Source organism: Panulirus ornatus, chromosome 9, assembly GCF_036320965.1.
Source record: "Panulirus ornatus isolate Po-2019 chromosome 9, ASM3632096v1, whole genome shotgun sequence".
NCBI classification, from domain to species: domain Eukaryota; kingdom Metazoa; phylum Arthropoda; class Malacostraca; order Decapoda; family Palinuridae; genus Panulirus; species Panulirus ornatus.
Genome location: NC_092232.1, coordinates 48,423,454 through 48,677,481, shown reverse-complemented (window position 1 = coordinate 48,677,481; position 254,028 = coordinate 48,423,454). Strand labels below are relative to the sequence as shown.

At 41.2% G+C, this 254,028-nt stretch overlaps 5 protein-coding genes and 1 pseudogene across 8 annotated transcripts in view; 4 read left to right on the top strand and 2 right to left on the bottom strand.

Annotated features, from left to right (window-relative positions):
- The first annotated feature begins 12,291 nt into the window (after positions 1-12,291).
- LOC139750398 (uncharacterized) lies at positions 12,292-26,706 on the top strand. Its single transcript, XM_071665143.1, has 3 exons — positions 12,292-12,369; positions 16,820-17,281; positions 20,835-26,706. The coding sequence occupies exon 3, from the start codon at positions 25,037-25,039 to the stop codon at positions 25,985-25,987; it is 951 nt and encodes a 316-aa protein (XP_071521244.1). The 5' UTR covers positions 12,292-12,369; positions 16,820-17,281; positions 20,835-25,036; the 3' UTR covers positions 25,988-26,706.
- Positions 26,707-37,215: 10,509 nt separating this feature from the next.
- nes (lysophosphatidylcholine acyltransferase 3 protein nessy) lies at positions 37,216-135,598 on the top strand. Of its 3 annotated transcripts, XR_011713128.1 has the most exons (10): positions 37,216-37,410; positions 46,591-46,698; positions 50,341-50,463; positions 52,956-53,071; positions 57,618-57,758; positions 68,852-68,992; positions 69,383-69,491; positions 105,059-105,256; positions 132,946-133,138; positions 133,821-135,598. XR_011713128.1 is itself a non-coding variant. In XM_071665161.1 (9 exons), exons 1-9 carry the CDS (start codon positions 37,308-37,310, stop codon positions 109,748-109,750), a joined length of 1,005 nt encoding a protein of 334 aa, XP_071521262.1. In that variant the 5' UTR covers positions 37,217-37,307; the 3' UTR covers positions 109,751-109,881. The 3 variants fall into 3 exon arrangements, 2 of the variants coding, with proteins under 2 accessions (XP_071521262.1, XP_071521263.1); XM_071665161.1 differs by lacking the exons at positions 132,946-133,138; positions 133,821-135,598 and adding an exon at positions 109,732-109,881 and having other exon boundaries at positions 37,217-37,410; positions 105,059-105,203; XM_071665162.1 differs by lacking the exons at positions 105,059-105,256; positions 132,946-133,138; positions 133,821-135,598 and adding an exon at positions 109,732-109,989 and having other exon boundaries at positions 37,219-37,410.
- A 4,823-nt stretch (positions 135,599-140,421) lies between these two features.
- LOC139750402 (uncharacterized) lies at positions 140,422-141,941 on the bottom strand. The gene is given in 2 exon segments (XM_071665154.1): positions 140,422-140,689; positions 140,692-141,941. Coding segments are annotated over 2 exon segments (1,254 nt in total). The 5' UTR covers positions 141,812-141,941; the 3' UTR covers positions 140,422-140,555.
- A 7,970-nt stretch (positions 141,942-149,911) lies between these two features.
- LOC139750405 (uncharacterized) lies at positions 149,912-203,809 on the bottom strand. Its single transcript, XM_071665163.1, has 11 exons — positions 203,605-203,809; positions 198,244-198,353; positions 193,313-193,411; positions 189,877-190,055; positions 184,145-184,340; positions 178,016-178,099; positions 156,300-156,418; positions 155,861-155,992; positions 152,760-152,963; positions 152,363-152,581; positions 149,912-150,267 (listed from the first exon to the last, which is right to left on the bottom strand). The coding sequence occupies exons 1-11, from the start codon at positions 203,718-203,720 to the stop codon at positions 150,037-150,039; spliced, it is 1,689 nt and encodes a 562-aa protein (XP_071521264.1). The 5' UTR covers positions 203,721-203,809; the 3' UTR covers positions 149,912-150,036.
- A 788-nt stretch (positions 203,810-204,597) lies between these two features.
- LOC139750119 (uncharacterized) overlaps positions 204,598-254,028 on the top strand; it is a 106,214-nt gene continuing 56,783 nt past the window's right edge. Inside the window, exon 1 of one of the 2 annotated variants that reach the window (XM_071664457.1) lies at positions 204,598-204,920. The gene's annotated coding sequence lies outside the window, so the exon portion shown is untranslated. Of the gene's footprint in view, positions 204,921-249,976; positions 250,340-254,028 lie in introns of those variants that run through there. The other variant, XM_071664458.1, reaches the window with a different exon arrangement.
- Positions 211,328-216,775, top strand: LOC139750118 (uncharacterized; annotated as a pseudogene).

Here is a 254,028-nt window from a genome sequence, read left to right as displayed (position 1 = left end):
GGACGCTACACCTGTGGGTGAAGGACGCTACACCTGTGGGTGAAGGACGCTACACCTGTGGGTGAAGGGCGCTACACCTGTGGGTGAAGGACGCTACACCTGTGGGTGAAGGACGCTACACCTGTGGGTGAAGGGCGCTACACCTGTGGATGAAGGGCGCTACACCTGTGGGTGAAGGACGCTACACCTGTGGGTGAAGGACGCTACACCTGTGGGTGAAGGGCGCTACACCTGTGGGTGAAGGACGCTACACCTGTGGGTGAAGGGCGCTACACCTGTGGATGAAGGGCGCTACACCTGTGGGTGAAGGGCGCTACACCTGTGGATGAAGGGCGCTACACCTGTGGGTGAAGGGCGCTACACCTGTGGATGAAGGGCGCTACACCTGTGGGTGAAGGGCGCTACACCTGTGGATGAAGGGCGCTACACCTGTGGATGAAGGGCGCTACACCTGTGGGTGAAGGGCGCTACACCTGTGGGTGAAGGGCGCTACACCTGTGGGTGAAGGGCGCTACACCTGTGGGTGAAGGGCGCTACACCTGTGGATGAAGGGCGCTACACCTGTGGGTGAAGGGCGCTACACCTGTGGATGAAGGGCGCTACACCTGTGGGTGAAGGACGCTACACCTGTGGGTGAAGGGCGCTACACCTGTGGATGAAGGGCGCTACACCTGTGGGTGAAGGGCGCTACACCTGTGGGTGAAGGGCGCTACACCTGTGGGTGAAGGGCGCTACACCTGTGGATGAAGGGCGCTACACCTGTGGGTGAAGGGCGCTACACCTGTGGATGAAGGGCGCTACACCTGTGGGTGAAGGACGCTACACCTGTGGGTGAAGGGCGCTACACCTGTGGATGAAGGGCGCTACACCTGTGGGTGAAGGGCGCTACACCTGTGGATGAAGGGCGCTACACCTGTGGATGAAGGGCGCTACACCTGTGGGTGAAGGGCGCTACACCTGTGGATGAAGGGCGCTACACCTGTGGGTGAAGGGCGCTACACCTGTGGATGAAGGGCGCTACACCTGTGGGTGAAGGGCGCTACACCTGTGGATGAAGGGCGCTACACCTGTGGGTGAAGGACGCTACACCTGTGGGTGAAGGGCGCTACACCTGTGGATGAAGGGCGCTACACCTGTGGGTGAAGGGCGCTACACCTGTGGATGAAGGGCGCTACACCTGTGGATGAAGGGCGCTACACCTGTGGATGAAGGGCGCTACACCTGTGGGTGAAGGGCGCTACACCTGTGGATGAAGGGCGCTACACCTGTGGATGAAGGGCGCTACACCTGTGGGTGAAGGACGCTACACCTGTGGGTGAAGGGCGCTACACCTGTGGATGAAGGGCGCTACACCTGTGGATGAAGGGCGCTACACCTGTGGATGAAGGGCGCTACACCTGTGGATGAAGGGCGCTACACCTGTGGATGAAGGGCGCTACACCTGTGGGTGAAGGGCGCTACACCTGTGGATGAAGGGCGCTACACCTGTGGATGAAGGGCGCTACACCTGTGGGTGAAGGACGCTACACCTGTGGGTGAAGGGCGCTACACCTGTGGGTGAAGGGCGCTACACCTGTGGATGAAGGGCGCTACACCTGTGGGTGAAGGGCGCTACACCTGTGGGTGAAGGGCGCTACACCTGTGGATGAAGGGCGCTACACCTGTGGATGAAGGGCGCTACACCTGTGGATGAAGGGCGCTACACCTGTGGGTGAAGGGCGCTACACCTGTGGATGAAGGGCGCTACACCTGTGGATGAAGGGCGCTACACCTGTGGATGAAGGGCGCTACACCTGTGGGTGAAGGGCGCTACACCTGTGGATGAAGGGCGCTACACCTGTGGGTGAAGGACGCTACACCTGTGGGTGAAGGGCGCTACACCTGTGGGTGAAGGACGCTACACCTGTGGGTGAAGGACGCTACACCTGTGGGTGAAGGACGCTACACCTGTGGGTGAAGGGCGCTACACCTGTGGATGAAGGGCGCTACACCTGTGGATGAAGGGCGCTACACCTGTGGGTGAAGGGCGCTACACCTGTGGATGAAGGGCGCTACACCTGTGGATGAAGGGCGCTACACCTGTGGATGAAGGGCGCTACACCTGTGGGTGAAGGACGCTACACCTGTGGGTGAAGGGCGCTACACCTGTGGATGAAGGGCGCTACACCTGTGGATGAAGGGCGCTACACCTGTGGGTGAAGGACGCTACACCTGTGGGTGAAGGACGCTACACCTGTGGGTGAAGGGCGCTACACCTGTGGATGAAGGGCGCTACACCTGTGGGTGAAGGGCGCTACACCTGTGGATGAAGGGCGCTACACCTGTGGATGAAGGGCGCTACACCTGTGGATGAAGGGCGCTACACCTGTGGATGAAGGGCGCTACACCTGTGGGTGAAGGACGCTACACCTGTGGATGAAGGGCGCTACACCTGTGGGTGAAGGGCGCTACACCTGTGGATGAAGGGCGCTACACCTGTGGGTGAAGGGCGCTACACCTGTGGATGAAGGGCGCTACACCTGTGGATGAAGGGCGCTACACCTGTGGATGAAGGGCGCTACACCTGTGGGTGAAGGGCGCTACACCTGTGGATGAAGGGCGCTACACCTGTGGGTGAAGGGCGCTACACCTGTGGATGAAGGGCGCTACACCTGTGGGTGAAGGGCGCTACACCTGTGGATGAAGGGCGCTACACCTGTGGGTGAAGGGCGCTACACCTGTGGATGAAGGGCGCTACACCTGTGGGTGAAGGGCGCTACACCTGTGGATGAAGGGCGCTACACCTGTGGGTGAAGGACGCTACACCTGTGGGTGAAGGACGCTACACCTGTGGGTGAAGGGCGCTACACCTGTGGATGAAGGGCGCTACACCTGTGGGTGAAGGGCGCTACACCTGTGGATGAAGGGCGCTACACCTGTGGGTGAAGGGCGCTACACCTGTGGATGAAGGGCGCTACACCTGTGGGTGAAGGGCGCTACACCTGTGGATGAAGGGCGCTACACCTGTGGGTGAAGGGCGCTACACCTGTGGATGAAGGGCGCTACACCTGTGGGTGAAGGGCGCTACACCTGTGGATGAAGGGCGCTACACCTGTGGGTGAAGGGCGCTACACCTGTGGATGAAGGGCGCTACACCTGTGGGTGAAGGGCGCTACACCTGTGGATGAAGGGCGCTACACCTGTGGGTGAAGGGCGCTACACCTGTGGATGAAGGGCGCTACACCTGTGGGTGAAGGGCGCTACACCTGTGGATGAAGGGCGCTACACCTGTGGGTGAAGGGCGCTACACCTGTGGATGAAGGGCGCTACACCTGTGGGTGAAGGGCGCTACACCTGTGGATGAAGGGCGCTACACCTGTGGGTGAAGGGCGCTACACCTGTGGATGAAGGGCGCTACACCTGTGGATGAAGGGCGCTACACCTGTGGGTGAAGGGCGCTACACCTGTGGATGAAGGGCGCTACACCTGTGGATGAAGGGCGCTACACCTGTGGGTGAAGGGCGCTACACCTGTGGATGAAGGGCGCTACACCTGTGGGTGAAGGGCGCTACACCTGTGGATGAAGGGCGCTACACCTGTGGATGAAGGGCGCTACACCTGTGGATGAAGGGCGCTACACCTGTGGGTGAAGGACGCTACACCTGTGGGTGAAGGGCGCTACACCTGTGGATGAAGGGCGCTACACCTGTGGATGAAGGGCGCTACACCTGTGGGTGAAGGGCGCTACACCTGTGGATGAAGGGCGCTACACCTGTGGATGAAGGGCGCTACACCTGTGGATGAAGGGCGCTACACCTGTGGGTGAAGGACGCTACACCTGTGGGTGAAGGACGCTACACCTGTGGGTGAAGGGCGCTACACCTGTGGATGAAGGGCGCTACACCTGTGGGTGAAGGGCGCTACACCTGTGGATGAAGGGCGCTACACCTGTGGGTGAAGGGCGCTACACCTGTGGGTGAAGGACGCTACACCTGTGGGTGAAGGGCGCTACACCTGTGGATGAAGGGCGCTACACCTGTGGATGAAGGGCGCTACACCTGTGGATGAAGGGCGCTACACCTGTGGGTGAAGGGCGCTACACCTGTGGATGAAGGGCGCTACACCTGTGGGTGAAGGGCGCTACACCTGTGGATGAAGGGCGCTACACCTGTGGGTGAAGGGCGCTACACCTGTGGATGAAGGGCGCTACACCTGTGGGTGAAGGACGCTACACCTGTGGGTGAAGGACGCTACACCTGTGGGTGAAGGGCGCTACACCTGTGGATGAAGGGCGCTACACCTGTGGGTGAAGGGCGCTACACCTGTGGATGAAGGGCGCTACACCTGTGGGTGAAGGGCGCTACACCTGTGGATGAAGGGCGCTACACCTGTGGGTGAAGGGCGCTACACCTGTGGATGAAGGGCGCTACACCTGTGGATGAAGGGCGCTACACCTGTGGATGAAGGGCGCTACACCTGTGGGTGAAGGACGCTACACCTGTGGGTGAAGGACGCTACACCTGTGGGTGAAGGACGCTACACCTGTGGGTGAAGGGCGCTACACCTGTGGATGAAGGGCGCTACACCTGTGGGTGAAGGGCGCTACACCTGTGGATGAAGGGCGCTACACCTGTGGATGAAGGGCGCTACACCTGTGGATGAAGGGCGCTACACCTGTGGATGAAGGGCGCTACACCTGTGGGTGAAGGGCGCTACACCTGTGGATGAAGGGCGCTACACCTGTGGGTGAAGGACGCTACACCTGTGGGTGAAGGACGCTACACCTGTGGGTGAAGGGCGCTACACCTGTGGATGAAGGGCGCTACACCTGTGGGTGAAGGGCGCTACACCTGTGGATGAAGGGCGCTACACCTGTGGATGAAGGGCGCTACACCTGTGGATGAAGGGCGCTACACCTGTGGATGAAGGGCGCTACACCTGTGGATGAAGGGCGCTACACCTGTGGGTGAAGGACGCTACACCTGTGGGTGAAGGACGCTACACCTGTGGGTGAAGGGCGCTACACCTGTGGATGAAGGGCGCTACACCTGTGGATGAAGGGCGCTACACCTGTGGGTGAAGGACGCTACACCTGTGGGTGAAGGGCGCTACACCTGTGGATGAAGGGCGCTACACCTGTGGATGAAGGGCGCTACACCTGTGGATGAAGGGCGCTACACCTGTGGATGAAGGGCGCTACACCTGTGGATGAAGGGCGCTACACCTGTGGATGAAGGGCGCTACACCTGTGGGTGAAGGACGCTACACCTGTGGGTGAAGGACGCTACACCTGTGGGTGAAGGACGCTACACCTGTGGGTGAAGGGCGCTACACCTGTGGATGAAGGGCGCTACACCTGTGGGTGAAGGACGCTACACCTGTGGGTGAAGGACGCTACACCTGTGGGTGAAGGACGCTACACCTGTGGGTGAAGGGCGCTACACCTGTGGATGAAGGGCGCTACACCTGTGGGTGAAGGGCGCTACACCTGTGGGTGAAGGACGCTACACCTGTGGGTGAAGGACGCTACACCTGTGGGTGAAGGGCGCTACACCTGTGGATGAAGGGCGCTACACCTGTGGATGAAGGGCGCTACACCTGTGGGTGAAGGGCGCTACACCTGTGGGTGAAGGGCGCTACACCTGTGGGTGAAGGACGCTACACCTGTGGGTGAAGGGCGCTACACCTGTGGATGAAGGGCGCTACACCTGTGGATGAAGGGCGCTACACCTGTGGATGAAGGGCGCTACACCTGTGGGTGAAGGACGCTACACCTGTGGGTGAAGGGCGCTACACCTGTGGATGAAGGGCGCTACACCTGTGGGTGAAGGACGCTACACCTGTGGGTGAAGGGCGCTACACCTGTGGGTGAAGGGCGCTACACCTGTGGATGAAGGGCGCTACACCTGTGGATGAAGGGCGCTACACCTGTGGATGAAGGGCGCTACACCTGTGGGTGAAGGGCGCTACACCTGTGGGTGAAGGGCGCTACACCTGTGGATGAAGGGCGCTACACCTGTGGATGAAGGGCGCTACACCTGTGGATGAAGGGCGCTACACCTGTGGATGAAGGGCGCTACACCTGTGGATGAAGGGCGCTACACCTGTGGATGAAGGGCGCTACACCTGTGGATGAAGGGCGCTACACCTGTGGATGAAGGGCGCTACACCTGTGGGTGAAGGGCGCTACACCTGTGGATGAAGGGCGCTACACCTGTGGATGAAGGGCGCTACACCTGTGGATGAAGGGCGCTACACCTGTGGATGAAGGGCGCTACACCTGTGGATGAAGGTCGCTACACCTTTGGGGTGAAGGACGCTACACCTGTGGGTGAAGGGCGCTACACCTGTGGATGAAAGTCGCTACACCTGTGGGTGAAGGGCGCTACACCTGTGGATGAAGGGCGCTACACCTGTGGATGAAGGTCGCTACACCTTTGGGGTGAAGGACGCTACACCTGTGGGTGAAGGGCGCTACACCTGTGGATGAAAGTCTCTACACCTGTGGGTGAAGGGCGCTACACCTGTGGGTGAAGGGCGCTACACCTGTGGGTGAAAGTCGCAACACCTGTGGGTGAAGGACGCTACACCTGTGGGTGAAGGGCGCTACACCTGTGGGTGAAGGGCGCTACACCTGTGGGTGAAGGACGCTACACCTTTGGGGTGAAGGAAGCTACACCTGTCGGTGAAGGACTCTACACCTGTGGATGAAGGGCGCTACACCTGTGGGTGAAGGGCGCTACACCTGTCGGTGAAGGTCGCTACACCTTTGGGGTGAAGGAAGCTACACCTGTGGGTGAAGGGCGTTACACCTTTTGTCGTATGTTCCGTCCAGATGGTCCCTCCTGTAGCACCTCCACGGGATCCCTACCGTCATTACGGAACATATACACAACAACAGCAACTTCGTCAGGAGCGGAGTCGAAGTCATACTTACATTTTCCTCTTGCTTGTGAACCCGGCCGTTGGACTGAAGTCCCACGACGCCTCCTGTCCCGTACAACCCTGGACATCCGACAAGTTGGTCCTTGGGTCAGTAAGACGTGTACTTAATTGTCCAGGTCCCTTACGAACGGTTGCCCTACGGCATCCCACCCCAACACCCCCTGACTGGCGTCCAGTGAACGGGGGTTTCTTTGGTCCCTTCCGGTACCGACGATTTGGTCCTCTCGATCATCGTCCTTTGAACGCGTCCCCTCCACCTGCAGAACCCCCTCCTCCCGCTTACCACCCCACCTCCCCATTGCCTCGCTACCCACTCCTCCGACCTCATGACACACAACACACGCGAAAACTCGTGATCATTTTGACCTTCCCCGCCAGCCCCGCTCTCCTGGTGGTGGCGACACGAGCCACCGCCAGGTTGACGCGTGTCAAAGGTCAACCTGACTGGGTCTTCGCTCCTTGTGTGAGTCAACCTGGTCAGGTCAACAGAGGCCCACAACCACCACGTTCACCGACACTGCACACCAGAGGGACCGACGTGGTAATGGTAGGGATATGACGCAGGCTGCCCCACACGTCACTGCTGGCGCAGTACCTGTTGCGCCCCAAACGTCACTGAGGCATGCTGGTGCAGTGCCTGTGGTGCCCCACACGTCACTGAGGCCTGCTAGTGCAGTGCCTGTGGTGCCCCACACGTCCCTGAGGCCTAATAGTGCAGTGCCTGTGGTGCCCCACAGGTCACTGAAGCCTGCTGATGCAGTGCCAGCCGTCCATGCACATCAGTGCTCCACATACGAGGGCTGAATTTAGAGAGAGAAAAGTAAAGAAAGAGAAGAGGAGAAGAAGAAGAAGAAGAAGAAGAAGAAGAAGAAGAAGAAGAAGAAAAAGAAGAAGAAGAAATGGTGATGATGATGATGATGATGATGATGATGATGATGAAGAAGAAGAAGAAGAAGAAGAAGAAGAAGAAGAAGAAGAAGAAGAAGAAGAAGAAGAAGAAGAAGAAAACACTTCTTAAGCAGTGGAAAACCTCCTTTTAAAAAGGGTAGGTCACGGCTGCTCTGGAAACCACGAGACCGCAAAGAAATCCAGAGCACAGCGGCGTAAGGAAGGAAACAGATATCACAACGGCCCACCCTCATGTTCCCAACAGAGACACATCGATCCAAGCGACGCGGGGTCGGCCGTGGGAAAGAGAAACAACACAGCGGCGTAGGTCAAGCAGGTCGAACTTTGAGGTCAGGTTACGGGAGCTGGTGACTTGACTCCTCGCTTCAGACTCAACTCGCTTCAGATTCGACTCGCTTCAGGCTCGACTGGCTTCAGACTCGACTGGCTTCAGGCTCGACTGGCTTCAGACTCGACTCGCTTCAGGTTCGACTCGCTTCAGGCTTGACTCGCTTCAGACTCGACTCCGTTTCAGACTCGACTCTATCATGCCTGCTACCAGGTAGCGGCAGAAGAGTGCAAGAGGTGTGACCAGTACTACGTGCGTGGACGAACCACTTCTTTGCATGATGGAAACAAAGTGTCCAGAGTAAATTCGGTGCACTGGTTTCTTCCGGGCAGACTGAACTATTTGTGTAAGGTAGGGGGGGTTTGGCCAAGTGGATTACGTGGATGTTATGATAATACCAAATCTATTTCCTGCCTTAAAAAAAGAGGGGTGGAGTTATAAAAGCCATCAGAGGAAGCTAGGGAAAGACGTGAGGAGCATTAGAAAGATAAATGAGACGAAATCAAGGTTTCAGAAGCGTTGTACCTTAAGTTACGTGTGCCCCCATTGGATAACCCTGTCCAACGTGCCCCATTGGATAACACTGTCCAATGTGCCCCATTGGATAACCCTGTCCAATGTGCCCCATTGGATAACCCTGTCCAATGTGCCCCACTGGATAACCCTGTCCAATGTGCCCCATTGGATAACCCTCTCCAACCCTGTCCAATTCTGAGTTCACAGACGCAATTGTGAGCGGGACAAGACTTTAGCGGGAGACAGACGAGACGAGCATTGGAATAGAACGAAGGCAATGACAATGATAAACGTACATTCCACCTCTGGTTATGATCATCCCTAGATAGTCATGCTTTAACATCTTCAGTGATGTGGTGGGGGCGGCCGTGCTGGGCGTGTGGGCGGCAGTGATATAACCGGGTGACGGGCGTTTCGTCTTGCGTCACCCGCCCCCACACACACAAACACACACACCGGCCGGAAGCCAAGCTGCCACCCTACCTCCTCGTTTCCTAATGTTGAGTTTTATATAGCCAGGTGAGGCAGGGCGGGGCCCGTGCAACCCCCCTCACCTGGTGTCACCACACCCTACCACACTCCTCTGCCTCCCCTTCGTGTTCTCATCCTTCCGTACTAGTGTGCCCCTAGATGCCCACATCCATACAATCGCTGGAACTCTAAAATACCTCCTGATGTCATACATTCAGCCTTGCGAAAAGTCTTGGACGAAGCGCTACCGAAAAACAGTGCAAAATACACGAAATCCTCAAAACATAGGACACCTAATCTGCGCTGGGGTCACAGGCTGGCTTCCAGGGGGTGGTATTACATGGGGATCCATACGTCAGTCTGCACGTAACAAGTGGCGTGCCACAAGGCTCAGTCCTGGGACCCCACATGATTCGTCTATACCATGGATCTAAAGATAGGCTTCAACGGTACATAGCTTTGAAGTTGGCCCGACGACATGAGAACAGGACATACAGCGCAGTCAAGGGATGACTGACTCACGATGCAAAGTTATCTACTCGAAGTGAATGAGTGGGTAGATATGGCCAATAGAGTCCAGTGTAGTGTGAATGTATCTCATTTGGCGCTGAAGGTATTAACCACGAATATGATAAGATCAGTAAAGTATCACTCGCTGTAAAAGAAGAAAAATACTTTGGAGTTATAATTAGTGATAACCTGAAATACGAATGACAATGCTTAACTGCTCGCGACGAAGCCAATCAGCTGTTAGGTTTCATAACTAGAAATTCAGCCTATAAGACGAAGATTAAAATGCTCACTCTTTGTAACGCCCTGGTCAGACCTTATTCAGAAATGCAGTGTTCTTCGCTGCAGATCACCGGACGTGAGAAAAGATGAAGAGGAATTAGAACGAAACCAAAGAAGAGCAACAAAGATCATTCCTTCGCTCAGATAGAGGCCTTATATAGAAACACTCGTAGACCTAGAATTATTATCGTCCTCCAAAATTGCACATACTCTAAGGAGATCTAATAAGGAAAATCAAAATGCTATCTAGTTCTGACACCATAAAATATGAATATTTCTTCCCATTAGAGAGCCAATGACGAGAAATGAGGTGTATGAGGTTCATAAGGAGATGGAATAACACATGCGCAAAACATCTTTTTTCTTCTGGAGTGATGTAGAAGACAACAATACACTACCATCAGATGCTGTGGTCGGAAAAAAAAACCTATCAAGTACCTTCAAGACTCCACGAATTGACAACTGTTATCAGTAAATAGTCCTGCAAGATATTTCTTTTTAAGCTACCTACTACACGTTAAATAATGTGGCTTCTGTGTTTGGTCTCATGGTCCAGCCTTATCGAACACCACTGTCTACAGAGAAGAGAACATTTCCCCACTTACGCTTTCCTATAAACTTTCCCACATGGTGATATATTTTCTCTGTGTACAAGATGGTGTTTCTATTTTCCTTCTGGCAGTTGAGCCGGAGGGAGAGGTGGGAGGGGAGATGCCTTCGGCTTTCCCTTTTTTCCCATTTCTACAACAGTTAAGATGACGATCTCCTGTTGTCTGTCCTTCCCATATACTCTCATGACCCTTGTTACACCCTGGTCTCCCCTCCCCCACCCTACCCTCCCATGGTACTCACACCCTGCTATGGTTTACACACCCTGCCATGCTGCATACATCCTGCCATGCTGCATACACCCTGCCATGCTGCCCACACCCTGCCATGCTGTCCACACCCTGCCATACTGCCCACACCCCACCATGCTGCCCACACCTTACCATGCTGCACACACCCTGCCATGCTGCCCACACCCTGCCATGCTGTCCACACCCTGCCATACTGCCCACACCCCACCATGCTGCCCACACCTTACCATGCTGTCCACACCCTGCCATACTGCCCACACCCCACCATGCTGCCCACACCTTACCATGCTGCACACACCCTGCCATGCAGCCCACACCCTGCCATGCTGCCCACACCCTGTTATGTTGCCCACACCCCACCATGCTGCCCACACCTTACCATGCTGCATACACCCTGCCATGCAGCCCACACCCCGCCATGCTGCCTACGCCCCACCATACTGCCCACACCCCACCATGCTGCCCACACCTTACCATGCTGCATACACCCTGCCATGCTGCACACACCCTGCCATGCTGCCCACACCTTGCCATGCTGCCCACACCCTTCCATGCTGCCAACACCCTGCCATCTCCCCCCGCGACCCCACTCGCTCCTACCCATTCCCCAGTGCCCACACACGGGCGGTGCCGCCGCCGCCGTGGTAGCCGGGTAAGGTAGCCTCACGCCGCTGGAAAGCTGGCCTTATGTTCCCCGACGCAGGGGTCATGACCGGCTGGTGCTCCACCCCCCCAACCTCCCTCCTTGCGGCCCAGCCTCACCTGAGCTGTGGATTTTATCTTCTATTTTTGGTCATGTTGGCGCGGGGCGGCAGAGGCCGGCGGCACGGCTGTCGCATGCGGCCCGCGTCGCTCTCTAACGTGCGCTTTGACTGCCCACCCTAACCCCACCACCTCTCTCTCTCCCCCCCCTTCACCATCCGCGGCGAAAGCCTCCGTATCTTGACCGTACACCTGCGGTACCCGACATCATCCTATCCACGGAGCGGCTGACGGCGGCAAGAGTGATGTTGGCGGCTGCGGCAGCGGCAGCGGCTGCGGAGGACTGGGGGGGTGTGGGAGGACACACACACACACACACGTGGGCGGCCGTGAGTCAGCCGCCCCAATAGTATATGACGTAGTGTGACGTCAGAGCCGAGGCCGCCCACACCACGCGTGCGAATCAACAAACACTAAACCACTCGCGCTTGTCCCTCTTGAAAAACCTACACTTTCCCCATCTACTTATATATATTCTAGAATGAACCACTCTATCTGCGTAGTTGTAATAGCACTTTTTTTTTTTATCTTTAAGTAGCGCATTTTAAGTCTAATTCCCCATGTTTTCTTTTTTTTTTTAGAGTGTTTGTGGATTATCAGTTATCTCCACAACACCGCTGAGGAGGAACCCCCAACGAATTCCAGGTGAAAATCCTGCGCGGGAACCCTAGGCCGGTGGGCGTGGCCACGGGAGGGTATATAAAGCGGCCTCCTGGCTGGCACCGCGGCAGTTGTCGGTAGTCACACGTTGAGAGTGCAACACAACCCTTCCCTAATTGGACGTTTGTAAAGAGTGTTTCGGGTGAGGTGAGTGTCGTGTTGAGACATTTGTGTGCTTATCAAGCGTTATCACTACGGGCGAAAATTCAGCCGATATACCATGGGACATTCAATATTGCAGGTTCCGATCTTAAGTTTCATAAACATTTGGTATTATTTTGCGGGGGGGTATATAGTGTGGCAAATATGTCGCCGCTCAACCATCGCCGGGTGGGTGGACAGAGCCGGCCAGGGAGGAGAGCAGTCTGGCACAGCGGGTCTCAGGAGGTGGGAGGATGGCTGCGGGAGGAGGAGGCGCTGCTGGTGGTGGCTCGTGTGTTGCTTGCATTCAAGTCTCCGGTGGCGAGCGAGAACCCCCCCATCCCCAGCCACCTCCCGGTGATGGTGGCTCGACATAGTAGTCTTAACCATCTTCAAATATCATTCCACCGTTATCACCGACAGAAAATTTTCCCTACAATTACAGGAGTGTTTGAACACAACACACACACACACACACACACACACACACATATATATATATATATATATATATATATATATATATATATATATATATATATATATATATATATATAACATTCATGTGTATGTGTGTGTGTGAACGACTCACCGTCTCTAATAGAAAAAGCGAAAAAAAAAATGAGTTCATTTTCGATGATTGAATGATATCTTTTATTAACCCCCACTCCCAGCCCATCCCTCCACCTTTCTCTTTTCGATTTACTATAAAATATACAGATTACTGTAACATCGAGCCAAACAAAACAAAAAAATTACATAGGTTTCGACGACATATTAAGTTTTCTTCAACTTCTCCGAGAAGGGACTTGAAGCGAACGCTAACCCTACCTTGTATATTCCCTCCATGGACAGCTATGCTGTGGCGCTGAAATAGCAAGCTAGTTGCTTCCTCCATCCTTAGCTTTTCCCATTAACTGAAAGCTAAGTTCTTTAAGAAACAGATTACCGTAACATTTCTACCCTCACGGTCCCAGCGTCTGTAAATCAATGGGAGGAGGACTTTACTGTGGCTCCAGGATCCTAAAGTTTGATCTCTTTGTCTCCTGGGATTACAGTACGACCTCTTATTCCCTTAAGCCAAGGTGGAAGGTCCTGTATAATCGTCCCACACCATCTACCCTGTCTGCCCCTCCTCCAGGCTGAATCAAACACCCCGTCAGGCTGTTCTTCCCACCAGACCTGAGGAGTTGATCTCCTTCAGGAAGGCTGTTATGAGAAGGAAGAATTCTTGAGGTCAATAACCCTGCTGTGCTTTGCGTACCGCCTGAACAAGAAAACATCTAATTTAAAAAACAAAGTACGTCGGCCATGGTAGCCAGCCACCTACTTCCCTGCCAAAGGTACATTGGCATTCAGCGTACCTACAGTATGTGGGTCAAGGGGAAGGAAGAGCAAGGAGACGTCAGAGTAGGACGTCCTCCGGTGGTAGATGGGAGGGGCGCCCTGGCTCACTGATTGCTGATGAGCTGCCACCGTCCATCATGTGGGATCGAGGCCGTGTTCTATGAGGGTGGGGAAGGAGTTGAGGGATAATGTGCCGCAGCGGGGAGCCGGTGGTAGAGATTTGAAAACTGCTGAGAGGAATTACATTTTCTTGTCATGTTAAACTTCTTATATTTGTTTCAGATAACACAGTCGTGGGCCAATCAGGCCTCTTATTGTCTGCCTTTCTCATGTAAACATGATTATATATATATATATATATATATATATATATATATATATATATATATATATATATATATATATATATATATATATATATATATATATTCCTATGAGTCCCCGTGGACGCAGGAATATCTTGATCACGCGCAAAATTGTGATCCTTTCCAATATATACATATACATATATATATATATATATATATATATATATATATATATATATATATGATTAGTGTAATTAGTGTTTTTCTATTGTACAAGGGAGGAAGTTCTCTACACTCGTGGGGTCCCATCTCTTGAAAATTCGCTACTGTCATCTAACTTATTTTCGTATTTTGTCCACTTTCACAACTTGATCATTCGGTTGTTTCTAAATTTCCGCAACTCTCATGCTATAAAAGTACTTCAATATATCTTTTTTTCTAACAAATTTCTTGTTTAGTATCATATAATGGCCCCTGGTTGCTCTAACCTTGCATCTTTGAGGGAACTGTTCACTGACATCAAACTGGTTTAAAGGCTGTGTGATCAAGTCACCCCTTACCCTTCTCCGTTTCCATGGGGGACATTAAAGGCCTCCTAACCTTTCCCAGTAACTCAGCTGGCTTAATTCACCTTCCATCTTTATAGCGCTCTTCTGGACCTTCTCTATGAGTTCTGCTTTCTTCAAGTCTAGAGACCAGACTTGAGAAGCGTATTCTACTTTTGGCATGATTCAGCCTCTTAGATCCATCCCTATCCATGCGTTCTGAATGCATTCAAGATGTTTGCCTGCAGTAATTGGTTTCGTGACTATTCTCATAAGGTTAGGGAAGATCTCTTACTCCCAAGTCCCTCTCATACACAGAGTCCTGCAGCATGTCTCCTGCTGGATAATATCCACATCGAAGCCTTCCTTCACCGAGTTCCATTATCATTACATTTACTGGGGTTGAGTTTCATCAACTTTGTATCCGACCAACTTTGGATTTGCTTAGGTCCCCTTGTACGGTGATGCAATCCTCCTCGTTGTTTACTTCCATCATGACCACCCTTAAACAAATTCATGTTGGAATCCACATGTGTGTGTGTGTGTGTGTGTGTGTGTGTGTGTGTGTGTGTGTGTGTGTGTGTGTGTGTGTGGTAGGTGACATGGAGTCATAGAAATATGGTAGCCTAGGGCTATGAGAGAGTGGTAGGTCATCTGGGACTGTGGTATATGTTCTAGGGCCGTGGTAAGTGTGGTAGGTGACTGGGTTAAGGTAGTGCGGTAAGTGGACTGGAGCGGTTGTAGTGTGGTAGGTGGCCTGGGGTAGTGGTAAGTAGCCTAGGTCTGTGGTGGTAGTGTGGTATGTCACTCGGGGGTTGTGGAAGTGTGGTAGGTCACCTGGGGTTGTGGTAGTGCAGTAAGTAAGCCTAGAACTGTGGTAGCTTGCCAAGGGTTTGAGAGGAGACCTGGGACTGTGGTAGTGTGGTTGGTGACCTGAGACTGTGGCAGGTTGCCTGGGGTGTGGTAGGTCACCTGGGGTGCGGTAGGACGCCTGCTGGGGTGTGGTAGGTTACCTGAGGTGTGGTAGGTCGCCTGGGGTGTGGGAGGTAACCTAGGACTGTGGCAGGTCGCCTGGGGTGTGGTAGGTCGCCTGGGGTGTGGGAGGTGACCTGGGGTGTGGTAGGTCACCTGAAAGTAAGGCAATGTGAGGTGGTGGCTGCAAGTGGGGTAGGGAGGCGTTGGGGGAAGGGTTAGGCGGGGTGGTGGCGAGTGTGGGCGGGGCGGGACCGGTCGGGTGGCCATGTATGGGCGTGGTGGCACACGCCCGCTACCCTTCCCCGCCCACGCCCGCCATGCTACCCACACACATCTTGGGATGTTCATGACAGCAACCGGGCCAATGACGCAGATGTGACCGACTCGGGTCATATATATCACGGCCCAGGTGGTTGTCATGCCTTACGTCTCTCATCTGCACCCATGGCGGCCATGGGCGAGGGTTAGAAAGGTAATTATGTGAAGGTAAGCGGCCATGGGCGAGGGAGGCGACACCTGTAGGGTAAGGCAGTGAGGACCAAGGGCAACAGGTAGTGGTGTGGGGGGCACGTCTGCTGGTGGGAGCCCAGCCCTGCCATATGGTGGCTACCCTGCCACCCCCACCATGGCTCTACCACACCTGTTCCACCCCGATCCACCCCCACTCCCACACACAGTTCCACACCTCCTCCACCCCGACCCGGCGTGTAGGAAGGAGGCAAGCAGGCACGTATGCAAGGAGGAGGGAGGCAAGCAGGTCTGCAGGGAGGAGGGAGGCAAGCAGGTGTGCAGGGAGGAGGGAGGAAGGCAGGTGTGCAGGGAGGAGGGAAGCAAGCAGGTGTGCAGGGAGGAGGGAGGCAAGCAGGTGTGCAGGGAGGAGGGAGGCAAGCAGGTGTGCAGGGAGGTGGAAGGGAGGCAAGTGTGCAGGGAGGAGGGAGGGAGGCAGGTGTGCAGGGAGGAGGGATGCAAGCAGGTGTGCAGGGGGGAGGGAGGCAGGTGTGTGTAGGGAGTAGGCAAGCAGGTGTGTGTAGAGAGTAGGCAAGCAGGTGTGGAGGGAGGTGGGAGGGAGGCAGGTGTGCAACAGGGTGGTGTCATCAGGCGTCTCTGCCATACACTGGCCCTGAGCCAGGACGCCCGTCTCACCTGCCCTCATCCATCCAGTTCTCGGTGCCACCACCTCCTCCTCCTCCACCTCCGTCTCACACAGATGAGCCAGCCTATATATAAACCCTAACGACCCTTAATAACGCCCGTTAACCCCTACACTTCTTGACCGGGCAGAAGCTGCACGCAAGATGGTAGGCACGAAGACGACCAAGACGGTGACGGTGCAGAAGCGGGGCGCCTTCGGCGACGACCCCTTCTTCAAGGACTCGTGGGAGGAGTGGGACCAGGCCATGAAGAACGTGGTGGACCGCTGGGAGAAGTCCGGCACCACCACCACCACCACCACCACCACCACCCAGCCCGCCTCCGAGACCCGCTCCGTCTACCGCCAGATCCGCTCCTCCAACGTGACCTCAGACGACTCCCAGGCCGTCTCCTGCACCGAGGAGGACGACAACTACAAGGTCAGCACCACATGACCCCCCCCCCTTATCCTAGGTCAGCACTACATGACCTCACACTAGGTCATCACCACATGACCCCCCCCCCTTATCCTAGGTCAGCACTACATGACCACACACTAGGTCAGCACCACACGACCTCACACTAGGTCATCACCACATGACCCCACACTAGGTCAGCACCACATGACCCCCTATCCTAGGTCAGCACCATATGACCCCCAACCGTACGTCAGCACCACATGACCCCACACTAGGTCAGCACCACAAGACCCCACACTAGATCAGCACCACATGACCTCACACTAGGTCAGCACCACATGACCTAACACTAGGTCATCACCACATGACCCCAGGCAGGCTAGGTCAGCACCACATGACCCCACACTAGGTCATCACCAAATGACCTCACACTAGGTCAGCACCACATGACCCCCCACCCTAGGTCAGCACCACATGACCCCCAATCCTAGGTCAGCACCACATGACCCCAACCCTGGGTCAGCACCACATGACCCCCAACCCTAGGTCAGCACCACATGACCCCAACCCTAGGTCAGCACCACATGACCCCAACCCTAGGCCAGCACCACATGACCCCAACCCTGGGTCAGCAACACATGACCCCAACCCTGGGTCAGCACTACATGACCCCAACCCTGGGTCAGCAACACATGACCCCAACCCTAGGTCAGCACCACATGACCCCAACCCTGGGTCAGCAACACATGACCCCAACCCTGGGTCAGCACTACATGACCCCAACCCTGGGTCAGCACCACATGACCCCAACCCTGGGTCAGCACTACATGACCCCAACCCTGGGTCAGCACTACATGACCCCAACCCTGGGTCAGCACCACATAGCTCCACACTAGGTCAACACCACATGACCCCAACCCTGGGTCAGCAACACATGACCCCAACCCTAGGTCAGCACCACATGACCCACATATACACTATATAAATATCATAGCTATCGTGTAAATATCATGACTATATAAATATCAAAGCTATCGAGTAAATATCATCACTATATAGATATAGCTATCGTGTAAATATCATGACTATATAAATATCAAAGCTATCGAGTAAATATCATCACTATATAGATATAGCTATCGTGTAAATATCGTCATGACAATATAAATATTATAGCTATCGTGTAAATATCACTATATAAATATCATAGCTATCGTGTAAATATCACTATATAAATATCATAGCTATCGTGTAAATATCGTCATGACTATATAAATATCATAGCTATCGTGTAAATATCGTCATGACTATATAAATATCATAGCTATCGTGTAAATATCATGACTATATAAATATCATAGCTATCGTGTAAATATCACTATATAAATATCATAGCTATCGTGTAAATATCGTCATGACTATATAAATATCAAAGCTATCGAGTAAATATCATCACTATATAGATATAGCTATCGTGTAAATATCACTATATAAATATCATAGCTATCGTGTAAATATCGTCATGACTATATAAATATCATAGCTATCGTGTAAATATCGTCATGACTATATAAATATCATAGCTATCGTGTAAATATCACTATATAAATATCATAGCTATCGTGTAAATATCGTCATGACTATATAAATATCAAAGCTATCGAGTAAATATCATCACTATATAGATATAGCTATCGTGTAAATATCATGACTATATAAATATCATAGCTATCGTGTAAATATCACTATATAAATATCATAGCTATCGTGTAAATATCATGACTATATAAATATCATAGCTATCGTGTAAATATCACTATATAAATATCATAGCTATCGTGTAAATATCGTCATGACTATATAAATATCAAAGCTATCGAGTAAATATCATCACTATATAGATATAGCTATCGTGTAAATATCGTCATGACTATATAAATATCAAAGCTATCGAGTAAATATCATCACTATATAGATATAGCTATCGTGTAAATATCGTCATGACTATATAAATATCAAAGCTATCGAGTAAATATCATCACTATATAGATATAGCTATCGTGTAAATATCGTCATGACAATATAAATATTATAGCTATCGCGTAAATATCGTCATGACTATATAAATATCATAGCTATCGTGTAAATATCATGACTATATAAATATCATAGCTATCGTGTAAATATCGTCATGGCAATATAAATATTATAGCTATCGCGTAAATATCGTCATGACTATATAAATATCAAAGCTATCGAGTAAATATCATCACTATATAGATATAGCTATCGTGTAAATATCGTCATGACTATATAAATATCAAAGCTATCGAGTAAATATCATCACTATATAGATATAGCTATCGTGTAAATATCATGACTATATAAATATCAAAGCTATCGAGTAAATATCATCACTATATAGATATAGCTATCGTGTAAATATCGTCATGACTATATAAATATCATAGCTCTCGCGTAAATATCGTCATGACAATATAAATATTATAGCTATCGCGTAAATATCGTCATGACAATATAAATATTATAGCTATCGCGTAAATATCCATTACTATAAATATCATAGCTATCGTGTAAATATCGTCATGGCAATATAAATATTATAGCTTTCATGTGAATATCGTCATGACTATATAAATATCATAGCTATCGTGTAAATATCCATGACTATAAATATCATAGCTCGCGTAAATATCATGACAATATGAATACTATAGCTATACTGTGAATATCGTCATGACTATATAAATATTATAGCTATCGTGTAAATATCGTCATGACTATATAGATAAAGCTATCGTGTAAATATCATGACTAAATATCATAGCTATCGTTTAAATATTATGACTATATAGATATGATAGCTATCGTGTAAATATCACTATATAAATATCATAGCTATCGTGTAAATATCATGACTATATGAATATCAAAGCTATCGAGTAAATATCATCACTATATAGATATAGCTATCGTGTAAATATCACTATATAAATATCATAGCTATCGTGTAAATATCACTATATAAATATCATAGCTATCGTGTAAATATCATGACTATATAAATATAATAGCTATCGTGTAAATATCACTATATAAATATCATAGCTATCGTGTAAATATCATGACTATATAAATATAATAGTTATCCTAGTATCTAAAAGAACTGAATCTATTGTGGTAAGGAACTACTGACACGTAATCATTCATATCATGAAAAATATAGTTTTCATTACGTTCTTACCCACGTACTTTGTAGATATTAGTTATATCATTCGTGTTTGAGATTATCCACGAAAAAATAATCACATTTGAATTTTTTTGAGATTATCCAAAAAAAATCACATTGGAATTATTGTTTGAGATTATCCAAAAAAAATAATAATCACATTGGAATTAGTGTTTGAGATTATTTCAAAAAAAATGATAATCACATTTGAATTAGTGTTTGAGATTATCAAAAAAAAATCACATTTGAATTAGTGTTTGAGATTATCCAAAAAAAATAATAATCACATTTGAATTAGTGTTTGAGATTATCCAAAAAAAAAAATAGTAATCACATTTGAATTAGTGTTTGAGATTATCAAAAAAAATCACATTTGAATTAGTGTTTGAGATTATCAAAAAAAATAATAATCACATTTGAATCATATTTCTAAGGCCTTAATTCATACATGTAAATAATCAATGTCATTTCCTTTTTTTCCCCTCTCCTTCCTTAGAAGTAGACATTATACTAACGCAATAGACCAGGTCCTGACCACTATGAGTTATGTACGTTGGGAGTACGCGGTCATGATAATGGTCATCTGTGGCCCAGGTAACTAGTATGGTAGTTGTTACGGAGCTGAAATGATAAGCTAAGCTTAGCAGGTGGTTCCTCCAGTAATCATGTCAAAAAAGTATATGACAATACTTGTTACGGAGCTAGAATGATGAGCTAAGCTTAGCAGGTGGTTCCCCCAGCAATCATGTCAAAAAAGTATATTACTATAATTGTTACGGAGCTAGAATAATGAGCTAAGCTTAGCAGATGGTTCTCCCAGCAATCATGTCAAAAAAGTATGTTATAATACTAGTATGGTAATTGTTACGGAGCTGAAGTCATAAGGTATGGCAGGTGGTCCTCCCAGCAATCATGTCAAAAAAGTATATTACAATACTAGATGGTATTTGTTACGGAGCTGAAATGATGAGCTAAGCTTAGCAGGTGGTTCCCCAAGCAATCATGTCAAAAAAGTATATGACAATACGATCATCTCCATCGGCGGCATAGACCTTCGATAGATCAATTTACGCTTTGCTCTCCTTCCTAGTGATGCTGGGAACTACTGTTTCAGGCGCTAGAATAACACTGAGCAACGTTCATCAGAGACTCCAGTCATGGCCGAAAGTACATATTAAGGCTAGGCCTTAAATGAAATACAGAGGTTAATAAGGGAGAAAATATATGAGACAAAGGGAAAGTATTGAAGAACTGAAACACCTGTCTTTAACAATGTGCCAGGTCATGTTTATTGGGAAAGACATGCGAGGGTGGAGAGTTCTAGAGCTTTGAAGTGTAGGGAAAGAAACAATTATCAAATCGGCCCACCCTTGATGTTGCTAACGGCCACACAGTAATCATTTGACGAAGCAGTTTGCTAAGTATCGCGTGATTCAGCTAGTGGCGGGGGCACACAGCCAGCCAGCTCTTGGGTGCAAAAACTAAAGTAATACCTAATGAAGAGGGAAAGTGGGCAAATACTACGGCATAGGGCAAGCGGGTCAAGTTAGCCTGGGACAGTTTATAAGTCGGACTACTTTCGACTCAGCTTTGTCAAGTAAGGATGCAGAGCTAGAACCACCCCAGATGTGAGAGCAGTATTCCATACGTAACGGAGCAGGTGTCCGGACGAAAAGAAATTTCGATATCTAAACCGGACTCCCAGTTTCTTTAGAGGCAAACTAAATTATTTCCGTAACGTGGGGTTTCCAAAACAGAGTGGATGTGACAGTTGATACCAAGTATGTTCATAGAGTCAAGTGGTGGAATTACAGAACCGTCATAGGCGAGAGGAAAGTTATGAGGCATTTTCGGCTGAGGAATAAGCATTCCTATACTGTGACCCTGAAATAAATAGACGTCAAAACAGCTCTGGTACATTGAGAGACGCATCGTTAATCTTTAAACATAGTTTGATTAACACTGTTACTCTCGTTTCCCCCTCTCTAGCCCGGACATTTTACCAATTCTCCAAAACCCTCTCTATCTTGTCCGTCAATTGGTCACATACTACCTCCCTATGCCACCGTGCAGCATGAACACATGACACCCATCCTGGTCATCCTGAGCAGAGATGACTATCATTACGACCGCGACCTCACAGGTAAAGAGTTGCCCTTTTCATTTCATTACCTATTGTTTGCTCCAGTAAGCAACGCTAACCTCCCGCTGCTGCTAGCGTAGTGCTTTGGTCTTTTATGTTGAGCCCTGTGTATATATGTGTAACAGGCCATCCAGGGCGGGTCGGGGTCGCGCAGCGTGCCCATCACCAGCGGCAACAAGAACGGCACCACCACCTTCATCAGGAGGACCTCAAGCACCGACACTCAGCGCGGCTCTTCGGTGCCTTCTTCGGTGGGAGGATCGGACGTACACCACTCCAACGACAAGCGTTACCTGTCCCATACTCCTCTCTACTCCGAGGAGGTGGGGCATGATGCCAAGGCCACCACACACAAGCCAGTCCACACTGAAATAGTGGACCACTCCTCACGGGATCACTGGACATCCTTCAACCAGATGGTGGAGAAGTCTCAGAGGGAAATGGAAGACATGATGCGTCGCCACACTCTGCAGCCAGACATGGATCCCCCAACATCACCCCCAAGCATATCCACAGGTCGGGAGATCTCCACCCAATCCAGCGCTCTGTCTCGGCCCCCGGCAGGCGTATCCACCAGCCGCGACGTCGTCACCTCCGGGAACAGTGTGACGGAGCGTCAGGAGCAACGCTGGGAGGACAAGCCGGCACCGGGCGTTACCCGCACCAACCGCGTCTTGGACGAGAACACGAAGGTGAAAGGCGTGGACGGCTCGGTCGTGGGCAACAAGCAGCGGCGTGAGCAGGAGAGCCACGCCGAGGGATCGAACGAGGAGATCCTCCCCGACGGCACCAAGAAACGAACCTTCACCAAAAATTACGAGACGCGCAAGGTTTACAGCTTCAACACCAGCGACCCCAAGGCTCTGTGAGCGACCGTACCTTAAATAACTGGGTGTGATGATGATGTTTACTGTACGTGTCAAGGATCCAGCAGTGTGTGCGTGTGTGTGTGTGTGTGTGGGTGGGTGTGCTTCCTGTCGTCCAATTGTTCGTCAGTATGTGTCCAATTTACACCGAGGGCGAGGCTGTCACTCAAGTGCCTGGGTTTCCAGTGCATCGCCGCCCTCCTGTGCCATCTCTTGCTTCCCCCACTACCCAGAAGCAGTAATTTATTTTGTTGCATCTTGCCTGTTTTTACTCTAAAACAAATTTTTTTTTTGGGGGGGGGCCTGTATCATATCCAAGTTATGTTTCCCCTCATGTTTTGTATAGTGGAAATTGCATGGGATACATCATAAGTTGCAAAAGCTCTCCATTAACCACATGTACATTATGTATTAAATTCTATACCTTATTTTTATATATAAAATAAAATATTGCTAAATCAGTCTCGGTGCATCTCATACTTTAACTCCTCCCACTGAGCCATCGATACGAGCATAATAAACATTCATAGAAAATGGCTAAGCCATTACGAACGTCATAAACACTCATAGAAAATGGCTAAAATGAAATGCATACCGGCGATTGTTTACAGTGTGAGATGGCCTAAGAGGACGAGCTCTTAAACCTCACACCACCACAAGACCCGACACCCAGACGAAATATAGGTGCTGGTGGTGGCATGAGCACACATCCTTACCACACACACACACACACACACTGTGCGTCCACTGCCACCCCACAGCAACTGGGGACCTCCAACCACCCCTTTTACTCTCCTGCCATCACACAGATCCCCAGAGAACTCACATCTGTGAGTCCCCGGCAGCACTGACACCTCAACGCTCCTCCTCCTCCCCAGACCTCACAACCACCCTCAAAGAACAGATACCAGACCACTCTAACACCACTGACCACAAAAAAATGAAGAAATCAGAACCTGTTTTCCCGCCTCTTGACCCCACAGCAGCGTCAAGTCTTGACACCAAAACACTGACTCTCATTTGACCCCGGCTAACCCTAGAATACTGACCCCCACAAGACTGGCTCATACCTGACCCCAGCGAGACCCCAGAGCAAAGGGCTACACCAGGACCAATTGCGACAGATGTGGGTCAAATGAGAGATGAAGTCTGACAAGTGACGGACGAAGACTAATTGGGTAAAACTGCGACAACTGTAGACAAATAGGGATCGGGATCCATCGTGACAGGCCATGATAAATTGGGGACAATTGATGAGTAACTGGGATCAATACCAATAGCGAGAGGTCATAGTAACTGGGACAGGATAGGGATTATAATCAACTGATCACGATCTCTTATACAGGACAAGGGACTGATTGGGATACATTACGATCAACTGTGGAAGGCTGGGATTCACAGGAAGAGTTTATATTGCACTGAGAGTGACCAGCAATGACTACATCAGCACATATACAACAAGAAAGGGATAGGAATACCTACGATACCTCACGTGCAACTGGAAGTCATCCCAGTAAAATCTGACAGCATTTACAGTGACTTAATCATACACTTACTGATGATACCAACAACCATTATGCTGCTGCTGCTACTGACGATACCAACAACCATTATGCTGCTGCTACTGACGATACCAACAACCATTATGCTGCTGCTACTGACGATACCAAAAACCATTATGCTGCTGCTATGGACAATACCATCAACCATTATGTTGCTGCTGCTACTGACGATACCAACAACCATTATGCTTCTGCTACTGACGATACCATCAACCATTATGATGCTGCTACTGACGATACCATCAACCATTATGCTGCTGCTACTGACGATACCAACAACCATTATGATGCTGCTACTGACGATACCATCAACCATTATGCTGCTGCTACTGACGATACCAACAACCATTATGATGCTGCTGCTGACGATACCATCAACCATTATGCTGCTGCTACTGACGATACCAACAACCATTATGCTGCTGCTACTGACGATACCAACAACCATTATGATGCTGCTGCTGACGATACCAACAACCATTATGCTGCTGCTACTGACGATACCATCAACCATTATGCTGCTGCTACTGACGATACCAACAACCATTATGCTGCTGCTACTGACGATACCAACAACCATTATGATGCTGCTACTGACGATACCATCAACCATTATGCTGCTGCTACTGACGATACCATCAACCATTATGCTGCTGCTACTGACGATACCAACAACCATTATGCTGCTGCTACTGACGATACCAGCAACCATTATGCTGCTGCTACTGACGATACCAACAACCATTATGCTGCTGCTACTGACGATACCAACAACCATTATGCTGCTGCTACTGACGATACCAACAACCATTATGATGCTGCTACTGACGATACCATCAACCATTATGCTGCTGCTACTGACGATACCAACAACCATTATGCTGCTGCTACTGACGATACCAACAACCATTATGCTGCTGCTACTGACGATACCAACAACCATTATGCTGCTGCTGCTACTGACGATACCAACAACCATTATGCTGCTGCTGCTACTGACGATACCAACAACCATTATGCTGCTGCTGCTACTGACTTCTGTGTACTTGATAAAATGGGGAACACAAACAAACTATAACGTATGCACAAATGTGTTTGTGACGAGATGAGGCCCAGGGTACAGAGAGGGAGCATCCTCTTATCTCTGTAATCAGAAGTGATAAGGATGTGCGGGGACGTTATCTGGTGCACGTTCAAGGGTCGTGAGTTACATAGATTTATTGATATAAGCAACAAACAGGTGACAGATGAGCTGTTGATCCGCTACAAAGATATCCAGTAAAGGATTAATGATTAGGTTTTATTATGATCATCACTATTATCATAAACTGGAAGGATGTGGACATCCAAAGCGACCGGAGGAAAACATTGGAAAAGTCTGTAGGGCCTGGTTGTGGATAGAGGACATTGGTTTTGGTGCATTGCACGAAACAGCTAGAAAACTTAGCCTTCTGTTCACCACATCGTTGCAATCCACTCTATCCCGTGTACGCTCTTCACTCCCCCGCATGTTTTGGCCCCGCCTGCTACTCTACGTTACACCACAAGTGGAAATTGACCTTTGGCAAGGCTGTATCGTTGAGAGTATAGTCTTGCCAAAGGTCTCATTCCAAAGGATTCTACATCTTGCTCCCAGAACCTTCGCCCCCTCATCCACCACCTCATGTTTTGGACAATCACATGTTTACTAAATGGCGTCCTAGCTTCGTCTCTTCGATGTATATCAACTGACTGTTATATTTCTCTCTTGTGTCTCCCCTGATGATGTGATTATTACACGAAAGTGCACTTGGGAACTTTTCGTGTTTCATTTTCCCCGTGGACTCATAGGAATATCTTGATCACGCGCAAAATTGTGATTCTTTCCAACATGGGTATATATATGTGCGTGTGTGGACGTGTATGTATATACATGTGTATGTGGGTGGGTTGGGCCATTCTTTCGTCGGTTTCCTTGCGCTACCTCGCTAACGCGGGAGACAGCGACAAAGTATAATAAAAAAAAATAATATATATATATATATATATATATATATATATATATATATATATATATATATATATGCTACAAGACTAAAAAATATGAACGGAACCAAAAGGATGGTTCTTCTTCATTGAGACGTTAGACGCTTGAAATAGTCCCTAGGGGTCAGTAGTGGCTGACGTTACTGTACTGGGTCCACTGAGATCAACAATGTAAGATAGTGTGACCAGCAAAGTCATTGGTGAGTCTGATAATAATAGAAAAAAAAAAGATATAGAGATAAGTGGGGGTCACTAAACCTTTGTTAGATCACACTACCCGACTTTAGTACGTTCATGTAACCCAGCGGGTAGACCTAACGAGTGTAGAAAAAAAAAAAAAAAATCGTGTTACGTAAACTTGATAATTATGATTGTATGACACCTCACTTCGAAAGCGGCCTTTCGCCAAGTTCGCTGTGCAGCTTACGGACATTTTTTTTTTTTTTTTTCGATTCTTGTAGTGTTTTGTATTCACAGCTTTTCGTAAGCCTGGGAGACCTTGGAGACAATTTGTCGTAGCTTATTGTAAAAATCTTATCATGTAGCTTGTTGACATCTCGACATGGTTTCTGGATAAGTTATCGTACAACTTCTAGGCGGCTGCTTGGCCATTAACTCTACCTGCGTCGCTGGCGTGATGGGCTGACTTAGGTAAACCTCCCGTTGAAGGTACCCAGGTTCGAGCAAGAGCAGAGGAGGGGAAAGCCGACGCTGGAGGAGCTGGTGTCCATAAACCAAAAAGGAAGCCAAATATAAGTCATGTAAATGAACGCGTTGTTTGGTGGGTTGGGTTCGTTATCTCCGCCTTAGTCCTATACACAGTCTAGGTCATTATAAGCCGTTCGGTGTCATTATGTAACCATCGGTCAAAAATATGGTGGACCCTCTTCAGGCGATCAATTCAGAGAACATACAGTAGTACATGCTTTCTCGTGTGTTTGTGTGTGTGTGTGTGTGTGTGTGTGGCTCTGAAAGTACGCAGCTGGTTGGTTTGGCAGTTTGAACTATGGGACCTGCCAAGTGCCAGGGGTCATTATCATCAGCTTATGATTACCGTTCGCGAAACATTAACACCTTCAGGTGTTCATGGTCATTCTAAGACCATCCACAGTCTCTTCCCTTGTCGGGGAGGACTGGCTTGGTTGGTTGGGCTTTATGCTTGTTGACTATCAGAATAATTAGAGCGGCCAACGGCAAGATTTTAACCTTTCTCACCAGACGCCAGACAGACTCACTGCCTACCAGCCACACTCGTTCATGTCCTCACACTTTCTTTCCCTCTTCTTCTTAGTAAGTTCTTGATGCCTGTCCATTTCTTCCTTCAAGGATCTAGTGCATATACATTTTGGCTGTCTCAAGCCTTCCATTCTTTGTACATGGCTGTATCACATTCGGTCATTCTTTTCATTCCTAATACAGCTGTAACGTTCTCAAAATCCTCGCTTACTTTGGTGTTTCTCATCTTACCCATTCATGTAACCTCTGATTAGCCTCTGTACTCCTATTCCAGCGGCCTGGATCAATGCAAACCTGTTTCTGTTGCTAGTAACTTGGCTGCTGGTCCATATATATATTAAAATGGGTCTGAGAATGCTGGTATATATTATTGTTTTGCATTTCAAAGGTACATTCTTACCGTTCCATATAGGGTAAAGCATACTGATGTTTGTATTACATTTAATAATTCTCTTGTTTATGTCCATTTGCTGTAAATTTTCATCATGAGATATAACCCTCAATATCCTTAAGTACTTGTTGTGGCTGGTGGTCTTATATATATACGTAGTCCACTCTTTCCTGTTCCTAGTCAAAATCACTTCCATTTTACCTTTTTTCATGCCGTTTCTGGTCAAACAGTTTACCTATCCGGTCCATCCCACATGTAGAACTCGTTGTAATTTATGGTAGCTGTGTCGTATGCAAATGTTAATACTATCACTGTCTTCTCTTATAAGAGGATTCAGTAATCCTTCCTGACTTCGGTTTCAATTAGATTTAACAGCCAACCAAAAAAAGAAAAAGAAAAAAAATCCTGGACATCTTCAGGTGCTAAAAAAAAAAAAAAAAAATAAGACCATTAACTCTCCCAGGATGTCATTGGCTCTTAAGGAGAACGAAGTTGGTTGGTTGGCCTTTAAGCCTATATAATGCCGAGGTTATGAAAGCATAACATAGAACTACAAACACCCCAAAAATTCTGAAGACTTCCTTCACATAATAAAGATACTGCTACGACTTAATACATACATACACTCTCCCTGTGTATATATGATCCATAACTGTAGGAGACTAAGAACGTGCAAAGATGCACTGTTTACATGAGTCACGGGGTCGGCTACCCGTGCCGGAACCCATCCTTTAAATTTGTACAAGTTTCTGTCATCGATGGCCGGCCTACATGATTCAAATCGCAACCTGCCTAAAATCACACACACACACACACACAGTTGCTTTTCAAGGGACAGACGCTGACTCGATGTGAGAAGTCAATCTCACGCAAGCCTAGGTAAAACATCCGAGGTAAGGTACCGAGTGCGAGCTACGATTCGGGGAAACTGGCAATACCGAGTGCAAGCTACGATTCGGGGAAACTGGCAATCTCGGAGAGTGAGCGGAAAAAAAAAGAAAAAGAAATTTATTAAAGCAGATCACTTCATGTTGAGCTAAGAAAGCCTTCCCGAGCTGCCGAGACTAATGCTGAACCAGCAACATTTACTTTTGTTGTTGTGTGTATACGACAAGCGTGTCAAATTATTATATGAATATGGCTGAAATACGACAATTGTAGCTAGAGATGAATATGGCTGAAGTAAGGTAATTGCTGTTGCTTAGAACAAGACAGCTATGTCGATTACTTATAATCAATCGATTACCTTTAAGGAAATCATATTTTTCCCGATCCTCATGTGAGGCCAAATACGTAAAAATGAATAATTTCTTGTTTTTCCTGAATTCAAGTGGCAACAATATCCAGTCCCCCGAGGACCTTCATCCCCAAGTCATTTACCCAGTGGTTTATATTGACCCAAGTGGGTATCGGAGTGTTACGACTGTAGGCCATCTGGGGTGAGGGAGATGTGCGATTATGATCAATCATGAGAGTACGTTATCTGGGAGGGGTTCGTTCTAAGACGAGTTCATGTTGGGGGTACGGTTGTCAGACCGCGTACCCTGAAACCAACGGTTGTCTGGCGGTTGTCAAATGAATGTGAGTGTACGTTATCTAGGGGGCGTCACGGAGTTCAGGGAACATTTTTTATATAGATGGAGGGATTGTGAGACTACGCTACTAGGGGGGGGGGGTCATGAGGATGAGGTTTACATTATTTGCAGGTGTTTAGAGGGTTGTAAATGTTATATGTCTCTGGGGATGGCTTGTGGTGGTGAAGGTGTGTTATCTGGGTGGCTTCCAAAAGGTTGTGTTGGCACGTTAATCAATTTAAATCATTACTCGAAGAATGTACGGAAAAAATGCATTATCTAACAGTTCATAATACTAAAGATAAAAAAACCACCTCTGTAAAGAAGAGGGAGACGCAGGTCATTATAAATAACATGAGTATGAAACTAGCTGACTTTATGAGGGTATCATGTAGTTTGCCATTTCTTTGAAAGCTAATCCTCTAATTTACCACAATCTTCAACTCTCAAACTTTTAGAAAAATTCTGCAAACAAGTGTCATCCATACAGAACCATCAAAGGAGAGACGAGAGCTGTGAGGAGTTTTCGATAGAGAGATGGGTAGAAACTGTCATAAAGGCGTCAAACTTGACAAGATTTTGTGCACCCCACTGAGATATCCTGTCCAAGTCTGAGTTTACTTAGGAAGCTGTGTTAAGACGAGATGCAGATCGAGAGAGAAGGAGAAGAATTGAGGGGGCGAGGGTTCTGGGAGCACTGAAGAATGCGTGGGAGGTGCAAACGTTATCTCGGAGAGCAAAATCGGGTATGCTTGAAGGAATAGTGGTTCCAACAATGTTATATGGCTGCAAGGCTTGGACTGTAGATAGGGTTGTGCGGAGGAGGGTGGATGTGTTGGAGATGAGATGTTTGAGGACAATATGTGGTGTGAGGAGGTTTGATCGAGTAAGTAATGAAAGGGTAAGAGAGATGTGTGGTAATAAAGAGTGTGGTTGAGAGAGCAGAAGAGGGTGTTTTGAAATGGTTTGGTCACATGGAGAGAATGAGTGAGGAAAGATTGACAAGAGGATATATGTGTCAGAGGTGGAGGGAACGAGGAGAAGTGGGATACCAAATTGGAGGAGGAAGGATGGAGCGAAAAAGATTTTGAGCGATCGGGGCCTGAACATACAGGAGGGTGAAAGGAGTGCAAGGAATAGAGTGAAATGGATCGATGTGGTATACCGGGGTCGACGTGCTGTCAGTGGATTGAACCAGGGCATGTGAAGCGTCTGGGGTGAACCATGGAAAGTTTTGCGGGGCCTGGATATGGAAAGGCAGCTGTGGTTTCGGTGCATTATACATGACAGCTAGAGACTGAGTGTGAACGAATATGGCCTTTCTTTGTTGTCTTTTCCTAGCGCTTCCTCGCGCGCACGCGGGGGGAGGGGGTGTCATTTCATGCGTGGCGGGGTGGCGGCGAGAATGGATGAAGGCAGCAAGTCTGAATATGTACATGTGTATATATGTATATGTAGGTATACGTTGAAATGTATAGGTATGTGCATGTGCGTGTGTGGGCGTGTATGTATATGCATGTGTGTGTGGGTTGGGCCTTTCTTTCGTCTGCTTTCTTGCGCTACCACCCTAACGCGGGAGACAGCGACAGTATAATAAAAAAATATGTAAAAAGTATGTATATACATTATATATATATATATATATATATATATATATATATATATATATATAGATAGATAGAGTTGTGCGCAGGAGGATGGATGTGCTGGAAATGAGATGTTTGAGGACGATGTGTGGTGTGAGGTGGTTTGATCGAGTGAGTAACGTAAGGGTAAAAGAGATGTGTGGAAATAAAAAGAGCGTGGTTGAGAGAGCAGAAGAGGGTGTTTTGAAGTGGTTTGGGCACATGGAGAGAATGAGTGAGGAAAGATTGACCAAGAGGATATATGTGTCGGAGGTGGAGGGAACGAGGAGAAGAGGGAGACCAAATTGGAGGTGGAAAGATGGAGTGAAAAAGATTTTGTGTGATCGGGGCCTGAACATGCAGGAGGGTGAAAGGAGGGCAAGGAATAGAGTGAATTGGAGCGATGTGGTATACCGGGGTTGACGTGCTGTCAGTGGATTGAATCAAGGCATGTGAAGCGTCTGGGGTAAACTATGGAAAGCTGTGTAGGTATGTATATTTGCGTGTGTGGACGTATGTACATACATGTGTATGGGGGGGGGTTGGGCCATTTCTTTCGTCTGTTTCCTTGCGCTACCTCGCAAACGCGGGAGACAGCGACAAAGCATAAAAAAAAAAAAATAAATATATATATATATATATATATATATATATATATATATATATATATATATATATATATATATATCCATTTCCCGCGTTGGCGAGGTAGCGTTAAGAACAGAGGACTGAACATTAGAGGGAATATACTCACTTGGCCCCCTTCTGTTCCTTCTTTTGGAAAATTAAAGACGGGAGGGGAGGATTTCCGCCCCCCCCCCTCCCCTTTTCGTCGCCTTCTACGACACGCAGGGAATACGTGGGAAGTATTCTTTCTCCTCTTTCCCCAGGGATATATATATATATATATATATATATATATATATATATATATATATATATATATATATATATATATATATGTGTGTGTGTGTGTGTGTGTGTGTGTATCCACTGCATACAATGGACGCACGCAACACTGGAAGAACCAACGAGAGGCATGAATAAGCAAACCTCTTCGCAACCCGTCCATGCGAGGGGTTGCGGCATGCGAGTGCTTTTCCGCAGCCGAGGCATTAATTCCCAGCAGGCGCGCAAGTCATCGGCTCATGTTGCTAACGTTCCTGGCCTTTGTCCACACCAACCTTCGCGACGCTACTGCTGAGTGAATGATTTAGCGAGGCATTTGGACCACGGCTCTTAGATAGCCTACCCCACCCGCAATGGGTTTGTGGTTTTCTCTTCGAGACGACGGAAAGATAGTCAAACTTTATATATATGTATATATATATATATATATATATATATATATATATATATATATATATATATATATATATATATATATATATATATATATATTATCCCTGGGGATAGGGGAGTAATACTTCCCACGTATTCCCTGCGTGTCGTGGAATGCGACTAAAGGGGTGGGAACGGGGGGCTGAAAATCCTCTCCTCGTTTTTTACTTCCCCACCTCCAATAAAAAAAAAAAAAAAAAAAAAACGGGGCCAAGTGAGGATATTCCCTCTAAGGCTCAGTCCTCTGTTCTCAACGCTACCTCGCAAATGCGGGATATGACGAATTTGTATGAAAAAATATCATATATATATATATATATATATATATATATATATATATATATATATATATCAGCGATAGCCCTGTTGCTTGGACAACGCAATCGTAGCGAGGACTCACCTGGACTTGAACGAACAATTTGAGTTTCATTGGTTTACGTTTCGTTATTACTGCACTATCATCAATACAGTTACACTTTCCACCAAAGGAGGAGAAAGAGTTAGGGATGACTTGATCACAACTATTAGGTTTTCTTTTTTTTTCTAATCCACTTGACGTAGATCGTGACGTTTATCTTAAGATGCTGTGATAGAAGATGCAGAGGCTGTTAACATGAAGTTAAGAAAGAAACCTATTTGAAAGGATTAAAAGAAGTTCTTTAACAGTATAGGAGTAGTGGATGGTCGGTATGAACCAAATGAAAAAGCAAATAAGGACAGCATAAAGATATTCTAAAATCTGTACCATAACAGAGATACAGATGAGGCTTCTTGGTTGTAAAACTCCCTCCCTGTACGGTAAAATTAAGTAACAAAAACATAGGCAATCATGAAAGTACACACACGCACACCAGCCTAAGCCTGGTATCTACCAGTTTAACGACCAGGCCCGAGGGTTGGATGAACACCTAGGTTAGGTGAGGGCCGACTGCCGCGCCAAGGATTCGAACCTATGCGAACTCAGGACTCCCTACTTTCTCTATTATAAAGACACCCACAGCACTTGTCAGCCAGGTGGGACCATATATCATAAAGTTGCAACCCAACGAAGTACGATAACCTGGTCAGGCGACGTACGACGAAGGTCCCACCAATCATCCTGCCCCAGAGGAGTTCATCCTACCTTGTTCGTACGCAGGTCTCAAGCTATCCCCAGCCGCTGCGCGGTCCATGGGTCACACTAGACAAACATACTAGGCGATCACATACAATTTTCCGCCAATGAACACGATGCCCAAGTCATCATCTAGTTACTGATGCAAGCCGATGGCATTGATAGCAAAGTTCATCTACCCACAGTACCAAGCATCCATAACTAAAAAGCACTACTACATCATATGCTCAACACGCAGCGGCCACTAGCAGAGAAACATCCAAAGCACCCCTCCCGAACCCTCACACTCCCAATCATAAACACCCAGCAAACGACAGTGCAAAATATACAACCCCCCCCCTCTTTATAAACAAACCCCACCACTCCACAGAAACCCAACCTTAAACTAAACCTCCCACAACTCAGTGCCAATTGTTTAAAAAACAAACACACAGAAGTACTCAACCTATCCCAAGATCAAACATTCATATCCATCCCCTCTCCTTTATACAACCAGACTCACATTAATATCCATCCTCTCTCCTTTCTACAACTACACAACTTAACAACAAAACAGACAACAAAGACAAAGAAGAGGACTCATGACTCATTCACCACATCATCCCATTCGCCAACACCACACCAGGTACAAAACATTACAGCCGGTAAAAACACCCCGAAATACGCTCCATGAAAACAAAACCACAGAACTTCACAACTTTATCAATACCTACACCCCCCCCCCCTCTCCCATTCACATGCCCTTCTAGATACATCTTACCACTTTGTGAAGAGATTTCAGTGCCCACCATCTTGCTTGGCTCACCATCCATACCCAGGGTACCAGAGATGAGCTCCTCAAAAGCCAACTGCATCCCTTCTGGAAATCCTCAATTTGAGGAACCAACTAACCAGACTCCCATCTGACAACCCTTCAGCAGCCAACCTCATCAGACATCATCTGCACACGAGCACTGTACACAAGTAACGCCTATGAGCTGGCTACACGAACTGTACTCCGACCAATTACCTGATCTGGTAACACTCCAACCCAACCAGCCCACACAACCACCGACAAAACTCACACAGACTACAGGAAAACAGACAGGTTAGAGCTGACACAGAACATAGAATCCAAGCTCCAGAGTTTTTCCAAAGATCATTTATCATCCTCATACCATGATATTTCGCATTTCATCATCACTCTAGCCAGCAAAAGCACATACCACAAGGACGGAGAGCAGAAACACACAAACGTCTGCCTCAGAAGTAGCAGACATATTCGGGCAAAATCATTCACCACAGACAGATCTGATCACTGAGACAGCAAACTGGCATTTCAACCCTCTGGCGAACGATGAAGAAAATCCATACTTCCCACACTGCCACGGCCCCTACTCATGAAATATTTTCATCCCACACCAGCTCCTTATGTCACAGGCTACAGACCGGCCCCTTATGTCACACGTTACAGATCAGCTCCTAATGGCACTAGCCATAGACCAGCCCCTTATGTCACTCGCTACAGACCAACTCCTTATGTCACTAGCTACAGACCAACCCCTTATGTTGCTATACCGTTATGCAGACGAGCTCCTCATGGCACTAGGTACAGACTAGACAAGCCCCTAATGTCAATAGTTATAGACGTTAGTTACAGACCAGCACGCAGTATCTTTGCCTAAGGTTTAACTCCTTTTGCCACTAGCTAGAGACCAGCCCCTGATGTTACAGCAACAGGCCAGCCCCTCATGGCACAAGCATAAGACCATTCCCAAACGTCACTAGCTACAGTGCAGCCCCATATGTCACGAGCTACAGACCAGCCCCTAATATTGCTATCAACATAGCTTTTCCTAATGACATGTGCTACAGACCAGCCCCTAATATCACGAGCTGCACAGCAGCCGATAATGACATGTGCTGCAGACCCTTTGAGTCCAAAGCTACGGATCAGTTCGGCAATGCCATACGTCACTGGCCAAAGAAGTCTCTGATTACATAACCTACCTAATATGAATGAATAGGAAATATACATGCAGAAAGTTTTATATCACCAACCACATTCCCTTCAGCTTCGTCATAGTTTGGTTCTTCGAGGAGAATTGGTTTGTGAATCACAATGAAAACTAAGTACTACTGTATTACCAAAATTTTCACAATTGTTAGCATCATGATATCTGCTAAGCTAGACTAGGCTGTAAAAAATCTTCAGGCAATACATCACGGAAAAACCTAACTTTTATTCAAGCAATGAATCATAGACGGAAGACAACCCAAATTATGTATTTTTTTCTAACCTGTTGCGATACATGTTCGTTATATTCAAGTCTCTAACTCAAAAGCTTCTCTTCTTCAATGCGTTTCACATATTTGTAGTAAATGGTGATCCTATGGCAGGCATGAACAATAAAATGTTTTCCTCTCATCAGAATATATTTTGGGATGTCATCAGAAAACTATAAACTACTGTAGTAAAGCAAAAACATATTCTGGGGTGCTATATCGGGTCTTAAACATGTACCTGACTGAGAACGTTTGAAAACTCATTTGGGAACTTGTCATATCACCTTTATCAGATAGGATGGCTTGACTCGAATAGTTTCTCCTGTTACAGATAATTGGAAGACCTGTATCTTGCTATCAGAATCTCAGTACTTACAAAAAGTTGGAAAATTGTTCAAGCCGCATGCAGTTCTATAAATAACGTGAGATAGAACCTAGCTGCAGATGCCCATGACAATACCTAATATCTCATGATCACTACTACCATTGCTTCCATTCCCTTACCATATACCGACGACAATCGATTGCAAAGTCAGGGCAGACAGACAGATCAAGTAACGAGAGTGAACCAATACCATGGGATAGTACCTAAGAAGATCAGGCCCCCAAAGTCCTGACACGTGTCGAATTGGCGGTATCAGGTGAGGAGGAGGACGTGTTCAAAGTTGCGTGAAGAGAAAGAAGTCATTTGGCGGCGTGTGGCAGCAGCAGCAGCGGGCGGGCGGGAGGTGGCAGAGGAGGAGGAGGGAGGCCAGGCAGACGGGCGGGCGGGCGGCCGCCGAGGGGAACCAACGCGTCAGTCATCAGCTGATCCATCGACAACAAACATGGCCGAGTATGCGGATGAAAGCCGAACCTTCTTACAAGCCTTTGCTAATTTATTAGGAGCTCCAGAACCTGCTTTACGACTTCTGATATCGATACTAATAGGTAAAGTGTCGTCTCTCTGCGGCCTAGTTCAAAATGTTATATTGTCATGTTGGCGTATTTCATGTGTTTTGGCGGGTAAGTAAGGGTCCGACCACAATGCCGAAATCCCTTGCTGTAAATATTTTACGTGGCACTGTTGTAAGTACGTTTTGAGTGAAAACTTCATTAAGGATGATGTATCTATGGGAGACAAAGGCGTTCCGTTCTTGTCTCATGATTCAGCTGTGCGCGCTTAATGCCACCAGCAGCCTAAGTGCTACCTGGGCTTATTGGGAAATCCGTACCCCATATCAGTGCATTATAAGGCCTACAGGGTAGTTTCTCATCAAGTGATAAAAAAAGGGATTTATTTAAGTGGTTAAGGATATGGTTTTGTCTCGTTGCGAACCTAACGTCAATATATTAGAATGTTTTGGAATGGCAAAATGTAGTTAGGAAAGTACCGGCACTTTAAGATTAGGGAGCGTGACTGGGATTTTTTTTTTCTATTTGGTTGTAGCTAGTTGGTAAATAAGAGGGTTATGTATATCATGAAATATGTGGGGTTAATGTAAAAGTAACATACGTAAAGAAATCAGCAATACCTATGAGCACATTTAACTTCCTGTAACAGCTGACACATATATGTACAGTGATATATGAAAATGAATGTGTGTTACTGGGAAGTTGTGTGTTTTTCCCCCAAAACACACATACATTCCAGTGCATATACTTCATCATGTGGAGGAACACATCCTTCAGTGATAGGTTTGGTATGCTTCAGCTACATCATTGAGAATTGGGTAAATCTTTGTTTTGATAGGCATTTAGGTGAAGTTTTTTATTGGTTCAGTCAGTTTCTAGAAGGGTTTTATCTACTGTACTGTAATCATCTGCACGTTTATCCTGGTCTCCATAGTTCTTCCTATTATTTGCATATTTATCATCACAAGATGAAAGAAATTATCCGTCACACTCCCTCCCAATACAGAAAAATTCTGTCTTTAGATTCATGGTGCAACTAAACTACAGCTCTACCATTCTTGTATATACCAGTGTATTTACAGTGTCTTATTATTCATAGTCATAGAGTCAGTGGTTGTACACTTTTCTGTGGGTATGTTACTAACTTATTGTCGGACATAAGCTTTATGAAACGATATGTTTGACTTTTAGGAATATGTAAGACAACTGGAGTATACATCTAAGATAACAAACGTACAGTAAATTCCTCAAAAGTAACCAGGGCAATGGAGTGGGAAAGTTTGGGATGACATTTATAGAAAGTATTTTTAAAAGTGATTGGAACTTGTGAAAACCTTTCCTTAAAGGCTATCATGTGAATTTAGAAAGCTTATGGTAATTTCTCCAGAAAATGGCCAGATCATTGAAGGACAGAAAAATTATTCAAAACATAGAGAAACATTGTTTTGTATGAAATAACATGATTATGGCAGTAAAAGTCCTGTCTAGCTCTGCATTGGGTGATTTTGGCCAGCAGTGGGTATAGAGAATACCATAATTCTTGAAATTCATGATTTGAAACTGTATTTTTTATTGAATGACATTAAATGATATTATAGTGAGGGTTACATTTATTTAGGAAAACTTTGGGTAGATTTACTGTAGAAATAGAACACTTATGAGAATTCAACGGAACCTGCGAAAACCTCACCAGGTAGCTGATATGTTTTGTGCAAATATTTTTTTCATACTTGTTTGCTGTTTCCCGCAGTAGCAAGGTAGCACTAGGAGCAGATGATGAATGCTCTCAATTGCATATCTCAATTCCTTGGCTGTAAAGTGTAATGCACCAAAGCCAGATCCCCCATCCATAGTGAAGCCCCATGGTTTTCTTGACCTCTTCATGGATTTGAAAAGAGCAGTGCTTTGTTGCAGGAAGTCAAACAGTCAGAGACTTGTAGAGAGAGAAATTAGGGGATAAATATATGAATCATAAATGCAAATTTATTTTCATATGGGCTTAAGGGGAAACTATTTTGGTGAATCAAAAATTATCCAGGTTGAAGGGAATAAATGATGCATTTTAGAGGAGCTTTTTCTAAGTGGGTTGGTATTACCTATGGCTTGCTGCAGGGTTGGGCTTTAGGACCATTTTCATTATCAGAGTAATTGGCTTACTAGAAGGACTAATTTGATGTCTGACTCTGTTTATAGATGATGCTAAGTTCATATAGAAGTGTGGAATGAAGAGGATTTCATCAGTTTACAAAGGAACTTAAGCACCTGGATTGGTCTGATACATGGTTGAAGTTCAGGTTGTACAAATGCAAAGTGATGAAGATGGTACACGGTGAAAGAATGCCATGACTCATAAGCTGCTCCGACTTTCATCTGATAGTCTTGAGAGGAGGTCTTCCATCATTATATGATTTACCTTTTTCAGCCACTGTTTCAATATGTAGTGGACTTATTATACCATAAATAACCTATAGAAATGTCTTATGATGACAAGAAGGCATAGAAAAGAAGTCTCCTCTCCTTAGTACCCAAACAACCCAACGTTTATGCAAAACCATTGACATATAGGGTCTGAATACATGGTGACCCCGTGGAAAACATGTAGAATGTTTGAAGTTGTAATTGATGAGGAGCACTCATCATATGAATCAGTCAGTAAGGAGAGTGAAGAAGAAAGTGACACGGAGTGATTTTAGTGGGATTTATGTAAGGGTAGAGGCCAGGACAGGTGTTTCCACCGTGCTTGTGCTTTTAGAAGAAATTGTATAACAAGTGTGAAGGATTTTTTATGTAATCCTTGGGTGATGGAAGACTTGTGTAGCAGCTGATATGTAAAGAAATAGAATATTTCAAAAGAAAAATTTGTCAGAATCCTCCCCACATTTACTCACCACATACCATCCTTACACCTATGTTTAGTGTGAGTAGTCTGTTATTTCTAATTATAATCACGGTACTTATTACCAGTGCTTTTCCTGTGTATGAAAGGAGAGTAGAGAGCCTTGCTTGTGTACAAAAGGAGAGTAAAGAATGAAGTTTAGCTTAAGATAAAGAAAAAACAATATCTTCAGTATCCTCCCTGCATGTGCCAGCCTCGTATTCATTTTTAGTGAGGGTAATGCTGTGTGTGGGCTCTGAATGAAGTAAGGGTACTGTTTGAAACTAAGTTCAAGAGAAAAGAAGAAACCACCCGAACTTCTTTCTCTGTTATCAAAAGTTGTCAGATGCGTCAATTACAGTCCCTTTTGCCTCTCACTCATCAGTGAACAAGCCACCACATAGGTATTAATAAAAATTTCTGAGTTTTTCCTATCAGATTTTCATGCTAGTCCATAAAGGTAAAGAAATGTTTGATTCTTATTTAAATGTGCACATTCATTTGGGCACAGCAGCTGATACAGTATTGCTGTATAAGGGTTAATGTAAGTATAATCTACTTGGTAAAAGCTAAATCAGTTTGTTAGTGAGAGACTCAGGGTCAACATTGTAACTAGCTTCTCACCAGAATATCATGCCAGGAGAATTATGGTTCTCTCCCTCTTATGAACATCATGTGATGTGAGCAACCATTTGATTAAGGAGGCCATCTGTGCATTTAGTAATACTGTATAGGAATTGCAGTTGAATCCATGAGTAAGGAAATGTTCAGTGAGCTATTTACAGTATATTTCTGATAGACCTAAAGGGGAATATGCTCCTAAATAAAGGTAAAGAGCTTAAAGAGAACTATTTTATTTATATATATTTTATTTTGCTTTGTCGCTGTCTCCCGCGTTTGCGAGGTAGCGCAAGGAAACAGACGAAAGAAATGGCACAACCCACCCCCATACACAATGTACACACACACATGCCCACACACACGCAAATATACATACCTATACATCTCAAGAACTACAACAAAGAATATACCTGAAATAAGAGAGCTGAGTTATGGGAGAGCTTACATGTAAAGTTGCCTGCTTTAGATGATAGAAGAATAAGGGAAAACTCAATAACAGTCTTGAAATTTTCAAACCAATTTGACATTATTGACTCAACAATTTTTTTTGAGGTGCAAAGAAGAGCAAAAAGATATCTTGATGAGAAAATAAGCCAGAAATCTGTTAGATGGGAAGTACTTTTACAGTATCAGAGTTTTTTATGAGTGGAATAATCCAAGTGTTGAAACTATAAGTGCACCGAAGTTGAAAAGTTGTGTGATAGTAGAGCAAGTTCAGTTGATGGGGATTCATGAGTGTAGGACTCTCTCCATGTCGACTGTACTCATTGGTAGCTACAGTGCATATCCATACACAAGCCATTTGTTGTGAGTTTTAGGTGGGTGTGTTTCTCTTTTTTTTTCAATTACTAAAGTGAATAGTCCTCAACTGGAATACATTCTGTTTAATTGTGATTTTAAGATAAATGTAATAATAGCCTATTTTGTTTTTCAGTCTGATCTCAGTTTCTGGATATTGAACTGGCTACTGTTTTGAGAGGGCAGAAATAAGAGACAGACTTTATAAAGTGTCACATTGCCCAGGATGGACTAAACATATGGACAGTCATAACAATATGGAAAGGTATCTGCCTCTCGATATTGTTTCCTTAACTAATTTTTTACTTGAATTTTCCACATTGTGGCTCAAGTCAAATGTGTGGATAATCTCTTCTTCAGAAAGCAGGTGCAGGTATTTGGCAACTTTGATTGCATTTTGCATGTTATATATGAGCCCATTTTTTAGTGCCGTGTGAAATTTATACAGTGTGAAGGGATGCAAGGCACTAGTGATGTCAATGCTTTAATGATAGAAAAAAGAACATTTACTTGTCATTTGTGCACTTTGAGTGATGAATGTTTTTATTTATTCATAAAACAAAAGACTTTATTGTGCATGATTCTTCAGTAAAGGTCTGCAGGTCATTCTTATTATACCAGAATTCTTTTGGTGAAACCAGGATAGTTAGTATAGTAATTTTTTGCTATCCTGTACACAGTTGTATATTCTTAACATTTGTTATTGACATACCTTGAAGTTGCCTTAATGCCATGCTTTTGTATAATGATTGAGAAAATATTTACTTTATTATCATTATTATACATAATCACTGTTTACCACGTCAGCAAGGTAGCGCCAGGAAACAGACAAAGACTAGCCCATCCACTCATATGCACATATATATACATAAACACCCATATATGCACATATTTATACATATACATATCAGTATATACTTACATGTACATACACAGACATATACATATATACACATGTACATACTCATTCTTGCTTGCCTTCATCTATTTCTGTCACTACCCCGCCCCACAGGAAACAGCATTGCTACCCCCCACTTTAGTGGGGTAGCGCTGGGAAAACAGACAAAAAAAGGCCACATTCGTTCTCACTCAGTCTCTGGCTGTCATGTGTAATGCACCGAAACCACAGCTCCCTATCCACATCCAGGCCCCACAGACCTTTCCATGGTTTACCCCAGACACTTATAAATCTCTGAGAAGGGTGAGTCATTTTATTAAACCTTAGAAGTGTAATATTGCTGTTGACATATTAAGTATTCCTCTTAAGTTGGTTGCTGATTTACAGTATTCATTTACAGGCAAGATTTTTTTTCCTTTAGCCAATGAGGGATTTTGGAAATTAAACTTTTTATGTTGAAGGCTTCAGTCACATATGTAAATGAAATATGAAAAGGGGTCAATGAGAGGGAGAAATGAAAAGAATAATGTTTTAAAGTTTTGAAATCTGGCTTTTACAAAGGGCAGGACATAATTGTTAGGAATTATTTTGGGGGGATAAAGCTTTGCAGAGTTACGGTGTGTATCATGCACTAGTAACAGTGTGTGTTGTGCACTAATTATGGTTGAAGGAAAAGCAGATATATAACACCCATATTAATCTGGTGGTAGACATTTTAACTTGCCACATCCATGAGAGGGAGATCCAAAACTGGCTTGCATTATTGTCATAATAACATAAGGAGATATCTCTGTGCTGGGTCCCCATTCTTATTGGCATTTTTGGGAAACAAAGGCAGATTTAGCTTATTGCTTGGAGGCTCTTTTTCATCTCCCTTATAGATGAACGCAGGAATGGAGACAAATTACAAACTGTGAAAAACTGAAACAAACCATGGTAGCTGACAATCTTCTCTCCAGTCATCAAAGAGAAGTGTTTCAAGCAAGGCTTAGGTTCGGACACAGAAAATTGACTTGTATGGTTGATGGCAGGAAACCAACCTTCACTCTTTGAAGAGTGTTTGGTGCCATTAACTGTGGCTCATGTTGTGGAAATGTGAGTGGTTTCTCAGTGTTTAGAAAAATTTTTAACCCCCTTCCTTTACACTCAAGAATGTATTGGGAAATGAGTGAAAATATGAGTGGTATTCTCAATGTTTAGAAAAAATTATAACCCCCTTTCTTTACACTCAAGAATGTATTGGGAAAAGATTGCACTGTTTTTAGTGTGTTTTCTTATGAAAAACCAGTATTTTGTATTTTTGTGTCATTGTAAATTGATTTTATTAATGGATATAAGGATTTTATTAATTCAACTTTTTAAATTCGTTATTGTAACTTTCTAGATAAGATTTATATACAGTGTATAAGCATTTTTAATCTTTTACTTTTTTAGATATTTTGATCTAAAGATATTAATTTGGTGCTGACCTTTGCTGTTTATGTTGGATATAAGTCTAGGTAATCAGTTAATCTAGCAAGACTGTAGGTAATCAGTTAATCTAGCAAGACTGAATCTTGGACATACAAGATTGACTCCTATATAATTGATGTCAGAAGTGTCCAGTTAACTGTGGCCCATGTTATGGAAATGTGTGTGGTATTCGCAGCGTCAAAATGAAAATTTTTAACCCTTCTTACATTCAGATGTGTAAAGAATGAAGATTATGATGTTTATGATTTGATTAGTTTCCCAAAAGAAATTGTTTTAAACTTTTTAAGATGCATCAAATTTTTTCCTTTCTAAAAATTTTTTTAGGTATTTTTATTCTTTTGCGATATAGACATTTTGTTAAAGGAGAAAAAATCTACTCCCAATGAGTCCCTTTGTTGTTGCCATGGCAGATAATTCTAATTATCTATCAGTCTGGATTGCAGAAGCTTGCTAAAATTTATGTGGTGTAGCAAATGGTAGGGGCACACCGTCAGCCTTCTCCCAGGAACTAAAACCAAAGTAACGTTTGTAAAAGAGGGAAAGTGAGCCAGCATTACAATATCGGGCAAGTGGGTCAAGCTTTGAGGTCAGACGGAGAAAGTTCATATTGATTTGGACTCATTCTAGTATATAGAGATAGAACCTCTCCAGATGTGAGAGTAGTACTCCATTTGAGGACAGATCAATGATACAAGTGATGTATAACCTGAGTAACTGTTCAGAAAAATATTTGTTTGAACAAGGTTTGAAGTTTCCTGGAGGCAGAGTTAGCTATTTTTGTGGTAGGATGTTATAGTGATGCCAAGTGTTTTTGTTGTGACTAGTGGTGGAACTAAGGAACCCTCAAAAGAAATCAAGAAGTTGTGAGAGGCATTAGGAGAGGTGGGCAGACATTGGGTTGCATTTGCTCCACTGGGAAAGCTTGTCCTATTTCTGGAGGACATTATGATAAGATAAGATACAAATTGAATGAAAGAGGATGGAGCAGATCTGAAACTTGAGAGGGAAAGCTGCTCTGAGTTTTCAGCATATGAATTGTGTAGGAGACTGACATAAACCAGAGACATTGATTTTGATAGTGCATGGTGGAGATTTTGATGTTGCGACAGTTTAGTCGGTGAAGAAGCTACATATAAGGGAACAGAGTGAGGAAGAAAAGCCAAAAGAGGGAATTTGGAGGAGGTCTCGATGCCATACCCAATTGAAAGTAAGGGTTACATCTTAGGATGCTCCAAAGGCTTACGGAGATGGACAGATATTTGTAAAATAGGAAATATCACGTGTGAATCATGTCCCATGAAATCCATAGTTATAACCAAAGACATTTGTGAGATTCAAAATGTGTAAGGAAATGGGAGATGAGGAAGGAGTTAAAGACTGTGAAATAGTTGTCAGATCTGTGGGATGATGGTTGGAATAGTTAGAGCAGTTATCCTACCTGAGGGTTAGTTGTATCTGCATTTTCTAAGAAGAAAAGCATTGGTTTTTAAACAGAAGTGGAGCAAGCACATAAGCAGGCACAGATGGGAGCTCAGAGGCACATTTCCTTATAACAAGAGGGTGATGCATGTATCCTGAGAGAAAAATGCTTTTTGGGCTATACAAAAAGAGTTTATAGGTTGTAAGATCAATAAGGGGATCATCAGAGAGTAAGAGAAACTCAATCATCCAAGTTGGAGTTCGAGTAAAAAAGAGAAAAAGAAAGTTTTTTAATGGGAGAGATGGCTGTAGCATCATCATAACAGAAAAACATAGGTACATAAGTGGTTGGAGATGTTTTTGACCAAGGACTAAGATTGCCTATCATTAAATGAAGAGGAGAGGTTCTTACTTATACTTTGAATACAGGAATGCTTTGCTGTACGAATAACATATCTGCTGTGATTTCAGGCAGAGTTGAAAGCTGAATGTGAGTCGGAAGGGGAAATTTTCAGTCTGATATGCCATGTCCCTTGATTGAATATGTTCACAAGAGGAATGGTTAAACTGTGGATTGAAGGAAGTGGCTGCCATAGATTGGATATGCCCTTCTATTCCTGCAGAAATTATCTCTGTCACAAATGTGGCAGAGAGAAATGGAAAAAGTGGGAGACAAATCATTAGATATAAAGTCTTGGAGGCTGGTAACAGGTGCATTGGTGTTGAAATAAGCATAGACCCTTCCTTTGAAATCTAGAAGTGTGTAAAGATCACAGTTGGAGATGTGAGAGGAGTTAGTAGAAACATCATCAGACAGTTGGTTCTTGGAGAGAAGAAATTTAGAGAAGCACTAGTCAGGTGGCATTCAGCAGAGGAAAGGTTAATAGAATGACCACGTATACTGGTGAAATGAATGGAAAATGAGTAAGGTCCATTAAAGGGGCAAAGGTCGTGGAAGGAGATGGTGTTGCTACTGCCAAAGCCCTCCCTCTTGTTGCCAGTAGGGTGTAAGAAATTGCTAACTCTCAAATCTGAAAGCTTAAAACAAGAATGCAGTATTCCAGTTGCTTCATATTATAGTCATAAGAAAAAAGGACTCTGCTAGAAGTTTAATGGTTTTGTTTTTTTCTAGGTTATCCATTAGTGTTAATACATCGCTACACCTTATACTGCAAAAGTCCAAAGCTACAGCACCTTTACTTCATCGTGTCTGGAGTTAGTATCGCTCTCTTCAACTATGGTAAGTCTGACTACTTTCCAAATGGTTTTTGATTAGTGGTGTATTATTTAGTTAATCTGCCTAATTGTTGATGTTTTTTATAATCAGAGATGAACATTTCATGAATTTTATTGGTAATAAGACATTTATTTAAAATTCCCAGTACTTTATATTTGGTATGAATTACCATACAGTATTATTGTACATGTGTTAGTAGTGAATTCTTGAATGAAAAATTTGCAATAGTGATTTTTGTAAGATTTCAGGCTGTAGTGTGATATAATCAAGCTCTATCCATTAATGATGGGAGGAATAGGTGCAGTCTGCAGTTTTATTTAGAAATATCCATCTTTATGATTATAAGAATAACTGAAAGGTTATCATTGTGATCACTGGGTTGGAACTTGCATTTCTGATTTTTTTGTGATCACAAATTAATTCTTCCCAAACAGTTAAACAAATCATGATTTTCATAAAAGTTTATCGCATACATTAATCAGCTTGATCTGAATTGTGAAAAATAAAGATAGATTTAACTGAAAAGACATGAAACTTCAACCCTCAATTAATGTGGAAGCCATGTGCCTCGAAACTCTATCCAGGTACATTATGTTAGTAAAAGTGCATTGTATAAGTTTTGTTACGATTATTGCATTTGATTTAGTCATGGTGATATTAAGCCTTTAGTAAGAGAACAGGATTATTCAATTTCCAGTGTTTTTGAATTATATGAGTGGAATTTACCTGTTGAAAGCCATACGCATAGTGCTTGTCTATCCAACTATGAGTGCCTATGACTGAAGTTTGCCATGTGGTTAGAGCTTGCACTTAGCGCTCTGCATATGTTGCTTGTTTGGTGATGCTGTAATTCTCTGTCATCTTGTTCATTGCTTAGTTTTCCCATTTGGGTTTATCCTGAACTGTTTTAAGGCATTTGTCTAATCTTATCTTAAACCTTGCATTGCAGCAGTATATAAATGGTCTCTCATTCTTGACATACACACTTTAACTCTTCACAGTTGTAAATTAGATAATTGCATTCAAATGATATTAGTATTTTTGTAGTCTGGGATAGATACTTTGTTCTCTGCTACAGTTGAAATATGATAAATTTTTCTTGTTTGTCATATCCAGCATAACAAGGCATTGACAAGAACTGATGAAAAACGGCCTCATTTAATCACATTCACTCTAGCAGTCATGCATAATGCACTGAAGCCAGACATTCCCTCCCCATCCACTTCCAAGCCTCACAGACCTCTCTGTGGTTTCTCATGACCACTTTATTTGCCTTAGTTCAGGCCATTGACAGCACGTTGCCCCATGTATATTACATCACTTTAGTTATCTCTGTTCCATGCAGGCCTCACTTCCTTTCTGCATGTTAAGGCTCCAATCACTCAGAGGATCTTTCACTCCATTTTTCTACCTCATCCTTGGATTCCCTCTTCTCCTTTTTGAAGGAGAAATATCAATATATTTTCTAAATGTCCCTAAACTCACTGCTCAAGAGGTGAGTGATTGGTGTGACATGAAAGGGTTAAGTGCATCTGTATTTACTCCACACAGGTTTTGTTTATTTCACTTCGCAGAACACTAGAATCTCCTGAGTTTTTTTTGTTAGACTGTTGTAAATTATTGTTTTATGTTTTTTTGATATGTTTTAAGGGACTCTTATAGGTATGTTTTTCTTTCATGTGATGTTTTAGCCACAATTTGTATATTTTCTTTAATAATCTTCATTTGTATAAGTTACATGTATCATTGGATGATAGAATACAGAAGCTGGTTTCTGAGTTTGGAAGGGAGTAGGAGAAAATTAAGAGTATGACTTAAAGCAAGGTTATTGGTATAGTAGTGAAGAGCAACTGGTTGTTTGGAGTGTAGGTTTGAATGGAGAGAACTTGGAGGATGTGACATTTTAGATATTTTGGAGTTGATATGGCATTGAATAGAATTCTGGGAGCTGAAATGAGCCATAGAATAGGTGAGGAAGCAAAAGTCCTAGGTGCATTGAGGAATGTGTGGAAAGATTACTCACTCCAAAAGGCAAAGATGTGTGATGGTACAATGGTCCTGTTGCTTCTGTTTGGGTGTGAGGCATGGTCCTAAGATGAAAATGTAAAGCATAGGGCAGGTGTGTTGGAAATGAAATGTTTGATGACAGTATGTGGTGTGAGGAGGGTGATCTATTGAGAAGTGGTAGGGTAAGAGAGATGTTTGGTAGTAAGAGGAGTATGAGAGAGCTGAAAAGGGTGTGCTAAGATGGTTTGGACACATGGGGAAGATAACTATGAGGGTGTACATGTCAGAATTGGAGGAAACAAATTTCAATTTCCCATTTTCCTGTTCACCATCAGTAAGAACATGTAGAATTACTTACTTCTTTTCCCCAGCACTGTTTTTTACTCATCCATTGAGTATAGAAATGTCACAAGAGGCTTGTCGAGTGTAATTTTTACGCTCCTAGAGTATATGAGGGGGAATATAGGATAAGAGAGTTTTCCAGAGTTATGTACCTTATATGAGTTAGGTCCATTGTCATGGATGAAGCTCGCTTGTACCTTTTAGATGCTTTCGTACTTATATGCCGTTTACAACATCTCTATAGTGCATGTCCATTGTCCATAGGCTTTTGATCTGTTGAACAACATCTCTCACCCATCTCTGTGGCCTTCTAATGATGCACTTTTATTGACTTCATCATTGTGTACTTTACAGAAACCTCTTAACAGTATAATGCCTGAAGTGAGAGGGTGTCAGGCAATGTTAGGAAGTTTTTGGAATAGCTGAAAATTGCCTAAATGTTTTCATATTACTTTTTATATTTGGGGGACCAGCAGCTCTGCTTACTTGTGATATCTGGCATGTTTCCAGACACATACATGAACTGAAACAGTGAATTTGTTTCACCAAATGTGCATTTAACCTCAGAACACAAACCACAACAATTTTGTAATGAATAAAATAAGACGTAAGGTGCAGTATCTAAAGATTCTCAAGCAACTGACAGCTGACTCATATTTATCATATTGAGCAGTGCTTTATATTTTGAAAGCCTACAACTCTACTCACTAGAAATATTTAGCATATTATCCAACCATGTTTTAGTAAGTGACCTGCGGTGAATGATGTAACTTCTCAGTCACACTGTATAACAAAATTTGTTATGGCAGGACTTTAGCATAAATGCTTCAATTTATGATGTGTCTTCTAATATGGACTGAAATAAACTACCAGTTGTTTTTAGTGAAATGATAATTCAGATATTGTGAGGTTTTTACTGTGACTGTAGACTTGTTTCAGTTTGCTTTTAAAGAAGTTTTTTAATTCTGTAGTTTTAGCCCTTTTATCTTAGAGTTTCCCTAGTCCTTTTCCTTGCAGATATGGTCCTTCATCGTCAAAATGTTTCTAACTTGAAATAGATCATGTTTCATAGCCATATGCTTTTGTATACTTCTAAGTGTTATGTAAGTATATTTGAATATTGTTGAATTTTGACGGGGATGCTTCCTTATATTTCTGTGTGCTGTGTAAATATATTTGAATACTGGTGAATTTGATGGGGGATGGGGGAATGTAGTTATCCAGATTATATACTTTGTTACATATGCTCATTATTGATTTAGTAATTTGATAAGTAATACAATTATTTCTTCTCAGGTCACAATGTGGTCCACTCAGTTGTCTGTGTTATGGTGGCATGGCTGTTGCTACTGTTCGTTGGTGGAACTCTCAAGTCTGTCATCATTTCTTTTGTCTTCCAAATGACATACCTTCTTGTTGGTAAGCTGTTTATATTGTACAGCATCAGATTGCTCTGATCTTTAGTGCATGTAATTGATTTTTACTCAGCTGAACCGTTAATCGTACTTTTATGAAAGAATGATAGTGCATCTGCATTGTAGATTGTAGCTAAAGCTGATGTAAGCCACATGGCAACCTGAATTCAAATCTTTTAATGTTTTCATGATTATAGATTAAATGAACCTCATTGCTGCATAATTTAAGTAATTGTAATCAACCAAAAGTGAAATTATAAATTTGACATTTTCTGTTACTTTTTCAGTACCCTAAAGGAGATATATTTTATAGGTTTGGCAATAAAATTTCTTGAAATCCATAATTGATAAACAAACATGATTAACTTCTGAGTGTGACAGCATTAATGACCATAATGTGGTCATGGGCTGCCCAGAGTTGAGACCACATAGGTCTCAATCATGGTCACAGCAGTCACTCAGCACTCCACCTTGCTGTTCATTCTCCCCAAGGGAATGATTAGTAAACTGAATGCCAGTCAAAGGCTAGGGGTTATACATACATTGTCCACAGAAAACCTTGTCTGCCCCATATATTTTCAAAAGCGGTGTTACAGTAACGTTTTAGTGCTTTGTCATCTCTCCTTTGGCCCTCATTACCATCCGCAGATATCTGGGCATGGAATGGGCAAGGTTCCTGAAGTATTGTTAGTCCATATTTTGGGTCCAAAGGGTCTTGATCTTTTAAGTGAGGCAAGGTGCTGATGAGGTGTTACAGGAAGCAAGCTTGACTTTCATCTGGTTCCAGCAGTTCGCAATTGGTTTAAGGTCTGGGGAGTTCCCAGGTCACTCCAGTAGTTGAATATTTTTCTTTGATAGTCAGCTCATCACCTTTCTAGCCCAATGGCAAGGGGCACTATCCTGTATAAAGTGATTACAAGTGTGAATCTCATAAAAAGGAGGGAGATGGTCCTCTAACATCATAATACACTCCATTCATTTTAGTGTTTTTAGGTAACAAGTACAACCCTTGCCTACCCATTGCAACTCCAGATCATCAAACTATGTGGGGGTTTCTCTGTCTTCACTGTGAGGCAAAAGTCATAGCAGCAGGCACCCTCCTGCTTTCTCACATTCTGCTGCCTTACTCAATTGTTGCTTACTCTGGTTCTTGTATTTCTTTGCAAATTCGAGCTGTTTGCATAGGTTTTGTTGCTGAGAAGACAATGTTAGGGAGGCCATTAGCACTGGGAGGGAGCCACCTGATTGTGTGTTCTGAGTTCTTCCAGGCAAGAAGTCGGGTTTTCTCCTCAGAAAGGTAAGAGACAAACTCCATGAAGCACTGATGGAAGAAATAGGACTCCCAGAAGCAAAATTCCCAAGATGAAGTGGCAGCCAAGAGAAGTATAGAAAGAACATCCTTCCTTAGATATCCTTAGGCATGCTAAGGCTGGTTGCTGGTGCTAACAGCTTTAGAAATGCTTGTTTTAGCAACCAGATGTACAATGATTTCACCTCGAAAGCATTATATGCTTGTACCCACAATAAACGTTAGTGGTGCACTTTTGAAAATATGTGGGGGGGCACTTTCCTAAAGTGGTGCCCTGTTGACAGGTTGGGTATTTTGATCTCCAAGCCACTCTTGCACAGAGATTCATGTACTTTGTTTCCTATTACATTATATTCATATTGAGACCTTCTTTCACTATGTCACATATTCATTGCTTTGGATTTACTCATGTTGAACTTCACCTACCTTGTATCAAGCCCTTGTAAAGATCAAGGATGCCATTTATCATGATAAGTAGTTACATGTGTTACCTATTTGTACTTGTGTGTTTGTACAGGATGGGGAGGGATTACCCCATTCATGGGGCCCCATGTGTTTGTACAGGATGGGGAGGGATTACCCCATTCATGGGACCCCATTTAGATTGCCTCTGCTATTAACAACTTTTTAAACTTAGATATATAGTCAACATTGCATTTTCATCACTTCCATTCATCCAACTCCTGAGTTGTTATAAGAGCACTTCTTTACATCTGTTTTTAGTAGTTTCATGAAAGAATTCTTGGTTGTTTCTTCTTTGCATCTCATAAAGAACTGTTCCCTCACACTGTGTGTTTGTATGACTTTGTGTTCAACAGTAATGCTTTTGTATTAGCACTGTATTTGGGTTTAGAGTCCAATGTGTTTAGAAGCCTTTCTTGCGAATGATATCAAGATAAAAGATGAAAATAAGGTCATGGAAATTGCATCTACTATTATCATATAAACATCTCTGTCATAGATAATTCTGCCTGACATATTGGATTTTAAGAAAATTATGCAAGAAATTACTAGTTTTATTGAGCATTTTTTTGAAACTTACTCTAAAGGTTTTGTATAGATTAAATTCATTGGAAATTATCTTCTTTCCCATTGATTTGACAGTGTAATATCCTTAAGTCAGAATCATGTGTTTTATAAGATTCTCAGAGAACTTAGTATGTCAGTAACAGGGATCTCAATTCCAGGTTACTACATGACGGGAACAGACACATATGACATCAAGTGGAGTATGCCTCATTGTGTGTTGACGTTGCGGCTCATTGCTCTCACCTACGATGTTTATGATGGCACAAAAGATCCAGTATGACAGTTTTATTGTTTTTCATTATTGTTTGATAACACTAATATATGGAGAATAGTTAACAAGATGACTCAATAGTAAATATAATAGAGTGAATATGTATACCTTTAAATCCTCCATTGTTGTGCATTAGTTCCTGTGAAATTCCCTAGGAAGTAACAAAGTCAAGGATGATTGATTTGATAACATTTTTATCTTCATTGAATTCGTTGTTAATAAATCAGATTTACTTGATATTGATTGTTGTTGAGTTTTGGACAATTATGTCAAAAAGGTATATGAATTGTTTGAATAATCTGATTTTCAAAAATATTCAGTGATTATCCCTCAATATTGCTGAAAATTTCAGAATGGAGAGAATAATCCCTAACAAGATTTTGTCAAATATTTCTTTTATGTACATTAAGGTAAGGTAAGTATTTAGCTTACCTAAGGTAACTCCATGTGGAGATAGAGTTGAAGAGAAATAATGGGAATGAGAATGAGTTTGATTGAGAGGGAGAATAATAAAACAGAATTTTTAAGAAAGTAGGCTGAGCCTTTTTTGTTTTTTGTATTTAGTTTTCACAGTTCTTTTGTTACCATACATATTTAGCCACCAGATATTGAGTGAGTAATCTACAATTATTTTATGTACTTACCATAATACCTGGTCCTCAGATATTTCATTTTCAATAAATCCACCCTCCTCTGCACAACCCTATCTGTAGACCATGACTCACAACCTTATGCTATTGTTTGAACTACTATTCCTTCAAGCATACCCATTTTTGCTTTCCAAGATAATGTTCTTTCCACGCATTCTTCATTGCCCCCAGAACCTCCACTTCCTTCTTCACACTATGGCTCACTTCTGCTCCCATGGCTGCACTCCCATATATCTAAAACACTTAACTTCCTCCAGTTTTCTGCATTCAAACTTATTTCACAACAAACTTGTTCCTCAACCCTGCTGAACCCTAAAACCTTACTCTTATTCACATTAACTCTCAACTTTCTCCTCTTATTCACATTAACTCTCAACTTTCTCCTTTCACACACTCTTCCAAACTCAATCACCAACTTTTGCAGTTTTTCACATGAATCAGCCACCAGTTCCGTATCATTGGCAAACTACAGCTAACTCACTTTCCAAGTCCTTTTTATCTCCAACAGACTGCATAATCGTCCCTTTCTCCAAAACTCTTGCATTTCCCTTCCTCACCCCTCCATCCATCCATAAACAAATTAAATAACCAAGATGACATCAAACACCCCTGCCATAGACTGACCTTCACTGGGAGGCATTCACTTTCCTCTCTTTCTGCTTGCACACTCATTTAAAGCCCTTGATAAAAACTTCTCATTGCTTCTAACAGCACACCATAGTTCTTAAGACCTTCCACAAAGCATCTCTGTCAACCCTATCTTGTGCCTTCTCCAGATCCATAAATGCCATATATAAATCCTTTTTTTTTTTTCTACACATTCTTCAAAGCAAACACCTGATCCCTCTCCCCCTTCCCCCCCCCCTCTCTCTCTCTCTCTCTCTCTCTCTCTCTCTCTCTCTCTCTCTCTCTCTCTCTCTCTCTCTCAACCTAATAACCTTGCTCTGATTCACATGTACTCTCAACTTTCTCCTTCCACTTTTCCAAACTCAGTCACCAACATCTGCAGTTTCTCACTCAATTCAGCTACCAGTGATGTATCATCAGCAAACACCAACTAACTCACTTCCCAGGCCCTCTCATCCCCAACAGACTGCATACTAGCCCCTCTCTCTAAAACTTGCATTTACCTCCCTAACCACCCCATCCATTAACAAATTAAACAACCATGGGGACATCACACACCCCCACTACCTGTTTCAATTAGAACTCCCTTAAAGGGGTGGTCACGTTAACATAGTCTCCATAACTAAAGAACTAAGTTGTGAAGAGTAAGTCTTGACAGTATAATATACAAACGTACTTAAAACTTCCTATTGTCTGCATCCTTTTGGTTTACCTGCATCTTATGTGCACTTGCTACTTGTGTGCCTATGCAGGAAATGTTGATCAATTCTGAAAAAGTAAATGTGTTAATACCCCCACCCACAGTGCCAAATGCCCATCACCAAAAAGCACTACTCTATCTGATACTCCAACTGCGCGTATTGGTAGTGCCTCAACTGTACATCACTGTCATTTCTTAGAGACTATTCAGAACATTGGAAATACAGCAACTTCCAAAAGTCCATCACAAACCTCCCAACTCCAACACAAACACTCAGCAAACGACCTCACAGAATGCACACTCTCACTCTTTACAAATAAATCCTTCTACTCCACAGAATCCTAATGACATTATAAACATATTGAAACTTTTGAATTTGTTTTTCAGTTCCATGATATCCTTACTTCATCCTGTACACCTCTGTCATTCAGTTCCATGATATCCTTACTTCATCCTGTACTCCTTTTCCTGTTAAATCTGCCTGGATAGCTTCTTTAACTGGCAGTTTGTAACGGAAAAGTTCTGGATTTTCTCTTTCCTTGTCCATGATTTTCTTTTCAAAGTTTCCTTGTGCTCCTTCCTTTTCCAGCTATACTCATTCCTTGCTCTCTTATACATCCCAAATGCTAGATAGCTGGATTGATGCATATATCTTAGTCATTAATCTTAAAGCTCCTTTGCTTTTAGATGTCTTTTGTGAAATCATTCTTCCTTTCTAATTCTTTCATTGTACATCTCTGATTCCTGACTGCTAGACTCCACTTCCTTCTCTATATTACTATAGAAATTGTTGAGGCATGTGTAATTTTTATTTCGTTTTTTTTCAACTCTGCTCTTTCATTTTCTTCTTTTACCACATAGTCATATTTCAGCATTACATGATCACTTTTTCCACTTATTGCGGCAGGGGTGCATGATGTCTTCAAGATTGTTTAATTTGTTTGTGGATGGGGATGTTAGGGTGGTGAACACAAGAGTTTTGGAGGGAGGGGCAAGTATGCAGTCTGTTGTGGATGAGAGGGCTTGGGAAGTGAGTCAGTTGTTGTTCGCGAACAACAACTGACTCACTTCCCAAGCCCTCTCATCCACAACAGACTGCATACAGCACTGGTGGCTGATTTGGGTGAGAAACTGCAGAAGTTGGTGACCGAGTTTGGCAAAGCGTGTGAAAGAAGAAAGCTGAGAGTAAATGTGAATAAGAGACAAGTTAATTAGGAGGTAAGTTTGAATGGAGAAAAACGAGGAAGTGAAGTGCTTTATATATGTGGGGGTGGATTTGGCAGCGGATGGAACCATGGAAGCGGAAGTGAGTCACAGGCTGGGGGAGGGGGCGAAGGTTCTGAGAGAGTTGAAGAATGTGTGGAAGGTGAGAACATTATCTTGAAGAGCAAAAATGGGTATGTTTGAAGGAATAGTGGTACTAACAATGTTATATGGTAGTGAGGCGTGGGCTATAGATAAGATTGTGCGGAGGAGGGTAGATGTGTTAGAAATGAAATGTTTGAGGACAATATGTGGTGTGAGGTGGTTTGATTGAGTAAGAAATGAAAGGGTAAGAGAGATGTATGGTAATAAAAAGAATGTTGTTGAGAGAGCAGAAGAGGGTGTATTGAAATGGTTTGGTCACATAGAGAGAATGAGTGCGGAAAGGTTGACAAAAAGGATATGTATGTGTCAGAGGTGGAGGGAACAAGAAGTGGGAGACCAGATTGGAGGTGGAAGGATGGAGTTAAAAAGATTTTGAGCGAGCAGGGCCTGAACATACAGGAGGGTGAAAGGCTTGCAAGGATTAAAATGAATTGGAACGTTGTGGTATACCAGAGTGGATGTGCTGTTAGTGGATTGAACCAAGGCAAATGAAGCATCTGGGGTAAACCATGGAAAGTTTTGTGAGGCCTAGTTGTGGAAAGGGAGATGTGGTTACGGTGAATTGCACATGACAGCTAGAGACTTTGAACGGCTGTGGCCTTTCTTGTCTTATCCTAGCTGCCTCGCGGGGGAGGGGGATGCCATTTCATGTGTGGCGGGTGGTGACGGTAATGGATGAAGGCAGCAAGTATGAAAGTGTCCATGTGTATATATGTATGTCTGTGTATGTATACGTTGAAATGTATAGGTGTGTATATATGTGTGTGTGGGCGTGTATGTATATACATCTGTATGTGGGTGGTTTGTGCCATTCTTTTGTCTGTTTCCTTGCACTACCTCACTAATGCAGGAGACAGCGACAAAGTATGATAATAATAAAAGAAATATATATATGTGCACATATTCTTAGTATTCTTGATAGTATCTGTGATGATAAGGACTATGTGTTTATATGTAAGCATGTAAGTGTATGTGTGGATTTAGTGCAGTGGTTTCCTACATTGAATTGATGTGATAGGGGATGTGATGGGGATGAGGATTGTTAGTTTGGAGTGTTAACCAGAATTCTGTGAGGATGGTCTTGTTTACAGTAGGTTATATATTTTTTCTCTGTTCACATCAGTGTTCATAAGCTAAGTTTCTTATTGAAAGTTAATTACAGTAATAAGTGTATATTAATCAGAACTAATATTCTTATTTTCAGGATAAATTGTCCAACGACCAACAAAAAACAGCCTTACCACATACTCCATCACTTGTAGAAATTGCTGCTCACACATACTTCCCAGCATCTTTCATGGTTGGCCCACAGTTTTCCATGAGGCGCTACCTTGATTTTGTTAAGGTTAGTTCTTGTTATTTATAAGGTATATGTCAAATTTCCCCTACCCCTAGGGATATAGGGGAAAGAATACTACCTTCATATTCCCTACCTGTCTTAGAAGGTGACTAAAAGGGGCAGGATTAGGGGTCTGGTAAACTTCTCCTTTTTGTATTTTGGTCTCTAACATATGAAACAGAGGAAGGATCTAAGTGAGGGGTACTCATCATCCTCAAGGGCTCAGGCTGGGTTGTCTGAATGTGCATGGATGTAACCACAAGAAGAAGGGAAAGATAGATTGTATTCTAGGGGGGAGGAAATTGGAAGTTTTGTTTCTTAGTGAAATGTAGCTCAGAGGAAAGGGGAAAGAATGGTTTGGGAATGTCTTAGGGTTGAAGTCTGGTGTTGGTGTGAGGTTGAGAGCAAGAAGGGGGTAGCTGTAGGTATGGAAGTGTAAACAAGTGAGCCCCAGACTGATGTGTGTGAAAATGAAGTGGTTGTGGGAGATGGGTGATTGTTACTGCTTATACACCTATTAGCAAGAGGAGTAAGAAAGGCAAGTGTACCAGGAGGAAATGAGTGAGTGTCTCAGGAATTTTGATGTGAGAGAATGAGGAATGGAGGTGGGTGATTTGAATGGAAGGGTGGTCAACGAGGTAGTTGATGGTATAATTAGGGGCTTGGCATTACCTGTTGTGAATGAAAATGAAGATGGTGAGTAGCTTATGAAGTTTTGTTTAGTGATTGGGAATACTTGATTTGAATGGAGGGACACATGGGAGAGTGAGGTTAATGGTGAGTGGGCATTATTGGATAATGTACTAATTGATAGGTTTGCTAAAGAGAGACTTTTAGATGTAAGTAGCCTAAGATGGGCAGCTGACGACTTATCTGATCACTTCTTTGTGGAGACTAGGATGAAAGTTTGATTAAGTCTTTACAAAATGAGGAAATTATATTATTGGGAAGAGATTAGTGAAAGTGAATAAGCTTAGAAAAGAGGCTTGTGTGAGGAAATCCCAGGAGAGATTGGGTGAAGAATGGAAAAAGGTGAGAATAAACAAAATGATAGGAGTAGGCAAGGAAAGGGAGATATTTAGGGGAGCGCCTCTTTCATGTGCAGGGTGTATGGTATACAGAAGGTCGGTTTTTGGCATGTGACAAAGTGTAGTGAGTTTTGGGAAGAGGAAGTTTAGATTTAGGTAAAATAGAGGTGTATGGTTGTTACCTGCAGGGAAGGAGTGTTGATGATTGGAAGATGTGCAGGTAGAAGTAGCAGGAGATTAGAGAAAGGTGCAGAGGTTGAAAAGGAAGGCAAATTGAGATTCACGGTGAGAAAGTTTCAGCAACGTTCAGGAAGAATGGGAAAAGTATTTGGAAGGAGGTGAATAGTGTGAAGAGAACAACAGAACAAATGGGAGCAGATGGGAAAGTAGTAATAGGCAAAAAAGGGGTGAAGAGGAGATGGAGACAGTATTTTGTAGGACTGTTGAATGAGTTAGATAATAGGATGACTGATGTGGAATGTTTTGGATGTGGAGATATGTGAAGTGAGTCATGGCAAGTGCTTTGGTGAAAAGAAAAGAGGTAGTGAAGGCTTTGCATAAGATGAAGTGTGGCAAACCCGCTGAAATGGATGGATTTGCAGTTGAAATTCTCAAGAAAATGGGTGACAGTGTTTTGAATACTTAGACAGGATTTACTGCAATTTTAAGGATCAAAGAGATGTGCCTGAGGATTGGCATAATTTCTTTATAGTGCCATAGTATAAAGGCATGAGGAACAAAAGTGATTTGTTTGAACTTCAGAGATGGAAGTTTGTTAAGTACACTTGGTTGTATACATAGGATAGTGGTGATTGAGATGGTGATAGCATACACAGAGCATCATATTGAGGAAAAACATTGTGGTTTCAGGATTGATAGAGAACATGTGGATCAGATGATAGCTTTGAAGAATGTGTGTGAAAAATACAGAACTTAGAGAAAGAGAAGGATATGTATAGTTACGAATCCTACTGGGAAGGACCATCAGTTATATTTGATGTGCACACTGGATAACGCTATCTTAATGTTATGGGATGAAAGCAAACACCAGGGTTAAATCAACATATGATACAAGAAATAAGAATACAAGATAACAAAGCACATTAATTGGGTACAAACACTCATTAACACTCAGCATCCAATATTCCACATTCTACATTCCAGATAAGATTTCAGACTAGGAGATCTCTTTCCTTGATGACAAGTTGACTGTGAAAGCATGATGCAAGACTTATTTGTCAGGCAATTCTATGACAAATTATGATACATCGTTACACTCAAACCTGACATGACAGGCCAGCGATGGCTACGGGGTTCGAGACAAGGAAAGCCTTCATTACCTTTCTTAGCACAAGTTCTGCTGAAGGAATCAGCTCTTAGACTATCGTCTGAGCCTTTTATATGAAGGAACCGCCAGACAGGAATAGCTAGCCTTGACCCACCTACTGCTATGATAGGTCGGAATGACCACAGTTGCCCTTGATTGGTCAAAAGACTGATCGTCACACCCTCATCCTTATGTGATTGGCTGGAGGAGGCCTAAGGTCTGGCCTTCATACTGTTTAATGGCCCAGCCCTGCATCTCTGACAACACAACCAGGGTGGGTGGGTGAACTTACCCAGGCATGACCTCGTGGCTGACTCCGGATCACTTGACCATGGGACCTGAGAAGTAAATAGCAGGTTGGTTGCAAGATGCACCACTAATCTTGGCCACCTGACTAGAGGTGTGTGAGATCACAGGTACACGTGGGAAAGGTCGAGGAATCTTTGTACCCCTCAGGTCACCACACGGCTTATCTAAGCATACAAATTCTCTATCATAAACAACGAACATGCAGGGTTTGTGATAACGAATGCACAGGCTCCTAACAATTTATATAGATGTATAGATCTGTAGACAGCACATGATAGGGTTGAAAGAGATGCTTTGTGGACAGTGTTACAGATGTGTGGTGTGGGAAGAAAGCATTTAGAGTTTTGAGCATGAGAGTAAGGTGTGTATGCAAGTAGGAAAAGAGGAGAGCGAGTGGCTCCAGGTGAAAGTAGATCCACAGCAAGGGTGTATGATGTCACCATGGTGTTTAAACTGTTTATGATTTGGATGATAAGTGAGGTAAATGCAATTCTTGGAGAGAGGGGCAGGTCTGAAGTCTCTTGGGATGGGAGAGAGAGAGAGAGAGAGAGAGAGAGAGAGAGAGAGAGAGAGAGAGAGAGAGAGAGAGAGAGAGAGAGTTGCTGTTAACTGATGAAAGCTTTGGTGGTAGACTCAAGTGAGAAACTGCAAAAGCTGGTGTCTGAGTTTGGGAGAGTAGGTGAGAGCTCTTGTGAATAAAGGTAAGGTTATTAAGTTTAGCAGGGTAGAGAAAAAGGTTGGATGGAGTGTTTTAGGTACTTGGGAGAGGATGTGGCAGCAGGTGGAAGCATGGGAGCTGAAGTAGACTAGAGGATGGATGAAGGAGCTAAGGTCCTGGGTGCTTTGAGGAATGTTTAAAAAGAGAGGTCATTGTCTGAAAAGGCAGATGGGTATGAATGATGGTCTAGTAGGCCGGGGCGTTGGATGGATATGGGACCTGGGCCATAAATAAAAAAGTACAGGAGAGAATGGATATATTGGATGTGAGATGCTTAAGGATAGTATGTGGTGTAAGGGGTTGCTCATGTTAGAAATGATAAAGTTGTAGTACGAAGAGTTTGGTTGAGAGAATTGAAGCGGATGTGCTGAAATGGTGTGGACATATGGAGAGGATGAGTGAGGAGAGGTTGACAAAGAGGGTATATGTGTCAGAAATGGAGCAGACAAGGAGGTGGCTGAATAGGAGATGGAAGGATGAAGTGAAGGGGGTTTTGAGTAATCACGGCCTGAACCTGCAGGAGGGTGTGAGGCATACACAGGAATTCAAACACCAACAGACCACTGATTTCCTTCGAGGCTGTTTGTAGTAGAGGAAGTGATATGATCTGCATGGTAAGAGTAGAAATGCATACACATTTAAGACAAAAATATTATAAACTTTTTCATGTAGCTAAGGAGGTGCAGATAATGTCAGTCATGGATATCAAGCAAAATGCATATCAAGTCTGTTCTTAAACATATCTGTGGTACTACCTTCAACTACTCTAGTTGGTTTATCATTCTGTGTTAACAGTCTTGTTGAAGAAAAAGTACCTCTCATTTGAGGAAAAACATTTGCCCACAAGCTTGTAACCATCACTGCAAGTGAAATCAGACTAGTCTATCTGTATATAGCTTGTTAGATCGAGATTATCGATGTTTTTGATGATTTTGAATGCCTGTATCTGGTCTCCCCTTAATCTTCTCTTTTTTTAATTAAATCAGTTAAAGTCATTTTGTTGGCTCTTGTAGAATTTGTCTCTCAGTCTGGGAATCATTTTGGTAAATCTTGTCTGTACTCTCTCCATTCTGTTTTTGTCTTTCCTCAAGTGGGATGAACAAAACTGGCCACAGTATTCAAGATGGGGATACATGAGTGACTTGTAAATTTGATAGCCTTACCAATAAATCGAAGAATTCTTTTGCCCTTTTAACTGCTTCTGTGCACTGTTTACTTGGCTTTAGATCACCAAATATTATTACATCTAGTTCATTTTCCTTGTTTACTTTTTGCAGTTTAACAGAATCCTTTGCTGTACCTTACCTCTTCAGTTTTACCACTGACATTTAAAGCTTTGCACTTATTGATATTACAATTCAGTTGCCACCTGTGAGCCCAGTCCATCAGTTTGTCTATATCCATTTGAAGTGTAGACATTCAATTTCTGTTGTAGATTTATTTCCCAACTTAGTGTCATCTTTGAATTTTGATATCTTACAATGCAGTCCATTTTCTCTATCGTTAGTATACTAGGCTTGACCATTAATCACCTCTTTGTTTATGACCAGTTAACCAATTTCATAACCACCAAAGTGTAAGCCCATCGTTATACCATGTGACTTCACTTAGTAACCTTTTTTGTGGAACTTTATCAAATGCTTTTTGAACTTTCTTGGTAAATCTAGATAGATGACATGAACTGCCTTACTTTCATTATTACATACACATGTCCACACACGTGTATACATACCTACACAGCTTTCCATGGTCCACCCCAGACGCCTCACATGCCTTGATTCACTCCACTGACAGCACGTCAACCCCTGTATACCACATCGCTCCAATTCACTCTATTCCTTGCCCTCCTTACACCCTCCTGCATGTTCAGGCCCCGATCACACAAAATCTTTTTCACTCCATCTTTCCACCTCCAATTTGGTCTCCCTCTTCTCCTCGTTCCCTCCACCTCCGACACATATATCCTCTTGGTCAATCTTTCCTCACTCATTCTCTCCATGTGCCCAAACCATTTCAAAACACCCTCTTCTGCTCTCTCAACCACGCTCTTTTTATTTCCACACATCTCTCTTACCCTTACGTTACTTACTCGATCAAACCACCTCACACCACACATTGTCCTCAAACATCTCATTTCCAGCACATCCATCCTCCTGCGCACAACTCTATCCATAGCCCATGCCTCGCAACCATACAACATTGTTGGAACCACTATTCCTTCAAACATACCCATTTTTGCTTTCCGAGATAATGTTCTCGACTTCCACACATTTTTCAAGGCTCCCAAAATTTTTGCCCCCTCCCCCACCCTATGATCCACTTCCGCTTCCATGGTTCCATCCGCTGACAGATCCACTCCCAGATATCTAAAACACTTCACTTCCTCCAGTTTTTCTCCATTCAAACTTACCTCCCAATTGACTTGACCCTCAACCCTACTGTACCTAATAACCTTGCTCTTATTCACATTTACTCTTAACTTTCTTCTTCCACACACTTTACCAAACTCAGTCACCAGCTTCTGCAGTTTCTCACATGAATCAGCCACCAGCGCTGTATCATCAGCGAACAACAACTGACTCACTTCCCAGGCTCTCTCATCCCCAACAGACTTCATACTTGCCCCTCTTTCCAGGACTCTTGCATTCACCTCCCTAACAACCCCATCCATAAACAAATTAAACAACCATGGAGACATCACACACCCCTGCCGCAAACCTACATTCACTGAGAACCAATCACTTTCCTCTCTTCCTACACGTACACATGCCTTACATCCTCGATAAAAACTTTTCACTGCTTCTAACAACTTGCCTCCCACACCATATATTCTTAATACCTTCCACAGAGCATCTCTATCAACTCTATCATATGCCTTCTCCAGATCCATAAATGCTACATACAAATCCATTTGCTTTTCTAAGTATTTCTCACATACATTCTTCAAAGCAAACACCTGATCCACACATCCTCTACCACTTCTGAAACCGCACTGCTCTTCCCCAATCTGATGCTCTGTACATGCCTTCACCCTCTCAATCAATACCCTCCCATATAATTTACCAGGAATACTCAACAAACTTATACCTCTGTAATTTGAGCACTCACTCTTATCCCCTTTGCCTTTGTACAATGGCACTATGCACACATTCCGCCAATCCTCAGGCACCTCACCATGAGTCATACATACATTAAATAACCTTACCAACCAGTCAACAATACAGTCACCCCCTTTTTTAATAAATTCCACTGCAATACCATCCAAACCTGCTGCCTTGCCGGCTTTCATCTTCCGCAAAGCTTTTACTACCTCTTCTCTGTTTACCAAATCATTTTCCCTAACCCTCTCACTTTGCACACCACCTCGACCAAAACACCCTATATCTGCCACTCTGTCATCAGACACATTCAACAAACCTTCAAAATACTCATTCCATCTCCTTCTCACATCACCACTACTTGTTATCACCTCCCCATTTACGCCCTTCACTGAAGTTCCCATTTGCTCCCTTGTCTTACGCACCCTATTTACCTCCTTCCAGAACATCTTTTTATTCTCCCTAAAATTTACTGATAGTCTCTCACCCCAACTCTCATTTGCCCTTTTTTTCACCTCTTGCACCTTTCTCTTGACCTCCTGTCTCTTTCTTTTATACTTCTCCCACTCAATTGCATTTTTTCCCTGCAAAAATCGTCCAAATGCCTCTCTCTTCTCTTTCACTAATACTCTTACTTCTTCATCCCACCACTCACTACCCTTTCTAAACAGCCCACCTCCCACTCTTCTCATGCCACAAGCATCTTTTGCGCAATCCATCACTGATTCCCTAAATACATCCCATTCCTCCCCCACTCCCCTTACTTCCATTGTTCTCACCTTTTTCCATTCTGTACACAGTCTCTCCTGGTACTTCCCCACACAGGTCTCCTTCCCAAGCTCACTTATTCTCACCACCTTCTTCACCCCAACATTCACTCCTCTTTTCTGAAAACCCATACTAATCTTCACCTTAGCCTCCACAAGATAATGATCAGACAACCCTCCAGTTGCACCTCTCAGCACATTAACATCCAAAAGTCTTTCATTATACGTGTGAATTATATCATGGAAGTAATTAAGCAGATTTATCAGACATGAACGATTTCATTGAAAATCATGGTGAGAGTCAGTTGTGAAGTGGTGGTCCTCTAAATGGCTGAGTTTTATCCCCATTGATAGTTTTTAGAAGTGTACTGATTACAGATGTTAAGCTGATTGGTGATAATTTCCTGGCAGTTCTTTATTACCTGTTTTGAAAATGAGTGTTACATTAGCAGGCTTCTACTCAGAAACTTTCTCCATAGCAAGGGAGGTCATGAAGAGAGCAGTCAAGGGTGTGACTGTCTTTCATTGTCTTTGAATAAAACTTATCTGGGCATGCTGTTTTATATATTTTATTCCATTTAGTAATAGTGCTGATAGTATGTCTTCGACTCTGAAGTCCAAATGTCATAAAAAGTTTTCCTCTTAGCATTGGAAATGTATTTGGGATGTGAGCTTGGCATTGGAAATGGATTTGGGTTGTGAACTGTATCTTCATTTAGGTACACAGATGCAAAAAAAATCATATAAGATCTTTATAGTAATGAACCATATCATTATTTTCAGTAATTGATTGACTAGTTGACTGGGTAATGACTCTCTTGCATGCACAGTTTAGAAGAAATTGGAGCATTGTGGTATATATGGGTTAGTGTATTGTCATTGGGGTGAACCAGGGCATATTAAGTAGGCTGAACCAGAGCATATTAAGTAGTCAGGTGAACCACAGAAAAGCCTTTGGGGCTTGAATTTGGTTAGGGTTTTCAAATTATTAATTTCTGTGCATAATACACGATGGCTAGCTAGTGTGGAGGTGAGCAAATGAAGCCATTTTTTTCGTTTGCTCCTGGCACAACCTCACTATGCAGGAAACGGTGGACAGTTATGAAAAAAATGTAATGCCACCCCTGACTGCAGATCATTTACCCATGCGTGGATGATGCATAGTGGCCAGTTTTTGATTTTGACTAAATATGTTTTAGCCATCATGATTCACTTATAGTGTGAATATTGTTGTCTCCTTTATTCCTTAAAGATCTGTATAGTATTCACCTGGATGTAAATACTCTTTGTCTTTGAGTCTTATGAGGTCTGTTCTCTTTCGTATCTTCAAATTATGAAAAGAAATGCATGAATGTAAATAAGGTTTACACTATATAGCATCCATGTATGTATATGCATTTATACATTGAGATGTATAGGTATGTATATGTGCATGTGTGGGCGTTTATGTATACACATGTGTATTTTGGTGGGTTGGGCCATTCTTTCATCTGTTTCCTTGCACTACCTCTCTAACGTGGGAGACAGCGACAAAGTATGATAAATATGATAATATATATTTTTTTTTCATACTATACGCCATTTCCCGCATTCGCGAGGTAGCAATAAGAACAGAGGACCGAGCCTTTGAGGGAAATCCTCACTTGGCCCCCTTCTATGTTCCTTCTTTTGGAAAATTAAAAACGAGAAGGGAGGATTTCCAGCCACCCACTCCCTCCCCTTTCAGTCGCCTTCTACGACATGCAGGGAATACGTGGGAAGTATTCTTTCTCCCCTATCCCCAGGGATAGATAATATATATATTTTTATTTTTTTATTTATATTTATTTTGCTTTGTCGCTGTCTCCCGCGTTTGCGAGGTAGCGCAAGGAAACAGACGAAAGAAATGGCCCAACCCACCCCCATACACATGTATATACATACACATCCACACACGCATATATACATACCTATACATCTCAATGTACACATATATATACACACACAGACATATACATATATACACATGTACATAATTCATACTGTCTGCCTTTATTTATTCCCATCGCCACCTCGCCACACATGGAATAACACCCCCCTCCCCCCTCATGTGTGCGAGGTAGCGCTAGGAAAAGACAACAAAGGCCCCATTCATTCACACTCAGTCCCTAGCTGTCATGTAATAATACCCAAAATCACAGCTCCCTTTCTACATCCAGGCCCCACAGAACTTTCCATGGTTTACCCCAGACGCTTCACATGCCCTGATTCAGTCCATTGACAGCACTTCGACCCCGGTATACCACATCAATCCAATTCACTCTATTCCTTGCCCGCCTTTCACCCTCCTGCATGTTCAGGCCCCGATCACTCAAAATCTTTTTCACTCCATCTCTCCACCTCCAATTTGGTCTCCCACTTCTCCTCGTTCCCTCCACCTCCGAAACATATATCCTCTTGGTCAATCTTTCCTCACTCATTCTCTCCATGTGCCCAAACCATTTCAAAACACCCTCTTCTGCTCTCTCAACCACGCTCTTTTTATTTCCACACATCTCTCTTACCCTTACATTTCTTACTCGATCAAACCACCTCACACCACATATTGTCCTCAAACATCTCATTTCCAGCACATCCACCCTCCTGCGCACAACTCTATCCATAGCCCACGCCTCGCAACCATACAACATTGTTGGAACCACTATTCCTTCAAACATAGCCATTTTTTCTTTCCGAGATTATGTTCTCGACTTCCACACATTCTTAAAGGCTCCCAGGATTTTCACCCCCTCCCCCACCCTATGATTCACTTCCGCTTCCATGGTTCCATTCGCTGCCAGATCCACTTCCAGATATCTAAAACACTTTACTTCCTCCAGTTTTTCTCCATTCAAACTTACCTCCCAATTGACTTGACCCTCTACCCTGCTGTACCTAATAACCTATATATATATGTGTGTGTGTGTGGGTCAGAGGTGGAGGGAACGAGAAGTGGGAGACCAAATTGGAGGTGGAAGGATGGAGTGAAAAAGGTTTTGAGTGATTGGGGCCTGAACATACAGGAGGGTGAACGGCGTGCAAGGAATAGAGTGAATTGGAACGATGTGGTATACTGGGGTGGACGTGCTGTCAGTGGATTGAACCAGGGCATGTGAAGCATCTGGGGTAAACCATGGAAAGTTTTGTGGGGCATGGATGTAGAAAGGGAGCTGTGGTTTCGGTGCATTACACATGACAGCTAGAGACTGTGTGTGAATGAATGTGGCTTTTGTTGTCTTTTCCTAGCGCTACCTCGCATGTGCATGGGGGGAGGGGGATGCCATTTCATGTGTGGTGGGGTTGCGACGGGAATGGATGAAGGCAGCAAGTATGAATACGTACATGTTTATATATGTATACGTCTGTGTATGTATATGCATGTATACGTTGAAATGTATAGGTATGTATATGTGCGTGTGTGGACGTGTATGTATATGCATGTGAATGTAGGTGGGTTGGGCCATTCTTTCGTCTGTTTCCTTGCACTACCTCGTTAACACGGGAGACAGAGACAAAATATGATAGATAAGATAGATATATATAAGAGAAAAATTGTAGTAATTTTTGGGTACCCAAAGATGAGGTGAAATGTCAGTGAATGAAGAGATTCATTTTAGCACAGTAAGGATGAATGAATGTGCCATGATTGTAGTGTTTGAAGATTGTGTTTGACCATTGTGCTATGTAGCTGAAGATGGATTAAGGATACAGATGGGTAGCCCAAAGAGTGCAAAATTTGCTAAAAATTTTTGATTGATTTTATAAATGATGGTTGGGGTGTGCCTTTTTCTTATGTGTATTTATATGCTAAGCACATCATAATACTTTACACAGGGAACATTGGTTGGTTGTGAGCTGCCACCTTGTTTGCTACCTGGACTACTTCGTGGAGGATTAGGACTCGTGTATCTCACAGTCTATCAAGTGGGAATCAGCTGGATACCTGATGCATTCATCAACTCAGAAGAATACAATGTAAGAGAGGATTATTTTGTTAGAAAAAAATGGGATTTTTATTGCTATATTTCTACTGTTAGGTTTTTAAGTTAGCAAATTTACCCTTGGGATATGGGCTACTCTGTCATTTGCTAGTTTACAGAGTTGGGTGTGGGTGCTCCAGATTTTCAGAATTAATTCCCTCAAAAGATGCATGGGTATATGCATCTGATCCTCCCCAATGAGTTTGGAGATAAAGATGTTAGATGGATAAGTAGACAATTTTATAGTACGATTCTTCAGAAGTATTTGAATATCTTTTTGGTCACTGTTGTTAAGTAGGTCTTATTCCTTGTTTTTAGAGATCTGGGCATTGGTAGTACTTAAATGTGACTATCATTTTATTTTGAAAGCATTACTTTTTTATAGGCTCTCACGTTGTGGCAGCGTCACATGATGGTGGGACTCTGGGCCAAGATAACACTATACAAATACATCTCATGCTGGTTAATTGCAGAAGGGGTTTGCATTATGTCAGGTGAGTCTTTGGTACTCATCACTGGTGTTAGACATCATCCTAGGAAAATTGTACTTACTTTTAGGTCCATACTTTTTCCTTTTTTTATGTATTTACAAAGTATTTTTACACAAGTGTTTGTGTTAGTGTAGAAAGTTTGAAACTTATATTACCGATTGAAGTGTTCCTCATTTGTTCAGTATTCCTTTGCTATGATCTGTTATTCACCCTGTTATTGGTGTAACTACAGCATTGGTATTCATTGCACATTATCACCAACCTCCTTATCATTTAATGGATTTTTTCGGATATCCCACGTTGTTTTTATATCTAAACATTTGAAAAAGATTGACATAGCTATAGTACTCTACATTCTTATGAGAGCCCTCAGTAATTGAAAAATATGTTGGTTGATTTATGACTTAGGTCCAGCCAAGTCCATGTAAACAGTGGCATACATACTTGCTCATTTGGGTTATGGTTAACAGGTAATGATGTTTTTCTTGGGTTATTATGCAGTCATGATTGGTTTTGTTGTTTCCTTGTCTGTGCCTTGTATGTCAGATGTGAATTTCAAAAGTTTATGTATTAGATTCAATTATGGATATGCTGCTTCAGTTTCTTGAGAAAATTTCGTGTAAGGTAAAGGATAATCTTGTACACTTCCCCCTTTTTTTTGATAAACGCCAAAACTTTACTTACCATCTAATGGTGAGGTTGGCTGGATGTTTTTAGTATTCATATGCTTAGTGTTGCTTCAGGACTTTTTTTTTCACAATGGAAATGTCCCTCTTTCAGCTGTATAACGGTGATTGCCAAACAGTGGTGTGTTTCATCCATGGCTGCCCTCAGCCCTTTTGAATTGCCATATTGTACTGCTTAAATTTTCTTACATGCTGAAGCATTTATCACCCATCCACTGACTTTTTTAGTGTGGTTGGTCCTTTCTTCCCATCCCAACTTGTCAAAAATTGTATGCAGACAAATTTTATGATTGACAGTGCATCAGAGAAGCTTACTGCCAAAACATTTAACTTTTTTCTATGTTAAAAAGAGTAGCAGTTACTCAGTATTAACCATTTGGCTGTGGTTGGTCTAAACTTTTATTGTACCCTCAGAGTGGTAATTTTTTGTAAATTGAAAAGAAAAGGCTATTAGATTTTGTCAAGAGATAGGTTGGTAGTGTGTTCTCAAATGAATTCCCATAGGAAGGTGTACCAAAGGGCAGCATATTAAGTATAAATTGCATCATTGTCACCTTTAATTGTGTTGCAGACACTCCTCCAGGTTATGTTAGGTTATCCCTCTTTGTTAATGATTTGGCTATCTTTTGTGTATCATTTTCTCCTGGAATTGCTGTAAGATGTTTGCAAGCTACTGTTCACAAGATTAACAGTTGGGCAGATGACTGGTTTTAATATCTCTGGTCAAAAAACTGTAGAATTGCATTTTATAAGAACAGCTGAACCCTATTCTTATTTCCTTTAAAAAGGAGGCATAATTTTCAATAACAGATTGACATAGGCCCCACATGTTAAAAACTTACAAATAAAGTGACAGAATTGGTACACAATTTAAAGGTAGTGTGTCTCTGCTCCAGGGAAGCAGATAGGAAAACATTACAGAGAAATGGTAGACATTGACCTTAATCTTGATATTAGAATATGCATTGGAGCACTCAGATATATTGATATTTTGTGTGCAGATTCTAGCAGATGTGAAGAACTTGGCTTTAAGTACTTCTTTAGGATAAAACCAACCCCACTAACCCTATATATGAGTATGCTTTTGCTGCAGGGAGGATTTAAGTATTTGATCAACATCCAATATTCTTTTAATCCTTTCACATGAGAATGGAAAAGTCATTAACGAGAGTGGTTTGGATTTAAACTCAGTTCAAGAAGTAGGCTTTTGCTTGGTTCCCTCCTAGGAAGGTTCCTGAAATCAAACTTTGCAGGGAATGGATGAAAACAACCAAGAGCAATATTGCTTCTTTAATATAAGAAAAAAGACTTCCTTCAGCTTGATACTGTTCATGCAAATGAAACAAAGATACTTACTGGTGTCTCAAAATGTCATGGAGGTTTAGGCTTTGCTGTAGTTATTGAAGAGGACTCCCCCATATCAAAACTATCAAGAAAATTTATTCTGACTCCAAGAGTCCTCTCCAAGGCACATGACACTGTTCCAATGCTACCTATAGTTGAAAAAGTTGAAAATTGGTTTGTAAGAATCCACTCAAAACATAAGGTGTGGAATGCTGTTAGTGTCCTGGACATGTTTGTATCAGTGATAAGAAGATATCAAATGCTATGAGCGGAATAGAAAATTATGTTATGGCAGGGCAATTCGAATGGGGAGGTCTAGAAAAATAACTAAAGAAGATAGCGCTAGGAACAGACAAAGAAAGGCCGTTTCCACTCATTCTCCAGTTGTCATTTGTGCTGCACCAAGACCACAGCTACTTATTTACAACCAAGCCCCACACACCTTCTCATGGTTTACCCCAGATGCCTCACATGCCTTGGTTCAGTCCATTGACAACATGTCGACCGTTTTATACCACCTTTTTCCAGTTCACACTACCCTGTGGACGTCTTTCACCTTCATGCATGCTCATGCCCCAGTTGCTCTAAATCTTTTTTGCTCTGTCCTTTCATCTCCAACTTGGTCTCCCATTTTCCTTGTTCCCTCCACTTTTAACAAAACCTTTCCTCACACATTCTCTCCATATATCCAAACCATTTCAGCACAGTCTCTTCAGCTCTCGACCACACTCTTTTTATTAGCATACCTCTTTCATACCCCTTCATTACTTACTTGATCAAACCACCTCACACCACATGTTGTCCTCAAACATATCATTTCCAACACATTAACCCTCCTCTGCACAGCCTTATGTATAGTCCATGCTTCACAACCATATAATGTTGGAACATCTATACCTACAAACTTCTTCATATTTGCCATATAATTTTTGGGCAACTGTACCTTCAAACTTCCCCATTTTTGCCCTCTCAGACAATGATCTTTTTTTCCACACATCCTTCACCGCTCCCAGAACCATTACCCTTCATCCACGTGGTAACTCGCTTTCACTTCCTTGGTTCCATTCACTGCCATGCCCACTCCCAGGTATGTAAAACACTTTACTTGCTTCAGTTTTCTTCTTTCAAACTCTCACCCCAAGTAAATTCTCCCTCAACCTGGCTTAACTTAATAACCTTGCTTTTATTTACATATACTCTCAGTCAGTGTTGGGCGCTGATAACTGAAAAGTTAAGTTCAATAACAATAATCTGATAACACCAATTTTTAAGTCTGGTATCAATAACCTGATAGTTTTAATACCTAATTATCAGAAGTTAATGATAATGATCATAACTTTTTTAATGAAAATTTAGAGAACACAGAACCATGCTTAAAAAACCATACAAAATGCTTACTTATGCTAAATTCAAGAACTAGTAAGCATTTTCTACAAGTTTTGGAACTCTAGTGCTTAATAGACTTTTAATTTTTAAAGTATTTTATTGAGTTTTAAACATGATGATTACGTAGTTCATGAATCTTAATAGAGTTTCTTCCCCTGCCAGATGATTGGCAACTGTCAAACAACAAGATCCATGGACATGTCCACTTCCGCATGGAAACAGTATAGGGGAGGGAAGGGAGCAGGGACTGCGGGAGTTAGAACCAGGGTCCAGGAGGGAGTCAGTAATGGTGTGTTTGATGGCCAAGCTATTGATAGCATAAAATGTAAGGTGAAGATTAATCTGCTTTTTATATTTGTTTGTATTATTTTACAAACCATTTGATTTTCATCACATTACAGAAATGATGAAAATTGATTATTACATGATTCTGTTGGATATGCAAACCAGAAAAAAACATTATATCTGAGGTATATATTTTACTTATATAACACGTGACATTATCATATGTACATATAAAATAACAACAAATAGAGTGAACAACAAAGTATATCAGTTATGTAACTGATTATAGTTTAAATTTTCCTATTCCAAGGAATAGAATTAACAACAAAGAATAAGAGTTACACTGAAGAACCTAAAAAGAAAATGTAAATGATAAAGATTTCATCAGACAAAAAATAAGACATTATCAGACTAAAAAATCGTTATCAAAAGTTAACTGGTTCAATAACAATTACATAAGATTACTTCTGATGATGTGGATGTAACCAAGATGTGAAAAAAGGAGAGATAGGTAGTATGTTTGAGGAAAGGAACCTGGATGTTTTGGCTCTGAGTGAAACGAAGCTCAAGGGTAAAGGGGAAGAGTGGTTTGGAAATGTCTGGGGAGTGAAGTCAGGGGTTAGTGAGAGGACAAGAGCAAGGGAAGGAGTAGCAATACTCCTGAAACAGGAGTTGTGGGAGTATGTGATAGAATGTAAGAAAGTAAATTCTCGATTAATATGGGTAAAATTGAAAGTTGATGGAGAGAGGTGGGTGATTATTGGTGCATATGCACCTGGGCATGAGAAGAAAGATCATGAGAGGCAAGTGTTTTGGGAGCAGCTAAATGAGTGTGTTAGCGGTTTTGATGCACGAGACCGGGTTATAGTGATGGGTGATTTGAATGCAAAGGTGAGTAATGTGGCAGTTGAGGGAATAATTGGTATGCATGGGGTGTTCAGTGTTGTAAATGGAAATGGTGAAGAGCTTGTAGATTTATGTGCTGAAAAAGGACTGATGATTGGGAATACCTGGTTTAAAAAGCGAGATATACATAAGTATACTTATGTAAGTAGGAGAGATGGCCAGAGAGCGTTATTGGATTACGTGTTAATTGACAGGCGTGCGAAAGAGAGACTTTTGGATGTCAATGTACTGAGAGGTGCAACTGGAGGGATGTCTGATCATTATCTTGTGGAGGCTAAGGTGAAGATTAGTATGGGTTTTCAGAAAAGAAGAGTGAATGTTGGGGTGAAGAAGGTGGTGAGAGTAAGTGAGCTTGGGAAGGAGACCTGTGTGAAGAAGTATCAGGAGAGACTGTGTACAGAATGGAAAAAGGTGAGAACAATGGAAGTAAGGGGAGTGGGGGAGGAATGGGATGTATTTAGGGAATCAGTGATGGATTGCGCAAAAGATGCTTGTGGCATGAGAAGAGTGGGAGGTGGGCTGTTTAGAAAGGGTAGTGAGTGGTGGGATGAAGAAGTAAGAGTATTAGTGAAAGAGAAGAGAGAGGCATTTGGACGATTTTTGCAGGGAAAAAATGCAATTGAGTGGGAGAAGTATAAAAGAAAGAGACAGGAGGTCAAGAGAAAGGTGCAAGAGGTGAAAAAAAGGGCAAATGAGAGTTGGGGTGAGAGACTATCAGTAAATTTTAGGGAGAATAAAAAGATGTTCTGGAAGGAGGTAAATAGGGTGCGTAAGACAAGGGAGCAAATGGGAACTTCAGTGAAGGGCGTAAATGGGGAGGTGATAACAAGTAGTGGTGATGTGAGAAGGAGATGGAATGAGTATTTTGAAGGTTTGTTGAATGTGTCTGATGACAGAGTGGCAGATATAGGATGTTTGGGTCGAGGTGGTGTGCAAAGTGAGAGGGTAAGGGAAAATGATTTGGTAAACAGAAAAGAGGTAGTAAAAGCTTTGCGGAAGATGAAAGCCGGCAAGGCAGCAGGTTTGGATGGTATTGCAGTGGAATTTATTAAAAAAGGGGGTGACTGTATTGTTGACTGGTTGGTAAGGTTATTTAATGTATGTATGACTCATGGTGAGGTGCCTGAGGATTGGCGGAATGCGTGCATAGTGCCATTGTACAAAGGCAAAGGGGATAAGAGTGAGTGCTCAAATTACAGAGGTATAAGTTTGTTGAGTATTCCTGGTAAATTATATGGGAGAGTATTGATTGAGAGGGTGAAGGCATGTACAGAGCATCAGATTGGGGAAGAGCAGTGTGGTTTCAGAAGTGGTAGAGGATGTGTGGATCAGGTGTTTGCTTTGAAGAATGTATGTGAGAAATACTTAGAAAAGCAAATGGATTTGTATGTAGCATTTATGGATCTGGAGAAGGCATATGATAGAGTTGATAGAGATGCTCTGTGGAAGGTATTAAGAATATATGGTGTGGGAGGCAAGTTGTTAGAAGCAGTGAAAAGTTTTTATCGAGGATGTAAGGCATGTGTACGTGTAGGAAGAGAGGAAAGTGATTGGTTCTCAGTGAATGTTGGTTTGCGGCAGGGGTGTGTGATGTCTCCATGGTTGTTTAATTTGTTTATGGATGGGGTTGTTAGGGAGGTAAATGCAAGAGTCTTGGAAAGAGGGGCAAGTATGAAGTCTGTTGGGGATGAGAGAGCTTGGGAAGTGAGTCAGTTGTTGTTCGCTGATGATACAGCGCTGGTGGCGGATTCATGTGAGAAACTGCAGAAGCTGGTGACGGAGTTTGGTAAAGTGTGTGGAAGAAGAAAGTTAAGAGTAAATGTGAATAAGAGCAAGGTTATTAGGTACAGTAGGGTTGAGGGTCAAGTCAATTGGGAGGTGAGTTTGAATGGAGAAAAACTGGAGGAAGTGAAGTGTTTTAGATATCTGGGAGTGGATCTGTCAGCGGATGGAACCATGGAAGCGGAAGTGGATCATAGGGTGGGGGAGGGGGCGAAAATTTTGGGAGCCTTGAAAAATGTGTGGAAGTCGAGAACATTATCCCGGAAAGCAAAAATGGGTATGTTTGAAGGAATAGTAGTTCCAACAATGTTGTATGGTTGCGAGGCGTGGGCTATGGATAGAGTTGTGCGCAGGAGGATGGATGTGCTGGAAATGAGATGTTTGAGGACAATGTGTGGTGTGAGGTGGTTTGATCGAGTAAGTAACGTAAGGGTAAGAGAGATGTGTGGAAATAAAAAGAGCGTGGTTGAGAGAGCAGAAGAGGGTGTTTTGAAATGGTTTGGGCACATGGAGAGAATGAGTGAGGAAAGATTGACCAAGAGGATATATGTGTCGGAGGTGGAGGGAACGAGGAGAAGAGGGAGACCAAATTGGAGGTGGAAAGATGGAGTGAAAAGGATTTTGTGTGATCGGGGCCTGAACATGCAGGAGGGTGAAAGGAGGGCAAGGAATAGAGTGAATTGGAGCGATGTGGTATACAGGGGTTGACGTGCTGTCAGTGGATTGAATCAAGGCATGTGAAGCGTCCGGGGTAAACCATGGAAAGCTGTGTAGGTATGTATATTTGCGTGTGTGGACGTGTGTATATATATGTGTATGGGGGTGGGTTGGGCCATTTCTTTCGTCTGTTTCCTTGCGCTACCTCGCAAACGCGGGAGACAGCGAAAAAGTATAAAAAAAAAAAAAAAAAAAAAAACTTCTGATGATAGTTCGGTAAAAAAATTAACTAAGATCAATATTTTTCAGATTATCACTTTAGTGCCCAGCTTTGCTCTCAGCTTCCTTCTTTCACACACACTTCCAAACTCGTTTTCCAACTTCTCCATTTTCTCCTTCGAACCTGCCACCAGTGCAATATCATCAGCAAACATATCCAACTGTAATCTCTACCCATGAATCCAGTTCAAAGGTGGTGTTTGTGCTTACTGTAATATCATCACAACTGTTGCACACTTCAAGGCTCTTGTGTCCCTAAATTTTGATGTTATGTGGCTCAAGGTCTGTCTCCCAGCTACCACTCTTTTTCATTGTTTTGCCTTGCTTTCCTAATTTTATAGATTATATTGACTTGGACTATCTAAACTCATGCCATGGGACTGTGGCATCCTCTCAACCATGATCCGAGATCCTCTACTAAGGGTATTTCAACATTCACCCCAGGGAATGGTTGAATTCTTGCCATATGGATGATGGGGGATTGAAGCCCTCATTTTCTCGATTCTTAATGATCTAGAGCAATTATATTCCACCCCACCCATATTGCTGACCAGTGTGACCATTCTTGTAATATTCTGGATCTGTTTTTCACCTCTTATTTCATGTACTGTAACTGCACAATCTCTTCCACAATTTATTCATCTGATCACACTCTCATAAATGTATGTTTAGATGGCACCTTCCCTTCAGAGCCCCTTAATGTAAATATTGGCTCCTCAACAAAGCTGACTGGAACAACTTACAAAAAATCTTGTCTGACTTTCTGTGGGTAAATTACTGTCTCTTAGGTAGTTATGCTTCTGTCTCCACTAGACACATAGCAGAGGTTATTGGTGTGAGAATGGAAGCATTTATCTCCTCTTCGTTGAAGACAAACTCTTCCAAAAATCCGTGGTTGAACCGTTCCTGTTCTGAGGCCATTCAGGCAAGGGATCAGGCATATTGGACTTGGAAAAACTTTACTTCCCCCAACTCACATTCACAATTTATCACTGCCTGTAACCATCACAAGTACATTATTCATGAAGCAAAGCATTCCTTTATTCAAAGGAAGTGTGATAAACTCTCATTGTCTTTCACTGATAGGTCCTTCTAGTCTTTAGCTAAGGGCATTGCTGACAACTTCTTTTGCTTTGAATATCCCTCACTTTTCTGTTCTTACTGTGCTATAGCTATCTCTCCCATAGGTAATGCAACTCTCTTTGGTTTCCATTTCTCCTGTAACTCTACCTTGGATGACTCTAACTTTCTGTTACCCCCTGATGCTCTTCTTACTAATTCTATGCCCCTTGCTGTAATCTCTTTTCAAACTGTCTGAAAAGTGTTTTTCTCTCTCTGGACTCAAGCAAGGCTTATGGTCCTGATTGCATCCATCTCAGTGTACTGAAAGATTGTGCCTTTGAGCTTGCACCTGTACTTGTTCATGTGTTCCATTTCTGTTTAAAAACCAGAACTTTTCCTTTTTCTTGAAAATCTTGGAAACATGAATTGGTACATCCCATCCCTGAGAAGGGTGACCATTCTAACCTCTCTAACTATTTTCCTATTGCATTCTAACCCATCTAACTATTGTCCTGTAACTTTGACAATTACTATTTCCAGTTTTTGAATCCCTTTTCAACTCCCTTATCATCAGACTTCTTGAATCTCGCAGTCTTCTTTCTCATCACCAGTATGGCTTCCTTAAGGCGACATCCACTGGCTATATTCTTTCCTATCTTACTAATGTGTGGTCATCATTCCTGAAAGATTTTGAGGAATCCTATGTAGTTGCCCTTGACATATCCAAAGCTTTTAAAAAGGTGTGTCATTGGGGTCTTATCTCTAAGCTCCCCTTTTCTGGCTTTCCTTCCTCACTTAGCTTCCTCTCTGGCTGATCTATCTCCTTGATGAAAAATTAGCCTCTGCCCCTTTCTTCATCAACAGCTGTATTCCTTGAAGTTGTGTCCTACCTCCTACACTTTTTCTCCTTTTTATCAACAATTTCTTTTCTTTCACAAAGAACCAAATGCACTCATATGCTGATGACTCAACACTGCATTCCTCCATATCCTTCAATTCTGTTCCTTCTATCACTCAGTCTGCAAAACTTCCTCTATATACTTAGACTTGAACTGGATATCTGTGGGTTAAATGAAATCCGGTTAAGTTAAATTTCCTAAGACCCAGTTTCTACCTGTCTCTCTGTCAAAAATTCCTTACAACTGCTTGAATCAATGAACATATCAATATTACTGTAACATCCACACTATCTTTGAAACCCCACATTATGGAAATAGCTAAGTCTGCTTCTAAGAAACTGGGGGGAGTCCTGTTAAGATATCAAAATTTTATTTCTTCTGAGCAGTAGTTCCATTTATGCAAAAGATTGATTCGTCTTTGTACGGAGCACTGATCTCGCATCTTGGGTGGTTCTAGCTGTGCATCCTTCATTGAAAGAGTTGAATCGAAAGCGGTTCAACTCTTAAGCTATCCCAGGGTAACTTCAAAATTTGAGTGCTTGTCTTTTACCACAATGTTGGTTCACTTTCCCTCTTCTCTGGGTATTACTTTGGTGTTTGCTCCCAAGAGCTGGCTGCTTATGTCCCCCCACTACTAGCTAGACCAGACAGTACTCGGAAAGGTGGTGTGTTATATGATGTCTGTCTGGCTCTTGGCAGCTTAAGGGTGGGCCGCTTTGATTTTTGTTTCTTTCCGTACCCCGCAAAGCTTCATAATTCTCTACCCTATCATGTCTTTTGCAGTAACTATGACCTGGCACATTTTGAAAGAAAGGTTTTTCATTTTCTCCAATTTCTCAAAGGAAAGATAAAAAAAAATTTTCATTTTTTTTATTATCATTATTATACTTGATTGCAGTTGCCCACATCAGTGAGGTAGCACCAGGAAACAGATGAAGAATGGCCCATCCACTCACATATACATATATATACATAAACGCCCATACACACTCATATACATACATTAATGTACCAACGTGTACACTTTTGCATATATATACATACATATACATAGACATATAATTGCATATATATATACATACATATACATAGACATATACATATATACGCATGTACATATGTATTCATACTTACTTGCCTTCATCCATTTCTGTTGGTACCCCGTCCCACAGGAAACAGCATAGCTACCCCCTTCTTCAGTGAGGTAGTGCCAGGAAAACAGACAAAAAAGGCCATATTCATTCACGCTTCATTTCTTGATGTGATACATTGATACTGCATGCTTCCTTTATTTGATGATTTATTATCAAATAGAAAGGAAATAGCTATCCTACTTTCTCTGATATACCTTACCAAAGCAGCCTGCAAATGGCCGACTGAGTTAGTCAGCCTAATTCCTTTGACTCTTTTCTGTAATTTAGTTTGGTTAAGCCAGTGGGGGTTTGTTTGTTTGAAAGAAATATATCACAGATGTAGAAGATAATTGTTCATGTAGGTTATAACCTTATTACTGGTAAGTTTTTGGAAACTAAAGACATGAAACCATTGAATTGTAGCCCCCTCCATGGTTTCATCTAAAGGCTTTTATATTTTATTGATTTCACTTCTTTTCTTCTTTGATGATTTGTAATCATAGATATTTTATTATGGGTCATCTGGGGACCAGTGCATCAAATAGGAAAGATTGGGTTCTACTCTAGTACTGGCAGCTGCATCCCCAAGGCCAATCCATTGAGATATTTCATTATGGGTCATCTGGGGACCAGTGTGTCAAATAGGAAAGATTGGGTTCTACTCTAGTACTGACAGCTGCAACCCCCAATGCCAATCCATTGACATGTAAGACTGATCTCAGAAGGTATTTTTTGGGGAAAAAGTGCATGTAATATGCCATAGAATACAAAATAGGTTATATAAATCAAGTGTATTTATTGTTTCACTTTAGCTTATTTTAGAGATTTTATCTTTCTCTTTCTGATATGTCAAATTTGTTTATATACACTCATGCATTCTTTAGTTGTGATTTTTTTTTCATGTTGATATTCCATGTAAAAAGCCATCACTTTTTTTTTTTTCCCCTCAGTGGATTCTTCACTTGTAATCATGACTGAGGGTGAGCTTGAATAATTCACAGAGCCCTTAATTTTTTCAGTTTTTTTATTGTTTTTATTGTATAGCAGAGAATAATCTCACTTACCCAGAACCACATGAGAACTAATAGGTTGATAAGCCACACTTTCCTTGATTGATTTTACTCTTGGTATGAAATGCATGGTGTGCATAATGTTTGTGTTCAACCTTTCATATTTAAGCCAGGCTTTGTGCATATTGAGATTTTTAGTGGATAGAAATTGTTTGTAGGTATTTCGTTTCTAGTAAACTTCTGGTAAGAGAAGAATATATGTATATTAGTACAAAGGGAATTAGACTTATATTTGAGTTGAATGTAGTATACTCAGGAAGACTTAAGCAAGTTTCTTCTTGTTGATTTATTAAGTTAGGGGCTGCACAGAAATAATTTATGGTCTAGGATGAAACAGTACTAGTGGACTCTTAACACTTAGTAGAAGTAATTTAGAAGGGTTCAAATGATGTCTAATGAAATCTGTTAATCCTTTGAAAGTAAATAAAAGCATTTGTAGGAGGGCTGTGAAGCATAGAAAAAATATGGTGACGAGTGTTGTCAGCGTGGGTGAAACACCTAGAAATCAACAGAATACTGGAAATCCTTACCTGATATACCTTAGCAAATGGAATTTATCTTGTTCTCAATGTTATTTAGAAATCATGTGATTGTTATGCTTATGTGTATAGATCCATTTGTTATGAGGTTTGGACTTGCAGGAAACATCCCAAAGAACAAATGATTTTTAGTGAACATTCTTGACCATTTGAATGAACTGAACAAATTTCTGCATTGTATTTGAGATCACTGAATTATGATGAATTAGGATGATTTCTTGACTTAAATTTGAAAGACCTTATGAAGCCAAGAATTTTGTTCATCCTTTTTACTGATTCTGTGCACTGCTTACTTGGCTTTAAGTCACCATAGATTATTGCACCCATGTCTGTTTCCTCATTTACCTTTTGGTAGTTCAGCAGAACTTATACAGTAGCTTGCATTTTCATTTTTAGTATTGATTTGTAAAACTTTGAGCTTATCAATATTAGATTTCGTTTGCCACGAATGAGTCTTAGCCATCAATTTGTCCGTGTCAGGTTGAAGGTGCATATGTTCAGTTACAGTTGTAGGTTTATTTCCCAGTTTGATATCGTATGCCAATTTTAATATCTTATAATGCAACCTTTTGTCTTTATCGTTAGTATATATGAGAAAGAAAACTCATCCTAAAACGTATCCTAGTGGCACACCACTTGTTATGATCAACCATTCTGAGGTTTAACCATTAATTGCTACTCTTTGTTCTTCTAAACCCTGAAGTACAACCCCATCAGTATCATGTAATTAAGTTTTGGTATTAACCTTTGATGCAGAATTTTCTAAAGTGCATTTAGAAAATCTAAAGAGGTGACAGCATCTGTTATACTTTCAAATATCCCGATTACATCTTAAAAGAAATAAAGTAAATTTGTCAGACATGAATGATTTCATCTAAAACCATGCTGGGAATCACTTATCAAGGGTTGATAAACTAAATTCTTCACAATTTTGTTCTAAACGATAGTTTACCTGTTTTCCAACTACATTGTTAAGCTGATTGGATGATTATTTCTGGGAAGTGACATATTACCTTTTGTGAATATTGTTGTTACACTGGCAAACTTCCATTCCCTGGAACTTTCCCCATAGCAAGTGGCTTATTGAAAAGACCAGTCAAAGGCTGATGTGTCCCATGTTTCACCTCTTCTATTGTTTTTGGTTAACATATTTAGGCCTGCAGTTTTATTTACTTTGTCCATTTATTGCCGATGGTACATCTGCTTCTGTGTCAATATTTTGCAGAGCATTTTCTCTTAGCATTTAAACTGAATTGAGGACTTGAGTTGTCTTCAGTCATGAATAGATATGATAAAAAGATAATTTAAGATTTTTCCAATGGCTTCATTGTAATGAACCAAGGTTCTGCTTTTTGAAATTGATAAACCATTTGACTGGGTATTGACTCCTGCTTTTAACATGATAATGGAATTCATTAGGGATTCTTTTGCTATTTTCAGCAATATACGTCATACTAATGTTTCCTTTGATATGTAAGTCTGTTAGTTTCTCTATGCAAATTGACATAATCTATTCTGTCATGTTGGTTATTGGTCTCTTTTGAGTTTCTTAAATGCTTCTTTCTTAGACAACATGTGCTTCTTTATTTCATCATTCCACCATATCATCTTTGTTTTGGAGGAAGACCATCTGCTATCCCTTGACACACATTTTCTATACCCTTTTGAAAGTTTTACTGAAGCTGTTTAAAGCCACATTCTTTAAATTTTCATTGATGATATTGTGCCAGATTTGCCTTTCAAGAGCAGTGCAAAGATCATTAGAATTTTTTCAAACAGCATTCCATGCAGTGTTGAAAGTCACCTCAAAAGTAATTTGTTGTTTATCACTTCTACCAAACTTTTCTCCAACTTCAGTGAGATCCTCATTTGTAGCTAGAACTAAATCTGATATATTTTTGTGAGTAAGTTCCCCAACTGATTGTATTAAGACACAATCAAGCAAGTTTAGCTAGTCACCACCTAGAGCTTCTCGAAAGGGATTCCACCACTTAGACATCAGTATGTTAGAGTCTCCCATTGTGATTGAATCTTGCTCACTGAAAAATATCTGTTAATGCATACTAGCCTTTCATCCATATTTAGCTTCTGTGCAGGGGGCCAGTAAACTTGTTGATATCATCAGCCACAACATTTTTCATCACTGGATTAAGATATACAACAGAGAGCAAGACATCACCACCTGTTTTACCTCCTCGCACACTGTTAAATATTGTGTACTCTGTAATTGCACATTCAGCAAGGAAATCTTTATATCTAAGCAAGATCCAGAAGTACCAGTTGTATCATAATTTTCTTCAGTTGCTTCTAACTCTAAAATTATGCTATGTGTACTTTGTGTATTGAAAAAATTTTTTGTCATGCGATAAATGTGTTTTGAAGGTATCTACAGAGGGTAGTATGTCTGCTTCACTCTGTCTATTAATTTCTTTAACAAAAATATGCATGTAGATTTGCTGAGGAGCTTGCCAAAACAAGTCACTTATTTCTTCTTTTGTTTTCCTTCTTTATTGTTCTCAGCAACTATTACATGTAAGTGTTCATCTTCATCACTTACTTTATCCAAAACCTTTCATATTTTGTGCAGGGTGGCAACACATGCATGACCTGTAGGTCGACAGCTGTGCATCTATAGTGTTGTCTTTAGGGATACTGAGGAGAGTAGAATTTTTTTCCTAATCCCTCCTGACAAGGAAAGAGACCTTATGATGTTAGAAAATTTAAACTGTGGTGGAAGAAGTTAAATTGTCATACATAAGTGGAAGCCATCCTTTATAGGATCATTAGATGATGTTTGGAACCATGGAAGGTTGGTTTAGAAGCGAACGTTTGCTTATTAAAGGATCTTGTTTTTGCCCTACATATCTACAGCAGTTTTCATTTTGCTTTATGAATGCATTCAAGGAACTTGATTCTCAAGTGCCCCATATCCTATCAACTCCTTCAACCCCCCCCTTGTGACAAATTCATTCGTGTATGGCCCCTTACAGCAGTTGCAGGGGTGAGATTACATAATGCTACCCCTAGCAAGAATTGCCTTGAATTTTTCAACATATGCTTAATGTGATGAGAGCACATGAGTCATGATTTACCATGTCTTTAATGTGATGAGGGCACATGAGTCATGATTTACTATGGGCGACTTGATGTAACTGACACATGGTGTCTTTGCTTGTTGCGCATGATGCAACAAATGCAGAAGAATAAACTTCTGAATGTCTGCATTTATTCTAACCAAGTGCTACTTGGTAGTCCCTCTGAAATACAGTGGTGGGTTGCAGTATATCTTGTTATGGCTCTGTCATCCAGGGGGTAGCTGTGTAGTGTTGTTAGCCTGCATTCTCGTAACATCATATTGATCAAGGTCATTAACATTCATTAGCTATTTTGTTAATGCAGACTTTGGTTTTCTCTGGGGTCAAGTTGCGTGTGTCATGATAGATGGCCTATGCATGACATTATCCCAGTTTTTTGTTTGATATGCACTGCGAAAATCTTGATTATCGATATCATTACTGTATTGCAGGTCTTTTTAGTAAGCATCCTATTTCTGTTGCATCCACCATTTATTATATCCCACCTATTCTTTGGGAGGAGCATACAATGTTATCTTTTTCTATACGTTCGTACATCTATACATACATAAATTCTGAAGTTTTGTTTTTTATCACAAGCATTGCTTAATCATGTTAGATTAATAATTTTGGCAAGATTACTGATTTCATTGATCCTCAGCTCACGTTTGAAGATGGAGCCGAATCTCACATGCATCTGTTCGTCCATACATACAGGTATGTCGAACTTTACTTTCCACTCACAAGCTTTGCAAAATCACGTTGGATTTTGATGGAAGTGGGAAATTTCTCATTTCATCAGTCCTCATCTCGAAATCAAAGTTGGAGCTGAATCACTCATATATATATATATATATATATATATATATATATATATATATATATATATATATATATGTATATATATATATATATATATATATATATATATATATGTATGCTGTGACATAGAGTCTCCTCTCACTGGCTTTGCTTAATCTTACTGGATTTTCTTTAGACATGGGGAGGTTCTCGCATATCTGTGACCCATAGATGACGTTTGAGGATGGATATTAATTAAGATATCTGTATGTATGCTTCGAAATTTACCTTTTGCTTTGCTTGATCATGGATATTTATGAATCTTGGTCATTTTGATCTTTACATCAGTCCATAGCTTAGGTTTGAAGATGGAAATGAATTATGCATCTGTAAATACATCCATATTTACATGCTAAACTGTACATTGCAGTAAGTAGCTTGTTATGTCTTTTTTGGCTTTGGTTAAACATGGTTCTATATCTTGTTTCACTGATTCTCAGCTAAAGTTCAAAGATGAGTCAACATTTGTATCTGCACATGTACAACATTAACTGTGATCATTAGCTTTGTTAAATCTTATTAGATTTTGATCGGATTTAAGAAGATTACCTGTTTTATCAATCCTTAACTCATGTTCTGAGATAGTATTAAGTTGCAGTGTCATTTGTGAGCATTAATGTATACCCTTATCTCTTACTTCAAGTCACTACCTTCATTATATCTTGTGTTACTTTTTAAACTTCTCAGTTTATTGTTCCTCTACCCATGTTTAAAGATGGATCAGAATCATGTATCCTTATTTACATCCTCATATATCACCAGAATTTTAGTTTCCAAATTCTATCTGTTAAATTATGATGGATTTTTATAGTGCCTGGTAAGATTACTTTTTATTTTGTTTTTAGCTGAAGCTTGATTGTTAAATTCTTTTTTCGTACTATTTTTGTTGTCTATATCCTGAACTCTATTAATTCTCTCTCTCTCTTCACAACAAAGAATTAGAGATTTGACCATTCACAGTAGGGGATTTATATGGAGATGATCCCCCCAAAAAAAACTGCTAAATGCTAATCAACCAATTTAGTTTGGTTTTCAGCTCAGAAAACAAAAGATATTGATGTTGAAATATTTAGTTACCTTGACAAGCATTCCCTTACATTTATCTTTTTAACAGAAAGAGACATAACTAGAGTGATTGAACGGCTTAAAGAGAATTTGGCATTAGTATCTGATGGAATCCCAGCCATATTCTTAAAAGTAGTGAAACCTCTACTTTGTTATTGATGTTGCAGATGTACACAAAATTGCATTCTTAGCACCAGTACACAAGAGTGGATCGAAATTCATAACAAATTGTTGGATCAGTGAGCCAGATGTCACATATATAAGTAATGAAGACATGAGATAGAATGATGAAGAAAAACATTATGGACCATCTCATTAGGAGCAATCTCATAAATGAATGTTTATCAGGTAAATCCACACAAACACAGCTACAAGTGCACAATGACAACACATGAATGAACATTGTAGATTTTACAAAAGCATTTGACATAATCAACTATGAAGTGATAATAGAGAAATTGGCAAGACACAATCAACATTAATGGCATAACTCCTCTAGATAGGTTAGACATCAATTTACATATTGAGTTTTGCACTTCTTTACAATGCCCTTGCCATTCTTTGGTGGTTGCTGAAGTGGCAGAGCATGATGATTTCTCCCCACAGTAAGTCTTCCTCTAGTTATGCCAAGGACATTACTAGAGGAAGGAAATTAATCAACAAAGAAATACAGCTGATTTTGTAAGGTTTTCTTTTTTGATATCACATTTCTTTTTGTTTTGTTTTGTTACTTTCTTTAAGCAGTACTCATTATGAATGTTACTAGTTATTATTGATAAGAACTAACCTTGGGAGTAAGTGTTTGCCTCAAGAAGCACCATAAACGTTTGCTAATCTGTCTTATGAAAGTAAGTCCTTGCTTAGGTTTAACAAGCCCATCTATAATGGTGATTCTTTATTTATGAATACTTCACCTGGGGTCTTTTCCATGTGATTTATGTATGGATTTTAGACTTCTGCATCTTGAATTTACTAAATATTTTAATGTATGTGTGAGCAAATGGAGAACTAGTACAGCTGTATTGATTGCTTATGACAGTGGTCTCTAATATTTTCAAGTTTATTTGATTATTTTGTCATGTGATTCATTTGATGTTTGAGGCTTTAGAACTGCAGAAAAACAGGACACTGAGAAGATAGAATATGTAGCGGTATTCACACAAATTTGCTTATATTCATGATTGCCTTACACATCACACACTTGTTCAGGGTTGGATTCCACACTCCCCTTGCGGAGTATTTATTTCTCTTCTCAGAGGATATCCTTTCATATAACTTACTTCACTCACTGTTACTGATTTTTTTTACATTTCCTCTCTGATTTTGTTTTTTGTTTATGTGTTTGGACATGGGGGCCCTCATACAACCATGAATCAGTTGGTCATTACCCTGTAATGAAATTATTAATTAGGTTTAGCACTGAACCTTTACATCACTGTAGTCATCAGAGATGGACTTGCAAGGACTCACTGCATATCCAAGACTTTAATTTCATATAATTGATTTTGATAATCATACAAGATTTGATGAATGTCAGTTAGATTACCCATTTCCTCCATCATCAGCTGAAGTTAACGTTAAGGAAGGAGCCAAATTGCATATCATTATTTGCACCCAAAACTGTTACGTCCTATCACTAGCTTTGTTAACACTTTGGGACACTGGCCATCATCATCAAGGTGAGCCCAGGATGTAGCATCTTGTGGTAAGCAGCTGATAAATGTTTACAAACAGATTCTTATTTGTGTCATTGTATCTAATTGTTTATCTTTTTTTTACTTTTTTTAGTTTGCATATGATTGTTGTCTCATTTTGTATACCCTGAATACTAAATCTAATGCCAGCATCACCATTATGAAGTGAGTTTTAGAATGCTGCAATAAATTTTGTGTAAATATTTTTAATATATCATGCTATTTATCTCCTCTGTGAGTTATCCAACAAACATGAAAGATACATTTATTGGAAATATACTAGCTAAGACCCTTTCCAGCCTCATTTTCAGTGATGAGGCAGTATCCTTTGCTCACCCTTTGTGTACAGTTCAGTATATTCGCAGCATATGCTCACCCTTTGCAGATAACTCAATGATATCTGCAGTCATTGCTCATCTTTTGAAGTCCACCCTAGACCAGTCAGCAACTGCCATCATGCTAATGTCACAGAACTGCCTCTCACTAACCTATTGAAACTCAATAGGGCATGACTAGCATACCACTTAACTGCTTCTGCTATTTAGCTGCTTTTATGGGTCAACATCCCATTGTGTCATTTTCTTTATTTGTACTTTCTTGATGCCGCCTTGCTACTGCGGGAAATGGTGAATATGTTGGAAGGATGGAGTAAAAAAAATTTTGAACATACGGGGTGAGAGGCGTTGAAAGAATAGAGTGAATTAGAACAATTTGGTTATACCAGGGTCAACGTGCTGTCAGTGGATTGAACCAGGGCATGTGAAACATCTAGGGTAAACCATGGAAAAGTCTGTGAGGCCTGGATGTGGATAGGGAGCTGTGGTTTCGGTGCATTACACATGACAGCTAGAGACCAAGTGTGAACAAATGTGGCCTTTTTTGTCTGTTTTCTGGGCACTACCTCGCTGAAGCAGGGGGTAGCGATGCTTTCCTGTGGGACGTGGTAGTGCCAGGAATGGATGAAGGCAAGAAAGAATGAATATGTACATGTTTATATATTTATTTTTTTATTTATTTATTTTATTTTGCTTTGTCGCTGTCTCCCACGTTTGCGAGGTAGCGCAAGGAAACAGACGAAAGAAAATGGCCCAACCCACCCCCATACACAATGTACACACACACACACACGCCCACACACGCAAATATACATACCTATACATCCCAATGTACTCATATATATACACACACAGACACATACATATATACCCATGCACACAATTCACACTGTCTGCCCCTATTCATTCCCATCGCCACCTCGCCACACATGGAATACCATCCCCCTCCCCCATCATGTGTGCGAGGTAGCACTAGGAAAAGACAACAAAGGCCCCATTCGTTCACACTCAGTCTCCAGCTGTTACGCAATAATGCCCGAAACCACAGCTTCCTTTCCACTTCCAGGCCCCACACAACTTTCCATGGTTTACCCCAGACACTTCACATGCCCTGATTCAATCCACTGACAGCACGTCAACACCGGTATACCACATCGATCCAATTCACTCTATTCCTTGCCCTCCTTTCACCCTCCTGCATGTTCAGGCCCCGATCACACAAAATCTTTTTCACTCCATCTTTCCACCTCCAATTTGGTCTCCCACTTCTACTCGTTCCCTCCACCTCCAACACATATATCCTCTTGGTCAATCTTTCCTCACTCATTCTCTCCATGTGCCCAAACCATTTCAAAACACCCTCTTCTGCTCTCTCAACCACGCTCTTTTTATTTCCACACATCTCTCTTACCCTTACATTACTTACTCGATCAAACCACCTCACACCACACATTGTCCTCAAACATCTCATTTCCAGCACATCCACCCTCCTGCGCACAACTCTATCCATAGCCCAAGCCTCGCAACTATACAACATTGTTGGAACCACTATTCCTTCAAACATAGCCATTTTTGCTTTCAGAGATAATGTTCTCGACTTCCAAAGATTCTTCAAGGCTCCCAGGATTTTCACCCCCTCCCCCACCCTGTGATTCACTTCCACTTCCATGGTTCCATCCACTGCCAGATCCACTCCCAGATATCTAAAACACTTTACTTCCTCCAGTTTTTCTCCATTCAAACTTACCTCCCAATTGACTTGACCCTCAGCCCTACTGTACCTAATAACCTTGCTCTTATTCACATTTACTCTTAACTTTCTTCTTTCACACACTTTACCAAACTCAGTCACCAGCTTCTGCAGTTTCTCACATGAATCAGCCACCAGCGCTGTATCATCAGCGAACAACAACTGACTCACTTCCCAAGCTCTCTCATCCACAACAGACTTCATACTTGCCCCTCTTTCCAAAACTCTTGCATTCATCTCCCTAACAACCTCATCCATAAACAAGTTAAACAACCATGGAGACATCACACACCCCTGCCGCAAACCTACATTCACTGAGAACCAATCACTTTCCTCTCTTCCTACACGTACACATGCCTTACATCCTCGATAAAAACTTTTCACTGCCTCTAACAACTTGCCTCCCACACCATATATTCTTAATACCTTCCACAGAGCATCTCTATCAACTCTATCGTATGCCTTCTCCAGATCCATAAATGCTACATACAAATCCATTTGCTTTTCTAAGTATTTTGTAAGTATTTATATATATATGTTTATATGTTGATATGTATATATGGGTATTTATGTATATATGTGTATGTGGATGGATGGACCATTCTTCGTCTGTTTCTTGGCGCTACCTCACTAATGCGGGAAATGATGATCAAATACAATATAGAAAATATTGACAGTGAACTCCTGGCTGATGTGGGTAAAAAAGAATTGATTGTGAGAGATGGGTGATTATTAGTGCTTCTGCACCTGGTCATTAAAAGAAAGATGACGAAAGATGAGTTGAACAAGTGTGTTGGCAGTTTTAATGCACGAAATTGGGTATTAGAGATTATTGATGGAAGTACTAGACAATAATGCAGCAGTTGAGGGTATAAGTGGGAGACATGGGGGTATTCATTGAGATGAATAGGAATGCTTAACTGCTTTTGGAGTTGACTGGTGATTACCAATACTTGCATTAGAGAGGGACATTCGTAGATATATATGGATGAGTAGGAAAAGTGGTAAGAGAGCATTACAGGAATACTTACTAATTGATACATGTGTAAAAGAGAAACTTATGAATGTGAATTGTTGAGAGGGGCAGGTGATGGGATGTCTGAGGCAAGAGTGAAGGTTTATCAAAGATTTTTAGAAAAGAGGAAATATGAATGAGAGGAGGGTTGTGAAAGTAAGTGAGCTTGGAAAAGAGACTTTTGGGGAGAAACACCTGGAGAGATTGGTGTAGAATGGCAAAAAGTGAGAGTAAACAAAAAAAGGGGAATGGGTGAGGAATGGGAGATATTTAGGGAGGAAACAAAACAAGGGGAGTGGGTGAGGAATGGGAGATATTTAGGGAGGCAGTGCTAGAATATATGAGATGTGTGTGGCATATGAAAGGTGGGATTTTGGTGAGATTAAAGGGGTTGCTATGAGAGGAAGACCACCTGTGACATGGGAAATGGTGGAAGAATGCGTGGAATGGAGTATGCGAGGGAGGCACATAAGGACAGGGATAAGCGTTGACGTATGCTGTGGCCAATCCTTTGATGGTAGTTCCTGAAGGGAATGGGCATCAGAGATATGGATAGATAGATCACTTGGCTGAACTCAAAACTGGTGAATCTATAATGAGATCTTTTGTCATAAGTAAGATCTTAGAAGACTGTTTGAAGAGATTGGCACTTTTGCCCAATGAAATCTTAAAGACTTTTGGAAACCAGAATTTTTCAGGTGGAGCATTCATTTTTCCACCCAAGAATATCTAAAACCCATGATGAGTGTCTCTTGTTGAATTAAGAGATTAGTCGTACTGGTTTTAACTGGTCTCTATGTTATAATCTTTGGTGTGAGGATGATACTTTCTATGTTGACCATTCTTAGAAATCTTTGGTAGGAGGAAATCAACAGAAGAGGTCTTTGGCATTCCTGGAACCCCTTTGTCAGTTGGTTCCTTAGTCCAAACGTTGTGGATCTACTCTTTATGAGGGTGGATTCCTCTTTCAGGAGAGTTTCTTTCTGATTTGCCTTTGGATTATTATCAGAAGGCATTTGTTTCCACTTTTGGCTGTTTTTCTTTTACCAGGAGGATTTTTCTCTAAACTCCCCTCCTTCATGCGACCTTGATTGTCAGTGCTCGAAGAATTAATCAACAGGTTTTGGGATTTGAAATACCATTTCTCTCCAAGTTGGAGCCCCATAAGCAATTCTCCACTTTGCATACCCTGCCTTGCTTTCCTTCTCTCTCTTTTCTATTTCCATTTACTTTTACCAATGATGCTTACTTTTGGGTTGATGCATATAATCCCGATGAGCAAGTGTGTTGATGATGTCATCAGTATGGTGGACTCTGGTGAAAGGCAGGCTTGAAATGGGCAAGCTGCTGTTGCCACAGGATATTGTTTACTTATGTGTGTGGAAAGCAAGCACTCCCTCACCAATTATTTGTTGTGTTAAAAGGGCCAAACCCACTAAATATTGGAGATATCTTACTGTTGCAGAACACTGCCATAGAAAGAGAAAAGGTTTCTCAAACTTTAGAACATATTTCTTGGTGTGACCTCTGGTTGTTCTTTCTTTGCATTGAGGATCCTGAATGTTGTAATATAGTCTTCCATTATTTTGGTCTTTTCAATGGTGGGCAACTTTATATCCTCTTACCTTTTCATGTAACTCAGCTCTCTTATTTCAGGTACCTATCTCAGGGTCTTTTTTCTAGACCATTTCAGTTAAATCTGCATGTTCCTGTATTTGGGATGACTATACTTGAAATGTATATTCTGATTTTAGGTCTGCTATAAGTTGTATATGATTTATTAAACACCTTATCAAAGTACTTAAATGTGATTCTGATATTATTATATGCATGTTCAAGGCTGTGCCCCATACGGGAGTAGGGTATGGTGGACTCCTTTAGAGAGGGAAGGTTTTCAACAGTGCTGTATTCTTTTCTTCCACTAATATTAAAGCTTTGTCAAAGGTGACTTCTCACTTACAGTGTTACCACTTGCTGGCAGAGCCTGGAAACACCTGTGACTCAATTATTAACCAGTAGAAAGTTTATCTCCGTAATGGTGTTCATGACTTCTCATTACTTGATTTGTATAAGGACCAGACTTGTATCACAGATATGACATAAAATATTGATCCCAGATCTTATTAGTGGTTGGGGTCTATAAAGTTAAGGTCATAAGGTCTTGAGTACTAAAAGAAATATGTATCAAGTTTGTATCTCAGATGATTTATGTAAAATCTATCTTTGGTTAAGTTTTGGTGGTCAAGGTCTCAAGATCGTATGATTGGATATGTGTCGTACTTGTACCACAGATGCTGCCTACAAAATTTTTAAGGCTAGGGGGTCAGAAGTCATGGTTGCAAGGTTTTACATTCAAAGATATTTTTGTGTACATGAGATCTCTTCATTGGATGATTTGGTATGACCTATATATATATATATATATATATGTATATGTATATGTATATGTATATATGTAGGTTTGCGGCAGGAGTGTGTGATGTCTCTATGGTTGTTTAATTTGTTTATGGATGGGGTTGTTAGGGAGGTGAATGCAAGAGTTTTGGAAAGAGGGGCAAGTATGAAGTCTGTTGGGGATGAGAGAGCTTGGGAAGTGAGTCAGTTGTTGTTCGCTGATGATACAGCGCTGGTGGCTGATTCATGTGAGAAACTGCAGAAGCTGGTGACTGAGTTTGGTAAAGTGTGTGGAAGAAGAAAGTTAAGAGTAAATGTGAATAAGAGCAAGGTTATTAGGTACAGTAGGGTTGAGGGTCAAGTCAATTGGGAGGTGAGTTTAAATGGAGAAAAACTGGAGGAAGTAAAGTGTTTTAGATATCTGGGAGTGGATCTGGCAGCGGATGGAACCATGGAAGTGGAAGTGGATCATAGGGTGGGGGAGGGGGCGAAAATTCTGGGAGCCTTGAAGAATGTGTGGAAGTCGAGAACATTATCTCGGAAAGCAAAAATGGGTATGTTTGAAGGAATAGTGGTTCCAACAATGTTGTATGGTTGCGAGGCGTGGGCTATGGATAGAGTTGTGCGCAGGAGGATGGATGTGCTGGAAATGAGATGTTTGAGGAAAATGTGTGGTGTGAGGTGGTTTGATCGAGTAAATAACGTAAGGGTAAGAGAGATGTGTGGAAATAAAAAGAGCGTGGTTGAGAGAGCAGAAGAGGGTGTTTTGAAATGGTTTGGGCACATGGAGAGAATGAGTGAGGAAAGATTGACCAAGAGGATATATGTGTCGGAGGTGGAGGGAACGAGGAGAAGAGGGAGACCAAATTGGAGGTGGAAAGATGGAGTGAAAAAGATTTTGTGTGATCGGGGCCTGAACATGCAGGAGGGTGAAAGGAGGGCAAGGAATAGAGTGAATTGGAGCGATGTGGTATACCGGGGTTGACGTGCTGTCAGTGGATTGAATCGGGGCATGTGAAGCGTCTGGGGTAAACCATGGAAAGCTGTGTAGGTATGTATATTTTGCGTGTGTGGACGTATGTATATACATGTGTATGGGGGTGGGTTGGGCCATTTCTTTCGTCTGTTTCCTTGCGCTACCTCGCAAACGCGGGAGACAGCGACAAAGCAAAAAAAAAAAGAAAAAAAAAATATATATATATATATATATATATATATATATATATATATATTTTATTTTTATTTTGCTTTGTCGCTGTCTCCCGCGTTTGCGAGGTAGTGCAAGGAAACAGACAAAAGAAATGGCCCAATCCACCCCCATACACATGTATATACATACACGTCCACACACGCAAATATACATACCCATACATCTCAATGTACACATATACATACAGACACAGACACATACATATATACACATGCACAAAATTCACACTGTCTGCCTTTATTCATTCCCATCGCCACCTCGCCACACATGGAATAACATCCCCCTCCCCCCTCATGTGTGCGAGGTAGCGCTAGGAAACGACAACAAAGGCCCCATTCGTTCACACTCAGTCTCTAGCTGTCATGCAATAATGCCAAAAACCACAGCTCCCTTTCCACATCCAGGCCCCACACAACTTTCCATGGTTTACCCCAGACGCTTCACATGCCCTGATTCAATCCATTGACATCACATCGACCCCGGTATACCACATAGATCCAATTCACTCTATTCCTTGCTCACCTTTCATCCTCCTGCATGTTCAGGCCCCGATCACTCAAAATCTTTTTCACTCCATCTTTCCACCTCCAATTTGGTATCCCACTTCTCCTCGTTCCCTCCACCTCCGACACATATATCCTCTTGGTCAATCTTTCCTCACTCATTCTCTCCATTTGCCCAAACCATTTCAAAACACCCTCTTCTGCTCTCTCAACCACGCTCTTTTTATTTCCACACATCTCTCTTACCCTCACATTACTTACTCGATCAAACCACCTCACACCACACATTGTCCTCAAACATCTCATTTCCAGCACATCCACCCTCCTGCGCACAACTCTATCCATAGCCCATGCCTCGCAACCATGCAACATTGTTGGAACCACTATTCCTTCAAACATAGCCATTTTTCGCTTTCCAAGATAATGTTCTCGACTTCCACACATTCTTCAAGGCTCCCAGGATTTTCGCCCCCTCCCCCACCCTATGATTTACTTCTGCTTCCATGGTTCCATCCGCTGCCAGATCCACTCCCAGATATCTAAAACACTTTACTTCCTCCAGTTTTTCTCCATTCAAACTTACCTCCCAATTGACTTGACCCTCAACCCTACTGTACCTAATAACCTTGCTCTTATTCACATTTACTCTTAACTTTCTTCTCTCACACACTTTACCAAACTCAGTCACCAGCTTCTGCAGTTTCTCATATGAATCAGCCACCAGCGCTGTATCATCAGCGAACAAAAACTGACTTGCTTCCCAAGCTCTCTCATCCCCAACAGACTTCATATTTGCCCGTCTTTCCAAAACTCTTGCATTCACCTCCCTAAAAACCCCATCCATAAACAAATTAAACAACCATGGAGACATCACACACCCCTGCCACAAACCTACATTCACTGAGAACCAATCACTTTCCTTTCTTCCTACACGTACACATGCCTTACATCCTCGATAAAAACTTTTCACTGCTTCCAACAACTTGCCTCCCACACCATATATTCTTAATACCTTCCACAGAGCATCTCTATCAACTCTATCATATGCCTTCTCCAGTTCCATAAATGCTACATACAAATCCATTTGCTTTTCTAAGTATTTCTCACATACATTCTTCAAAGCAAACACCTGATCCACACATCCTCTACCATTTCTGAAACCACACTGCTCTTCCCCAATCTGATGCTCTGTACATGCCTTCACCCTCTCAATCAATGCCCTCCCATATAATTTACCAGGAATACTCAACAAACTTATACCTCTGTAATTTGAGCACTCACTCTTATCCCCTTTGCCTTTGTACAATGGCACTATGCATGCATTCCGCCAATCCTCAGGCACCTCACCATGAATCATACATACATTAAATAACCTTACCAACCAGTCAACAATACAGTCACCCCCTTTTTTAATAAATTCCACTGCAATACCATCCAAACCTGCTGCCTTGCCGGCTTTCATCTTCCACAAAGCTTTTACTACCTCTTCTCTGTTTACCAAATCATTTTCCCTAACCCTCTCACTTTGCACACCACCTCGACCAAAACACCCTATATCTGCCACTCTATCATCAAACACATTCAACAAACCTTCAAAATACTCACTCCATCTCCTTCTCACATCACCACTACTTGTTATCACCTCCCCATTATCCCCCTTCACTGAAGTTCCCATTTGCTCCCTTGTCTTACGCACTTTATTTACCTCCTTCCAGAACATCTTTTTATTCTCCCTAAAATTTAATGATACTCTCTCACCCCAACTCTTGTTTGCCCTCTTTTTCACCTCTTGCACCTTTTTATTGACCTCCTGCCTCTTTTTTTTTTATACATCTCCCACTCATTTGCATTTTTTCCCTGCAAAAATCATCCAAATGCCTCCCTCTTCTCTTTCACTAATAATCTTACTTCTTCATCCCACCACTCACTACCCTTTCTAATCAACCCACCTCCCACGCTTCTCATGCCACAAACATCTTTTGCGCAAGCCATCACTGCTTCTTTAAATACATCCCATTCCTCCCCCACTCCCCTTACCTCCTTTGTTCTCTTCTTTTTCCATTCTGTACTCAGTCTCTCCTGGTACTTCCTCACACAAGTCTCCTTCCCAAGCTCACTTACTCTCACCACCCTCTTCACCCCAACATTCACTCTTTTTTTCTGAAAACCCCTACAGATCTTCACCTTCGCCTCCACAAGATAATGATCAGACATCCCTCCAGTTGCACCTCTCAGCACATTAACATCCAAAAGTCTCTCTTTCGCGCGCCTGTCAATTAACACGTAATCCAATAATGCTCTCTGGCCATCTCTCCTACTTACATACGTATACTTATATATACTTATATATATATATATATAGGTTCGGTAAAATGCTATCTGCTGGCTATGTGCACCTGTTGGGAAATAACCGATGTAGACCCCATTGCTAACCAACGTGAGACAATGGATATTCGAGTACATAGTATTCGAATAGTTATTTCCTATTAGCCAGGCCCATAGCCTAGCGGTAGCATTCCCACCTGTTCCACAGGGGTCCCTGGGTTCGATCCTGGCTGTTGGAGGTTTGTATGTTCTATGAAGGTGCGCGTTCCTATGCACTTTGTTCATATATATATTTTTTTTTTTCATACTATTCGCCATTTCCCGCGATAGCGAGGTAGCGTTAAGAACAGAGGACTGGGCCTTTGAGGGAATATCCTCACCTGGCCCCCTTCTCTGTTCCTTCTTTTGGAAAATTAAAAAAAAAAAAACGAGAGGGGAGGATTTCCAGCCCCCCGCTCCCTTCCCTTTTAGTCGTCTTCTACGACACGCAGGGAATACGTGGGAAGTATTCTTAATCCCCTATCCCCAGGGATAATATATATATATATATTTCATACTATTCGCCATTTCCCGCATTAGCGAGGTAGCGTTTAGAACAGAGGACTGAACCTTTAGTGAATATCCTCTCTTGGCCCCGTTCTCTTTGTCGCTTTGTCACTTTCTCCCGTGTTAGCGAGATAGCGCAAGGAAACAGACGAAAGAATGGCCCAACCCACCCTCATCCATATGTATATACATACACGTCCACACATGCACATATACATACCTATACATCTCAACGTATACATATATATATATATATATATATATATATACACACACACACGCTTATACATATATACACATGCACATAATTAATACTGTCTGCCCTTATTCATTCCTGTTGCCAGCCCGCCACACATGAAATGACAACACCCTCGCCCTGCATGTGCGCGAGGTAGTGCTAGCAAAAGACAAACAGAGGCCACATTCGTTCACACTCAGTCTCTAGCTGTCATGTATAATGCACCGAAACCACAGCTCCCTTTCCAAATCGAGGCCCCACAAAATTTTCCATGGCTTACCCCAGATCTTTCACATTCCCTGGTTCAATCCATTTACAGCATGTTGACCCCAGTATACCACATTGTACCAATTCACTCTATTCCTTGCACTCCTCACCCTCCTGCATTTTCAGGCCCCGATCACTCAAAATCTTTTTCACTCCATCTTTCCACCTCCAATTTGGTCTCCCACTTCTCATTCCCTCCACCTCTGACAGATATATCCTCTTTGTCAATCTTTCCTCACTCATTCTCTCTATGTGACCAAACCATTTCAACACACCCTCTTCTGCTCTCTCAAGCACACTCTTTTTATTACCACACATCTCTCTTACCCTTTCATTACTTACTTGATCAATTCACCTCACACCACATATTCCTCAAATCTATTTCAGTCCACCCTCCTACCTTTACAACCCACCTCCCACGCTTCTCATCCATACATCTTTGCGCAAGCCATCATGCTTCTTTAATTATACATCTCACTGTCCTCCCCACTACCCTTACACTCCTTGTTTCTTATTTTTCCATTCTGTATCAGTCTCTCTGGTTATTCCTTCACAAAAGTATCCTTCCAAACTCACTACTCTCACCACCTCTCACCAATTAATTTTCTTTTTCTGAAAACCTACAATCTTCACTTCGCCTCCACAGATAATATCAGACATCTATCCAGTTGACCTCTCAGCACATTAACATCCAAAGTCTCTCTTTCGCCGCACGTCAAAATTACACGTAATCCAATAATGCTCCTCTGGCCATCTCCACTTACATACTTAAACTTATAATACTTCATTATATGTATATAGGTCGGTTAAAATCATGTGCTATGTGCACCTGTTGGAAATAACCGAGTGAACCCCATCCTCAACCAACGGAGACAATGATTTCGAGTACAAATAGTTTCAATGTTATTTCCTATTAGCCAGGCCCATCAGCAACTCGTACGATTCCACCTTGTTCCACAGGTCCTCAGGTTCGATCTCTGCTGTGGAGTTGTAGTCTATGAAGGTGCGCGTTCCTATGCAATTGTGTCATATCCTATCATTTTTTTTTCATACTATTCGCCATATGTCCGCATAGCGAGTAGCGTTAAGAACAGAGGATGGCCTTTGAGTGAATAACTTCACCTGGCCCCCTTCTCTTGTTCCGTCTTTGAATTAAAAAAAAATAAACGAGAGGGGAGGATTCCCAGCCCCCCGCTTCCCTTCCAATAGTCGTCCATTCTACACACCAGGGAATACGTGGAAGTATTCTTAATCCCCTATCCCCAGGATATTAATATATAATAAAAATTTCATACATGCCATTTCCTCATTAGGAGTACGTTTAGAACAGGACTGAAACTCTTTAGAATATCCTCTCTTGGGCCGTTCTGATCTTTGTCGCTTGTCACTTCTCGTTTAGCGAATAGCGAAGGAAAGACGAAAAATGGCAACCCACCCTCATCCATAGTTATACATACACGTCCACTGACATGACATCTACATAACCTATACATTTCAAGTTACATTATATATTAAATATAATATATACACACACACACGTTTACAATATCAATACATAATTAATACTGTCTGCCCTTAATCATCTGTTTCACCCGCAACTGAATGACAACCCTCGCCCTGCATGTGCATTATGCTAGCAAAGACAAACTAGGGCCATTGTTCACACTCAGTCTCTAGCTGTCATGTAAATGCACGAAACCACAGCTACTTGCCAAATTCGAATCCTCCACAAAATTTTCCATGGCTTACCCCATGATTTCACATTCCCTGGTTCAATCCATTTACAGCACATGGACCCCAGTATACCACATTGTACCAATTCACTCTATTCCTTGCACTTCTCTACCCTCCTGCATTTTCAGGCCCCGATCACTCAAATCTTTTCACTCCATCTTTCCACCTCCATTTGGTCTCCACTTTCATTCCCTCCACCACTGACAATATATCCTCTTTGTCAACCTTTCTCCACTCATTCTCTCCACATTTCCAAACCATTTCAACACACCCTCTTCTGCTCTCTCAACCACACTTTTTATTTCCACACATCTCTTTTACCCTTTCATTGCTTACTCGATCAAACCACCTCACACCACATATTGTCCTCAAATATTTCATTTCCAACTCATGCACCCTCCTCCGTACATCCAAGCCATTTCAACACATCCTCATCTGCTCTCTCATCCACACTCTTTTTATTTCCACACATCTCTCTTACCCTTTCATTACTTACTCGATCAAACCACCTCACACCACATATTGTCCTCAAACATCTCATTTCCAATACATATACCCTCCTCCATACAACCCTATCTATAGCCCATGTCTCACAACCATATGATATTGTCGGAACTACTATTCCTTCAAACATACCCAATTTTGCTCTCCGAGGTAACATTCTCTCCTTCCACACATTCATTGTTGTTCCCAAAACCTTCACCCCCTCCCCCACCCTGTGTCTCACTTCTTTTTCCATGGCTCCATTTGCTGCCAAGTCCACTCCCAGACATCTAAAACACTTCACTTCCTCCAATTTTTCTTTATTCAAACTTACATTCCATTTAACTTGTCCCTCAACCCTCCTGAACCTAATAACCTTGCTCTTATTCACATTTACTCTCAACTTTCTCCTTTCACCCACTTTTCCAAACTCAGTCACCAACTTTTGCAGTTTCTCCCTTGAATCAACTAACAGAGCTGTATCATTGACAAACAGCAACCGACTCACTTCCCAGGCCCTCTCATCCCCAACAGACTGCATACTCGCCCCTCTCTCCAAAACTCTTACAATTACATCCCTAACCACCCCATCCATAAACAAATTAAACAACCATGAGGACATCACACACCCCTGCCACAGACCGACCTTCATTGGGAACCAGTCACTCTCCTCTCTTACTATTTGTACACATGCCTTACATCCTTGGTAAAAACTTTTCACTGCCTCTAGCAGCTTACCTCCCACACCATATGCTCTTAAGACCTTCCACAAAGCATCTCTATCAACCCTATCATATGCCTTCTCTAGATCCATAGATGCTACATACAAATCCGTCTGTTTTTCTAAGTATTTTTCACACATTCTCCAACCTAAACACCTGATCCACACATCTGAAACCACACTGCTCTTCCTCAATCTGATGCTCTGTACATGCCTTCACCCTCTCAATCAATACCCTCCCATACAATTTCCCAGGAATAATCAACAAACATATGCTTCTGTAGTTTGAACACTCACCTTTATCCCCGTTTCCTTTGTACAATGGCAATATGCATGCATTCTGCCAATCCTCAGTAACTTCACCATAATCCATACATACATTGAATATCCTTACTAACCAATCAACAACACAGTCACCCCCTTGCCGGATTTCATCTTCCACAAAGCTTTCGCTACCTCTTCGCTCTTAACTACGCACACCACCCTGACCAAAGCACCCTATATCAGCCACTCTATCATCAAACACATTCAACAGACCTTCAAAATACTCACTCCATCTCCTTCTCACTTCATCACTGCCTGTTATTACTTTCCCCTTGGCCCCTTCACCAGTGTTCCCATTTGCTCTCTTGTTGTACACACATTACTTATCTCCTTCCAAAACATCTTTTTATTCTCCATAAAGTTTAATGATACTCTGTCCCCAACTCTCATTTGCCCTCTTTTTCAAACCTTGCACCTTCCTCTTGACCTCCTGTTGCTTTCTGTTATACATCTCCCAGTCATTTGCACTCCTTCCTTGTAAGTATCATCCAAATGCCACTCTTTTGTCTTTCTCTAACAACTTTACCTCTTCATCGTACCATTCACTACCCTTTCTAATCTGCCCACCTCCCACCTTTCTCTTGCCATATGCATCTTTTGCACATGCCATCACTGCTTCCCTAAATTTATCCCATTCCTCACCCACTTCCTTCACATCATTTGCTCTCACCTTTTGCCAGTCTACACTCAGTCTCTCTTGGTACTTCCTCACACAAGTTTCCTTCCCAAGCTCACTTACTCTCACCACTCTCCTCTCTCCAACATTCTCCCCTCTATTATGAAAACCTATACAAATCTTCACCTTCACTTCCATAAGATAGTGATTAGACATCCCTCCAGCTGCCCTTCTCAGCACATTAATATTCAAAAGTCTCTCTTTTACACACCTATCAATTAACCTGTAATCCAGTAATGCCCTTTAGCCATCTCTCCTACTTACATACGTATGCTAACATATATCTCTCTTTTTAAAGCAGGTATTCCCAATCATCAGTCTTTTTTCAGCACACCAATCCACAAGCTCTTTACCGTTTCCATTCTCAATGCTGAATACCCCATGTACACCAATTATACCCTCAACTGCCACATAACTCACCTTCACATTTAAATCCCCCATCACTAATACTCAGTCATGTGCACCAAAGCTGCTGACACACTCACTTAGCTGCTCCCAAAATACTTGCCTCTTATGATCTTTCGTCTCGTGACCAGGTGCATAAGCACCAATAATCACCCGTCTTTCTCCATCCACTTTCAGTTTTACCCACATCAATTTAGAATTTACTCTCTTACACTGTATCACATACTCCTACAACTCTGCTTCAGGAGTAGTACTACACCTTCCTTAGCTCTTTTCCTTTCACCAACCCTTGACTTTACTCCTAGGACATTTCCAAACCATTCTTCCTCTTTACCCTTGAGCTTCATTTCGCTCAGAATCATATCATTCAGGTTCCTTTCCTCATACTTTCTACCTATCTCTCCTTTCTTCTCATCTTGGTTACATCCACACACATTCAGACACCCCAATCTGAGCCTTCAAGGAGGATGAACACTCCCCGCTTGACCCCTTCTTCTGTTTCCCCTTTTAGAAATTGAAAAAGGTTGGGAGGGTTTCCAGTCCCCCTCCCACCCCCTTTAGTCAACTTCTACAACTCGGGGGGGAATACATGGGAAGTATTCTTCTCACCAATGTATTTGTATCCCTGGACCTGGGGATCCCCTGAATTCATATGTCTCTATTCTTTAAGGATGAAGATTATGCTAACAGAAGTAGAGGGAATACTAGAAAGTTGATAAAAATCATGAACAAGTTGAAATGTGTTCTGTAAAATTATATCAACATTTCATAGTATAGGAAAGAGGGGCAGATTAGGGTTGTGGATTTAGATGTAAACAATGAATAATGGATCTGCCTTTTTTGCAATGCGATCTAATATAAGATTTTCCAAAGTGATTATTCCTTTCATTCTTTAGGTACAATTAATTTTATCTTGAAAATTTTTTTGCTTTGTTGATAATACTTAAAACTAATACAGCAGGTTCACTGCATTCTTATACATGTTTTATATTTCTTTTTTTCTAAATTCCTTGTGCTTCCCTTGCTCTTTGCATATTTTATTGTTTCAACTTATATTTTACTCTCAGCCACAACCATACTTGTTTCCATTATTATCAGTCTTATATTCAAAAGAGTCCACACTGAACTGGCTACATCCTTTGCTATTCATTTATTCATAAGTATGTGGTTCAGTATCATGCTTTCTAGTTACCTACCTTCTGTCTTTCAAAACTCTTGAGTTTGGTTTATAGCATTCTTCTTGGATTTGTGTCTTATTGCAGTATTCATTCCAAAGCGGTGGTGTATTTACAAAATGTAAATCAACCAAACGACTGAACTGATAATGTTTTTTGGATAAGAAATACTTCATCTTATTTAGACCCACATATGCCATGTGGTCTCCTTGCAGATTCTAGGGGGAAGGACCATATTTCCTGCATGTATAAATTCAGTCTCTTGCGACACATTCATTTGCTACCCATTTTTGATTAGTTAATAATGTGCATGTATTTGCTATTTTAATGGTATAAACATACTAGTACCTAGATAGCACATAAGCATGGTGTAACCAGATGTAGTTAGATTTTTGCATGGTAATGTGATAATATATGTATTTAGTGAGGCACTTAATTTTTTGTGATTATTTTCTTGAATGAACTTGCAGATATGAATTACTGAAAAGGTACATCACTTTTTATATGAATCAGTACTTAAAACTTGTTATATGTGACGAATGCTTTTTATTAGTCTTTTCATGAATGTGCATGTCTTTTTATTACTGTAATCTATGTAAACTATTAATTTTTTTTCTTATATGATCTGTAAAATGTAGTTCTAACCAAATTTTTTCTTTGGGGGGATAACGTTTATACATTTAGACCTTTATTTATCTAATAATTCTTGCAACCAGTCCTTCGCTAAAACAATCTTACTGGCCCCAGGACTGGCTTTCAATGGCTGGGACTCTGCTGGAGGTATGCGGTGGGATGGCTGTAGAAACGTCAATGTCCTTCTCTGGGAGGGGTCAACCCAATTTGGCCATCTCATTCAATCCTTCAATACAAACACAAATGCCTGGGTAGCGCAGTAAGTCAGCTGAAATCCTTGCACTCCCATCTTGGTGGTCCCAGTTGTGGTTTGTTACTGAAGGAAGACTAAATTTGATTGAAATGGGGAGTTTAATACTATGTAGTCCTCAGAGTGGGTTATTTCTTGATATTTTGTATATCTTTTTTAGTCTTTTTACTAATGAAGAAACATTTTATTGTCTTTGGAGTATTCTATTCTCATAGATATGTTAAGTTTGATTTGACAAGTATACATATCTTAAATGCATTTACCTGTGTAACACTGAATCTCAAGTGTGTCCCCATTACATAGTGAATTAAAAGATTGGACAAGAACTAGCTCCATCCTGATTTTGGCTTTTTTTTTTTTTTTTTAGTAAGATTAGTCGCAGTTTATGTTTTTATGGCACTATGAGTGTTTTATAGGTCCCTGAATGGCTTTTGCATGATTCAGTTCTCTCTTTTTATTGCTTGCTGCTACTGCTGTCTTAACTGGTTTGTGAGCAAAGTCCAGTAGAATCAGTATGTTTTGCTTAGTGGAACTCATTGTTACAAGTGCATATGACAGCACAGCAAAACTGGTAACTGTAGACTTAACTAAGTCCACATCCTGTTTGCTGACTGTTACTTTAGAAGTTGTTTTTTGCATGTGATTACATCCTTAACCTACAATCCTGATTATGCTCTGCTGTTGATTCCATTTTATTTGATCAGTGAAACCTCAACAGTTGTGGTGGCTCAACACCCCAGTTTAATGACACATTTGAAACACATATTACATTAATAGTTACTTTCTGTAACAGCTTTTTTCCCAGGGTTCTTTTACCTAGGTTAAATCCACTGTCTGGATTTACTTCAGTTCTATGCAATTTTTAATTTGTTCAAAGAGGCACACACCTTATTGCTCCTTTCCACAGTATTTGAACAAACTTTCTGTAATTGAAAATCTGATATGTACAACAAGGTCCTTTCAGAAAGCCACTGCTTGTCGTGCACTACACCATAATTGACGTTCAAAATTCCTCACTTCATCACACTGTTGTAAATCGTACCTCCAGCATTTGGCAAAGGAAACAAGCTTCAACAGTATTGTTAAAGTTTATGTGAAAAGGAAACAGAATTATTTTAGGCACTTTTCAGTTGCCTTTTGCATTTCTCCATGTATTTTATTGATCATTACATAGTTCAGTAATTTCCAAAATAAGTGAAATACATCTTTAATAGATTTCTTAGGCTATCTGATAGGTGATAACTCCACTGAATGACTGAAGAAAATGTTTACTATTATTGACATGAAAAAAAAGTTGTGTGTTCACCTCAGCACAGAAAGTGCATTTGATAAGTTGTGTGCTGTTTGACTGTTTTACATTAATAGAATGTACTGCACTGAAAGAGCATTGTGTAGGGAATCATCATGATCCCACAACTAGCTAACCTTAGTTGTGGAATCATGATAAATGAGGGTAGTACCTCACCCCTTTTTTCTCCACCTCTCTCTCTCTCTCTCTCTCTCTCTCTCTCTCTCTCTCTCTCTCTCTCTCTCTCTCTCTCTCTCTCTCTCTCTCTCTCTCTCTCTCTCTCTCTCTCTCTCTCTCTCTCTCTCTCTCTCTCTCTCTCTCTCTCTCTCTCTCTCTCTCTCTCTCTCTCTCTCTCTCTCTCTCTCTCTCTCTCTCTCTCTCTCTCTCTCTCTCTCTCTCTCTCTCTCTCTCTCTCTCTCTCTCTCTCTCTCTCTCTCTCTCTCTCTCTCTCTCTCTCTCTCTCTCTCTCTCTCTCTCTCTCTCTCTCTCTCTCTCTCTCTCTCTCTCTCTCTCTCTCTCTCTCTCTCTCTCTCTCTCTCTCTCTCTCTCTCTCTCTCTCTCTCTCTCTCTCTCTCTCTCTCTCTCTCTCTCTCTCTCTCTCTCTCTCTCTCTCTCTCTCTCTCTCTCTCTCTCTCTCTCTCTCTCTCTCTCTCTCTCTCTCTCTCTCTCTCTCTCTCTCTCTCTCTCTCTCTCTCTCTCTCTCTCTCTCTCTCTCTCTCTCTCTCTCTCTCTCTCTCTCTCTCTCTCTCTCTCTCTCTCTCTCTCTCTCTCTCTCTCTCTCTCTCTCTCTCTCTCTCTCTCTCTCTCTCTCTCTCTCTCTCTCTCTCTCTCTCTCTCTCTCTCTCTCTCTCTCTCTGCCAGACCACCTCAGTTGGACCTTGTATCTATGTAACTCATTCTCTCTCCTCATTTCCATATATATATATATATAACTCAAAGATTGCTACGGTCCCAACTCTTTAATTTCATGTAACCTGTACCCTTACTGTTTTTCCATGTAGTTTTAATGTGAGTATTTTATCAGACAATACTTTTTCCTTTTATACATGCTTTAAAAATCTAATTGCTCATACTGCAAGCAGTTGGTAGCTATTTCACTGATATGGTAGTCTACTCAGCAGGTAGAATTCATCAGAAAATTTTTAAAGTTTTACTGCAGAATCTTCGTGTGATTAAAATATTTCAGTTTGACACTTTTGATCTGCATCCGGTCAACTCTTTTCTTTGCGTACTGCAATCATGCTCTTACATGAACTCAGTCATATTACATATTTCAGTAGATTAATTGTAATATGTGGATGATAGTGAAAATGTGGTTTTCTCTCAGTTTTAGGGGTGGTTCTTTAGCAGTAGGGCTGTTTCACAATTTTTTTTTCCTCACTTGTTTCCTCTGACTTAAAACTATGCAGTGAAGTGCAGTTTTTGCAGCAGCTTCTGCAAAAATATGATGACTCACCACAAACAGAAATATTCTTTCAGTTATAAGGGAAAAGTGCACACTTGATAGGCCATCAGATGATTTTGTTGCTGAAGTATAAGGTCACCTTTTTGCTGTGATTGGGTGCAGAGATGAAATTTCTTTATCTGTATAGTTCAGGTTTCTTAATTCAAGTAGATATGTTTTTTTTTTAATTTTCCAAAAGAAGGAACAGAGAAGAGGGCCAGGTGAGGATATTCCCTCAAAGGCCCAGTCCTCTGTTCTTAACGCTACCTCGCTATCGCGGGAAATGGCAAATAGTATGAAAAAAAAAATGTTAAAAGAAGTAGAGAGGGTCTATCAGTTTGGTAACTTTTGGGTGTTTATAGTACATGCAAAGCATGTGATTGCTTTACGTAGTTAACTTTAAAGAATGTATAGAACTACAGAGAGGTTGTTTAGAAATTGTCAGATATTTGTTCTCCACATGTTCTTTGACAGCATTTGATTTGCAGGCATGATATGATACTGTTCAGATTGTAATATGTGTTGTAATAGTCTAAATTATGATTTTGAAGATGAATGTTAGATCTGTATTCAAAGGCATGATTGCTGTGTGATTTTGGAATATAGATTTGCTTGATAGGTACTTTTGAAGAACATCCATTAAAACTTTAAAGTGAATGATCTGCTATCCATTTTTTAATGTTAAAATCATAAGAGATAATTTGCATTGAAATTGATAGACTGGAATAAAATGCCAAATTACTAATGTTTTGTAAGTTTTTTCCTGTTTAGAGATATACTTTGTAGGACTGAGTGGTCCGCAATGATGATGATGATCTCTCAAAATTATCTCAGGCTTAGTGGAAAGGTATTTTTTTTTTTTTAGCATTGGAAGTTAGATGCCTCATATGGTGATATATGTCATATGGATTACTGAATAATATGGTCCCTCAGTTTGAACTGTTTTGATCATGATAATGATTTATTCCTTAACCTGGGTTTCAGTAGCTTTGTGCTCTCACATCTCTGCCAGAGTTATTCATAGAATATTTATTGAAACCATCCTCATAGCTATATTTTGATTATTTTCATACATTAGATTAATAGAAATATAATATCCTTTGCTGACCTTCCCTTTTTGTTTTATCCCTCAGATTTCTGCTTCTTTAAGCTGCAAAGCTTATACCGTTATGATAGATTGGTACCTGCTATGCCTGGGATGCATGCACATCACAAGTGTGCACCCACTGCCTTGCAGGCTGCTGACTGCAGTGTCTGGTTTTCATCTCATCCTTTAGTCATACTTATTTTGTAGTTGCTAATGTGGCTGACTGCAACCAGTTTTTGCATAACGTGGAGAGACTTTGAACAGGAAAAGCAGTAAAATGAAATTCTTTACAAAAAAATGTGTTTTAATGTTGTACTGTTTAATTGAACGAAGCTGAACATTTATGTCATAATGTGTTCTGTCTTGAATAACTCTTGGCTGTTGCAGAGGATATAGGCAAACACCAGACACTGCAGTCCAAATAATGATTTACAGCAAAGTTTTTTCATGCTTGTCAGTGAGTTTTTACTCCCATTTCCAATTTTTTATTCATCTCTAATCATTCCTTCCCCTTTCCTGGTTACTTGTGAGGTCCAGTGAATTATTGTTACAATAATCATGTGTATTGTATTCCCTGTTTTGACTCACACAGGTGACTTTTACATTTAAACATTGATTCCTCAATAGATGCCTTAATACTGCTTTTAGTATCACTGTTGACTTTTCTCTATATCCCTGTCCGCCTAAATAACTAGATCCCTCCCATCCACCCTTGTAGGCCTCTCGTACTCTGGTAAGGACGCAAATGGCAACTGCCTATGGAACGGCTGTGCTAATGTCAAGATCGGACTGTACGAGGGGGCCACTACTTTTGGGCACATGATTGCTTCCTTCAACACTAATACAAATGCTTGGGTGGCCCAGTAAGTAGGTGCTAACACTATAGCTTGCTTTCATGCACTTTTTCCTCCTGGTGTTAGATAACTTAATGCATATATAGTATTGGATGAAAATATGAACTTGGACTACTTTACAGTAAATGTCCTCATTAGTAATGGAAAATTTAAGCCAAGGTAAATGTCTTGATCTGTATGCTCCAAGTTAGTTTCATTTTTACTTGATAACTGTTAACTTCTGTGAATGTTTGTTTAACTTCTGTGAATGTTTGTTTATGCCTACTTATGATATTTAAGGATGATGATTATTATTATTTCTTAACATCATATTTAGAATCACATATTGATGATTTCTTGTATTATTAAGTGTGGTATTTGTGTATGTTAAAGTGAAAGAAGCTGTGATTGATTGATTTTTAGATATTCATTATAAGTTGTTCTGAATATTTATGATTGATATTCATGATTATTAAACAGATAAAGAATTAAGTATTTGATGTGAGTATGGTAAGTTTCTTGAATTCATACTAATATCTCATCATTTCATGAGCTTTTTCCCCTTTAGCCTTCTTGGTTGTCAACAAGATGTGTGTGAGTCCAACAAGCAGATCTTTTGGAAAGAAAAGTCATATGGGTATAGAAGGGAGGGGAGTCTGACCTTCTGGTGTGCCACTTCCATCTCATCCAAATGTAGTTAGACCATTCAGCTCACCATTCTGTTTCCATGTCACTTTCCTTGCATCCACCAAGTAGATCAAACATAGTTTAAGGTCAGATCTCACCAGATTTAAATTTTTTTGCAAGTTACCTTTTTTATAGATCTTTGCATGGTACTTTTTGAAATTGTGTATATATATGTGTATATGAGTGGATGGGCTATTCTTTCTTTGTCTATTTCCTGGTGCTACCTCGCTGATGCGGGAAACAGCAATCAAGTATAATAATAATGATGATAATAAAAATTACACATGGCAGCTATAGAATGAGTTGAATGTGGTCTTTTTTGTCTTTTCCTAATGGGTTGGCAACAGGAATGGATGAAGGCAGCAATTATGAATATTTTCATGTGTGTATATATATATATATATATCTATATGTATATATATATATATTATATATATATATATATATATTTTTTTTTTTTTTTTTTTTATACTATTCGCCATTTCCCGCGATAGCGAGGTAGCGTTAAGAACAGAGGACTGGGTCTTTGAGGGAATATCCTCACCTGGCCCTCTTCTCTGTTCCTTCTTTTGGGAAAAAAAAAAAAAAAAAAAAAGTTTTGAAATTCTCTGTTTCCTAGTATGAAAAAAAACATTGCATAAAAAGTAAAGAATGTTTACAAACAAGTGAGATAACGCAACTTATATGGCTGTGGTATAGCCCTAAAATTAATGCATTTGATCATCGGGCAAAAGATTAGTTTGGGGATGAGCCCCGTGAGAGAATTCGTTGATGACACATTGCTATTTGTGAAAGTACATATGAATGTAATGAATAAATACAAATGTGAGCCAGCATAACTTGATAGGATACAGTATAATGGTAAAGTTAATGCATAAATCACCTGGTGGTGGCAAAGGAAGGAAGGAAGTGGATGAAGGTACATTGGGGGTGAGCCTCGTGATTCAAATTTACTGATGACACTTGGAACTAGTTATATGTATTATTTACACATATGTATACTTTAACTTTAATGAGTATGTACAATTCAAAATTGTTTTAGGAGAATAGTAGTCTTTGGAATAAGCTCCTGAAGTGAGCAGGGCAACCATCAGCAGCTGTATGAATGTCAGATTATTTGTAGAGGAATCTAAACAAAACCTACCAACATTAGTGCTCATATGATGACCCTTGGCGTTTGCTATGTAAGTCTTCATATGAAGGCTCCCAGCATTTATTAGTTAGTTCAGCATAGGAAAGAAATGGAATCAAGCTTTAGCATTCCATAGATTCATAAAGTGTCATCCAAGATATATATGCTAGCATTCTGATGATTCATATTGCCTTATCCAAGAAATGAAATAACATACATATATGTTTTGGTGATGCTGTATGCTTCATAATGCCTTAGAAATTCACCAAAAATCCATTTTTGCATCACTCAGTGAATCAGATGTAAAAAAGAGCAATAACCAGAAAAAATGGAGGAAATAAAAGATTTTTTTTTTTTGTGTGTGTAATATTTTTTCTTGGTAAGATGGTGCCAAGAAAAGACAACAAAAAGCTACATTGTTTTTTCCTGCATTAGTGAGAGTGGTGCCAGGAAAAGACAACAAAAGCTACATTCATTTACATCCATTCTCTAGCTGTCATTTGTAATGCATGAAACGACAGCCCCCATATATATATATATATATATATATATATATGATAGAATGTAAGAAAATAAATTCTCGATTAATATGGGTAAAATTGAAAGTTGATGGAGAGAGGTGGGTGATTATTGGTGCATATGCACCTGGGCATGAGAAGAAAGATCATGAGAGGCAAGTGTTTTGGGAGCAGCTGAATGAGTGTGTTAGCGGTTTTGATGCACGAGACCGGGTTATAGTGATGGGTGATTTGAATGCAAAGGTGAGTAATGTGGCAGTTGAGGGAATAATTGGTATGCATGGGGTGTTCAGTGTTGTAAATGGAAATGGTGAAGAGCTTGTAGATTTATGTGCTGAAAAAGGATTGATGATTGGGAATACCTGGTTTAAAAAGCGAGATATACATAAGTATACTTATGTAAGTAGGAAAGATGGCCAGAGAGCGTTATTGGATTACGTGTTAATGGACAGGCGTGCGAAAGAGAGACTTTTGGATGTTAATGTGCTGAGAGGTGCAACTGGAGGGATGTCTGATCATTATCTTGTGGAGGCTAAGGTGAAGATTAGTATGGGTTTTCAGAAAAGAGGAGTGAATGTTGGGGTGAAGAAGGTGGTGAGAGTAAGTGAGCTTGGGAAGGAGACCTGTGTGGGGAAGTACCAGGAGAGACTGTGTACAGAATGGAAAAAGGTGAGAACAATGGAAGTAAGGGGAGTGGGGGAGGAATGGGATGTATTTAGGGAATCAGTGATGGATTGCGCAAAAGATGCTTGTGGCATGAGAAGAGTGGGAGGTGGGCTGTTTAGAAAGGGTAGTGAGTGGTGGGATGAAAAAGTAAGAGTATTAGTGAAAGAGAAGAGAGAGGCATTTGGACGATTTTTGCAGGGAAAAAATGCAATTGAGTGGGAGAAGTATAAAAGAAAGAGACAGGAGGTCAAGAGAAAGGTGCAAGAGGTGAAAAAAAGGGCAAATGAGAGTTGGGGTGAGAGAGTATCATTAAATTTTAGGGAGAATAAAAAGATGTTCTGGAAGGAGGTAAATAAAGTGCGTAAGACAAGGGAGCAAATGGGAACTTCAGTGAAGGGCGTAAATGGGGAGGTGATAACAAGTGATGGTGATGTGAGAAGGAGATGGAATGAGTATTTTGAAGGTTTGTTGAATGTGTCTGATGACAGAGTGGCAGATATAGGGTGTTTTGGTTGAGGTGGTGTGCAAAGTGAGAGGGTTAGGGAAAATGATTTGGTAAACAGAGAAGAGGTAGTAAAAGCTTTGCGAAAGATGAAAGCCGGCAAGGCAGCAGGATTGGATGGTATTGCAGTGGAATTTATTAAAAAGGGGGGTGACTGTATTGTTGATTGGTTGGTAAGGTTATTTAATGTATGTATGACTCATGGTGACTGAGTTTGGTAAAGTGTGTGGAAGAAGAAAGTTGAGAGTAAATGTGAATAAGAGCAAGGTTATTAGGTACAGTAGGGGTGAGGGTCAAGTCAATTGGGAGGTGAGTTTGAATGGAGAAAAACTGGAGGAAGTGAAGTGTTTTAGATATCTGGGAGTGGATCTGTCAGCGGATGGAACCATGGAAGCGGAAGTGGATCATAGGGTGGGGGAGGGGGCGAAAATTTTGGGAGCCTTGAAAAATGTGTGGAAGTCGAGAACATTATCTCGGAAAGCGAAAATGGGTATGTTTGAGGGAATAGTGGTTCCAACAATGTTGTATGGTTGCGAGGCGTGGGCTATGGATAGAGATGTGCGCAGGAGGATGGATGTGCTGGAAATGAGATGTTTGAGGACAATGTGTGGTGTGAGGTGGTTTGATCGAGTAAGTAACGTAAGGGTAAGAGAGATGTGTGGAAATAAAAAGAGCGTGGTTGAGAGAGCAGAAGAGGGTGTTCTGAAATGGTTTGGGCACATGGAGAGAATGAGTGAGGAGAGATTGACCAAGAGGATATATGTGTCGGAGGTGGAGGGAACGAGGAGAAGAGGGAGACCAAATTGGAGGTGGAAAGATGGAGTGAAAAAGATTTTGTGTGATCGGGGCCTGAACATGCAGGAGGGTGAAAGGAGGGCAAGGAATAGAGTGAATTGGAGTCATGTGGTATACAGGGGTTGACGTGCTGTCAGTGGATTGAATCAAGGCATGTGAAGCGTCTGGGGTAAACCATGGAAAGCTGTGTAGGTATGTATATTTGCGTGTGTGGACGTGTGTATGTACATGTGTATGGGGGGGGGGGGGGTTGGGCCATTTCTTTCGTCTGTTTCCTTGCGCTACCTCGCAAACGCGGGAGACAGCGACAAAGTATAAAAAAAAAAAAAAAAAAAATGACTCATGGTGAGGTGCCTGAGGATTGGCGGAATGCGTGCATAGTGCCATTGTACAAAGGCAAAGGGGATAAGAGTGAGTGCTCAAATTACAGAGGTATAAGTTTGTTGAGTATTCCTGGTAAATTATATGGGAGGGTATTGATTGAGAGGGTGAAGGCATGTACAGAGCATCAGATTGGGGAAGAGCAGTGCGGTTTCAGAAGTGGTAGAGGATGTGTGGATCAGGTGTTTGCTTTGAAGAATGTATGTGAGAAATACTTAGAAAAGCAAATGGATTTGTATGTAGCATTTATGGATCTGGAGAAGGCATATGATAGAGTTGATAGAGATGCTCTGTGGAAGGTATTAAGAATATATGGTGTGGGAGGCAAGTTGTTAGAAGCAGTGAAAAGTTTTTATCGAGGATGTAAGGCATGTGTACGTGTAGGAAGAGAGGAAAGTGATTGGTTCTCAGTGAATGTAGGTTTGCGGCAGGGGTGTGTGATGTCTCCATGGTTGTTTAATTTGTTTATGGATGGGGTTGTTAGGGAGGTAAATGCAAGAGTCCTGGAAAGAGGGGCAAGTATGAAGTCTGTTGGGGATGAGAGAGCTTGGGAAGTGAGTCAGTTGTTGTTCGCTGATGATACAGCGCTGGTGGCTGATTCATGTGAGAAACTGCAGAAGCTGGTGACTGAGTTTGGTAAAGTGTGTGGAAGAAGAAAGTTAAGAGTAAATGTGAATAAGAGCAAGGTTATTAGGTACAGTAGGGTTGAGGGTCAAGTCAATTGGGAGGTGAGTTTGAATGGAGAAAAACTGGAGGAAGTGAAGTGTTTTAGATATCTGGGAGTGGATCTGTCAGCGGATGGAACCATGGAAGCGGAAGTGGATCATAGGGTGGGGGAGGGGGCGAAAATTTTGGGAGCCTTGAAAAATGTGTGGAAGTCGAGAACATTATCTCGGAAAGCAAAAATGGGTATGTTTGAAGGAATAGTGGTTCCAACAATGCTGTATGGTTGCGAGGCGTGGGCTATGGATAGAGTTGTGCGCAGGAGGATGGATGTGCTGGAAATGAGATGTTTGAGGACAATGTGTGGTGTGAGGTGGTTTGATCGAGTAAGTAACGTAAGGGTAAGAGAGATGTGTTGGAAATAAAAAGAGCGTGGTTGAGAGAGCAGAAGAGGGTGTTTGAAATGGTTTGGCACATAGAGAGAAATGAGTGAGAGAAAAGATTGACCAAGAGGATATATTTTGTCGAGGTGGAGGAACGAGGTAAAGAGGAGACCAAATTGGAGGTGGAAAGATGGAGTGAAAAAGATTTTTGTGTGATCGGGGCCCTTGAACATGCAGGAGGGAAAAGGAGGGCAAGGAATAGAGTTGAATTGAGCGATGTGGTATAAAGGGGTTAAAGTGCAGTGTTAGAATCAAGGGCATGTGAACGTCTGGGGTAAACCATGAAAAGCTTTGTATGGAGTATATTTGGGTGGGTGGTGTATGTATGTAATGGGGGGGGTTGGGCATTTCTTTCGTCTGTTTCCTTGCCTACCTTCGCAAACGCGGAAGGACAGTGCATAAAGTAAAAAAAAAAAAAAAAAAAAAATTATATATTATAGTTTTGATCGAAGTTGAGAACGTAAGGAATAGAATGTTGGAAATTTAAAAAGAACGTTGTTTGAGTATAGAAAAGTGTGTTTTGAAAGTTTTGGAAATGAGAGATGAGTGAGGGAAAGATTTGACCAAGAGATATTTGTCGAGGTGGAGGAGCAAGAAAGAGGAGAACAAATTGGAGTGGAAGAGATGGATGAAAAAAGTTTTGTGGAATGATCGGGGCTGACATGCATGGAGGTATAAAGGAGGCAAGAATAGAGTTTGATATATTGGAGCAGAATGTATAATACGGTGTTGACTGTTTCATAGTTGAATAAAAAACCATTTTGAACGGTCGGTAAAAAAGAAAACCGAAAAGGGGGAAAAAAAGGGTTTTTTGTGTTGTAATTTTTTTGGGGGGGGTGGGGGCCAAAACCAAACTTTTTTTCCTGCAAGGGGGGGCCAGGAAAAAGAAAAAAAAAAATTAAAATTTTATTATTTAATATGGACAGATAAGTAATAAAAAAATTTTTTAAAAATAAAAAAATTGTTTGAGAGGCAGAAGAGGGTAAAAAAGTGTTGGAAAAAAAGGGGGGATGAGAGGAAAGGGTTTGAAGGGTTTGGGTGGGAGGTGGGAGGGGAAAAAAAGGGGGAGGGGAAGAAAAAGGGAGAGGGAAAATTTGGAGGGGAAAAGGATGGTTTTGTTTTGGGGGCCAAAACCAGGAGGTGAAAGGAGGCAAGGAATAGAGGAATTGGAGCGATGTGGTTTACCGGGGTTGACGTGCTGTCAGTGGATTGAATCAAGGTATGTGAAGCGTCTGGGGTAAACATGGAAAGCTGTGTAGGTATGTATATTGCGTGTGTGGACGTATGTATATACATGTGTATGGGGGGGGTTGGGCCATTTCTTTCGTCTGTTTCCTTGCGCTACCTCGCAAACGGGAGACAGCGACAAAGTATAATAAAAAAAAAAAAATATATATATAATATATTTATACTGTTTATATTAAGTTATCATAGTAATATATGAATAATATTAATGGAATTTCGCTGTCTCCCGCGTTTGCGAGGTAGCGCAAGGAAACAGACGAAAGAAATGGCCCAACCCACCCCCATACACATGTATATACATACGTCCACACATGCAAATATACATACCTACCCAGCTTTCCATGGTTTACCCCAGACGCTTCGCATGCCCTGATTCAATCCACTGACAGCACGTCAACCCCGGTATACCACATCGATCCAATTCACTCTATTCCTTGCCCTCCTTTCACCCTCCTGCATGTTCAGGCCCCGATCACACAAATCTTTTTCACTCTATCTTTCCACCTCCAATTTGGTCTCCCACTTCTCCTCGTTCCCTCCACCTCCGACACATATATCCTCTTGGTCAATCTTTCCTCACTCATTCTCTCCATGTGCCCAAACCATTTCAAAACACCCTCTTCTGCTCTCTCAACCACACTCTTTTTATTTCCACACATTTCTCTTACCCTTACATTACTTACTCGATCAAACCACCTCACACCACACATTGTCCTCAAACATCTCATTTCCAGCACATCCACCCTCCTGCGCACAACTCTATCCATAGCCCACGCTATATATATATATGTATGTATATGTACATATAGGTTGAAATGTATGAATACGTATATGTGGGTGTTTATGTATATACATGTGTATGTGGGTGGGTTGGGCCATTCTTTTGTCTTTTCATTGCGCGACCTTGCTAAGGCAGGAGACGGCAATTAAGTATAATAAAGAAAATATTAATGATAATGATAATGATGATAAGTAAGTAAACGAGCTTGGAAAGGAGATTTGTGTGAGGAAGTACCAGCAGAGATTGAGAGTAGAATGGCAAAAGGTGAGAGCAAATGATGTGAGGGGAATTGGTGAGGAATGTGTGTATTTAGGGAAGCAGTGATGGCTTGAGCAAAAGATGCATGTTGCATGAGAATTGGGCAGATTAGAAAGGGTAGTGAGTGGTGGGATGAAGAAGTAAAGTTGTTAGAAGAGAAAAGAGAGGCATTTGGATGATACTTGCAAGGAAGGAGTGCAGATGACTGGGAGATGTATTAAAGAAAGCAGCAGGGTGTCAAGAGAAAGGTGCAAGGGTTGAAAAAGAGAGCAAATGAGAATTGGGGCAAGAGAATATCGTTAAACTTTAGGGAGAATAAAAAGATGTTCGGGAAATAGGTAAATAACGTGCGTAAGACAAGAGAACAAATGGGAACATCGGTGAAGGGGGCAAGTAATAACAAGTAGTGTCAAGTTAAAAAAAAAAGCAGGAGAAAAAAAAGGATTTTAACCCAAGAAAATGTAATTCCCCTCAGCATGTTTAAGTTGTCAGTGACTCCCTGCTGCTCCACATTATCCTTCTAGTGTCCTTGTTACCGCTGTCATTTATACAGTTTATTTCTGGCGTTGTTCTTAAAGTATACCTGAAGGTATTTATAGTCTTAGCATGCATGCACTACATCTGACGGTAACTTATTCCAGTGCTCAACACATCTATAGGAAAAGAAGCTTTTTCCCACATCTGCACTATCTTTTAGCTCTGAGTTTTATTCCATTTGTCCTGGTAACCACATTTTCTTGTATTTCGAAAAAATGTTCATGATTTACCTTGTCAAACTTGTTCAGAATTTTGAACACTTGGATTAAGTCACCACGAAGCCTGTTTTTCAAGGGAGAAGAGATTCAATTGTTTTAGCCTTTTTTCATATGCCAGATTTCTAAGGGATGGGATGAATTTTGCCACATATCTTAGTACTTGCTTTAATTTTTTTGTCATCTTTTTTTATAGTTTAGGGACCATAACTGGACTACATATTCAAGCTATGGTCTTGCTAGAGAATTATAAAGTGTGAGAATTGTTACTAGTGTCTTGTAATTTTTAGTTAGTTACTTTAGTTAGAGTTTTTGTGTAGTTTGTGGTTGTAACGTATATTCTTGTCTCCAAAGTACATAACTTTACAATTGTCTACATTAAACTTCATTTGCCATCTGTCTGACCTCTCTGATAGTAAGTTAAGATCTCTGAATCATTTCGCATTCCTGCCTGTTTACAGCTCTACCTCCTAGTTTAGTATCATTAGCAAACTTGGAGATCTTAGATATGAGAACAAGTTCTAGGTCATTAATGTATATTATGAAAAGATTTGGTCCTAGGACCAACCCCTTTGGTACACTACTCGTTACGTCTAGCCAATCTGAGGCTTCACCATTTCATGTTACATGCTGCTTTCTTCCAGTAAGCCAGTCTCTGATCCATGTACAGAGTTCTTCTGATTCCTTGTGCTTTAAGTTTATGTAAAATCTCTTGTGAGGTACTTTTTTGAAAGCCTTTTGGAAATCTAAATATACTACACCAAACAGTAATTTTTCATCCCAGTTCTTATAAATGACATTGATATATTCCAGCAAATTTTTCAGGTAGGGTCTTCTATTATGAAAACGGTGTTGATTGTCTGATATTATTTTGTGTTCCTTTAGAAACATGACAATTTTATCTTGTATTATTTTTTCTATCATTTTACCTAACAACCTAACACTGACATAAGGCTAATTGGGTGGTAGTTCAAGGCACACTTTTTGTCTCCTTTTTTATATATAGGAGTATCATTTCCTGGTTTCCAGTCAGTTGGCCTCTGACCATCCGATAGAGATTTGTTGAATATTTTTGTTATGGAGTATATCAGCTATCTTCTTAACTCCTTTAAAAATCTTGGAGCTAAGTTATCTGGGCCATTGGATTTGTTAGTATTTAATTGGTCCAGGTATTCCAAGTGGGATGACCAGACTTATGATAAATATTTAAGCTTAGATCTAGCATATGTTGTTAGAATTTTGATGAACATTTCCTTAACCATTTACTTAAGTGCATTTCTAGAGTTAAGTAACCGATAATTTGTTTCTTTGACAGTTCTCCGAGTATGATGTCCCTTTCACACAGAGTTATGAAGTTTATTTCCTTCAAAATATATCATTTTCTAGGCCTCCTTTCATTTTGATCCACCATTGGTACCAGGAATTTTGAATTTTATCAGCCATATATCTTACCAGCTCTGAAGTTTGTCTAAGTCTCTGTAGATTCTCCCAATCCTCGTTATTCACTACTGATGACTTTAGCATTGTCTGAAATGTATTCAGGTGTGATTTCTCTCCTCCGACCGGTTCGTTTACATAACTCAAGAATAACAATTGATATCCAAGATCAAGCCCAGTGGTACACCACTTATTTCTGCACTTTTTGGAAGGCACCTCCTGTGTATCATGTGTTCCCTGCCACTCAATAATTTTTGATGCACTAAAAAAGTCTTATTTTTATGAATGTCTTAGAATCCATTTTCCTAATCACCCTCTTGTATGGAGAGGTGTTATAAGCTTTGCAGCAATCCAAGAACATAGTTTATCCATCTATTTCCTTTTTTATTTTGACCCTTTGCTCATTCAGTCTCAGAAATCTAGATTTGTTAGGCATAACCTCTTTCCTCAGAATTTGTGAAAACCACATATATCAGTTTTTATCCTATATGAGCTCTTTATTTCCTGCATGTCAAGTATCACCAGGAATTAATAAAAAATGGCATTATTTCTCGCATCCACTTACTAGCTGTTGTTTAATACGCTGAAACCATGGTTCCCTGTCCATAGCCAGGTCCCACAGACCTTTTCTTGGTTTCTTTTGACCACTTAATGTGCCTGTATTCAGCACATTAAGAGCATGTTGCCCCAATATTACCACATTACTTCAGTTCACTCTGTTCCATGCATGCCTCTCACCCCCTTGATGTTCAGGCCCCAGTAACTCAATGCCACAGTCACTCCATCATCGTCTTGGGCACCCCTTCCCCCTTCCTCCCTTCCTTCCTCCACTTCTGGCACATATATCTAGTTAGTCTCTGTTCAATCATCCTCTTCATAAGTTAGGACTGTGGCAGTACACCCTTTTCAGCTCTCTCATTCACACTCAGCTGACTACCACAAAACTCTTTTCCACTGATTGCTCACATGATTGTCCCTACTCACACCATGCATTTTCCTCGAGCTGATCACTTCTGACATATCCAACTCTTTTTGGCTCATTATATAAAAGGCTTATGCTTGCACCAGTACAGCAATGTTGGGATTACTGTACTGCCAAACATGCCCACCTTTGCCAACACAGACAGTTCCCTCTTTTTCCACTCATTTCTTAATGCATCCTGAACCTTTGCCTTCTTACCCTCCCTATGCTTCACTTTGGTTCCTATCTGTTGCCATGTCCATTCCCAGGTATCTAAAACACACCACTTCCACCAGGTTCTTGACATTCAGACTCACAATCAAACCAATGTCTCTCCCCATTGCTAAACCTCACAACCTTTTTTTTTTTTATTATTTTTCACATCAACTCTCATCTTCCTTTCACATGTACTCCCAAACTCATACACCAGATTTTACAGTTTTTCACTCGAGTCTGCCACCAGAGCATTGTCATCCTCAAACAACAACTCACCTCTCAGGTTCCCCACTCCCAGCATACTGTAGACCCACCTTCTCTCCAAGACCCATGTATTTGTGTTCTTCAGTACCCTATCCATGACAATTAAACAACCATAATGACATCACACACATGCTTGATGCAAATCTACCTTCATCAGAAACCTCTTACCTTCCTCCCCTCCTACTTACACACATGCCTTACTCTCTCATAAGAAACTCATTGCTTCATGTAGCTTTTCTCCCTTACGAGATATTCGTAGAATCTTCCACAAGGTGGCTCTAGTAGTCCTATCATATTGTTTTCCTTGATTCAGATAATTTTTTTAAGTATTTCTCAATGCTTTCAAAGTAGACAACTGGTCCATATGTCCTCTACCACTTCCAAAGCCACATTGCTTCTCTCCAATCTGTTGCTGTGTGCATGCCTCCACCTTCTCAATCACACTCTCTCATACAACGTACCCTCGTGTACCTATCATACTTATACATCTGTAATTCAAGCATTCAGTTATGTTTCCCTTGCCTTTATATAATGGCACTGTATGTGCCTATTGCCGGTCATCAGGTAAATCACCTTGAGTCATACGTACATTGAAAATGCTGCCTAACCAATCAACAGTTTCATCTTTCACTCACCTGCAATCCCATCCACTTCTAGCTGCTTTACCACTGTTCATCTCATGCAAGGCTTTCACCACTTATTTTCACATACCTCCACATCCCAAACACCCCACATCTGCCACCCTATCATCTAACAAATTCAACAAGTCCTTCAGAATACTCACTCCCTCTCTTTACCTCTTTACCTGTTACTACTTCCTCATCCACCTCCCTCAGTGATGCTTCCATTTTTTCTTTTGTTCTTACATCATTCACCTCTTTCCAAAACTTTTTTCTCACTGAAGGTATTGAATGATATTTCACCCCATCTCATTTGCTTTCTTTTTCCACTTGACCTTCTGTCACTTTCCTTTGTGCATCTCCCAATCACTCACACTCCTTCCTTGTTTTTCTTCAGCAATTTAACCATATCCCATCATGCACAACCATTTCACAAATGCCCATGTCCCACCTTCAGCATGCTACACAATTGGCCTGCACATGTAAGCAAAGTTTGCTAAATACCTTTCATTCCTATCCCTTTCACCTAATTTTATGAACTTGCACCATTTGCCAATCCTTCACCCACTCTCTTCACACACAAGTCTCTTCTCCAAGCTCGCTCACTTCAACCACCATCTTCCCACCCATTTCATCACCTCTTTTCCTGAAGCTTTTACAGACTATCATGCTTGCCTCCAATAAGAAGTGAGATATAGCCCAGCTAGCTTTCCTTGTAACCACATATTCATAAAACAGTATCTCCTTTGCACACCTGTCAGAATATAATCCAATATTGCCCATTCACCCCCTACCCCCACTTACCCAATACAATTCAGTATTGACCAGTTTTTATACCAGTTATTCCAGGTCTCCAGTCCTTTATTCAGCAGACTACTCAACTTGTCAAATATTTAGTAGCCTTCCATAATTTACTTCATCATATACTTAGTAGTACTCTGTAGTTCTCTTCATCAAATATTTGATGAGTGAATGCTCCCTTTCTTCTTCTGATCGTGGGGTAGCCTCAGTAATGCAGGAAATGGCAATCAAGTATGAAAAAAAAATTAGTTCTCACTCTCCCTTGTCAGATATTTAGTAGTACTCCATAATTTACCGAGTCAAATATTTAATAGTATAGTACTCCATGATTTACTTTGTCAAATATTTTTTTGTACTCCATACATTACTTCATCAAATGCCTTTGCAAAATCCAAAAAGAATATATCCATTCTTTTTCCTTTCATTATAATGAGGTAGGGTGTGATGGCTATGGAGGGGGAGCTTGGTGGTGGTGAGGGAGAGTGTGGTAGTCAGAAATAGAGGAAGTGGTGGCAATGAGAGAGGGTTTATTGTGGCAAGGGTGGTAGGACGTAGCGATGGTGAGGGAGGGTGTGGTAGCCCTCCACAGTAGCAAGCAGACAAGGGCCCAGAGAGACCAAATCTGCAAGTATTAATGATGGTTGTCATGCTTGTATCTCAAATTGGGTTTTGGTTTCCTCTCTGTGTATTTCTTCTTGCACTACAGAATCACATTCAAGCTTTGTATTATTAATTTTGTAGTGGAGATACATAGCTAATATATATATATATTATATATATATATATGTGTGTGTATATATATATATATTATATATATATATATAATATATATATATATTATATATATATATATTATATATATATATATTATATATATATATATGTGTGTGTATATATATATATATGTGTGTGTATATATATATATATTATATATATATATATTATATATATATATATAATATATATATATATAATATATATATATATAATATATATATATATTATATATATATATATTATATATATATATATATAATATATATATATATAATATATTTTTTTTTTTTTTTATTATACTTTATCGCTGTCTCCCGCGTTTGCGAGGTAGCGCAAGGAAACAGACGAAAGAAATGGCCAACCCACCCCCATACACATGTATATACATACGTCCACACACGCAAATATACATACCTACACAACTTTCCATGGTTTACCCCAGATGCTTCACATGCCCTGATTCAATCCACTGACAGCACGTCAACCCCGGTATACCACATCGATCCAATTCACTCTATTCCTTGCCCTCCTTTCACCCTCCTGCTTGTTCAGGCCCCGATCACACAAAATCTTTTTCACTCCATCTTTCCACCTCCAATTTGGTCTCCCACTTCTCCTCGTTCCCTCCACCTTCGACACATATATCCTCTTGGTCAATCTTTCCTCACTCATTCTCTCCATTTGCCCAAACAATTTCAAAACACCCTCTTCTGCTCTCTCAACAACGCTCTTTTTATTTCCACACATCTCTCTTACCCTTACGTTACTTACTCGATCAAACCACCTCACACCACACATTGTCCTCAAACATCTCATTTCCAGCACATCCACCCTCCTGCGCACAACTCTATCCATAGCCCACACCTCGCAACCATACAACATTGTTGGAACCACTATTCCTTCAAACACCCATTTTTGCTTTCCGAGATAATGTTCTCGACTTCCACACATTCTTCAAGGCTCCCAGGATTTTCGCCCCCTCCCCCACCCTATGATCCACTTCCGCTTCCATGGTTCCATCCGCTGCCAGATCCACTCCCAGATATCTAAAACACTTTACTTCCTCCAGTTTTTCTCCATTCAAACTCACCTCCCAATTGACTTGACCCTCAACCCTACTGTACCTAATAACCTTGCTCTTATTCACATTTACTCTTAACTTTCTTCTTCCACACACTTTACCAAACTCAGTCACCAGCTTCTGCAGTTTCTCACATGAATCAGCCACCCAGTGCTGTATCATCAGCGAACAACAACTGACTCACTTCCCAAGCTCTCTCATCCCCAACAGACTTCATACTTGCCCCTCTTTCCAAAACTCTTGCATTCACCTCCCTAACAACCCCATCCATAAACAAATTAAACAACCATGGAGACATCACACACCCCTGCCGCAAACCTACATTCACTGAGAACCAATCACTTTCCTCTCTTCCTACACGTACACATGCCTTACATCCTCGATAAAAACTTTTCACTGCTTCTAACAACTTGCCTCCCACACCATATATTCTTAATACCTTCCACAGAGCATCTCTATCAACTCTATCATATGCCTTCTCCAGATCCATATATATATATATAATATATATATATATTCTTCCTTTTCTTCTCACTGCTTCTAACAACTTGCCTCCCACACCATATATTCTTAGTACCTTCCACAGAGCATCTCTATCAACTCTATCATATGCCTTCTCCAGATCCATATATATATATATATTTATTTTTTTTTATTATACTTTATCGCTGTCTCCCGCGTTTGCGAGGTAGCGCAAGGAAACAGACGAAAGAATGGCCCAACCCACCCCCATACACATGTATATACATACGTCCACACACGCAAATATACATACCTACACAACTTTCCATGGTTTACCCCAGATGCTTCACATGCCCTGATTCAATCCACTGACAGCACGTCAACCCCGTATACCACATCGCTCCAATTCACTCTATTCCTTGCCCTCCTTTCACCCTCCTGCTTGTTCAGGCCCCGATCACACAAAATCTTTTTCACTCCATCTTTCCACCTCCAATTTGGTCTCCCACTTCTCCTCGTTCCCTCCACCTTCGACACATATATCCTCTTGGTCAATCTTTCCTCACTCATTCTCTCCATTTGCCCAAACAATTTCAAAACACCCTCTTCTGCTCTCTCAACAACGCTCTTTTTATTTCCACACATCTCTCTTACCCTTACGTTACTTACTCGATCAAACCACCTCACACCACACATTGTCCTCAAACATCTCATTTCCAGCACATCCACCCTCCTGCGCACAACTCTATCCATAGCCCACACCTCGCAACCATACAACATTGTTGGAACCACTATTCCTTCAAACACCCATTTTTGCTTTCCGAGATAATGTTCTCGACTTCCACACATTCTTCAAGGCTCCCAGGATTTTCGCCCCCTCCCCCACCCTATGATCCACTTCCGCTTCCATGGTTCCATCCGCTGCCAGATCCACTCCCAGATATCTAAAACACTTCACTTCCTCCAGTTTTTCTCCATTCAAACTCACCTCCCAATTGACTTGACCCTCAACCCTACTGTACCTAATAACCTTGCTCTTATTCACATTTACTCTTAACTTTCTTCTTCCACACACTTTACCAAACTCAGTCACCAGCTTCTGCAGTTTCTCACATGAATCAGCCACCAGCGCTGTATCATCAGCGAACAACAACTGACTCACTTCCCAAGCTCTCTCATCCCCAACAGACTTCATACTTGCCCCTCTTTCCAAAACTCTTGCATTCACCTCCCTAACAACCCCATCCATAAACAAATTAAACAACCATGGAGACATCACACACCCCTGCCGCAAACCTACATTCACTGAGAACCAATCACTTTCCTCTCTTCCTACACGTACACATGCCTTACATCCTCGATAAAAACTTTTCACTGCTTCTAACAACTTGCCTCCCACACCATATATTCTTAGTACCTTCCACAGAGCATCTCTATCAACTCTATCATATGCCTTCTCCAGATCCATATATATATATATTCTTCCTTTTCTTCTCACTGCTTCTAACAACTTGCCTCCCACACCATATATTCTTAATACCTTCCACAGAGCATCTCTATCAACTCTATCATATGCCTTCTCCAGATCCATATATATATATATATTCTTCCTTTTCTTCTCACTGCTTCTAACAACTTGCCTCCCACACCATATATTCTTAGTACCTTCCACAGAGCATCTCTATCAACTCTATCATATGCCTTCTCCAGATCCATATATATATATATATTCTTCCTTTTCTTCTCACTGCTTCTAACAACTTGCCTCCCACACCATATATTCTTAATACCTTCCACAGAGCATCTCTATCAACTCTATCATATGCCTTCTCCAGATCCATATATATATATATTTTTTTTTTTTTTTATTATACTTTATCGCTGTCTCCCGCGTTTGCGAGGTAGCGCAAGGAAACAGACGAAAGAAATGGCCAACCCACCCCCATACACATGTATATACATACGTCCACACACGCAAATATACATACCTACACAGCTTTCATGGTTTACCCCAGATGCTTCACATGCCCTGATTCAATCCACTGACAGCACGTCAACCCCGTATACCACATCGATCCAATTCACTCTATTCCTTGCCCTCCTTTCACCCTCCTGCTTGTTCAGGCCCCGATCACACAAAATCTTTTTCACTCCATCTTTCCACCTCCAATTTGGTCTCCCTCTTCTCCTCGTTCCCTCCACCTTCGACACATATATCCTCTTGGTCAATCTTTCCTCACTCATTCTCTCCATTTGCCCAAACAATTTCAAAACACCCTCTTCTGCTCTCTCAACAACGCTCTTTTTATTTCCACACATCTCTCTTACCCTTACGTTACTTACTCGATCAAACCACCTCACACCACACATTGTCCTCAAACATCTCATTTCCAGCACATCCATCCTCCTGCGCACAACTCTATCCATAGCCCACACCTCGCAACCATACAACATTGTTGGAACCACTATTCCTTCAAACACCCATTTTTGCTTTCCGAGATAATGTTCTCGACTTCCACACATTCTTCAAGGCCCGCAGAATTTTCGCCCCCTCCCCCACCCTATGATCCACTTCCGCTTCCATGGTTCCATCCGCTGCCAGATCCACTCCCAGATATCTAAAACACTTCACTTCCTCCAGTTTTTCTCCATTCAAACTCACCTCCCAATTGACTTGACCCTCAACCCTACTGTACCTAATAACCTTGCTCTTATTCACATTTACTCTTAACTTTCTTCTTCCACACACTTTACCAAACTCAGTCACCAGCTTCTGCAGTTTCTCACATACAGTGCTGTATCATCAGCGAACAACAACTGACTCACTTCCCAAGCTCTCTCATCCCCAACAGACTTCATACTTGCCCCTCTTTCCAAAACTCTTGCATTCACCTCCCTAACAACCCCATCCATAAACAAATTAAACAACCATGGAGACATCACACACCCCTGCCGCAAACCTACATTCACTGAGAACCAATCACTTTCCTCTCTTCCTACACGTACACATGCCTTACATCCTCGATAAAAACTTTTCACTGCTTCTAACAACTTGCCTCCCACACCATATATTCTTAATACCTTCCACAGAGCATCTCTATCAACTCTATCATATGCCTTCTCCAGATCCATATATATATATATATAATATATATATTGTATGGTATTGAGATTTCTGTAGATAATGCATTAGGTTTATTTGAATACTAGAATACATTTTATTGGGAATTATACCATTATTGCCTTGTGATATGTGTATATGTTACACTATTAAGGAGGAATGATGGGCCTTGTGATATGTGTATATGTTACACTATTAAGGAGGAATGATGGGCCTTGTGATATGTGTATATGTTACACTATTAAGGAGGAATGATGGGCCTTGTGATATGTGTATATGTTACACTATTAAGGAGGAATGATGGGCCTTGTGATATGTGTATATGTTACACTATTAAGGAGGAATGATGGGCCTTGTGATATGTGTATATGTTACACTATTAAGGAGGAATGATGGGCCTTGTGATATGTGTATATGTTACACTATTAAGGAGGAATGATGGGCCTTGTGATATGTGTATATGTTACACTATTAAGGAGGAATGATGGGCCTTGTGATATGTGTATATGTTACACTATTAAGGAGGAATGATGGGCCTTGTGATATGTGTATATGTTACACTATTAAGGAGGAATGATGGGCCTTGTGATATGTGTATATGTTACACTATTAAGGAGGAATGATGGGCCTTGTGATATGTGTATATGTTACACTATTAAGGAGGAATGATGGGCCTTGTGATATGTGTATATGTTACACTATTAAGGAGGAATGATGGTACATCTAGCAATGTTGCAGGCTGAATATTTTTTCATATTATGATATTTGGTAATTAGCAGTGCATCTCTGTAGCTATCCAAACATCCTTTCGTTTAACTTTTTTGCAATTTCTTCCTAAAATTAGTTCACATAAATTTTATTAGCCTATTGTAATAAACAAATAGTCATTTATATCATTTCATTTCTTTGAAATGATATTTTTATTTAAAATAAATAAAAATATCATTTCAAAGATTTAAATAAAAGAATACTGCGTAAGGAAGGGATTTCATATAACAAATATAGCAAATAATTAGATGTACCAAATATATCAAAATAACTGGAGTTATTGCTCATTTCAAATTCCATTAAATTTAAACCATGGAAAGTTGTGTGGGGCCTGGATGTGGAAAGGGAGCTGTGGTTTTCGGGCATTATTACATGACAGCTAGAGACTAAGTGTGAACGATTGGGGCCTTTGTTGTCTTTTCCTAGCGCTACCTCGCACACATGATGGGGGAGGGGGATGTTATTCCATGTGTGGCGAGGTGGTGATGGGAATGAATAAAGGCAGACAGTATGAATTATGTACATGTGTATATATGTATATGTCTGTGTGTGTATATTTATGTGTACATTGAGATGTATAGGTATGTATATTTGCGTGTGTGGATGTGCATGTATATACATGTGTATGGGGGTGGGTTGGGCCATTTCTTTCGTCTGTTTCCTTGCGCTACCTCGCAAACACGGGAGACAGCGACAAAGCAATATAGATAAAAATAAATATATATATATGTATATATATATATTTCTTTCTTTTAAACTATTTGCCATTTCCCGCATTAGCGAGGTAGCGTTAAGAACAGAGGACTGGGCCTTTGTGGAATATCCTCACCTGGCCCCCCTCTGTTCCTTCTTTTGGAAAATTAAAAAAAACGAGAGGGGAGGATTTCCAGCCTCCCGCTCCCTCCCCTTTTAGTCGCCTTCTACGACACGCAGGGAATACGTGGGAAGTATTCTTAATCCCCTATCCCCAGGGATAATATATATATATATTATATTTATTTATTTATTTATTTTGCTTTGTCGCTGTCTCCCGCATTTGCGAGGTAGCGCAAGGAAACAGAAGAAAGAAATGGCCCAACCCACCCCCATACACATGTATATACACACACGTCCACACATGCAAACCTACACACCCATACATCTCAATGTACACATATATTTACACACACAGACACATACATATATACCCATGCACACAATTCACACTGCCTGCCTTTATTCATTCCCATCGCCACCTCGCCACACATGTAATACCATCCCCCTCCCCCTCATGTGTGCGAGGTAGCGCTAGGAAAAGATAACAAAGGCCCCATTCGTTCACACTCAGTCTCCAGCTGTCAATGCAATAATGCCCGAAACCACAGCTCCCTTTCCACATCCAGGCCCCACATATATATATATATATGTATATGAACATGCAGGAGGGTGAAAGGAGGGCAAGGAATAGGGTGAATTGGAGCGATGTGGTATACCGGGGTTGACGTGCTGTCAGTGGATTGAATCAAGGCATGTGAAGCGTCTGGGGTAAACCATGGAAAGCTGTGTAGGTATGTATATTTGCGTGTGTGGACGTATGTATATACATGTGTATGGGGGTGGGTTGGGCCATTTCTTTCGTCTGTTTCCTTGCACTACCTCGCAAACACGGGAGACAGCGGCAAAAAAAAAAAAATATATATATATATATATAAATACTGGGCCATTCTTGTCTGTTTCGTGGTGCTCCCGCACTGACTCGGGAAACAGTGATCAAGTATAATGAATGAAATAATTTCTCTCTGTAAGTAAATACCTTCATGTGTCTTCCTTTGGAGTTAGATTAACCAATTGGCTGCTGATATGCCACATACAGCATGGGACACCTCCAGCAGTTGACATCAAATGTGCTGTATATAATGTGGGACTTTAAAAAAATAATGGATGTGGTAAGATGCAGAGTAGTGTGTAAGAAAGCAACTGCTGGCATGTCATACAATGTTTCCACATCCTTTACTTATATTTTTTCAGATAAGCTGTTCAGTCTATTTATCTGTCTATCTCTGATGGGAATCCTCGGAGGGAACTCTCATCAATGGGATGGCCACAGCAAAAGAGTCTCCCTTGCATACACCATTTGACGAATTCTCCCATCATTTCTCTCTCTTCCATTGTATTTTCCCATGTCACAGGTGGTCTTTCACACCAGCCCCTTTAATTGTACTATCATACACTCCTTGTAAACTCCCTGTCTTATGTTCTCTCCACATGCCCAAACCACCTCAAAGTATTACCTTTTATCCACTCTCCCACTCCACAATTCATTTCCTTTGCATTCCCTGCCATACCAGATCTCTTGTACACCCCTTCATTTCTTTCTTCATTCCATCTTGTCATACAAAATGCTCCTCTCAAATAACTTATTTATGCAGCCTGGATTCTTGACCTCTGTGACTCATTTCATGTCCATGTTTTGGCTGTATAGGTCAGGGTCGGGAGGGCTATTCTGTCCCTTAATCCTTTTTTCACATCCATACTTACACCTTTACCTTTACCTTTCAATATTCTGTTAAGGGACCCAGTAACTCTTTTATCCTGTACTTCTCTCTCCCTTATCTTTATCACCATACTTACCCAAGATAGCTCAAAAGTTCTTAAATTCTCTCACCTCTTCCAGTCTTTCTCCCTGCATATTTGTAACATATTTGTACACATTCATCACTCACTCAGTAGAGCTTTGCAACATCTATACCATAAACGTTGAAGATGCCATGGGGGAGAGTATATCTTTTTTGCACTGCCCAGGCAGCAAAGGAAATATTGATATATATAATGTATGGTATATAGATTTCTGTAGATAATGCATTAGGTTTATTTGAATACTAGAATACATTTTATTGGGAATTATACCATTATTGCCTTGTGATATGTGTATATGTTACACTATTAAGGAGGAATGATGGGCCTTGTGATATGTGTATATGTTACACTATTAAGGAGGAATGATGGTACATCTAGCAATGTTGCAGGCTGAATATTTTTTCATATTATGATATTTGGTAATTAGCAGTGCATCTCTGTAGCTATCCAAACATCCTTTCGTTTAACTTTTTTGCAATTTCTTCCTAAAATTAGTATCACATAAATTTTATTAGCCTATTGTAATAAACAAATAGTCATTTATATCATTTCATTTCTTTGAAATGATATTTTTATTTAAAATAAATAAAAATATCATTTCAAAGATTTAAATAAAAGAATACTGCGTAAGGAAGGGATTTCATATAACAAATATAGCAAATAATTAGATGTACCAAATATATCAAAATAACTGGAGTTATTGCTCATTTCAAATTCCATTAAATTTAAACCATGGAAATGTCTGTGGTGCCTGGATGTGGATAGGGAGCTGTGGTTTTGATGCATTACACATGAATGAGTGTGAACAAATGTGGCCTTTTTTGTCTGTTTTTCTGGTGCTACCTCACTGAAGCAGGGGGCGTCAATGCTGTTTCCTGTGGGGTGGGGTAGAAATATAATTGGGTGAAGGTGTCTCTGAGTCTAAGGTACACAGGTTTTATTGAATTCTGTTTGTTGATATTGAATATCCCTATATATTCTTATTGTATACAGAAATCTCTGAAGGTTAAAGATTTTCTCTTTAAAGGCAACAGAATGTTTATTCTCCAAAGAGGTCTTTGAAAGCCATCATTTTGTAAATAGAACACATTTTTTATCACATGAATGAATGAAATCTCACATAAGGTAAGAAAGAGTTTTGTATGTTTTAAGTTATTGGGCATTACTACTAAATCGTGTTTCTTTTTTATTTTCAGCTGGCTAATTATGTGAATCAGTATCCACGCATTGTCTCAATACTCAATGCTGGTCCATTGAAATACATCAAATTTGTCGTCCTTAAGGTGTATGTGGTTGTCTTCATGGGCTATTGTTTGGGACCATTTGTTTTGCTTAAGCTCCACAAGTAAGTTGCAATTATTTAGTTTCCTTGTTCATTTTAATTTCCTGTAGTAAGCTTAGTAAGCTGCATCTGTCTGATATAGGTTATCTTGTCGTGAAAAAGATAACCTTGAAATGGGTATTTGAAGAATTACAAATTAAGGGTCATTTTGAGGAAAATTGGGGTATATGTGTATTTGTGAAGGGAATGATCAAGGAAAATTAAGAAAACTTATATAATATGAGCACATAAGCATTGGATGTAGGAAGACAGTAAAAAAATTATCTTAGTAAGGAGAGTGAGAATGGTTTTATAGTGGGGAGGATTAACAGTAATGGCATTGTACGTGAGGTACAAAAGCTTCAGTCTTTTCAGATATTTGACCCTTAGTGTTCCTCAACACCTACCTGTATTATGTTAAATAACTTCTTGATTTATACCTTAATCATCCCAGTGTCCCTGTTGATATCTTTACCACGTTTTTTTCTTGGTTCAATCATCAGTGTCGTCATCATATTTGTCCCTTCTCCTCCTTCAGGCTTCTTATTACCATATTCCCAATACAAGACTTTATTTCTTCCTCATGTTTATCATTTCCTTTCATATATTACAAGCTCAGAGTCATATTTGATGAAATGTTATTATGCACCAAATTAGCTTACTAGGAGTATGATCTTGACCAGGCTTACAACACTTTTTTTGACAGGTGGTGGAAATTTTGGAGTTCTCTCTACTTCTCTGGACATGTCTTCTTTGCTGGATGGCCACTTTATGCCCCTGCAATTAAGGCAGTACTAAAACACATTGGTGGGAAGAGAGTGAAGTTGGAAAAAGGTAAAATGGACTAAGCAAAATAAAAAGGAATCTTAAGAAACAAACAAACTTGGAAATGCTTTCATGGTTAGAGAACAAAGCATGCATATGAAAGGTAATGAAGGGAGAACTGAGAAAGTACTGTGGAAATGTTCTGACTGGAGTTGTGAAGTTAACCTACCTCTCAGCAGTTAGTCAACTGCACCAACTTTTAAAGGAACTCCTTTCAGGAGCACTATAATGTTTAAAGGTAATGTAATAATTGTATATATTGGAATTTCTGCATAATTTTATTGTATTTGTATATCATAACTGTTCAGAAAGGGATCACCACATAGGGCAACCAGCACAATTGTCAGGAAATCATATCACTTGAATGATATTAAGGGTAAGATTCCATGACTAAAATTTTTGTACCCTTGTTAGCTGTCATAGAAAAATGTAACTTCTGTAATGCCTTTAGTAGGAAATGTACACTAAACTTTTATGTAATAGTCAATCATTGTAGCTGACATCTGAAGGGAGGAAATTTAGAAACTTAACATTTGAGTAGCAACATTTTTTAAAATGACAGCCTTTGTTGAGATTACTGATTATTTTATTGTTAAAAATGAGTATGATATTTATTACGTGTTTTGTGAAGACATATGTTACCTAGTGTAAACTTTCATCCCATATTGTAGTAAAGTTTTCCCAATAGCATATGTTTATACAGTACAATGAAGTGGATTGTAAGTAGTGAAAGAAGAGATTAACTTGATAATACTAAGTAAGAGTACTTACATATGATATCAGAAGAATGTCAAGTTTTCTCCTTCAAGAAAATCACTTGTTTTGATTTTTATTACTTGTTGAGAAGCAAAGAGAGAGCTGGAAACATTACATTTTCCAGGTTGTTTTATGCTTCTCACATTTGCATGTTGTATGTGTGTCCATACAAAATAATGTTAAAATCATAGCATGCTCATTACATGTACTACAGGATGTATTACCATGATGGTAATTTTTTTGGATCAAATTTCATGTAAAAATGTATAACCAAAGGGATTTCCATTGTTTTAGAGGGATATAATGTAGCTCCTGTAAACAAGACAGTATGTGATAGGGACAGGTTTGTTCTCTGATTTTACCTGAATGTGTTAAGTTTATTTTAAATGACAAACAATTTACTCACAGAGGGCACTTTGGTTTTTAAGAGTTCACATATTTCCATCCCAACATTATTTGTTTGGAGCACAGCGCCAAGATGGGTGTTTATCACAGTGTGGTATGCAATCATTGTCATAAAGGATTTCTGTCCTTCATAAAGGAGTCTCTATAAGGTTATTCTATTAGCCGACATTTTTTCCAAACAGTTTTAATCAGGAGTTAGTTCTTCCTTACTGTATCCTGTGCAAAACTTGGCCTTCTGGTACTCCTTACAAGTATTGCAGTAGCCTGTTGTTTTTCTTTTGACTGGTGGCAAATAGCATAAACTAAAGTACTGCAAGGAGTACCTGAGAAATGACTCATACAGATTATATAGTTACATCCATGGCATTAAAAATTTCATTTTTCTAGTATAATGTTTTACATACAAAAATAAACATGTATTTCCCCTCACTTCAAAGATTGATTTTATATCTTTATGAATAATGATCAAGTTTAATAGATTAAACCAGTTATTTATCATTGGTTATTTGCATTTTCCCACCTTTAGGAAAAGAAACATCCAGTTTTCACTTGAAGGAAGGAATATTTGATAAATTTTAGAACTATCTGTATCTCTAAAACCCATTTCCTCGGGTAACTCCCTTCCCTTAAGGGAATGGCCAGGGCAAAAAGCTCTCCATAACTGTGAACTTTAATGTCACTTCTTAACCTTTAGTGCCTCACCTTTTTCAGGCCACTGGCAGAGGGAAACTCGAGTGCAGTGTTTCCAGAGGTTCCTACCAACCGATTACTTCAACCTAATATTCCAAACTACTAAACCTACCTTTATGCTCCTGCCTAATGTTTTACCTTCTATTTCTCTATGTTGCTCCTACCATTTTACCAAAAGGCAAGTCTGATGCATAAGCACTCACTGCAGGAAAATCTTGAGTTGTTGAGTTGCAAAGAATTTGTGAATTAAGTGTTGTCACGAAGAGATTGTATGATTGTATACAGAATGTCAATAGTCCAAGTGTGGGTACGACAGAAAGGAAAGATATCTACCTGGGTCAGAGGAGTGCAATTTGGCAACCACTTACGTGCTGACTTATTAAGCAGCAGTTACTAACCCTCCAGAGACTTAAGCTGGTAGTACCAGTAATATAGGTCCCTAGTGGGTGGCTGTCTACCAGTTAACTGTACTGATATTTTCATGATGGAAGGCTGGAGTGAAAGATGCTTGAGGTGCTGGGGCCAGAACATTCAGCTGGGTGAAAGCATGCAAGGATGGACATATTTAAGCAAAATGGTATATATGGTTTGTCAACTGGCTGAACTAGAGTATATGTTGTGGTCATGGCAAACCACAGAATTGGTCTGTGAGGCATAGTGAGCTCTGATTTAAGTGCATTAAGTATGAAAGCTAGAGAGGTGTGGATATGAGGCCATTGTTTCATTTGCTTCTGGTTTAAAAAGGAAAACAGCAAATAAAAAACTTTATCCCTAGTGATGGATTATTAAGAACTTTACCCATGTGTCTCCTTTGTGTCATAAGGGACAATTAATAGGTGGGAAGAAGGGGCTGGAATCTTTCCCCTCTTGTATTATCACTTTCTAAAAACAAATCAGAAGTAAGCCTATAAAGATATCCATGAAGCATGAGCTGCCAATCAGGATTTAATTTTTACTGTGTTGACAGTTGTCTTCCTAAGGAGAATATGACAGTGTCTCACATGGGGTTACACTGTACTCAGTGCTGATGAACCAAGTTACTGGATGCTGTGGTGTGGTGCTCCCTGATTAGTCAGTTTGCCTTGTGTGCATGCTCACACTGTAATCAGTGCTGATGAACCTGGTTCCTGTGGTGTGGCGCTCCCTAATTAGTAAATTCGCCGTGTAAATGCTCGTCATACTTCCAAGGAAACATGATGTACAAAGGATTCTACATAGACTCAATGCTGGTTAAAATCACTGCCATGTTTACTCCCGAGCATCTAAAACACCCCACTTCCCCCAAGTTTTCTCCATTCAAAGTCACACCCTAACTAACAAAGGAATACAGAGGCACTCAAACAACAAAAGACCACTGGGTCCTTTCAAGGCTGCTTGTGACAGAAGTGGAAGTCTGAAACTAAGATCAGTCATGTACATTTCCAAGAAAATTGATGAAGTACATGAGACTTACCGTAGGTCAGTTGAAATGTGCTACGAATTTTATGAAGCAAATCACCTCTGCTTGAAGGGAGCTTTCACATGAGATACGCTTTGCCGCTTCACACCACCAGACTTTAAAGAGTAACTGAACATTTTGCACTGCTAGAAATATGTAAGCCACAAGACGCTACAGAGCGTAGGGTGGGAGAGGTGGGCATGTGAAAGCTCCCTTCTAGCAGAGGTGATTTGCTTCATAAAATTCGAAGCACATTTCAACTGACCTACGGTAAGTCTCATGTACTTCATTAATTTTACGTCAGCAAATCACACCTCTGCTAGAGGTCACTTTCCCATGAGGTTTTGAAGCCATGTGGGTGTCGTACTGTAGACATGCAGAGAGGAGAAATGATACAAGCAGTAACCAACTGCAATACAGTAAGAAATTTACATAGCCATGGACCAGGTGACAAGAGACAACATCTATGGAAACAAAATGAACAGACTATTGAAGGACAACATCTTGGAAAGGATCGTGACTCAGGACAATCTCCTTGTCATAAAACTTGGCAAAAGTGGCAGCCCTGGACCACCCAGCCCTTGCCATGATGTGTCCAATCGGTAGAGCCATGGCTTTGGCTTTCGATGCAGCTGCAGGCCGAACACTGCCTGCTGAATACTGGCTGGAGTCTATGCCTGACAGAGAAAGCACTGTTCGAATCCACCTTGCAACAGTGTCCCTCGTTACATGCTTGTGGGGCTTGATAAAACTTAGGAGTAACTTCCCATTCTCCTGATGTGCAGAATTTCTGAACTCCTCTGTCCTAGCAATATACATTTTCAGAGTTTCACACACACAATCTAATGTCAGTAGAAAATGCTTTAAAGGCCACAAACCGCACATTGAACTTTGGCTTGCACAGTTTAATAGTTTCCCCTAACCAAACACAAACAGAATCCTCCCCAAAACTAATATTCTTCAGCAACAAACAATGCAAAGTTTGTATTCTGGCAGCCTGCGTAAGTACCATCAACATCACAAGCTTCAGTGTTAAATCCTTTAAAGAGAGGGAGGACAAAGGATCCATGGCACGCAGATGCTGTAGCACCTGCTGAACATCCCAAGTTCTTGTATACCTAGGGACAGACAGCTGCAAGTTAAAAACTCCCTTTAAGAACCTGGTGACGAGGATGGCTGCCTGCACTGCAACCATCCACAGTAATCCCCAGGGAGGAGAGTGCACCCCTGGCAGTGCTGATTGAAGTATAACTAACACCTCTGTGGAAAGTGACAGACAGAATATTTACGATATTAGTTACACAGTGGGAGCAAAGGGATCGATGATCCGGCTACCACAAAACTGTAACCACCCGTTAATATGTGGCTGGTACTGCCTCGCAGTCGCAGGTCTCCAGGAGGCAAGAATGATGTCTGTACCTGCCTGAGAAATGCCCGTCTCGCAGACATTGCCGGATAAGAGGCAAGCCATCAGTTGGGTGTGTCGGAGAATGGGGTGTTCCTCCTCCGTCGATGGGTGACGCAAGACGTGTGCTCCCCTCCGAATCAGCCGTGGTTCCTTGACCAGCAAAGTGAGTAGAGTCCCCATCCAGGGCTGGGACGGCCAGAGAGGCAATACCATCCACCCCTTTGCTGACTCTGCTCGAATTTTCTGTAGGCACCTGGCGATAAGAGCAAAGGGTGGGAAAAGGTAGAGTAGTTCAAACTGATACCAGCAGATAGAAAAGGCATCAAAATGTTCTGCATCTGGGTCAGGTTTCCAGGAGCAGAAACGAATCACTTGAGCATTCAGTCTAGAAGCAAAGAGATCAATGCTCGGAACCCCAAAAACCCCTAAAGAGTTCTTCATTCAATTTCCACTCATGCCTGTCATTGAATGTCTGAGATGCAGCATCTGCCATGAGATTGACTTTACCCAGTACATGAGAGCAGGTAAGCCAGATATCATTCACCGCACACCACTCCCAAAAGTCACGGCAAATGTCATTACACAGTGAGGACCGTGTGCCGCCCATTTCATTGACATAGGTCACTGCTGTCGTGTTATCACAAAACACCCGAACATGTCGTCCTTTGAGAAGAGATGCAAATGAGTGCACTACCAGGGAGATGGCTTTGAGTTCCTTTGCATTAATGTGCAAGGCAGATTCTGATAATGACCATCTCCCATTAACTTTTTGCTGATTGAGGTGGCTACCCCAACCTAAATTTGATGCATCAGTATACAGATCCAATTCTGTGCCCTTCCGAAAAATCTTGTCTGTTTTGCAATGCAATGTGAGATACCCACCAAAGCAAGTCCAATCTCATCTCATGAGTGACCACCATCCACTTGTCAAAGTTACCTTTTGCGACTCTTAACGCAGCAATCTTAGCACATTCTAACCGCCTGTAATGCAGTTTCCCCATCTCTGCTGCTGGAACGGCTGCAACTAATAGCCCAACAACTCTGGCCACATTCCGAATTTTGGCTCTGTCACTATGTAACAATTCCTCACAGCATTGTAGTATCTTGTGTATCCTACGATCAGGTAATGTTACTGTCATAGTCTCAGAATCTATAATGTTCCCCAAATACTCCAAGCGCTTAGTAAGGACCAAGACAGATTTGCTTTCGTTAATACAGAAACCTAACTTCTTGAGCAAGTCAACAGTGGCACGCACACTCTCACAACATCCATCAAAAGTGCAGTGACAAATAAGAGTATCATCAATGAAACTCGTGATATGTCCCTTCTCTCTAAGTACAGCAAAAACAGGTTTCATTAATTTCGTGAACAGACGGGGACCATCCGCAACCCCATTAGGGAGACATGTGAATTGATAAATTTTTCCTTACCACTTGAAACACAGAAAGCGTTGTTGCTCCTCAGCTATCTTAACAGAATAATAGGCGTGCCGCAAATCGACAGAGGCCATGAAGACACCGCTGTTAACAAGACGAATCGCCTACTCAAAATTTTCCATCTTGAAGTGTTTGTACTCTAAAAATTTATCAAATTTTTCCAGGTTAAGGATCATCCTAATCCCACCATCCTTCTTCCATCTTAAGAAAATAGAGGAGAGAATCTGCCCCTCCTGTCTCTGGGTCCTCCTTGATAACCCCCAGACTCAAAAGCTGTACAATTTCCTGGCAAACAATTTCCTTTTCCTCGACATTAAACACATACTCAACCTCTTCAGCAAATAAAGGGCCAATGTTAGCAACATCAATATCTAAATGGCAATGCTGAACAATATCTAAAATATTTGGATCACTGGTAATAGCATGCCAATCATGTACAAAATAGTGAAGTCTGCCAGCTTGAAAAGGATGACTCACCTCAGTTACTGCCGGGGATTGTGACCCCGGCCTCGGGAGTTTTTTGTTTCAGGACCCTGCCGTGAGAAGGATTGCCGGTGCTCACTCCAGGGACCATGCGTGCGTTGGCCACAAGGATGAAACTGGCCATAAAAGCCATGTATGGCAGTCTCCCAGAAGAGCCCCTAAACTTGCCAGGACCAAACTTCGAGGCAGAGAGCGGTTTCCTTGGAGCAATCTTACTCCTTAACTTTTCAGACTCCTCAATGTGCTTGGCTGAGAGTGAGACATCATCCCCAAACAGAAGACGAGTCATGGGCACCTTGTCTGAACAGAGATGAGCATACTTGTGGTTAATTTCACACTGGATGATGAACCGGCGAGCCAGATTATTCTTGTGATTAGCATGACCCAGGAGTGCCAGGCCACCATTAAGCATGCCCACTTCCTGGGCAACATCTGGTTGGCTAGTCTGGGCGATCTTGTCAAGCACTGTGAGTGATTTAGTCAAAATTGTGGCAGCCGGAATAATGTCTTTCCCAACATCCTTCAGACGGAAGTCTGCCTTCTTGGCATCAGTCTTCAGTGCATCTAAAACTTGCAAGTTGCAATCCACGGGCGCTAAGGCAGGACAGTTATCTGGCCTCTTGGCTGCAGCATCCTCCAAAATCTCCTTATACTCCTCCTCTCGCAAGCCGCGAGCAAAGACATGGTTAACCATATCGGCAACATGCTGGTCAATGCCATCAGACACCTCATCCACAGGACCGTAAGCCCTGGCGCACTGCAGGAGAACACTGTCAGGCCGCCCGTCATTCTCATCACTGGAAAGGTAATGGTCAGCTGGAGTAAAGCCCAAAAAACCTGTGGGCGAGCACGAGGGAGGCACCACCTGGCTAGAAAGGCCAATGTTTACATCGGCGGCCACCGCGGCATCATCAGCCCCCCGACTGGGGCCTAAGTTCCTTCCCTCCTTCAATTTCTCCACATCACCACGTAAAGCAGCCAAAGCGTCCATCACCATGTTCCAGGGCGGCGCAGATGCCTCATCCCTTGAGGTAGAAGGCAAGGAACGTGTGTGCTGGGAAGCAGAGTCACCGCCATCACCAGTGACGTGACCATGGGGCCTATTTTTACCGCCCTGAAGAGCCTCCCGCTGAGAAGGGCTGCTCCTGGAGCTAGTACTATGCGAGGAGCCTTTCCTCACATGCCTGGCATGTTCAGAATCGCCCTCCTTACTCGATCTCCGTATGCTGGTGGAACTGCCCGGGACATCCGACATGGCGGCGGCAGTGCAGGTCAGTGTGAGAGGCGTCAACTCCACAAATGCATCAACAACGCACTTCCCTCCCCGCTCCTAAATGGATCACAGGTGGTGTTGCAGCCAGCCCCAAACTGGGTCACAGGCTGTAGCAAAGCCTTTCCGCTCCAGAGGGATCACGGGAAGAAGGCTGCCAAGCTCACAGCTGCAGAAAACCGTCTGGACGGCGCGAAGGAAGCACAGCAACTGGTGGCGTGAAGCAGCAAAGCGTATCTCATGGGAAAGCGACCTCTAGCAGAGGTGTGATTTGCTGACATAAAATTGTGTACTTTTCATGTAACTAAGGGGTGCAAATAACGTTAGTCATGGATCTAAAGCTAAATATTCATCAAGTCTACTAAACATATCTATGATACTGGTTTCAACTGCTTTAACTGGTAACTCACCTTATTCGAGGTAAAACATTTGCCCAAGAGTTTGTGACCAACACTTCATGTGAAATCAAATGAATCTGTCCTAAGTAGCTTGGTATATCAAGATTATCAAAACCCCTGATCCATCCTCTTCATATGTCCAAACCATTTCAGCTTTTTCATACACACTCTAACTACATCTCTCTCTTGTTCAATCAATCCTCCACAAACATTTCATTTCCAACACATCCACCCTTGTACGTTCTTATCTAGGACCCATGCGACAGAATATACCCATCTTTTCTCTCTGACAACCACCTCTCTTTCCAAACACTCTTAGGTGCCCTTAGTGCCTTAATACCCTTACACACCCAATAGCTAACTTCAGTTTCCATGGTTAGTCACTGTCATTTCCACTCTCAGGTACCTAAAACATTCCACTTCCTCAAGGTTCTCTCCATTCGAACTAATGCTAACATCAGTTTTCCTCATCTCTCTACTTTTCCATCTTTTTAGTTCTTTTTACATCTCATTCATGGCCTGGCCTCAAAGAGGATTTGATTCAGTCCATGACTGGAACCTAAGACAAAAAAAAAAAATCATCCATTCATATTCTGCAAGAGCAACCAAATCAGAAGTATTTCACATTTCAATTTTGTCCTATGCCGTAATGATGGACAGTAGTTGTTTTTTTAATCCTTTCCCATAACTAGCACTTAATAACACACTGAAAATGGCCTAGCTCTATCATGATCTAAAAATATTCAGTAATTCCAGGAGGATATTCAAAAAGTTATATTTACTTAAAGTTTATTAAACTCTCAACAACAATCCAATACAAATTTACTAAGAAATATACATGTCCTTAATTACACTGCAAAACTAGACTTGCCATGCTGTGTAGTGTTCCACATGTACACCCTTAATCAAACCAATTAACAATCAGATTTGTCGCTACTAAATATCATAAACAGACAAATGTAATTAAATTAATGTTATAAAAAGAAAAAAATCAAGCAGCCACAATCTGTTCATAACTTTTACATAATGGACTGGATGATTAGGGCTTGATTAAAGTATAACATGGTAAAACAACTCCCCTACAAGTATTGAAAGTCATCTGTGTCATCAAGTTATCTCAACATAACTTCATATTTCATTCAACCTATCGGTAATCAAACATCAATTTCCAATATGGAATGACAATCTTACGAAATTCAGTGATGGCTGTAACTAAGGTTTCTCTTAACACTTTAACTTTAGTATGATGTGAAGTAAGGAGCACCATACCAGAACAATGTACAGTTTTACTTTCACTGCTCATGTTACTGATAAAATTCATAAATATTTTGTACCCTGCATTCCTTATTGCATCTTAAATCAGTCACGGTAAATGTTATTGCAAGAATATCATTAATTACTTAAAAATACCATTACAGTATCAGCTGCATGACAATCAATAAATAATAATCATCAAAGGCATTATGTTCTGTCAAAGGCTGGGCAACATTATGCCAATATAACAATGGAAATGAATGTAGGAAACATACCATGACTTATTTCTGTACTTTAATATTCTGGTACCCTCAAGGAACAAGGCAATTCCTCCCCTATGCCAGACTGTGGGGCTTGGGATTCCAATTTATCACAATAATTTTCCCCCCAAAACGTGAATGTACACACATGATCTATTCCATGTAATTGGGACCATAATTAAAGGCAAGAGAATAGATATATATAAAATATACTGATATTAATTAGCTTATATCACTATATGATACATTATAAACTAGTTTGAGCTGTAAACACATTTCTATAGCCAATGCTATATAGTACATGAAACAATTTTTGTTGTTTTTTTTCTTTTTGGCAGGGGGGAGCTGTCTCATTTGATTTTCGTTAGAAAAATTACCATCTGTACAATCAGCAAGCTATTATATGATAATAAAAAGCTGAACCAATACCATTTATTTTTTGTTAAATAGTGTGGACTAATTATCTCAAAGTCCTCTGAAGCATTATCTTTGAAGAAGCATAATGATGTGAAGGTTTTTTCTATTTGCCTTCTTCCACTTACTGTACTACCAAAACTTTTTAGTCACAACAACACTGGAGTCAATTCTAATGATCTGGCACACACACTCAAACCTATCAATCGTACAATCATCTCTTGCTTCTTTATTTCCAGAATTCATTGCTTGCATCAGCTAAGGTAATAACCTCAAAACCTGTTAATAAGGAACACATTAACATGAGCCAATTCTGCCATCAATAAAGCGACACTCATAAAGCTTTGGCAGATATTTGAAAAACTATCATGGGTTTTCTTCCTAGATCTAGCTAGAACATAAAAATGCAAAACAGATTTTAATTAAAGATTCTGAATGCAGCACTCTGCCTAAAGTACTGTACAGATTTACTAGACATAAGTTTTTCAGTGTCTACTAGATATTCTGAGTCAATTTAGAAATTAAACGAAAACCAAAATGGAAAAGAAAAGAAGACTTTCAAACATTAGTTATCATGAACCTGAATATCAAGTGTTCCAAAGTCACATGAAAATTCTCCATTTGAACATTTCAAGCAATTTTCACAAAGATAAAAAAAGATAAACAATTCATCTCACAACTTCTAGAAAATATGCAATACAGATGTGAGGTCAGCATACTGCATACAAGCAATTTATAAAAAACTGAAAGCAATGAAAAATATACAAAACAAAGCATAAAACTCACACATTTGGAAGTAATGAGATGCAAACATCTTGGATGCAGTCTTTGATTTTTTACTTACACAACAGTAATTGAAATTCAGGAAATTAAAACATTACATAACAGAACGGAAAGTATACCTCGAGCAGTTTGGAATCTGTCCTATGTGCAAGACGACTAGGGGCCCTAGTTCTGTGCAAGTGGCCTCAGACAAAGTTGGCGTATCTGCAATCGCTTTTGCTAAGAAATACAAGTCAGTAAGGGCGAGTTGAAGATTTGTTTTTTCATACTTGTTCACCATTTCCCATAACAGGAAGGCAGTGCCAAGAAGAACAACAAAATGGCCTCATTCACTAACATCCACTCTCTAGCTGTCATGTATAATGCACATAAACAAGAGTCACTATCCACAACCAGGCCTCACAGAACTTTCCATGGTTTCTCCCAACCACTTCATCTGTCCTAATTCAGCCCATCAACAGCATGTCATCCCCTGTAAACCACATCACTCCGACTCTCTCTAACCCTTGCACATCTTGTATGTTCAGGCCCAAAGCATTCATAACATCTCTCACTCCATCTTTCCATTCCTCCTCAGTTTCAAGCAACTACAAGCCCCCATCTAATAAGTCATTCACGGGTGCGTACATAAAAGTATTGTCCTTATCATGCAAACAATAATTTCAGGACAGACAGACAGATAAGGGGTGATTACATAGTGCAGTACATTCACTGTGTAGTGGAAGGACATAATGAAACGCTTTCATGTTGTTAAAGCACCCAAAAAAAAAAAAAATGGCTGCATCTGACTTCACCAAGCAAACAACAAAAAGCACCTGTTCTGGTGATATGAAATAAGTGCCAACTGTGTCCTTAGCTTGCCCTAAGTCCTGCTAAATCCCACTCTGACAAAGGCCATTTAGAATTCTAAGCCTGATAGAGAACTCAGGATGCATGCTTAATACTGAGTGACATCAATCTGATTGTGAAGTGTAGGTAATAAAATTTTTCTAAGCCTGAGAGAGAACTCAGGATGCATGCTCAATACTGAGTGACATATCAATCCGATTGTGAAGTGTAGGTAATAAAATAATCCTCTGGCTGAGAGCATATCTTTCAAATATTAGGAGGCCAATCATAAAAATAAGTTACTGACCACAAACATGAATAAGTACAACAGAATTAAGGGAAAATGTTCTTGTTTAAAAGCAAGGAAATTTTCAACTCACAGGCCTTATCCTATGACTAGGTGAAAAAAAGTGTTATACCAGGATAAAAATGAAGCAACTGAGCTGCTGGTCTGAAACACCTTCCAAAAGAAACAACAGAATTATAGGAAAAAGGACCTCCTGGTAAGCTAAGAAATTTCCAGCACATGAAATGGAAAAAAAAAGATTAAAAACAAAATAATTGGCATTTCGACATCCAAATTCTATGAAAAATTAGATAAGGATTGTCCAAAGACTGGTTTCTTTGATATACCCAAAGAGAAACAAAGAAACAATACAATGGTCTGCAGCACATTCTTGTAAGGAAATTTTGTGTTATCTTGGTACACTGGAAAGTGACGTAACAATTCAACAAAAGGAAAAAATTATGCCAAGAGTCAGCTAAGTCATATATGGCAACTGCACAAGAACTATGTTAAGGACATGATGACAAGCTGCACATGGCTGATGCAACAACAGTTAACATATCAGTCGGCAGCGAGCTGATGCCAGCAATAGTTAATGGTATACGTCTCACTGCTACATAAAACAAAATAATCTTCCAGTGCACTAAACCTTAGATGTGTTTTATATATGTCGCATGTTTCAATAATTTTTTCAGAATTTGTGAAATAACCCTACATTACAATCATTATCGAAATTTTCTAACTGGCTAACACAAGGTTTTAAATAATGTAAAAAGTGTTCACTTAACCCTTTGGTTGCATCAGTGGATGCCACAAGCAGTTCCCAGAGATATAATAACTCCATTAGAAATGGAAATTTCGATTTGACTTTTTAACACGAACTTTCCACACAAGACTAAAATTCCAAAAACAAATAATCAGACGGTGTAAAATATTACTTTTCCTATAAGAATGAAAAAAATAATGATCAATAGAATATTGTATAAAAATAAGAAAATAAATAAGAGAATAAGATAAATAAATATGAGAATAAGAGAAATTAAAAATAAGAGAAAAGCATAAACATATCAGACAGATATTTCCAGAAAACAGCATAAGTAATGTTAATTCAGCTTTTTACTTGGCAAAACTCAGGTGTGCTCTAGCAAAGTGATAAGTTTCTTCTAATGACAACGATGAAAGTCAAGCCATGCATCTGATGGGTTAAACTGCATGTACTCTATGAATCATTCCATCTATCCAGTAAACTTTCATTATTCTCAGTAATGCTGGCAGCAGGCAACAGCATTTTTTTCTTTAAAATAACATGTGTTGTACACTTCCTGTCCAAGACATGGAAGGTCACAAGAATTAGCAAGTACCTATGGTACCTAAACAAAAGTACAACATCCAGTGAATGAGCTCGAACCTCTATATAAACCATCACTTACACACTGGGCATAAAGACAACAAAGGTTCAATTGAAAAGACAATCCTAGTTTATTGCAATATCTTAACATTTTCAAACAAGGCTAACAAAGTTGTCTATCTCATCCATTGTTTGAAAAAAGAAAAATATCTCCAGCAGCCAACAGCAAATAATCAAACTCTCTAGAAATTAGGTTTTTAAATATAAGGTTAATTTTAAAATCCACACTCTTGCTTGCTAAAGGTCAAAGAAATCTCTCAAATGACTGTTTAAGCTCATTTAGTTCTCTTATGAGGGTGGCCTTCAAAAAGAATTCTGAAGGCTTTGAAGTTATAATATTATTCATCAACCCTAAAGATACATACAGACAAGATGCCTTGCACTTGTGTTTTCTGTTAAAAAATCACAGCATGGCAGTTAAGAATATCATAAACAGCAAATATTGAATTATCAGAATACTAAACCAAAATTAAAAAATTAAAGCATGCTAACTAAGTATGTGGGACTTCCACAAAGACGACAATCTATGCCCTTCCTACTCATCCCAAAATAGCACTGTAAAACCTATTAGACTTAGCAAGGTAGTTGATGAATCAATATTTTGTATATAAAATATGAAAAGATGAGAAGCACTAACCAAGACACTAAAAATATGAAACAAGGCTACCACAACCAACAAGAGATGACAACTCAAGGCTCACAAGCCTGACTCTATTAGTAACAGGCCATATGAACTGTGATCAGGGTCATGGCCACACAGACAAGTCCTCCCAAGTTTGGCTTAAATCAACCCAACAGTTCTAGAGTGACTGAAATGTGAAAAGTTAAAGATCAGATGACAATGAAATATGACATATGCCAAGTGATGTCAAAAGTTCTCATGGCCATTGAACAGGAGGACTAAGTATGTAACGTTTAAATGGGCTGTATAAATGGGCTTCCAGCTAACTCCATTCTAGAAACAGTATGCCAATGCTATTACCTGAAGAGACCCTGATTAACAAAAAAAAAAAAAAAATCAAATCAAATCTGAGAATACAAGTAACTTTCATCCTATTGCGATAGGTCTCATATGAGACAAGCTATTGGCTAACACAGTGAAGATCCTTTTTTCTAAGTCGAAGCCAATTTTTTCCATTATTTTTCCAAGCATCATCACTTTCCCAAGTTTACTAAGAATGTTTGTCTAACCACATGTATCAGGAATGATATGTGATCAACTACTTTACTTTGCAGAAAGTTAATCTATTTTTCCATCCTATTATTCATTTTCATACCTTGTTTGCTGTTTCCCACATTAGTGAGGTAGAGCCAAGTACAGATGAAGAATGACTTCATTTGCTCACATCCTCTCTATCTGTTGTGTATAATGCACCACAACCAGAGCCCCTCTTTACAAAGCCATACCCCAAAGTCCTTTCTGTAGTTTCTCTGACCACTTCACATACCCTGATTCAGTCCACCAACATCATGTTTCCTTTGTATAACACATTCTGTTTGCTCTATCCCAAGCATGCCACACACCCTCCTGCATATTTTCAGGTCCTGATCACCCAAACCATTTTTCATTCCATCTCCTCTTTGGTTTCCCCCTTCTCATTCCCTTCACTTCCAACGTGTGTATCCTCTTAGTCAGCCTCTCCTCACCCATCCCTCTAGATGTCCACACCATTTCAGCAAATCTCCTTCAGCTCTCTCATACACACTCTCCTATACAAAACTCATACCACACATCTATACAAAATTGTTAGGACTACTCCAACTTTAAATAAACCTATCTTCATCCTCCATCAATGCACACAGGATTAAGCTTAGCACCCTCACCCACCCTGTGGCTTATTTCAGCTCCTACAGTTCAATCCACTGTAGCATCCATTCCCACGTATCTAAAACATCCCACTTTCTCCAGTTTCTCTCCATTAAAACTCACACTCCAAGCAACCTATTTCTTGTCACAGCTTATTTCTCTGACCAAGGCTCCCCACAGTCAATATAAGCTAGCTTTATCTTACTGTTGCTCATAATTTTCATGTTCACAGACATACATGTGCCCTAGTTTTTAATCAGCTTGTGAGACAATATGTGGAGCAGAGTTTTTCAACAATTGCCCTCTTCAATAAAAGAGAGCACAAATGTAGTTCATAATTTTTCTCCCTTTCTAACGATGTTATCATTTTTCATCCAATATCAAATATTGTTATGTACAGAAATAATCTTAGCTCCGTTAAGCTTTGTCCTTAATATTCTCATAGTAAAACTATGATGATCACTGAGGCCTATACTTAATTTCTCATTCCGTCATCCACTTGTCATCATTCTGATCCTGACGTGGAGGGGTGATAGGATCAGTCTCTCAGAATTTTCATGAAGGCAAGGGCAAGTGAAGCAAGAAAATTTTCATGTCTATTACTAAGATCTGATATAGTGGTTTTCATGGCTGCAAAGATTTCTAAGGTATTTTAGGAAAAGCAAAATACACATGAAACATATATGCGATAAACTTTTAAAATGTGTTGTCATATCAAGATTCTTCTTAGGCACCAAGCATATCACTTCTGATAACCAAAGCATTTCTTTCCCTAATTTTCAGTGGTAGAAAATTTCCTGTCTTTAGGATCTACTTCTTTTATTACAATTATCTTTCCTTTACTTTCACAATTACTTTGTTTTATACTCACACTGTCAGTCAAATCTTCAGTGATAGTGGACTCGGCTACTGATGTAAAATCATCTAACCTGATAACTTCTACAGTATCCCCAACACTCTGGTCTCCACTTCCTCCAGCAGCTCTTCCTGCCACTGCCAACTGCTGCAGAAAAAATGAAAGACCATATTTTAAAGCTTGTTGGGAAAAACAAGAACACAAAAATCTGATGTGCAATGCCTACACACCCCATGCTTGCAATGCACAACTTTCCTCCATATTCTCTGAAACTTACCAGTGTTTATATATATGTGGGGGAGAAAGGCTGAAGAGATGAGATAATTCAAGTGTCTGGGATATATCCCAGGTAAGAATGGTGATAAGGAAGAAGAGATAAAGAAGAGAGCAGTACAGGGTAGAAGAGTCACTGGGTCCCTTACTGAAAGGTTGCATTGTGAGTATGGTAGTGAAGTAAGGATTAAAGGACAGCATAGCCCTCCTAGCCCCGACCAAAAGCCAAAACAAGGAAATAAGATAAGTCACAGAAGTCAAGAATCCAGGCTGAGGAAATGAGTCATTTGAAAGAAGCATGTGGTATGACTAAATGGAATGAAGAAAGTAATGAGGGGGTGTATGAGAGATGTGGTACAGCAGAGAATGGAAAGGAATGAATTGAGATGTGGTAAAGTAGGTGAATGAAATACTTCAAGGTAGCTTGGGCAAGCGGAAAGAATGCAAGAAGGTGAGTTTACTGGGACAGTGTATGATAGGACAAATAAAGGGGTTGGTGTAAGAGGACGACCACCTGTGACATGGGGAAAGAGAGTGGACTACAGGAGGGAGAGAAATGGAAGAAGAATGTGTGGTATGGTGTATATGAGGGAAGCATGTAGGGAGAGGGATAACTGGAGACTCTTTTGCCACGACCACCCCCTTGATGAGAGTTCCCAGAGAGAACAAGCATCAGAGATACAGATAAACATATAGACAGATGAATCTGTTAAGTAGGCCAAGAAACGTGTATACAAGAGTGATGGAGGTGACTAAATGCAGAATAATAAAGCAGCAAGTGGGTTTCAGGAAAGGGGGTGGAAGGGTGGATCATATTTCTGTGGTGAGAATGACTGTAGAGAAGTATCTAGCACAAGGTAAAAAGCTTACGTAGCTTTTATAGATATTGAGAAAATGCACAAAGGAGCTGAGTGGAATGATTTAAGGGATGAGTTTAAGATATACAAGGTAGGGGAGAAAATTCTTAGATGGTGAGAAAGCATACTATAAAGGAGCAAATACATATGTAAGAGAGGATGGAGAACTGAGCAAAGGTTTTGGTATATATGTGGGTGTGAAACAGGGCTGTGTATTGTCACCATGGCTTTTTAACATATATGTATATGGAAGGAGTGATGAGAGACTGCCTCACTAACATGTGGAGTGCAGGCATTCTGTCCAAAACATGCAATTTCTCCTTGTCATATGTAACATCTGACAACACCTGACTTAAGCAGCTCATTCTGTATAACTAGATTTTCCTGTGGTAAGCACTATGCACTAGCCCTGCTTTTTGGCTAAATGGTAGGGGCAGTAGGTAGGAACATCTAAGCAGGATTATTAAGTAAAAGTAGGTAGGTGCATTAGACAGTAGTAGTCATTAGGAACATTAGAAGCCTCTGCAAACACTGCACTAGACTTGCCCTATGCTAGCGGCCTGTTAAGGGTGAGGCACTAAAGGTTAAGAAGCAGCACTGGAGTTCTTTAGTTATGGAGACTGATGCCATGGCCAACCCTCTGGAGGAGTTCCAACTGGAATAGACATAAGAGATATAGATAGATAGAAAGCAAAAATAAGGATAAGGAGTGGAGAGATGGAGTGTAGTGCTGAGGTATGGAGGCTAGTGACAACCTGTTTGAGGATGACACTGTGATGTTCGATGAGAGTGAGGAGGGGCTGCAGAACGTTGCAGAACGTATGTTTTATGATGCATGTAAGTGTAGGCAACTGAAGGTTATCGTGAGTAAATGTAAAATGAAGAAGCTACAGGGCTGACAGTTTCTGACAACAATGCTCATGTCAAATCTCTGACTGAAGGCTTTCTACATCCCAAACTAACTGTGAATACAATGAGCTTGGATCTATTCTACTTGAATCCTGCTTGAAATAAACAATTACTTTCCACAATGCATTGCAAGAAGGAAAAAACATACACAGACATCCTAAAAAGTCTTCTTCCACTTTCTAGAAGATCTAATGCACACTCACCTGAAGTGCTGCAAGCTGTGATGGGTCAGTGAATACAAAGATAGATCCACTTCCACTACTTTCTAGCTCTATGTTAGTTAAGGTTGACCCTCGTTCATCCTGTATTAGGTTGTCAATTGGTGGGTCTCCTGTTATAAGGTTGCTTACTTCTACACTTGGCATCTGAATACACTCCTCTTCTATGGTTAGCTGGGTATTCAGTATAGTTCCCGGAATAATCTGTGCACAAGGCAACACTCTGTAAACTTTATAATCAACAAGCATACAAAATTTTCTGCACTCACTTAATCTAAGACAAAATAAAGGTGATTTTAACTAGAAATGAATAAAAAACACTTTGCAATATGAAACCTTTTCATATATCCAGCTTGTGCACAAGAAATGCTATGGCTCTAACCGGCTCTTCCTTTTTGACAACCATTCCAGGAGAAATATGCACCGTTCTTGTACTTGATGTACTTGGGGCTGGAACAACTGTGGTCCCCTCCTGAGAATTTACATCACCTCCATCTTGATCCTCTGTTAAAAGGTCCATGTCTAATTCTGGGCCCATCCACAAAATAGGCCCGTCAACATTCTCAATGATGTTATGAACAGTACGCTGTTAGAGAAATATATTATGCATGTATGAAAAAAAGCTCAATAAAAAATTGAAAGAATACTCATAAATGTGAGAAATACTGGATGAGCACAAAAAAGTTCTTGTGAAGAGGAAAATTTCAAGGCACGTGGTGTGCAAGAAACTTACACAAGGGAATACTTGTCCCAACACTGATGCAAACCCAATTGTTTGTATGTCAATTTAAGTAAACAATAAGAGAACCAGAAATGGATATACTGTAAAGCATACTAGGAAGGGTAGATAAAATGAAGCATTTATTAATGCTCCATTTTATCTACCCTTCCTAGAAGATTATGTGGCATGAAAACAACACCAAAAAAATGCATGGATTATAGTCTTTAAGAATGGTCTGGTCATGCAAAACATTTGGCAGAAGATAGGTTGGTCACAGGCAAGACCCACATTCATTCCTTCCCCACTCCCCTTACATCATTTGCTCTCACCTTTTTCCATTCTGCACTCAATCCCTCCTGGTACTTCCTCACACACGTCTCCTTTCCAAGCTCACTTACTCCCACCACTCTCTTCACCCCAACATTCTCTCTTCTTTTCTGAAAACCTCTAAAAATCTTCACCTTTGCCTCCATAGGATAATGATCAGACAGCCCTCCAGTTGCCTCTCTCAGCACATTAACATCCAAAAAGTTCTCTCTTTCATGCGCCTATCAATTAACACATAATCCAACAACGCTCTCTGGCCATCTCTCCTATTTACATACGTAAACTTATGTATATCTCTCTTCTTAAACCAGGTATTCCCAATTACCAGTCCTTTTTCAGCACACAAATCTACAAGCTCTTCACCATTTCCATTCACAACACTGAACATCCCATGTACAACAATTATACCCTCAACTGCCACATTACTTACCTTTGCATTCAAATCACTTATCACTATAACCTGGCCTCGTGCATCAAAGCTGCTAACACACTCACTCAGCTGTTCCCAAAACAACTGCCACTCATGATGTTTCTTCTCATGACCAAGTGCATAGGCACCAATAATCACCCATCTCTCTCCATCCACTTTCAGTTTTACCCATATCAATCTAGAGTTTATTTTCTTACACTATTGCATGCTCCAACAACTCCTGCTTCACAAGTAGTGCTACTTTTCTTTGCTCTTGTCCTCTCACCAACCCCTGACTTTACTCCTAAGACATTCCCAAACCACTCTTCCCCTTTACCCTTGAGCTTCATTTCACTAAGAGCCAAAACATCCAGGTTCCTTTCCTCACACATACTACCTATCACTCCTTTTTTCTCATCTTGGTCACATCCACACACATTTAGACATCCCAATCTGAGCCTTCAAGGAGGATGAGCATTCCCCACATGACTCCTTCTGTTTCCCCTTTTAGAAAGTTAAAATACAAGGAGGGGAGGGGGGTGTCTAGCATCACCTACTCCCATCCCCTTTAGCCACCTTCTACAACACCCGGGGAATGTGTGGGAGGTATTCTTTCTCCCCTATCTTCCCTAATTATGTTCCACTCCTATTCCACTCTCACAGTTTCACTTACTCTCACTCTAAGCCATTTTTTTTCTAAATTTCTACTGGTATTTCTGTACACTGGCCACTTAAAACTATCACTAGTACTCTTGTCTACAACAAGAAATAACCACAAAGTCCACTTAATACACTTCTCAGCATATTTGCATTCAGCAGCCTCTCCACTGCACATCACTCATTAACACCTACAGACCTTCAAACCCACTTACCAACTCTATTTTGGTACTCAATTTTCTTAAACCACACATTCATAATCACCATTCCTCTTTCAGCACACTCCTCTTAAAGCTCTTCCCTATAACTGTTTAAACCAGGGACCCCATGCTCGTCAATCATAGTGTCAAATGCCAAATCACATTCTTCCACTGAATCCTCCATCACTAATACCAGTCCTGCTACAACAAAATCCTTCAGTTCCTTCAAAAATACATTCTTCTTACATCTTAATGCAAAAATAAAAACTACCACCCACCTCTCATTCTAACTCATATCAAGCTGGAACGAAATTCTGCATCAAAGAAGCTTCCACTTCTTGTTTTTCTTGTCTCCTCATCAAAACCAGGCTGTAACTCTTGAGTATTCCTAAACTTCTCTTACCCTCCCTCTTCAACTGTTTTGTTTGGAAAGACCATCCAAGTTCTCCAAACAAACACATCCCCTATGTCACCCTTTCGTTTACCCTGGTTACAGCTATGACTAAACACACCAACTTTAACCTTCATGGAAAACCCTCACTTACCTCCTCCTCCTCCCTATATTCCTACTTTGAAAGAAGGATTTCCAGCCCCTGCTATCTTGCCTCTCTTAATTACTTTCTACATCACACAGGAGAAACATAGATATTATTCTTTTTCCCCAGTACCTAGAAATAACATGAAGATCTCCAAAGTGTATCCACTTTTGGAATTCAAGAATACTATAATTACAATCTTTCTCATCTCTAGAAATTATGAAAATATTATTTCAACGACTCACCTACACCAGTGCTTTCACCACAATAATGACACATGCTTAAGACTTAATACTGCTTCTTCTTTCTGTCATCTATATTCAATCTTAAGCTGTCACACTACTTTTACTGATGACTGTATATAAATGAAATCGATTTCTCCATCTCAATTAGTGAATAGCTAGGGTGGAAAGTTTTCTATATAACCTTCAAAGAAGAGAAAAATGGTACAGGACTTATAATGGATATGGACCATGTGATGCTTGCATAAAGAAAAGCACTGCCACCAAAATAAAATCCTATACTTAGTGTTTCAAACTTCATCATATTTCAGCTCTCTCTCAAGTCATTTTCAAAATGTCATGTTACTTTTGTTTTCGAGAGTACACATAACAACTCACTGCTCCATCTTACCTTATGAACTGCTAGTGTGGAAAGTTGTCTATAAAACCGTCCACAGTGAGAGCAATAGTACCTCTTCTGTTGGTTATGGACCATGTGATGCTTGTATAATGAAGAGTATTCAGTGAACCTTTTGCCGCAATTCTGAGAAAAAAAATTCAATAAATCATTTATCAGCTGACACATAAAGTCATCACTGAATATTTCTGGCTATGGCACGATAGATTAAACGCAGTAAAGCAAGAGTACTATTAACTACTTATAATGCTCTTTACCTTCAAAACCAAATCTGACCACTTTCTTCATACTAGTGCACACACATCTGAAAACAAATGCTCAAGGACTGGTGGACTGACTGAAAGACCAACAAAGAAGTAGACAAACAACGTCATTTTAGTGCTATGCCTACAAGTTCCAAAGATACAAAGTAATAAAAGTCTATGATACCAACCTCAACAGAACATACATAGGGCTTCTCCCCAGTGTGAATTCTGCAATGATTCCTATAATTTGTGGCAGAGGAAAATTTCCTTTCACAACCCTCATAACGACATTCATAGGGCTTCTCACCTGTACAAAAAATAAGTTTGTTTCACATGTCAATATCAAAGCTTTATAAGTATTTTGCAAAACAATCAATTCCTATGCATTTATTTCATAAACAAGAAAAATGTTCAGCAAGCATTCAAGAAATGACATAAAAGCTTAATGTATGCAATGATAATCAAAGAAAAGCAATAAACAATATAATAGTAAAAGTCAGGAGTAATAGTGGTGACAGTGCTCAACACAACACATTTAAGATCTCTTCCAGCACTGGTGACAGAGACAAAAAGCACATCTAAGAGCTCATCTAACATGTTTCTTTGGTTCAGAGTAAGTTCTCCAAAATCTGTCTTACTATGCTATCCTACTACAGCTTATGAAGACCATGTCACATTTTAACACTCTACGTAAGAACTACAAATGGCTCTGATATGATAACACTTAAAAATATCTTTTTTTTTTATACTTTGTCGCTGTCTCCCGCGTTTGCGAGGTAGCGCAAGGAAACAGACGAAAGAAATGGCCCAACCCCCCCCCATACACATGTATATACATACGTCCACACATGCAAATATACATACCTACACAGCTTTCCATGGTTTACCCCAGACGCTTCACATGCCTTGATTCAATCCACTGACAGCACGTATACCCCGGTATACCACATCGCTCCAATTCACTCTATTCCTTGCCCTCCTTTCACCCTCCTGCATGTTCAGGCCCCGATCACACAAAATCTTTTTCACTCCATCTTTCCACCTCCAATTTGGTCTCCCTCTTCTCCTTGTTCCCTCCACCTCCGACACATATATCCTCTTGGTCAATCTTTCCTCACTCATCCTCTCCATGTGCCCAAACCACTTCAAAACACCCTCTTCTGCTCTCTCAACCACGCTCTTTTTATTTCCACACATCTCTCTTACCCTTACGTTACTCACTCGATCAAACCACCTCACACCACACATTGTCCTCAAACATCTCATTTCCAGCACAACTGCGCACAACTCTATCCATAGCCCACGCCTCGCAACCATACAACATTGTTGGAACCACTATTCCTTCAAACATACCCATTTTTGCTTTCCGAGATAATGTTCTCGACTTCCACACATTCTTCAAGGCCCCCAGAATTTTCGCCCCCTCCCCCACCCTGTGATCCACTTCCGCTTCCATGGTTCCATCCGCTGCCAGATCCACTCCCAGATATCTAAAACACTTCACTTCCTCCAGTTTTTCTCCATTCAAACTCACCTCCCAATTGACTTGACCCTCAACCCTACTGTACCTAATAACCTTGCTCTTATTCACATTTACTCTTAACTTTCTTCTTCCACACACTTTATCAAACTCAGTCACCAGCTTCTGCAGTTTCTCACATGAATCAGCCACCAGCGCTGTGTCATCAGCGAACAACAACTGACTCACTTCCCAAGCTCTCTCATCCCCAACAGACTTCATACTTGCCCCTCTTTCCAAAACTCTTGCATTTACCTCCCTAACAACCCCATCCATAAACAAATTAAACAACCATGGAGACATCACACACCCCTGCCGCAAACCTACATTCACTGAGAACCAATCACTTTCCTCCCTTCCTACACGTACACATGCCTTACATCCTCGATAAAAACTTTTCACTGCTTCTAACAACTTTCCTCCCACACCATATATTCTTAATACCTTCCACAGAGCATCTCTATCAACTCTATCATATGCCTTCTCCAGATCCATAAATGCTACATACAAATCCATTTGCTTTTCTAAGTATTTCTCACATACATTCTTCAAAGCAAACACCTGATCCACACATCCTCTACCACTTCTGAAACCACACTGCTCTTCCCCAATCTGATGCTCTGTACATGCCTTCACCCTCTCAATCAATACCCTCCCATATAATTTACCAGGAATACTCAACAAACTTATACCTCTTATATCTTTTAATCACATTAATTTTTCAATGACACTGAAATCTTCCCGTCTTCCAAGGTGCATCAAATTAACAACAGATGCCAAAGGATCACAATATCAGTAGGAGACAGGAGGTTTGGTATTTGCAACTGACCATTATAATCAGATGTGTCAGTATCAACTTGATTTTTCCATGAATAAACACACACCAAGTACCACTAGGTGGAATAGGTACTGTACATACAGCTTCTCAAATCACTTGCACACATCCTCAACATATATCCACTACATCTATGTGAAACATTAATTTTCACATTTCTAAACTTATCCAGCTGCTTCTTACTTTCTAATTTTGCACAATATGTTGATTTATCAAGAATGATCAACATCACTCATATCACCTACAGAAACAAAATGCTTCCAATTCTAGTGCATTCCATCTCAGATAATTCCTCTGGTATCCTTATCTGAAATATATCTAAACCTATACGATTCTATCAATGCACCTATCCATCTCTTCCACTTTCTGTACCTCCTGTTTGCACCCTCAGGTGCAATAACAGGCCTGTAATCTTCAACAACCTATCACCTGTCATACATTCTTTATGTCCTATAGACTTTCATTCATGCACCTTTGTAAGAACCTCATCACAAAGAATTCTTGAAACACAATAATGTAGCTAACTCAACACAAACATGCCTTTAACATAAGTTATGAGGGCTTCTATTGGTTGCCAACCTTATGAAAATCAAATTAGACACTTATAAGATTTTTCATGAGACACTTATCCCTAGGGATAAGGGAGAAAAAATAATTCCCATTGCCGGCAAGGCAGCAGGTTTGGATGGTATTGCAGTGGAATTTATTAAAAAAGGGGGTGACTGTATTGTTGACTGGTTGGTAAGGTTATTTAATGTATGTATGACTCATGGTGAGGTGCCTGAGGATTGGCGGAATGCGTGCATAGTGCCATTGTACAAAGGCAAAGGGGATAAGAGTGAGTGCTCAAATTACAGAGGTATAAGTTTGTTGAGTATTCCTGGTAAATTATATGGGAGGGTATTGATTGAGAGGGTGAAGGCATGTACAGAGCATCAGATTGGGGAAGAGCAGTGTGGTTTCAGAAGTGGTAGAGGATGTGTGGATCAGGTGTTTGCTTTGAAGAATGTATGTGAGAAATACTTAGAAAAGCAAATGGATTTGTATGTAGCATTTATGGATCTGGAGAAGGCATATGATAGAGTTGATAGAGATGCTCTGTGGAAGGTATTAAGAATATATGGTGTGGGAGGAAAGTTGTTAGAAGCAGTGAAAAGTTTTTATCGAGGATGTAAGGCATGTGTACGTGTAGGAAGGGAGGAAAGTGATTGGTTCTCAGTGAATGTAGGTTTGCGGCAGGGGTGTGTGATGTCTCCATGGTTGTTTAATTTGTTTATGGATGGGGTTGTTAGGGAGGTAAATGCAAGAGTTTTGGAAAGAGGTGCAAGTATGAAGTCTGTTGGGGATGAGAGAGCTTGGGAAGTGAGTCAGTTGTTGTTCGCTGACGATACAGCGCTGGTGGCTGATTCATGTGAGAAACTGCAGAAGCTGGTGACTGAGTTTGGTAAAGTGTGTGGAAGAAGAAAGTTAAGAGTAAATGTGAATAAGAGCAAGGTTATTAGGTACAGTAGGGTTGAGGGTCAAGTCAATTGGGAGGTGAGTTTGAATGGAGAAAAACTGGAGGAAGTGAAGTGTTTTAGATATCTGGGAGTGGATCTGGCAGCGGATGGAACCATGGAAGCGGAAGTGGATCACAGGGTGGGGGAGGGGGCGAAAATTCTGGGGGCCTTGAAGAATGTGTGGAAGTCGAGAACATTATCTCGGAAAGCAAAAATGGGTATGTTTGAAGGAATAGTGGTTCCAACAATGTTGTATGGTTGCGAGGCGTGGGCTATGGATACAGTTGTGCGCAGGAGGATGGATGTGCTGGAAATGAGATGTTTGAGGACAATGTGTGGTGTGAGGTGGTTTGATCGAGTGAGTGACGTAAGGGTAAGAGAGATGTGTGGAAATAAAAAGAGCGTGGTTGAGAGAGCAGAAGAGGGTGTTTTGAAGTGGTTTGGGCACATGGAGAGGATGAGTGAGGAAAGATTGACCAAGAGGATATATGTGTCGGAGGTGGAGGGAGCAAGGAGAAGAGGGAGACCAAATTGGAGGTGGAAAGATGGAGTGAAAAAGATTTTGTGTGATCGGGGCCTGGACATGCAGGAGGGTGAAAGGAGGGCAAGGAATAGAGTGAATTGGAGCGATGTGGTATACCGGGGTTGACGTGCTGTCAGTGGATTGAATCAAGGCATGTGAAGCGTCTGGGGTAAACCATGGAAAGCTGTGTAGGTATGTATATTTGCGTGTGTGGACGTATGTATATACATGTGTATGGGGGGGGGGTTGGGCCATTTCTTTCGTCTGTTTCCTTGCGCTACCTCGCAGGCGCGGGAGACGGCGACAAAGTATAAAAAAAAAAAAAAAAAAATTCTCTGCATGTTACAAAAAGCAATCAAATGGGGTGAGACCAAAGGACTGGAAACCCTCTCCTTCTTGCATTTCAGTTTCTATAAGTTTGAAAGAAAGGGAGCCAAGCAAGGAGTGCTCATCCTCCTTGAAGGCAAAGGCAAGAGTGTCTTAACGTGTGTGAATGTAACCAAGATGAGAAGGGCGAGATATGTAGTATGTTTAAGGAGAGGAACCTGGATGTTTTGACAGTGAGTGAAACAAAGCTTAAAAGAAAAGAGGAAGAATGGTCTGGAAATGTCTTAAGGGTAAGTCAGGAGTTAGAGTCAAGGCAAGAGATAAGGAAGGGGTAGCACTTCTGCCAAGTGAGGAATTGTGGGAAATATGTGAAAGAGTGCAGGGAAGTAAGCCATATACTAATAAGGGTAAGAATGAAGTGGTTTGTGAAAAGTGCATATTATCAGTGCTTATGCAGCTGGAGACATGAGGAGCAACAAAGAGAGTCAAGTATTTTGGGAGGAGTTGACTAAGTATGTCAGCAATTTCAATGTGAGGCACTGAGTATTCATGAAGGATGATTTAAATGAAAGAGTGGTTAATGTGGCAAGTGGGGGGAATGGGGTGACCAATGGTGTGAATGAAAACACTGATCTGCTTGTGGAGCTGTGTGCTGAAAAGGATAGGTGACTGAGATTATCCGGTTTAAAGACATACATAAAAATGTGAGAGCGAGTACAAGAGATGGTAAGCAGGCATTCTAGATTATGTACTAGTTGATTGGCATACAACACAGAAACTCTCTCTATCAAAAACTCCTCACAACTCTCATCTTTCCTTTGATGGTTCTGTAATTCCACTTCTTGACTCAATGAACATACTTGTGTAATCCTTACAACTTAAAGGGTACTTTCAGCTGAATCTCTTTATGACTTACTTTATCTTTTACTTTAATTATCATTTCCTCTACATAAACATGATAGTCATCAAAGGTTACAAAGCTATTGTAACATTACTCAAGATACCTACACTGATATACATTGCTGGGTAAAAAAAATTCTGACAAACTTACCTGTGTGTACTCTCATATGCACTTTCCTTATATTTGATGTCGTAAATGATTTTTCACATACACCACATTTAAATGGACGCTCTCCTGCAATGCAGATTAATGTTGTTTAGTAATCTGCCATGAATCTATCATAATCTTATATTTTTTATTCATACTATTCGCCATTTCCTGCATTAGCAAGGTAGCGTTAAGAACAGAGGACTGGACCTTTGAGGGAATATCCTCACCTGGCCCCCTTCTCTGTTCCTTCTTTTGGAAAATTAAAAAAACAGAGGGGAGGATTTCCAGCCCCCCGCTCCCTTCCCTTTTAGTCGCCTTCTACGACACGCAGGGAATACGTGGGAAGTATTCTTTCTCCCGTATCCCCAGTATATATCCAATGTAATTCTAAACATATTAATGTTCTCTCAAGTTTTATGTTCGTCTGTTCATCTTTTGCTCAGAACCCTTACTACTAAATGAATGTTTCTACTTTATTTTCCAATGCACTGTCATTATAATAATTAAATTATCTTAAATGTATTATTTCAACAATATAAATGAGGAGAAACTCTGCTCTGTCAAACAGTATACTGGAAAAGGTAACACAGGAATTAGGCCTTAGGACTACAGGTACTTGATCAAACCAAAGTAAACAAATGTCATAACCCTTTGCTACCAACAAACAAAAAGTAAAGCTATGTCAATGGCATAATGCCCCAGCTACATACAACTCGTCCAAAAAAATTAAGCAAAATCTCAATAAAATTTAACATTAACAAAAGATATAACTCAGTCAAACCTTCTAGTTCAGGGTGAACCCAAAGGCGTACGTATAGATGTACTGATCAGCTTTCTTCTTGAGAAATAAATCAAATTAATGATCTCACTAGAATCAGAAAGTGAGTTGTGGACAACTGTAGGGAGGTGGACAATTGTGTGTGCCTGCTTCATCTTCAAAAGTGAGGTCAGGATTGATAGTATGAGTAACTTCACATAGCCTAATCAAAATCCACCACACAAGAGCATTTACCGAATCTTTTTGAGCTAAGCCCTCCTCAAACTATTCTAGGATATTATGAGATTCTGTCTGTCACTCCAAGAGCAGCAAGTAGTACAAGCAGTTATGTAAACCTTGGAATCCCAACCCATGCAAATTTATATGCATGTATGTGATCACCTATTTGTGAATTTCAAGTTTATAAAAACTAGCTGAGACAGTGACATAGTGCTCCAGCCACCCAAACCTCATTCAAATGCAGTAGTTTAAAAAATTTCATTAAAATATCCATTACTCACTAATACTGGAATAAAAAATACTACTCCTGGGTGTAACCATTGTCTATTCAAAGAGATAATTTCATTTTAAATTGATAAAATCAAACATAGCTTAGAAAAACTACAAATCAAACTGAGCTCAAAGCACACGTAAGAATACAGATAAATTTATGTAAAACAGCTCTAACTTCAGAGACAAGATGAAGAGAGTTAATGCCATTAAGCTTATCAAGTTTGATAAAAATTCAATTTAAAAAAAGCCCTCATCAGTTTCAGGGACTTAATATATCACATATCAATTGCATCCCAGCATCAAAGTAAGCCAGGTAAACTACACTCCAAACCCAAGTAAGTTTGCATATGTTTGTGACATTATAAATTTGTACATTAGGGAAGGAAGCTATTTCAAGCAAGGAATTCCATGTCTTAGCTTTTTTCTATTATATATTTATTTATTTTTGCTTTGTCTCTCAACCACACTCTTTTTATTTCCATACATCTCTCTTACCCTTACATTACTTACTCGATCAAACCACCTCACACCACATATTGTCCTCAAACATCTCATTTCCAGCACATCCACCCTCCTCTGCACAACTCTATCCATAGCCCACGCCTCGCAACCATACAACATTGTTGGAACCACTATTCCTTCAAACATACCCATTTTTGCTTTCCGAGACAATGTTCTCGACTTCCAAACATTCTTCAAGGCTCCCTCCCCCACCCTATGATTCACTTCAGCTTCCATGGTTCCATCCGCTGCCAGATCCACTCCCAGATATCTAAAACACTTCACTTCCTCCAGTTTTTCTCCATTCAAACTTACCTCCCAATTGACTTGACCCTCAACCCTACTGTACCTAATAACCTTGCTCTTATTCACATTTACTCTTAACTTTCTTCTTTCACACACTTTACCAAACTCAGTCACCAGCTTCTGCAGTTTCTCACATGAATCAGCCACCAGTGCTGTATCATCAGCGAACAACAACTGACTCACTTCCCAAGCTCTCTCATCCCCAACAGACTGCATACTTGCCCCTCTTTCCAAAACTCTTGCATTCACCTCCCTAACGACCCCATCCATAAACAAATTAAACAACCATGGAGACATCACACACCCCTGCCGCAAACCTACATTCACTGAGAACCAATCACTTTCCTCTCTTCCTACACGTACACACACCTTACATCCTTGATAAAAACTTTTCACTGCTTCTAACAACTTGCCTCCCACACCATATATTCTTAATACCTTCCACATCTTTTTATTCTCCCTAAAATTTAATGATACTCTCTCACCGCAACTCTCGTTTGCCCTCTTTTTCACCTCTTGCCCCTTTCTCTTGACCTCCTGCCTCTTATTTTTATACATCTCCCACTCATTTGCATTTTTTCCCTGCAAAAATCATCCAAATGCCTCTCTCTTCTCTTTCACTAATAATCTTACTTCTTCATCCCACCACTCACTACCCTTTCTAATCAACCCACCTCCCACGCTTGTCATGCCACAAGCATCTTTTGTGCAAGCCATCACTGCTTCCCTAAATACATCCCATTCCTACCCCACTCCCCTTACCTTCTTTGTTCTCACCTTTTTCCATTCTGTATTCAGTCTCTCCTGGTACTTCCTCACACAAGTCTCCTTCCCAAGCTCACTTATTCTCACCACCCTCTTCACCCCAACATTCTCTCTTCTTCTCTGAAAACCCCTACCAATCTTCACCTTCACCTCCAAAAGATAATGATCAGACATCCCTCCAGTTGCACCTCTCAACACATTAACATCCAAAAGTCTCTCTTTCCCGCGCCTATCAATTAACATGTAACCCAATAACGCTCTCTGGCCATCTCTCCTGCTTACACACATATACTTATGTATATCTCGCTTTTTAAACCAGGTATTCCCAATCACCAGTCCTTTTTCAGCACATAAATCTACACGCTCTTCACCATTTCCATTTACAACACTGAACACTCCATGCATACCAATTATTCCCTCAACTGCCACATTACTCACCTTTGCATTCAAATCACCCATCACTATGACCCAGTCTTGTGCATCAAAACCTCTAACACACTCATTCAGCTGCTCCTAAAACACTTGCCTCTCATGATCTTTCTTATTATAACACTAACTTCTTAACACTCTCGGCACTCAGATCTTTTTGCGACTAAACTTCTACCATTCATCTATCACTCTCTTACTACTTAAGTGCTTTCTACTGTGCCCTTCTCTTTACACCACAGAACTTTTGTTCTACCCATCCTCCTAATTCCACCTAAATGATGCAAATCATCCACCTCTAATGGCCTTATGTTTTACTATTCCTACCCTTTAAACACTTGCTTTTCATATCCTTACATCAGCATTGGTAACAGTACTCATTTGGGCAAGATTCTTGCACACACTAAACTTTCCCAAGATTTTTCAATGCATCTCAATATTTTTTCTCTTGCTCGACTCTGTTTTCTACTTCAGCTTCCTAATTACCATTCTTATCAAATTTCACTCCCAAATATCATAACTCATCCATAACTTCTAGTTCTTCACTCATATCTTAGTCCTGGAAATGGCTGGCTTACAAAACGCATATTCTTGCCAATAAATAGAACAGCACTTATAGCTTGAGTTAATAAACTTTCCATATTACGGGACAGGTTCTTACTTGAACAACACTACCTTGGCATGTATCTTCCTGGTACTCTTCAGTGAAGAAAAAACTGGACGAAAATTAAAGGAAATATCCAATATATCAAGAAATCTAAAATTGTTCAACATCATCAATAAATAAGACCAATATGGATTTAGTAAAAACTAATCATTCATACAGACTCTTTGTTTAAGAGAACAGGGTACATATTTCTAGGACAACATTGCTATGGATTAAGTAAGTATGGTAGCATACTATTATTTTCTTACCTGTGTGTGTTCGAACATGCTTCTGCAGGTCTCCTGATGTTTTGAAACATTTTCCACACTGTTCCTCTGGACACTGGTATGGTTTCTCTCCAGTATGAGTGCGTAAATGTGACTTGAGAGCATAACCAGTAGTAAAACATTTTTTGCAAATATCACATGCATGTGGACGCTGACCAGTATGATTCCGTCGATGAGTCTGGATGGGTAATTAGGAAAAAAAATATTCTAACTTCTAGTCTAAAGTAGTTTGTATAGACAGATTTCTTCAACATGTGTTACTCATGTAAGCATGCAATCCCAATCTCCAATCCTTTCACCATTATCTTTCTCAATTTTCTATCTTTTTACAACTTAAATTACATTTCATACATATTATCTTTAAGGTTTATATCTTCTCTCCATACAGGGAGTGGTCTTCATAGTCATTCTATATAATGAAATTTCACTTCAATTTCCTCTATAAACCTGGGAACCAATTCAGTTAAATCATCCAGTTCCACTTTCAAGTAAATAATGAAGCCACAATGTCAGAAGTCATAAATCCTGGCTGTAATCTCCCAAATCATGGGTCAAACATACCCAATAAGAGACAAAAGTGAGCTTTATACTAGAATGAAAAATGTAAATGGGCATTACACTTGAGGTGACATTAAATGCTCTGAAGAGTTCAGATGCTGGACATTGGGAAAGCACTTAGTTTACCCATGTTGACCATACGAACATTATGTGGTGATGTCAAAATTACTTTCATAAGCTTTAAAACTTATCAAAGAAGCAGCAGTTATTTTCATCCTATCCACCTCAACCTGCTTCTATCAGCATATAAGCAGTAGGTATTTTCATCCTCTCCACCTCAACTTGCTTCTTTTTTTTTATTTTTATTATACTTTGTCGCTGTCTCCCGCGTTTGCGAGGTAGCGCAAGGAAACAGACGAAAGAAATGGCCCAATCCCCCCCATACACATGTATATACATACGTCCACACACGCAAATATACATACCTACACAGCTTTCCATGGTTTACCCCAGACGCTTCACATGCCTTGATTCAATCCACTGACAGCACGTCAACCCCGGTATACCACATCGCTCCAATTCACTCTATTCCTTGCCCTCCTTTCACCCTCCTGCATGTTCAGGCCCCGATCACACAAAATCTTTTTCACTCCATCTTTCCACCTCCAATTTGGTCTCCCTCTTCTCCTCGTTCCCTCCACCTCCGACACATATATCCTCTTGGTCAATCTTTCCTCACTCATTCTCTCCATGTGCCCAAACCACTTCAAAACACCCTCTTCTACTCTCTCAACCACGCTCTTTTTATTTCCACACATCTCTCTTACCCTTACGTTACTCACTCGATCAAACCACCTCACACCACACATTGTCCTCAAACATCTCATTTCCAGCACATCCATCCTCCTGCTCACAACTCTACCCATAGCCCACGCCTCGCAACCATACAACATTGTTGGAACCACTATTCCTTCAAACATACCCATTTTTGCTTTCCAAGATAATGTTCTCGACTTCCACACATTCTTCAAGGCCCCCAGAATTTTCGCCCCCTCCCCCACCCTATGATCCACTTCCGCTTCCATGGTTCCATCCACTGCCAGATCCACTCCCAGATATCTAAAACACTTCACTTCCTCCAGTTTTTCTCCATTCAAACTCACCTCCCAATTGACTTGACCCTCAACCCTACTGTACCTAATAACCTTGCTCTTATTCACATTTACTCTTAACTTTCTTCTTCCACACACTTTACCAAACTCAGTCACCAGCTTCTGCAGTTTCTCACATGAATCAGCCACCAGCGCTGTATCATCAGCGAACAGCAACTGACTCACTTCCCAAGCTCTCTCATCCCAAACAGACTTCATACTTGCACCTCTTTCCAAAACTCTTGCATTTACCTCCCTAACAACCCCATCCATAAACAAATTAAACAACCATGGAGACATCACACACCCCTGCCGCAAACCTACATTCACTGAGAACCAATCACTTTCCTCTCTTCCTACACGTACACATGCCTTACATCCTCGATAAAAACTTTTCACTGCTTCTAAAAAGCAGCAAGATTTCTGGCAATATATGGTAAGTGTTCCTGATATTGCACTACATTATCTCAAAATAATAATTATTAGATCCCATTAACGTTAATTCCATCTGATTATAGAATATTAATGCAAAAATCATTCCCTAGTTATATCCCAAGAAACACAATATGCTTTTACAAATGGGATCCTACAGGGAAAATGGAGTCACTTTAGTCATTTTGATTACAATCACCCTTTTCAGGAACATAACTGTGATGTTAACCGTGGCCTCCTTGCATAACCCAACCACCTGCTGCTTTACCATTCTATGCTGATTACACAAAGGAAATGGGTAAGGGGACCTGGGAAACAAGTCAGCTGTTTTCTTATGACAAACCATACATGGCAGATCTGAGAGAGAAACTGCAGAAGTTGGTGACTGAGTTTGGGAGTGTGTGTAAATGAAGGAAGTTCAGTGTAAACATAAGTAAAAGGAAGGTAATTTGATTTAGTAGGGCAGATTAACAATTTGGTTGGGGTGTGGGTTTCCATGGAGAAAATCCGGATGTGAAAAAAGGAGAGATAGGTAGTATGTTTGAGGAAAGGAACCTGGATGTTTTGGCTCTGAGTGAAACGAAGCTCAAGGGTAAAGGGGAAGAGTGGTTTGGAAATGTCTGGGGAGTGAAGTCAGGGGTTAGTGAGAGGACAAGAGCAAGGGAAGGAGTAGCAATACTCCTGAAACAGGAGTTGTGGGAGTATGTGATAGAATGTAAGAAAGTAAATTCTCGATTAATATGGGTAAAATTGAAAGTTGATGGAGAGAGGTGGGTGATTATTGGTGCATATGCACCTGGGCATGAGAAGAAAGATCATGAGAGGCAAGTGTTTTGGGAGCAGCTGAATGAGTGTGTTAGCGGTTTTGATGCACGAGACCGGGTTATAGTGATGGGTGATTTGAATGCAAAGGTGAGTAATGTGGCAGTTGAGGGAATAATTGGTATGCATGGGGTGTTCAGTGTTGTAAATGGAAATGCTGAAGAGCTTGTAGATTTATGTGCTGAAAAAGGACTGATGATTGGGAATACCTGGTTTAAAAAGCGAGATATACATAAGTATACTTATGTAAGTAGGAGAGATGGCCAGAGAGCGTTATTGGATTACGTGTTAATTGACAGGCGTGCGAAAGAGAGACTTTTGGATGTTAATGTGCTGAGAGGTGCAACTGGAGGGATGTCTGATCATTATCTTGTGGAGGCTAAGGTGAAGATTAGTATGGGTTTTCAGAAAAGAGGAGTGAATGTTGGGGTGAAGAAGGTGGTGAGAGTAAGTGAGCTTGGGAAGGAGACCTGTGTGGGGAAGTACCAGGAGAGACTGTGTACAGAATGGAAAAAGGTGAGAACAATGGAAGTAAGGGGAGTGGGGGAGGAATGGGATGTATTTAGGGAATCAGTGATGGATTGCGCAAAAGATGCTTGTGGCATGAGAAGAGTGGGAGGTGGGCTGTTTAGAAAGGGTAGTGAGTGGTGGGATGAAGAAGTAAGAGTATTAGTGAAAGAGAAGAGAGAGGCATTTGGACGATTTTTGCAGGGAAAAAATGCAATTGAGTGGGAGAAGTATAAAAGAAAGAGACAGGAGGTCAAGAGAAAGGTGCAAGAGGTGAAAAAAAGGGCAAATGAGAGTTGGGGTGAGAGACTATCAGTAAATTTTAGGGAGAATAAAAAGATGTTCTGGAAGGAGGTAAATAGGGTGCGTAAGACAAGGGAGCAAATGGGAACTTCAGTGAAGGGCGTAAATGGGGAGGTGATAACAAGTAGTGGTGATGTGAGAAGGAGATGGAATGAGTATTTTGAAGGTTTGTTGAATGTGTCTGATGACAGAGTGGCAGATATAGGGTGTTTTGGTCGAGGTGGTGTGCAAAGTGAGAGGGTTAGGGAAAATGATTTGGTAAACAGAGAAGAGGTAGTAAAAGCTTTGCGGAAGATGAAAGCCGGCAAGGCAGCAGGTTTGGATGGTATTGCAGTGGAATTTATTAAAAAAGGGGGTGACTGTATTGTTGACTGGTTGGTAAGGTTATTTAATGTATGTATGACTCATGGTGAGGTGCCTGAGGATTGGCGGAATGCGTGCATAGTGCCATTGTACAAAGGCAAAGGGGATAAGAGTGAGTGCTCAAATTACAGAGGTATAAGTTTGTTGAGTATTCCTGGTAAATTATATGGGAGGGTATTGATTGAGAGGGTGAAGGCATGTACAGAGCATCAGATTGGGGAAGAGCAGTGCGGTTTCAGAAGTGGTAGAGGATGTGTGGATCAGGTGTTTGCTTTGAAGAATGTATGTGAGAAATACTTAGAAAAGCAAATGGATTTGTATGTAGCATTTATGGATCTGGAGAAGGCATATGATAGAGTTGATAGAGATGCTCTGTGGAAGGTATTAAGAATATATGGTGTGGGAGGCAAGTTGTTAGAAGCAGTGAAAAGTTTTTATCGAGGATGTAAGGCATGTGTACGTGTAGGAAGAGAGGAAAGTGATTGGTTCTCAGTGAATGTAGGTTTGCGGCAGGGGTGTGTGATGTCTCCATGGTTGTTTAATTTGTTTATGGATGGGGTTGTTAGGGAGGTAAATGCAAGAGTCCTGGAAAGAGGTGCAAGTATGAAGTCTGTTGGGGATGAGAGAGCTTGGGAAGTGAGTCAGTTGTTGTTCGCTGATGATACAGCGCTGGTGGCTGATTCATGTGAGAAACTGCAGAAGCTGGTGACTGAGTTTGGTAAAGTGTGTGGAAGAAGAAAGTTAAGAGTAAATGTGAATAAGAGCAAGGTTATTAGGTACAGTAGGGTTGAGGGTCAAGTCAATTGGGAGGTGAGTTTGAATGGAGAAAAACTGGAGGAAGTGAAGTGTTTTAGATATCTGGGAGTGGATCTGGCAGCGGATGGAACCATGGAAGCGGAAGTGGATCACAGGGTGGGGGAGGGGGCGAAAATTTTGGGAGCCTTGAAAAATGTGTGGAAGTCGAGAACATTATCTCGGAAAGCAAAAATGGGTATGTTTGAAGGAATAGTGGTTCCAACAATGTTGTATAGTTGCGAGGCGTGGGCTATGGATAGAGTTGTGCGCAGGAGGATGGATGTGCTGGAAATGAGATGTTTGAGGACAATGTGTGGTGTGAGGTGGTTTGATCGAGTAAGTAACGTAAGGGTAAGAGAGATGTGTGGAAATAAAAAGAGCGTGGTTGAGAGAGCAGAAGAGGGTGTTTTGAAATGGTTTGGGCACATGGAGAGAATGAGTGAGGAAAGATTGACCAAGAGGATATATGTGTCGGAGGTGGAGGGAACGAGGAGAAGAGGGAGACCAAATTGGAGGTGGAAAGATGGAGTGAAAAAGATTTTGTGTGATCGGGGCCTGAACATGCAGGAGGGTGAAAGGAGGGCAAGGAATAGAGTGAATTGGAGCGATGTGGTATACAGGGGTTGACGTGCTGTCAGTGGATTGAATCAAGGCATGTGAAGCGTCTGGGGTAAACCATGGAAAGCTGTGTAGGTATGTATATTTGCGTGTGTGGACGTGTGTATGTGCATGTCTATGGGGGGGGGGGGGGGGGGGGTTGGGCCATTTCTTTCGTCTGTTTCCTTGCGCTACCTCGCAAACGCGGGAGACAGCGACAAAGTATAAAAAAAAAAAAAAAAAAAAAAAAAAAAATGTTTTAAATATCTGGGAGTGAATGGAAACATGGAACTGGAAGTGAGTCATTGGGGTTGATGAGTGAGGCCAAAGTTTTGGAAGATTTTAAGTATGTGCGAAAAGAAAGGTCATTATCCAGGGAAACAAAACTGGGTATGCTTGAAAGTATAGCAGTCTCAACAATATTGTACAGATGTGAAGTATGGGCTATGGAAAACAATGTGTGAAAGAGGGTGGATGTGAAGGTAATGAAATGTCTGATAGTATGTGGGGCAAGGTGGATTGATTGAGTGAAAAATAAGGGGGTAATAAGAAGAGTGTGGTTTGGACATAAGATGATGATGACTGAGGAGAGACCAACAAAGAGAACATATATGCGAGAGGTGGAAGGGACAAAGAGGAGGGGGATACCAAAGTGGAGATGGAGGGATAGAGTGAAAAAGATTTTGAGTAACCAGGGCCTAAACAGGAAGGAGGGTACAAACCGTGTAAGGGATACAATGAAGTGGAAAAATGTGGTACATTGGGCGATGCACTGTCAATGGACTGATCCCAGAGCATGTGAAGCAGCAGGGGAAAACTACTGAAAAGGCTGTGGGCCTGGTTGTGAATAGGGGGCTGTAGTTTCAGTAAACTGCACTGCACTGCACTTGACAGCTAGATAATGGATGTGAGCAAAAGTAGTCTTTATTCATCTGTACCTGGCACTATCTTGCTATGCAGGAATTGACAGTCACATATAAATAAAAATAATAACTCAAGCAGCTAAGATGAAAGTAAAGTATGTATTTCATCTCAATAACATAATCCCAACTAACCTTTAATGTACATTTAATGTCAGTTGTAATTTCATAGCTTCACACTGAATATTATGGAAAACACTAAAGGAAAGATTTCACTTACAGAAATTCAATAATAAAAATCATCTATATAAACCAGTCAACAATATGTGAAAATGATTCCTAATGAAATTACATTTTGGTAAACTATCTACCATAGCAAAGAATCTGAAAAGAGAAAAACTGTATAATATATGAAGCTTTGAATTATCCTTTTAGTTAAAATGGGGTCAAACATGAAAGCCCGGACACTCCCTACACTAAAACAACTCAGAGTATGTATTTACGTCTTTTCATCCTTATTCATTTATCATACTTGACCACTGCTTCCCGCACTAGGATACAGACGAAGAAAGACCCATCCCCCCATATACAGATATACATACATACACACTCACATACATACATACATACATATACATACACATACACAACCATATACATATATACTAATGTACAAATTCATACTCGTTTCCCTTCATCCATTCATAGTGCGACCTCACCCCACAGGAAACAGCGTCACCACCCTGTGTCAGCTAAGTAGCGCCAAGAAAACAGACAAAAAAGGCCACGTTCATTTACACTCAGTCTCTAGCTGTTATGTGTAATGCAATGAAACCGCAACTCCCTATCCACATCCAGGCCCCCTCAGACCTTTCCATGGTTTACCCTAGACGTTTCACATGCCATGTTTCTGTCCATTGACAGTACACTGACCCTGGTATACCACATCGTTCCAATTCACTTTATTCCTTGCATGCCTCTCACCCTCCTGCATGTTCAGGCCCTGATCACTCAAAATCTTTTTCAATCCATCCTTCCACCCCCTATATGGTCTCCTGCTTCTCCTTGTTCCCTCCACCTCTGACACATATATCCTCTTTGTCAACCTTTCCTCACTCATGCTCTCCATATGTCCAAACCATTTCAACAAGCCCTCTCTCATCCACACTCTTTTTATTACCACACATCCCTCTTACCCATTTATTACTTACTCGATCAAACAATCTCACACCTCATATTGGCCTCAAACATTTCATTTCCAACACATCCACCCTCCTCCGCACAATCCTATCTAAAGCCCATGCCTTGCAACCATATAATATTGTTGGAACTCCTATTCCTTCAACCATACCCATTTTCACTCTCTGAGATAACATCCTCTCTCTTTCCGCACATTCTTCACCAGAACCTTCGCCCCCTCCCCTACCCTTTGACTAACTGACACTTCCATGGCTCCACCTGCTGCAAAGTCCACTCCCAGATATCCAAAACACTTCACTCCCTCCAATTCATGTTTACTCTCAACTTTCTCCTTTCATACACTTTTCCAAACTTGGCAACGACTTCCGCAGTTTCTCACTCGAATCAGCCATCAGTACTGTACCATCACTTCCCAAGCCCTCTCATCCCCAACAGACTGCATATTCTCCCCTCTTTCCAAAACTCTTGCATTTACCTCCCTAACCACCTCATCCATAAACAAATTCATTAAAACACCATGGGAACATAACATACCCCTGCTGCAGACCGACCTTCACTGAGTACATATGCCTTACACCTTTGATAAAAACTTCTCTACTTCTAGCAGCATACCTACCACACGCTATATTCTCAAGACCTTACACAAAGCATCTCTATCAACCCTATCATATGTCTTCCCAGATCCATAAATGCTACATACAAATCCATTTGCTTTTCTAAGTATTTCTCACATACATTCTTCAAAGCAAACACCTGATCCACACATCCTCTACCACTTCTGAACCACACTGCACTTCCCCCAATCTGATGCTCTGTACTTTGCCTTCACCCTCTCAATCAATACCCTCCCATATAATTTACCAGGAATACTCAAAAACTTATACCTCTTATATCTTTAATCACATTAATTTTTCAATGACACTGAAATCTTCCCGTCTTCCAAGGTGCATCAAATTAACACAGATGCCAAAGGATCACAATATCAGTAGAGACAGGAGGTCTGGTATTTGCAACTGACCATTATAATCAGATGTGTAGGTATCAACTTGATTTTTCCATGAATAAACACACACCAAGTACCACTAGGTGGAATAGGTACTGTACATACAGCTTCTCAAATCACTTGCACACATCCTCAACATATATCCACTACATCTATGTGAAACATTAATTTTCACATTTCTAAACTTATCCAGCTGCTTCTTACTTTCTAATTTTGCACAATATGTTGATTTATCAAGAATGATCAACATCACTCATATCACCTACAGAAACAAAATGCTTCCAATTCTAGTGCATTCCATCTCAGATAATTCCTCTGGTATCCTTATCTGAAATATATCTAAACCTATACGATTCTATCAATGCACCTATCCATCTCTTCCACTTTCTGTACCTCCTGTTTGCACCCTCAGGTGCAATAACAGGCCTGTAATCTTCAACAACCTATCACCTGTCATACATTCTTTATGTCCTATAGACTTTCATCCATGCACCTTTGTAAGAACCTCATCACAAAGAATTCTTGAAACACAATAATGTAGCTAACTCAACACAAACATGCCTTTAACATAAGTTATGAGGGCTTCTATTGGTTGCCAACCTTATGAAAATCAAATTAGACACTTATAAGATTTTTCATGAGACACTTATCCCTAGGGATAAGGGAGAAAAAATAATTCCCATTGCCGGCAAGGCAGCAGGTTTGGATGGTATTGCAGTGGAATTTATTAAAAAAGGGGGTGACTGTATTGTTGACTGGTTGGTAAGGTTATTTAATGTATGTATGACTCATGGTGAGGTGCCTGAGGATTGGCGGAATGCGTGCATAGTGCCATTGTACAAAGGCAAAGGGGATAAGAGTGAGTGCTCAAATTACAGAGGTATAAGTTTGTTGAGTATTCCTGGTAAATTATATGGGAGGGTATTGATTGAGAGGGTGAAGGCATGTACAGAGCATCAGATTGGGGAAGAGCAGTGTGGTTTCAGAAGTGGTAGAGGATGTGTGGATCAGGTGTTTGCTTTGAAGAATGTATGTGAGAAATACTTAGAAAAGCAAATGGATTTGTATGTAGCATTTATGGATCTGGAGAAGGCATATGATAGAGTTGATAGAGATGCTCTGTGGAAGGTATTAAGAATATATGGTGTGGGAGGAAAGTTGTTAGAAGCAGTGAAAAGTTTTTATCGAGGATGTAAGGCATGTGTACGTGTAGGAAGGGAGGAAAGTGATTGGTTCTCAGTGAATGTAGGTTTGCGGCAGGGGTGTGTGATGTCTCCATGGTTGTTTAATTTGTTTATGGATGGGGTTGTTAGGGAGGTAAATGCAAGAGTTTTGGAAAGAGGTGCAAGTATGAAGTCTGTTGGGGATGAGAGAGCTTGGGAAGTGAGTCAGTTGTTGTTCGCTGATGATACAGCGCTGGTGGCTGATTCATGTGAGAAACTGCAGAAGCTGGTGACTGAGTTTGGTAAAGTGTGTGGAAGAAGAAAGTTAAGAGTAAATGTGAATAAGAGCAAGGTTATTAGGTACAGTAGGGTTGAGGGTCAAGTCAATTGGGAGGTGAGTTTGAATGGAGAAAAACTGGAGGAAGTGAAGTGTTTTAGATATCTGGGAGTGGATCTGGCAGCGGATGGAACCATGGAAGCGGAAGTGGATCACAGGGTGGGGGAGGGGGCGAAAATTCTGGGGGCCTTGAAGAATGTGTGGAAGTCGAGAACATTATCTCGGAAAGCAAAAATGGGTATGTTTGAAGGAATAGTGGTTCCAACAATGTTGTATGGTTGCGAGGCGTGGGCTATGGATAGAGTTGTGCGCAGTTGTGCTGGAAATGAGATGTTTGAGGACAATGTGTGGTGTGAGGTGGTTTGATCGAGTGAGTGACGTAAGGGTAAGAGAGATGTGTGGAAATAAAAAGAGCGTGGTTGAGAGAGCAGAAGAGGGTGTTTTGAAGTGGTTTGGGCATATGGAGAGGATGAGTGAGGAAAGATTGACCAAGAGGATATATGTGTCGGAGGTGGAGGGAGCAAGGAGAAGAGGGAGACCAAATTGGAGGTGGAAAGATGGAGTGAAAAAGATTTTGTGTGATCGGGGCCTGGACATGCAGGAGGGTGAAAGGAGGGCAAGGAATAGAGTGAATTGGAGCGATGTGGTATACCGGGGTTGACGTGCTGTCAGTGGATTGAATCAAGGCATGTGAAGCGTCTGGGGTAAACCATGGAAAGCTGTGTAGGTATGTATATTTGCGTGTGTGGACGTATGTATATACATGTGTATGGGGGGGGGGGGGGGGTTGGGCCATTTCTTTCGTCTGTTTCCTTGCGCTACCTCGCAGGCGCGGGAGACGGCGACAAAGTATAAAAAAAAAAAAAAAAAATTCTCTGCATGTTACAAAAAGCAATCAAATGGGGTGAGACCAAAGGACTGGAAACCCTCTCCTTCTTGCATTTCAGTTTCTATAAGTTTGAAAGAAAGGGAGCCAAGCAAGGTGTGCTCATCCTCCTTGAAGGCAAAGGCAAGAGTGTCTTAACGTGTGTGAATGTAACCAAGATGAGAAGGGCGAGATATGTAGTATGTTTAAGGAGAGGAACCTGGATGTTTTGACAGTGAGTGAAACAAAGCTTAAAAGAAAAGAGGAAGAATGGTCTGGAAATGTCTTAAGGGTAAGTCAGGAGTTAGAGTCAAGGCAAGAGATAAGGAAGGGGTAGCACTTCTGCCAAGTGAGGAATTGTGGGAAATATGTGAAAGAGTGCAGGGAAGTAAGCCATATACTAATGTGGGTAAGAATGAAGTGGTTTGTGAAAAGTGCATATTATCAGTGCTTATGCAGCTGGAGACATGAGGAGCAACAAAGAGAGTCAAGTATTTTGGGAGGAGTTGACTAAGTATGTCAGCAATTTCAATGTGAGGCACTGAGTATTCATGAAGGATGATTTAAATGAAAGAGTGGTTAATGTGGCAAGTGGGGGGAATGGGGTGACCAATGGTGTGAATGAAAACACTGATCTGCTTGTGGAGCTGTGTGCTGAAAAGGATAGGTGACTGAGATTATCCGGTTTAAAGACATACATAAAAATGTGAGAGCGAGTACAAGAGATGGTAAGCAGGCATTCTAGATTATGTACTAGTTGATTGGCATACAACACAGAAACTCTCTCTATCAAAAACTCCTCACAACTCTCATCTTTCCTTGGTTGGTTCTGTAATTCCACTTCTTGACTCAATGAACATACTTGTGTAATCCTTACAACTTAAAGGGTACTTTCAGCTGAATCTCTTTATGACTTACTTTATCTTTTACTTTAATTATCATTTCCTCTACATAAACATGATAGTCATCAAAGGTTACAAAGCTATTGTAACATTACTCAAGATACCTACACTGATATACATTGCTGGGTAAAAAAAATTCTGACAAACTTACCTGTGTGTACTCTCATATGCACTTTCCTTATATTTGATGTCGTAAATGATTTTTCACATACACCACATTTAAATGGACGCTCTCCTGCAATGCAGATTAATGTTGTTTAGTAATCTGCCATGAATCTATCATAATCTTATATTTTTTATTCATACTATTCGCCATTTCCTGCATTAGCAAGGTAGCGTTAAGAACAGAGGACTGGACCTTTGAGGGAATATCCTCACCTGGCCCCCTTCTCTGTTCCTTCTTTTGGAAAATTAAAAAAACAGAGGGGAGGATTTCCAGCCCCCCGCTCCCTTCCCTTTTAGTCGCCTTCTACGACACGTGGGAAGTATTCTTTCTCCCGTATCCCCAGTATATATCCAATGTAATTCTAAACATATTAATGTTCTCTCAAGTTTTATGTTCGTCTGTTCATCTTTTGCTCAGAACCCTTACTACTAAATGAATGTTTCTACTTTATTTTCCAATGCACTGTCATTATAATAATTAAATTATCTTAAATGTATTATTTCAACAATATAAATGAGGAGAAACTCTGCTCTGTCAAACAGTATACTGGAAAAGGTAACACAGGAATTAGGCCTTAGGACTACAGGTACTTGATCAAACCAAAGTAAACAAATGTCATAACCCTTTGCTACCAACAAACAAAAAGTAAAGCTATGTCAATGGCATAATGCCCCAGCTACATACAACTCGTCCAAAAAAATTAAGCAAAATCTCAATAAAATTTAACATTAACAAAAGATATAACTCAGTCAAACCTTCTAGTTCAGGGTGAACCCAAAGGCGTACGTATAGATGTGCTGATCAGCTTTCTTCTTGAGAAATAAATCAAATTAATGATCTCACTAGAATCAGAAAGTGAGTTGTGGACAACTGTAGGGAGGTGGACAATTGTGTGTGCCTGCTTCATCTTCAAAAGTGAGGTCAGGATTGATAGTATGAGTAACTTCACATAGCCTAATCAAAATCCACCACACAAGAGCATTTACCGAATCTTTTTGAGCTAAGCCCTCCTCAAACTATTCTAGGATATTATGAGATTCTGTCTGTCACTCCAAGAGCAGCAAGTAGTACAAGCAGTTATGTAAACCTTGGAATCCCAACCCATGCAAATTTATATGCATGTATGTGATCACCTATTTGTGAATTTCAAGTTTATAAAAACTAGCTGAGACAGTGACATAGTGCTCCAGCCACCCAAACCTCATTCAAATGCAGTAGTTTAAAAAATTTCATTAAAATATCCATTACTCACTAATACTGGAATAAAAAATACTACTCCTGGGTGTAACCATTGTCTATTCAAAGAGATAATTTCATTTTAAATTGATAAAATCAAACATAGCTTAGAAAAACTACAAATCAAACTGAGCTCAAAGCACACGTAAGAATACAGATAAATTTATGTAAAACAGCTCTAACTTCAGAGACAAGATGAAGAGAGTTAATGACATTAAGCTTATCAAGTTTGATAAAAATTCAATTTAAAAAAAGCCCTCATCAGTTTCAGGGACTTAATATATCACATATCAATTGCATCCCAGCATCAAAGTAAGCCAGGTAAACTACATTCCAAACCCAAGTAAGTTTGCATATGTTTGTGACATTATAAATTTGTACATTAGGGAAGGAAGCTATTTCAAGCAAGGAATTCCATGTCTTAGCTTTTTTCTATTATATATTTATTTATTTTTGCTTTGTCTCTCAACCACACTCTTTTTATTTCCATACATCTCTCTTACCCTTACATTACTTACTCGATCAAACCACCTCACACCACATATTGTCCTCAAACATCTCATTTCCAGCACATCCACCCTCCTCTGCACAACTCTATCCATAGCCCACGCCTCGCAACCATACAACATTGTTGGAACCACTATTCCTTCAAACATACCCATTTTTGCTTTCCGAGACAATGTTCTCGACTTCCAAACATTCTTCAAGGCTCCCTCCCCCACCCTATGATTCACTTCAGCTTCCATGGTTCCATCCGCTGCCAGATCCACTCCCAGATATCTAAAACACTTCACTTCCTCCAGTTTTTCTCCATTCAAACTTACCTCCCAATTGACTTGACCCTCAACCCTACTGTACCTAATAACCTTGCTCTTATTCACATTTACTCTTAACTTTCTTCTTTCACACACTTTACCAAACTCAGTCACCAGCTTCTGCAGTTTCTCACATGAATCAGCCACCAGTGCTGTATCATCAGCGAACAACAACTGACTCACTTCCCAAGCTCTCTCATCCCCAACAGACTGCATACTTGCACCTCTTTCCAAAACTCTTGCATTCACCTCCCTAACGACCCCATCCATAAACAAATTAAACAACCATGGAGACATCACACACCCCTGCCGCAAACCTACATTCACTGAGAACCAATCACTTTCCTCTCTTCCTACACGTACACACACCTTACATCCTTGATAAAAACTTTTCACTGCTTCTAACAACTTTCCTCCCACACCATATATTCTTAATACCTTCCACAGATCATCTCTATCAACTCTATCATAAGCCTTCTCCAGATCCATAAATGCTACATACAAATCCATTTGCTTTTCTAAGTATTTCTCACATACATTCTTCAAAGCAAACACCTGATCCACACATCTTCTACCACTTCTGAAACCACATTGCTCTTCCCCAGTCTGATGCTCTGTACATGCCTTCACCCTCTCAATCAATACCCTCCCATATAATTTACCAGGAATACTCAACAAACTTATACCTCTGTAATTTGAGCACTCACTCTTATCCCCTTTGCCTTTGTGCAATGGCACTATGCAAGCATTCCGCCAATCCTCAGGCACCTCACCATGAATCATACATACATTAAATAACCTTACCAACCAGTCAACAATACAGTCACCCCCTTTTTTAATAAATTCCACTGCAATACCATCCAAACCTGCTGCCTTGCCGGCTTTCATCTTTCGCAAAGCTTTTACTACCTCTTCTCTGTTTACCAAATCATTTTCCCTAACCCTCTCACTTTGCACACCACCTCGACCAAAACACCCTATAACTGCCACTCTATCATCAAACACATTCAATAAACCTTCAAAATACTCACTCCATCTCCTTCTCACATCACCACTACTTGTTATCACCTCCCCATTAGCCCCCTTCACTGAAGTTCCTATTTGCTCCCTTGTCTTACGCACTTTATTTACCTCCTTCCAAAACATCTTTTTTTTTTTTTTTTTTTTGCTTTGTCGCTGTCTCCCGCGTTTGCGAGGTAGCACAAGGAAACAGACGAAAGAAATGGCCCAACCCACCCCCATACACATGTATATACATACGTCCACACACGCAAATATACATACCTACACAGCTTTCCATGGTTTACCCCAGACGCTTCACATGCCCCGATTCAATCCACTGACAGCACGTCAACCCCGGTATACCACATCGCTCCAATTCACTCTATTCCTTGCCCTCCTTTCACCCTCCTGCATGTTCAGGCCCCGATCACACAAAATCTTTTTCACTCCATCTTTCCACCTCCAATTTGGTCTCCCTCTTCTCCTCGTTCCCTCCACCTCCGACACATATATACTCTTGGTCAATCTTTCCTCACTCATTCTCTCCATGTGCCCAAACCATTTCAAAACACCCTCTTCTGCTCTCTCAACCACGCTCTTTTTATTTCCACACATCTCTCTTACCCTTACGTTACTTACTCGATCAAACCACCTCACACCACACATTGTCCTCAAACATCTCATTTCCAGCACATCCATCCTCCTGCGCACAACTCTATCCATAGTCCACGCCTCGCAACCATACAACATTGTTGGAACCACTATTCCTTCAAACATACCCATTTTTGCTTTCCGAGATAATGTTCTCGACTTCCACACATTCTTCAAGGCTCCCAGAATTTTCGCCCCCTCCCCCACCCTATGATCCACTTCCGCTTCCATGGTTCCATCCGCTGCCAGATCCACTCCCAGATATCTAAAACACTTCACTTCCTCCAGTTTTTCTCCATTCAAACTCACCTCCCAATTGACTTGACCCTCAACCCTACTGTACCTAATAAATAACCTTGCTCTTATTCACATTTACTCTTAACTTTCTTCTTTCACACACTTTACCAAACTCAGTCACCAGCTTCTGCAGTTTCTCACATGAATCAGCCACCAGCGCTGTATCATCAGCAAACAACAACTGACTCACTTCCCAAGCTCTCTCATCCCCAACAGACTTCATACTTGCCCCTCTTTCCAAAACTCTTGCATTCACCTCCCTAACAACACCATCCATAAACAAATTAAACAACCATGGAGACATCACACACCCCTGCCGCAAACCTACATTCACTGAGAACCAATCACTTTCCTCTCTTCCTACACGTACACATGCCTTACATCCTCGATAAAAACTTTTCACTGCTTCTAACAACTTGCCTCCCACACCATATATTCTTAATACCTTCCACATCTTTTTATTCTCCCTAAAATTTAATGATACTCTCTCACCCCAACTCTCGTTTGCCCTCTTTTTCACCTCTTGCCCCTTTCTCTTGACCTCCTGCCTCTTATTTTTATACATCTCCCACTCATTTGCATTTTTTCCCTGCAAAAATCATCCAAATGCCTCTCTCTTCTCTTTCACTAATAATCTTACTTCTTCATCCCACCACTCACTACCCTTTCTAATCAACCCACCTCCCACGCTTGTCATGCCACAAGCATCTTTTGTGCAAGCCATCACTGCTTCCCTAAATACATCCCATTCCTCCCCCACTCCCCTTACCTTCTTTGTTCTCACCTTTTTCCATTCTGTATTCAGTCTCTCCTGGTACTTCCTCACACAAGTCTCCTTCCCAAGCTCACTTATTCTCACCACCCTCTTCACCCCAACATTCTCTCTTCTTCTCTGAAAACCCCTACCAATCTTCACCTTCACCTCCAAAAGATAATGATCAGACATCCCTCCAGTTGCACCTCTCAACACATTAACATCCAAAAGTCTCTCTTTCCCGCGCCTATCAATTAACACGTAACCCAATAACGCTCTCTGGCCATCTCTCCTGCTTACACACATATACTTATGTATATCTCGCTTTTTAAACCAGGTATTCCCAATCACCAGTCCTTTTTCAGCACATAAATCTACACGCTCTTCACCATTTCCATTTACAACACTGAACACTCCATGCATACCAATTATTCCCTCAACTGCCACATTACTCACCTTTGCATTCAAATCACCCATCACTATGACCCAGTCTTGTGCATCAAAACCTCTAACACACTCATTCAGCTGCTCCTAAAACACTTGCCTCTCATGATCTTTCTTATTATAACACTAACTTCTTAACACTCTCGGCACTCAGATCTTTTTGCGACTAAACTTCTACCATTCATCTATCACTCTCTTACTACTTAAGTGCTTTCTACTGTGCCCTTCTCTTTACACCACAGAACTTTTGTTCTACCCATCCTCCTAATTCCACCTAAATGATGCAAATCATCCACCTCTAATGGCCTTATGTTTTACTATTCCTACCCTTTAAACACTTGCTTTTCATATCCTTACATCAGCATTGGTAACAGTACTCATTTGGGCAAGATTCTTGCACACACTAAACTTTCCCAAGATTTTTCAATGCATCTCAATATTTTTTCTCTTGCTCGACTCTGTTTTCTACTTCAGCTTCCTAATTACCATTCTTATCAAATTTCACTCCCAAATATCATAACTCATCCATAACTTCTAGTTCTTCACTCATATCTTAGTCCTGGAAATGGCTGGCTTACAGAACGCATATTCTTGCCAATAAATAGAACAGCACTTATAGCTTGAGTTAATAAACTTTCCATATTACGGGACAGGTTCTTACTTGAACAACACTACCTTGGCATGTATCTTCCTGGTACTCTTCAGTGAAGAAAAAACTGGACGAAAATTAAAGGAAATATCCAATATATCAAGAAATCTAAAATTGTTCAACATCATCAATAAATAAGACCAATATGGATTTAGTAAAAACTAATCATTCATACAGACTCTTTGTTTAAGAGAACAGGGTACATATTTCTAGGACAACATTGCTATGGATTAAGTAAGTATGGTAGCATACTATTATTTTCTTACCTGTGTGTGTTCGAACATGCTTCTGCAGGTCTCCTGATGTTTTGAAACATTTTCCACACTGTTCCTCTGGACACTGGTATGGTTTCTCTCCAGTATGAGTGCGTAAATGTGACTTGAGAGCATAACCAGTAGTAAAACATTTTTTGCAAATATCACATGCATGTGGACGCTGACCAGTATGATTCCGTCGATGAGTCTGGATGGGTAATTAGGAAAAAAAATATTCTAACTTCTAGTCTAAAGTAGTTTGTATAGACAGATTTCTTCAACATGTGTTACTCATGTAAGCATGCAATCCCAATCTCCAATCCTTTCACCATTATCTTTCTCAATTTTCTATCTTTTTACAACTTAAATTACATTTCATACATATTATCTTTAAGGTTTATATCTTCTCTCCATACAGGGAGTGGTCTTCATAGTCATTCTATATAATGAAATTTCACTTCAATTTCCTCTATAAACCTGGGAACCAATTCAGTTAAATCATCCAGTTCCACTTTCAAGTAAATAATGAAGCCACAATGTCAGAAGTCATAAATCCTGGCTGTAATCTCCCAAATCATGGGTCAAACATACCCAATAAGAGACAAAAGTGAGCTTTATACTAGAATGAAAAATGTAAATGGGCATTACACTTGAGGTGACATTAAATGCTCTGAAGAGTTCAGATGATGGACATTGGGAAAGCACTTAGTTTACCCATGTTGACCATACGAACATTATGTGGTGATGTCAAAATTACTTTCATAAGCTTTAAAACTTATCAAAGAAGCAGCAGTTATTTTCATCCTATCCACCTCAACCTGCTTCTATCAGCATATAAGCAGTAGGTATTTTCATCCTCTCCACCTCAACTTGCTTCTTTTTTTTTATTTTTATTATACTTTGTCGCTGTCTCCCGCGTTTGCGAGGTAGCGCAAGGAAACAGACGAAAGAAATGGCCCAATCCCCCCCCATACACATGTATATACATACGTCCACACACGCAAATATACATACCTACACAGCTTTCCATGGTTTACCCCAGACGCTTCACATGCCTTGATTCAATCCACTGACAGCACGTCAACCCCGGTATACCACATCGCTCCAATTCACTCTATTCCTTGCCCTCCTTTCACCCTCCTGCATGTTCAGGCCCCGATCACACAAAATCTTTTTCACTCCATCTTTCCACCTCCAATTTGGTCTCCCTCTTCTCCTCGTTCCCTCCACCTCCGACACATATATCCTCTTGGTCAATCTTTCCTCACTCATTCTCTCCATGTGCCCAAACCACTTCAAAACACCCTCTTCTGCTCTCTCAACCACGCTCTTTTTATTTCCACACATCTCTCTTACCCTTACGTTACTCACTCGATCAAACCACCTCACACCACACATTGTCCTCAAACATCTCATTTCCAGCACATCCATCCTCCTGCTCACAACTCTACCCATAGCCCACGCCTCGCAACCATACAACATTGTTGGAACCACTATTCCTTCAAACATACCCATTTTTGCTTTCCAAGATAATGTTCTCGACTTCCACACATTCTTCAAGGCCCCCAGAATTTTCGCCCCCTCCCCCACCCTATGATCCACTTCCGCTTCCATGGTTCCATCCACTGCCAGATCCACTCCCAGATATCTAAAACACTTCACTTCCTCCAGTTTTTCTCCATTCAAACTCACCTCCCAATTGACTTGACCCTCAACCCTATTGTACCTAATAACCTTGCTCTTATTCACATTTACTCTTAACTTTCTTCTTTCACACACTTTACCAAACTCAGTCACCAGCTTCTGCAGTTTCTCACATGAATCAGCCACCAGCGCTGTATCATCAGCGAACAGCAACTGACTCACTTCCCAAGCTCTCTCATCCCAAACAGACTTCATACTTGCCCCTCTTTCCAAAACTCTTGCATTTACCTCCCTAACAACCCCATCCATAAACAAATTAAACAACCATGGAGACATCACACACCCCTGCCGCAAACCTACATTCACTGAGAACCAATCACTTTCCTCTCTTCCTACACGTACACATGCCTTACATCCTCGATAAAAACTTTTCACTGCTTCTAAAAAGCAGCAAGATTTCTGGCAATATATGTTAAGTGTTCCTGATATTGCACTACATTATCTCAAATAAATAATTATTAGATCCCATTAACGTTAATTCCATCTGATTATAGAATATTAATGCAAAAATCATTCCCTAGTTATATCCCAAGAAACACAATATGCTTTTACAAATGGGATCCTACAGGGAAAATGGAGTCACTTTAGTCATTTTGATTACAATCACCCTTTTCAGGAACATAACTGTGATGTTAACCGTGGCCTCCTTGCATAACCCAACCACCTGCTGCTTTACCATTCTATGCTGATTACACAAAGGAAATGGGTAAGGGGACCTGGGAAACAAGTCAGCTGTTTTCTTATGACAAACCATACATGGCAGATCTGAGAGAGAAACTGCAGAAGTTGGTGACTGAGTTTGGGAGTGTGTGTAAATGAAGGAAGTTCAGTGTAAACATAAGTAAAAGGAAGGTAATTTGATTTAGTAGGGGCAGATTAACAGTTTGGTTGGGGTGTGGGTTTCCATGGAGAAAATCCGGAATTAAATGTTTTAAATATCTGGGAGTGAATGGAAACATGGAACTGGAAGTGAGTCATTGGGGTTGATGAGTGAGGCCAAAGTTTTGGAAGATTTTAAGTATGTGCGAAAAGAAAGGTCATTATCCAGGGAAACAAAACTGGGTATGCTTGAAAGTATAGCAGTCTCAACAATACTGTACAGATGTGAAGTATGGGCTATGGAAAACAATGTGTGAAAGAGGGTGGATGTGAAGGTAATGAAATGTCTGATAGTATGTGGGGCAAGGTGGATTGATCGAGTGAAAAATAACGGGGTAATAAGAAGAGTGTGGTTTGGACATAAGATGATGATGACTGAGGAGAGACCAACAAAGAGAACATATATGCGAGAGGTGGAAGGGACAAAGAGGAGGGGGATACCAAAGTGGAGATGGAGGGATAGAGTGAAAAAGATTTTGAGTAACCAGGGCCTAAACAGGAAGGAGGGTACAAACCGTGTAAGGGATACAATGAAGTGGAAAAATGTGGTACATTGGGCGATGCACTGTCAATGGACTGATCCCAGAGCATGTGAAGCAGCAGGGGAAAACTACTGAAAAGGCTGTGGGCCTGGTTGTGAATAGGGGGCTGTAGTTTCAGTAAACTGCACTGCACTGCACTTGACAGCTAGATAATGGATGTGAGCAAAAGTAGTCTTTATTCATCTGTACCTGGCACTATCTTGCTATGCAGGAATTGACAGTCACATATAAATAAAAATAATAACTCAAGCAGCTAAGATGAAAGTAAAGTATGTATTTCATCTCAATAACATAATCCCAACTAACCTTTAATGTACATTTAATGTCAGTTGTAATTTCATAGCTTCACACTGAATATTATGGAAAACACTAAAGGAAAGATTTCACTTACAGAAATTCAATAATAAAAATCATCTATATAAACCAGTCAACAATATGTGAAAATGATTCCTAATGAAATTACATTTTGGTAAACTATCTACCATAGCAAAGAATCTGAAAAGAGAAAAACTGTATAATATATGAAGCTTTGAATTATCCTTTTAGTTAAAATGGGGTCAAACATGAAAGCCCGGACACTCCCTACACTAAAACAACTCAGAGTATGTATTTACGTCTTTTCATCCTTATTCATTTATCATACTTGACCACTGCTTCCCGCACTAGGATACAGACGAAGAAAGACCCATCCCCCCATATACAGATATACATACATACACACTCACATACATACATACATACATATACATACACATACACAACCATATACATATATACTAATGTACAAATTCATACTCGTTTCCCTTCATCCATTCATAGTGCGACCTCACCCCACAGGAAACAGCGTCACCACCCTGCGTCAGCTAAGTAGCGCCAAGAAAACAGACAAAAAAGGCCACGTTCATTTACACTCAGTCTCTAGCTGTTATGTGTAATGCAATGAAACCGCAACTCCCTATCCACATCCAGGCCCCCTCAGACCTTTCCATGGTTTACCCTAGACGTTTCACATGCCATGTTTCTGTCCATTGACAGTACACTGACCCTGGTATACCACATCGTTCCAATTCATTTTATTCCTTGCATGCCTCTCACCCTCCTGCATGTTCAGGCCCTGATCACTCAAAATCTTTTTCAATCCATCCTTCCACCCCCTATATGGTCTCCTGCTTCTCCTTGTTCCCTCCACCTCTGACACATATATCCTCTTTGTCAACCTTTCCTCACTCATGCTCTCCATATGTCCAAACCATTTCAACAAGCCCTCTCTCATCCACACTCTTTTTATTACCACACATCCCTCTTACCCATTTATTACTTACTCGATCAAACAATCTCACACCTCATATTGGCCTCAAACATTTCATTTCCAACACATCCACCCTCCTCCGCACAATCCTATCTAAAGCCCATGCCTTGCAACCATATAATATTGTTGGAACTCCTATTCCTTCAACCATACCCATTTTCACTCTCTGAGATAACATCCTCTCTCTTTCCGCACATTCTTCACCAGAACCTTCGCCCCCTCCCCTACCCTTTGACTAACTGACACTTCCATGGCTCCACCTGCTGCAAAGTCCACTCCCAGATATCCAAAACACTTCACTCCCTCCAATTCATGTTTACTCTCAACTTTCTCCTTTCATACACTTTTCCAAACTTGGCAACGACTTCCGCAGTTTCTCACTCGAATCAGCCATCAGTACTGTACCATCACTTCCCAAGCCCTCTCATCCCCAACAGACTGCATATTCTCCCCTCTTTCCAAAACTCTTGCATTTACCTCCCTAACCACCTCATCCATACACAAATTCATTAAAACACCATGGGAACATAACATACCCCTGCTGCAGACCGACCTTCACTGAGTACATATGCCTTACACCTTTGATAAAAACTTCTCTACTTCTAGCAGCATACCTACCACACGCTATATTCTCAAGACCTTCCACAAAGCATCTCTATCAACCCTATCATATGTCTTCCCAGGTCCATAAATACCACATACAAAACCACCTGCTTTTCTAAGTATTACTCACACACAATCTTCAAAGCAAACACCTGATCCACACATCCTCTACCATTTCTGAAACCACACTGCTCCTCCCCAATCTGGTGTTCTGTACATGCCTTCACCCTCTCAATCATTACCCTCCCATATAATTTTCCAGGAATATTCAACAAACTTATGCCTCTGTAGTTTGAACACTCACCTTTATCCCCTTGGCCTTTGTACAATGGCACTATACATGCATTCTGCCAATCCTCAATGAATATCCTTATCAACCAATTAACAACATAATCACACTCTTTCTTAATAAATGCAACTCCAATACCATCCAAATTCACTACCTTGCTGGAGTTCATCCTGCACAAAGCTTTCACCACCTCTTCTCTCTTCGTCAAACCACTTTCCCTAACTCTCTCACTTCGCACACAACCCAAACCTAAACACCCTACACCTGCCACTCTATCATCAAACACATTCAACAAACCTTCAAAATACTCATGTCATCACTACCTGTTGTCACTTCCCCCCTTCACTGATTTTCCCATTTGTTTTCTCATCTTACGCTCGCAAAAAAGCAAAGAAATATCCAGGAACATAATACTTACTTTAAGGTGATTTATGGAGGAGTATGACTTGTCACAGTTTGGAAAGCAACAGGGAAACTTGCCACTATTGTTGGGTAGAAGAGGATCTTGATCCTCAGACACAGCCTGCAAAAGGGTATCGCCATACAGGTATCCAATTCTTCCATCATCCAACTGAATAGCAACACCTTCCATATCATCTGGAATAAAGGAATGTTCAGCCTGAGATTATTACCTACCTATATCTACATCCATGGTGTGTTCCAGGTACATATATCATCTTAAATCACTCATTCCCTTCTTAAATCCATGCCTAGAACATTAAAAAGAAAAAATTTTTTTTCACATATACGAAAAAATTAATCTTCACATAATGTACGTGCTTTTTACTTTTTCCCACACCAAGTACATTCCATTTGTAAACATCCATTAAATGTCAAAAGATTCTGTTGTCTTGAACCAAAAACATTTCTCAAGCATCTTGATTAAAACATCCCCATCCCTTATCAGTTCTTTCACTAAACTGAACCATCCATGTAATCTATGTCTCCTCCTTGTATCTTCATTTGTATCATTATATTCTTTCTTGAGCATCCTACTACCTGCTATATATTTTATAGCATTATGCTATCCTGAATTATTTTAAACAGTAAGCCTTACTATTGATCTCTCTCTATACTTTATTTTCTCTATCCTACACATACTTGAGGATATATTCTCCCCATATATGACATCACAAGCTAATTTACTGATAGAAATAACTAGCACTTAGAAAGTGTGTGGAAAATTTGGTCAGCAAACAGTGTAGGAATAAGAATATATGTTACCTTTTTTATCATACTTAGTCGCTGTCCTGCATTAGCGAGGTAGGGCAAGGAAACAGATGAAAGAATGGCCCAACCCAACCACATATACATGTATATACATAAACGTCCACACATGCACATATACATACCTATACATTTCAACATATACACACATACATATACATACACAGACATGTTGGAAAGGATCACAATTTTGGGCGTGATCAAGTATATTCCTATGAGTCCATGGGGAAAATGAAACATGGTAAGTTCCTAAGTGCACTGTCATATAATAATCACATCATCAGGGGAGACACGAGAGAAATATAATAGCCAGTTGATATACAACAAAGAGACATAGCTAGGACGCCATGTGATAAACAAGCGATTGTCCAAGACAGACAACGAGCGTATCATAAACTTATTATGTGGACAAGAAGGTGAATTGTTCGCAAAATTTATCAACAATAAAGTTATCCAATTTGTATAGATCTTCACTAATATTAAGGTTATAATTCTTTGTGTATTTAATAATATAAGATTCAACGATATTTTTCGTGGCACTGGAGTTAAGAGTTGATAACTGAGATGGCATTACTCCAGTCAATACAATGATTTATAGACGCACCCAGGGGAATTTTCTGGTGAGTTCCTGATTGAGATATTCTTTATAGTATTATTGTCCCTGAAGGCAACATTTACATTAAAAGATTTAAGCAACATGGGAAGTAAAGTAAAATTTTCATCAAAGGGAAGAACTAAAAGATTCTTGGTGTCATATGATCACTGTATTGACTGGAGTAATGCCATCTCAGCTATTGACTCTAAACTCCAGCACCACGAGAAATATCACTGAATCTTCTATCATTAAACACACAAAGAATTATAATCTTAATATTAGTGAAGGTCTATACAAATTAGATAACTGTATTGTTGATAAAATTTGTAAACAATTCACCTTCTTGTCCACATAATAAGTTTATGATACGTTAGTTGTCTGTCTTGGACAATTGCATGTTTACCAAATGGCGTCCTAGCTACATCTCTTCATTATATATCATCTGACTGTTATATTTCTCTCTTGTGTCTTCCCTGATGATGTGATTATTACATGAAAGTGCACTTGGGAACTTATCGTGTTTCATTTTCCCTGGGACTCATAGGAATACACAGACATACACCTATATACATATCCATACTTGCTGCCTTCATCCATTCCTGTCGCCACCCCACCACATATGAAATGGCAACCCTCCTCCCCCCCGCACATGTACAAGGTAGCACTAGGAAAAGACAACAAAGGCCACATTCGTTCACACTCGGTCTCTAGTTGTCATATGTAATGCAACAAAACTACAGCTCCCTTTCCACATCCAGGCCCCACGAAACTTTCCATGGTTTACCCCAGATGCTTCATATGCTCTGGTTTAATCCACTGACAGCACATCAATGGATACATATACACATATGTATACGTACATATACCATCCCTAGGAAAATCCCAAAATTCAAAAAGGCATAAGTCCTGTACAATCCCAGTTATAGAGATCATTCTGTTGTAATAAATTTCTACTAGACTTTAAAGAACACAGAAGACATTTTTTTTCTGGCCTCCCATAATGTGCAAAAAACAGCAAGATCATTATCTTTTATAACTTACGAATAAATCCACAAGAAATATAAAACCCACAGAAAAGCAATAGAAAAACCATTGTTTTTCTCCCTTAGGGATATGGCTTAATCGTTCCTAGTCTTAGAATAAAACATTAATTACCAGAAGGGCCACTCCTAAGTATGAGATAAAAGAATAAATAACTTATCTACATAATTAGGTAAATACATGATCAAAACTATTATTTTTCTTATGAATTAAGAGTTAAGCATCCCTTGCTTAAGTTTTGTTTCTCTACTATTTATCATACTTTGTCGCTGTCTCATGTGTTAGCGAGGTAGCACAAGGAAACTGACGAAAGAATGGTCCACCCACCCACAGGCAAATGTATATGCATACACGCCGACACACCCACACATACATACCTATAACTCACTTAAGTAAAACAAATTATTCACTGGGACAGCCAATCCTAAGTATGGGTGGTATAGGTGTGGTGAGGGTGCAGCACTGACTCCCAAGGGAAGGTGTGTGAATAACCATCGTGGTCACTAGCAGGTCACCAAGGTCTTCATGCAGCTTCAATGGTTCATCTTTTGATTGGATTGCCATATATGGCCAGCTAACAAAGCCAACAATGCATGTGGAACTCAACTTTTAGCTAGAAATTATGTGTGAAGATAAACACCAAACAGCATTTTGCCGTTAGGCATTCACTGATGCCAATAACACCAAAAAGTGTTAAAACAGAATCAGGAAATGTAGTGTAACAGAAAATCAGTGTACTGACTAACAAAAAAAAAAAGAAAAAAAAGAAAGAGCAGCTGTGAACACTTTTCAGGTAATGGGGTGTTGAAAGAATGTCCCTATGAGGAATGAGAAACCTCAAAGCAGAGGGGGAAAGTTGATGTTGAGTACAACACAAAAGAAATGATGGACGGAAAGTGTGTGAGTAGGTGCAATCAACAAAATTAAACACCAAATTTTTTCAAAAATCCAAACATCCTGACAATATTAAATGTAGACTGGCAATTGATACCTTGTGGTTCTTCTGAAACAGCATTATGCACTATAGCTTGTGTTCCATCAGGCAGCTCCACTGTCAGTGCTCCACTTCCCTCTTCTACAACTACCACACCTGTTGAAATAATCATAATCAAAACCCTACTCCCTGTTTGCAAAATCACTTTGCAGGATCACAAACTTCCCCAGGAATGAAAAACAGCAAACCCAGGTACAGAAAAAATCTAAGAGACTTCATCCAAAAAAGTGAGGCTTCAATATTCTAAGGAGCATTTCTATTTTCTGCCTCACTCACGTGAAGACTATTGGCATTCTGTCCACAAGCATACAATCTCTTTTTATCATACATAACACTTGACAACATTTGACTTACACAGCTCATTCTTTGTAACTCTTGATTTTCCTGCAGTAACCACTATGTGCTAGCCCAGCCTTTCGGCAAAATTTTAGGAGCAATAGATAGTATTAGGTATGAACATTTAGGTAAGAGTATCAGATAGAAACCTAAGTAGTATGCAGGAACATTAGGCAGGAGAATTAGGGAGTAATAGTCAGTAGGAACAAAAGGTAGGAGCCTCTGTAAACCACTGCACCAGAGTTGCCCTCTGCCAGTGGCCTCTTAAGGTTGAAACACTAAAGGCTAAGAAGCAGCACTGGAGTTCACAAGTTCTGGAGACTATTGCCATGGCCAACCTCTTGGGGGAGTTCCAGTTGCGAACAGGCATCAAAGATACAGAACAGATAGATAAATAGATCTATCTATGTATCTGACGAACATTCCCTCCAAGAACTCCCCTCACAGAGGTGGCCATGACAAAAGAATCTCCACATATCCCTTTATGTACATGCCTCCCACGCACAAACCATTCCACACATTCTACCACCATTTCTCTCCCTCCAGTACTTTTCCACTCTATTTCACAGGTGGTCTTCTTCTCACATCAACCCCTTTAACTGCACTATCATACACTTTCCTTGTAAACACACCAACTTGAATTCTTTCCAAGTGCCTAGATCACCCACTCTACCACTCCATAAATTTTTTTTTTTGCATTCCCAGCTATAACAAATCTCCCATACACCTCCATTTTTCTGTCTTCATTCCATCCACTCATACACACATATACATACAAAAACGCCCACACTTGTACATATACATAAACATATCAACATTTATTTTTATTTATTTATTTTGCTTTGTTGCTGTCTCCCGCGTTAGCGAGGTAGTGCAAGGATACAGACGAAAGAATGGCCCAACCCACCCACATACACATGTATATACATACATGTCCACACACGCAAATATACATACCTATACATCTCAATGTATATATATATATATATACACACACATGTATATACACATGTAAATAATTCATACTTTCTGCTCTCATACATTCCCATCGTCACCTCGCCACACATGGAATAACAAACTCCTCCCCCCCCTCATGTGTACCAGGTAGCACTAGGAAAAGACAACAAAGGCCACATTTGTTCACACTCAGTCTCTAGCTGTCATGTAATAATGCACCGAAACCACAGCTCCCTTTCCACATCTAGGCCCCACACAACTTTCCATGATTTACCCCAGACGCTTCACATGCCCTGGTTCAATCCATTGACAGCACGTCGACCCTGGTATACCACATCGTTCCAATTCACTCTATTCCTTGCATGCCTTTCACCCTCCTGCATGTTCAGGCCCCAATCACTCAAAATCTTTTTCACTCCATCTCTCCACCTCCAATTTGGTCTCCCTCTTCTCCTCGTTCCCTCCACCTCAGACACATATATCCTCTTGGTCAATCTTTCCTCACTCATTCTCTCCATGTGACCAAACCATTTCAAAACACCCTCTTCTGCTCTCTCAACCACACTCTTTTTATTTCCACACATCTCTCTTACCCTTACAATACTTACTCGATCAAACCACCTCACGCCACATGTTGTCCTCAAACATCTCATTTCCAGCACATCCACCCTCCTCCGCACAACTTTATCCATAGCCCATGCCTCGCAACCATACAACATTGTTGGAACCACTATTCCTTCAAACATACCCATTTTTGCTTTCCGAGACAGTGTTCTCGACTTCCACACATTCTTCAAGGCTCCCAGAATTTTCGCCCCCTCCCCCACCCTATGATTCACTTCCGCTTCCATGGTTCCATCCGCTGCCAGATCCACTCCCAAATATCTAAAACACTTTACTTCCTCCAGTTTTTCTCCATTCAAACTTACCTCCCAATTGAACTGACCCTCAACCCTAATGTACCTAATAACCTTGCTCTTATTCACATTTACTCTTAACATTCTTCTTTCACACACTTTACCAAACTCAGTCACCAGCTTCTGCAGTTTCTCACTTGAATCAGCCACCAGCGCTGCATCATCAGCAAACAACAATTGACTCACTTCCCAAGCTCTCTCATCCACAACAGACTGCATACTTGCCACTCTTTCCAAAACTCTTGCATTCATCTCCCTAACAACCCCATCCATAAACAAATTAAACAACCATGGAGACATCACACACCCCTGCCACAAACCTACATTCACTGAAAACCACTCACTTTCCTCTCTTCCTGCACGTACACATACCTTACATCCTTGATAAAAACTTTTCACTGCTTCTAACAACTTGCCTCCCACACCATATATTCTTAATACCTTCCACAGAGCATCTCTATCAACTCTATCATATGCCTTCTCCAGATCCATAAATGCTACATACAAATCCATTTGCTTTTCTAAGTATTTCTCACATACATTCTTCAAAGCAAACACCTGATCCACACATCCTCTACCACTTCTGAAACCACACTGCTCTTCCCCAATCTGATGCTCTGTACATGCCTTCACCCTCTCAATCAATACCCTCCCATATAATTTACCAGGAATACTCAACTTTTTTTTTTTTTTTTTTTTTTAATACTTTGTCGCTGTCTCCCGCTTATACCTCTGTAATTTGAGCACTCACTCTTATCCCCTTTGCCTTTGTGCAATGGCACTATGCAAGCATTCCGCCAATCCTCAGGCACCTCATCATGAGTCATACATACATTAAATTACCAACCAGTCAACAATACAGTCACCACCTTTTTTAATAAATTCCACTGCATTACCATCCAAACCCGCTGCCTTGCCGGCTTTCATCTTCCGCAAAGCTTTTACTACCTCTTCTCTGTTTACCAAATCATTTTCCCTAACCCTCTCACTTTGCACACCACCTCGACCAAAACACCCTATATTTGCCATTCTATCATCAAACACTTTCAACAAACCTTCAAAATACTCACTCCAACTTCTCACATCACCACTACTTGTTATCACCTCCCCATTAGCCCCCTTCGCTTACATACTTACATAAAGATACATAGACATATGCATATATACACTTGTATATATTTATACTTGCTTTCCCTCATCCATTTCTGGTGACACCTCACCCCACAGGAAACAGCATCGCTACCAGGTAGTACCATGGAAAAAAAAAGAAAAAAGGCCACATTCGTTCATACTCAGTTTCTGGCTGTCATGTGTAATGCACCAAAACCACAGCTCACTATCCACATCCATGTCCCAAGGGTCAAGTTTGGAAGTTAGCATGAGACAGTTTATAAGTCAGATCGCTTTCAACTCAACTGTCAAGTAAGGATGCACAGCTAGAACTACCACAAATGTGAGAGAAGTACTCCAAACAAGGACTAATCAATCCCTAGCATAAACGGAGCAACTTTTTAGAAGTAGTTCTGACAACTAAACAGGAAACCCAGTTTCTTAGGGGCAGAGGAAATCGTTGAAAAAAAGGAGAAAAAGTTAATTGGACAGAACAGAACCTTAAGGGACACCAATGATGGAGAAAATGGTGTAGGCTGATCATCAACTACCATAAAGATAGATCAGAAGGGAGGAAGCTAAATATGAAGGAGCAAAGTAAGCGAGGGAAGCCAAAAGAGGGGTGCTTAAGAGATGAGACCCCAATGCCACACCCTGTCAAAAGCCTTAGATATGTCAAGGGTAACTACACAAGATTCCCCAAAATCTCTCAGGGATGATGACCAGACATCAGTAAGATAGGAAACAATATCACCAGTGAATTTCACCTTACAGAAGCCATAATGGTGATCAGATAGAAGACTGTGACTTGTGAGTTTAAGAATATGAGTGTTGAGGAGGGATTCAGGACTTTGGAAATAGTAGATGTTAAAGCAACAGGATGATAGTTAGAAGGGTCAGAATAGTTACCCATCTTCGGGATGGGATGTATCAATGCATGCTTCCATGAAGAAGGTGAAGGACAAGTTTTGGTTTTAAAACTGAAATGGAAAAGACGCAAGCACAGGTGCAAGTTCAGAGGCACACTGTTTCAGTACACAGGGATGGATGCCATCAGGACCATAAGCCTTGTTTGTATCCAGAGAGAGAAGCATCAGGGGGTGAAGGAATGTTAAGAGTCACCCAAGGTGGAGTTAGAGAAGAAATGGAAATCAAAGTGAGTTGTTTAGTCTACAGGAGCTCTAAGAAAAGACAACAAAGGCCACATTCGTTCACACTCAGTCTCTAGCTGTCATGTATCATGCACCGAAACCACAGCTCCCTTTCCACATCCAGGCCCCACAAAACTTTCCATGGTTTACCACAAAGGCTTCACATGCCCTGGTTCAATCCATTGACACCATGTCGACCCTGGTATACCACATCGTTCCAATTCACTCTATTCCTTGCACACCTTTCACCCTCCTGCATGTTCAGGCCCCAATCACTCAAAATCTTTTTCACTCCATCTTCCCACCTCCAATTTGGTCTCCCACTTCTCCTCGTTCCCTCCACCTCTGACACATATATCCTCTTTGTCAATCTTTCATCACTCATTCTCTCCATGTGACCAAACCATACAAAATACAATAAAATACAATATTTAACAAACTACAAACCGCAGCTTACTTGCTTGCTCAGTGTTGTCATCCATCAACTCATCCCCCTCTTCTTTTACGTGCTGTGCTACAGCCACAACCCCTTCGTTCATGGTGGTGCAGTAACCTGCATGGGAAAGACTTTCATTACAATAATCAACTTACTTTTAACATGTCAAAGAAAATGACATGAGAAAATAAGACACAATGTATCATTATATGAACATTGTAGAAAATTCATTGATCCAAATTCAAAATAAGAACAATGCCTCTTATCTGAGCCAAGCAATCACAGTGCAACATGAAAGCAATCCCAGCTCAGCTCATGACATATTGCTCATAACAATTTTAATAAAGGTCCCCAACACGTCAATTATTATTCCTTGATGTCATTACAACAATCTCTCTATAACTTCTAAATGAATGGCACTTCACAATAACAAGGTTTTATAATTTGTAAAATTTTTTACTTTTCTTCTGTGACCCTTCTGTGTTAGGAAAGATTTGAAAAAAATCATCTAGCTATCTATATCTATAATACCTATTCCAACTGGAACTCCCTCAAGGAGGTGGCCAAGACAACAGTCTCCAAAACTAGTAAATGCCAGTACTTCTTAGCCTTTAATGCCTCACCCTTAACAGGCCACTGGCAGAGGGCAATTCTAGCACACTGACTGCAGTGGCTTCAACTTAATATTCCTATTGACTACTACTATCCAATGCTCTTACCAACTACTTCTACCTAATGCTCCTGCATATATGTTCCTACCTACTACTTTTATCTACTGCTCCTACTATTCTGCCAAAAGGCAAGGCTATCCCATGGTGCTCACTGCAATTCTGCTCCTTCTCTCACTTGATCTGCATCTTGTCTTGACACAACTTACTCAATAAACTCACTTTGGACACGATATATCAACAGGGTGAGATGAATTCCAGTTAAATTTAATTCCTCCAAGAACCAGTTTCTACCCATCTCTCAATCAAAAATTCCCCACAACTTTCCTCTCTTCTTTAGTAGTTCTGTAATTCTACCTCTTAACTCAATGAACATACTGGTATCAATTAACATCCACTCTCTTGGAAACCTCATATTACGACTAAGCTTGTCTCTAAAGAAACTGGGAGTCCTGTTTAAGTGTCAAAATTTCTCTTCTTCTGAACAGTTGCTCTACTTACACAAAGGATTGATCCATCCTTGCATGGAGTACTACTCTCAGATCTAGGGTGGTTTTTGTTCTGCATTCTTACTTGTCAGAATTAAGTCGAAAGTGGTCCAACTTTACTTTGGTTTTTGCCCGAGAACTGGCTGCTTGTGTGCCCCCACCACTAGCTAGACTACACATTACTCTGCAAGCTGCTGCATCACATGATTACTGTGTAGCCTTTGGCAACTCTCGGGTAGGCTGTTTTGATAACCGTTTCTTTCCCTACACCTCAAAGCTTTGGCACTCTCCCAATAACTATGATCTGGCACAATTTAAGACAGGTTTTTTACTTCCTCCAAAATCTAAGAATAATTTCCCGTGTCTTCTTTTTCCTTCTCATTTACTTCTATATATTTCAGTTAAGGCCCAGCCTTCATGTTGACTTTTGCCTGTGACACCCCACCACCACACACACACACACACACACATACACCTGCAGCAAGTGACATCGAAAAGGGGTCAACTATCTTGTTTTTCACTTCCTTCACTGTCCTTGGATCAAAACTTATCAGGGCCTGCCATTTTATGTATTTCATTCCATTTATTGCTATTATGTCTTTAGCTTTTATGTCAATTTGTTTTAGAATGTTTTCTTTCATCAATGAAACTGGACATGGGTTGCATCTTTGATTGTAATTACAGATGCACAAAAGTCATTTAAGATTTTTGCCATGGCTTTGTAGTCTTGAACCTAATCGCTGTTTTCTATAATTAATGGACCAATTCACTTGGTAATGCCTTAATTGCTTCTACTATTAAAATCTGCATGCTTAAAATTGAGTAATTTTTCACAACTGTCATGTTGACGAACATTATATGCAGTGTTAAGAGCAACCTCCGATGCATTTTGTCTGTGATCACTGTGCCAAATTTTTCTCCAATTTCAACATTGTTAACAAGATCTCATTTGAACTTAGAACTAAATCTAATAATTTCTCATCATGAGTAGGTTTCTCAACAACTGGAGTAAAGCACTATCACACAAATTTAGGTAGTCCATGCCTGGAGCTACTGGAAAGGGATTCTCTCAATTTAGATAACGTTATGTTAAAATCTCATGCTATGTCATTCAGTGTACTAATCTTCACAAACTGAATATTGTTGCCTTCTAACATCACCTTACAAAGTGAGCAAATTGCAGGATGAAAATTGAGATCTTTCAAAGCCCATGTTACTGTGTCTGCCTTCCCCATACATTTTCAAAGGTGGTCACATTTATATTTAGCACCCTGACATCTCTCCTTTGGCCTTGATTACTACTTGCAGACGTCTGGGCATGGAATCAGAAAGGTTCCTGAAGAATATATTGTAGGTCCATGTTTTGGGTCCATAGGGTCTTGATCTGAACAAGGCAAGGCAGCCACCTGATCATACATTCCGAGCACCCATTGCGCCTAGAAATCTCCAGCATTCTGGCTTTCTCCTCCACACAAGAATAGGAACTAACCAATTTAAAGCACAGGTTGAAGAAATACAGCACCCAAAAGTGAAATTCAAAAATGTAGCAGCTGCAAGGAGGAGCAAAGAAAGAACATCATTCTTTAAAGATGGCATTAGCCACACTGAGACAGGTTGATGGTGCTCACACTAAGCTAAAACCATTAGTCTCAACGACCAGATGCTTGATGATTTCACCCTGAGTGCATCATATGCCTATACCTACAATAAACCTATGCCATGTGTATCCCTTAAAAAAACATGGGAGGAAAGTGTCTTTTGTGGACACCTTAATACAATAAAGGAACTAAATCACTGTGAATGACTGAAATCTTTGAGGCTATACTCCCTAAAGTTCAGAAGGGAGAGGTATATCATTATCTATATCTGGGAAATCCTCGAAGGCATAGTTCCCAAATTACATTCAGAAATAACATCCTACTGGCACAACAGGTATAAAGACATTATAAAATACTACCTCTGAATTCTATAAAGGTACGATATATACAAAAAAACAGAACTCCTTGAACAGCTGGAGCCCAAGACTGTTCAATACCTTGCCATCTACCATCAAAAATAGCATGGGATGCACAGCAGAGAAGTTCAAGAGTGCACTTGACATGTACCTACAAAGTGTACCAGGCCAGCTAAATTGTGGGGGCTATGTGGGCCTGAGGGCTGCGGTTTCCACTACCTTGGTTGACCAACAACTCAATCCAACGGTACGGACTAGCCTGGGTTGTTGAGGTGAATACCCCCCCTAAACACTTCATTAGGTATTCACCAGGGTGGTACAATTAGGTATGGGTAAGTAAGCTCAGATGGCAACACTTTACCCATCAGTAATATATGCAGGCAATAATCCAAAGGAAAAAATAAGGTTAACCTTTTTATGACAAAGTATTACATTACCATTATCTAACAGTAGCTATACACTCAGTATATTATGGAATGTCAAAGATGCCCAAAGAAGTTTGCATTCAATTTTTTTCTAACATAAAACAAAGATCAACTTTTAAGTAGGAACAATAACTAACTTTTGAATAAGTGGAACACTGAAGATAAAGGAAAATATAAGGTTAAATAATGTTAAACAATATGAATTCAATCAAACCTATGAAAAGTTGACACAGCTTTCCCTAAGGATAATATTTACATCGTCTGCAACTGCTGTTACATTAAGATGCCACGTTCATGGTCTCTTCTTTCCATTCACCAATAAGTTCAATCACTTTTAAATCAGAATGATTAAAACAATAACTCTTAGTGTATATGCCTCCACCAGGTCTTTGAGACTAACATTCTATGCTCTACCCACTTAACTGATACTGTTGCAAGAAAAACAGTACAAATCAAGCATTTTCATCTATAATGTATATTCAAATAAGCGAACACTATAAAGTTATAAAGAATTCCAATATTTTAGCAGTAACTTTCATCACTATTCTCACCTGGGCAAAAAAAATTCCATAACCTGTAAAACAAGACGAAATTGACTGCTACAACTTTGAGATACAAGTCAAAATACCAAATGGATACGGAAATGCTTGAGCTAACTAACAGGTTTCCCCATGCATTCCTATACTCCACACCATCACCAGTTTTGTTATGAACATTTTATAATAAAAGATTAATCAATGAAGTATTCTATTCAAAGCTGATGTATGCCAAATATCCAGTTTTTTTTTAGCTCTAAGGCTAATAAAACAAAAAATACCAGTACAAATATCTTCTGTCTAATCAATATGGATGATTAGATCATTTAAAACAAGATATTCAAAGTTGTTGGTTTCGCATTATGAACAAACAATTCGTACAACTGAAGAATTATCCAAAATATCACTCCCTACCCATTACACCTTAGGAAGCATTCAATTGGTTATGATGGTTGTTAGGCTAACAGCTAAAAAAAAAAAAAAATTTACTTGTCAACTTGGCCGAGTATTGTCATTATAAAGATCAGCAAACTGATAACGTTAGTTACCTAGTAAGATGAGGAATGAATTAACATCGACTATTTTTAAGTGTAAATGGGCAGGTTAACATTCCATATATTAATTTGGCTTGGAAACTTAATGTTTAACCTATCATTTCTTGGAGAACAGTGAGTTGGTTAACTCAGGTTATGAAGCAGGTCACAGTTAACTTGCAAGTTAAGAAACAGGCAATAATGATTCCTATGTTACATGGTTAGGAAAAGTCAACAATACTTAATTCACTGGTTGTTACTAGTTAACTGTTAAGTTAAGCAACAGACAACAGTGTTATACGTTAAGCTCATAAGGAGTATTGTAGCATGACATTTAATGAAGCTGAAAGGTATACAACAGTGCAAAACCACAACAATAACCAGGACGCCAAGGTACAGAACAAGCACTACTATCTGTAATTTCACGTCATATCACGGTAAACGTACAGCTAAGCTTACAAAGCTGACCGTATTATGTTTACATCAAGTAAGCTGTGCCCTGTTTAGTTTGGCCTTCTCAGTAACCTAAATGACAACCCGTTTATTACTTTCTAATAAGTACCCTAATTCTTTCTCGCGTACATCAACACTGGTCTGCTTGTTTCCAAACATGGCTGATAATCTTTTGCCATTCACTTCTCAAATCACCCAGCAACCCTTCTGTACATGGCCAATGAAGAATAGAACTTTTAACACCAGCGAATCCTACGGACAATTCATGAGGCATATAAAATCAGGTAAATGATCGAAACCACAAACATTACGTTATTCCACTCACATCATGGCCAAACATCCGCCATTTTGGCCAACTCTTGATCTCTTACTGTGAGCATACTCTCGTGAGGGCCTCAGGGAGTACATGATTCCTTCGTATGACGTCCGGTACGGAACCATTACTACTTAGGCTCAGCTACCACCACTTCCCTTAGCTGTCATTAGAAAATTGGCGGCAGGGCTGGGCATGTTGGGAAATATTACCCATCACTCACCTCGCTCGACCAGGGTCCCTTACCTCGCCTCACGCAGCGACCCTAACGCTAAAATACAAATGGTAAACAAAAAACCAAATGACCCCTTAAAGTAATTAATGAAAGGATGGCATTTATTTCATCCTCTTCCTAACGCAATTATTTCGCTTTCAAGCTAAATGTCAGAAAATACATGTCAAAGAGATGTGACATATGTGTCCGTGGCCACAACATAAGAATTTTCGAGGCTGGGTTGTCGGGAACTATTCATATTATTTTGTCATGTTTTTCCTATATACTTAAGCGTAATAAGGCAGTTAAAAAATAATTGAACTATCATTCAGCTATAAAAGCCAAAATAGTCGCTATAACGTGAACAACTTCAAGAGAAAAGGTCCTGTATAGTGTGAATTACCACGCATTTTGAAGACAGTACGAACAGTAAATTCCTTTCTTTTTCTGAATGGATCTTCAAACTTTCAATAGATAAATTAAAATGTTTTCTTCCCATGCGATATATGATGAACTGGCATTGACTTCCACGATATGCATCTGTGCTATAATTCACAGACTCTGAACAGCATGTGATTATGCGTTTAGACTATGAACACCTGTCTAGTTCTGCCTTGCATTTGAATGAATTATATAAAACGGTGTCATGAAGTAATATTTCAAGCTACTAACTTACAGAAAAAAATACTGTAAGGTAACTGAATGAAACGAGGGTAATAGATGAAACCAAATATCTAATCAAAGTGAAATTTTGAATCGAATTTGGTTCAGTATTTTGATGAGGCCAGAGAGCGGCGAGGCAGGGATGGGTGTCCTTCGTTAGAGATTAAGTTTGAGGAGCAACTGATGAAGAATGATCTCTTTACAATGTAGATAACAGAGAGAAAGTTTTTTTTGAATGGTTATATTCTGTTTTGAGAGATCATCCTCCACCAGCAGTTCCTGAAACGTAAGTTTTCACTGGCTAAGGGACGCCATCCAACCCCCATCTTTCCCGCCATGTTCCAGTTTCTTGGAAGAAACTAAACCAAACTTTTAATTTGTGTTAAGATACGTAATCCTTCTGGTTCATACAGTGAAGTGGCTCAAAAATCTTTCAGCAACAGCAATTAAGGTACGTGTAATTCGGTTGGTAATGAAGGAATAATAGCATATGATAATTATGCCAATGAGCGCACGAGAGTCTGAGGGGTAGATACACCACAGACAATGGATCTCATATTTACAACAGCTTAAATAACCTCATAAGCTTATTAGGTTCTTTGACAACAACCTATTATCCTAATAAGCTTATTAGGGTCTTTGACAACAACCTATTATCCTAATAAGCTTATTAGGTTCTTTGACAACAACCTATTATCCTAATAAGCTTATTAGAGTCTTTGACAACAGCCTAGCTTCCTAATAAGCTTATTAGGGTCTTTGATAACAACCTATTATCCTAATAAGCTTATTAGGATCTTTGACAACAGCCTAGTCAGTCTGGAAAAACTACTCTGTTGTGGTTTATTTTAAAAGCTTAGTTTTCGAGGAAAAATAACATTAGGAGTCAAAGATGAGCCCAATGGTTGAAAAGAAATGCGTAAGAGGCGGATTTTTAAAACCAGGACTGATTCTTAGGGAACATTAAAATGATAATGGAATTCCACTATCAGCGTTACAAGATAGTTAGGTAGTTAGGTATGCAATAAGGAAATCGTGTCAAGTGGTTGTCCACAGTGGGGGGAATGCAGAAAAAATACACTTAAAGAAAAAAATGAATGAGGCCAACCTACGTAAAAGTTTGATTAAAGAAAAAAATGAATAAGGCCAACCTACGTAAAAGTTTGATTAAAGAAAAAAATGAATAAGGCCAACCTATGTGACAGTTTGATTAAAGAAAAAAATGAATAAGGCCAACCTATGTGACAGTTTGATTAAAGAAAAAAATGAATAAGGCCAACCTATGTAAAAGTTTGAATAAAGAAAAAAAATGAATAAGGCCAACCTATGTAACAGTTTGATTCGGAGAAATAACGTGACGCGAAAACTAGGCTGGTTCAGAGAAAAGCGAGGAATGGGAACAGTGAAATAAAGGTATCAAGAAAAAAAAGTGGAAAGGGTATTTAAAGTGGCATTTAAAGATATGCTGGGGGTTATTACTTAGGACAGGAAATATATGAGTCAAATGCGAGCGTATACAAAATGTTTTCTCAACCAGGAAGCATTACGTCCATAACCATGTAAGTGGGTCAAGTCACTTGAGATTGTTCGCTTTTAGGCACAGGTTAGCTCAGGAGGTATTACTATCCGTAGAACGACCATGGGACTTGAGGAATATCCTGTGACATATTATAAGCCATTAGAGATGCCCGAAAACTCTCTGGGATAAGATGGTATCATGGCAGTGGGCGAAAGCAGATACTCTGCTAATTTCCCAGAAAGGCAGTTGAAATAAGAATCCTGTAAACTACTAACCAATATCACTAACGAGCGTATTTTATAAAGTAATGGAATTAACAGTTAAAGAACACCTAGACTTATAATGGGAGTAAACTACTAATGTTAGAGGCAACATGAATTTGGAAGGGAATCATTTGTTAGGTTCCTTGGGTGGGTAGAATAGGTGTTCTTGGATTACGAGACTAAATACTTAACCCTTTTTCATTTAGAAAGTTTACGTAAAAAAAGAAATACTGAATTTCCAATATGGTATAAGGGAAGGATTTTTCATAAAAGAATGTCTTACCAGATAGAAAGGAGCGAAGAACACCTGTTAGAGGAACTTGGTAAAACTAATATCCACTGAGGTTAAGTGTAGGTGCCTTTGCTTTTCGGTATCTGTGAATTAATACTTTAATCATACCTGAACTTGTTTGTGGATGATACGAAGTTAATACGATAGAATAAGGAATGTTCGGGATTGTGTTCACCTACAAAGAGACCTGGACAGGCTCCAAATTTGGTTAGATACGACTAAATGCAAAATGGTTGACGACAGAGCTCAGTGAAATGAGACCAGGTTATTATATCATCTTGCGAGAGACAAATGGCATTAATCTGCGTGTAAGAAGGACTTACATGAATTGATAATAGTCTCCAACTTGGCGTCAAAGCTCCACACTTATTGAAATCATATACTGATCATCGTCAAAACTGCATTCAGAAGAGTTAGTTAGCATTACGACTATGAGATTCAAATTATATTTCATCAGTTTTGTGTTATTAAAAAAAAAAAGCGAGATTTGCTAAACAAGGTCCAGTCGTTGGCATCACAGATTCTACGTGAAGTGAGAGAAGGGTGTTATAGCAAGTAAATAGCAGCTATAAAGAACTAGGACAATTTGAGAAGAAGTTAGACAGTGTCTGCCTCTTTCGTATATCTTATGTTTCAACAGTTGCCATGATGAGTGGAGTGATTTCTCCCTGTGTAGCCGGTCCTGTCAACTATTCTAGAAAACATCCGATTTGATATTTGTTATCCAAAGAGCTAACCTTGATTTCTTGTAGAGGAATGAGTGTAAGGTAACTAATGTTTATATACCGAATGATCTCATGGTTGACACTCTCAAGTTATGCTGTTTGATGACAATGTATCAGGGTATACGGCTGTGAACTGTGGGAAGAAGTGTGAAGGGAGAAAGTGATTGTGGTTTGTTCTTATACGAGTTGATACTCCAAGCGCACTTAATGACTTCATCTCTATTATACACTTTCTTGGCCTGCAGCTTCATTCTCTCGTAATAGAATCGTCTCGCTCATATTTTCTCTTGGGCAGTTTTAGACTAATGGTAATTCGATTTGCTCTAGAAATATGTTGTTTCCAAGGACATATTACCTCTATATTGATCATCTAATAGTAGCTTAGCATATATAAGGGCATATAACTTTTAAATTGATCATTTATTCATTGCTTAATAACTTCTACATTGATCATCTATTCATAGCTTAGTATATAACTTCTATAATGTTCATCTATTCATAGCTTAGTAATAAAATTTCAATACTGATCGTCTATTCATATCTACATTGATCATCTATTCATAGCTTAGTAATAACATAGTTTCCTGATCATCATGAGTGTGGTGAAGGCTGGCCCGAGCTATGAATGTCAACCGTTATGACGCAATTCCTTGGCACAGATGACACACTATCTGCTAACAATTTATGTTGTAACACTTCTGTCAGTACTGTATACTGGATGATGACTCCAAGGCATATAAAGTCTTAACGTTACATCATGTCTTATGGCAATATTGGGCATAGTGGAGAGGGGAAATAGGGTCAGTGACTCGCCTATTCAAATCAACTATTTCTACTTGTTTAATGGAACAGCGATTTGTGTAAATTATGAACACAGTTGCATTTATGTGTGCCTATATTGTGAGATCCACCCGGGTTGAATAATGGATTATTGCAGTCTTCCACTGCTCAGGAAAAACTCTTGACTTGGTCCGTGATGGCGGTGTCTGTCTGTCATACATTGCCTCTTCAGTAACTCTCGTGATACTTCTCGTAGCCTTCATTAAGTCTGTTATGTCTGCTCATGAATGAAAAATATTAATTTTGTGGAGTATTAGATGTTACTAGAACCAGTGTATTTGTTGTTAGTTTGATACGAACACAATTTTTGGGTGTCGTAAGAAGTCTATTTTCTTGGTGCTTATGCGTCTTTTGTTTCTCTTATACTGCCTCCTAGGTATTTCATTTTATCTAGCTTTTCCCAGTGGTCTGTCATTTGTTTATGTGTAATAACGCTTCCTGGTTGCCTTTCCTCCATCTTGGAATTATTGTTGATACATGCGGTAGGTCAGTGTCTGAGCCAGACGGTTGTTCGCTGAGCTTTAATACGAGCTGCAACTCACTGGCTCACGTTATTACTGGCGACTGTTTGCCTGTCATTGTCTCTGGTATTGCCATGCAGACGGCTAAACGTTTAGGTATATATTTTTTTTTTTTTTTTTTTTTTTTTTATACTTTGTCGCTGTCTCCCGCGTTTGCGAGGTAGCGCAAGGAAACAGACGAAAGAAATGGCCCAACCCCCCCCCCCATACACATGTACATACACACGTCCACACACGCAAATATACATACCTACACAGCTTTCCATGGTTTACCCCAGACGCTTCACATGCCTTGATTCAATCCACTGACAGCACGTCAACCCCTGTATACCACATCACTCCAATTCACTCTATTCCTTGCCCTCCTTTCACCCTCCTGCATGTTCAGGCCCCGATCACACAAAATCTTTTTCACTCCATCTTTCCACCTCCAATTTGGTCTCCCTCTTCTCCTCGTTCCCTCCACCTCCGACACATATATCCTCTTGGTCAATCTTTCCTCACTCATTCTCTCCATGTGCCCAAACCATTTCAAAACACCCTCTTCTGCTCTCTCAACCATGCTCTTTTTATTTCCACACATCTCTCTTACCCTTACGTTACTTACTCGATCAAACCACCTCACACCACACATTGTCCTCAAACATCTCATTTCCAGCACATCCATCCTCCTGCGCACAACTCTATCCATAGCCCACGCCTCGCAACCATACAACATTGTTGGAACCACTATTCCTTCAAACATACCCATTTTTGCTTTCCGAGATAATGTTCTCGACTTCCACACATTTTTCAAGGCTCCCAAAATTTTCGCCCCCTCCCCCACCCTATGATCCACTTCCGCTTCCATGGTTCCATCCGCTGACAGATCCACTCCCAGATATCTAAAACACTTCACTTCCTCCAGTTTTTCTCCATTCAAACTCACCTCCCAATTGACTTGACCCTCAACCCTACTGTACCTAATAACCTTGCTCTTATTCACATTTACTCTTAACTTTCTTCTTCCACACACTTTACCAAACTCAGTCACCAGCTTCTGCAGTTTCTCACATGAATCAGCCACCAGCGCTGTATCATCAGCGAACAACAACTGACTCACTTCCCAAGCTCTCTCATCCCCAACAGACTTCATACTTGCCCCTCTTTCCAATTACAGAGGTATAAGTTTGTTGAGTATTCCTGGTAAATTATATGGGAGGGTATTGATTGAGAGGGTGAAGGCATGTACAGAGCATCAGATTGGGGAAGAGCAGTGCGGTTTCAGAAGTGGTAGAGGATGTGTGGATCAGGTGTTTGCTTTGAAGAATGTATGTGAGAAATACTTAGAAAAGCAAATGGATTTGTATGTAGCATTTATGGATCTGGAGAAGGCATATGATAGAGTTGATAGAGATGCTCTGTGGAAGGTATTAAGAATATATGGTGTGGGAGGCAAGTTGTTAGAAGCAGTGAAAAGTTTTTATCGAGGATGTAAGGCATGTGTACGTGTAGGAAGAGAGGAAAGTGATTGGTTCTCAGTGAATGTCGGTTTGCGGCAGGGGTGTGTGATGTCTCCATGGTTGTTTAATTTGTTTATGGATGGGGTTGTTAGGGAGGTAAATGCAAGAGTCCTGGAAAGAGGGGCAAGTATGAAGTCTGTTAGGTATATATATATATATATATATATATATATATATATATATATATATATATATATATATATATATATATATATTGTAACTAGCATGGCTCGGGCAAATCCCCCAGTCGAGGCTAATTCTGTTATAAGAAGAGAGTAAAATTAGAAAGTATTCATGGCAATGCAGCTCTGCATGGATCTGACTCTCACTAAAAATAAGGGTCCCCACAGACGGTCAAGCGTGACCGACAATCATTGTGATTGTGCAGTCATTTCCATCGTGTTTTGGTTAGATTGAAGGCTTGCGCAAATGATTCAAGTCTTGCGCAATCATACTATGTGGTGTTTGGCATTGATTGCACAATCACTCAGTGGCGCAGTCATTCCTGGTGGGGTTTGGCATTGATTGCACAATCACCATCAGTCGCGCAGTCATACCTGGTGGTGTTTGGTATTGATTGCACAATCACTGTCAGTGGCGCAGTCATACCGGGTGGGGTTTGGCATTGATTGCACAATCACTGTCAGTGGCGCAGTCATACCTGGTGGGGTTTGGCATTGATTGCACAATCACTGTCAGTGGCGCAGTCATACCGGGTGGGGTTTGGCATTGATTGCACAATCACTGTCAGTGGCGCAGTCATACCTGGTGGGGTTTGGCATTGATTGCACAATCACTGTCAGTGGCGCAGTCATACCTGGTGGGGTTTGGCATTGATTGCACAATCACTGTCAGTGGCGCAGTCATACCTGGTGGGGTTTGGCATTGATTGCACAATCACTGTCAGTGGCGCAGTCATACCTGGTGGTGTTTGGCATTGATTGCACAATCACTGTCAGTGGCGCAGTCATACCTGGTGGTGTTTGGCATTGATTGCACAATCACTGTCAGTGGCGCAGTCATACCTGGTGGGGTTTGGCATTGATTGCACAATCACTGTCAGTGGCGCAGTCATACCTGGTGGTGTTTGGCATTGATTGCACAATCACTGTCAGTGGCGCAGTCATACCTGGTGGTGTTTGGCATTGATTGCACAATCACTGTCAGTCGCGCAGCCATATCTGGTGGGGTTTGGCATTGATTGCACAATCACTGTCAGTGGCGCAGTCATACCTGGTGGGGTTTGGCAGTGATTGCACAATCACTGTCAGTCGCGCAGTCATACCTGGTGGGGTTTGGCAGTGATTGCACAATCACTGTCAGTCTTGTGCCGGCAGTCATGGCGAGTGTGCGTGATACACAAGAATTTTGGCGCGAGTTCCTTGAACTGTATAGAGGCTTCCCATCACTGTGGAAAGTGAAGAGTGACATTTACAGGAACAGAGCCATGAAAGCCGAATGCTACAGCAAGTTAGTGGAGGAACTTCAGGAAATTGAACCAGGTGCAAATAGGGAAACGGTGACCAAAAAGATTAAATTCCTTGCCTTCCAACTACCGGAGAGAACTGAAGAAAGTGATGAGCAGCGAGAAGTCAGGAGGCGTGGAGGAGGATGGTAATTACACGCCATCCTTGTGGTATTTTGAAGACCTGAAGTTCCTACGGGATCAGGGAACACAGCAGACGTGTTCTCCAAGCATGGATGCTGAAGTTGGGGAAAACGTGAATCATAATTCAATGGATAACCCGGTAAGTGTAAACGTTGTTTTTTTTTATGTAGCATAAGGGCGCGTCCACACGTCTTCTCGAACATGTGTTGGCAACGAAGGTAACAGCAAATTCACGAACGAGCTGTTCACTTATTGACAACAGTAGTGACCAGGACAGGTTGTTAAAACTGGTTGTTAATATGATGGTAGGAGTGTTGTGGCACACACACACACACACACACACACACACACACACACACACACGACACAGTTGTGAATGGAGAACCGACAGTGGAATGGACGCGGGAGCAGCAAACGCTACTCCTCATAGACATACACCGTTCCCCTCCTGTATTATGGGATGACGAGAATAGTGATTATAAACACAAAGACGCATGGAAGACAATGGCAGCTGCAATGAAGATAGAGCAGGTCAAGGGGGAGAGGAGGATGAAGAGCGATTCGAGGTTCTTGGAAAGGAAGATAAAGTCCCGGATGGCTCCCAAAATGCGCACGCAGGTCAAGAAGATGAAGGAACGGAATTCAGGTGACGGAGCTGCGGACGTATATGTACAAGACTTCCTGGTCTGTATTTGACGGTTTGTCCCTCCTTGTTGACCAAGACAAGCCACATCACACATATGAGGCTGGGTTTGAGGTATGGAGTGATACACATTTCTATATACAGTTTTAATGGTAGCTACACATAGTAGTACACCAGACACAAATGATTATGAGGAACATGATATGTAGTGATGTTAAGTTTATGTTTGGGTTGGTTTGTGTGTGGCATATTAGTTTGTGTTTGGGTTGGTTTGTGTGTGGTATGTTAGTTTAGGTTTGGGTTGGTTTGTGTGTGGTGTGCTAGTTTAGGTCTGGGTTGGTTTATGTGTGGTGTGTTAGTTTAGGTTGGGTTGGTTTGTGTGTGGTGTGTTAGTTTAGGTTTGGGTTGGTTTGTGTGTGGTGTGTTAGTTTAGGTTTGGGTTGGTTTGTGTGTGGTATGTTAGTTTAGGTTTGGGTTGGTTTGTGTGTGGTGTGTTAGTTTAGGTTTGGTTTGGTTTGTGTGTGGTATGTTAGTTTAGGTTTGGGTTGGTGTGTGTGTGGTGTGTTAGTTTAGGTTTGGGTTGGTTTGTGTGTGGTGTGTTAGTTTAGGTTTGGGTTGGTTTGTGTGTGGTATGTTAGTTTATGTTTGGTTTGTGTATGGTATGTTATGCTTGGGTTGGTTTCTCACTGGTATGTTAGGATACAGTTTTGTATTGGGTCCTGCATATACGAAAGTATACGCACGTATGTATAAACTAAGTCGTATCCAATGATACATATACTGGTACTATTTGGACTGGGTTCCTACACATAGTTTAGGAAACCGTTCAGGGAAATACATGAACTAGGTATGCAGTGATACATATATGGTAGTGTGTGGTACACATAAAGTAGGCCAGTATTATACACACTGAGTTAAAGACAAGGCTGACCTGTGTTGGTATTACCGGTGGTAAAGAGGTTTGTATACTCTGTGCAGATGTTGTGAGCATCATCTCGCGTGCTGTTGTCAGGGGAAGCGTTTCAGTGGTGGCAGCCTGGATGATACAGATTGGAACCTCTTGCCTTCATGACCCTTGGCGGGGGGGTCGGGGTGTACGTAGAGTGTTGGAATCTTTATCTTTGGGATCAAATGTGCTAGCCAGGAGGGGTGCATGTTGCACGTGATGTTATGCCGTGTCGCAGGGAAGTGTGCGGATGTGATCCCATGCCAGTGTCACCTGTTTTGCTGTGTCGACGTGTACAAGCATTGGTGTTTTTTTGCACTACTCTGAACACAGAGGAAAGGGATCTTTACTTTTTATGTTGAAGGTTCCAGTCACGGACAAAAGTCCACGTCAAGGCCCGGGCCTTAATTGAAATACAGAAGAGAATTATGAAGCGGGAAAAGAAAAGACAAGGGAAAGTATTTGCGAATTTTTGAAGACGTGAAAGACCTGTCTTTTGACGTGTGCCTGGTCGTAGTTCTTGGGAAAGACATGAGAAGGTAGAGAGTTCCAAACCCTCGACGAGTATGGAGGGGAAGCTGGTATCAAAGCGGCCCACACCTTAAGTTGCCAACGGCCACACAATAATCATGTGATGCACCAGCTTGCCGAGTATTGTTCAGTATGGCTGCTGGTGGGGAAACACAAGCAGCCAGCTCTCGGGAGCAAAAACCAAAGTAATACCTATAAAAGAGGGGAAAGTGAGTCAACATTGCGGCGTAGGGGAAGGGAGGTCAAGTTTGGAAGTTATCCTAGGACAGTTTATAAGTCGGATCGCTTTCGACTCGACTCTGTCAAGTTAGGATACCAACCAAAATGTGAGAGCAGCACTCCATACAAGGACGAATTAATCCCTTGTATAAACGGAGCAACTGTTCAGGAGAGAAGTTTCGACATCTAAATAGGCCACTCGGTTTCTTAGAGGCAGACGTATCTACTGTAACGTGGGGTTTCCAAGAAAAAGTGGATATTACAGTATTGCTAAGAATGTTCATTGAGTCAAGAGGTGGAATTACAGAATCTTCAAAGGAGAGGCGAGAATTGGGAGGAGTTTTCGATAGAGAGATGAGTAGAAATTGGGTCTTGGAGGCATTAAAGTTAAGATTTTGTCTACCCTTCTAAGATGTCCTGCCCAGGTCTGAATTTACAGAAGCTGTGGCAACACGAGACGAATTTTGAGTGGGAGAAGAGGGAGCAGAATTGAAGGATGTAGGTGAATGCAGTGTTGAGTCGTCAGCATATGAGTCCATTGGATTATTTGTGGAGGAAAGGAAATCATTGAAAAAAGGAGAAAAAGTGTAAGGGAACAGGACATAACCTTGAGGGATACCGCTGTTGATGGAGAAAAGGGTGTAGGCTGATCCGTCAACAACCATAGAGATAGATCGGCCAGAGAGGATGCTAGATATGAAGGAGCAAAGTGAGAGAGGGGAGCTTAGAGATGAGACCCCGATGCCACACCCAGTCAAAAAGCCTTAGATATGTCAAGGGCCACTACATATGACTCCCCAAAGTCTTTCAGGGATGATGACCAGACATAAAAAGATAGGAAAGAATATCACCAGTGGATCTCGCCTTACGGGAGCCATACCGGTGATCAGAGAAAAGACTGTGATTTTCGAGGTGGTTAAGGTTATATACCCTCCTTTTCCGCGATGGTCTCCCCGTCGCAGTGACGGACGCATCCAGAAACTCCGACCACGACGCTGTGTACTGTCGTGCACTGTCGCACAGGACTACCGTCGCCGCTGCTGCTGTGGCTGCCAATACTCACCTGAGGGCCGACGTCATGCTGGACACACACACACACACACACACACACACGCACACCTGCCTCGTGTGGACACACTCTTTGCTTCACCTCTGTTACCAGCATGTTGTTTCCCTCATCCGACCAACATGTTAGCCAACAGTGGTCCCTACTTTACTGCCACCGTACATTCGAACAGATGTAAAGACGATGTTAATAGCCAGTGTTCGAGGGCACGGGTGGACGAGCCTTTAATAAAGGCTTCATTTCGATTGTCTTTCCAAGAAAACACATCGTCTCTTACGAACACATATATGACATGATATCACTTGCAGGTAGTGTCTAGTTGAGGGTTGACACAGTGTTATGTTCACGCTCTTAAGCCTTTGAGATGAATTTGCGTTTACAAACACATTTCCATCAGATAATCTTCTCATTGTTCCATCATTTACCATCGGGGGTTCATAATTTTGATGTCCCCATCTGCCAATAGTGCTACGATGAATATAGATGCTTGTAGTTGTAGTAGAATGGACCAGACCTGGTTAACTCTGGTTAACTCTTTTACTTGCAATATGCTTGCCCTTTAAATGTTGTATAGAATTCGGGTGATTCCTTGTGTGTTTAGAAATGCACCGTTATCTACCGCCATTTCCTTTCATTCTTCTTTAGTCTGTCATTAACAGTTGAGAGCAACAGAAATTGGTGGATATTTTTGCATGCAGTGCTTTTAATATCATGTCATATCCTCCCAAACTCCTAACAATATTGTCATTGTTATTCTTTGTGCAGGAACTGAGTACTCCTGTGGGAGACCACAGCGAGGAGCCACAGGAGGTGTCGTCGCAATCGTCCAGCAAAAGGCAGAAGACAGATGCCCAGAACGAACGATGTGAGGTTCAGTCGCTGGCTCGCTGTCATCTGCGTCGAAGCGACGGCGCCACCGACGTGTTGGGGAAATGCTGGGCTCAGGAATTCAGCGACGACGCCTCCGACGTGTTGGGGAAATGCTGGGCTCAGGAATTCAGCGACAACGCCTCCGACGTGCTGGGGAAATGCTGGGCTCAGGAATTCAGCGACGACGCCTCCGACGTGCTGGGGAAATGCTGGGCTCAGGAATTCAGCGAAGACGCCTCCGACGTGTTGGGGAAATGCTGGGCTCAGGAATTCAGCGACGACGCCTCCGACGTGCTGGGGAAATGCTGGGCTCAGGAATTTAGCGACGACGCCTCCGACGTGTTGGGGAAATGCTGGGCTCAGGAATTTAGGAATTTGAACGAGGACCAGCAAGTCTTTGCCAGAAAGGCGATCCACGACATCCTTTTCGAAGGTCGCTTGGGCACTTTACATCGGCATTCTGTGAGGATCAATTAACCCATTGGTGATCCTTGCAGCATATTCGCTCCTCCCGTTCCAGGTGACAGGAAATAGAGGCCCAGTGACCACAGTCATCCTAGGGGAAAATGCTGTTCATCTCCAGGCTACCAGCGCCCCCTAGTGCGTGTTCAGGTCACTGGCCATCTCCTCGTTCGGATCCGCCGAATGCTTTATAATGCCAAAACTGTTGGCAATATAACGTCTAAAAGAGATAGAATCTATTGTACTTATTATTATTGTTGAAAAGTGTGTCACTGTTTTGTCGTCAAAGGTTAATAAAACCCAGATTTCAATCTATTTCATGTTGTTTTTGTCATGTATTACGTGCCTTAACACTGTCTTGAAGCACAGTTATGATGGCTGTACACGTCTCCATAATTCGTTGTCTGAAGACTCGGTTGGAGAGGTTGCTGTCGTGAATTTGAAATTCCTGAAAAGTCGACCTAGCTGCGAGATGTCGTAAAGTATTGAAAAGTCTTTCGCTCGCTTGAAATTGTATCTCTTTATCTGTTGTGTTCGTTACCAGAGGCATAATCGTTTGCAACCCATCAGCGAAAGGTTATTGTGGTCCATATGCCGGAAAGTCTTATAGCGTACTGGCGATAACATCGCTAGATCCTAGTGTAGAAGGGTACCATAAGAAACTCTGGTTCTTACGCCACTCTTACTTCCTCAATTTCCCCTTTTTTTTTTGTCTTTGACTCTGCTTCGAGAGCAAGGATGATAAATGTTACGCATGCAGCCTCAAGCACTCGTTGCCTAGCTGCGCCACACACACACACACGCTGAAGATTGCGCAGTTCACTTATGTGTGTGTGTGTGTGTATGTTTTTGTGTTGGGGGGGGCATAACCAATGATTGCACAATCACAATGATTGTCAATCATGCTTGACCGTCTGTGAGATTATATGAAGAAGGAAAAAGGAACTCCACTGCTCAGCTCCTCGAGGAGGCACCAAGGTATGATGACTACTATGGCTCATCCTCGAGTGACCGGACGCCACACACAGAAACTGTGGGAAGCTGTGTGGTCAAACGCGCGTCATGCCTCCGTACCTAGTGTAGTGGGTTACACGCGGTCATACACGCGTGAACCATGGCGTACATAATACCTGTAGAATATATATATATATATATATATATATATATATATATATATATATACTATTCGCCATTTCCCGCGTTAGCAAGGTAGCTTTAAGAACAGACGACTGAGCCTTTGAGGGAATATCCTCACTTGGCCCCCTCCTCTGTTCCTTCATTAGGAAAACTAAAAACGAGAGGGGAGGATTTCCAGCCCCCCCGCTCCCTTCCCTTTTAGTTGCCTTCTACGACACGCTATATATATATATATATATATATATATATATATATATATATATATATATATATATATATATATATATATATATATATATATATATTATCCCTGGGGATAGGGGAGAAAGAATACTTCCCACGTATTCCCTGCGTGTCGTAGAAGGCGACTAAAAGGGGAGGGAGCGGGGGGCTGGAAATCCTCCCCTCTCGTTTTTTTTTTTTTAAATTTTCTAAAAGAAGGAACAGAGAATTGGGCCAAGTGAGGGTATTCCCTCAAGGCCCAGTCCTCTGTTCTTAACGCTACCTCGCTAATGCGGGAAATGGCGAATAGTTTGAAAGAAAAAAGAAATATATATATATATATATATATATATATATATATATATATATATATATACATATATATACATATATATGTATATGGAGAGAGAGAGAGAGAGAGAGAGAGAGAGAGAGAGAGCGTGAACCATGGCGAAAATGATAGCTGTAGAATATATATATATATATATATATATATATATATATATATATATATATATATATATATATACATAGAGAGAGAGAGAGAGAGAGAGAGAGAGAGAGGCAACATCGCGGCGTACGGAAAGGGCAGGTTGAAGAGAGAGAGAGAGAGAGAGAGAGAGAGAGAGAGAGAGAGAGAGAGAGAGAGAGAGAGGTGTTGCCAGGAGAATTGAATAAGGTTTTTGATTCCACTCTTAGTTCCCAGAGAGGCTTAGCCGATCCCCGATGTGTTAAAGGAGGAGTATTATTCCATACCTAAAAGCACTCGGAGTCTATAGATAAGGAGCTGGTAGCGCAGAGGAGAAGCAGCCTTAGACCGATTGGATTTCAAACAGAAAGAAAGACGAGCAGAGGAAGTTGAGCAGGTGGTGTTCAAGAGAGAGGGGGAGAAGGAAGGGTTTGAATTGTGACCTTGAGGTGTCGCTGGAGTGGTCAACGAGAGGGAAGGGTTAGAATCGTGACCTTGAGGTGTCGCTGGAGTGGTCAACGAGAGGGAAGGGTTTGAATCGTGACCTTGAGGTGTCGCTGGAGTGGTCAACGAGAGGGAAGGGTTTGAATCGTGACCTTGAGGTGTCGCTGGAGTGGTCAACGAGAGGGAAGGGTTTGAATCGTGACCTTGAGGTGTCGCTGGAGTGGTCCAACGAGAGCCAGGCGTAGGAGGTGTGGGTATGGGAGATGGGTTTAAATCCCTTCCAGACCAGCCACGCCGCTCCGATTCGACGCCATAGGAGTATTTGATGGTCGCTCTGCCGTATTTTGAGATATGGAAAAGGGAGAGAAAAACAGATAGGGGAAAAAAAGGAGTATATGTGTGAGTGATGTTGTTTTTTTTTAAGTGTTGTGTGTGAGAAAACGTGAGGGTTGAGAGGTTTTGTATGCCAGTAACCCGTATGTGGGTGGGGTTGGGGTAGGGGAGGATCAGGGCCTGAAAGTGGGTGCGTGACAAACCCTACCCCTACCCAAGACCCTTACCCAAGAGACCCCTACCCAAGACCCTTACCCAAGAGACCCCTACCCAAGACCCTTACCCAAGAGACCCCTACCCAAGACCCTTACCCAAGAGACCCCTACCCAAGACCCTTACCCAAGAGACCCGAGACCTTGGCCTACTACTCCTACTACTGCTGGATAGCAGCAGTGGGTGCCACCTACTCGCTGCTGACCTTGGGCAGGTGACGGTCGCTACTATCATCCTGGCTGGCTGCTGACCTTGGGCAGGTGACGGTCGCTACTATCATCCTGGCTGCTGACCTTGGACAGGTGACGGTCGCTACTATCATCCTGGCTGCTGACCTTGGGCAGGTGACGGTCGCTACTATCATCCTGACTGCTGACCTTGGGCAGGTGACGGTCGCTACTATCATACCGGCTGCTGACCTTGGGCAGGTGACGGTCGCTGCTATCATCCTGGCTGCTGACCTTGGACAGGTGACGGTCGCTACTATCATCCTGGCTGCTGACCTTGGACAGGTGACGGTCGCTACTATCATCCTGGCTGCTGACCTTGGGCAGGTGACGGTCGCTACTATCATCCTGGCCGCTGACCTTGGACAGGTGACGGTCGCTACTATCATCCTGGCTGGCTGCTGACCTTGGACAGGTGACGGTCGCTACTATCATCCTGGCTGCTGACCTTGGGCAGGTGACGGTCGCTGCTATCATCCTGGCTGCTGACCTTGGGCAGGTGACGGTCGCTACTATCATCCTGGCTGCTGACCTTGGGCAGGTGACGGCCGCTACTATCATCCTGGCTGCTGACCTTGGGCAGGTGACGGTCGCTACTATCATCCTGGCTGGCTGCTGACCTTGGGCAGGTGACGGTCGCTGCTATCATCCTGGCTGCTGACCTTGGGCAGGTGACGGTCGCTACTATCATCCTGGCTGCTGACCTTGGGCAGGTGACGGTCGCTACTATCATCCTTGCTGGCTGCTGACCTTGGGCAGGTGACGGCCGCTACTATCATACCGGCCAAGCGGTGGTTGACATTCGGCCACATCAATAATTTAGCAACTTGCCCGGCGACTTTACGTCATCCCCAGCGTGTTCTAGCCCCGCTGACGTCATTCCCAGCCGTAGTCCCCATACACATTATCCCCAGTCGCAGTGACGTCATTTCCAGTCAGTCTATAGTCCTAGTGACGTCATTCCCAGCCTGTTATAATCCCCAATGACGTCAATACCAGCCATGTATAGTCCCGGTGACGTCATTCCCAACCTATATTAGTCTTCAGTGACGCCAGTATTAGCCACGTGTAGTCCCCAGTGGCATCATTCCTAGCCTATATTAGTCTTCAGTGACGTCACTCCTAGCCTTTTGGCTCCCAGTGACGTCATTCCTAGCCCATAATAATAATAATAATAATAATAATAATGATATTCAGTGACGTCACTCCTAGCCTCTTGGTCCCCAGTGATGTCATTCCCAGCTTGTTATAGTCCCCCCCTCTCCCCCGGTGACGTCATTCCTAGCTTATCATAGTCACCGGTTGACATAGTGAACAGATAACACGTATCAGCGACGTAGCGTCTTGTATTGTGAAGGCATCTCTACCTCATACTCCAAGTGATGCAAGGTCTTCTAAAAAACTGGCGGGAAAAAATATTATTGGACTGATTTATCCTTTTTATCTTTACTGATAAGGGATGGGCGTCAGTGGATGAATTATCTTTAGAATTAAAATAAACTTATATGTTAATCGATGGAATTAATGTTTTTTTTTTTTTATGTTAACGAAATTTGTCAAAATATGGTCGGAGACATTATTGGAACATGGGATCCCGGGCAAGCAACACACACACACACACATTATGCTCTACCACCCTTCACTGGGTCGGTCCCACCATTCAAATTATCATCGTTACTGGTATATTCTTCACCATCTGGTCTTCTCCGCACGTCACCAACAAATTACCTTACGAGAACAAGAAATGCGAGTATGAAATCATCAACTGTGGGCGGGGTGGGAGGGATATGTCATCGTCAGTATGATTAAATTCGCTATTTTTACCATCCATTTGGCGGAGGAGAGAGAGAGAGAGAGAGAGAGAGAGAGAGAGAGAGAGAGAGAGAGAGAGAGAGAGAGCCCAGGTTCGCTTGGTCTGGCCCGAGGCCAGCGAGCGGTGGTTTCCCCCCCCCCCCCCCCCCCCCCCACCACCACCACAAGGGGACGTAAGTAATCGATGTTGCTTTTCTGAAAGTCTTATTCTCTCTCTCTCTCTCTCTCTCTCTCTCTCTCTCTCTCTCTCTCTCTCTGGGGATATTAATCATACATTGGTGCTACCTCCTCCGTAAAACTCTTGGGGGGAGGGGGTGTGTGTTGTCATACATTCTTGGACACATATATTGCGTGTGATGATCGTCTACCCGCACTCTAGGGTGTGTTACACCTCTACTGTACTGTAGGGTGTGTTACACCTCTACTGTACTGTAGGATGTTACACCTCTACTGTACTGTAGGATGTGTTACACCTCTACTGTGCTGTAGAGTGTTACAGCTCTACTGTACTGTAGGGTGTGTTACACCTCTACTGTACTGTAGGATGTGTTACACCTCTACTGTAGGGTGTGTTACACCTCTGCTGTACTGTAGTGTTACACCTTTACTATACTGTAGAGTGTGTTACATGTACACTGTACTGTAGTGTGTGTTACGCATCTACTGTACTGTAGGGTGTGTTACACCTCTACTGTACTGTAGGGTATGTTACACCTCTACTGTACTGTAGGGTATGTTACACCTCTACTGTACTGTAGGATGTGTTACACCTCTACTGTACTGTAGGGTGTGTTACACCTCTGCTGTACTGTAGTGTTACACCTTTACTATACTGTAGAGTGTGTTACATGTACACTGTACTGTAGTGTGTGTTACGCATCTACTGTACTGTAGGGTGTGTTACACCTCTACTGTACTGTAGGGTATGTTACACCTCTACTGTACTGTAGGGTATGTTACACCTCTACTGTACTGTAGGATGTGTTACACCTCTACTGTACTGTAGGGTGTGTTACACCTCTACTGTACTGTAGGGTATGTTACACCTCTACTGTACTGTAGAGTGTTACACCTCTACTGTACTGTAGGGTATGTTACACCTCTACTGTACTGTAGGGTATGTTACATCTCTACTGTACTGTACGGTGTGTTACCACCTCTACTATACTGTAGAGTGTGTTACACCTCTACTGTAGAGTGTGTTACACCTCTCCCCACGGGGGAGGGTTGGGAGGTAATCATCCTAGCTCTTCACGCAGCCATCAGCGTTGTGACCACAACGCGTCAGTTCTCAGGGTCTCCTTTCGCTTTTTGTGTATGGTTACTACCGTCCTCTGACTCGACGGTACGACACCTGGGACACGACGGTACGTTACCACGAGCGCGACGGTACATGCAACACCGCTACGGGTTGGATTGGACTGAAGCAAGGCCGTTATATTCTTTAAAAAGGTCGCACCGCCATGATCGAGGGTCGTAGTACCGACGTGCTCAATGGTCGTACCGACGTGCTCAAGGGTCGCACCGACGTGCTCAAGGGACGCACCGACGTGCTCAAGGGTCGTACCGACGTGCTCAAGGGTTCGCACTGACGTACTCAAAGGGTCGTACCGCCGTGCTCATTGGTCGTACTACCGTAACTTTAGGGTCTCGTACCTGTAGGATGAAGCGGTGTACGTCAACTCTTCGTGTGTGTTGGGGGGACGACGCCGCTGGTGCCCGGCGGGGGGGGGGGGGGCACCCCAGGCTGGATTCACCCCTCCTCTCCCCTCCCCTCCCCTCCCCTCCTCTCCCCTCTCCTCCCCGGGCCTGGTCTATGGGGGTCCGGCTGGCCACTGACTGGCTGACTGGCTGGTCAAGGCTGGTGCTCTACTTGGCGGTGAGGTTGTGCGCCCGCCCCCCTTACTTATTGACTTTACCTTCGCTACTGGGTGAATTAGTCTCCCTCCTCCCCCTCTCTCTTTACACTTTCACTCGAGCGTAGTTCGTTGCCTGGCCCCGCGGTGTCGTATGTTCTACGAGGTGATTGATGTACAAGTGTTTAAACATCGTGCGTCTGGTAACGACGTTTTCCCCCGGTCGGCAGCTCCAAAGTACGATGTTTATCCCCTCCGGTACAAATTAGCTTGTACCAACCCCTTTGGGTACGATAGCTGAGGTCATCGTACCCAGGGAACTACTGAGTCGTCGTACTCAAGTGGTGGTTATGAGGATGTCCTCGTACTCAAGTGGTTAGTCGTCGTTCTAAAGCATTCCAAAGTCGTCGTACTCACGGGGGGGGGGGAGGGTGAAGATGTCGTCGTACTCATGGGGGGGGGGAAAGATGTCGTACTCTATGGGCTGTCATCGTACTCAAGGAGCTAAGTCGTCGTACTCAAGGGGATGAAGTCTTCGTATTCACGTCATGAAGTCGTCGTACTTACGTGGTTAAGTCGTTGTCCACAGGTGGTGAGGTCGTCGTATTCAGGAGGTCAAGTCGTCTGACTCAGGGGGTGATGTTATCGTACTCAGGTAATGAGGTCGTCGTACTCACACTCAGGGGGTGAAGTCGTCGTACTCAGGGGGTGAAGTAGGCGTACTCGGGGTGAAGTAGTCGTACTCGGGAAGTGAGGTAGTCTTACTCGGAGTGAAGTAGTCGTACTCGGGTGAAGTAGTCGTACTCAGGGGATAAAGTAGTCGTACTCAGGGGATGAAGTAGTACTCAGTGAGTGAAGTAGCCGTCCTCAGGGGGTGAAGTAGTACTCAGGAAGTGAAATCGTCGTACTTAGCGGGTGAAGTAGTCGTACCCGGGTGAAGTAGTCGTACTCAGGGGATAAAGTAGTCGTACTCAGGGGGTGAAGTAGTACTCAGAGAGTGAAGTAGTCGTACTTAGCGGGTGAAGTAGTCGTACTCAGGGGATGAAGTAGTACTCAGGGAGTGAAGTAGTCGTACTTAGCGGGTGAAGTAGTCGTACTCAGGGGATGAAGTAGTACTCAGGGAGTGAAGTAGTCGTACTCAGGGGATGAAGTAGTACTCAGGGAGTGAAGTAGTCGTACTCAGGGCGTTGAATGCGCCGCGTCATCACTGTATATGGTGACCTTGGGCTCCATGCCACCCGCCTCTCCTGCCCATACATTATCCCATGTATTTTTTTTGTATCTTCCAAGCCTAACTTCTTACGTACGGCAGATACACCACACCCATGTAGCCTTGTACTTGACACACGTGTGGGATACGCTTCGTGTATGTAGCTTTACATATATATATATATATATATATATATATATATATATATATATATATATATATATATATATATATATATATATATATATATATATATTATCCCTGGGGATAGGGGATTAAGAATACTTCCCACGTATTCCCTGCGTGTCGTAGAAGGCGACTAAAAGGGGAGGGAGCGGGGGGCTGGAAATCCTCCCCTCTCTTTTTTTTTTTTTTTTTTTTTTTTTTAATTTTCCAAAAGAAGGAACAGAGGGGGCCAGTTGAGGATATTCCAAAAAAGGCCCAGTCCTCTGTTCTTAGCGCTACCTCGCTAACGCGGGAAATGGCGAATAGTTTAAAAGAAAGAAGAAAAGATATATATATATATATATATATATATATATATATATATATATATATATATATATATATATATATATATATATATTATCCCTGGGGATAGGGGAGAAAGAATACTTCCCACGTATTCCCTGCGTGTCGTAGAAGGCGACTAAAAGGGGAGGGAGCGGGGGGCTGGAAATCCTCCCTTCTCATTATTTTTTTTTAATTTTCCAAAAGGAACAGAAAACGGGGCCAGGTAAGGATATTCCCTCAAAGGCCCATTCCTCTGTTCTTAACGCTACCTCGCTAATGCGGGAAATGGCGAATAGTTTAAAAAAAAAAATATATATATATATATATATATATATATATATATATATATATATATATATATATTATATATATATATATATATCCCTGGGGATAGGGGAGAAAGAATACTTCCCACGTATTCCCTGCGTGTCGTAGAAGGCGACTAAAAGGGAAGGGAGCGGGGGGCTGGAAATCCTCCCCTCTCGTTTATATATATATATATATATATATATATATATATATATATATATATATATATATATATATATATATAAATTGTGTGTGTGTGTGTGTAAGCGTAAGTATGATTTTAACTGGTGAAGAGATAACAGCTGACACTGAACTGAAGGAGAGATAATCAAATGAAGTCTAATGTTGACAGGTGGAGAGATGAAGTTCAAAATCTGATTTTAAATGGTAGAGAGATAAGGGTCGAAATCTGATGTTGAATGATGGATAGATAGGGATCTAAATCTGTTAACTGATGGATGATTAAGGATCAAAATCTAATGTTGTCTGGCAGTGAAATGAAAAAAAAAAATGAATGCTGTTAACTGGTGAAGTTAAATGTTTAAATCTGATGTTGATTGGTGTAGTTGAGCGTCTATATCTGATGTTAACTGCTGAAGTTAACCGCCTTACTCTGATGTTAACTAATGAAGGAAAAGAGTTAGAATATATTAAGTGGTGATGTGAGTCTAAATCAGATGTTAACTCGTGCTAAATAGGAGTCCAAATCAGGTGTTAACTGTTGGAGAGATAAGTATGTATAAGATGTTGACTGTAGGAGAGATGAGACAATTTTGTGTTAACTGTTGGAGAGATAAGTGGGTAAATCTGATGTTAAGTGGTGGAGAGATGAGACTAAATCTTGTGTTAACTGTTGGAGAGATAAGTGGGTAAATCTGATGTTAAGTGGTGGAGAGATGAGACTAAATCTTGTGTTAACTGTTGGAGAGATAAGTGGGTAAATCTGATGTTAAGTGGTGGAGAGATGAGACTAAATCTTGTGTTAACTGTTGGAGAGATAAGTGGGTAAATCTGATGTTGACTGTAGGAGAGATGAGACTCAATTTTGTGTTAACTGTTGGAGAGATAAGTGGGTAAATCTGATGTTAAGTGGTGGAGAGATGAGACTGAATAGTGTTAAGTGTTGGAGAGATAAGTGGGGAAGTCTGATGTTAAGTGATGGAGAGATGAGACTGAATAGTGTTAAGTGTTGGAGAGATAAGTGGGTAAATCTGATGTTAGGTGATGGAGAGATGAGACGGAACCTTGTGTTGACTGTTGGAGAGATAAGTGTGTCAGTCTGATGTTAAGTGGTGGAGAGATAAGTAAAGTTGTTATTAGGTACCAGAGATAAAGTGTTCGTTGCTGATAATGACAGGTGGAAATATAAACATCTGAAAATGGTGTTATACTGTTGGAGAGATAATGATCTTATCAGATACCAGTAGTAGAGAGATGAGAACGTAGCTCTAATGCTTACGTGGTGGAGATAGTCAAATCTGATGCTATAGTAGATATCTATGATGTTATCGGGATATCTATGAGTTCACCAACTTATTTACACTGTAAAAGAAAAAAAAATAAATATCTGGGTAATGTGTTACTTTCTGATTGATGATGTCCAAAAGAAGAATACTACAGTGCCATGACCTTGCTAAGACGCCTTGAAGTATGATGAGCACAGCTGGGTGGGTCATCATCGGAGACTTCAAAATGGTGGCATTCCTGGTGGATTTCCAAAGCGATTGTACCAAGTTTCCCAGCTGTCTTTGCCTTTAGGGCAGCATGGACAACGCGGCGCACTAGCAGACGACGGGAGTGGGCCACAGCGGACCGAACTGTGTGTGGGGATGTACAACGTCAAGTGGGAGACACTGGTGGACCCATGGAAGGTATTGAAGCCAACCACTGCATGTAAAATTAGGCCTTATGAAACAATTTGTCACAGCTGTAGATAAGTTGTCTCTGTAGCCTTTCAAGGACCTTCAAGACTTCTTCCCTAAGCTAGTCTGAGGCAGAGCCGGTGCAAGGAATTGCCCCCAAGAAGCTCACTAGGATGGAGGAAGCAACTTCTTGGTCCAGCTGTGTCGCAGTGGCTCGGGGTCTTCCCGGGCAAGTACGAGGCCGAAGACTATGTGGAGCTGGTCGAGACTGTGGGGAAGAACTACGGCAAAATGGGCAGCAGGATGTCCCTCAAAGTCTATATCGTTGACGCTCATATTGATGAATTTAAGGAGAACATGGGAGCGTATGTGGAGGAGCGAAGCGAGCGCTTCCACTAGGATAATATACTGGAGTTTGAACGCCGCCACCAGGGAACATATAACGAGAACTTGATGGCAGATTATATTTAGGATCTGATTCGTGAAAGTGGTTTACAACACCATCGTAAATCTCGAAAAACAAAACACTTCTAAATCTTTTATGATCACGTTTGTTTAGCGTAAATGCATGTAAATTTTGGTTCAATGTTTTGCAGACTTTACGTGAACGAAGATATGCAAATTCGCTCGGTGTCCAATTAGAAATAGATAAATTTCAAAATATGACTGTCCTGGTCACAAAAGCAAAGTTTGAAGGGTATAATAGCCTTTTTATCCACTGTTTTATGCATAAGCAATTAGGAAATATCACTGACTACCAAGGAACAAAAATTGCGTTACACAGTGTTATCATTCTAGCTAACACAGGGCGTGCCGAGAACATACATTATGTTTAGTTTCATGGAATGACTCTTGCTGTATAAGGGTCTTTGCTTTAGGATAGGCCACGGGTGGTGGTCTGTGGTGGTGCTTTAGGATAGGCCAAGGGTGGTGGTTTGTGGTGGTGCTTTAGGATAGGCCAAGGGTAGTGGTTTGTGGTGGTTAGGAGGCCTTAGTTCGGTGGAATACTCTTGCTTTACTGCTAACCTAGTGGTATACGAGTCTTGCGGTACTGCTAGCCTAGCCCTACACGTCTTGCTATACTGCAAGCCTAGCCCTACACATCTTACTATACTGCTAGCCTAGCCCTACTGTCTTGCTATACTGCTAGCCTAGCCCTACACGTCTTGCTATACTGCTAGCCTAGCCCTACACGCCTTGCTATGCTGCTAGCCTAGCCCTACACGTCTTGCTATACTGCTAGCCTAGCCCTACACGTCTTGCTATACTGCTAGCCTAGCCCTACACGTCTTGCTATACTGCTAGCCTAGTCCTACAGTCTTGCTATGCTGCTAGCCTAGCCCTACACGTCTTGCTATACTGCTAGCCTAGCCCTACACGTCTTGCTATACCGCTAGCCTAGCCCTACACGTCTTGCTATACTGGAAGCCTAGTGCCATACGAGTGGCGAGGGTGACGTTCATACAGCCTCCATGTGAACCATGTAGTGTCCCTCTGTATCATCACACAGTCTCTCACAGCCATCGTAACTCCCATGATAAAACACTATATACTCCCCTAACCGTAAGATGGCAGGCGGATTGGAGCTAACATCTTGGGGTGGCAAAGGTGTTTCAGGTTATCTTCCTCTTAACATATACGATGGTTTTAGTCTGTCAGGCCAATTGATGTTATTTTATAAGACTGGACTTTGGAGGGTCGTATCCCTGGGTGTGCTTAGGTAGGGTTGGGTGTGGGAAGGACGAACCTGTTGAAGGAATCGCGAGACAAATATATCGTGGCACTTTGGTAGGGGCGAGTGTACCATGTAAGCTTGTCCTATCACAGACAAGATTTCCAAAAGGGTAAAAAGGAAAATAAAAGGAAAATCTAAATGTATCCCAGTAGATGGTGAGCATTGGCTAGATACGTCAATGAATTATAATGATCATGGATGTATTCCGCTTGTAACATTCGGTACGTGGAACATGTAGAAAAAGCAAGTGTTAGGTAACCTTCCTCCTTAACATTTAAGGTGCAAATGGCGACATACGAGGGCTATTTTGGCGATATGAGGCTCATTTTGGCGATCCCAAAATTCATCATGGGATTGACGTGGGTGTAGTAGGCGAGGATCACCTGGACTTCATGTTAAATGAAACTAAAGTTGAACTGAATCTAACGCGAGTTGGCTGGCTGGCCTGCAGGATTGATTTTTCACTTGCCATTTGTTGCTATTTTTTCCCTCCTTTTTTTTTTTTTTTCTCACGTTCTCCTTATTTCCATCTTCGTATATGGCAGTTGTTCAACCAGTTTCTTCTACAAATATGATAATCTATATAATATTTCTCCCTTCGCAGGCATACCTTAACGCTCCACAATTAATCGTATGATTTCTAAACATAAACACAAGATGGCAGAACTTGCCAACTGTCGCTGGTGGAAGTGAAAATAATATTTTTCCCCAGTTGACGCTTCCCGCCCGGGTGACCACGGCATAGTTACATCACTAACCTACCTCAAGGTGAGCAGCCATCAGGAAGGGCCAGAGGCACAACACACACACGAGGGCGGGTGTGGGGCCGCCCAAACACATGCTCTGTAGTCCATGAAATACCATATGTAACAGGCATGGTCAAGGATCACACAACCACTGCTGGATCACCATGCAGAATGTCTGTCCAAGTAATCTCAGATGTCAAATGGGTGAATAAGCACACGATGTGAAAACCCGAGATATGAGAATCGATTGTGTTGAATCTATATGATTTTACGTACATCAGTATATAGGGAATCTCCTTAATAAAAAGAAAAATCTTGTGCAACTTCTGAGATACGACACACACACACACACACACACACACACATATATATATATATATATATATATATATATATATATATATATATATATATATATGTGTGTGTATTCCCTGCGTGTCGTAGAAGGCGACTAAAAGGGAAGGGAGCTGGGGTCTGGAAATCCTCCCCTTTTTTTTTTTTTTTAATTTTCCAAAAGAAGGAACAGAGAAGGGGGCCAGGTGAGGATATTCCCTCAGAGGCCCAGTCCTCTGTTCCTAACGCTACCTTGCTAATGAGGGAAATGGCGAAGTTTGAAAGATATATATATATATATATATATATATATATATATATATATATATATATATATATATATATATTATTTTTTTTTTATTTTGCTTTGTCGCTGTCTCCGGTGTTTGCGAGGTAGCGCAAGGAAACAGACAAAAGAAATGGCCCAACCCACCCCCATACACATGTATATACATACACGTCCACACACGCAAATATACGTACCTATACATCTCAATGTACACATATATATACACACACAGACACATACATATATACCCATGCACACAATTCACACTGTCTGCCTTTATTCATTCCCATCGCCACCTCGCCACACATGGAATATATATATATATATATATATATATATATATATATATATATATATATATATATATATATATATATATATATTCCATGTGTGGCGAGGTGGCGATGGGAATGAATAAAGGCAGACAGTGTGAATTGTGTGCATGGGTATATATGTATGTGTCTGTGTGTGTATATATATGTGTACATTGAGATGTATAGGTACGTATATTTGCGTGTGTGGACGTGTATGTATATACATATGTGAAGCGTCTGGGGAAAACCATGGAAGGCTGTGTAGGTGTGTATATTTGCGTGTGTGGACGTATGTATATACATGTGTATGGGGGGGGGGGGTTGGGCCATTCCTTTCGTTTGTTTCCTTGCGCTACCTCGCAAACGCGGGAGACAGCGACAAAGTATAAAAAAAAAAAAAAAAAAAAATATATATATATATATATATATATATATATATATATATATATATATATATATATGATAGTATATAAGAAAAAAGTACGAACTTGGATCAGACCAAAGGAGATTGACTAAATTTCCTTTGTAAATTGCATATACACATTCTGACTCAAGACATGGAATCCCAAATTCAGGGAAATGTCATGTCCAACTGAAAACAGCACTAGAAGATTTAATCTTTCTTGCGATATGCTGAATGCAGCGTAGGTAAGTCTCTCGTACCCGATTTGCAGAAGGTACGGTTCTCCCGTGGCCTCTGTCAGCGAAATCGTCAGCAAAATTCGAAGCGTTCCGAAATGTTACCGTAAACATACCTCGAGTTCTTTAACATATGCGAACTGCAGATGCTGCAATCTGATGGCTGAATCGCATTCAACAACTCGCAGCACGTACGTTAGCATTCTTTCATCCTTATTGTCTAAGTTTCTTTTTCTTATAATACCCGTTATAATATGCTGGCGTCAGTACTGTTTCGTGTTTTAACCCCACAAAATATAGATTCAGTTTCTTTAACAATACGTCAATGTGCGTCCAACTTAGAAAGATATGAGAACCTCCTCTGACCTAAACGAGCATATATATATATATATATATATATATATATATATATATATATATATATATATATGTATATATATATATATATATATATATATATATATATATATATATATATATATATATGTATATATTGAAAAGGATCACAATTTTGCGCTTGATCAAGATATTCCTATGAGTCCACGGGGAAATTGAAACACGATAAGTTCCCAAGTGCACTTTCGTGTAATAATCACATCATCAGGGGAAACACAAGAGAGAAATATAAGTCAGTTGATATACATCGAAGAGACGAAGCTAGGACGCCATTTGGTAGACATGCGATTGTCCAACAAGACATGTCTTGGACAATTCCTCTTCTTATGTATTGAACTTGGCTCTTCCTTCCGTTGTTGGTCGTACATCCATGTTCTGTTTACTCAGCCAGATCAACCAAACGTAGTTGTCTTCGTAATGTTCAACATATAAGTACGTGCATTTTTAAAAACATCCTTTGCACTGGACGTGTACCATAGGGAAGAAGGGATATACAATACAGTTTATAATAATGATCATGTACATATTTTTGATAGTCTAAACCATTTAGTACCTGGAAAGGAATGATAAATGTAAGTCTACGGAACTGTTTCAATGACTTACACTAGTGACCAGTGAAAAAAAAAAAAACCATGATAATGATTCAACATATGATTGTAAAAATGAAATGTTCCTGCTTGCAAAAGAAAATAGAGTTGTTTTATCGAACAAAACTCCCGTTATAATTGCTATCAACTTTTGTTTGTAGTCAGACATCATATATTTACTTCCATGCAAAATTGGTCGCCTGTCTCCGGTTAAACTTACTTGTACACAACATACACATATACAGTATTATGTTAAATTGATTAGTATCAGTAATTCAGTTTGAGTATTAACTCAAAAAGCGGTAAGTTCATGTTCAAACATATCCCTCTTGAACTTTTCCTCGCTCTTTTGACAAGTCAGTTATTCGTTGTCTTACCCTTTCCCTTAACTAACCCCTGGGTACGCCATCTGCTCTGTACAATCAGTAAACTCAAGTCAGACGACTGACTGTAGTCAAGATTGATTTAGTTTTAGCGAGTATTCTTAATTCAAGAGTTGTCTGTCGAGGCTTTACGGTAAAGCTTTCTGAACACGTGAGAATTTTGAAGACAACAGTCGAGTATCACAATCTTTGGAGATGTGATTCTCTTTTTTAAACTAGAAACTCTATAAGTGTTTCCAGTTCAACAGTCTCTGGTAGGCTTCGGACCGTTAGAGGACCAAGACCCGTGCCAGCTTGTTAAGGTAGGCTTCGACGTATCCTACAGAATTGAGAAGTTAAGATAGGCTTCGACTTATCCTACAGAATTGAGAATCCTTTGATGGCTTTGCACTGCATGTACTGTGGAGAGAAATACCTCGGCTTATTTCAATTTCGGGGAGACAGATATTGCTATTCTTGGGTTTTATTTCCTCCCTAGCTTATGAAATGGTTGCTGCAATCTTGCATCATTATTTCGCCAGAGGAAAATAATGCAACTATGCCAAACCTTATAGGCTTTGTTAAGCCCAAGAAGACATATTTCAATATGTTGGCCAGCCATGACTTACAGTACCTGCTTCACCTGTATATTTTCCCAAGGGAAAGCTTTCAGGCATCAGTCATAGCCATGGCATCAACAGTTTATTGAGTTGGCAGGCAGCAAGAGGAAACCAACAGTTTTACACAAGGAAGGAGAAATCTGATGACAAGTTACTTCAGAGACCCATATAGAATTGAGGAAATATATACAGCTAACCTCCTGTGGTGGTGCAATCTGGAGGAGGAGAGACTAGGAGTGTTGCAGAGGTGGATGGGCTAGGCGGTATTTATACACACACACACACACACACATACACACACACACACACACACACACACACACACACACACACACACACACACACACACACACACACACACATGGCGTCCTAGCTTAGTCTCTTCTATGTATATCAACTGACTTATATTTCTCTCTCGTGTCTCCCCTGATGATGTGATTATTACACGAAAGTGCACTTGGGAACTTATCGTGTTTCATTTTCCCCGTGGACTCATAGGGATATATATATATATATATATATATATATATATATATATATATATATATATATATATATATATATATATATATATATATATATATATATATATATATTTTTTTTTTTTTTTTTTTTTTTTTTTTTTTTGTCGCTGTCTCCCGCGTTTGCGAGGTAGCGCAAGGAACCAGACGAAAAAAATGGCCCAACCCACCCCCATACACATGTATATACATACGTCCACACACGCAAATATACATACCTACACAGCTTTCCATGGTTTACCCCAGACGCTTCACATGCCCTGATTCAATCCACTGACAGCACGTCAACCTCGGTATACCACATCGCTCCAATTCACTCTATTCCTTGCCCTCCTTTCACCCTCCTGCATGTTCAGGCCCCGATCACACAAAATCTTTTTCACTCCATCTTTCCACTTCCAATTTGATCTCCCACTTCTCCTCGTTCCCTCCACCTCCGACACATATATCCTCTTGGTCAATCTTTCCTCACTCATTCTCTCCATGTGCCCAAACCATTTCAAAACACCCTCTTCTGCTCTCTCAACCACGCTCTTTTTATTTCCACACATCTCTCTTACCCTTACGTTACTTACTCGATCAAACCACCTCACACCACACATTGTCCTCAAACATCTCATTTCCAGCACATCCATCCTCCTGCGCACAACTCTATCCATAGCCCACGCCTCGCAACCATACAACATTGTTGGAACCACTATTCCTTCAAACATACCCATTTTTGCTTTCCAAGATAATGTTCTCGACTTCCACACATTCTTCAAGGCTCCCAGGATTTTCGCCCCCTCCCCCACCCTACGATCCACTTCCGCTTCCATGGTTCCATCCGCAGCCAGATCCACTCCCAGATATCTAAAACACTTTACTTCCTCCAGTTTTTCTCCATTCAAACTTACCTCCCAATTGACTTGACCTTCAACCCTACTGTACCTAATAACCTTGCTCTTATTCACATTTACTCTTAACTTTCTTCTTTCACACACTTTACCAAACTCAGTCACCGGCTTCTGCAGTTTCTCACATGAATCAGCCACCAGCGCTGTATCATCAGCGAACAACAACTGACTCACTTCCCAAGCTCTCTCATCCCCAACAGACTTCATACTTGCCCCTCTTTCCAAAACTCTTGCATTCACCTCCCTAACAACCCCATCCATAAACAAATTAAACAACCATGGAGACATCACACACCCCTGCCGCAAACCTATATTCACTGAGAACCAATCACTTTCCCCTCTTCCTACACGTACACATGCCTTACATCCTCGATAAAAACTTTTCACTGCTTCTAACAACTTGCCTCCCACACCATATATTCTTAATACCTTCCACAGAGCATCTCTATCAACTCTATCATATGCCTTCTCCAGATCCATAAGTGCTACATACAAATCCATTTGCTTTTCTAAGTATTTCTCACATATATTCTTCAAAGCAAACACCTGATCCACACATCCTCTACCACTTCTGAAACCACACTGCTCTTCCCCAATCTGATGCTCTGTACATGCCTTCACCCTCTCAATCAATACCCTCCCATATAATTTGCCAGGAATACTCAACAAACTTATACCTCTGTAATTTGAGCACTAACTCTTATCCCCTTTGCCTTTGTACAATGGCACTATGTACGCATTCCGCCAATCCTCAGGCACCTCACCATGAGTCATACATACATTAAATAACCTTACCAACCAGTCAACAATACAGTCACCCCCTTTTTTAATAAATTCCACTGCAATACCATCCAAACCTGCTGCCTTGCCGGCTTTCATCTTCCGCAAAGCTTTTACTACCTCTTCTCTGTTTACCAAATCATTTTCCCTAACCCTCGCACTTTGCACACCACCTCGACCCAAACACCCTATATCTGCCACTCTATCATCAAACACATTCAACAAACCTTCAAAATACTCACTCCATCTCCTTCTCACATCACCACTACTATCTCTCGCGTTTGCGAGGTAGCGCAAGGAAACAGACGAAAGAAATGGCCCAACCCACCCCCATACACATGTATATACATACGTCCACACACGCAAATATACATACGTACACAGCTTTCCATGGTTTACCCCAGACGCTTCACATGCCCTGATTCAATCCACTGACAGCACGTCAACTCCGGTATACCACATCGATCCAATTCACTCTATTCCTTGCCCTCCTTTCACCCTCCTGCATGTTCAGGCCCCGATCACACAAAATCTTTTTCACTCCATCTTTCCACCTATATATATATATATATATATATATATATATATATATATATATATATATATATATATATATATATATATATTTATTTATTTTTTTATTATACTTTGTCGCTGTCTCCCGCGTTTGCGAGGTAGCGCAAGGAAACAGACGAAAGAAATGGCCCCCCCCCCATACACATGTATATACATACGTCCACACACGCAAATATACATACCTACACAGCTTTCCATGGTTTACCCCAGACGCTTCACATGCCTTGCTTCAATCCACTGACAGCACGTCAACCCCGGTATACCACATCGCTCCAATTCACTCTATTCCTTGCGCTCCTTTTCCTTGCCCTCCTTTCACCCTCCTGCATGTTCAGGCCCCGATCACACAAAATCTTTTTCACTCCATCTTTTCACTCCATGTTATGGTTACCAGGGTGTTGTTACGTACGGCATATGGCTTAGCAATGAGCATTGCTTCATACTCTTGCCAAACCCTAATTAAACAGAACCTTCGTAGCATAAGAATACTAGGATTAACATAACCAAATAAGGTACACGTAAGGTTTAATACACATTCTGAACTTTGTGGACACAACAGAAAGTATTGATCCTGGTGACAGTTGAGACAAAGAAGAGGGTTTGGGTGGGAGGCGGAGGAGTAGGCGAGGATACAGTGATGAGAGATGCAAGAAAAGTGGATGTTCATGAAGAGTGGGGTTGGTAAGAGAAGGAAGGTGCCGGCTGACGATCGCTATGTTAGGAGGGTGGCAAGACCGGGTACTGCAGGAAGCTCTCGTTAACTGCGTAGCAGCGACCTTGTGGCCCGAGCCGGTGATGTTTGCTCCCGACTTACTACAATGATTTAAGAAAGAAAAAAAATACTACAATTATTTAAGAGAAGAAAAAGATAGATGCTTCCTTGGTAAGATTTTGTACAGCGAGAATTGTAACTTCAATAGCATATTTTAGTTCGGCTTCAATAGCATACATTAATTATTTCAGAAGTGTATCTTCACATCCGTAATTGACATACCACTTTTTCTTCATTATAATTGCCCGTGATAGGGAAGCTGACGCTGGGGTATAGTTGTAAACGCGTGAGAAAAATATTTAATTGTTTCATGTACACAGTTGTCACATAAGAAAGTCACCTTAGCCTGGTTGCCACATCTCCACCCCACCAGTGTATCTGCCACCGTGGCCCTGTATGTGATAAGTTATTATTGCGTCTGTATTACGTATTGCTCTCACCTGTCTCACTCTAGCCATGGGTGTATTTGGGTATGCGTTACGGGGAGAAAGCTCTGCTGCATCGTGGGGTCTCTTCTACAACTTCTTTTAAGTTGTATACTGTTATGGACTTAGACAAACCGATACAGAGGTTGTAATCTTTCTTTCCCTCTCTGGCGTTACTGATTCTTGGGTTATTTCATCTTCACGAAAGTTAGATTTTTCAATTTTATTTTTTTGGGTCTCTTTAAACTGCCGTTGGACCTTCAGTAGATAGATAATCTGTCTTTCCAAGTGGAATGACCTGACTGGTGACACTTGTTAAACTTGGGTCCGCCATGTATGGTAAAACGTTTTTCTGAGTATATCTGGCTCGGTGTCCTTAAACAGTGTAATTGCCCAGCATATATAGTTTACCTTCTCTACTGTTTGCATGTATTTAATATGACACTACCTCTTAACACGGGAAGCGGCTGTCGAGTATATATATATATATATATATATATATATATATATATATATATATATATATATATATATATATATATTCTTTCAAACTGTTCGCCATTTCCCGCGTTAGCAAGGTAGCGTTAAGAACAGAGGACTGGGCCTCTGAGGGAATATCCCCATTTGACCCCCTTCTCTGTTCCTTCTTTTGGAAAATTAAAAAAAAACAGAGAGGGGAGGATTTCCAGCCCCCCGCTCCCTCCCCTTTTAGTCGCCTTCTACGACACGCAGGGAATACGTAGGAAGTATTCTTTCTCCCCTATCCCCAGGGATAAGTGAACTTTGGTGAGGCTTATCATCTGGTAGTAGTCTCGAGATCCAACTCCAAAGTAGTTTACATTTCCCCAATACTAGAACAGCACAGCCTTGGTCTAGCAGGACTCTTTTTGTGTAAACTGGTCCTATCGTAATTATGAAAATATATGTAATGAAGAGAAACACCAAAGTACTGAGAAACGTATCGTTTATTGGTTAACTGGCTGCATCATCAGAGTCTGGAGATGAACAGAAATCTTCGTTGATCATAGAACAGTGGTTATTGTTGATGGAATAAGGGCCTATATTCCCTCTTCCTTTGCTGCTCCGAGGTCATTCACGTGAAGGATGTGGCATACTTACGCATGAAAAGCTCCCCTTTCGATTCACATTCATCTCCGCGCGAAATCATTGCTAACATGTCAGGCAAGAGGCAAGGCGTTCCATCATCTACATACAGGTCTTTCTGATTACCTCTGCTGTCTTTCCCAGTGAAGAAAATAACTCTTCTTGGTTCTCTCTTCTCTCTTGGTTGGCCCTGACATTCTCAAACTCCTGTTGCTTGCAACCCGTTAACAATCCCCTTTTCTATTAGTCCAGAATGCACCATTTCTGGACATCATTGAGGCATATGGCCATTTGGCATCCCTATTCATGTTTTGAAAAAATGAAGTATATCTGAGCTTGCGTCCGTACTTGATCGTCTTTTCAGTTTATTTGTACGCAAATCTATGCCTCCATCTTGAAAGTACATACATCTTGCTCTGACTTCTAATTGTCTTCAAAGTGTTCAAATTTTCGTGTCAACTTTCCGTTTTCATGAACTAACTCAGGTGCTTTATCTACTTCTGGTTGATCTCATCTCTTAAAAAGTTATTTTGCTTTCTGCTGCAGGTCTGTGCCCTCATAACAGACTACTTGTCAAGCCACTGCCCTACTTGCTTACTACGTAGTCGTAGTCATGGGTGGTTCCGTTAAGGTCCTATTTGTTTCTTATTCTCCCTTTTTTAAAAATAATCATCAGTAATAGCTAAAACCTGCCCCTTGATGAAATGGCAAGTTTTCTCACACCTCTAAAATTCTTAAGATTATTTCTCGTATTGCTTTCTTGTCTGTGCTCTTTGATATTTCATTTATGGCTTGGCCTTGATAAGGACTGTTTGCTCGTGATCAGAGGCTCAGAAGATCAAAAGGGAAATCAGTGACTGGCTCTTCAGAGAATTGCCAACGTATAATCGGCTTCCTTCAAGGCAAACCGCTGTCTCCCTGACGCCACATCTTGGCTCCGTCCGTAAAACCGGGTTGCACTGCTTGGCACGCTCATTGTGGATCTGTGAGGAGGATTCGCCTGGTTTTATCTGGATTCTCCCGGTGCTCGTCATTCAATCCTTTTGGTGATGAAACATAATGCAGTAGAAGAATTTGATTACATGAAAAGTGGGGAAGTAGAAGAGTCTGATTACAGAAACCTGATAAACGAATCTGATTACAAGCATGATGCAATAGCTATACTCTATTCTGGTTCAAAGACTTGATGCCGTGGAGGAATCTGGTTTTTATAAAACCTGTCAAAGTAGAATAATCTGGTTAACAAAATTTGATACAGTGGAAGAATCTGACTAAAAAGAAACAGACAGTGAAAGGATCTGACAGCAAAACATGAAGACGCAACCATACTGGCTTGGTGACAACTATCGTACCCCACGGGCGGGCGCACGACTAAATACTACACCGTGTAACGATGCTTCGTAATGAGATGTTGGTCAACCAAACAAACCACTCACTTGTTGCAATTTCTACGTAATCAATTTACAACTGCTGAACAGGAGACTATAGAAATTATGTCAAAAGAAAAAAAGGATGACATTCTCGTTTTATGACTGTCTTGGCCTCGAGTTAACCGTCTCTGGCAGCGAACGTGTATGCGATTGCTTGGGGTGTCCGTGTGATGTGTTCTTCGTCATGTCGGTCTCTGCTGTTTTTCTGGGTGACATCCATCTCCCGAAGATGGTACGAGGACTCCTCACTTACCCTGTCTATCTCACCCACTATCCATGCGTAAATGGCTAGGTGTGCGTGGACCACTGTGGTCTTCGCTTCATCACACCAGACAGCTTCTTATGGATGTGTTAGGCCCCTTCCTCCCCAACTGCTCTTCTGTTTCACCAAATTCTCCTCCTCTGGGGAGGTCGTAAGCCAGTCACACCTATTCGTACACCTGTAAATTACATGGAAAGATTGAAAAGTCAAGACGCCCCTGGAATGAAATTGTCATAAGGGTAGCGCACCTCCGTCCGTCCCTGCACTTCATAAAACCTTGATGTCCTGTCCATCATTATTCCCTCGTCAGACGGCTGTCAGGTTCAGGATATCCTGAGGCAATCACAGTTCGTGCCTTGTAGTACACCTCCACAAACCATTATACTCAGCGGGGCTGGTAGCCTCGGATCCTACTGGCAGTAACTTAACACAGAACAGCCATCCCGTTTGACGGGCCTCAAACACAAGTGAATTTATTGTAGAGGTCTTATCACTAGGTGCTATGGGCCTCCCTAAAGAAATATTCAGGGCCCTCATAAAGATATATTTTAAGGCCTCCCTAAAAGAAATGTTCAGGGCCCCCTTAAAGAAATGTTTAAGGCACCCTAAAAGAAATGTTTAGGGCTCTCCTACTTAAATGTCGAGCTCCCACGACCGATTACGTTTTTCAGGATATGTCGTCATTTTTGGCGTATCTCTTTAGCGTTTAAATTCAGGAGGTATTGCTCGTCTCTTAAAGTCGAACTAGCCACTGATTACATTGTTTTTATAACTTGTCTGTCATTTATCCTATCTTCCCTCCCCATCTTTGCCCCACTGTATGAGTCACAACTGCAAGGACCTTTTAATTCCTAAATGACAACCTGTGAAAAAAAAACAAGAAAAATCTAGGTAAAATACTTTCGTATGTTACTTGAAATCATAGGCGGACTTTGGGGTAGATAAGGTTTTATGTCGTTATAGTGATGATGATTTTAAATCGGCCCTTGAACCCTCCACCTGAATTGTTGCTGCCGAAGAACTGAGGTTTTGCTTACACCAGTGGAGGTGTGACTTGAATGTCATGAGGACTTGTGACGGTGCATCTATTAAACTGTGACGAGTGTGTCGACCAGCGTTTTACTGTTGTATCCGACGAGTTGTGACGGGTGGGTTAGTTCTTCCGTCGGCTCCTGCAGTGAATGCGTCGTGCCGTGTGAGCCAGTTCTACCGTTGAAACTCCCCAGAGTTCCTTCGATAACACATCGTCATATCTAGGGAGAAGACGCTAGAACGCAAGAAATGTTCTCTCAAGATTAATATATATATATATATATATATATATATATATATATATATATATATATATATATATATATATATATATATATATATCTATTTATTTTGCTTTGTCGCTGTCTCCCTAGGGATAGGGGAGAAAGAATACTTCCCACGTATTCCCTGCGTGATGTAGAAGGCGACTAAAAGGGAAGGGAGAGGGGGTCTGGAAATCCTCCCCTCTCGATTTTTTTTTTCTAATTTTCCAAAAGAAGGAGCAGAGAAGGGGGCCAGATGAGGATATTCCCTCAAAGGCCCAGTCCTCTGTCCTTAACGCTACCTCGATAACGCGGGAAATATATATATATATATATATATATATATATATATATATATATATATATATATATATATATATATATATATATATTTATTACGCATAGCGTGTGTGTGAGTGTGTCTGCACGTATGTACATATGATGCAAGTTACTGAATCATTTCGTATTGCGTAACCTTCCGTAAATTGACATCATTACGTTCACTGACGATCTAGGCCAACGAATGACGCGATAAAGTGTGACAATCTGTCTTCATTGCCCGATGGAATTTCCTGATCAGGGCAGAGAGAACCTGAGGGTACACACGTCGGAGGGCAAGAAGTATATGTTGTACCAGTCACTTGGGCGCTGTGCAGTATTCCACTCCCCCTGTGATGCATTCCGACCTGCGCGTTGTTGACGTTCCTCTAGGCTAACCATGGATCCGATCCGTCACAAAATTTGTTTAAAAAAACACGAGGGATTATTTACTATAGGTACTCTTATACGAGATGTATAGGTGCTTCTATATGAAATGCTTTCTTTGTGTTGTCATATAAGTATATAATAGTTGATGGTATGTTGAGTATACAGCCAATATTATAAATGTTTTACATAAAACACTGTGTCTGCTCTGAATGTGAAGTGTGTTACTTCATAATGCATATTAAGATTATGAGTTTTTCCCAGGTGTTATTCGAAGTGTAGTTGCTATCATATGAAGCATAATAGATGCTGGCATAGTATAACACAGGTGCTCTTATCAGAAGTATATCATAAGTTCTCTTGTCAGAAATATATCATAAGTTCTCTTGTCAGAAGTATATCACAAGTGCTCTTATTAGAAGTATATCATAAGTGCTCTTATCAGAAGTATATCATAAGTGCTCTTATTAGAAGTATATCATAAGTGCTCTTATCAGAAGTATATCATAAGTGCTCTTATTAGAAGTATATCATAAGTGCTCTTATCAGAAGTATATCATAAGTGCTCTTATCAGAAGTATATCATAAGTGCTCTTATCAGAAGTATATCATAAGTGCTCTTATCAGAAGTATATCATAAGTGCTTTTATCAGAAGTATATCATAAGTGCTCTTATCAGAAGTATATCATAAGTGCTCTTATCAGAAGTATATCATAAGTGCTCTTATCAGAAGTATATCATAAGTGCCCTTATCAGAAGTATATCATAAGTGCTCTTATCAGAAGTATATCATAAGTGCTCTTATCAGAAGTATATCATAAGTGCTCTTAGAAGTATATCATAAGTGCTCTTATCAGAAGTATATCATAAGTGCTCTTATCAGAAGTATATCATAAGTGCTCTTATCAGAAGCAAATAGCATACCTGCTATTAGTTTACGTAAGTAATGTGCTGATATGTAAAGTATATAATACAGGAGCTTCCATATGAAGTTTACCATAGACCTTGTATGAAGCATATCATTGGTTGTGTTATTTTGAAGTGTATCCTGTAATTAATCATATTGCTATATGAAGTATATGATAGGGCCGTTATATGAAGAACGCTTTAGTTGGTGTTATAATAAGTATACAGCAGTTCCTGTTACATGAAACTTGTCGCAAATGCTTGCGTTGCCGGACTCCACCTGCGAGTGAAAAGTAAGGCTGTAACATGGTTGACGGGAGGGAGTCCAACCTGTTTAAGATCTTTTAGCTCCACAGGAGTTCATTCTTTCTCTGCTACTGCGTGGACTGCAGCGTTGGCCCTTCCATAAAAAGGAATTCCGGCGTTGCATGATAAGAATATCAAAACTCAAGTTCCAGGAAACATTTCAGAAGACGGGGTTTTCACTTCCTCTAAGATTAAATACGTAAATACTTTCCCTTGTCTCTTCTTTTATCCATTTCACAATCCTCTCTATTCTTCAATTAAAATTCGGCCTCGATGTGGACGTTCGTTCGTGACTGGAGCCTCCACCGAAAAGAAAAAAATTAAATAAAATTTGTTTTTATATCACCTCTCAAGCAGCCTTGGGGTTTGGGCTTGTTGACCACCAAGCCCTCACCTGAACCCGAGACACGTAAACACTGACCTGCCTATGTTCTATTCTCAAGATTATTTCTTTTTGCTTCGGCTTCTTGCCTTGATATCAGGGGTGATCATCAGCTATAATAAATGAGCATCAAGCCATTTTGCGTCATAAACATCTCATTTTTTTTTTCTGTGACGATGTCGTAATTACAGTAGATTAATATGTATATAACACGCCTTCCAGAAATAATTGTTCCGACACAAAAGGATGTAATATACCGATACAAACAACATTACCAGTTCCATGCTATATGAACGTATCTATATGAAAAATCATCAGACGCCCACAGGTATTTATGTTGCCATGAAAGGAAAATAAATTGCCTTAGGTAGGTGGGCCAAATTACATTACAGTGTACACTCACGTACCAAGTGGACAAATATGTCTGGTGTAACCTGTTTTGATGATTTTTTTTTTCTCATTGCCCACATTTTAGTTACTATAATTCTTCCATGAACAGCATATATATATATATACAATGAGTCGTAAGCAAGATACAAACATTTGTGAATTGTCCAGTTTGGGCTATGGCTTGGATATCGGGTAGCAAGAAAATCTGAAAGCAAGAGGTGTGAAAATATTGATCTCTCTTCATTTCTACAAAGTCATCATCAGAAGAATAATGGCACATCATGATAGGTGCACAAACGTATATTAGAAAACTCGTGGACGATGCAATTTGATGCTACGCTGTATTGCGAAGTGGTCCGTTACTGGAGCCTGCCTGGTATAAAATAGTGTCCAACGGTGTTGTGTGTAAGATTTTGAAGAAGTATGTTGCCTGCAGTAAGCCAATTGGATATTAAAGAATCTCTCTCTCTCTCTCTCTCTCTCTCTCTCTCTCTCTCTCTCTCTCTCTCTCTCTCTCTCTCTCTCTCTCTCTCTCTCTCTCTCTCTCTCTCTCTCTCTCTCTCTCTCCTGTCCTTTCTCTTGTCTTTGTGGACGGAGCGACCATATCGAATACCGATAAGAGACATCGTGAAGACTTAAAAAGGGTAGAACAACAATAAGGAGAGTTCATGCAGCGGGTGTGAGAGGAATTATTACAGCAAGACTGGGAATGCCCAACGGATGAGGCTACGCGAGTACAAAACTGACTTTATAGATAGACTCCAGCGCACCACCATTGCTTTGGTGTTAGATATGAACGAAAAGGGATACTCGCCAAAAAAAGGAGAATTGAAAGAATGTACACCAAAGGAGTACACAAGAAGGCAAGGGTAAACATTGAAAAGGATGTACACCAAGGAGTACACAAGAAGGCAAGGGTAAACATTGAAAAGGATGTACACCAAAGGAGTACACAAGAAGGCAAGGGTAAACATTGAAAAGGATGTACACCAAGGAGTACACAAGAAGGCTAGGGTAAACATTGAAAAGGATGTACACCAAAGGAGTACACAAGAAGGCTAGGGTAAACATTGAAAAGGATGTACACCAAAGAAGTACACAAGAAGGCAAGGGTAAACATTGAAAAGGATGTACACCAAGGAGTACACAAGAAGGCAAGGGTAAACATTGAAAAGGATGTACACCAAGGAGTACACAAGAAGGCAAGGGTAAACATTGAAAAGGATGTACACCAAGGAGTACACAAGAAGGCAAGGGTAAACATTGAAAAGGATGTACACCAAAGGAGTACACAAGAAGGCAAGGGTAAACATTGAAAAGGATGTACACCAAGAAGTACACAAGAAGGCAAGGGTAAACATTGAAAAGGATGTACACCAAGGAGTACACAAGAAGGCAAGGGTAAACATTGAAAAGGATGTACACCAAAGGAGTACACAAGAAGGCAAGGGCAAACATTGAAAAGGATGTACACCAAAGGAGTACACAAGAAGGCAAGGGTAAACATTGAAAAGGATGTACACCAAAGGAGTACACAAGAAGGCAAGAGTAAACATTGAAAAGGATGTACACCAAGGAGTACACAAGAAGGCAAGGGTAAACATTGAAAAGGATGTACACCAAGGAGTACACAAGAAGGCAAGGGTAAACATTGAAAAGGATGTACATCAAGGAGTACACAAGAAGGCAAGGGTAAACATTGAAAACAGCCCCTATTGCCTTAACAGGGAACAGCAACACCAAAAGGAGGCAGCTTCGACTTGCAGAACTGGTGGTGTTTTGTGACTGGTCAGTTTACGAGCGCCGATAACGAACTAGTCAGGTCGCGTCACTTCCACTTCCTTGATCCACCAGCTGAGGATGCAAGTTTGCTCCCCAATTCATCAAAAAAGAAGCTCGTCGAAAATAGCTCTTACTTTCAGTTTTCCCTGCTAGCTTTTACTGATTTCTTATTATAGGTAAAATTTAGCTGTTGAAAGACGTTAAATCCTGAAATAGATGCATGCAAACGACATTGCATTACATATTTTTCATTACTCTTTCCAGCTGATCCACGGAGTAATTAATTAATTAGGATCTGTAATTAACCCTATAGCCTCATTCCGATCAACAATATATTTTTCGTTTAATGCCATAGATTAGAATTTTCAAAATCTCATTGATGCTATTGCTACATATTTAACAAGGAAACTTTTGAATATTTTTAAAAGATATATATATATATATATATATATATATATATATATATATATATATATATATATATATATATATATATATATATTTTTTTTTTTTTTTTTTATACTTTGTCTCCCGCGTTTGCGTAGAATATCCAGGCTCACCACACTTTGCATCCAGTTCGGTATCTTTGCTCAAGTATATGATTTTTTTTTTTTTTTGTGCGTGTTTCACGGATGTAGCTCTATATCAATTTTCCTTCAGTAGCACTAAATGGAAAATTATTTATATAGCTTCGCACATCATTCTATGTCAAGGATTAGCAAGTGCTAAACCAGAAATCCTCATTCAGACATTATAGGAGAAAGTAATATATTCATCTGATCTTTAAAGTATATCAAAAAAAGGTGAAAGATATCTTTTCGTAGCGTCGTAAAATCTGGTAATTTTAGATATTTCCCTGTGTGAAATTTCGTTGTCCAATTCCATATATGTGAATTAGTTTTAAGAGAGTGTGACATCACCTTCAACAGCTTGGTTTAAGTCGACAGGCAGAAAAAAATTCATCTAATTCATCTGACTCAGGTATGTCATTGCTTCACTTTTGAAGATAGCATTTAAGGAATACTTCAAGAGAACTTGTATAAAAATATTACGATCATATATAACTTTTTAGAGGTTAGGTTAGAATCTTAAAATGAACGATGAATTACTCAGAGCTAGATCTTCCACCGTTGCTAGGTCTCCATATTTGACAGTCATCATGTTTAACTTGAAGTGTGTTCATGGTTTTTGGGGGGATAAGCATATGAGCCAGCTGCTTCCTCACATACCCCCTTAGCGACGTAGCTTTTCTACATGAGAAAAAACTATGCATGTTAAAGTAACCAGTAGTGTTATTTAGGGCCTCTGGCCTTGACTATTATATGGCAGTATTATTACTTTGTTTTATCGAACAAAATCCCCTTGGTTACTGTTTTCATGTTATCAGATTTCTTTAATTTAGATAAATGATGATCGCTGAATACCTCCCAAACTTATGCTTGTCTAACACTATGTTCTGTTATACGAGACTGAGACTAATATTATTGAATTTATTTAAAAAGTTATATGAGAGCGGTTATGTTCGCTATATTACAGTGATGAAGTAGTAACCACAATTAGCAACACCTACAATGTATAAAACTTTCGGAATATATTTTTTTTCCTTAGGAAATTAATGGGTTTTTTTTTATATCAATTTTGCTTTCAGCTTTTCATCATTATATTTCACGAGCTCGTATTAGTTCGCCTTCCCAGCCCCCCACCCGACATAGAAAAAAAAAGAAAACCGCTTGCATTTATAGTAATTAAATGCCATCAGCATTGTTTGATGTTTATCACAAAAAAATAAAAAGTTGCAAGATCATTTCGTACTTCCTGACACATACAATGTGGGGTGTCGATTGCAAAATGGGCTTTGTCTGTTGGATGGAACAGCCATCAACAGCTAAAAGTTGAAGTCCTGGATGAAGCTTCACTGTACATTAAAAACATACAATGAATGGGACGGATTCTTGCTTTGTGATTGGTTGGTTGGTTGGGCCGTCAACTACCAGGGTCATTAAGGCCGTTAATGTCAAGGTACAATCTTAACAACCCAGAGATCTTCTTTTAACACCTTCATCAGGCGTTGAGAGAAGGTTTCTGAAACCACTTGCACTCGCTATGCATGTGTGGCCGGCCCTTGATGCTTTGGCTATCGACGCCCATCCTTTATATATATATAAACCAAGACTGTTAGAGAAAAAACTTGAGGAATCCTCCCACTTTGCCAGCCTAGCCACAGCGAGCGAGCTGCAGGCCAGGATGCTTAGGAATGTATCGCTGGTGCTTGCGCCTACAGGCGACTGACTGTATGACCATCGCTGGGAATAATACATACGTATACGTTCACGTGAACTGTCTATGAAAGGCGACTGTATGACCAGCGTTGGGAATAATACATAGGTATACGTTCACGTGAACAGTCTGTGAAAGACAGGCGACTGACTGTATGGCCAGCGTTGGGAGTAATACATACGTATACGTTCACGTGAACTGTCTATGAAAGGCGACTGTATGGCCAGCGTTGGGAATAATACATAGGTATACGTTCACGTGAACAGTTGTGGAAGACAGGCGACTGACTGTATGGCCAGCGTTGGGAGTAATACATACGACAGGCGACTGACTGTATGACCAGCGTTGGGAGTAATACACACGTATACGTTCACGTGAACACTCTGTAAGAGGCAGGAAAAGAGCCGAGCTGTGAACTTGCAGCGAATTTCGTCATACTCACACACCGAGTTGCTCTCCTGTCTTGGCCGTTCACTTGAGCGTGCATGCGCACGGGACGGTGATGGTGGGAGGAGAGGACGTATACACAAGACTGGATTATATCACTTTGATTGAATTAACTAGACGTCCTGATGCAGGACAGTCCCGGTGCATGATTAAATTAACTGGACAGTCTAGGACACTCCCGTTGCATCCTAGTTACTTTTTAGGGATGCGAAAACGTTCCGATTTTCGTGAAGATTAGCATAAATGTCTCCCATATGCCAATATTACTCCCAGTGCACTATATAAGTGCATGGCATTTTTGCTCTCGTAATGCATACGTATGTAAATAACCAAGGTCCAATATTATATTGAACTGTGGCTAATATCTTTGTTGATTATGTTACAAATATTTAGCCGACCCAAGCATCTAATGTCATATAAACACCCTTCGTTTTCATTCATTAATGTTTAAATACGTAACTTCATGACCCTCATGGTATTAAGGATGTATTATGAAATTGTCTAATATTGACTCAATAAAAAAATACCTGTTAGCCATTTTTTATCACTTTATAGTATTTTCCGTGAAAGATGGGGATTTATCTCTGTTTAAGGGAATAGCACTTTTTTTTTATTCATAACATCAATTATTTGATATATATATATATATTTATTATATCCTACAACCAGAGCCCGTGTTGAGGATAGGGTATAGGTGTAATAGCACTAATGGTTTGTCGATATGGGGGTCTGCTTAGATTTCTTTTTAACCCCTCTCCCTTGCTGTTTCTCTTGTTGACAAACTCGTTTCCTCATTTTCAACTGCAGAAAATCTGATCACTACTCCATGGCATTAGGGATTAAAGGACACACATACTTTTGCTTGTAGTTTGTTGTCACACAGGACTGAATAAACACGTATTTTAAGGTAGGATTAGACGAAGGTATTATTACTACGAAACAAAACTGAAAAAAAAGAAAAAAATTTATTCACCAGGATTGAGAAGACTGGCTTGAAGCCAAGAACCGTGAGACACCGTGACGTTTGCTCGTGTTGTGCAGTCTACCCATCAAACCCCAGGTCGTCTCCCTCATTCCCACAGCTCAACACACACACACACACACACACACACACACACACACACACACACACACAGATAGATAGATAGATAGATAGTTTATTGACCACAACAAGATAAGATTGACATTAAGCATACATAAATACAATTAAACAAATCTAAAGTGATAATCACTAAATCCACTTTTAATGTTGATGATGTAGTCCACAGAATATTATCTTAAAGTTATTTAATCATACATTTCTAATATCTTAAAGATTATTTCACACACACACACACACACACACACACACACACACACACACACTATTTTGGGTTGATGATCCTGGGGAAAGGATCGTGGAAGAACCTCGTCTTGGACATATAGCGACCTTGGTTTCACTTCCCAGGATGAATTGCTCCAGTTGACCCCCGCAAGTATATCTGGACCGGGGACTGACTGACTAATGCCCCACCCTCTCTCTCTCTCTCTCTCTCTCTCTCTCTCTCTCTCTCTCTCTCTCTCTGGTTGTGAGTGAAAATTGACGGTAACACAAAGAAGTGACTCATTTTTTCATCGATTGCAGCGTGCAAGAAATCAGTCGGGTTGGATATGATAAACTTCAATCGTTTTTTTCATGTGCAGTATCTCTATAACAAACTGGTTCCCACTTCAGTTTTTGACGGGGATGAAGGAAGAAGGGGTGGGAGGTAATCCGTAGTTAACTGCAGATACCCAAAGGCTTCTCTTGACTCATAACTGCTAATAGAATCCCGTAGAGTTGAGTGTGAGTACTTGTGCTTGAGGCACGGCCACTGTCCGTAAGGTGCCAGCCAACCCAACAAAAATAGCCTAGTTCACCCGCTCACCACTTGCTCACAACACTTTCCTTCCACGCTTAGCTCTTTCCATCCATACCCTCAAGCCATCTCTCTGCTGGTCAGTATAGCGATGTATTGCTATCAAACAGACGGGATAGCATTGACATACGTCCACGTCAATCAGCTCGGGATCTATTGTCTACCCAAGTTTTAGAGTCAATGAAATGACACCCAGGTCCACGTTCTCAATGTGTTTTTGTCATATGCTGGAGACCAAAGACTTTTTTTTCTCACTATGGAGATGGTGAGCAGCAGTTTCTAATATACAAGAAGACTTAAGGAAAAAGATATGATCTAGGAAAAGAGAGAAAAAAAACATTATATTCGTGAGGGTAGTGAGTTAAAAAAGTTGAAAGTGACTTAGAGGAGAATATGGCTGATATGAACATCTGCGAAATTGATTGAGACAAATGATCAAAAGTGATGACTTCCACACAGTGTTGACAGAGGTTGAGGAACGCATTAGCAGACACAGTCTTAGGATAGCTAGGAAGAGGGGGTAAGTTTCCCAGACCCAGAAACTGTTTCAAAACTTTAATCGCTTTGAGATTTCGGGACTTAAGACTACAGGCATATCTGGTATGATTATCGCATGGGGGATCGCTTTAGAAGGATAGTGGACGCAGAGATCTAAGAAGGACAAATAAAAGGAATCATACGTTTGAGCATGTCTTCCGGTGCTTCAATTGAAAGATATACCATAGTGAAGTAGTCCATATTGGAACCACTACCGTTGTCAAGGATAAGCTTCTGGGGTTATTTTGCAGTTATAACGAACTAAGTACGGATACAAGCAGAGGATATGTAATATCTGTAGTCCCCTTAAGCAGTGACACAAGTTTCCATCTGGTAGAATCACACGTCAGTAGCAACTGAACAAAAGGGATATGGGAAGAAACCACACCTTGTCTATCGCTTGAATCCAGCAGAGACTGGGAGTCTGCTTGTCAGAGATATATCATACCCGAATTCATTTATTGCATTCTGTCTTTGGAGAATGATACGAAATAGAAATATTGTAAAGAAGGCATAGACATTGAGACTGTAGATAGAAAATAGCAGTGACTTAGCAAGAAAATTGTGGGGCACAGAGCTTCGTATTGCGTTAGGGTTAGGTTAGGATCCGCTGCGATAGGAACATGGACCAAGATCTTTCCACAGTAACGTAAGTATGAACTTGTCATCAGCTGAAACACAATGTAAAGGGTTAGTTAACACGATTGCTGGAGGGGCCAAAAAAAAAAAGATATATTGGAATTTTCTATGCCAGGAGAACTAAGTTAAGGATTGATGAACTATACGTACATATTTTTAGTATAATGAACCCAGAAATGATGATCAAAATTTCAGTATTGCATAAAGATTGCTCCTTGGTAGAAATAGAAATGACAGGTTACAATAGGTGGGACAAGGATAGGCTAAATATGGATGGGGAGTTGCGTCATCGGACGAGAATACAGAAAACTATGCCAACTATTTCTTTTATTACGACTTAAAGTTACCATTTTAGACTGAAAAGATTGAGTGTGATGTGGTAGAAACATCTTCCCTCCTCCCTGAAATTCAGCGAAAAATCTAAATGAAATATGAGATATGTTGGTGAGCAATACATTCTCTCGTAACTCGGACCTGTGCATCAACATGGAATGGAGAAGTTCAACACTGCAAAAAGTTTCTATTCAGATCTCTTAGAAACTCATACGCTTTCTTTTCTTTTTTATTGAATTTCGAAACACAAGAACACAACCCCGTATTAAACATGTTGGGCATAACTATATCCTACCTTGTCCAGAAGAGCCGTACATAATAGACATCAAAAACCTTCTCAAAACTTGAAGATACTCTGTATGAGGCGTGGTCATTCTGAACAGCAGCCCCATGAGGCGTGGTCATTCTGAGCAGCAGCGCCATGAGGCGTGGTCATTCTGAGCAGCAGCGCCATGAGGCGTGGTCATTCTGAGCAGCAGCCCCATGAGGCGTGGTAATTCTAAGCAGCAGCCCCATGAGGCGCGGTAATTCTGAGCAGCAGCCCCATGAGGCGTGGTCATTCTGAGCAGCAGCCCCATGAGGCGCGGTAATTCTGAGCAGCAGCCCCATGAGGCGTGGTAATTCTGAGCAGCAGCCCCATGAGGCGTGGTAATTCTGAGCAGCGGCCCCATGAGGCGTGGTCATTCTGAGCAGCAGCCCCATGAGGCGTGGTAATTCTGAGCAGCAGCCCCATGAGGCGCGGTAATTCTGAACAGCAGCCCCATGAGGCGTGGTAATTCTGAGCAGCGGCCCCATGAGGCGTGGTAATTCTTGAGCAGCAGCCCCATGAGGCGCGGTAATTCTGAGCAGCAGCCCCATGAGGCGTGGTCATTCTGAGCAGCAGCCCCATGAAGCGCGGTAATTATGAGCAGCAGCCCCATGAGGCGTGGTAATTCTGAGCTGCAGCCCCACACAGACAGCGGTCTGGCTCGCCCCAATATGGTGTGAACTGCGCATTTGATCACCTGCAATAATTTCTTCTTCCTTTCTCTCTTGAGCTGGAATGGAATCAGACGACTTTCACCTCATCAACTCTCCCACTGTCACTCTTCCATCCTCCATCCCTTCCCGTCTGGTGTGACGTTGCTCTGCCCTCTCTCTCTTTCTCTCTGTTCCACAGGAATTATTTTTTTTCACCTCTGCTCTCGTGGACTGTGTTCGTATATCCTAGGCGTCCAAGACCCGCTACACACACCTGGCTGCAATATCCCTTGGTTTCTGTACGCAGAACCGTTATACGAGACTTGACCGTTATCCTGCTTTCGTATAGCGAATCTGGAACTATTTTTTTCTATTTAAAAGAGAGAAGACTGCCAGCGCCTGAGGAGCTCAGATTGAAATTACGTATTTTCCCCCACTCTTCATTCTTCCTGTTATCTGAGATGGCCACAATTAAGGTACGGTTTTGACTCCTGTGCCATGTTGGCTAGTCTGGTTTTATTTTTTTTATTTTTTCCAAGAAAATGATTTAGAACTTTTATTAGTCATTCCATACGGTGGTTATAGCTCAAGAAACAGAGAACCATTCCCAGAAAAGAATCGGTGACGAAAATAAGATGCAGTGTACACATTGGTTAAAGACAGTTAGACGCAATTGTTGACAGAAAACGATATGCATGTAAAAGATAAAATTGAATTAAAAAGTTTTCCCTAAGACTTTCATATTTTGTCCTTAGAGGAGATGTAGGAATTTGTGAAAATGGGAAAGTCTGTAAACATATATATATATTATCCCTGGGGATAGGGGAGAAAAAATACTTCCCACGTATTCCCTACGTGTCGTAGAAGGCGACTAAAAGGGGAGGGAGCGGGGGGCTGGAAATCCTCCCCTCTCGTTTTTCATTTTCCAAAAGAAGGAACAGAGAAGGGGGCCAAGTGAGGATGTTCTCTCAAAGGCTCAGTCCTCTGTTCTTAACGCTACCTCGCTAATGCGGGAAATAGCGAATAGTATGAAAATATATATATATATATATATATATATATATATATATATATATATATATATATATATATATATATATATCCCTGGGGATAGGGGAGAAAGAATACTTCCCACGTATTCCCTGCGTGTCGTAGAAGGCGACTAAAAGGGGAGGGAGCGGGTGGCTGGAAATCCTCCCCTTTCTTGTTTTTTTTAATTTTCCAAAAGAAGGAACAGAGAAGGGGGTCAGGTGAGGATATTCCCTCTAAGGCCCAGTTCTCTGTTCTTAACGCTACCTC

What these genes read in the sequence shown, in the direction of transcription:
- nes (XM_071665161.1), top strand. Translation starts at nt 37,308, where the DNA reads ATGGCCGAGTATGCGGATGAAAGCCGAACCTTCTTACAAGCCTTTGCT. An exon ending in TATCGCTCTCTTCAACTATG is followed by an intron (nt 46,699 to 50,340) that starts GTAAGTCTGACT and finishes ATTTCTTCTCAG; the next exon opens with GTCACAATGTGGTCCACTCA. An exon ending in ATGATGGCACAAAAGATCCA is followed by an intron (nt 53,072 to 57,617) that starts GTATGACAGTTT and finishes TCTTATTTTCAG; the next exon opens with GATAAATTGTCCAACGACCA.
- LOC139750405 (XM_071665163.1), bottom strand. Translation starts at nt 203,720, where the DNA reads ATGGTTCCGTACCGGACGTCATACGAAGGAATCATGTACTCCCTGAGG. An exon ending in CCTATGTATGTTCTGTTGAG is followed by an intron (nt 155,993 to 156,299) that starts GTTGGTATCATA and finishes TTTTTTTCTCAG; the next exon opens with AATTGCGGCAAAAGGTTCAC. An exon ending in CACAGCTTGCAGCACTTCAG is followed by an intron (nt 150,268 to 152,362) that starts GTGAGTGTGCAT and finishes TTTTTTCTGCAG; the next exon opens with CAGTTGGCAGTGGCAGGAAG.
- LOC139750398 (XM_071665143.1), top strand. Translation starts at nt 25,037, where the DNA reads ATGGACAATACCATCAACCATTATGTTGCTGCTGCTACTGACGATACC.